This window comes from Streptopelia decaocto (assembly GCF_964273445.1).
Source record: "Streptopelia decaocto genome assembly, chromosome: 1".
NCBI lineage: Eukaryota > Metazoa > Chordata > Aves > Columbiformes > Columbidae > Streptopelia > Streptopelia decaocto.
In genome coordinates this window covers 10118082-10406439 of record NC_138663.1, presented here as the reverse complement: position 1 = coordinate 10406439, position 288358 = coordinate 10118082, and the positions used below count along the sequence as shown (strand labels likewise).

Below are 288358 nucleotides of genomic sequence, written 5' to 3'. Positions count from 1 at the left end.
CAAATCAGACAAAGCTGACACGTAGTTTACCACCCCTAACTGCATGATTGTCTGAATGTGATACAAAACAGGGAAATTCATCTCTGGAAACCCCTGCAGCCTTTAGTCAGGAAGGCACAATCTACTGTTTTGTCAGAGACAGCTAAGAGACTTACTGTTTTCAATAAATTACATATACATGTGCCATCTAACTTCTGGAGAATGACTGGACATTGCTTGGAAATTAACTGTCATGTTAAGAATATTCAAATGCATTTGAAGTCAAAGTCTCCAAAGAAAGGGAAATGTGAACATGTTATAGAAGGCATATTAAAAGATAATTTCCCGAGGAATTGGAGGGACATCACTATCATGCATTGCCAAGTTAACTATAAGTAAAAATGGATATGAAACTCAGCAAGGCAATACTTGAAGTTATAAAATAGACACATAACACTAGACTAACCATTCTGCACTTCTCATGATGTGTTTTTTTCAGAACATCATTAGAAGAAAAAAGAGTTGAGCAGGGAGAGGAATCAGTATGGACAGCAAGAAATACATATTAGAGTGAATTTTATTTTTCACCAAACTTCATTAATTTTCTTGGTGTCAAAGGTTTACCAAGTATCCAAAATAAAAGAGAGTCTATGGTGCTTGAAGTACATTATTGAACCATGTGAAAAATCTACAGATGCAGATAAGGGAAAAGATAGTGGAAAACTGTCAAAACAGTGGAGACACTCATATGCACTATTTATATCTCAAAATAACAGAACAGAGAAGAAAGATACTGAAAAATAGGGAGAAAGCATTCAAGAAGTCTTTTAAAAAATAAGAGTTTTGGGATCATGCATATGCAGGGACAACACAAAGTATTTCTTCTAAAAATAAATACAGAAACAAAACACAACCTTGAGTAATAGCTATGCTAGTAGTATTCAGTGAATAGTAAACATTAAATGTTCAGGAAAAATGAACAGGAAATTAAAACAAAAAAATACTTTTCAAAATTATTGTTAAATGTTACTGTCCTCATCGCTTCAGTCCTGCCTTGCTGGCGTGCTACACTAGATGTTTTCAAATCACAATGTATATGTGGCTGCTCACAAACACTACCTTTCACTGAACTAGGAGTGAAATTTGAAAAGTAGATGTGAGCCTTAAACTTAGCATATTATTGTAACTGAAGTGGTCACTGCTGAGGTGCAACTAGCTAGGAAGAAATGCTCTATCAATCAGATTGCCACACTCAAAAGAAATTTGATTCAAAGTCTGTGGGAGATATAGTATGAATTTGGCCTCTGAATTTTAATATGTGGCTTCTTGTACCCAAGGAAAAGATAAGCACATTTCCTTGCCTAAGCAGAGGAATATAGAATAGCAATTTTTACTAGGCATTGTTAAATAACTGTGGTACAGATTATGAAACCTGGATTCTCATCTCCAGCCATCTTAAGTTCATGTGCAGTGAATCAGGCTTTAACACACAGAGTTCAGGGGTAAAACCCTTGCTGTGCTTCTTGGTGCACTGTAAATGTTCATGAGAAAAGAGACAATTAAGAGATATGAGGATGTTACATAGAACTTTGGAAGTTTTAATGCTGACAGACACAGGGTCAAACAAGAGAAGATCAGGCACTATGGCAATCAGCAGAATGCAAAGGGGTAATTAACATGGAGAATGGATCATCTGAGATGGCACCAGCACCACAGCTGTGATGATTCAGAAAGTGTTAAACAAGCACTTTGAAGCAATGAAAACATTAACAATGTGTTACTGGGAATGACTGCAGTGGACTGCATGGCCTCCTTCTGTCCTGAAGCATTACTGTAAGGGCTTGTAGTTTAATGCTGAAACAAAAAGGAAAGAAAGGTTAGCAATGCTGTAATGCACTGCAGACTTTAAACCCAGAAAAATAAATACTCTGCAGAGAGATGAGCACCTACATTTGTATTATTTGAAGGAAGGGAATTGAGAAAGTGGCCTGAGCACAATGCAGGAAAGCAGGACTCTTCAAGGGTAATTGTGTCTCTCTCAGAAAATTTTGTTTTAGCTTGGAGAAAAAAAATCTTAACTCTTTGCCCCACTTTCTTCCTCCTATAAACAAATAATATTTGTCTGAGCTGCAAGGGGAAGAAATTGGCAGTAAATGTTAAATGCTTTGAAAATTTGAATTTCCTACTCAGAGAGTAAGGGTATTAAGTTTAGCCACAACTTGATGTGACTCAATGGGTAGTTTTCAACCACAAAACTCTCAATTTCTGAGACAGGTGTGGTTGACTAGCCTATCACATAGCCTAATGCAGTTTCTGCTTCTGCAGTTGGGCAGTTTTTAGGAAAAAAAAATCAATATTGGGTCTCAGTTTCTCTGACTAAAGAGTGCAGGACATTGATCAAATCAAAAAGATGTTTGAGATCTACTTCCACAAATCTGCATATAAAAGGCTGGGTTGTCACCATAAACTTTGCAGATCAATCTCAAACTTATTGTTTTCTGAGGCTTTGGAGGGGGCTTATTGTAACTATAATAATAATTATATTCATATGTGAATATAACTTTCAAATTCAAAGGACTTAGGGTATTTTTTAGTTACATTTACATGATGATTCCCTTGCTCAGAATGTGTACAATGACTATGTGCAACCTGACACCTGCATTTCACTAATGTTTCCTTCAAGGAATAAAAAATTGCTATGTTTGTAATGCTTAAGGATATAAAGAGGATAAATAGGATGAGAGATATTCACAACTGCAGTGAATTTACCGAGCAAAAGAAAGAATTTGTCCAACTGAAATATGATGGAGATTATGTAAGTGCAACATTTCTTGCTGGCATTATAATCTCCTCCATGTTGCAACCATAACTGCTTTCATTTCTTTATGAAAGTAGCTGGTCTTTCCTGGAAAGGAGCTCTCTGAGAATTAACTAGGCTGCCATATACTTAAGATCTCATGGTGGCACATATTATTGCCTGAATATGGCTTTCTATGCTCCCCTGTCTCTGCACATTTTGAGAGCCACGTGCTGGGGTCCATTTGGAGGTGGGGGATGTTACATTCCCAATACCTGTTCTTTGTGATGTAAAGATAAGATCTGGTCCTATTCATTAAGGCTTTCTAAGAAACTGCCACAGTATATTGAGTTTGTACCACACAGACATAGAAATGTTGTAGTAAAATAAAGCTTTGCTAAAAAAAAATGGAAGTAGTTTGGTGAATAAATGGTGCCTGAGGCCTTGTCTTTACAGGAGAGTTTTTGTATGTAAAGCTAGTATAGAAATTTCTGGCACACTACCTACTTCAGGGCTGGACTGTTCACATTGGGAGTTAATGTGGGATAACTAATGTGCCGTAAAATCACATCCTACTTTACCAAACACTAACTACTCTTTTTGGAGAAGCCTGGAAAGTTTGAGATTTGCTTGTAAAAAGTGTTTTGAAAATGCAGTTCCATCTGACATTCTTGTGAAAAGTAAATATAACCTGCTATACAATTAACAGTGACTTGTTCTTGGCAATTCAGTTTAAAACAAACGAATTACTAACAAGACATTGGGTAATGGTATCTTGTCTGTAGAGATTTCTATTTTTATATTTTGCTAAGCATAGTTTGATTCTTGGCTTTGTAATTAAAAAGAAGGTGACATTTTGAGTTCAGTTTTCATGGAATCAGCAGACGTTGCAGGCAGCTGGTAAAACAAGGGAAAAGTTCTTTTACCTTTTCTTTATAACTCTATATGACTTTGATCCCATATGAGCCAGATTTCTGCACAAGCTCAAAGTCAACAGAGCTCTGTACAGTCACAAAAAGCTCCTTGCAGAAATATTGTCCATTTTCTATCTCCACTAATCTTCCCAAGTAACCTCAGCCCATGTAATACAATATGGGTACCTATCTATGGTGCAGCTTGCTCTGCGGTGGGTCCCCAACTTGTGCCCATTAGTGGATGAGTTGTAATGAATGTCGGTTTCTTCCACTCCTTTCATTTGAAAGGAGACCCGGAAATGCAAGGCTACAGAGCCAGGCAACAAGCTGGGGGCACTCAGGATGAGACCTGGAAACAGGGAGTGGAGGACTCTTGATTTTTAATGTGGGCTCAGACAGAGATTGCTGGTGGTAGTAATATTTGTTTAATTTATCTTCCTGTAAAGTAACTGTCATTGTGGGGATGGACATCCCAAAATCTGTGCAATGCATTCTGCAATCTCGTGAGTGTTTTGTTGTACTTTCTACTACTACTGCTACAGTACTTATGATTCATAACCTACCTGACTGGCTAGGAAAAAATCCAAGGTGTGGAACAGTGATGGTTTCTGCAGAGAACCAGTGAAATTATATTGGGATAAGTTCCAAATATAACCTGTTTTTTTTAGATGAAAAGACATTTTTCAAAGATGTGCCTTCAAACTGGGTTTTACTTTGAAACATTAACAATGCACACTACCGAAAATATTACTAGATCTGTTCTAACATAAATCAGGGCTCCTTTGGTCCAGTAGGTCTTGCTAAGGAAGTCCATTTTCTGTTAAAACTGTGAGAAGGAAAATATCTTCTGTATGTCTTGTAAGTGATTGATTTTAACCAGGTTTTGAGGCAACAGCATAAAAATAGTCAGAAGGCTGGAACATCTCTCCTGTGAAGAAAAACTGAGAGATTTGAGAACTTTTAGACTGGAGAAGTTTCCTGGGAGAGCTTTTTGTGGCCTTTCAATACTTAAAGAGAGTTTATAAGAAAGATGGACAGGCCTCTACCAAGGTCTGTAGTGACAGGACAAGGGGCAATGATTTTAAACTGAAAGAGTAGATTTAGACTGGGCAGAAGGAAGACATTTTTTACAATGAGGGTGGTGGGACAGTGAAACAGGATGCCCAGAGAAGCTGTGACTGCTCCATCGTTGGAAGTGTTCAAGGTCAGGTTGGATGGGGCTTTGAACAACAAGTGAAAGGTGTCCTTGGCCATGTCAGGGAGTTGGAGTAAGTGGTCTTTAAAGTCTGTTCCAATGCAAACCATTCTATGTTTGTTTGTTTATTGAAAGAAATTATAAATCCTGGAGGCTTAAATATGTTACAAGCATTTTGCAACTCAATAGTCAAATTATGTAATTATTAATGAGTCATATATGTCTCACATAAAGCTGTATTAGGGTCAAAATGATTAATTCACAGGTTGCAAGAAAATAGAAAGGTGGGAAATAAAAATACTTAAATTAAATTAATACCCAAGTTTGGTGAATTGCTTAATTGTTTTATACATATGGGTTTATTGCCTTTTTTCATAACATATGACAGAAATATTAAATATAGGTTTTGTAACCTAAGACAATACCTTTAGAAAAAGCTATAGAAAGAAATGCATTAGAAATTAATTCAGATTGATTCCCATATATGCAACAGGAAAAGTAAATGGTTACCAAATTAAACAACTAAGAAGCTGAAAACTAATTAAGGGTAAAAGATATCCAAGACATAAGGCAACTGAGACTTTTGATTTAAATCACTTGTCCTCAGGTAAAATGAACAGTCCACTGATTTTACAGACTCTGCTTTCATCCCATATCCAGAATAGCTGGGAAATGCACCTGCTTACATGTACTTTACCAAAAATACATGCAAAAGATGTATTACAAATTAAGTTTGTTGTATGTAACCGGAATTTGGCTCAATGTATTTATTTTTCATTGTTACTAAGTACACTGTACTTAGTTCTAGCAGATGAAGAAATCACACTTTTTTTTCTTTCTTGGCTTTGGAAATCGTTATTCAGCTTACAGTGATCAAAGACTGGAAATTGGCCTGTTCCTAAAATACAGCATGAGTCATTGGTCTATGCAGATGTAAGCAAAGGCATTTTAACCTCTCTGTTTTCATACAGAGAAATATATTGTATTGCCGACACTAAAAATGTGAACTACAAAAAAAAGACATATATGATCTCTTCCAGTGCAATAGGAACCATGTCTGTTGCTCAAAACAAATATCAAGTACTTTCTGCAGGGTTTGTCACTGCATAGGAAGTTTGCACACTTGTATAATTCGCACCAAATATAGAATATGTTCCATGAATACTGAATTCGCCAAATCATGTGCACTTTCTTGCCAATGCAGTGTGAAACACAGAGGCCTATTACTTTCTCTTTATTCACACAAACTTCATTCACATGACATTACAACATACGAAGTGCTATTAATTCTCATTCATCAACAGCAACAAAAAACAGCAACAGTGTAGAAAGCTACAATAAATTAATTTTTACCATACCTTGTACTGAAATAATTCTCTGTACAGCTTATCACAGATACAGCTGGTTCTACTCCAGATCTAACTATGAGGCTTCTACCAAGTCATAGCTGTGATTTCTGATTTCATGCTCAAACTCCTGACACGGAATGTCGGCTACATACTGGGTCGCCCTCTGGCTGTGGTTCAGAAGGAGCTAACTAATTTCGTAGGATGGGAAACTTGTGCTTGTAGGACAATTATTCATACTTGAACTCTACCAGAAGCATTATTAATAACATTTTCCAATTTCTTTCTTCACTATATAAGATAGAGATATATTAAGAACTTTAATACTTTCTCAACATTTAATTAGACATGCTGTATTCTGATAAAAGCCAGTCAAAATGAATACATGTTAATTCTAGGACAATTACAAAAATCAAAAGCCACTTCTCTAAAAACAGATCAGACACTTAAGGTTTTGGTGATTACTGAATTTCCATTTTTTTTTAGAAAATAAGACTTTTTTTTAATTGAACAAAAAATATTATTTTGTACTAAACCTAAAATTCCAATCCAGAATCAAGATGTTCAGCTTCATGTGTTAATGAAAATGAATTAAAGTTAAGCCATTTAGAATTTTTCAGTTTGATTAGGATATATATACTGGAAGTGTTTTCATTTTGATACAGCCATTTGTGAAATATGAATATTAGCATTAGTTTTTCCCCAAAGCTGTTTTAGCTTGAATAAACACCATCTACTTTCTCAGACACTAGCATTTTTAGATACTGTTGTGTACTATACTTTATATTGAGGACCGTATTCTAGAAATATCCAGCTAACACACAGAAAAAGAAACTAGAGGTCATTTGAAAAAGAGCCACTTCGCAGTAGGAGTTCTTATAAATCTCTTGTGAAATGAGATTTATATTGTCTTGCCTGATACTAATAAGACATAATGAGTAAAATTTCTGAAAGAGCTATTGTAGTTCATCTGTCTAGTGGAAAACTGTATGTCCAAAGCACTAATTAGACGGTTATCATAACTTACACAAAATGTGAATCCGAACTGAAGGAATCCATTGGGACTAGTAGACTGCTCCTGATCTCCTGTTCACATAAATTTAACCCTTATGACTATGCTAACACAACTCATTTGGTGAAATACAGGTCTATGCCACATGTGCAATTTTACCTTCAGAAGGTACCTCTAAAAGCAAGAGTGAAACAGTGGGAGAGAAATTTTATTCATTGCAACTGGGATCAAATAACTGGCTTTGTTCATGCCAAATCAGTATGATACACATTTACATGTGAAATGTATTTTTCAATGATGTTTTGAAAAAAAACAAATTAATCAAAATGATACTTCCTTTAAGCAACTTTCTGTTGAACGAGTTAATAGACATACTTAGAGAATGTGCATATTTATATCTGCATATATGTTTACATATATATGTAAACATGTAATACACATGCATGCAAACATATAGTTGCACTTCTAGGAGATACATATGTATGCATACAGATGCATAGACAGATATTTCAGATGAGAGACTCTTATTTGAAAAGTATTGATAACATTCCAAGTTATCTGTTACTTTGAAGTAGACCTATCTAGACCTTTCCCTTATAATGAGCTCCCTGAAGAAGACCACAAGGCTTTTAAAATCAATACAAGTTACATTTTTATAAGAAAGAAAACTAGAATTCATGAGTTCTTTTATGCAGAGGAATATTTTAGAATTCTTTTTATCCAAGGAGTAGAGAAGTCAAATAAGAAATATTTATGCACCAACTTTCCCTTTCCCCACGCATCCTTGCAGGTGGAACTTTGTGTTCATATGATGTTGTAATTAACTCAAAGATCTTTGAAATGCAGTAAACTTTCTCCACACTCTAATCCCCAGGGAGTTTCTCATTTTGTTTCGTCTAAACCTTGGCTGATTAGTCCCTGTTTTTCACAGCACCTTCATTTTCTCTGAGCCAAATTTCCCCATCCCCATATTTACAAGCTTTTGCCTGTCATACCCTGAAGTCCCTGATACTTTCTTTGTCTCTGCATGATTCCATCTCACCTGATCTTCCTAAAAGAGGAAAATATATGACCAAGAAGAAATATGACAAATCTCACCCGTCATAAAGACTAAAATGCATAAAAGACAGTGGTTTGGAGGATATATTTTAGGGGAAGAGAGAAAAGGACTTATTTAAGTCAAGAAAATTCTGAAGAACAACCAAGCAAGTGCTGAAATAAATCATTGTATGCCCCCAAAAGAAGAAGATATTCTCTTTTACACATGATCAAATCTTCTTCCAGACATTTTTTTTTTTTTTTTTCCCAAAGGCAGTAAAAGGGAGTTATTTCCAGGCACTGAATTTAGCTTAAATTAGACAATGTGGCAAATAGACTGCACAATAAACCTTCTGTAGTCAGTGATCTCTCTGTGTTGGCTCCTCTTTATTCCTCATGAGGAACTGTTACTGCTTACTTCAGCAGAAAATGGACCAGAGATTGATCCAGGAGTCATGGACATTATGGATTGTAACACTCCTGTTTTTTTATAAGCAATCAGAAATCCCAGACTGCAAGATTTTTGCCAAATAGCACTGAACCATTTATAAGGAAAGAATAGACTATGAACTTACTTTCATGAAAGTTGGCTTTTTTTTTTTTTTTCAAACCCATCTTTTTCTGCAACACAAAAGCTGTGTATATACTACTGGCAAAATGATACAGAAACATGATGACATCTTTCTCCTCAGCTCAAATAACTGCTAGTGTGTTGGAAGAAGAAAAGTTGTAATTGATTATGCTGGTGTTCAGACTAAGCATTAATGATCCCAGTTTCTCTTTCTAATGTCAAACTTCATTCTGATACTTTATTAAAAAAAAACCACAGACCACAAACCTTTAATCCCCACAAATCAAAAAAGAAACCCAAGGCACGTGGGAGTAGCAATTTAAAAATCACAGCGACCATAATAAAACTGAGCAGCTGCTGCAGATGCATTTCTAGAATTTTACTCTTGTCCTCAAGAAACATTACTAGGTGCAATCATAACCTTGTCAAATACAGGATCTGTGTTTGGAATAACACTGTGTTAATAATAATGAATAGTAATGGAGTACTGGCTAGCACCCAAAAGTATCAGCTTTACTTTCACTGAATGAATATTCCGAATGCTAGCTGCTTATCTGAATATGCAAGCTTCTTGAGCCTACAAATGACAGCGTAAAATCTAGTTCTTTCAAGATGTTTTATATATCTAGATATCTATATCTTCTTTCCCTCCCCCCCCCACCCCACTGACAGACCTTGGGGCTGGGCTTTCTTGAGTTACCCTTGTTGTCATGGCTAGCATTGAAAAAATATAAAAATGTCATTGATTTTGTCTTTAGGTTAGACATGGGAGTAAGGCTCAAGAAGTGTAGATTCAGTCTTTGGCACAGAAAGTCAATCTAGGTCTCAAGTCACAGACACATGGAAATTCATGGTGCCATAATGAGTTACCCAATATAGCTGATCTGCAACAACGTATATCTTCAATCTCTTAGCCTGTGACAAGTGTGAACTGATTTACATTTCTTTGGTCCTCAACAAAATATGTGATGAAAGAGGATAAGGGTTATTTGAATTACTTCACATTTGCACAAACCAAGAGAACACAAAAGGACAGTTACAATGCGTTGGTTGCTACTCAGTAACTTGTTATCTCCGTGGGAATTCATCCATGTGTCTAAGCCTGTAACTCTCTACCTCTTGAAATGAGATAACAGTGCTTCTTCCTCTTCACTTTTCATCTTAGATGAGTGTAAAGTCATCAAGCCTAAGGGGGCCTCATAATAATTTATTTTTTCCTTGAAACTGCTTCTGCTATATTAATAAAGGAAGTTCAATAAATAATACTACTTTTCTTGGCTCACTCACACAGATAAAAATACAGGACTGTTGCCAACAAAAGATGCTTCCATTTGCAAATATTATCGTGATAAATCACAGACTGAACATGGGGTACCCTGTCTGCAGCATTTGACTCTCAAACTGACCATTCAACATTATCGATTTTTGTTTAAACTCTAAGTTCTTCAGGGTGACTATGAAGATAAATTAATGCACGGAAATGGAAAATTTCTTCTGTAAGTTATCTAGCAACCTGAAGGTAGAGTAAGTATTACTGCCCTGCTATATGATAGGTATATGCAAACAAAGAACTATAGGGGTTTTTTTTATTATTTGGTTGGTTGGTTGTTTTTTGTTAAAGGAATGTATTTATTCTCTGAATACATTTTAAAACATAAAAATTTTGCAATTTACAATAATAAATAAAAGTTTCAAAACCTGCTTACTGACTTATGAAGTACATCAAGAGCACACTGGAAGCATAACTGTATTTTCCTTGCACAAAATAGTCTCTTTATGCTATTTTTGTAAGTGCCAGTTAGTAATAAACCATTCAGAATGGAACAAGTTTTTCACATTGAAGTCAGTCAAAGGAAAATGGCAGCAGGACAAAAGACAAGTCATAAGCAGAGCCTTTCTGCAGCAGCCTCTTATGCCAGTCCAAAATGGCAAAAGTAGTCAGACCAGACAGGAAGTTTGCCACATACCGTTTGCTGTTCTTGGTGGAAAAATACATTCCTGGCCTTGGCATCAAAATTTCATGGCAGTAAATCTCAACTCGTGTGTGGCCAGAGTGTCCTGGCTGCAAGATTAACATGTTTTAGGGAGCCAGGTGAAAGGGAAACATGGATGCTGGAATTTCAGAGCAATTTCAGCACTAAAGAAAGAAGAGATGGGCTCCATGACATGAAAATAGTTTTGTTTAACAGCTATTTCAGGAAATATACTGCCAATGGATAAATGTAGTTCTCATATTTTCCCATTCACAGGTAGTATATCACTTTTTCTTATTTACATCATGCAGTAATTTCCACCACGAAACTTTGCATTCTGTTGTTTACAGTTTTGACAATACTAGTATTTCAGGGTGAACGTCCATAAGTCTGCCATAGCTTGTACCTTTTCTCCGAAGGTTTCAGTCACACCAAATTGTCGAAATTAAGGAAATAACAGGCTGAGAATAAGGTTGATAATAACACTCTGTGACTATGTTAAATTCTCATCCTCGGTTTCTTTGAGAAGGTCTTGCCTTAAACATTAAAAATGGTAGGAAGAAGATACTGGAATATGACCTTTGTCTTTGCTATAGAGGCAGGTGTGGGAATAAAGCCACCACACATACATCCAGGGGAAACTGGACTGAAACAGAAAGAGGCAAGGGGCCCTCTGATGAGAAGAAAAATTGGGAGAAGATAAAGTGGAATCAGCAGGGCCTGAAATGTGCCACTTGGACCTTGGAGGAGATTAGAAGCCTGGAGAGGAAACAGGGAGCATGGTTTGAGCTGTGCATTTCTGCTTTATCATCTTTTGCAGTGAAACCCAGGGCAAAATGTCTGAGTATTCATTTATCTCACCCACACAAAGAATAACAATCTGTGATTACAGATAGTTGATAGGTGGTTACCTGTGCTGATAGACATGTCTGAACAATGAATCTACAGTTCAAACTTGTTCTTGACAGAGAGAGTGGTAATGTAATAGAGATGTTGTTTTAATCAGTCTGGTTTTTGAAATGTTAATATTACACATCCAAAAAATCTCTGTAAATTATGAAGTCTCAAAATTGGGATATAAGAGAACATATATTTTCATTTGAAATGTGATGTGGTCTTTAACTATATGACTAATTTTTCTGCTGACAAAGGGCATAACACATATATACACAAGATTGTTATTTATCTTTGCACAAGTAAACTTAAGCTTGATGTTTCCTTAATTTTCAGAGGCTGCTTTAAAAATCTTATTTCAACATAGACTTACACATTCAGTAAAGATACCATACAGAAATGACCATTATCTTAACCCTTGACCTGTTATTTATTTATGTCTATTTGCTGGTTCTCGCTGGATGACACTGCTTGGTGGAAGGTCTGAAAAAGCACAGTTAGAAAAGAGTGGCTGTGTGATCTCCACACAAGTGCAAAGCAGTTGCAGATGGTGCTTTGTACTGGATCTAGTAAGCTGTCCTGTCTGCTGCCTCCAGCTCTAGCGGAGAACTATCCTGTACCAACAGAACACCCAACAGAATGTAGAAACCACAAGTTATCTTTTTACTTTCCTCAGAACTCCATGTTAAACATGATACAAAGTAAATGCCTGAGGGTAAGATAAATCTCACTGAACTTTCATCCTGATTGGCCAGAGTCCTGCAGCACTGAGAGGTAATGGAGAAGGTACCATCACACTGAAATGGATGGTTCATTTCACTCATCTTAAACTTCTGTTTCAGAAGGGGATGAATCAGCCTTGGAATGGCTCAATGATAGACCTCAATGAAGCAGCTAACTTTAGAGAAGATAAGTCCTGTGTTAAACAGCTTTACAGATACACAGCACAAGCACAGCCATGATGAAAAACAGTGCAAGTCCTTTCACAAATATGAGATGAGGCACTGTAACTAATATTTTTAACACACTTGCCTCACATTCACCATGAGAATAGAGTAAATGAAAGGCCAGTAGCTTCAGTTTGTGATAGACACTAATTCATTAAACTTTAACATTTGGCTGAGCATAGATCCCATTCGAAGTCTGCTACTAAAGGCTTATAGATGTTCTAAAACCAGAAATTATGTAATTTTGAAAGTTTGTTCTTGAGTTAAATTTCTCATTCAACCAAGACACTTCTGTGTAATAGCAATTCTCATACCTGTGTTTTCCCAAGTTTGTTCCTTGCTGTCTTCTTTCATAAGGAAAGGTTGGCTGCTAAATATCACCACACGAATTATTACCACTTTTATGGGAGATGGGAGAAAACACATGGAAACATTAAAAACCGTTCCTCTCCAAAACTCTGTTATTTTCTACAGAGAAAATCGAAAGTAAAACTTTCTAACTAATCTCACCACAGTGTGGATCTAAACCCTTTTTTCTTTCGAACCCTGCATAATTTTGGCTGTTGATTCAATTTTCACAACTTTTGCTGGAACTCTTTGAATAACAGTATTTTTAATTTATTCTGTGTTTCTACACACCTCTCTGCAGCTCTGTAAGTAAGTCTGGGCAAGCCTGTCTCTTTCAACAGTTTGGCCAACAAATGTAATTAGGAATGTTGTGCTTGCCAGCTCTCCAGGGGAAATGTTGAGGAAAATAGGCAAGAAGAGAACAGTAAATATTTTCTCTAGTTGAAAAATTTCCACAAAATGCACCTGCACAATAATTAATCTTTTTTCCAAATTTTAGATCTTTGGGTTAAAGTTTTTGACAATGCTCAGTACCAACTGGAAGCAAGGACATTTCTGCACCTCTCTGATCAAAACTAAGTCTTTTCTAAAGGCAAGAAGTATTTTAACTTCAGAAGAAGCATCTTTGTTCATTCCAAAACTGTCTGTGTACTGTTATATACTGGAAAATCATGTAGACTCAAATTTTGTCTGTTTAATCAGTCTCCTCTCCAAGGTTATTTCTTGCTTAGCTATGAACTTGTTGTTTGATACCATGTCTAGGTATAGTTTAATTTCTGCATTTAATTAATTTGATTTTCTACAGGCACCTGCTCTTGTAAATTATCTGCAGTTTTCCAAGCCCTTTCCCCTGACAGTTGTTTTAGTTTCTTTTTTTTTTACACATTTCTTTGCTTCATTAATCCTTTCTCATAACATCACAAAAATTACTGATTCCTCTTTTGCTCTGAGGACATTTCTATTCTCTCTATATTCCTAATTATCTACTCTCTTCCTCAGAAGCTATTTACTGATATGCTTCAACTCATCTTTTACATTAACTGTTATAGCTGCTAATGCTTGTTTAGCTTCTCTTCTGCCTCTGTTGCTGGTGTTTATTAGGGCACACTGCAGCCATTACGTCAATGTAGAATCCCCTTGAGGTGGGCAGTTCTCATTTTAACAGGCCTTACCAGATTTTGTCACTTTGGCCTGTTTATTTCAGAAAAAGGGACACAATTACAAATGAGAACCACTGTGCTGTCTTCTTAGATATTTTTAATGACAAAAGACAATTTATGTAATGAGGTTGCTATATAGTCCTCAGAAAGCACCTGGCTTCTGCAACATTTTCTGTTTCTCAAACTTATGAGGTGCTACTTTGTTTATAATTCATGTTCTCACACAAGCTGCACTGAAACCATATACATTTTAAATGAAACACATGCATGATATACAGTAATACATAGACTGCATGCTACACAGTGTAAAATATAGCTCCCAAAGCAGAAATTCTTCATAAAATATTTAAAATAATATATATTGATGCACTTTTTCTATACACTGCTGTGTAATGAAGATGTTGGTGTTGTAGACCATGTCAAAATGACCTATGTTGGAAAGTCTACTGCTTAATAACGGTGTAGTGGGTGCTGAAATACAAAGAGAAAACTAACAAGCTGATGTTAGTGGATTGCACTGTACAGACTGACTGTACCTGCACCACAGGCCACTGAATTTCCTTTCAGGCTTGAGGGACAGTCCCATATTACCTATCTAATCTTTTTTTTTCTTTCAATTTCCAGAGTTTATTGAGACCAACATGGTCTCATGAAACATCTCCATCACAAGAAAATGCCATTTTTATATGGGGAAAAGAAAAAAATAGAAGCTATCTCATTCTCTAAAGATCAAATTATACCCTTCATTCTTACACAAAGTAAAATCAAGCCTTCTCCCTTATAGTTTAATCATATTGACTCTATTTTATAAAACTTAGTTGTATGGAGTGAAAAAGGGATATTTCTCTGTGGGAAGTTAACTCATTGCTGCAGACCATGTGGTATGTGATTTGAAGATTTGACTGCAGCTGAAAAGAAGACTGTAGGGCCAATAAGTCCTCTGTGAGGCCCATTTACCTTGTTACCAAATTCCATCTGATCTTGGACCAGAGGGTGATTTATTCAAAAAACAATTCAGGTAAATATTCTGCAGTACGCCAATGAGACTCAACCATACATTTTTATCTAAAACTCAAGATTCAGAATTAGTATTACCCTTAAAAAAAAAAAAAAAAAAATCTGCCTGAACTAAGAATATAAAAACTTAACTCTGTGTTCAATTTGTTATATTAACCTTCCAAACTATGGTCAATATAAAATAAATCTCCCCCCTGCATCTCTCAGTGGATATGAATCTCCTAACAAAGGTATTTAAGATGACTGTCCCAACATGATACTATTCATTATCCCAAAGGTCAGAAACAGATTCTATCATGAAACAGTGATACAGCAGAAAATCAGCATGACATGAAACTTTCAGCATTCATAATGTTCAAAATAGTCTTAAAAGCTCAAGAATATGTCTCAAGTAACACACTATCAGGAGCATACTAAGTCCATTCACTTTTTAATCTGGCAGCCTAACATACTATCAAATAATTTTATTGAGCCCAATCACTATTTTTATGTCATTGAACGCTATGAGTCAAGTTAGTCTAAAAGACCTTGTAATGGCAAATTATTAATATGTTGACAAAACTTCTGTTACTCAAGTGAAAAAAAAAAAAAAAGGATTTTCTCCTTAGAACATTAGGGGTTATCAAAGGATAAAACACAAATTCTGGAGCAAATGCTACAGAACACCATCATTATCTTTTATGTTAAGCCCAAAGAAAAAAAATCTCTTTTCAACATAAAGGTATTGCAGAGTAACTATATGAAAATAAGAGTGGAGGATAGAAATGAATAGACTAGACAAGAACAATGTATTGTTGTATTTAAGTGCTATAGTCACAGATGCTTGGAACAGCTCACACCCCCCTACAAAGCAAGCCTTCAAAATGTCTGTGATGAAATGTGTGTTTATATTCTGATGTTGACCATGAAGGGTAATTATTACCTTGTAAATTCAATTAACTATGATATGAGGAAAAAAAAATCTTGAAAAAAGGCACATTAGATATATGATTAAAAACTAATCATCATGAACACAGAAGCCCAGCAGCATGCAGAGGAACAATATCAGCCTGAGAAACCCCCATAAATTAATGTGAATGGGGAACCCAGAACCACTTCCTTGAGGCTATCCAAGGAGAATGGTGAGACCTTTGTCCCTAGTGAGAAGCCCACCAAGAGACAGCTCAGCCTTGCTGAGCCTTGGAACATGGAGTCACAACAGCCTCATGTTCATTGAATGAGTGGATTCATCAGCCTCTAACATTTTATAATAAAGTATTCATATATCCTTACAGCTTGAAACAAAGACCCACTAGTACAGTATTTTTTCTAGCAGACACCTACATTCAGAATCACGTGATCCATTTTATTTTAACAAGCCGCACTCTCTCCCTCCACCCACATAATACAAATAGGGGAATCCCTTGGAATCCTCTCAGCACATCTTCTGTCAGAACAAGATAATTTTTTCTTGCACAGTTGTCCTAAAATGGTGTAAAGCTGGTATGTTGTAATATTAGAACAGAAATTTTGGAGAGGGATAAGGAGTTGGTGCTTCTACAACAAGAAAGCCAAACATGTGTCATGTTTCTGGCGATCTACAAAGATTGTTGAAAACAGAAAGTGTACCTCAGAATACAAATATGAGAGAAGAAAAAAAAAAAAACACCTTAACATTTCCTTTATTTATTTTTTTTTTCTGTTGCTGTGACATGTGCTGACTGTTGGCCATTCCTATCAAACTGATACAAATTATCTGATGTTTTGCTTTGTTTATGTCCTAGAAAAGTATACACTTTGGATTCCTCAGAAAGCATTCCTACGTAAACACTGAACAACTCTGGTTTCTCATTTTTATAAAATTCCTGAAACTTAAGTAGCAAATGCAAAGTTTCACTTGAAGATGATGACACATTTACTGTCATATGACACTTCCAGCAGAGAAGTGGGAAAATCGCTAATCATAGACATTAGACAGCTCCACAGTTTCTTAACAAATTAAGATTTATACAGTGGTAGCTGGATGCAAACTATGACCTCATTTCTTAAGTTTTTCTTGAACTGCATTCAGCCTCCAATCTATACAAAGCAAATATCCAGTTATCCACAAAGGTTCCCTGAAACTTATGCTAGTTGACAGGAGGTCACTTAACAGCTAAGAATTGCCAGAAGATGATAATTCACACCTCACCACATAACCTGGAGGGGGATGAGTCCACCAAATTTTTCTGTCCATGGATTTGCCAAGACAGAACATTCTTCAGCTCCTTAGGAGATGTAAAAGCTGTGATTCTGTTGCTAGAACTTCATGATATGCTTAAATATTGCAGACCAAAATCTCTCTTCACTTACTTGATAATCAATAATCACCCAACTCACAAAACATTATCACTGATGGAAAGAGTCAAGTATGTACATCAACCATATGCCCCAATCTGTATAAGGAGTTATATGGGATGTTTACCTGATTTAATATATTCTTTCAGCCAGACTGAAGCTCATGGTGGTGAAATTTATATAAAGTGACCCCCAAATTTAAGGCTCTGGAAAAAGAAATGTATAAGCATAGATTCTACCATTAATTTGGAATATCTTCTTGAAAATGTTTAGATTCAGTATCTTGAAAGTTACTGGAAAATAAATTGCAAAAATCTAATAATCCAACATCATATTTGAAAATATTGAGCTGAAATAACAGTAAATTCTCTTTTATATACAGCTTTTACTTTGTATGAGCATAGAATTTTAATAACATATCAAATAAGGTACTAAAACTATGTTTGAGGCCAAGCTACACTTGTGGTGAGGACCATCATTATGAACTTCCTGATTGTGGTGAAAGTAAAACCTATATGGGAATATATCACCTCCATTTATAAAGCTTCAGATTTATGCTTTTTAAAAAAAATGAAAGGCAAAAACCACACTGATGATCTGTTCCTTAAAGACACACAAACTTAAAGAGCTTTCCAAAAGATCTTTGAACGTATCTTTTTAAAGCAATGATGTGTTCTTCATCAAAAACAACATATGCCTCACATTTAATAAATGATACTTGAGTTTATGTAGTTTAAAAGTATATATTAACAACAAAAAGGGGATGTAGAAAATAAGAGAAAGATAATCTTTAATTTAATCCAACAGCAAAGATCTGAATCCAAGCACATTTACCTACCACTAACATTTGAGATGTTTGGAACAAGATAATGGATTATAACAAAACCCAGGTCTTTTTTTTTCTCTTCCAACTTTTGGAGCTGGAGCTTCTTTTCACTTTGGATGTAAGTTATGGTAGTTGTCAAAAAGAAGATACTTTCAACAAGCCATGGAAAAAAATCAGAAAGGGAAAAACTGCCAAAGCAAGCAATGATCTACATGAAACCACACTACAGTAATTCTGCATTGGCAAAGAATTATGTATAGTCTGTGTGTAAAGATTTTTTTTTATTCATATAGTAACAGTTCAAGATAGACTGAAAGCAGAAACTAATTGAGGAACATATTCACAATAAAATATATAAGGAAAATGCCATGCTTAACATGTCAACCAATAACGAAGCTTAATTTTCCTTCATATTCTGTTTAACTTTATGCAGTACTTTTAACGTTAGCTTCTCTGTTTTCACTATGTTCAAAAATAGCACCTAAAATATTCTTATTATTTTAAGTATAATACTTCATCAAAACATTTATAGCAGTAAATATAGCAGGCCAAAATACTTTATTAAAACTTCTAACACAGCAACAGCTCAAGTTGCAACTATAGAAAATGGTGTAAGTGAAAGTAGAGAAGTGATGATTGTCACACTTGCTGGCTCTATTGAAAATAAAATGCTAGTAGCGAGGTAGTTTAGTCTAGTATTTATGCAAGCTAAGCAAAACTTAGTAAAACTTAGTCCTGAGGTATTTCACTCCCTTAGATTACTTGGTCAAGGCAACAAAAAAAGGAAGCAGAGAATACTGAGATCATTTGAAACTCTGTTTTCCAGCTTCCAGAGTAAGCACTTCAGCTCAGATCCTCAGGATCAAGCAAAATCCAGAAGACACCTGGGGCAATTCTCACTGATTTGAAGGATAAACTATTGCCAGTTTATTAAAAAAATGAAATATACAAGAGTCCTGCAATTTTGGCGTACAAATGCTTTCTGCTTCTTTTAAGGCTTTTTATGGAAAAAAAAAAATCTTCCAAATGTATAATGCTCAGGATAAAAAAATTTTTTTTTTCTCTATTTTATGCCCTAATACGGTACTGTTTAATGGAATTATGATATTTACATTCATTTCACCCCTCATTCTTGAAACCTAGAAAAGTGAACAGTAAAATTTGGCAACCTTTTCTTGTCTGCAACTGCAAAAAATGGTAAATGCAATCTGAGAGATACATATTCAAAAAGTATTCCTGGAGAGTCCTTTCTGATAGCCACCTGCCCATAAATTGTGTTTCAAGACTATTAACATGGGATACACATTATGATGCACAGTCTATGTATATTGACAGGTAATTAAAACATCTATTTTAACAGCCAGAATTTCACAGAAAATCAAATCTGAATGAGGCTTCAGTAGCATATAGCTTTTGTTTCCAATCATACTTTGAAGTTATACTGCTAAATATAACATAACTGAAAGGATTCAGGTGAGAGAAAACTGACACATGTTTACTTGCTAGTATGAGAAATTCATATGACATTTGGTTCAACTGCCGTAATGTGCTTAAAATAGCAGTTTTGCACCTCTGGAAGACAAAGAAGTTAAAAAACAAAAATGGATGACCAAAAGTATGTACCAATATGTCAGAATACCTCACCTTTTGCTAAATACAGTGTCTTTCGCAAAACATTTATCAAAAATAAAAATAGGTTGATGTTCCAGCTGTAAATGTACTCATTGCAAATTTTGGCAATAACTTGAAAAAGTCTAGGATTCAGACCTAACAGTTTTGTGAAAAGGAATGAGAAAGGAATGGAAAGTTAAATAAAATGACCCTTTTAGGAAACCTTGAGAGGTCTGAAGTGCTCAGTAGATTTTAGGCATTAACAGAAGAAAATTGAGACCAGTAACAGTATGAGGGAGCATAAACCATTCTTTTTTAAAGGGTGGAAAGTAAGGGGGAGATTCAAGGCCTGGAAAAAATGGGATTACTCTACCTGTTATGTTTCCATCTTCATCTGTGATAGAATGGGTAGGACCTGTACACTGACGCACTGGCAGAGACATACATGTACCTGTCTTGCTGGCTGTTGAAATAACACAAAGTTGTGCCTGGATTTGCAGCAATGAAAGAATATCTGAAAGAATGTTGTAGGTCTATTTAAAAAAAAAAAAGAAAAAAAAAAGAAAAAAAAAACAACAACACCACACTTGTAGATTTTCAGGTTAGAAACAAGAATAGAGAAAATAAATATGAAAGTTTACCAAGTCATTTAATTATTTTATAGAGTGAAAAAATAATGAATTTTATTATTTGAAGAAATAGACAGTATTCACATTTCCTACAGTGGGGGTAAAAGTAACACTTGCTTTCAAACACTGTTTGCTTTTTTATTACTCCATACATATTTTTAAAGAGTAATGACTATTATTGGAAGGAATTGACATGATCTTTTCATATTTGTAAAGGCAAGCTCTCCCACTGAATTTGGCACAGGCTGTTTGTAGAGAAAGGATGCTGGGTTGGGTCCACAACAGCTTGGTTTTATTTAAGCTATGATTTTCATTACTGCAGCCCATGTTTGTCATCTTCTAGGGAGTAGTTTGTTCGCTAATCCTTTTCAATTCTATATACTTAGTGTACATGTGTTCTGTGGCTTGGGTGTGTAATGAAACATGTAAAATTACCTCTAGCTGATTTTATCATACACCTAGGGTATGTACCACAAACTCAGGGACGAGAAGCTGGAAAGCAGCTCTGTGGAGGGGGATCTGGGGGTTCTGGTTGATGGCAAGTTGAACAGGAACCAACAGTGTCCCTGGCAGCCAAGAGGGCAACTGTGTCCTGGGTGCATCCAGCACAGCATCGCCAGCTGGTCAGGGAGGTGATTGTCCTGCTCTGCTCTGCACTGTGTGGCCTCACCTGCAGCACTGTGTGCAGTTCTGGGCGCCACAGGATAGAAAAGATACAAAGCTACTGGAGAGTGTCCAGAAGAGGCTACAAAGTTGGTGAAGGGTTTGGAGGGGAAGCAGTACAAGAAGTGGCTAAAGTCACTTGTTTTGTTCAGCCTGGAGAAGAGAAGACTAAGAGGTGACCTCATCACAGTTACAGCTTCCTCACAAGGGGAGGAGGAAGGGCAGGTGTCAAACACTTCTCTTTAGTGACCAATGACAGAACCCAAGGGAATGGCAGGAAGATGTGCCAGGGGAGGTTTAGGTTGGACATTAGGAAAAAGTTCTTCCCCCAGAGGGTGCTGGAGCACTGGAACAGGCTTCCCGGGGAGGTGTCATGGCCCCAAGCCTGACAGTGTTCCAGAAGAGACTGGACAATGGCCTCAGGCACATGGTGTGAACTGTGGGGTTGTCCTGTGCAGGGACAGGAGTTGGACTCAATGATTCTTGTAGGTCCCTTCCAACTCAGGACATTCTATGATTCTGTGATACTCTGGAATACTGTGCCTTTAGACCTGCAGTATTTGTTCAGGCCTGTAATGCTTTTTCCATTTTGTGCTGCTTATTGGGTCATGGCTATTAGTACATGGGGCAACTGATTTATGCCACTTCCAATACACTTACATGTCCTCAAATTACACCTTTGACTGCAGGGTAGATCGGTCAAAGGGAAAATGCTGAGAGTTGGCTCAACTTTGTGATTATATTGGTAGAGATCACTTATTTGGAACCACTCAAGGTAGATGTTGGCTGAAGCACAAAGTTTTAGTTGTCTCTCTGTCTATGGGCACTTTTACCAGGTGATGCAGCTGGTGCAAGACTGTGTTGGACATCTGTTTACCACCACTACAGCAAAAGTACAGGTATCTCATACTGTGTGTCTAGCTGAAGGATCATGATATATCACATCAAACAACTGATGATCTCCAATTTAACAAAATGCAACAGCAAGCTGGCTTATTTTGAAACATCTGATTAACACTGTTGCGCTTAAAGTAAGGGCTTTAAGTGCTTTGATGATTCAAAGTCTAACTAGAGAATAAAGACAAATGATAAACTGTTGAAATTAAAACAATATCTCATTAATCTTTTTTTTTTTTCCTTATTTATTGGCAGATAAGAGCTTCTCAAAATTCCATCAAACAAAGTTATACAGTAGAAAGTCAAAGGTGTATTTTCCAGTTCATGCATCATCCTTACATTGATTTTCATTATCTTCTTAATGTTGAATCAGCTATTTTTATACCTACTATGTCAACATGCATTAAGAGTTACCATTAAATGGCTTTTTATTTATTTAACTTCAGCTGGAGAGGTGGAGAAGCCTGCTTTATTGAAGCCTTTCTTACCTAGAATGTTAAAGAAAATTTTTTAGAGTTATACCTGCGGAAGTCCGATACAGATCCTGAACTTTTTTTGCTTTGATGTGTTTATAAAGGTAGAAGTATTTTTAGTCAATATGGATCTGCATACTGAAACAGTATTTCTCCCTTTGTTCCACAATCCTAACTATAATATTGGAGGTTGCTGCTTTTTTCTTTTTTTTTTTTCTTTTTGAAGATGACATTAAATGTGGTCAAAAATGTGAAAGAGCTAAAAACAATAGACCAGGTGGCTACTAAGTGAAAACAGATTAGAATAGGCAGAGTCTAATAGAGCAAAAGCATGGTCACTTTGCCCTATTTTATCATCCTTTAATTTCCAGTTAGCTGTGAATGAATTTGCTAGGAATATCTTCCTGAAGAACACTTGTGAGAAGATAGGAAGATAAGCTACAATGCTTATCTTTTAGTCAAATAAATAGTTGTAGTCTAAACTAACAAAAGATATACTAAACAGAAACAGCTTCCATTTGGGATTTTTTTTTCAACCTTCCACCTTCACAGTTCCTTCTTAATGTTTGGGATATTTAGGTAGGATTTTTGAGTGAGGAGGGAAGAAGAATCTTGTAGATGGGTAGATTTATTTATTGCTTACTTGGTTCCTCTGCTGTTTTCAAAGTATTCAGGGGTAGCTCAAACTTTAAAATCAAAACACAGAAGATAGTTACACAGATGAGCCCAGTGATCTGGATCCTGAGAATTGTTTAAAGTCTTCATCTTCAGTTTAGAAGTTTTCAGATTTCCCAGTCTGGAACAAAATCTACTTGACATAATGATAAAAATAAGTGTGTTTTTTTTTTAACTCATGTTAACTTGACAAAAGAAACAGAAGAGTGAGATTCATTGATTCCTGATATATAACTCATCAAGAAAAGCATTCTTTTGTTTAGTGCATAGTTTTAATAAAGAGTAGAGGCTCATTGGTATATTGGCTACAATGGCATAAAAAAACTTCATTTTGTATCCAGGCTGAGTGAAGACAAGAGAAGTTCTTTTGCTCAGAACAAAATAATGGATAATATTAAAGTCATGAAGTAGTAATAAAATGACAGTGATTTGGGATTTTTCAGTTATTTTAACTACTTTATTTGCTGAAGTATCATTTGAGGATTTCAGCACAGAAATATTAGTAGAGAAATGCTACCATTTATTGGTCGCACAAAGATATTGAATGTATTAGTTGACTAATTGTTGTAAAGTACTTTGATTTTAATGAGCTGCCCAGTCTGAGTAATCATGCAAAAGGAATAACAGTGAAGGGAAAAAATATTAACAACAGCTCAATTCTATTTTAAAGATTCAAAATTTACACTTAGGTATTCCTGCCTCAAACAGCAAATCTGTGAAAATATAAGCTTCTTTTAAAGTGTGGGAGAACTCCCTTGTAAATCAGGGAGACTGCACTGTTTGCTTTAAGTTACAGAGGTATTTAAGCATTTTTCTGTAGTGCCAGCTGTTGTACTGGATAGGGCTTGTACTCCTGAGTTCCCCCATCAAGAAGCTGCATTTCAGGCAGCACTTGTCCTCATAATTAGCATTAATAGCCTGTCCTGTTTGGAGATACTGGCATGTGACAGCTATAATCCACTGCAAGATCACATGTTTCAGGGTGAAGACTGACTTCAATGACACAGGAACATACCAAAGACTCAGTTCTCCTCTGTTATACTCACATTTGTATGCACAAGTTATTTTGATAAGAACTATCCTCAGGCATATATACTTAGTATTGCAATCCTATCTGACTTCCATTGGAGACTAAATTCATTCATGAGCTTTAAGTTCAGCCAAAATAAGTGGAACCACGTATACAGTCAAAGTAAACCCTATGTGAAAGCTACCTTGCTGAAATTGCAACAGATTATTGAAGAAAGTTTTACTAGCTCATAAAAGTCTTTTCATCCATGTGTTCATGGAGAGCTATACAATTTACATCTGCTCAAAATCCCCACTGAATCTCTGTTTTTCACTTTCTGAATAAACTTTGACACAACTAAAACGAAAAAAAAAAAAAAAGAATAGTCCATTTGTACTTGAGAATCCTTGAGAGAACCTTAATCTCTCTATCAGCACTGGCATGTGTGTTGCACTGTAGACATCACACTTGCTCTGAAGCAGTTCTCTCATTCCTTCAGGACAACTTCTTTATGAGCGTCTGAGTACCGAACAGAACAAGTATGAAACACCGGGCAGATGTCCTTAGCAAATAATTGAGAGGTTCACATTAAAAATTAACCACCTGTGTATTTATCTGTTCTTTTCTAAGTATCAATAAATTATTTAGAACATTGAAATGTCTGTTTGAATTTATCAGCATGTTCCTTTTCATAGGTATTTCTCTTCTAGTTTCCCATGAATTAAAAAAAAAAAAAAAAAACAAACAGGAAAATCCTTTAAATATAATTGTTAATTTATAGCAAACAGCATGATCTCTAGCTGCAGAAACACAATTTCTGGCAAAAAAAACCAAAACAAAACAAAACAACTTTAAAAGAAACACGCCATTCAAGTTTCATCATTTTACTACTTGATTGCTTCTTCAAAATAACAGACACCACCCATCAAATATACAGGTCCAAAGCAGTCCTAATATAGTGTTTCTCTTTGGGGACAGACAGAAATTTGCTATGTGAAAATTCTAATAGGTTCAGTTTTCCTTTTAAAAGTGGTTCACTGATAATAGCAACACCAAACCTCCTCTTTCCTTTTTGTGCTAAGCTGCAGTGGAAGAATTATGCAATCACTTCCTATTGCTGAAATTCTTGACAATTGAAATTCCTGAAATTCAGTAACATTCAAATCTAGTATCTGTTATATTTTTTGTCCTCCTAATTCCTTTCACTATGGCATAATTAATCTAACTGAAAGCTATACGGCTTTTTGGCCCCTACTTGAGTTCAGGAAAGCTTTTTTGAGATAGAAACTATGACATCATCAATTTCTGAATATGTGCACATCTGGAGATCAAACAAATGATCAGAGCACTGGCATTTAGTTGAAATCTGGTATTAGGTTCTATAAACAGTGGTAGTTCTTAAAATTTAAACCAACTCCATCTGCAACTAATCAGCTGTCTTCCAACTGTACATGAGAGACAGGATCAAATAATAGCATGAAGATCACCTGATCCTCATAAAAGCCTGTTAGGAGCTTGGTTGAAGGGCAGTAGTGAATAGGTAGGCTGGCTCTGGCAAGAGGGTTTGCATTGACAGAAGGAGTATGAGTGATACTTTGAGCTTCTGTTGAATTACTTTGAAAGAGTCAAACTTTGAGGGAAACGGGCTAAAATTTTGTACTGGGAAGTATTTCACCTGAGTATGGTTTGATAGAGCATTTATAGTCACTTTTTTTTTTTTCCTTCAGGAGCTTTATTTTTCTTATAAGCAGATTCCAAAATTGCTACAAATAACTAGGTCAATATGTAACTAGGTTCTTGCTCTTATTCATCCTGTCTCTTTCTCACAGTAAAAGCTGCTTAGAGACATTAGTGAAGTTAGGTGATAAAAAATAACATGCATGGGAGCATTTTCCCTTGTAATAAAGGATTTCATCCTCAGCTTCTTCATCAGAAAGTTTTCTAAATACTCAATATAAGAAGAAAATCATATCTTGTCAAGGATTTGATCTTTTTTGTCTCGGAAAAAGAAAGCTCTGAGAGGCTTCATAGCTTTGAGCTGAGACAGTACCTGCCAAATTGTCAGAAGGGTAAATGTTAAACCACCATATGTTTCTTTATAGTTTCTGACTCTTCGGCTTCTCAAGCATTGAGCTACATGGAAATTCTCCTCTGAAGTGCACAGTAGCCACATGCACCAGCTAATGAGACCCCATGCTTACCCCAAGAACATAAGTGTCCAGGGAGCTGCGTACCCACAAATTTGACTGAGACTTTGCTATTATCATGTTACACAATGTCTTAATACTCATACATAACTTGGTAGCTCTGCTCCACTGCTAAGGTTAAGAGAGGATAATACTGTATTTACATGAAAAGGGAACATGACTGAAGACTGGAAATAAAATGCATCTTTAAAAAGCAGCTTACTCTTGATTGACATTACTGAAGAAAGTTACACAAGAGTGCTGTAAAGATGGAATGAAGATGTGGAGGTTCAGATGTAAAATAAACCAATTAAACCATACTGTTTGATATCGGATGAAGTCATACAAGATGATTTGGTCAGACCAACAGCATTAGTGCAAAAAAGCAGAAACTCCATCAAAACCAGATGCTACACCAGTGTTTACCTATCATAAGCATAATACATTTGGAAGTGAGTACTGTGAACAAGGTATTGTGAACTCATTCTCTATTTTGAATAAAAGCACAACGCCCTGAAGGAAGCACACGACTTAGTCTTAAAAAAGCTGAATAGAGATATATAAACAGAGGGAAAATAAGATTAAAAAAAAAAAAATGCAACTCTTGTTGCTATGTTACTAGTCTTTGGAGCAAGATCACGCACACATGGAAATCAATGTCAGTTCTGCTTTTTTGGTTTTCCTCCTGTGTCATAACTCTCATAGTTTCTGGCTGGGAAACAGATGATAACAGAGCCAAGTCTTAATAAAGTCTGAGTGGGGTACTCCAGCTGAACAGAGCATATTTTGAGCAGAGACATTCAGTAATTGCTCATAGCAGGAATTGCAGACTTTTATTAATGGTATACTGAGGCTGGGGAGTGTGTTAAAGCACTTGGAATGTGTGGCATGGAAGCCAAGAGAGCTTCAGAAGACACCGTGGCTGAGAGGGCACATTTCTGAGGCGTTACTTACTTTACCTCTGCAACAAGGGATGAGAGGGACGGAAAGCAGTGCCACAGCATCAAGATCAGTATTGCAGGAGCATGGCTTTGTTATACTAGATGCTGCTGATACAGAATGAAACAGTCCTGATCACAAAGAGTTGCATGTGAGGAAACATGTTTTCATGCAGAGTAGCAGGTGAGAATCTCACCTGCATGTTCACTTTGCTTCCCTTCTCATGGAAGCACTGAAATCTCCACCAAGAGAGAGTAAGAATATTGAAATTAAAATCTATGTAATGAAGAAAGCTACTCCAGCCAGTTTAAATTTAAGAAACAACAAAAGAAATAAATCAATCTTGTGCCTATTTTCTTCTTGTTTTCACTTGAGTAAGCCTAGGGGAAGGGCCTTCAAGATGATTAGGGGGCTGGAGCATGTGACAGCTGAGAAGAAGGTCAGAGAACTTCACTTGTTTATCCTTAGAAAGAGAAGGTAGAGAGGACATCTTATTGCTGCCTTGAGCTCTGTAGTTTAAAATTAGCCCTGCTTTGAGCATTTGGGATGACCTGATGACCTCCAAAGGCCTTTTCCAAATTTTGATTATATGATTGTAGGAACAGGGGTTGGAAACTGTCATAACCACAATTCTCCAAAAATAGTATTTTACCCAATGAACTTAATATAAAGCATCATGATACTGTGAAAACTGGAACAATTACCAACACTGCTATGACACATTTTGGGACTGAAGACAAAAATAGATGAGGGGTCACAAGGTCCTTAACTAAAGTTTGACAATATAGTTCAAAGGCAACCAAAAAGCCAGCTGTATGGTTTCAAACAACCACAAATATTAGTATAGTTAGAAAGTTAGCTGTTCAAAAAATCCCCAAAGGGAAAACAGAGATTTCCCCCTTCTTTCCAAATCAAATACACAGAGCTGTTATTGCATAAGCATTTTGTTGAATTTATTTGTCTTTCTAGCACTTAACCTCAAAGCTGGTCTCTGCAGATAGATTCAGAAAAAATTTAAAAGTCCTAAAAGATCAGGGCAATATACAAAGTATAAGCAAAGTGGGATTTTTAGTTTGTGTTTTTTTGTCTGTTTGTTTGTTTTTATTTTCCCAAATGGAAATTCTGGAGGTATTCCTCAAAACATGTATTTCAAATATGAGCTATCATTATACATTTGTCTGGCCAGACATTACCGTAATAATTGACAGTGATATTTTCGTTTTTGCCCAGATCAAACCCAACAACTTCCAGTGTCTTCATGATGCACAGGGTATTCACTAGGAGTTAAACACTCCTCCTCTCCATGAAGTCTTTTGTCTTAATATCTTTTAATGAGGCAGATTTTCAAAGTTGGTAGGAGGAAAGGAAACCTTCCTTTCTCTACCTGATTATACTATAGAAAGGCGACAGAAACACTCTGTCCTCTCTACCCAAACTGCTTATCATTACTTTGGGTAGATACCTTGGATTTACTTCATATGATGTCATATTTTGTGATGAAAATTATATGTCTACATAGGTTTATTGTCTATAAACAGAACAACAGTGACTAGATCGTGTATCTGCAAAAAGACATCTACAGTTATTCATTGAATCACACTACTTCTTCTTAAAATAAATATAGTAATATTTAAAGTTGGATTCATTGTAACTGGGCCACAGTCCAGTTCAGACAATGTCATTCTTGCCACTAAAACTTCCATGTAAACAGTACAAGGACACCTAAAGGCATGGATTGGTCTTGGTCCTGAAATATTTGTTATGCTGCTATTTTTCATTACTATCTTCTACACATAAACAAACACTGCTATTTTCCCCTTAAGCCAAGGACAGCTTACATTCATTATATTTTTGTCAACTGTTCATGTAATTTGGTTGTAATGTAATGTAATGCAATCTGGTTGCTTCCATAAACAAACAAACAAACAAACAACAACAACAACAACCACTATATACAACTCTTAACATTTTCCCTTAAAAGAGATTATTCAAAGCATTTTTACTGAATATACATATGTTAATGATTAAGCAAATAGTCTTTCTTATACTTGAGTTTTTCAGCACATTAACACTCAGAATTCTGTCCTCTATTACGTTTTAATGGGGTTGCTTTTTAATTCAGCAGAACTTCTAGAAAGAGTCAATCGATTTTAAAAAAATGCTTTTACTACACTAATATATTTTGAAAGAGATTGTTTTTAGTTAATTTACAAGGTCTGTCTTCTCTTTTTAAGGAAAAGTCTAGTTCAGCAATTTGAATTCTAATACAGATATTAAGGGAAGTCTACTTACACATGTAGCTGCAACTCTTGTAAGAAAACAGTGACCTTGTGAGGGAACACATTTTTTCTAAAGTGTCTGAATCAATTTAAATATGAACCATGAACGACTTCTCAGTGGATTAGCCCCTAAACTTTAACTTTCATGACATTCATCACATCTCATCTTGACATCTATAATGGAATATTCTACTATTCAACTGCTTAAAAAATGCCCGTTTTGACTTCTGATTGACCTTTGACGAGAGCTGATCTCTTTAAAAGGGTTTAACAGTTGTAAATTCATTCATCTTTCAGTAAGAGACTAATGATAGATGGAAATTATAAAGTTAAAAAATACAGCAGAAAATATTTCCTGTGATTAAAAATAATAAAATAAATATTGCTAGGCTTGCTTCCTTCCTTTAAATCTGTAGAAGAACTTTATTCCAAGCAACTGTAAGAAATAATCCTTAGGCATTCTTTCAATCTACTAAAAAACAAACCAAAACAAAACAATTATTACAGCAGAAAACCAAACAAATTTGAAGGAGGAATACATTTGAACTGAGAACCACACTGACAATGACATATATGTTATTTCTCACAAAAAAAAATATCTGAAATGGTATTTCAAAACACCACTCTCTCAGTCCTAGTAGGTAAAGTATTTAGAAGGATACCTTAAATATCTTACAGACATATCTGATAAATGGTAGCTCTAGAAGCTGGAATGACTAATTATGAAAGCTTTTAATTGAAGACAACAAGATTTTCCATAGCATTCGTAATGAACTCTGAGTGGGATGCCGGATTCAGAAACATAAAAGGGATCAGCACCTGGATCCACAGCAGTTGATTTGTAATGATGAGCAAGGCCCTAAAAATTGACTCTGTTGTCCCTTAGGACAATAAAGTTTCTTCCTTTCATCTGGAAAAAAAAATTAATTGCTCCATATAATGGCTTATACAGAGGATATATATTATTAACCTGTTAACCTTTGCTCCCCCATAGCTGTAGGATTCATTTTCATTCAGCTACATTAAAATAAAAGGGCACTACAAAACTGCTAATAGAGATACTTTATTAAGAAGTCAAATACAAATAAGAAAGCCACATATATAACATAGTTGAAGGAAGCTGAACTTATTCCCACTAGTTCTCATTCAAATGAAATATTTGAAAGTAGACCACCATTAGCATGTGTCATGAGGACCAAAATTCAGCTGGAAAAACATTTTTTGTATGATGAGGACACAGGATTTTTGAACTGATTACAAGGAGGTATTTATTTAAGCCAAAGATTCCGTTATATGTCTCTGTGTTTGGCTGTCAAATACACTATCTGGTGGGCATTTGGGAAATTGGAGGACAGAAAATCCAGGAAACTCTAAAACTTGCTTTGCACTACTCTTTCCTCTCATGGTGAACAGATACCTATAGTGACTAACAGGATGCTAAAACCTGGTCAGAGAGTTTTTCAAATGATCATATATGGCAACTGATTCTGATCTCATGTGTGCTTTTATTGTCTTTCAGCAATCAAATGTAATCCAGCATACCACAGGGAAAATGAGACCTTGGAAACAGGTTTATCTACATACAATAAATTTCTCAAGGTCTTTGTCTGAGCAACCACCTTTCCAGCATGCTTTAACATGAATATGCTCACTTCAAAGGGTCAAAATTTCAGCCTTCCTCAGCGTGGATTTGTCTTTAAGGTAACAATGAAGAATATACAGATGAACCCTTTTCTCCAGGTGTGACAACTCTTAAGGTTTTCAATTGAAAGCTTTCCAAACTGTTTTTTTGTTCTCTCTCTAGAAAAATCTTACAAAGTAGCAGCTGTCTTAGTGAGTCATCAGAACTAGCATGTCTAGCATCAACCTTTACTACCGGTCTTCAGACAGCATAACTTATAATAGCTGCCTTAATATGGACTGTATCAGTTTATACAAGGAAAGAATACATAGTAGGATGTAATCCAAATAAATTCAAGGAGCCTCTTAGAAGAATCATAGCGAATCTCCAAGAATCACAGGGAATCATAGAATGGTTTGGGTTGGAAAGCACCTTCAAAAGTCATCTATTCCAACCCTCCTGCAATGAGCAGGGACATCTTCAACTAGATCAGGTTGCTCAGAGCCCCAACCAGCCCGGTCTTGAATGTCTCCAGGGATGGGGCATGTACCACCTCTCTGGGCAACCTGGGCCAGTGTCTCACCACCCTCATTGTAAAAAGTTTCTTCCTTATAACTTGCTTGAATCTACCCTCTTTTAATTTAAAACCATCATCCCTTGTCCTATCACAACAGGGCCTGCTAAAAAGTCTGTCTCAAGTTTCTTTTAAGCCTCTTTCAAGTACTGAAAGGCTGCATTAAGGTCTCTCCAGAGCCTTCTCTTCTCCAGGCTGAACAACCCCAACTCTCTCAGCCTGTTCTCGTAGTAGATGTGTTCCATCCCTCTGAAGAGTATATGTGATTATTTACATCAAGTCATACGACTTATCAAACTTCAGACGTTTTGATATTTAAAGAGTCCCTGACAAAACTATTTTTTCACATTAAGAATTGCATGCCTCACTACGTTAGATCCTATGCTGCTTTTTAAACCTTGGTCTTCACAGGCAAAGAACTTCAACTTTACCAAGCTATTTTTAAAAAGGATCAATTGATTGCATCAACTAGCCTGAGTTGTAGAACGAATAATTAGGATGAATGTACCCTCCCGCATCCTTGAATCTGAAAGTATTTTCTGCTTTAAATCTTTGGATCAAAATAGAAATAGTAAAATAAAAATCAGCTATTTTTGTTCACTGCAAGAACAGCAGAAAACAATTGAATCTATAATTTTGAAAATATTGTCCAGAAGTCTATGACTGGGAACGAATGGAGAAATTCTGTTACTCAACAACCATAAAACTGTGAAGACAACAAACAGATACATACATTCCGGTCTGTGTTTTATTAGAAAGATGATACATTCTATTACTGTGGCACAGTTTTTTGCTAACTGAATATACCTAGTATTTTAAAGGGACAGAACCCTTTGAACAGAAGCTCAGAAGAAACTTCTATTTGTTATGCCTGCCAACTATCTTATTTAATCATCCAAAACATGAAAATTGATTTTGATAATATGTTACATTGTTTAGTTTATAAGATACAGAAACCACAAAGACATTAAGAAATGACCGACAGCAAGAAAAGGACCAACAAATACAGTAGAAAGAGGATCTGTTGGGAGAATCATGTGCTAGCCTCTACATTCTATACATTCTAACTTCATTCTAGACCTTTTATTAATGATTAAAATGTAACAAAAAAAAAAAAAAAGAAGGCAGAAGAAAAGACTAGCTTTTTATGACTAGGTTCATGGGCAATATGTTGTGTGTATCAGCTACACAGATCAAGATGTATGTGGTTAAGTTTTAATTAAATGAAAAGGAGTAAGACTCATTTTTTTTTTAATGTCTAAGTATGCAAGATTGGCAAATTACCTTCTACAGGAAAAAACATTATCTTTCCAAATGATTCGCACTCTGGAAGACCCCTAGGGCTTCTCATAAAGAAGAAAATATATGGAAGTTGTCTGCTTGTATACCAGCAATGTGACCCACTATCCACCTTCCTTTACATAGTTCTCTACATTAGGAACACTGCAGGATGAAGAATACTGACTTCAGCTTATTTCTCTTTCTAAGAAATCTGTATGGATCAAAACTTCACTATCCAGGCTGCAACGAACACAGAGCAAACCAGTCCTGTATCTTGATCCTTGGAAGTCAGCTCCCTAGGGAGGGCTGATTTCCCGCCAACATGGCAACAAAGAGTGCGTGTACTTCTGGATTATCGGCAGCATGTGTTAAATCTTTCCCAGTTGTTCCCTGTGTCTTGCCATGGTCACTGCTACCAAAATATTTGGCTACTGCTGCAGGAAGATCTGGGCACACAAATTCAGAAGAGATCAGCCTTCATTAGCCTCACAACACACTGAATTTGTTGTTGTTGGTGTTGTTTTTTATGTCTGCATTGAAGATTTACAATATCAAATCACAATAAGTTTGCATTATTTTCCTTAAACCAAGCAGCCTTATCAAACAATGTTCAAGATGTAAGGGCACCTGGAATATAACTGTATGCGTTCTCCTGTATTTGAATCAAAGTTAAACAAAACATAAAACTTATTTCCAGAAATGTATCAGCTAAGAAAGTCAGTCATAGCTCCTTTAAGTAAAAGTAGATACAAACAAGATACTGATGAAAATGCTATTTATAATATGTGAATTCTACATCTGAAGTGTGATGATTAACTCAATAAGTCAGCAATATATTTGCTGAGTTTGTACTTCCTAAACTATTTCAACTTCAAGACAACAAAATATTTCTTATAAGAAATTAGGAATCACATTTTCCCTTAATCTAATATAAAGATAATGGTCTTCAAGAACATTGCACAGCTGTTAAGATAATTATGTTTTCAGGCTCAGCTTCTTTTGTTGATCATTGCAAGTTCCTGTAACTGCAACACTTGGAAGACATTGTATCACAAGTGAAGACATGGAAGTTATACTGCTCAGTGAAGAGATTTGAGGTGGAATGGAAAGGGGCTGCCAGCTTCTCAGCTGACAAACCTGGAGACCACAGAGATCTTCTCAGTAGGCCCTTCTTGTTCCTTCTGCTAGAAATTTTCCTTTCATTGGGAAATGAGAAATACAGATCTGTCTATGCTGACTTCGTACTGAAGAGATGGAAATCTCAGTGTCCTCTTGAAGAAATATTTTCAACCTTCTTTCCTTTGCAGAGTGGAACAAACAACTTAATGCAGGCAAAGCTCTGGCTGACACAATCACTGGGACCAGCTCTGACACTTTTAGGGATGCTGCCCATACCTGCAGTGGTGTGAACTGTGGCATGTGACACGGTGTAGTACATACAGGCTATAATGACCAGTTACAGTGTATGGTGCATGAATGGCTACACTAAATTAGACATTCATTCAACATGATCTTACAAAATATTTTGATGAAAATATTACTGATTTATAAGCTATTTAAACAGCTTTGCATAACTTCTCTATCATTAAAATTAGTCCCCTATGGCTACAAAACAGAGAAAAAAAAGGAAAAAAAGAAGTGCAAGATTCCCCTTTCATTTTCAGCTCTGCCACAGATTTCCTGAGTCTGCATAAATTGCCTTTGTTTTGTGCCTTAGCACCCACCTCTAAACTTCAAGGTCTGTTCTAAGGATACTTTCCTTAATGTTTCTAAAGTGCCAAAGATGCCTAACTGATCCCAGAGGAATTAATTATACATACAAAGACCAAAATAGAAACAGGAAAGTAACTAGCTGAAAAAAATAGAAGTGTTAATTCATTACTTATACTGTATGGAGCTTATACCAGACTGATTATCGAACTTCCTTTCTTTTCCTACTGCTCATTATATAAATCAAACCACTGCACTTCTTTCAGTTTCTTTCTGGACTTATCCTAAACTCTAGAGGTACAAAGTCCTGGCCCACAAGCAAGTCATTCACAAAGGTGGTGTTTATTCAGAAGTATTTAATTTAAAATGCAGTTTCATTTAGTCTTTGGCTTCCAACTGAAAGTGAAACAGTGTTATGCAACAGGAAAATTTTGTTGTGAATCCTGTGTGGTCCACCCCAGGATAAAAACCTACTGCTGCTGCAAAGACCTTAGTGAGGCGCAGGGTAGCAAATACGTAATTTGAATTCCTTCACACACAGAATAACAAACCAAGTCTCCTAGTCTCCTATCCAGGGCACGTAAGTGACATAGTGGTTTTGATACTTAACGCCTTTGCCAAAAATTCAGGGATGAAAAGTCCTAGCTATTATTTATTTTTAAGTCAATTTACAAAAGGGTGTGTTTCTACAGTCAAAAGTTCAAATTTAGTTTTTATGGAAACCTTGTGCTAAGTCTAGTCCAGATAGTCCTCTGTTTCCACAGGAGGGAATCACAGTGATATAGCACGTGGTTTGGAGATGAAGAAGGAAGGTGAATTAGAGAAATCCTTGTTGACTAACTTATGTACAGAGGGCCCTCTGGCTGCAAGGTGCTGTGTCACTAACAGAGAGGAGCTCATCGTAGGCTGTTTGAATGGAAGAAAGAAACCATGGATTTCAATAGCCAATTAGAGAAAATACAAACCAAAAATTGACTGTACAAATAGGAAACAATAGTTCTCTTCAGATATCTAGCTCTACCTAGTGCTAAATTACTGGAAAGATGTAAGAGTGGATAAAGCAAGAAATGAAGTTGTGAGGTATAATGAAAATATATAATTGTAGCTACGGGTTTCATTCTGATAATTTATTTCTATGAACATTGAAAACTTTTCAAAGTAAAAACCTACAAAGAATAACTTCTCCTGGGGGAACTGAAAAACAATGCAAATTACCATGAATCCCTTAGTCAGAGACTACCTATTTTTTAATCACTTGTTACATTTTGTTATCACACTTCTTAGGCTTAGTAGTTGTTCACACTGGAGCAATAAAGTTTGCCTCACAGAGCAAGACCAAAGGAATCTCAACCAGATATTGACACTAAATTGTGGAAAAAAAATGAAGAATATTGAAAGTCAAAGGAAAGACTAACATGGGAGGATACCGCACAAAAGGGATAAAATACCAAAACAGATAAACATCTATGAAATACTGAACTGAGTTTTCTCCTAAAACAATCTCTCCCTTACACTTTATGCTTAATTCCTGTATTTTCAAGGTCTTGTTATGGTTTCAGGTGAAATTATAGCTTTAGTAAATTTACCACAGTGGAACAATCAGTTTCCTAATTTTTCATTAGGACTTTTTAAAAATATTTTTTTACCTTTTTCAGACCAAAGCCAGGTCTAGTATCTAAATTTTACTGGACAATATTTGCTAAAAGATTTGATTAATATTACTTAAATGTATCACTTCAAAGAAGTTTTACCAAGACATTTTCTAGCCATTGAGAAACTTGTTAAAGTATATAACAGGTGTGTTATGTCTGATCAAAAGTATCAAAAGTCTGCTACAATACCAGCATGTCCATTTAAAGACTAGTGACTGGCTATAGGAGATCACATATATTGCAACAGAAGTTCAAAATGAATGAAACGGGATTGTTTATGTCTGCATTTTCAAAATAGTGAAAAAGACCAAGTAGGTTTATTCTTTCATGGATACTTTTCCTACTGGAGGTATTTTACCCTAAAACCCAGCCACACTCTATAAACTTCCCAATCTCCTTCTACAGGTCCTTGTCACAAATTTGATGTTTTAGAGGACAAAAAAAAAAAAAAAAAAAAAAAAGAAAGAAAAAGGACCATTTTAATTACATCAGCCGACTCTTTTATTAAGAACATGTAATTTAAAATGTTTAGAGAATCAGGTCAGCTTCATAACCTTTTCTGCAGCTATTCTGTCTAATTATACAAAAAGGTCAAGAATATCTTAAGATGTTGAGGAAATGGCTGGATTACACAGAAAACTCTACAGGTGAGGTGAAGCTTACATAGTTTAAATGTTACTAGTTCTCATTAAAGCTGTGGGCCTTTCCATAGGACCTAAATACACATGCATCCTGAAGGAACATCTGCTACCAATCTGACATAGTTGCTTCCCATACCCTTAAGCATCAGATATTTGAGTGCTTACCATATGCCTGTACCTTTCATACTTGACAGCATACATCTAATGCCAAGGCTGCAATGCCAAGTCCTCAATGCCAAGTTTATGCTATTTGTCACAGTCTTCAAAGAGCCGAGGATGTACATGCTTCTGCTAATTGAAGGTCTTTGGTCTTCTGTGCCCACCAGTGCTGCAGTCCTCCCCACTCCCTTTTGCCATTGGAAAACCACTGTTTTTCAGTGCCACCAGCAGTGAATTGCCTTTAAAGTGTATCCACACTTCATTATGCAGTGGTTTTTAGTACAGCTGAGTGTTTTGTTAACATAATGAACCAAAATTTACAGGGCATTCTGGAGAAAATAACAAAGTGTTAAAAAGGCATATTTTCTTCACTGGCTTCAGCCAGTTTGGAGACCAGATGTTTATTTGTTCTGCAAACATTCAAAATATTTGCTCCTTGGATTAAGTTCATACATATTTGCATAACTAATAATTACGTGGTTACATTTGCCTTATTCTATTCTGTATAAAGACTGATAGCAGAAGTTCTCTGGTGTGGTGCTACAACTCACAACATTTGGTTTATACAAGGAATGGTTAACATAGTTTGAAGTAATAGTTAATATAGTTCAAAGATTTTAAAATACTTCAGTGACGCTTCATTTTTTTGGTAAATTTAGCTGCATGAATTACATGTCTCCTTCCAGTTATTGATAAGTAAATGATTTAAAATAAAATTTATTATTTAATTGTAAATTCACATTTACTGAAGCTTGCACTACGCAAGATGTTATTTTTTTCCCTGAAGTGCAATTTATGCTATACTAAATAGTCTCTTACCTCAACTTTAATCAAAATTGTATCTTCAACAACTACAGTATAAAATAGTTGCAGATCAGACTGGAAAAATTAAGAAAGTAACCATCAGTTCCCAAATATTTCCAGTGACAAATTAAGCCCATTACACCAAATACTGGCATGAATATTTTGAGTTTCTTGCAGGGTTCTAGACCTCAAGTGAAGTTCCAAAACCTCAATTAGGATCACAAGTATGAAAGAAACCCATCATTTAGGTACCATTTTCTAAACAAAGACGGGCAGTGAACCATTGAAGAGAGGCATAGAAACACTAACACAGGAATTACTCCATCTGTTCAAATCTTCCTGAATTCAGAGAACCAGAATAGTGTGTCTGTTCTTTGTAGGATAAAGTATCAGATCTAGCTGACTCTATTACTAGTTATCCTTTCAAAATAAACTTGACCTTTTCTGTTATCTCATAATTTTTGTCCATCTTCCACAGAGTCCTATTAATTGCCATTACAAAATGCTAACATTCAAAGCTAGAAACTTACCAAAATCTTACCGACCGGCAGCTTATCAATGCAAACAGTATTTTCCTGTTGCATTCTTCAAACATTCACAGAATGAAAAAACAGCCTATGAAACCTTCTAAAATTTACTGTTATTCTTACCAAATAAAAATAATTTGTCAAAAATTTACTTCCAGTTTCTTGTCACTTGATGTACTTGCAGGCAGGTTGTCTAAAAACGCATGCTTAAATATCCTGTTGTAGCTGACTAGGGATCTAAGAAGCAGCAGCATATCTTCCTTTAAGAACAACATACCCTTGAATTTATTTTGTGTCTAAAACACTTGCAAGTATTAAAAGCAAAAATAATCTGGGAATTCTTGTCCTAATCATTTCTTGTGTGAATAGGAAGGCACAACTCCAATGCCAAGAGCAAGGACAATTGTTCTGGAAATCTAGAAATTAGTAAAATAGGAAAATCTGAAAATCAGTGAAATAGGAAGAACTTTCTTCCCTGCATACAGATATATCATGTCCATGTTACATTCTGTTGGCATTTGGCTAGAGTTACCTCAAAGAGCTATTGCATTGTGACAAAAACGTGGGAAGTCCTTCACCTACACACTGTAGGAGATTTCAGTTACCTGTTCTCTCCATGTCCCACCTTCAGCATTTCAGCACACAGTTACCATGGACACTGAGGGCAGGATTAATTCCTCCAGATTCAGGTGAGAATTTAACAGCCACCCTACCCTAGGTTCCTCCGTGCTTGGGGAACAAAAACGGGCACCTTGAGAAGGCAATACTGTGAAGAGATGGATTTAATAACTGACCAGAGATTCAGTCTAAATTCCCATAGAAGGGTTTTGCATCTCTCCACTGGTAACAGAAAGAGCTTTGGAAAAATTGGCTTGTACTTTAAATGTCTCAGATGCCTACACTTAATGGGAAAAAATGCCTATACAGCTAGCAACATTGAGTGGGCGGTAATCAGTTTCCCTACTGCTGGTACCTGTCTCGTGGTCTTATTGTTTCCAGTACAGAGCTTACAACAACAAACTGGGGTAAACGTGTAGGCCTATGAACTTAGTGGGCATTGCTGAGAGGGCTACATGACCAATAAGACCATGAAACAAATCACAAGGCAGTTTGTTTGAGAGAAAAACATTTTTGTGAAGTTCCTGATTCAGTCATTCACTCATGTCAACTCTTTGTGCCCATTTGTTCTCTTTTTGTCTTTCTGATTTGCTTCTGTACACACTAGGAACTAGAAAAAGCTGTTTACATAAATTGTAAAGTAAATTGGCACCTAATGGGACACTTCATCCTTCCTAAATACCTCCAACTGAAGATAACCTTCAAAAACTTGGTTTGGCATTTTCTAAAGAAATATCTGTTCAAATTATTTGTCACTACAGTGATTAATTTAATCAGAAGTGGAGGTTAGAACACACAAAACTTTAGTGATGTACACTGCTCTTACTTCAACACTAAAAAAAATGGAGACAGGCATATACCCGATCAGATTAGGAAAAGAGGATATGAAACCGCAAAGGCTCTCCCGTGTCCCACAATCAGATCTGAACACACTCTTGTCTGTGTGGCTAACAGAAAGACTACAAGGGCCTTCATATCCCTTTGCCTCTCTCAAAGCTACCTGAACAGAAATATCACATTAGAAATAGTCCTCATTAAAATGTAATAAGGTGGCAATAATAATGGTACATATTGGAGGTTAGCCACTGGTATTATTATTTGCTGGATCATTATCAGTACTCATAAAGACACTTACAATCACTGGACATAAAAATGAAAAGAAAGTTTTGACCTATTCATTTATGATTTAAAAGAAAAATTACTGATAAGTGTACTGGTGTGGCTTTAAGCCAGAAAGCCATACTTTTTGTGACTCAGCTGTAGCGTATTTTGCATGTGTGCTAAATAAATTCCACGTATAATCCTTGAAATGTATGGAATGTTTTGTGAGTGTGTTTTAAGAATTCCTACCTCAGATTGTCTTCTGTTCTATTGCTTGTTTTTCAAAAGTGTTTGCAAGGCTTTTTGCAGTTATTATGTAAAGTGCTAATGCTACAAGTATTTATGATAATGTTTACCTTCACAGATAACGAAGTTTAGTGAATACCTTAGTTTGCAAGCTTGCAAGAAGGCTTATTTGAAATAACTCACTTAAAAAAACATGTATTTGTCTTGCACCTCAAGCTTTTTTACTTAACAGGCTTTCTCCTCTTTATCTTCGGAAACATATTAAAGTGTCATTAAAATTAAATGCTGCTTTCCATGGCAGTTGCAAAAATTACTGTTTCTATAATTCATTATTATTCTTTATTAGTGGAACTCTTTTTACCAACTGAAAACTTTGAAGTCAAATGTGAGGGAAGTTTCGTCCTGCAGTGGAAGTTCAGTTCTATTCTTAAAATAGAATTAGGCTAAGATAAATTCTGGCCTATAAGGAATATCTCTGCTATGTGACACTCTGCTCAATAGTATCTATTCACAGTTCATTTTTGAAGAATAGTAGATTATGAGGCACAGGAATCGCTTTTAGATTTGTATATACTAGAAAGATTAGTAAGTGAAGACTGCTTAATAATAGAGATACAAAAACCGCTAATATTCACCTATCCAAAAAAATAATATGTCAAAAAGTCTTTTTATATTACTTTTTATATTACTTCTGTGAGTCTACTTGATAAGTCAGCAGACGTCCTGGCATTCTGTGCTCTCAAGTTTACCCTGGGCACAAACTATTTTTCCCCTATTTCCAATTCTTGAAGTTATTTAAACAATTTATACTTTAGTTACCACAGTATAAGCCACATAAAGTTAAGTCTATTCTATATTTCCTGTCTCTTCAGTATAATTAACAGCTGTTGCCAAATTTTGTGAAATTGTTCCCACTTGTTTTTCTAGCAGAGAACACGATTCTTTCTAATGGTTCACAACTTGTTAGATCCCATTACCAATTCTCCCGGATCTCTCCTTTTGCTATTACTTGGGCAATTCTCAAGTCTTTTGTTTTAACAGCAGTTCAGTTATCTCTCTAACCTCTAAGCTAATTAATGAGCCACAGGGGATAGTCCATATTGCACAACCATAATGATCACTTGACACCAACATCTGAGACTGTTAGGGTAATAGTGCTTCCAAACCACACAGCAAAAGGATTAGCCTTCCATTTTACACTCAGACAGAGGTCAGACCTATTCCAATTTATCAGTATGAATAATCAAAGCTTACTCCAGTCAGGCTACTTGTGTTATTCTGTAGAGTTTCAATGGAATATATGTTTAAAGAGTAGTAAGATCAGATTATTTAACTCCTCTCCTACTTGCTGGAAGGACCAGATTTTTTTAATCTTCACAAAACTGTGCAATGCAACACCTTTTGTATATTTGATTCTTTATTTTTTCAACTGGCTTGCTGAGTCTGGATATGCCTATAGTGATGATGTTGGCAGAAGGGACCAACTAACATTCATAAGATCTTCTATGTCTTTCTTTGAACACAGAACCATATTAATTTGACTACATAAGTTCAAAACTATGCGTTACTGTTTGTTATTGCACTTCATCTGTAAATCCCGATGCACATTACAGAGTAAATGTATCAGTATCCTCATTTTAGAGAGGAACCGAACCAACAGCAATAGTCACTTAAGGTAACACAGCAAATGATTTTATTCTAACATGTCTTTATTTCTCAAACCTTACTTTGTTGTTTGATTTACCAGACCATAAAGCTGCTTGCTGAGGTTTTTTATGTGTAGTCTTAACATAAATGATTTATTGATAAAACTGCAGAGAAAGCATTATAATCTGTATTATAGCTACACAGCCTATTGAAAGCTGAAACAAATATTATCCCAGAAGTCTCAGAAGAAGATGAGAGAGATGTGGCAGGTAGGATTATCTACATAATTAAAAGCAATAACAGTACATTAAATCCCAGACAATTAGCTTGACAGTACTGATAAGTTTAGTTCTTTAATTGTAGATGGTAAGCTGGGACTTTCTTTTAAATTAGGCATTCAACAGCTTCAGGAATATTTCTTAATCTGTAGAAAGAAAAATTGAAAGAAAAAGAGAAAGAGGAAGAAGAAGAAAGAAAAAGAAAAAGAAAAAGAAAAAGAAAAAGGAAAAGGAAAAGGAAAAGGAAAAGGAAAAGGAAAAGAAAAAGAAAAAAAAGAAGAAAAAGAGAAAAAAGAAAAAAGAAAAAGAGAATCAGGAAATCAGGTGCTTAATACAGATTTGCTTGAAATAGCAGGAGACACTTTCAGGCTATATTCATATTTCAATACTTCCTGTTAACATCTGTCAGGATTTTTTTTTTTTTTTTTTTTTTTTTTTTTACTGATAGAAGTATAACATAGAAAGACTAATCACAGAGTTTCATGAAGAACTGCTTTCATGCCAAAACTGAAAAACAAAATAATTGGTTTACCCAATCCCAAATGATTAGGCTTTTCCAGAGAGCAAACATCTGTTCCTTTACTTAGATTGAATCAGTTTGCCAATGCCCTTTTTTTACATCATAGTCTATCGTGGCACTTTTTAAAAGTATTGAGTCAAGAGCTGAAGAAGGACAAGAAGTATCAGGAGTGCAGGTGGCACTCTTCCAGCTGGTGGTAACTCAAGCAGGGATTGAAGCAGCTGAAATATAAAATGGACCACTCTGAAAAAGCATTGACTGCAAACTAATGGGTTTCTTAGCAATGAAATAGGCTGCAAAGGGTTGCTGGTCAGAGATGGGATCCATGTAATGTTTCGTGGCACACAAAGAAAATTCTAGGTTGACTTTATGTACATTTTGATTTTTTTTTTTTTACATAAAGTGCACATGAAATCTTTAGTTTTTTTAAGTTTTTACCCAGAATATTTCAGGACATGAAATCATGTTACACTCATTTTAAAAACATCTATTTCATTCAACATGAAGTCTAGTTTCTGTTCGGTCTGCATAAATCACATCCTGCATTAATCATCAATATTTTAGGATTCTACAGTAACAGAATTTACTTTTTTAGAAAACCTGTGGAAAAATAAAACAGAACAAAACAAAAGAACAAAACTATAGCTACAAAAAAACCACCTCTGAGCACCCTAAAATAAAATCATATATAAGTAAATACCATCCCACTTTTGAGAAGTATCTGAGGAAACTGTATACTATTCTCTTTCCTAATCTCTGTTTGATTTTTTAGGAGGACAAGATTGCTGGCTGGTATCATCACCCTCCAAAAAACAGTGCTATTATATTTGAGAATCACAAGCTTTCAATATTGTTAAAACTTAATTAAAATGTAATTAATTAACATTAGTTGAAAATATAAAATCACTGGATTTACCTGCTGTACTCTGACATGCTCGATTTTTATAGGGCCTTTGCACACTGTTCTGTGCGAATTATGGTACAAATTGCATATTCTACAAACCAACTTTCAACAGCAAAAAGTTAATAACCATGTCTTTGACATCAAAATAAAAACCACAAGGTAGACTGAACTATTTATGTTCCTTTTAAATTTAATAAAAAAACTTGAAAGTCACAGAATGTCTAGTTTTTGCTCCCAGAGTGCCTGAGAACCCGGGGGACCTAAGCACAGAACCTATAATATATGCAACTTGGTGACAGTATATGTAACCTTGACTTAAAGTTTATATTCCAGCTAGGAACATATTTTTTATCAAAAATAAAAAGTTTTTATCCTGCTTGGGCCACTCTCTTCACTGTTTGGAAGTTATTGCCTTGGGCTATATTGTGGGGCTGCTGCATAGTTATAACATCTTCTCTGGATGCTGTTTTGTTAGATTAACCTTTGGTTCTCAAAAGGTCATGTTTTTATTCATTTTCTGAATCAAACCACCAATATATTCTCTTAGGAGATCCCAACACAACCCTCTGTATTAAACAAAGGAAATTGTTCATATGGCTTCCACAAGTTTCCTTTTCCAAATATATATATTGACCTTATAGCACTATCTAGCCTGAACACAGTTTCATTGTAAGGCACATGTGAAAGGCAAGAGCTTCTCTTCAGTGGAAAGCCAAAAATAAAGAGCCCCATGAGCTCTTTCTGTCAGCAAGACTGCATGTCCAGCTTCTTTATGGCAGTATAAAATGGGTGCTTTTTTTCAGTCTTCTGTCCATGTTACTGGAATCCATAAATGAATAAAAGTGAGTGCACAAGTTAAGCATTACCTGATTTTCTCATTTTCCAAAGAGATTTTTTTTCATAATGACTCTGAACATGTTCAAATCAAAATAATTTTGCTACTGAGCCCAGCCAGACGAACTAGAATACAATGGGCATGAACCACTAACCGAGGATAATGATTCTTCATCCTTGAAGAGGAGGATATTTGGTTTTTAGCATTTTATGAGGAAATATTTCTAACTTCTTTTTCATTCTTAGAGGAAATAAACCATTTAGGGGATTTACTTACCCAGATGTAACAAAAATGTGAATTCAATTACTTGAGGGGAAAAAAAAAATAAAGCTTTTGTGTGCTTTACTTTAGAAGGTTATTCTGAACTTGATGGTCCATTTCATAAACATCTTCTAACCTGATAGGAAAACTGACTTTGTGGTCTGACCACTGAATTTTCTTCTCTCGTTACCTACTATGGTTACAAAGCTTTGCTAGGAAGCAGGATACAACAGGCTACATGGTGGCTATTGCTCAAAGCTGAAATTCAGAGGACCTGGATTTATTTCTACTTCTCTGATGTGTCCTTGGAAATGGATCTCAATTCTCTGTACTTCAGTCCTACCTTCTTCAAGCTGAAACAGTCTGGACACCTTCCTGTAAAGTGCTCTCATGCACTGAGGAAAAGTGCTATAAAAGAATAATTTATTAATTCGTACAAGCTGCTGTATGTCACCTTCATATTGATCAAAATGGTTTATGCTGGCTTCAAAGTAAGCTGTGGTTTAAATTAAATAAAAAGAACACTGAAACAAACAGAGTAAGAGTGTGTCAATGTGCTTTCAAGCTTGTTTCAACTCCACATGTTTAAAATCATGTAGCTGCCTCCATTCCTGAGCTGCAGTTGTTTTCTCTTAAGAACTGAGATCCCTTATACCTTCATTCATGAAACCTGGCTCTTTATCTCCTTCTTTCCTATGTGGATGTGGGCAGCCAGAAATTACATGTGGAAGTTATCCGTCTATACATCAAATCATGGGAAGAAAGTCTGTTCCCTGACATACCAAAACAGCAACGTGAGGGATTTTTAAACAAGGATTTGAGGTCAGTGGAGGAACTGTGTTTGGCCTGGAATAATCAGAAGGCTGTTCCAGAGCTACAGGGTGGCATAGCAAAAAAGGTGCAAAATGTTCAGTAGATTTGGAAGACAAAGAGAGCAGTCAGAACAGGAGAGCTGGCAGGCTGCAGAGAGCAGGAAGAGGTGAGGAGGGCAGTGGTGCAACCAGGAGTGGGCTTGTGAAGTGTTTTAAAAGTGAGGAAGAGAAGCTTGAACTTAACGTGCTAGGAAACAAGGAAAAAGAAAGACAGAAAATCTTTGCAGCTATATTTTGGATTAAATGAAAGGAGGCCAAAAAGCTGAGAGCAGCAGATGCAGCTCATCCAGATTTGTAATTTTATGTCCATGACTCCCGCAGCTGTGGCCCACCATCCTTTGATTTTATCTTTTTCGAGTACTCCCCATTGGTCAAATCTCACAAGAGAACTGCTGCTGTTGAACTGAAATTGCCAGATTTCATTGCCAGATATTGGATGTAACTTTCCTACACTCAATCTAATAATTTTGTCATGTCACCATTTAAAACATCAGCTAACCATTCTTCTCTGAAAATTATATATAAAGATGTACTTTCTAGCACTGCAAATCTCTTCACTGTTCATCATGCAAGATAATGTGTAGGTTCTCATGCCAGAGCTACATCTAGAGTGCTCAAACAGATGTGTTTTTTTTGTTCAGCTAGATAGTTGTGGTGAATTTAAGGGTTTTCACCAATTGTACATTTTTATCTTTATTTGGAAATTTTTAGTCCATAGTTTTGTACCGTGTAGATATCCCCCACTAAGATTTGTCACATACTACAGCAAATGAAACAAGCTCCTAAACACAAGGTCTTAAATACCTTTTACAAAATTTGGAACATTTTCAATCACATTAAACCTGGTACATTGATTTTCCTGTAAGTTTTTCCAAACAAGAATTGAAATCTGCCCTTTTGGATTTGACTTCTCATATTTATTTGTTTGTACCTAATAAAATAATAACCTATCATAACACAATCATGCAGGTATTAAATGTTACATGTAGCATACTGCCACTAAAATTAATGAGAATATTTATCATATGTGTAAGTATTTGAAGGACTTAGGATTAGTTTGACAAACATGAAAGAAAATTCCAAATTGAAATATTAATAATTTATGGTTAGCATTTAGATGAGTGGGGAGAACTGATCAAATATGTTTGCTCACAGCCACACCTACCAAGCTGCCCTTTTTAATTAGACATCTGCAGGAACATAATGTGTTAAATTGCCTCCTTCTCACTATATGCATTAAAAAGGAAAATCATGAAAGCAGATTTGAACTTCTTGGTAGCACCAGATTTCCAGTACTGAATCCTTTATATTAATGGTGACACAGCACATTAATGGAACACACCTGCTATCAGCTAGTATTATGTCCATTGGGAACTAAGCATGTGAGCTATTCATTTTCCAGTTTACTCATAATCTCTCCAGATACAACAGCATTTTCATATCACATCAAAAGTCCAGGTCCACCTCGCACTCTTCCCTCAGAGATTTGCATCACAGGATTTTCATGCAACAAAATTTTCAGTCTTAATTAGGAATCCTTTCTCACTCTCTGTACACCCAGTTTCAAGTCCTTTTTTCAGCTGTGGTAAGAAAAGAGGGTGAAAAATTGGTAAGCTGCTGTGATCTCTTCCTTTGCTATCTAATTGGCAAAGTACAGAATAACTTCAAAACTGTGATAGTCTTGACATTCATTCCTCTCCCTCAAAGAACGGAGAACTTCATCAGAGCTTCAGCTTTTATGGATCTATTATCTCTTGATCAGTAGACAAATAATTCAGCCAAAAGGAGCTGAGATCTAGGATCCTGGAGGATAAGTAATAGTGTAGTAAAAGTTTAGTATTTGAATGGATGTCTCCCCAACACAAATAAATACTGTATTTCAATTTAATTAAATCTTTTGGGGTATCTGATATTTTCTCTGAAATTCAGATACTAGAGTATTATTTGTACAAAAGAATCTCAGTTTTTGTATGTATATAAAAAATCACCATAGCCCTCATAGTTAAAACATTAGTTGTAAAGTCTCAGGTAAAATCGCAGAAGATAAATAAAATACATAAATATGATCATGCATATATATATATATATATATATATATATATATATTTAAAACCACATTCATTATTGTCCAGGGACTAACACATTCCTTTCAAGTGTCTGAGGTCAGTAATACTGTAAATGACTCAATCTTCAACCTAGCAATGTAGAAGGTTACTGTAAATCAAGAAGGATAGGAAATAGTAAAGAGACGGTGGAGAACTTGGCAGGAAAAACACTGATACCATTATATACCCTTTTTACAGGTACTCGTGTGTGGCACAGCTGAGTGAGGGAAGCAATTGGAGACATGAGGCTTGGCAGCGTTAAGTGGCTGAGTAACTTCAGTGGAGAAAGTGCGATGCTTTTGTGGATGGGAGAGCACAATTAATAGGAGGCAATGTTAAAGAAAGTGGAGAAGCAGATAAACAGGCTATTAAGGATGACATTACTGAGGAGAAAAAAGAGAGGCTACACATAAGTTAAACTATTTTAGGTCTGTCTAAAGCTGACACCAATGGAAGCTCCCTAGCTTAGACAGAAGAGATTGTTCCTAGAAAAACATAAAATATATTTTTTATATATTTTAGATTCAATAGAATAAACACATTTGAACTCTAATGAGAAGTGTATCAAAAGCGTCCATATAACAAATTTATGATACTGAAATTTTCATTCCATAATGATATTATGTATAAATCTAAAAATCATAAAGAAGAGGTAAGAATATATCTGCATTTTCATGTTAGTTTAGAGCTCACATTTGTGTACAAATTTCTCATTACTCCATTGTCTGTATATTGGTTTATATGTTAATTCTACTCTGGGAAAGCCACGTATGCCCTTAACTGTACAGATTGTATGGTTAAAGATATTGGCTCTAAAACCTTAAATAAAGCCTTGAGTGCAAGCAAGCCTGATTTAAAAACAGTGTATCTGTATTTTAAGTTACCTTAGAGAAAATGACTTTTTAACGACAGTCTTATGGAAGGCATATGAGAACAGGCGGATCCTCTGTCCATCCCACTTCAACTCTTTCAGGATGTATAGACAAGTGAAGTACAGTTACCATCTCCTGATTGCTTTACTGTATCTCAGACAAGAGAAAGTAATGGAAGCAATGCAATATTACAGCCCCAGCCAAAGCCAGTTCAAATTACTCTTATGCCAGAATTGGTGGAGCTGTCACTGACAATGCCTGGATTGTGTTAAGAGCCTGAGGGCAGCATGTAACATCCACAGTGCAAGGTGGCCTCTCTGCAGAACCTATTTCTTGGCCTTTCCAAGTCTCCATGGAGTAATGCTTGGCACATGGAAGCTCTCATTTTCAAAATGTTCTTTAAATATGTTTTTCCAAACTTTCCTTTAACTAGTTCAACAGTCTCTAAAACTGAAATACAAAGCTCCTGAGCTGTTAAGTCCAAAGCTTTGGGGCTCAGTAAATACAGAGTGTTTATTTAAGTTCTCTTCCTTTACTGGGTAATCTTCTGAGTTTGTTACCATTGTACCACATGATCCATATCTTATATTTCTAACTCTAATAATTTTATTCTTCAGAGACTAATCATCTTTCTACCTGTTTGTAACAGAGTACGCTTTCAGCTGGCCCGTATTTATTTCTTCATTGACTACTCATTTCTAAGCACTTCAGTTTAGCTGGGATTTCATTCGCTATCTGCTTTTGATCATTGCCAACTAAAATGAGGAGTCAAGTCACCACACTGTATTATTTTCTATCTCTGCCTACACATACAGTATTAAGGAAAAAATAAACAAGATTTACTCTACAGCATTGAATCCTACCATGCAATATATTGAGCACTGATTAGAATAATACAGCAACAACTCCACCAACTAACAGCACTGGTATCTGCTCACCCTTGTGACTGATACAACTTTTCGGGAATATATTCAGTGTCCATGTCACTGAAAACAAATTCATTGTCTGAGAACATATTCTCTACTGGCTTTTAAGGCACCATGCAATGGAAATGGAATATAATTTAGTCTGGAAAATAAAATGCTGTCAACATCCTGATGATTTAGACATGCTTGAATGCATGTGCACGCTCTTTATTTTAGTTCCAGTGTAAGGGGTGCTGCTTCATGTAAAGAAGCCTGGCCTAGAGCTTATAAAAACAGGTTCTGTAATTCTGAATTTTCCAGTGGCCTGTTGGTTATCCTTAGGAAACATTCTGATGTCTTCTGTTTTCGATCTGCATAATATGAAGATGATACTGCTCTCTTTTGTGCTGTTTTAAGACCTATGGGAGAAGCTAATGAGGGATTTGAAGTTAAAAACAAAAATACTGATAAGAGTCATTAAATTAGTGTCACAAGCTTCCTTAACAACTTAGTGTTACAAAATTACAAAAATAAATAAAAAATGGCTAAATTACTCTTTGATATTATTCATAAGCAATTTTGTGAAAAGACAGTCTGATTTCCCCTAAAATTTCCCTTCACGTCACAAACCACCACAAACACACATCTATACTGTCTAGGTGTTCATATCTAACTTGGCCAAACTTGCACAAATTCATCCTTGTGTTCTGCAGGCTGGAATGCCATCAAAATTCAGTCTGGCACACAACACTGAATTCATTCTGTGACAAAATGTGGGTTTGGATAAAGCTTTATCCTGAATTCAGATGTATATCTCATGAAGTATGGATTCAATGAATGTGACCTGCTCTCAGGACTGGCCAGAAGTAGAAATACGAAATGTGGTTGAGGGTATCTCTTCTTTCTCTTGATCCTAGTGCCAGTTTGGCTGCTAACATATATCAGAACAGTTTCAATAAATGCTTAGTTATATTTGGCCCCAGAGGCAGTGTATAAACCACTGTGGATATTCATTATTCTGAAATGATCTAACTCTGCCTCCAGCTATGTACTGTACATTAGACAGCATATGAGAATCATCTGGCCAAATGTAGTTGCCTACAGAAGTTGTTTAGATCTTGTTTATAGTCAATGAAGTGAAGTCGGTACTTGTAGGGCAAGGTTCATTTCACTCTGAAGAAGATATATAAGTCATATCAGATAAAATGCACCCTAGAAGTGCCAGAACGTGCTTCCAAGTTTAATCTGTGTAGGCGAGAATTTAATTTAGGACCAGAGGGTGGTAGAGAGAGAAAGAGACAGCTCCAGAGTGCAATACATCTGGCTAATTTTACATGTCTATTTTAGGATAAATGTTGAATCTCTCCTGGAGATCCTCACTTCTCTCCTTTAACTAAGAGATATTGGGATGTCAGTCTTAAGTAATAATATCCATGTGTGGAATTCTAAGATGGTAGGATGAACCCCACTCTGGGACAAGTTAGGTCAAATTTGGCCAAAGCTGTAGGCATTATAGAGCTTTAAATTGGCTGAAATGATCATGGAAATTTTATCAGAGCAGATGAGCTGTATTGGTAACTAAAAATCAAGAAACAATAAAAACAATAAGATTTTAGCAGTTCATTCTAAATGCTATCTTATTAAGTATCTCATTAGAAGTTTTAGTTGCACTTAGTTGTGAAATGCATTTATTCCTTTTTATGCTAATTCTATGTCTTTATCAAATAACAAAATCATACTCAGTTCCTCTAGTTACTTCTCACTGCAGTCTAAAATGGCTTTGCAATGGGAACTAATCTATAGACTTCATCTAGGTTATACCCACAAAACCAGCATGGTTGCGTCTGTGTGAGTGCGGCACATTAGTGAGGCATGTTATGACCAATTCCAGAGTTAGTGGGGTGGTCTATGTATAAAACTCTGGTAGCGTGTCACTATCCCGCTTTTGGAACTAGTTCAAACTTCCCCAGCCTGACTTAATGTCATAAAATCCAATTATTCTAGTTAGATAACAGGTCACGGGAGTATTATAAATCCAAACACCACATTTGACGTATAATTTCAAAAAGGCATTATTTCAAGTATAAAAAAAAAAATGAAGCATACTTTATTTGCTGAACAATAAAATGAAATCTCACACTTTTACCATAATTTTCCTCTGGAACACCTCCAGGAAATATTAATTATCAAAATTTCTTTGTAAATAATGAAAGCTCCCACATTAATAAATTACTATGTTGCTACCTATACAAAAGTGTGGAAAAGAAGCCCCATGCCACTGAGAAACTTTTCAGAACTTTAAGAAAAAAGAAGCGGCACAATAAAAGCAGAAACATTTTCACAAAGGTAGTAAAATTTATATTCCAGAATGACAAAAAAGGAAAATCAAACACTATATGTTGCTTTTGAGGCTGTAATAATCATCAGTTTGCAGAGGAAATGATGGAGGAAGAAAAGCCTGACGTAGCAAATCAGCAAATCCAGCTGTAAGCAAAAGCAATTTCTTCCACTTCTGGCAGTAGATTTTCAGAAGTGTGTTCATTTTCTGTTAAGTTTTTTTGTTTGTGGTTGGGTTTTTTTGGCTGTTTTGTGGGTTTTTTTGTTTGTTTGTTTTTGGGTTTTTTTTTGTTTTTTTTTTAATGCATAAGTTAATGAGATTTCCTTCTTTTCCACAAACTACTTGCCTAAGACATTTATTTTGTGAATGCACACAGCTTTTACAGTTTTGAGGAAAAGGGAAAAGAAGTAATATTGGGGGAGGGGGGTTCTGTTTGTTTTTGGTTTGGGGTTTTTTTTAATAGCTTTTTAAATGAATGAGTGACAAGTGAACAAGAATGGAGAAGAAAAAAAAAAAAAGGAAGTCAACATTTAAATGCTGGGGATTTATAGGGGTATGTTTGGGAGATGAAGACTAAAAGATACTAAAAAATTAAATACAGAAATTGCAGTTCCGCATTCTTTGTAATGAAATTGCATATTTTTTTTTTTTTGACACTGCAAAATGTAATATCTTTTGTGATAAGGTTTCTAGTTGGTACACTTACCTTTAAAATAATAAGTTACACATCAGTGAGACTTAATCCTGTGATATCAATATGAATCTTCTACTGATTTCAAAATGCTGTACAGTATGCTTAGCAAGGTGGAAATAACACCAGGTGGAGAACCTCCTTGTATTCTATTAGCCAAGTATCTCCAGAATAAAGAAAAAAAAAAAAAACAAGACATATAAAATACTAGACAAATTCTCATTTGTCAGAAGACTTTGTTAAAATATTAGCCATCACCTTGTGCTAGAAGTCCAAAATACAAATAATGACATAATTTTTCAATACCTTAGACTGCTTCCAATTTGAAGTAAGATTTCAAAAGATATGCAGTAAAGTTCCTGGAGAGGAAAAATTAGTATAGGTAATTGATGGGTTCTGGGCATGAACCAATTGCTCTTACATAGAGTGGAAATATGACCAATTGGAGCATTAAAACATCCTTCCACTCTTGTCTCTGTCATCAAAAAACTACTCCATTCATGACTGATTTTTAAGTTTTGACCAGAGTAAAATCATTAATATTCAAGTAACTGATGGTGTTTCTGTCAACTATTTAATGACAGGCTGTCCTCAATCTCTCCTGTGGTACTTCTTCATCTTGAATAGTTATTTAAACCCAGACTGAACTGGGGGAAATAAAAAGTGAGGTTACAGACTTGTTATTGTGATACTCTGGATGGGTAACTAAGCTTTTGAGGACCACTTGTGATCTCATAGCATATCTAAGACATCTGTTGAAGTCATTATTTGGATACAGAGTTTAGAGGAGAAATGTGCCCATCTTGAAAAGCAAACAGAAGCCTAGAAAACCTAAAATAAAGGGGATTGCTTAGGTGGCTCAGTTCTACTAATAGCTTTCAATCTTTCCTCTAATTAGTGTGTAAGTGTTCACGTGAAGTGGAAGACAGGAGGCGGAGAACAATTCACTACAGGATGGTCTATATCACTGCACAGAATCAGAGAATGGTTGAGGTTGGAACAGACCTCTGGAGGTCGCTTGGCCCAAACTCCTTGCTCAACCAGGGCCACAGAGCCCCCTGATAACATGGCAAACTCCTCAATAGTGAAATACATTCTCAGAAAAGAAGGAAAAAGATTAGTTCCTTAGTATGGTGGGGAATTTCTCTAACTTGTTTTGTTGAACCTGAAATGAATTTTATTTTCTGTTTTGATTTAAAAAAAAAAATAGGGAAATATCTTGGGCAGGTGCCAACATGAATTGCCGTTTTTTCCTTTTTAAGTTTGAACCTGATGCTCCAAGAAGTGTATTATTCAAGAGTTTTTCTCTAGATTTCATTTAATCCTCCTGACACCTCCCCTGACATGACAGGTTTCCTTCACTTCTCTCAGAGCAAAATTGCATCCTTGCAATTTTGCAATCTGATCTTGGAGAGGATCCCAGGGTAGCAGCCTTTATTACCAGCTTGAGTTAACACAAGTCCCTTTATCCTTTAAAAACACCAGCTCTGTGAGTGACTCAAAGAAGACTTTTCAGAATTGGGGGATGTTCGCTAAAGGGACAGGAAGCAAAACAATGGTAAAAACATTTACACATCAATTTCAGCTTACCTAAATATTAAATATTTCTTACACTTCTGGTTCCACTCACTTTTGCCTTCATCTGCAAGGAAGAAACAGATTATGAGACTGAAGCTAAAAGTCCAACCTTAATTTAATGTCTCTGTCAGTATTCTTTGCACTACAGTCTCTGGCAATATGTTGAAACTTTATTTCTTCTTCATACCCAAGGCACATTTTGAGAAAAACAAACTCTTTTAGCCTAATGAAAGCTGGTTAGGCTTGTTTCCCAATTAATATATTTCTTGCTTCCTATAAAAGCACAAGCATTCAGAAGAATTCCTTTCAGATTTAAGGTCTTTGCTTTATATTATTGCCCCATTAGATTATTTTTAGCAGCTTCCTATCATTTAGGTAATACAATATCAAAGAGGGTAGTCACCATTTAATTTATTTCAAAATTGAAACAAAACCAACACCAAACAAAAAAACTGTTACAGGAAAACCACTCTATCTCCTCGAATTTTTACAATATTGTAATGCTATAAAGAATAAGTGACATTTATTTTGCAGTTGGAAGTGTTGTTAACTCAACACTGAATGGTATGCTGATACAGAAATGTGCCTTCTGAACATATTTGTGATTTCAACCCAACATCTTATGTAAGAAGTGATTTGCATACCCTTGCAACTTTTCAGCACTAAAATAAAATATCATTGAAAGAATCCTTCTGTGATGGGGTTACAGTATTGCTGGATAAGGGAAGAGCAACTGGTGTTGTCTACCTGGACTCACGCAAAGCATTTGACACTGTCCTGCATGAAATCTTTAAACTGGAGAGACATGGATTTGACAGAGGGACCACTCGGTGGATGAGGAATTGGCTGGATGCTCACACTCGAAGAGTTGCAGTCAATGACTCAATGTCCAAGTGGAGATCCGTGGCAACTGGCATTCCTCAGGGTTCAGTATTGGGACATTTAACATCTTTGTTAGTGACATGGACAGTGGGATTGAGTGCACCCTCAGCAACTTTGCTGACGACACCAAGTTGTGTGGTGTGGTTGACACGCTGGAGGGAACGGATGCCATCCAGGAGGACCTTGACAGGCTTAAGAAGTGAGCCCATGTGAATCTCATTAAGATCAATAAGGCCAAGTTCAAGCTCCTGCACATGTGTTGGGGTGATCCCAAGCACAAATGCAGGCTGGGCACAGAATGGGTTGAGAGCAGCCCTGAGGAGAAGAAGATGGGGATGTTGGTCGATAAGAAGCTCAACATGACCCCTCAGTGTCTGCTTGCAGCCCAGAAAGCCAACCATATTCTATTGTGCATCAAAAGAAGCACGACCAGCATGTTGAGGAAGGTGATTCTCCCCTTCTACTGTGCTCTGGTAAGACCCCACCTGCAGTACTGTGCTCAGCTCTGGGACTGCTGACGTAAGAAGTACATGGACCTGCTGGAGTGAGTCCAGTTTTTAAATGGCTGGAAGGAACCTCCTGAAACACCCAGCTCAAAGCAGGTTCTGAATCCACCTCCTGCCAGAAGCCTTGATTTGGTACCTAAGTTAGAAATTAGTAATAAAATAAGTCAATAAGCATAAGGGTCATCGATCTTAGGCACTTATTAAATTAATAACAATAAGGTTCACAGATGTTAGGTTTTAGGCACTCATGAGACATTAAGTCATGAGAATGGTATTTGTTGAGATAAGCAGAAGAAGGTTAGGAGACAATGTGCTTGCTCCTGGAAGATAAGGTAGTGAGACCAGAACAGAGACCAGCTCAAGACCAGTTCATATTGTCTTTGAGGTTGCAAGTCGAATAACAAAGGGACTGCGCCTGTCCGGGACTCAGGGTCAACCAGTGGACAGCCTGAGAAAGACATCTTACTTCATCCTAGGGCCCTCAAAAGACCACCAACTCATTGAACTGTGCATGTGTGAGGAACATTTACATATCTTAAGTGGTTCTAAAAAATGTAATGCATATGCAAAGGATTTCCTGGAAATGTAATGAATATGTATGATCCGTGTGGATATAACCTTTGTCTGGAGCTTCCTCAGAGCCCTCACTAGGCAGAGCTATCCCCGTGAGAGTGACGCACATCAATCAATAAACTGAATGCTACTTTTAAAACCTTAAACCCTGGTTTTAGAAGTTTCTTTGCCGATTTTACCATATTAGATTCAATCATCAAAGGTGCTTCTGAGTAACAGTGACATCAAAATTGTCACTTTTCATTGAGGTTGTATTATATGATGGGCATGTAACTAGTGCTAGTAAGAATGAAGCATAAGAGTTAAGTGATTATTGCAGTCATTAACACAGTAGCCCATAGATTTTGGTAGAAATTAGATCTGATTTTACACATTTTTTTTCATAAGTTTCTGTCAGGATTTTCTGCAGATTGTAATTAACTCCCATGAAATGTCTCTTCAATTGACCTGTAAAGTAGTGGCGAGAATTGATAGGAAACATATTGCTTAAATTGCTTTGGAAGAACAAACTAATTTTAGTGCCAATAACTGGGGGAAAAAAAAAAAAAAAAAAAAAAAAGGAAAAAAGAAAAGCACAAAAAATAGAAATGTATACCTGCTGGGATTCAAAACAAATGTCTATAACCAAATTAAACAAAACAGCAATTCCATCCATTAAATTTCTCCATAGAGTTATGAGATAAGAGAAAGACATTTTAAGAGACACTTTACCGAAAGTTTTGCGGCAGAAAACTTGAAAGGGTTCTTTGTGAATTAAAAAAACTGCTGAAGGATAGTGTATAAGGGAGGAGGATGTTGACTTCCCTTATGAATTGCTCTGAAGCTCTGCCATGAATTTGTGTACAGAGCAAATTACCTTGGTTTTCATATGTTGACAGTAACATTTTTGGAGCCTTACATTGCCTGGACTAGTTTAAAATCATTTAATTTCCATAAAAATAAGGTATTTTCCTCCAAAACATGCTGCATCCTCTACAGAATATTGAGACTACATTTCCAAGTGAAATGTGGCCAGATGGATGTTCTTTTGCAGGACACTCATATAGGAGTTATTATAGCAATATGAGAACAGAATCAACTTTCAGACCAGTAAATGGTCACTTTGTGGGTGTCTAAATGTTTCTAGAATTCATATGTGGAAGAAAGAAATACCTTGCACTAAAACATAGTATCTGTCCTCTCAACAATATTGAAGTGAGTCATGGTTGAGAATGATATTCAAGTTAAGGCCAACCTAAGGGTGCTTGATAGGCTTACTAGCCAGAATTAAATTATTTAAGTAGATACAGACAATATTTTTTTCTTTTAGAAACTGATTCTGAGGTACATGTTATGTTGAGGCTCTGTGGAAAGTTTTTTACTCATGGGATCAAGAAAAAATTGTCACAGCTATATGCACATATAGGACTTCATAACTAGGATTTATTTTAGAGATGGATAGGGTAAGAAAATGCTGATCCAGTTCCGATTCTAAATGGCAATGTGTTATACGGTAGTAAATACAGTACAGTTTCAATCTGACAATAAATGAGAAGAACAAAATATTGGGTTTAGTGAAAGCTGAATTAATTTTGAAGACAGAGGAGCAGTGTTCTGTTAAAAACTAAACATCTATTAGAGCCTCGCTGAAGAGTTTGTTGAAAATGTTACTCCTATGACACAGTCCCCAGGCATATTCAAGATGCTGGCTGGTATTCTTAGAGACTACAGATTTACAGCTCTTTTCAACAGAATGAGCTTCATAAAACTTTCCAAGGGATGGCTGGTAATTATCATTGTTCTTCATTATTTGTATGCCTTTATCTCCTACAGAACTAACAAAGAGGCATTACACACACTGTTTTAAAACACAGTCCCAAAACTTACTAAATGCAGTCAAAAGAAGTTCAACTGAAATTCAACAGAAACACCTCAAACTTAGTTCCTTATTAAGTATACGTTGCTGAACAGGTCTGTATTAGAAATCAAGATTTCCTTGTTTCTGCTTGTTTCAAGAATCAGAACTCTTCCTGTCTTTCTACTTTGGTACAAATTTTCAAAAGTATTTCAGAACCCTAAGAGATGATCTTAGCTAAATTTAAGATGAGACAAAATTATTCTCTCATTATGCTTCTAGAAAGGACTGAAAATGAACATGGAAGGGAGTCACTGGAGACAGATGGAGAAAACGCTTTATTATTTGGAATTTATAGAAGACTCTGCCACATTTTCTTCAGTATGGTTTCCCTTTACAAGGTGAGATTTTGTTTTGAACATGTTAATGGAATAGGTATCTGCATAATGAACCCATCCTAACACATTTCTGCAGTCCTGTAGCAGTCTGACACTGATTCCAGTGAGAACAGAATTAAGCTGCTATACATTTTTCACTGAGGGATCACTCTTGAGGTTTATGCTGCCAGAACCACTGTTGATTTCCCTGTCTGGCTGAAAATTAGTAGAAAAGAGTTGCAGAATATTTTGGTGAAGTCACTAGTTAGTAAAAACTTACTCTATTCTTCTCTTTCAATTTCACCCACACTGCCTGAAAAGATACTCCTTTCAGCCTGTACTCACTTGCTTATCTCTTCACAGTCCTTTACACATTCCACAGAACTGCCAAGTGAACTAACTCATTTCAGACAAAATAAGGGCCCCCAAAGCTAGCAAAGATCTACTATAAATACTACTATAAATTAAAAAAAAATAATAAAAAAAAGAGGTCAGATAGTTGACATAGCCACAGTTGGCCAGAGATCTGGATAAAGCCTCCAGAAGCCTCCTGTCATGCAAGAGGAAGCCCCTGTACCTCTCTTGATGGTTCTAAGATTGGATGGAGTTGCTTTGCTTGCTTACTTTGGCACTCCTTTACCTGGAACCTGCAGATACATTCTGTTGGTGATACATAAAGAAGAAGTTGCATGAGACCACTCCAGCTGCTAGTAGATTGTTCTCCAGTACAACACTGATTTCAAATACATCATGATTCAGAAAAAATAAAAAGGCATATTCTTAGTCCCAATAAACTGAACCTATTGTCACAAAGTATTATGATAGCTTGAGATAAAACAGATGTTGCCAGAGTTACAACACTGACTTATCACGCAATGTTGAAATGAGATACACAAGAGGCAGCAAGTAGCACTTTTAGAGCTGCTTTTTGCTGGTGTTCTCTAGTAACATTTCTACCACTTAGAATATCCTGTCAGCATCAGTTAAAGAATCTGAAAGTCTTTTACATGAGACTTCCCTAGTGCAAGTACATAACCTCTACGGCTTTCACCAACTCTGCGCAGGACAGTTACAAACTGTTGTTCAGGATCATCTCCAGTTGTCCTTTCCTGACCTGTGAGGAAGGGCAGCATAAGAGTTAATTAATTTCACTTTGGGTATCTAAAACATAGGCTTCTTCTCTGAGCTTAGTGTTATCTCTTAAAGATAGTAGAGAGAAAAAGGCCTAGAAGATGTAGAAAATTATCATAAGACAAAAATGTCTATGCCTTTTCATTAACCAGAAAGGAGTTTAGCAATACTAACTCAAAAAGATGTCTGCATCTGGAGAGATTATTTCTAACCTCGCAGTCCACACACAGGAGAGATGCCAATGTTTCACATGCATTCAAACTCTGTGGCAATGCTAAGTAATCTAGGCATTATTATTTCAATGAATGAACCCTACAGTGTCTTGAGTCTGCCCCAGCAGAGCTTCTCCATCATTTGAAAAACAACATAAAACAGAAATACCAACAATGCTAAACCAATCACTTTTCACTCTGTGGTCTCACAATTACTACCCTTCGATAGCTGTTTCAACAAGTAGGAAAGACTGTCATTCAAACTATCAAGTACAATGAAGATTTCATAAGAACTCACTTATTTTGGATACACTTAATCTTGAAAGATGCAACTTATTTGGTTTCCAGTATTTTTTTAATTAATACTGAAATAGTTTCCCTGTGCTCATCTTTATTTTACTTAAAACATTCTTCAATATGACATGGCATATACTGATAACTACCATGATATTTTTCTGATAGATATATCACGATCTTTGAGATAATTATTCCCACTTCATTTTACCTTTATATTCTTTTTGGTTTACAATTGTAGTTGTGTATTTATTTTTTACCACAGCTAAATGATGTGCCTGAGGTCATAAAAAAAAATATGCAGCAAAGCAGAGAAATGGACCTCCATTTCTCAAATCATAAGCAAATGTCTAAGTTCTTGTCAAACTCAGGGAAAAAAAATAGTAAGAATACATTCTTCCGTATTGGATTAAAAGTATTTAGATTTTTGCCTAGAATTTTCAGAATTTCTTTACAAACATAACACTTAAAAGAAATAGACCACACCTCTTTTGAATTTTATTCCCTAAAAAGCTATAAAAAATAATAATATTCTGAAAAATGCCAAGTACAGTATAGAAAGGGAGAAACTACGCCTGGAATTTTGTAAGTGGCGTGTGTGGGCAGGCTGAGCCATTTACACTAACCAGTGTTGGGCAATGTGGATACACTGAATCATTTCAAAAGTAAATGCTTCAATGACTACTTTGTTGTGCTGAAGGGTAGACCAGCCAATAACCACATGATCCCATCCTGTGTTCTTGACAGTCTGAAACTTGAGTTCCTGCATATAGCAAAGTATAAATATAACTCATTCAATAAAAATTAACTGAAGGCTTTCAAGCCCTTTTTTAATAAAAGGCTTTTGGATTTGGTTCCTTTCTATGGAAATCTTCAAGTCATGTTCTTTCCTTCAACCAAATCAGTCAATCTGTCCTGAAGTTGAGTAAATAAATATTTTTTTTCTCTACTGCTTGTCCTCCCATTTGTGGAGTTTAGAAGATGAGAGAAGACCATATCAGAACATGTTTGCATGCAAGCATTTTTATTTTTTTTTAATGCAGGACTGCCTAGATCAATAAAAAGCTCACTACCATCTGGTATTACTGTTAGTTAACTGGATACTTGAAAAGCTACAATCACATAGATCAGACAAGCCCAGTGAGCTAATCTAAATACATCACTCCTCTGTGATTATATTTGAAAGGTAAAATGATATAAAACCTGGAACACTGTAGACTGCTTGACAGAGGTGTTGAAATCTGAAGCAGATAAAAATCATTGCAGGGGAAGGGGGAAATAAAACATAAAGGGAGAAGAGATGAAGATTAAGTTTTCATGAGAAACTTGCTTCACTGAAGTCTGAATTGATATGGTAAATTACATTAACATCTGATACAGATGCACGTTAGGTTTGGTGGCAAGATTAAATCCACATGTAGTTACCGTTCTACCATGCAAGCAATATGGATCTGTCTGTATTGGGCCTTCCCAATGAGAAGGCTCCCCCTTCATCTGGCAGCATAAATGTTAATAATATCTACACCAGAGAGGTTGTCTCCACTGTCAGTGACTAATCTCTCAAGAGGTCTGCTATGGTCTTCTTTCTGTTGACCTGACAAAGGCCATGACTTGATCCAGTTTCATTTTTAGCCATTTTGGAAGCAGTTTCTTCCTTTCTGTTCTTTGCATCAAAGATGTTTAAAAGTGACTCTAAATTTTTCACCAATTTTCACTGTGAATTCTAATTTTCAGCACTTTCCGAAAACATAACCCATAGTATTAACGCTACCATAAGCCCTGGAAATACCAGGCCTACTAACATAACTAATAGGATAAACTGAAGTGGACCAGCTGATGATATAAAAACCATATCCAGCTCACAAAATGTATTTGCTAGCTTAGTGATCTTCCCAGAGGAAGCAAGCAGGTTACAGCACGTGTTTGACTAAAAGGTCAATACTCTCACTATACATCTTCAAACATCTGTATTGCCATGATATGGAGCAGTAACGGGAGATTTCTGCATTGCTACCACTTGGTCTTAGGATGCTGTTGTTGAATGATGTAGTAACGCAGCAAATGAGTAATACAGCAAAACTCGAAGTGGGGCTGCCTCAATATCATGGAAGATCTGGTCCCTAACAGAAGGTCCTGCAGCTGCCAGACACGCAGGTAGGATTTTCTGAAGGGCTGTGTCTCCCATGTTACCTACGTGGTTGAGAAAAGGACAGAACAGAGAAAGGCATGGAAGATCAAGTCACTTGTGTGCTGGAAGACTCCAGGGAAAATAAGGAGAGGCCTCCAATAACTTGGTGAAGGTGGGGACATTTAAATGCTAAATTCCTGGAGCTTTCTGGCTGTTATAAGAAAGGCAAGTCTAAGCAGCAAGCAAGATTCAATGAGATGAAAGTACAAGACTAATTCCCCTGAAAGAATTTCGTTGCATGCACGAGTTGTCTTGACCCCTACTGAAAACAGGCATGGTCACTTCTGCTGAAATCCTCAAAGGTTTCAGTAGCATGAATATTCTGAAGGGGTTGAGTTTTACTTTGTGAACACTAATTATATTCAGGTCATAGAAGCATATGAAATATTCAGAGGAACAAATACACAATCAGACTTCTCCATTTGTTTATGATTGGAGTTCAGACATTATCAAGATGTTTCTGTCATTATCATGTATAAATCTGTCATCTGCATAGAAAAAAAGTTCTCCTTCCCCTTCCATTCTTGTAGCCCACCTCCTGTATGCCCTCAGTGAATTTACAGTGATTCCTGCTTGCTTCTGATTCTGCTGGGTGGAAGGACAGTCAATCAGGAAGGCATAGATATCACACCCAGCACTGTCTCAGGCCATAATCTCAGAAAACAATTTATTACCCTAACAAAATGATGCAACTGTTCTCCGGACAGTTTTTGTCTTGTTTTTCATAGTCCACAGAAAGAGGGCAACTTTAGCTCCTGACATGAGTCATACACCAGGCAGGTAGACAGTAACCCTTTCTTGGTTGGCTTGTGATCTTGTATTTCACCGTTACTGCCTACCCACTTCTGTGATCCCATCTTAGTAAGCATGAAAACCATGCTGAGCCAGGAGTTGCACATTCTCTGTGTTGCCCTGTCCCATTCGAAATGGCACAGAGAGCCACTGCCTCTCACAGCACTTGCTATGGCTCTGCACACAGAAACTGAGTGTCTTCAGCAGCATGCTGGTACAGGTCACTCTGCCTCATCAGCTAGGCTTTTAATAGCATAAGTCTTTTATTGAAGTAATGAGATTAAATAATATCTGGACAGAATCAGCTTCAGCCTTGACAGCATGGAATATCAGTGTAGAGTTTGGGTGCACCTACAGCCAGTGGTATAGCCATAGTGCCAGCTGTGCTGCCCGCTGTATGGAAGAAGGACGTTGCTTTTTGGAAGGGTTACTTGATAACCTTGACTTACCATTCCAGCTCTGCAGAAAACATAAGAGTTTTTTGAACTCTCAGAGGTCTGCTTTTTAGGCAAATGGTAAGTATTGATAAATGAAAGATTGCTTCGGGGTCTTTTGCTTGGTATGGACAAGACAGTATCTCCACAAGGAGAGAGAGGACTTTTACAACAGCAGCAGTTCAGGATTCCAGACCAGTAGCAACCTTATTGTGGTGTAAATAAGATTGTCCTCATGCTGAGGATTTCTCATAAAGTTATTTTGAATAACAATAAGTAGAAAAACATTACCCTCTCTGTATAACAGAAAGATATGAAACTTCCAAAGAAAATAGGAAGGAAAAAATTCTTCTTCAAATAAGAAGATAAAACATTTTCTAATAAAAATAATGCCTCCAGCTACATCAGAATACATCTTAGATACCTCTCCAAAATCATAGCATTTGCATTATTCTTCCTAAGTTTTGGTGGAACTAATCCAACTCATAAAGTCAAAACATATTGTACAAATATTTATTTATTTAGTAGATATAATATGAAAGCCAAATAAAAGAAGAAGTGGGGTACCATCTTTAAAGCTTCAGTAAACTAATGGAAACCAGGGAGAAAATTTCTTCATAGTCAGATTATTAAAAACTCTTCACTGTGGAGCTTTTTTCATAGCATCAACAAAAGCAGCTAGCAGTGGTCACTATCAGTGACAGTAGCATGGACACTGTGGCTGTTCCAAAATCAATATTATTTATAATATGCACTGCATGAACACTTAAGAGTTCTACTTGGGCATTTAGATTATAAATACAGTACAAACATAAAAACTCATCACAAAACCGTGTTCTGAAACATTTTTGCTTCTTTGGAGACCAGAATATTCAGCTCAGAACTGTTCGGATGCAGCAGGATTTGCTCATAATGTCTGGTGTGATCATTGCAACACATTTCACAAGAACTAAGTCTACCACAAACATACACACAAAATTTACACAAAGAGAAAGTGCAGAAATAATCCTATGAAGCAATGCATTAAATATCCATTGTTGTATCTTACCTAACATCAGCATGACTTAACATTTGGCAGGAAATAGACTGGAATTATGCGTGCCCTATCTACTTTATCACAAAACCATTGAAGGCTGCTGAATTATTTGTAGTCTTGCATGTTTTACTTACTTTTGGATCTCCAGAAATGGCATTACCAGGTTAGCCAAGATCTTCCAGCTAAAAAAGTTACATAATTTCTGGACAATACCTTATTTTTACCTTTCACTCTACAGAACCAAAAAAACCCTTTGCAAGTTGTTTATGTATCTCTCTATATGTTTAAGGACAGTTAATGTCACATCTCCTCTCTGACATAAGCATTACGTACCATGTTTAGGAAAGGAAATTATGTCTAACGTAAACCAATGAAGTTACAGGGTAATTTTGCACAAACAGGATGTGATCACTCAAAGAAAATTTAGCTAGGTCATCAAGGAAAAGGCTCTACAAACATATCCCATGAGCTCTTTTTCTGATTTTTTTACAGTCAAGATCTATATTTTCTCAAAGTTGACATACAAGAAACACATATCTACTTTCCTTTCTACACATATAGATCTTGAAATCTCTCCTCCAAATATGAAATCTACCATGATGGTAGCTGAAATTTATGTGGCTGAAAACTTTGTCTCTTTGGCAATCCAGAATTTCCAAAGTTCTTCTGGACACATTTCATTTTTACAATTGCACAAAGTGTTTTCAAGTAGGGCTTTACAATCCACAGAAGGATGTTTCCTAATCAGGGGAATACTTGGATAACAAGTTCAAAAATATCTCTTTCATATTGCTGAATGTAAAATTCAACATCCAGAGCAGTAATGTAGCTTTTGTGGTCCTGTCAAGGCTGTCACTGTCAGTTTAATGAGTAGTCTCCAAATATTCTGTTGTTAAGCTTCGCTCAAAAAACACACCTGGTAACAGCAGATAAATGCACTGATAAGTTTAATAGCTTACAGTATTTCACCTTACCTTGAGGCAGAACTGCTAAACAATATTTTTTTAAAAAGCCTTTAGCAAACTTGTGCAAGAATTCCTTTACTGTATCCAAATAAACTTGAATTACCAGTCCTTCCAGCTCTCTGGAGAGAAAGGTATTAAAAATGATTGACTAATATCTTCCAGGTGCCCTGTTCCTTGCTGAAGTGCTGTGTAAAGGAGCAGGTGTCAATCGTACCCAGGAGTGATGGGGGATGAGTTTGCTTGCATCAGGCTCCTGGGACCTCCAGGAGTAGCTCTGCCATATTTGGGATCTACTGGGAAAACAGTGACTGAAGTGGTACCGCAAGGTCCTGCAGGCACATTTTGAGGACCTATGATAGGGGGTGATGTCTGCAAGTCTGCAGTGTGCTGCTGTCACAAAGGAGTTACACTCTTGGTCCACCAGAAAAGATGAAGGCAATGAAGTCAGGGCTGCAGCTGCTGCCAGTTTTCTCTCCTTTCTTGCCAAGACCTCTCAAGAGCCAGGTTCTCTCAGCAACATGCTTCTACTGTCATCAGCCCTTTCCACAGGCTCGACGAAGGGGAGACAGGAAGCAGATAGCAGACCTAGAGGATACATTCATGGTAGTAAGGAAAATGGGCCAAGGACTGTTTCTCCAGCTCTGTGAGCAAGTGGTATGGCTCAGATCACATCTATGCATTTTTTGTTCCCTTCAACAAAAACCAGTGTGGCAGCTTCTTCCATACTGCTTATTATGAACAGTCCCCAGTGCAAGCTGTAACCTAAACTGTGTCTGAAGATTGTCTTGGAAAGTGCCACTTGGTGTGCTAACAATTAAACACTCGCATGACAAATCTCCCTTCTCTTGCCTCCTCATTGAAATAAGTCCCAAGAGTTAGGAAAACCTTTTGTTTCTGGATCTTCCAGGCACAGGGATTGAACTGGCATTGCACAGATTTTTCAGATTTCAGTGAGGATTTGCTCCAAAACTAGCACCATATCTTTATTTTCTGATAACAACACAAATATAATACAGCTTCTGGCACCAGTCTATTTAAGAATTTCCAACTCAAGTAAATCTTATATAGCTAATTAAAACAGTATCCCCTAGGCTTAATTAAATCCGCTATGTAAAATTACTACACACAGACCTTTCTAACTGTCGGATTAACCCTGTCTGATATAATTAAGTTGGAAAATGAAATTGTAATCAAATCAAAGGTAGATTTTATGTACTTTATAAACAGTACCTGGACATTGAAGTATATGTAGCAGCAGGTAGCTATAATTATAGATTAGTGCAGGATTCAGGGTTGACTGCCTCATTACTTTAAGACATTTTAATTATTTTTTAATTTTAAATTATTCATGCAAAATGAAATATTTTCTGCTTTAAATCTTCTTTATGTCTTGCTTAATATTTCTGTAATATGCTAAGTACATGACAGTCTCTACGTAAAATTCTCCTGGAGTTAAATGTGGCTGTTATCACAATTTGCAATGCAGAATTCAAGTTACTGGGCCAGAGTGTCTAGTGTGTCAGTGTCAGTGTGCACTACACAACCTAACTGGTTTGGGGACTTTATGTCTCTAATGACACAGTGCTGAAATGTCTTAGTCTTGATGTATTTATACCCTGTGAGGTGGAAAGTACTACTATTCCTATTCTATGTATAGAATTCAGCACAAAGAAACTAATTCTTGATCCTTCAGAGTGTTAGGCATTACTTCTGTCTGAAATTATAGAAATGATGCTCTTAAATGGTTTTTTTTGGACCAATGATTTATGGGGTCTCTTACCAAAGCTGTAAGTGGGTACATTATTCTGAATGCTAAGCCAATGCCCTCTCTACCCATCTTAGTCCAGAAACACTGCAGAGTGCTTTAAGGTAAACAGAACAAGGGGCTTCTGTCTTGGAAATGGACCCTGCCTCTTTTTGTCAGCTGACATCAGATGTGGTTAATCTCAACAGTTTCAGCTGTTCTGAATGAGAAAACCTATATCTGAAGAGGGGCTGATAGGGCAGAGCAGAGAAGCATGGCCTGTAAATTTTAAAATATAAATGACCACTCTGCAACTTTCATGTACTGAGTTGCTTTCAAAACTGCTCTTTTTTTTTTTTTCTCCTCTCTTTTCCTTCACATAATTTTGCAATGTGTCTTACTGTCTGCTGAGCTGGATATAGATCCACGCTATAAAATATATTTATCTTTTCAAGGAGCACAGAAATATAATTACATAGACATACAGCCTCATGTGCTCACTAAGGTGAAAGGAATGTAACCGCTTAAGCCCTCAGGCCAATCCATACGTGAAGTGTACAGGAACCATATGGGCCACTGAAAGAATAAAACTTCATATTGCACAATTCTTCCCCTACTCTTTAAAGGACAGTTGAGACTCCCTCAGCATCTGGTGGTGTTTATATTATTTTCTGTTTCATCAACATTCATGTCACATAGGTAGGTATTTCAGCTTTCATTATAAACTTTAATGAACCATGTTCCTACTCTTGGTGACAATGACTGCCTTTCCAGGCTTAATGACAGGAAAGTCCTAGTAAGTTATCAAGCCTATCTCCCAAAACTGTTCCCCAGAGTACCTTTTTAATTTAAGAGTCCCATGTAACAGAGTTTCTACAGCTTCCCTTGGGAGACTTTGATGATCATTCAGTTTGCTCTCAGGAGCTTTTCCAGATATTCATCCTAGATCTTCAAGTCCTTAAACTAATCCAATTACTTGTTTAAATCAACCAGAACTTTTATAGTAGAGACAATGAGTGAAAAAGGAGAAGAAAGAAAGTGGAAAGAAAAAGACCCAGCAGGAAAATTAATACCGTATATGAACACTTTTTTCTACCATTTCTGCATCTAGATATATCCACAGCCCTCATTTCTACAGCATCAATGAACTATTTCCAGTTCAATCCCATTTTCTGCAAAAAGAATGTTTACATTTATCATTAATCATTGGCTTTCTTCTAGGTAAACAAAGTGTCTGTATGTCACCATAAGGCACAGACACATATACTAGATGTCAATGTCCAGTTTTCTGTTTGCAGCCTTCCACAGAAGATCTTTGGGACTTCGTTATCACAAAGTAGGAGCTGTATACGTGATGACATTTAGAATTTAAAGTTCATATGCTTTTCTGAGCTTTTGTTTCTGTTGCCATATACTCATTCAGATCAACATATGACATACCACGTTAGAGGTGTGAAGAAAGAGAAACTATTTAACACAGCAAAGAAAGAAATCACATGTTCATGGTGCCCTAAGAAAACAAGGGATTAATTTCACAGAACTGAATAAAGTTGGTCAGATTTTTTTTTTTTTTTCCATAGAGGGAGGTTATTTGAAAAATACCTGTTCATCGAGCTGGAATTGTTTCCTTCATATTTGAACTTTTCCCAAGGTAAAGTCTTCAGGGAACTGTCCTGAACAAAATTCACTTGGATTTTTGATGACCGATACATCATGGCCTTCAGAAGTTGATGTCTCCTTTTCTACTCAAATCTTTACTTCCCACCCCTCTTCTTCATTAATTAGTGTAACTCATATACAAATGGTAGTGGGAAACTGTCTCAATCAACTTTGTAAATAACTTTGGAGAAAAAAACCAAACCAAAACAAAAAAAAACACACAGAAGAAATATTGCAATACTGCAGGAGAGTATTTACAGTATAACTTAATGGTATTACCTAGTGGGTCCTTTGGCAACTCCTTCTAATCACTTTTTATAAAGGGATGGTTTGTCTCATTGATGATGATGATTTACCCTTCTTACAAATTTTGGTATGTTCCAGAACACTTAGGTTAATTTTTAAAGGGATCACCCTGAATTTTTCTGCTTTGTATATAAATGTCTAGTTGTGTTTTAAATTGTGTAATATTTCAGCCTCAATAGTGTTTTGTAGCAAAGAAATAACAGATGCCTTGTCATTCGCATGAACAGAACTTGTTATTTTGCAGTTTTCTGCCAGGAACACAGCAAAAGGATAAAAATATTTTGGGAAAGCTTGAAAATGGAGACTCCCAGCCTCACATCACTGACTCAAGATGTCAGACTTGTTCAGATATCTATCCAAGCTTTTAGATTCTTACCTTAATCAAAGCCAAATGCCAAAAGTTTTAAAGTTCACCACTTCCTGCTGTGTCTCTAATATTTGTTAGAACATCTTATGCCCTTTTTAGTGCAAAATCCAGAGTTTTCTGAGCTATCAAGCTGAGCTACTTTATGAAGAAAAAAACTTGCAAACAGAAAAATCACTGTATCTGAAATACAGTGTCAGATAAAGCAACCTGACAGCTATGTGCCGTGATAGGAATCCATAGACTTTTTTGAGTCCTGAAGTCTATTTCCCATGTATCTTTCTTTGCCTGATATGACATTAAGTTGCAGTGTATAGATAACATGGAAAAGTGATCTAACATCTGTGATGTTCAACACACAGTCGCTGTAGAGTAACAGCTGCAGCAAGAAATAGATGACTTGTGCCAAATGAGGGTCACTAAAGATGTAAATCAGTATCAGGAAACAGGAAAGAATGGTAATGAAAGGGAACATTAACTGCATCAAAAACACTCTTAAATGCTTTATTATTCAAAAAAACTTCACCCTTTTCTAAAATTATGGGTACTACTGTAGCTAAATGGAAAAATGTTGACCCTGTCAAAAGTGCTTGCATAGATTTTAGTTCAGCCATTTTAATGAACACTGAACAGGTATAATAAGTGTTGTATATGGACTATATATTACAGATGAATGAAATTGTAGCTGTGCATGGTTATAGCTATACACTTTATGCAGGCATGATATGTACTGGTACACTTGTGAAGAGTATCTGCAAAGATGTCATTGCAAAGTATGTGCCATGCTGCTCTGGTAATCCGTCGTGGTTTGGATTTCTTTGTTTCTCTGTGGTGCATGAGAAAAGCAGGGTGACGGCTGCCAGGACTGTATGACCATATTTCCACATGACTCACTCAGACTACATCTAAGTCTTCTTTGGACATTTCTGCTTGTTTGTTTTGATCTCATTTGTTGTTACCTTGTTTTTTAACAGATGAGAAGATGGGGGTTATTTCTCCAAGGCAAACAGAATCTGAACTAAACAAATATTAGTGTATCAAAGCTGGTTTGTTTTGCACTGTGGTTTCAAGAGAAAGCTGGGTTTCATTATAGACTTTGACTTGGTGATGCAGACTTGTTTCTTTGGTGATTTTAATACTCAGTTGCTTAGATACAATCTTGAAAAAAAGAATTTTGCAGCTAGATCGGACTGGGAAAAAAAATCAACAAAAACCCAAGCCATACAAAGAAAAAACCCTTCAATGATTCTGAACAGATGAAAAGAGAACAGGTGTAATATTAGCAGAAAAAAAAAAAAAAAAAAAAGCCATAATGAAGACAATCCTGTGATTGCTGGTTACAGGGACTTGGCAGCCAATACCAGGTAAATGTGATTGTTTCTCTTTTTTATTTTCTGGACTATATAAATGATATGTGTGGGCCAATGGTCAAAAGAAGATCACTTTCCCAATGTGCTGGTCACTTAAGACTATTCAGTGCACAGCAGATGTTGCATAGTTGGCTGATGCTCTGAAGCAACATCTGGCTGACCAGACAATAATTTCAGTACACATGGTGCTATGCAGCCACTTCCCATATATCTCCATGGCCAAATACAACAACGCACACTACCACAGCAGATGTGACATATTCATGCTTTGTGCACATTCAAATACAAACATTCAGTAGGAAATGTTATTACTTACAGGTTAGATGGCAAGCAAAAAAAGCCCTTGCAGACCTATGGAGAATAACCAGCAGGACAACAAGTCTGCCCAAAGTAGTGCTGGATCTTCATCTGGACTGTGGTTAAGTACTGTCTCTCCATAACAGAAGTTCTTGAGCTCAAGGCAGTATCTCCAGGCAGGAAGATCCTGTTCATATAAGGATTTGAGATTACTACTGATGTTGCACGACTTTTATTCAAGGAGATACTTCTGTAGGACTTCATGGGAGCTTGAACCTTTCCACACCTTCACTGCATCACCCTACTTTGTCATCTGTTCCTACAGTGCCTCACAACCCTGAATTTGCATTTCTCTCTGGTTGCTATTCCTAGACAGCTATAATTAAATATTTGGAGACTGTCTGAAATAACCAGAAGTTTTCTTACAGTACATTACATCCTAGAAAAAATTCCTGGTAAGCACGAACACAAAGAAATAACTCTGTGCCTGCAGAGGTGCTGCTTGGCAGTGCAGAGGATTGAGGGAACCTACTACTACAGGAGACCAGAGTATGACCAGGGAGTTCGGGGTTCCCCAGAAGACTTGGTCACAAAATTGTATTACAGTCAGGGAGCAGAAAGAAACAGCAGAATGACAAAAGCAAAACATGCAATACTCACTTGATTGGTGCAAAGTATTCACAACAACTTGGTGCTCCATGGTATTTGCAGCTGTAGCTGAACTGTAAAAAAACCCATAAATTATATAAAAATATTTCAATCGATTACAAAATATTACTCACACAATGACATACTTTCTGGGTTAACATTTTTACAGCACTGAAGGAGTTAATCAGAAACAAGAAAAGAGGCTCGCTGAGTGGAAAGAAAATTAAATTTTAATGAATAATAAATGAGAAAATTGAGCTTCACTTATTTAGAAACTAATTCCTTTTTGTTGCATTAATGGATGAACTCAAAGGTTTGTAAGTGTCAAGAGGTGAATGTGTGCATCATTAAATGCTGTACTTTATTTCTACAAATGTAGGTTATCAAACCAGAAGAATTTATTGTAACAATGTACCCTTTTTCCTAACACAGGCCACAAGATACCTATTTAAACTAGAACATTACTTTTAAAGACAGAAGGAAAAAACATACAAACAAACAAACAAACAAACAAAACACACAACAGGCAAACAAACCACAAAACAAACTCTGAAATTTTGTTTTTCTTAATCCTTCAAAGCACTAGAGAAAGTATTACAATGGTTAATTTCCCTATTAGTACTCCCCCTAAGTAGATATTTGTTAGGCTGCACTGGTGGGTCACAGTCTGGCATCTCTGAGACACTGAAAAGGCATGAACATAGCCATAGACATGACTTCTAAGTAAACCAGCTGCTTAGAAATAAATGTTTATTTTTAGTGTTTTGCAAAATTCAAGAATAACCCTTTTGTCTGCATATTTATTGATATTAAGCAGAAATAAAGGACAAGAATGTAAAACTTCTAACCAAAGAAACCTCATGGTAACTGGATTTGCCCTTCTGACATCCCCAGAAGATTCCACTAGGATTCTCAGAATTCTTAACACTATAAACTTGAAGATGAATCGCCAATTGATTTATAGTTTATGCCAAATTAATAAATGGCACATAATTCTCAAATAACTCATTTTGATAACACCAGAAATACTACAATTTCACGAAAATAAATAAATCCTTTATACTGCCCTTACCTCCATTTCTTCAGCATATTGGAGGATTCCTTGAGTTATATCAGTATTCTTCATGGTACCTAAAATCTTTCTTCTGTATCTCCTCACAGCCCTGTATTCAAGTGATATCAACCAATTTAATATGTTTATTTGACTAGTGAAACTCATTCTCCATCAGTGTTTTTTGGTTCTCTGCGAGACTATTGCATGATTCCAAGCAATAACAGCAACACATTGCACACTGCACTGAATTTTTCATTCCCTGAACTTCAGTCATAGGAGTATGAAAAGTAATATCGCCTCCCTAATTCTACTCAGGAGTCTTTGCTTCAGTCACATCTTCTTGTTTGATGTTTCTCTGGGAGCTAAACTACAATTAAATAACATCTTGGACATCTTTCTCTGACAGAGCTGTACCAGTTACAGCCTGTTTTGATCTTTCACTTATCCTTGCTATTTTTTGGTCCACATCCTTCTTATGTTTAGGGTCCCAGAGGTGAAAGCCATACTCTAGTCTCACCAGAGCAGAGGGGCAGAATCACCTCCCTCAACCTACTGGTCATGCTTCCTTTGATGCATAAAAGGATATGGTTGGCTTTCTGGGCTGCAAGCGGACACTGAGGGGTCATGCTGAGCTTCTCATCAACCAACACCTCCAAGTCCTCCTCCTCAGGGTTGCTCTCAGTCTATTCTCCACCCAGACTGTATTTGTGTTTGGGATTGCCCCAAGCCATGTGTAAGACCTTGCACCTGGCCTTGTTAAATTTCAGGAGATTCACATAGGCCAATTTCTCAAGCCTCTCAAGGTCCCTCTGGACATCAGGCCTTCCCTCCAGCATATCAACTGCATCACACAGCTTGGCATCATTGGCAGACTTGCTGAGGGTGCACTCAATCTGTCCATGTTGATTTTTCATGTAGCCCTGCAAGCAAAAGTCCATGCTCTGGTTTCCAGTCTGAATCCACAAGTCAGCCGCATCATGTTTAACACTGTCATTGGGAAGTGAAAAATTATTTTCTGTTTTACTAGCTGACTTTTACATGTACAGCTCCAAGATATATATATATATATATATAAATATATATATATATATATATATATAAACCACCCAAACAAAACAAACAAAAAAAACCCAAAAAAAAAAAAAAACCCAAAACCCAACCAACCAACCAAAAAAACCCTCAAGCACTCAAACAAACAGAAAACCTGTCTGCAAATTCAATGGCTTTATCACTGATCTGAAGAGATTTTTATATGAGATGGAAGGAGATTCTGTTACTGCTGGTTACTGCTGGTTACTGCTAATTTTAAAGATCTACTTGTCAATAAAGGCCAGACACAGCTTTAATAGCTTCTAGCCGGAGCTGCTGATGGTCAGGAGTCTCCTGGTCTGAAGTCTGTCTCAGTTCTATTAATACTAATATTTCTTTCTCATATTTATGAACCGTAGGGTAGTAAAGATGTTGCTGTCTTAGTGGTAAACTACGAGAGACCTACTCTAAAAGGTCGCTCGGTGATCTAAGCCAAGTCATACTCAGAATCTGTAAAAAAACCCAAAACAAAACACAAAAATAAAACAAAACATCTCAGACCTTATTTTTCTGCCTCTGCAAAGAGTATGCGATGTTTGACAGCAAACAAGGGAGGAATATTTTAGGTTGCAGAATATTACAGTACTGTAAGTAGAGAAAAAAGAACCCACAACTGAGCAGTTGGATTAGGATTGTATCTTGATAGCAGACTAATGCTTTCAGATCTACATCCTAGAAAATTAAACATATTGTTTGATAAATACCTTCGAGAGTATATTTAGATTTAAGAGTACTGAACACATCATCCAGTTACATTTTACCGTCTCCATAAATTTACATTAAAATAAAATTTTATCAACTTAAAATAAAACAAAATAGAACTTTCAGTTCAGTAAAGAGGTTAACAACTATGCAGTGTGCAAATAAAAGTGATCCATAGACAGTGAAATTAAGAAAGACAAACCTTGTAATACTTTGATCAGTGATCCATATGCATTAAGTTTCCATTACTGATATGCAATTTTATCTTAATATGTTTGAATGTATGTTTAAATCTCTATTGGAGAGAGATTTAACACCACCACTTCGTCATTACACAGAAGAAAGTTAGAGCTTTTCAGAAAGTCAGAAATTGTTTCAAAATCTTGTTAAACATATTCATTTTTGATTTTTTCATGTTTCCTCCTAAGGAGTTATTTTGGAAGTTATTTGAATCAAAATGGGAAACAATTGTCAGAACTCCAGTTTTGGCAAATAAATTAAGCCTGTTAATTAGTCTGATAAAAATTGACGTGGGGCAGTATGCTGTGTTTTTATAATTACAGACATGTTTAGAAATATATTAAATTAAAATATTTTTTCAATCAGTACATTTTACATTTTAAAACAGAACAACATTTTCAGTTTAAACTTAGTTTCAGATAGCATAATTATTACAGCTTCAATATGGATGTTTAATAATTAACGTTCTTGTCTGAAATAATAAAAGAATATGAACTGAGAACCATTCAAACTTTAACAGCTTCTAAATCTCATCTTTCAAAGAACTGTTGGCTTTCTTGACTTCCAGCTGACAGAAAGGAAGTGGATAAGATAAACTTCCTCAAATAGTGATTGGTGTCTATTTAAATCAGAGTGCCAAAGCAGCCACAGTGAATTTCCCTACATAATTTCAGAAAAACTTAGAACTACTCAAGTAGGGATTTAATCGTATCTGCAGGAAAAGGAGTTATTATTTCTAGAATAACAGAAATTAATATTAAAGTCTAAAAAAAAATTCTCAGAAACTGACTTTTTCCATAGTTGGTATAGACTGGATATTGCTATACTTGCATAAAGTTCAGGCAAAAAAAAGAGTTAATCTACAATTTCATATGTTCATTAACAACAGTTGAAGAAAGGTTGTATAGTAGTTACTATTTGTGTAACCTATTAAAATGTCCTTGCTTCATTATTTACCTGAACTTTTGACTGCTTGGATTATAAGGGTTCTCTCAGGCACAGAGCCTAGTACAGAGATGTCCTAACTGCTAACTTCTGTTGTAACAGCAGAAATATTAACTAATGCTAAAATATATTTAAAACTATTCTTCATTTGGCTGTCAGAATTAATACAACGTAAAATGTTATGTTATTTTAAGGCTATCCATAGACTACTTATATCCTATTTCTGCCAAGCAAGATAACTCAAAACTCAGTCATTCCATATGCTACTTGGATTTGCTGATTCGTTTATTTGCAGCTTTTGTATACAATGATGTTTCCGAAAACTGTAAGAATGCAAATTAAGTCTGCTCAAATTTTAGTAAAATCGTTCATCAACACTGAAATTTTTTTAAAGACCAAGGTATGTTATTCATATGCTTTAATCAAATTGAATTTGGAAGTATTGAGTTTTTATTTAATGCCTGATCTTTGAGACAACACGAGTGGTTTCAGCCTTGTCCTTGCTCAACAGGAATTATTTGTGGATTATAGGACACCACAACACAGGATGGGGCAGTCACAACATCCTTTAGAATCATTTTGGACTTAACATCTCTCTGTGACAGTTTTTCACTTCAGGGAAGCACAACTGATGACCTTTGTAGTCTGACAACGAATGAAAAGACAGAATGCAGTCATCAGGGGAGGAATTCATATGATGAATTTTTACTAGATTGCATTTACCAGATTGCATTTCATTAAAAGCCTAACAACATATTTTCTCCTCTCCTCTCCTCTCCTCTCCTCTCCTCTCCTCTCCTCTCCTCTCCTCTCCTCTCCTCTCCTCTCCTCTCCTCTCCTCTCCTCTCCTCTCCTCTCCTCTCCTCTCCTCTCCTCTCCTCTCCTCTCCTCTCCTCTCCTTTTCTTCCCGCCCCACTATTTTATGATCTGCAGTATTTCTCTACTTACACAAAACACTTCAATTCTCTGGTGACTAAGAAAGCGAGATTTTTATTTCATCATCATCAAGAAAACGGCATGACACATTTTTTGAAGATACTGCTAAAATATTAGATCAGCAACTGACTTTGAGGTGTTATTTAACATCAAATGCTAGTTACGAAGTGGTAAAAAAAAAATATAGGATGTATATGTATGTTCCTTGTGTATTAATCTAACACACATAGTCAATTTCAGAACATTCCTTTAATGTCCTTCTTTTTCTCAGCAAAGGTACAAAAAATCCTGTGTCCTAAAACAAGAAACTGCAACAGAACTATACACTCTTAAATTCAGTATTTGTGCTACAACTGATAACACACATCAAAAAGACCAAAATTTTATCTTCCACCAAACCTCTGAGATCTCAGTAACTTAGAGTCAGTATAGGGGAGGGATCTGTATAATTGCCTGTGGTTCACTAGCCACAGATTATCATGTTTCTTCCCCTGTTCATTTTTCATTATCAGGACATCCTCACTGTGACTACATTTCAGAAAGCAAAGGAATGGAATGAAGAACACACAAGTTATTGACTTATAAAATCCAGTGTCTTGGATCAAATACACATTCCTAGGGCTTGATGTTAGTCATGAATTATCTCCTACATAATTTTTCAACAGTCTCTGCTCTTGCTCAATAGAGTATTTTATTCAAAGGTGAAGGTTTGGGTTTTTTTTTTTTGAGTAATATTAAAATGAGTTAAATCTACTGTAAATTAATCTACCCAGGTAAACTACAGTCAAAGTTTAAGTCTTTTTTCTTCAACTATCAGCTTCACAGGCTGTTATGATTTCTTTTCTCTGGACAGTTTTCTTTCTCAACTCTTTTAAAAGAAAGTTCAGGCTTTTTGCTCACTGGCATACAGGGTGTGCACTCTTCATCGGCTCATGCCTCATTCATTCCTCCAAGCAATTCTTAAAGGCATAGTGCTATATCTCAAAGATGCATTATTATGTGGTTTTCAGAGATCATTCCATGTTTGACTAGTAAATTCTATATGGAGCCTTTATGAACTCAATGTGATCCCCACAGAGAAGCAAATGCACCAGTATTATTAAAATATTATTAGGGATGGCTAGTCAGATGGTAGTTGATAATGGTTAATTGTTTTTTTTAAGTGCACAGGTGTCTCATCTAGTCCAAATTTATATGATCTTGCCTTCCTACCAGCTGTTGACTCCAGAAATTCTTTCCAGTTCAAGGATGTCTATCACTAAAGGTGCCTCATAATACTGAGAAGTACCTGTATCTTGGGCTGACCATGCGCTCTTCCATATGGTAACACTGAGAGCTCTTCTCTAAATTTTTAATACATTCTTCATTTGCTCACAATGAAAACTAAATTTACAACATTTGTGCTTCCCCTTATGAGACAATACTTCTACCTCCTGGGTTTACTTTCTGGGTCATGATGGCCTTTTGCATTGGCAGCAGCGTGAGCTAAACAAACACTGCTTCCTTGTATCTCTTCTGAGTTGGAATTTCTACAGTGCAGTTGGCTATTTTCCTTCTGCATCGATAGCATCCATATGCTTACATTTTTCTGCTCTATTTTTTTTTCATTATTTTTTTTAATTCTGGGATCTTTTCCAATTTAGCTATATAAGAGATGGCCTTCTTTAGTCTGTTATTGTGGCTAACACACTGTTTAAAAAAACACAGAAATTTTGAAAAAGGGGCAGTGTGGACGTTGAATGAAGAAAAGAAGTCTTTGGAATAAGAAATGCAACATGGAAAACAGAAAAATGAAAACATACTGCTGCACATGACAACTCAGCAAAAAGGAAAACTGCTTAGTAAGAATCAATCAGCAACAGGAGATACAAAATAGCTGCACAAAAATGCTCATACACATGTTCAAATTATCACTGCTCAACAAGTTTCTGAGCATGCAGCGAAACAGTGTAATTGTGTTCTTAGCCTGTGGCAACAAAACATCAACCAACTTTGCTTAACACATTTTCATTAAAAGTGCCATCAAATTGCCTTTTGTTGTGTGCTAACAGCCTGCACATTAAAATGGGATTAAAACTGTCAGACTTTTGCCTGTTAATCTATGGGAACATGTTCTGTTTTCTGATATGTTAGGTAGGAACTTGTTTTAACATTTATTTCTTTACTCCAAACATCCACTGGCTGCATGTTAATCTCAACTGGCACACCACGAACATCATAAAACCTGTCAGTGACTGCCAGTGTGGGCATTTGTGCTGTCCCAACAATAACTGGATTTCTGTACATGAATGTTGTGGTCACCCTGTGCCTGTAAATAACATTAATACTCTCCATTCTCAAATGGAAAAAAAGAAGGTAAACTCTTTTAACTTGTTCACATTTACATGGAGAGACTAAGCCTGGCTTATCAATGCATCTGAAACTTGAGGTTCAGACCATTTTCTTCTAGAGGTTGGCATGTGCTTAATTCTGGTTTTGTTACATAATAACAACCTGATGATACAAAATGTGTCTGACACTGAATGCTCAGCAAATTGGAAGAGAGAAAAATTAATAAACTGAAAAAGAAAGAAAATCTTTATGATGAGGTCTTTAAAGAGTAAGGCAGGGCTTTTAAAACAGAGACTAAAAGCAGATAAAATCATTAACAGACCTCTGGTAAAATCTCACACATGTAGTACTTAAGCTAATTACAGCCACATAAGGCTTTCTGTGAAAAATGATAGTTCTTTTGATGGGTTTACGTGATTTCTGTACTGGAAACTCGAGGAATATAATACCTTAGTTAAGTCATATTGATTACTTATATACATCAATAGTCACACAGACATCATTGGGCAGAGGACACCTTCTAGTGGAAATCAGACGTCAGGGAGCTGCATCAAATTCACCACAAACTAGAATATGATTCAGTCTTACTGAAAGCATCTAAAATGTGCTTTGGAATTGTGGAGGGGAAAAATACCAGTCATGCTATTTACTTCTTACTTTTATAAACATAAGACATATTATTTTTGCCCACCCTGTATTTTTTAAAAAGTTTCTGTTCATTATTATAAGAACTTCTTTCATTTTATGTGGGTAAAAACAAGGTACAATCATGATTGACAATAAACAACATAAACAAGTACATTAAGAGTACATTAAGGCCATGGACACGAATTTTAGCTGAATCAAATACCAAATCAGACTATTCCCTTGGAGTGGAGTTGTATCTGAACTGCCTTTTTTTTTTTTTTTTTTTTTACTGTATCATTTCTTCCTGCTCCATCTACATTTCTCCATTATCTTTTTCCACCTGCTTATGAGTACAAAACCAGTTGTATATCTTCATTAAAACTCCAAGCAGCACTTCCACAGTTAAGATATGCTTAATCTAGAAATGTAGAGGCCTGTAGCTGAAATAGAACAATAAAGCAGAGGGACTGTGGTATGTTACACTGAAGCTACATTGCCAGAGAGGCAACAGACCAGCTCCTGAAATCTGCATATTAAGCTAAAATTTTAGCAGGAATCTCTAACTGGTGATAGTTCAAATCTTCAAAAGAAAGCTGTACATAGTTCAGAAAATTAGCTATTTGGTATGTGTGGTAAATCTGAAGTGTCTAGGATGTGATGGACTCATGATACAGATCAGTTTCACATGTGCGGTAGATTTGTCATGGTTTAAGTTTGACAAAAGTTTGACAATTGCCATATTAGTCAATGGTGGCAAGAGTAAATGAGGCATAGTCAGACTGACAACAAATTCATCATACAGGACACAATAAAAATGTTTTTTAATCATGTTAAAAATGAAATACTGTCTTCCAGATGAATCTTATCCGAAGTCAGTTTGGTTTGGTTTTCTGTTGTCGTTTATTTTTTGGGGGTGTGTTTTTGTTTGTTTGGGGGGTTTTGTTTGTTTGTTTGTTTTATAAAACAAGAAAAACCCAAACAAACAAACAACAAGATGACCGTTTTCCCCCTCCATGGAAAATTTACTTATGAAAATGTTATGAATTTGGTAGACCCTCAAAATGTGATTGAAAATTTCCAGTTTGTTTTCCTTGAACTTCAAGAAGCAAATACATATAACTGCAGTGAAACAACAGACTCTTCTATATTAGCAAAAATTGGTCTAGAACTAATCTATTTACATTAACCTTCATGAAAGTAAAATTTGTTCCATATGGTTGCTCACACAATAATGGTCTGTATGCAATATTAATTTTCAGAATGTGCTACAATTTAACAGAAAGAAGAAAAAACAAATGTTAGAAAAACAACAGAAAGATGTACCACAGCAAGGTTCATATATAAAAAAATAAATTACAAAGCCTCCTAACATTATCCGGGTTACAGGATTGGAAAGTCATCACCAGATATTTGAATAGAGAATTGGGGATTTTAACTTTTTTTTGGGGGAGAAGGAATTTTTTGTGTTTGTTTTGTTTTTTTCTTACAGCATTTTTTAAAAAATCTACTCCTGATTTTCAGGTTCTTTTAAAATGCATACTAGAATAATTAGAGGCACCATGAAGCAGCTTAAGCTAATTGAAGTGGCCACGAAAACTGTCAATGCAAATTGAGCCATCTGGATGAACAGATAAAAGCTCTGGAGACATTGAAAAGACAGGTGGCATTCAGCTACTTTCCATCTCTTCTTCACAGTATGGTTAGAAAACCAGAAGAAAGAAAAGTAAAACTATTCAGGCCACTGAGTCAAAATCTAGTGTCAGCAAGATATTTCAGAAAAGAACAGAATAAGTAGCCTACAGTATTAGGGAAAATTAATGTGGCACTGGATGGTAATAAAAAAAGGATAAATTCAAGTACATAAACCAAAGGAACAACTACTCAGTGTACAAAGCAGGATCAGACCAAACTGTAAGATAAATCATTATCTTCATAAAGTAATTATTATTTTTTATTTAGGATACCTGAATGGATACAGAATACTGACTTAAGTTTAACTCCATCATACATTTTGTGAAGGATTGGGAAAAACGTCTGCGTGCTAATTTTCAAAAAGTGTGAGGACCCATTTTTCTGTTTCATGTCTATGGCAATTATATGGGCTCAAAGGTTCTGAAAAATCAGATAGGACTGTTTTGAATCCTTGTTTGTAAATGATTGTGCCATTTTTAATTCTCCTCTGTATTAAAAATCATGCTTATTCAGATTATCTGGACTTTTTTTTTTTTGTTGGATTATTAAGTGAGTTGTTGGGATTTTGTTTGATTGATTGATTTGTTGTTGTTGGTTTTGCTGTGTTGTTTGGTTTTGGTTTAAGGATGATGATTTACTGTGAACTCATATGTGCCTTTGTACAATTCAGTTTTCAGCCAGGGTTTCTAAACATTAATGTAAAATAAGATATCAGAATTGGGCAAAATTGTTCAAACCTCCTGTTCAATGAAAATTAGCTCTTTATTAAATAGAAAGTACCTGGATGGAATGTCATCTTTATAAAACTTCTCTTTTTCATGGATATACATCTGGATTTCACTTAAGATTATTTTTTAAAAGGGTCAAAGAAATAATTCAAGATGTTTTTATAGCATTTATTCTTAAGATATTTTGCATAAAGTTTTACATAAACAGACAAACCCGAAATTCAAGTTTTCCTTTTTAGATTAACAGAAGTTTAAATTTTTCAGCCTGTAAAAAAAAATCTGAAAAATCAAGTAAGTCTAAAAATAATAAATAATAACCACAGGAATTACTTGGTAAATCTCAAAAAATAAATGTTCTGTTCTGATATGCTTATGGATAATATTTGAGCTCACCTGGAAGAAGCCCCAGTTGAGAAAAGCTGATGTTTTCACAGCTGCTCTTTTTGCTCAAAGATAAATAGTTTTTTTTTTCTTGTCACTTGCATGTATTGAATAGCTTTACATTTCAAACACATTTGGATTGTTTCACATATGCTATCCCACATGGATTTTTCTACAAAGTTTTTTTTTTAATACATGGAATTTCCTTTCTAGTCACCTGGGGATTCTGGTCATTACAGTGTCAAGGGCTGTATAAGTATATGTAGACTGGGAGAGACATGACATCTGACCGCTATAGAACCATCAATCTGTTAAGTACCCAAATCTTAGGAAATCAAATAGGAAAGGAGCTCCCTCTCAGGTCTCCATACTCTTTCCCTGATAGGTCATATGTCTCTTCTAGGAATCATCCTGTCAGCTAGATTCTGAGGCAGATGTCAGCTATATATTGATATTTACAACAGAACAAAATGAGCTTTCATATTTAGTATTTGATGTCTTCACTGGGCTAGTCCTGCAGGTCTGGCCAGGTTCTACACCTGTAGTTCTTTGGAGTCTCTGACCAGCAATGATCTAAGACATTTTAAATATAATTTTCTAGTGTACAAACTTTCATTAAGTGAATCATGTCATGGGGCCAGAAATTGCAATATTACATATAGTAGATAAACAGGTATAGCTCTAGACTGCAAAAGGAGCAAGCATCTTTTAGTGAGCTCCCTTTGAACAGAGGACTACCTGCCAGTGTACTTCCCAGCTGTAGGAGGTTATGTCACTGTGCATCCTTTGCTTCATGAGCCCAGTTAGAAGGCATACACAGAGAAGATGACAGATGATGGATGTCACGGTTTTGTGCTACACGTGTGAGATATAGTCCTAGCTATGGGGTGCCACAGAGCAGGGGCAGAGGCTGTTGTGTGAGTTTAGACAGGTAAGATGTGGTAGCTCTGCACCTGTCAATAACCTGGTGCTCAGGTTCTCTGGTTCAATATCTCAAGGTGTTGAGATACAAAGCTTAAAGGAAAAAGCCTATGAAAAACAAGCACAGGTCTATATGGAGCTACAGATTACCACTAGAGGGTATTCTTGCTCCTATCTTCTCATATTCTCATATCGGGCACAGAAGTCGTAGGGTAATAAGGAAAAATCAGGTCTTTTTTTTCTTTGATCTTCTACTTTTTTGCTGTTGTTGTTATCACTTTAGAGGGTAACTGTCTGTGGAGTTTTTTGCTGAATAAATCTTATCATTTTTAAAGTAACATATCAAGTAACTTGTCAATTTCAGGGAACTGTAACATGAATATAGCGTGATCAATGAAAATACACGTAAGAGTATGTTATTGGACAGGTTTCAGTGCTCAAGGATGTAAGATACGTTTCAAAATTAGAACAGTGTTGGCAGCTCATAAGTAGGTACTTATCGTCTGATCTATAAAACAGAGGTATTAATTTCTGATTGCACAGCAATTGTTAGGTAAGTCTTTACTACTGAACTTCACATATGAGAGATGACATGTAAAGTACAACTGCTTCATTCTTCTGGTTTAAATCTTTCTACAAATGAGGGTCTTGTGGAAGCCCTCTATCTGAATGACCTCAAATAGGTTCATTGGTAGGAATACTCAAGTAAATGGACTCAAGTAAAATGGACTGGATTTTGATATTAGTAACCAAAAAGACATAAAATGCTTTTCTTTGTTTGCTTTTATGTTCAAGAATTGTGATGTGTTCAACAACAACAAAAAGCATTAGTAAGGGTTGTGAATGGATTTGAATAAGAATAGACTAAGTTCTTTAAAAATAATCATGACTCTTCTCTTGAGTTAAGAAAGAAAGAGACTTCTGTTCTTCCTAGGTGGTCCTAGTCAGATTTGGCTGGAAACAGAAGGCAAGATTCATTTGTCAAATATAGGCATCTAAAAGTTAGACATCTAAAACTAAGCTGGTCACACTAGGCTCTTCACATAGTCAAAGAAATAGGCACCTCCAGAGGGTGATTTAGTTCATCTTAGCGTGTCTAAGACAAATGAGTCGAACAACCTTAGAGGGTAATTGCCTCATATCTAAATGTCTGATTTTCAGATATCTACAGTAAAGCAAGGTTCACTCAGAATGACCAAAACCCATAAAAAGTGTCTATCCTCCCAGCATCGTGAAGTCAAAAATAGCATTCATTTCACTTACTGTTCACACTCTAATCAGATTCTTCCATCTGAAGAGCTGGGACAGAGGATGGAGGAAATGGGAGAGGAGTGTTGCTCACCATTAACAGCGTTTTTAATATTGTGACTTTGTAAGAAGAAAATTAATAACACAAAACAGTCTGTGGTCTCTAGGGGAAATATAGAAGAAAAAAGTAAAAACTATGTTTAGGAATAAGCATTCTTTTCCATTAAAAAAATCCTAGTTGTGTTGCTAAATATACGACTAACTGAAATATTTTGTTATTTTTCATACGAGATGTGAAAATTCAAGTATTTTTCAATAAAAGTGAGCAGCTGTTCCCTAGATAGTATTCCCATTTTAAACTCACTTAACATGTTTTTCTTCTTCCCTTTCGCCAACTGTAACAATTTCTGCCATTCTTAACAAGTATTTCTAACAATGAAAAAGAATTTACAAATGATGCCATCTATTAATACATTCTAAGGTCACACAAAACCTCGTGATAATCTAACTTGATCTGTGGGGTAAAAGAAGCTATCCAATTTCTACCAGTAAATTCAGGTTCCAAATGAATGATTTCAAGAAAAAAAAAAAAAAAACATCAAAATTTGGTTTAAACATCTGCCCTGACCCTGAATCTACTGCAACTCCAGTGAACTTGCTTCTTAAACATTCTTATTGTTGGCATTCAATCCCTCATTTGCATCTGAATTTATCCAATTTCATCTTAAGAACTGAATCTTAGTAAAACTTTGCAGTCTGTGATCCAGGACCCTTCATTAACTGAATTCTGTCTCCCGATAAAGAGCCACTGAACTGGTGAAAGTATGCCTTTGCTTTCTTTTGGTTAAACTAAACAGATTGATTCATCCTTGCTAGAGAGTTTATTGAAACAAGAGTACTTGAACTTAATAATAACACTTAGAAAGGACAGTCCTCCATCATCATTAGTGCCTTGGGAGCCAGGGAAGCCACTAAGCAGTATTAGCTGGGGAGCGGCAGAGTGGAAGAAGTTGGGCAATGCGGCCTCCTTCAAGCCTTTGATAGGTTTATGTCTTGTATAAACAGTATCAAGAAGTACACAAATACTCTCTTGTTTCTGAGGAGCTCAAAATCCTTTGTAATTCACAGTGTATTGAATCTCATGTCTTGCCTGCAAGTAAGATGAGCATTATCCCTGTTTTAGACAGAGGGAAATGGAGGAAGAAGGGAATTTATATGATTTGCCTCAGGACCAGATTACCCTTCTGCTTTATTCAGCAGCTTGAGCTTCAGCTTTTCAACAGCTAAAAACATTTACCTTGGAGTGGGATCTGCAAGGGGATAAACATCAGGAAATTTCCTTCTAATGCTACCTGTTGATCTGTTGGTCCCTGGAGATGAATATATGTAATATGCATGATAATTTTCCTCCAGATTGCATAACTTCAAATTTCCTTTTTATTCAAACAGAGACTGATTCCAAGCCTATTGAAGGATGAAATTATTCTCATGAGCTTTGAATTAAGCTTATAAATGTGTCTGCTGTTTTCAAATGCGGTGCATACCTTAACCAACACTATGATTTTAGCTATGAGGTATTTTTAAAATCATTTTATGCTTATCTACAGTTTCATTTAGACAGAATGATTGTCAAGTATACATAGAAAATCCAAGATGAGGAGAACAAAAGCTAGTGATACTTAAAAACAATCTTTATTTTCTCAGTGAAGTTTGAAACTAGTGTGTTATCTAGGTCAAAGGTTAAAAAAGTAAAAGAAAAAAAAAAAGAAAAAGGAATTAGCAAATTAACAGATTCCCATTTAAACTAAAAGAATATGAACATTTTCTCCACCTTGCTGCTGTTAGATTTGGTTTTGTACTGAAGAAAAGCCACTGGATGGCAGGCTTGCTCCTTACAAATTAGAGGATCCAGCCTTCTTCTTATAAACCTGCAGCCCAGCCGTGTCCTTTGCCTGTGCCCTCATAACGGACTTGTCTTTGCATGATTATTCAGAGGGATAGGGATTCTTCTCATGCAGGTGCACTTAATCTTTCCAAGATGTAACAAAGCCTTATAAACCACACTCTGTTGTGTAAAATGTAATATGTTCACTGATCTTTCATGTTTATTCAGTTTTTTGGGGGGAAGGAGGAGGTGCCACAACAAAAGAGAGGTAAAAAGTATGCAGTTTGCATGTTCAAGCAATAAGGAGATTGCTCCATTGTCTAGCGTAAACCCCGCCAGTGTGCAATTTCCTTTTTCCTGTTCTTCAAATTAGTTGGTAGGACTAAGTTCCCCCAGGTGGGAGTAAGTTCTCCAGACTTCTTGGAAAAAGCTGACCAAAATTTCCCTGTACAATTCCACTTTCTCTGTAAAACAACTGGGGAGTTTTGCCAAGATGTCCTGTATGCTACTGCAGTCCTATCCCTAAACCTGTCGACATCTATGTGGAATTTTACCCCAATAAGCTTGAGACTGAATCTTTCCTTTTTGACAAATATGTTTTGAAACAATAATAATCCTCTGCTTCTACCATAGTTAGATTTGTTCATGCTTCTGCGGAATGTTTTTCTCCAGATGGATAAACAGAGGCAAAGCGTAGGTCAGAGTAGGCAGATTAACATACTGCAAATGCAAATCTCTTGTAGGATCTGCGTGCCCCAGTACCAAATGTGATCTTGGTACAGTTCTCAGCATGTCAGTAAGATTATAGCTGAAGAAATCTCATCTCTAATGCCTTGGACACGTGGCAGATTCAGTTACCACTCCCTGTTTGCCTTCCCCTGCCATGCCCCTGCCAAGGCCCAAGGCATCTCTCCTCTGTGACCTGATCCTGCCAGCTGGCACAGAAGCTTTTCCTGTTGTGTCTGTCACCCTGTGCTGCCTGCTGCTGCCTGCTGACCTTTTGCTGTGTTGCATTTCAACCTCAAGGAAGTAGAGCGTATTCCTAAACCTTCTCCTCTCTCTGAAATACTAGAGCAAATCAATGGTTGGTAGAGATTTCTGCTTGTCACTGCCTGTCCTGACATTGCTATTTAGAGCTTAACAGAACTTCCTAACAACAGAGCAAGGACCCTGCCTAATCAGTGAGGATTAATAATGAGACCACTGTCCTGTCTCCCCATCTGTCTCCCACTGAAGGAACAAGTAAGTTCTTAGTGAATGAGCTCTTGACCCACCTTTGTTTGCATGTGGCATGTTAAGGAAATTCATTAGATGTTTCAGTACAGGTGGTCATTCCAGAGCTGATACCCAAATAACAAGGCCAGTACAAACCACTCGGAAAGGCAGTCCCATGAAAAGTCTCAAGTGAATCCATCACTGCTTGTTTATGAACCCCTGAAAAAATCTTGCTTCAAAAGCATCGCTATCTGCTATTGCAAATAAAGGAGAAACTGCATCAAGGAATGAACTGGCATGCAGGTGTCCAAGCCTCAGTCTAGGTAAGAAATTACTGCATGCATACCTGTCCTGATTTACAGCAACTCCCTGCCACAGCAGCATAGCTCTTAGCAGAATAATTTTTCCACAAAACAGTGTGTGCAATACACAAGCATGTTCCTCCCTTACTTAGATCTGTAAAACAAAATGTGTAGCACTGGGAAAGAGACACTGCAATTTTAAAAGCATATCCCTTAGCCCGTATCTCATAGTTCTCATACAAGGTGAAGGCCTAAGACAATGTAAAGAATTCACACCATTTCAGCTGAACTATGCAGATGAAGTGCTTGGAGTGGTGAACTGGTGACCGAGAGCTCTGCTGAGTGGAGAAGAGCGTCTAGGGTATCGTTTAGTCACCTAAATTAGATGCCTAAAGCCACAGTGTGAAGAATATTTCCTTTTTCCCATATTTTATTAAGATGTCAAGATACAAATGTTTCCATCCAAATCATATTGCATATTTCTGTCATACTTATTTCTTTGTTCCTGTACATTTATTTTGCACGTGATCAAGTATTGCACTGTACTGCAGATGTAACATTCAAAAACTCAAGCCCCACCAGGTGGTTGTCTCTAGAGGGCTTTGGATTTGTTTGTAGAATTTGCAGCTATCATCTGTGCTGCTCCAGAGGGAGCCTCAATAGTAAACACAATCAGAAAATACTCCACAAGTTCCTACAATCCTTCTGCACAGCTGAGACTGAGAGCAAGCAATCCTTTCTTGTTTTATCAATGCAATCTGAATGCAAGCCACCTTGGAGCCTAACTCTACATTACTGAAATACAAAAAAAAAAATACACTTCTTTAAGAGGAATTGCCATACCTGACATACATCCCCAGACAGCAGCAGCCATCCACTGAGACATGGCCAAAACACATGCCTACTTCTTCTCAAGTGTTCAGCACACCAGAAAGTAAGGTGTTCAAGAAATCCTAAAGGAAATCTGAGTCACCGTCACTGTTTTAGGCTGAGGCCTATCATGCCTGGTGAAAGATGTCCGTATTCTTAGCGACTTTGTTGATAGTCATCATCAATGCCATATTTGAAGATGTGAATCTATCATCTACCCTTCAGCCAGGCTTAGGCTAAAAAAAAATCTCAACAGACTTTATGTACCATTGCTTTGTAACAAATCTTCTATTTATAAATAACATAGGTGAATAACTCTTAAGGAAGTAACAAGAAAACTCTCCTACCTTTAATATCCTAGCTTGCTATAATCATCAGCTGGGTCAAGCCAGAGATAAGAGAAAGCTTTGGCAGTAGTAGGGGACAGCTTTTTCTTCAATATAGTTTCAAAAATACTCGAAATCATCTAACATTGGCAAATCACATTACCCATTCACTGCAATGATGATGACTATAGAGGACACAAAACTAAGTAAGTAAGTATTTATCTGACAGTTTTATTAGTAGTAGTTGTGACCCTTGGTCTTGTTTTTCTTACATAATGTATTTACAATGCCTATCCAGTAGAATATAAAAATATCCGTTTTGTGAAGATCTGTTTAGTGAAAGTTTTTGAGCCAGCTGTTTAGTGCCCAGGACCTCTGAAGAAGTGTAACACATTGTGGTTTAGATTTTAGTTTTCTTTTTTTTTTTTTTACCTAGGTCAGTCCCCTCAAACTGGAATGGTCACCATTTCAAGATCAGATCTCAGACTTTCATCTTTCTTGTATGGGGTGAACTATCCACTCAAAAATAAGGGTGGCACTGTCTTAGTTGCTCATGGGCTTTTGCCAGTCTGTGCTAGTAAATGAATAAGAGTCAGAGTTTGGGTTCAGGCCCTAGCTCACAGTTCTCCTGCCTCTCACTGCCTAATTATTAATGCATGCCCTCTTACCGTTTTGTCCTGTGTCAGCTTGGGCTCTCCATACTTCCAGGAATTAATGGATTGGAGGACAGAAGATCCTGTTACTAATAGGCAACTTGGTTGTGCCCTGCCTGGGTGGAGAAGAGAGCTCAGTTGTGTAAAAGGTACCGTGTTGTGTCATATACCCCCAAGGTCACCCAACTGTACAACCAGTGTGTTTCATCTGTTCTGTACAAGAAGCAACAATGACCATAGTGACCAACACAACTAAAATCACTACTTTGTGATCCCTCCTGTTTCAACTATTTAACCAAATTCATGGCTTTGTGGATATTTTCTGTTTGAATTAAATTTTGAAGGATGTAGAATGACTTTTTCTATTTCCTTTTCTTCTTCTTTTAAAGTGTAATTCTCATTTTCATTATTTACAAAGAATGTTCAAAGATTTGTTTTCCTCAACAAAACAAGTGTCAAATAACTAGAAACAACAACACAACAACAATTTTGCTTAAATATTCAACTTATTTCCAGGCAGCAATGAAATCACTTAGTGTTTCTCATAACAGTTCTCAGAGTCAAATACTGAGTACTTATTTTAAGCATTCCTTATTTACTTTTTCTGCTCCTCTATTTCTCTGATTTTTTTTCCCTGATTCTTCCTCATAAGCACATAAACTTAAGAAAAACAGAGTCTAGGACATAAGATGTCATTAGTATGCCGTTGCTTTGGGCAAAGGCATGTAACTCCACTCTGTATGTAGTAAAATTTGTTATTGTTTCCACTGTTTAACTAAGTGAACTAATTTACTTGTAGTTGATTGTTATCGTAAGTGAAAGCCAGTTGCTACACTTACCCTGTAACAAAATGTGGAAGTGAATAGTTATTCACAAACAGAAAAAAAAACTTTTAGCACATATTTCTTGAGTCCTACCAACATAAACCAAAGGCCCCCATCAGCTAAGCTTCCTTCTTAGAGGGATCTGGTTCTATTAATACTTCAGCTCTCCTCTGGTTTGAGGTTGGAAATATTTTTTAACATGATGCCATTTAGAGCTGCTTAACAGCAGAACTTTTTAAAAACAGACACACTGTGAAATGCATGCATATTCAGATAATGCGTGAGGTATTTACCTCTGTATCTTGCTGTTTCTTATATCCTGGGCCTGCTCTCTCTTCCTCAACAGTGTCTCTGCCTGTGATTTCTCACATCCCAGTTGATTTGATATGTGGGTTATCTGCTCATCTTACTTTCAAAGAGCAATACTTCTGGAGGGATGTGGTTTATCTGATTAGATGTGAGAAAACATACTCACTGTTCTCTCAGCCAATTTTTACTGTGGAAAAACAGATGCAGATTAACCAAGGGCTAAATTTGAAAACATCAGAGCTTGTCAAATGGCTATGCTGCTAACTGATGGGGATATCTGAAAACCAATGTTCATCTGTATAGTGTTGTTAATACATTACCTCTATGAACCCAAAGAGTAGTAAAATTTACAATGCTCAATTAACATAGTAACTTTAATATTCATTACACTTCACAAGCTATTCCAAGTCTGTTGCATTATTAATAAAAAATAACAGTAGTAAAACCATCAAAGAAGGTTATTTTATTTGTTTCCAAGATCTTCTCAGACAATTCCCTGCAGTGATTGCATTTTCTATTGTGGATACAATCCTTAATTGAAGGGAACTGGGGACATCAGGAGGTGAAGGATAATTTACAAAGAGAAGTCTGGGTGGAGAAAAACAGCAAGCAAATCCTTCTTGTGAATCATGACCAAAATTGAATCATACAAACTGAAAGAAAGGTAAGATAGAATAAAACACAAATGCCAAAGATCAACCAACTCATCCGGATGGAAGCCACAACTTTGTGGGAAACGGAAAGAAGACGGAAGCGACCATCAAGTATTCCCTTTATAGTGGGCTGACATCACTCGGTTCTCTGCTGGACAAGGAAATCAAATAGTCTGTGTTCCCCTTGTAGGACAGTGGGGAAAGCCATACCTGGCTGTAACTTTAACTACCATTACGTCTTTGTTCTCTGGAGATTGTAGTCTGACAGCAGGAAGACAAATATTGATATATCAATGAATGAATATTCTTCTGGGTAATGACCTTTGTGAATACTCTTGTCCTGTCCTAATAAATAGTAATTCAGAAAATTGTTGTCATTTAGTTTGCTTCTGACAATAAGAAAGGGAAAAAACAGGCCTTACTTCCTGAGACACTGGATTATCAAGAGCAGTAGAAGATTAGTGTATTGGGAAAGGAAGGAATAGCTTTATGAGGATTTGGAAATCTCTAAGACCTCATCACCATCAGTGACCTTCAAGACCTTCCTATGTGAAAATCCAGCCGGACACCTGCTTCTCCCACTCTGTGGTTTGCAAGTCTTTACCTATTATATTTGTCTGACCATATTATGTTCTCCATAGAAATACTAAACTCCCTTATGTGAAAACCAACCCATATGGAAAAATCATATTTCCCACATAGTTGATAAAATATATTTCATATGTTTGAAAGATACTGTGTAGTTTATACAGAGCTGGCTTGAACTCATACCACATATAATCTCTGCTATGGAACAAGATATGTTTTAAAATGAATGAGAATATGAAAAAAAGATTGAAAAGCTATATTATATGAAAAGAAAAAAAAAGGTAGTTTCATATCAGACAGAAATTGTGGTAAGGATTTCGGGTTATTTTGTAGAGGTCATATACTTTGTGAATGGTTCTGGGGTAGTACAAACACAAAGCATGTGGGAGTATGTATTGTAAGCCCAAGGATGGACAGTTTTGTGGTTTCAGACTTGGAAAAGCTGGGTTCATTTTCTGATTGAGTTGCCCAAGTAATGTTGCCCAGCATCTCTGTTTATCCTTGGACCAAGTTCTCAGCTGCAGAGCAGTGAGAGCCCTATTTCCTACACATGTGATGAGGAAGAAGTCTGTTAAAGAGGTCTGATGGTACAGGGTATCTAAGACCCTTTATAGATCAAGTCACATTCTGATTATATGCCTGAAAAATTCGCTATGATTGCTTAAAATTAATAAAAAATCAGGTCTGTTAACTCTGTCAAGATGTGACAACTCTAAATCTCAAACTTTTTGGTCAGTAAGACATACTTAATAGGAAGACTTCTAGGGCAAATCCAAGTGGCTTAAGAAGTGATTTTTCAGTTGATTACTCTTTCCCTACAAAGAGCTGCATAATTTCTTACAATATTTAAAGGAGTACACTAAATGAAAGGCCACTAATAAAAGAAGATTAGGGAAAACGTACATGCCCTTTAATTTGAAATCAGAGGCACATTGGTTGTCTCTAAAACACATTATAAAGGTTACTGTTTGGTAAGGATCTAATAAATAATCCTTCAATTTAGTTTAAAAAAATAGTTTACTTTTTATGGAAAAGGTACTTTTAATCTAATAGTTATGAAAAAATGCCCAGATAAATAATCACTGTGGTTTCAAATATATACAGATGTCTCTCTTCTTTCAGTCATCTGTTATTCCATTCCAACACTGAATCCTGATTGTAGGCAATGTGCTAAATGTTCACATATATACACTGACATCCAGTGCAACCTCCACCCCCAACACAGAAGACACAGGAGTTCGTACACCGAACAATGAAGTCTTGACAGTATTTTGAAAGTTACTTAGGTGGAAAGTGCATATAAAAACCACCATAAAATAATCCTGGTCCTCATATGGATACAAATCTTATTTCTAGAAGAAAAGTTATTTCTTATCAACATAGTTTTCACGTGATTATTCCCTGAATTCAGTTGTTTTTAAAGAGCTGTTAGAGTGAATTAACAAGACATTAGGCTGTACTGTGCATGTAGAATCAGGTTTATTTTTCTTTCTAGTTATTCCTCATACGGGTAATGTGAAACAAGTGATAATCAGTGCAATTTTTAACGAAGACTTATCACAGCTGTCATCATAATTGGTTTCCCATGATGCTTATGAAAATAAAATGGATAATGATAGAAGAAGTATACTCCTATTTATTGCATTGTTCTACAGAGTTCAGCTGCACAATTGGTTTTCTGACACAGTCTTTGGTGAAAATACATTTTGCATTTTTTGTCATTTTGTATGATAATACTGAGCAATAGTTGGGTAGTTGTTGTGGTAAAGCAATTGCTGATTAGGCTAATCATTAGTATCCCAGTATTGTCTGGTGCTTCTTTCCAGCTGACTGCTATATTGACCTGATCTTTCTTGCTTTATGCTGTAATCACATTTTTGGTACAGGCCATATCCTCATTTGTGTATTGGATGATTAAACTTTGCAATTTGTATTTTTTTTATGATCTTACAATATACATCAGTAAATAAAAACTGGTACTGAATGCTACATATTAGTTTTAAATACCTCTTTGTGGACCACTGACTTTTGTTTTGTCATTTATAAATAAGGATCCTTATTGTGTAAGTGGAATCTCTATGCCAAGGAATTTGTATTTATTAGTGTATTTCTATTTATTAGTATTTGTTGTATTTAATAGTCTGATCTGTTTACCTGCAAAATACTTCCCAATGTGGAGGCATAGAATGTACCTTTGAGTCTTATACTCAAGAATTATTCATTTTTAAAGCAGAACAATTGTTGAACTACAACAAATGCTATTAGTGTTCAAACAAGAAACAGAAAGCAGAAACAGAAGCAGAAAGACATAGAGAATATTGGGGTGTAGATGTCATCTGCTCCAACTCCCCTTGCTCAAGAAGGGCCATCTACAGCCAGTTACCCAGGACCATGTACAGATAACTTTTGAATATCTCCAAGGATGGAGACTTCACAGTCTCCCTGGGCAACCTGTGCCAGTACTCAGTCATTCCCAAAGGAAAAAAAAGTGTTTCTTGATGATCTGAGGGAACTTCCTATATTTTGGTTTGTGCCCATTGCCTCTGGTCCCCTCACTGGGTACCACTGAAAAGAACCTGGCTTCATTCTCTTTGTACCTTCCCTTCAAGTTTTTATACACATAAATAAAACCTCCCCCAAGACTTGACTTTGAGAGAATAAACAATCACAACTCTCAGTCTTTCCTCATATGAAAAATGCTCTAATCCCTTAGTCATCTTTGTGGGCTTCATTGGAGTCTCTCCAGTATGTACCTGTCTCTCTTGTGCTGAGGAGTCCAGAACTGGACACAGTACTCCAGGTGTGGCTCTATCAGTGCTGAGTAGGAGGGAAGGGTCACTTACCTTATCCTGCTTGTAACACCTGTCCTACTACAGTCCAGGATGCCATTTGCCTTTTTTTGCTGCAAAGTCATGTTTCTTGCTCATGTTCAACTTGGTGTCCACCAGGACCCCTGAGTCCTTTTCTGCCAAACTGCTTTCAAGCTGGATGGCCCCTAGCATATATTGGTGCATAGCATTGTTCTTTCCCAGGTGTAAGAATTCATGTTGCTCTTTGTGGAACTTCATGAGGTTCCTGTCAGCCCATTTCTCCAGACTATAGAGGTGAAGGAAGATTTCTTTACCCAAGAACTGAAATCAGTAGCCTGATGACTTTCAGGTCCACTCCTGGCTTCTGCAAGTCATGACAAATGTTCTCCTACCATGGTCCATTTTAGTTCTGCCCTCTCCCTACCCCTTGTTTCTTTCTTCTGGTAGGATTTGCTAGACCCTTCTTTGATTCTTGAGTCAGCAAAATTCAGCTTTGTTTACACCATGAGGAAATCATGAGCACAGGATGAAAGAGATAAAGACACAGCTGTTTCATAAAAACAATACAGAAATCTACCACATGGTCCACAAAGACATCCAGTCAAGCTTGAGGAAACTTTGGTTTACAGTACGTTGGTGTCACAGAGGCACCCTGTGGTTAGTTTAAGGGACAACAGGGTCCAAAACAACTTTTATTTAACCAGTGAGAAACAGGGTTTTAGCACTCCAAAAGTGACTTAAATACAGGTTCGGATATCAGTTGAGGAAAATTATTAAGGGGCAGCAACTAATACAACAGGCGGTCCACAGAGTGCATGCACATGGCTTCACCAAAACAATGCTGGAGCTGTCTCTGAGTCCGGGAGGAGTACACACTTGCCTGAACACGGTGCGGGATTATTTTTAAAGAGATACACGTACTCGTAGTGAGTACACTCGCGATTCTGCAAGGGTAAATTTATAATACACTCGCAATCCTGCGAGGGTTAATTTACTTACATGTGCAAATGTGCACGGAATATTACACGTGCTTATGTGGAAGCATGGGAGGAAAATATACTCGCAATTGTGTGAGGAAATAATTTATACACGTGCTCGTATTAAGCACGGAAATTTACGAGTGCAAATGTGCACGAAATGTTACACGTGCTTATGTGGAAGCACGGGAGGAAAATGCACCCGCAATTATGCGAGGATTAATTTTACATGTGCTCATATTGAGCACGGAAAGTTACACGTGCATATGTGCACGGAAAGTATAAGTACACTCTCAATCCTGTGAGAAGTTTTACTCACACCCATGGCGGCAAGGCAAGCGGAGTCTCCATCCTGGGGAGGGGGGCTCTCGGCGGCAGCATCTCGCTCGTGCTCCGAGAGACCTGCGACAATGGGCGGAGTCTCGATGAGAATCCCGTTTTTTATAGGCTGATCAGATCTGACTGTAGGCATTCCAGAAGCTTCTCTGCACCCCCACGCTGGCTGTGGGCACCCAGCGGCTCACTGGCGCCTCGGCACTCCCTTCTCCTAATGGCCCTGGCTAGGATGCTCTGGGGCCAAACAAAAGAAGCTGTTAGCCTCAAGTAGCAGAGAGAGAGGCAGATGTGCCTACTTCTTCCATACTGAAGGAGGGAGGGAGAGAGAGGTGGGTTTGCATCCTGCCACACTTGGTAATAACCTGCAGGCTAATAAATGTGGTGGAAATTTATTTCAGCCTCCCAAAGCTCTACCACGATTATGTGTACCCCTAACTGAAGGAGCAGCTCTGAATGCTTCCAAACAACATAACTTTCCTCATTCCTCAAGAAAGAAGAGTGAAAACTGTCTTTGAAAACTTAAAGCATAATCTATCTTCTAAGCAATGAGCACTAGGAAGAAAGTTTGCTTCTGAGGAGGTTATCTTATTACTCCTGATGAAAAACTGTTTACACCTTCCTCCAAGGCAGCTAGTACTTCTTATCTTGAGAAACATGGGACTGAATGACACACATCAATTCTGTAGGCCAGTATTGCAGTACCTATATTAATCCATATATCCTATAAAGCACCATTTCAGGAAAGACCCTGAAAAAGAGAAGAAAACTCAGACTCAAAACTCTTAGATGGAAATTCAGGCTGAACAATTTTTATGATGTGAAAATATCCTCCTTGGTAATACTAGAAGCTTATACTCCCTAGAGGTGTTTATATGAAAAACTGACAGTTCTATTTAGTTTTCTTCTGCAAGTCTATTTCCAACATCCAAGATCTACTGCAGAAATCCAGAGTCACTGTTTGGTGTTGAAAGTGTTGTCACTCACCTTTCTGAGTGACAACAGACTGACACATAATTCCAGATACAGAAAAGAAATGTAAACTTTTACACAAAGTAAAGTGAGATCCTGTTAGACCTAAAACTCAAACACAAAATCAGGGCTACAACATTTTACATGTAGCAGCTTCATGGCACTAGGTACACAACACTGTTTTTACACTCTCTTCTACTCAGTCAGTATCAAAACAGGTTTCCATACAGGGCCTGACCTTGTGTGAATGCCTCAAGCCATTGCTCTTAGTGACTCACTGCAGGTAATGCAAATCCCGGCTTGATCCCATTCAGTTAAAGATAATGGTGGAATTTCCAAGCACTACAATAGAAGCAGATTTCATTCATTTCTGAGAAATTTTCATGACTTTTAGCAGTCTATTACATCCGTAATACTCAAATTAAATGGAAATTCTTAGTGCGTATGCATGTATGCATTCACCCTTCAAAGAAAAAAAATGGTCTTCAGAGGTTACCAATAATTGTAACTACTTTTTGTATTATTAGGAAAATATTACATATGTATAATTCTTTTAACATTGTAGTTCTGACACTATTGTGATGACGTGGATAAATCCTTTTGGAGGTCTCTGGTGTTGGGGTAAAGTCCAAAGAACTGACAAAGGTAAAACATAGCAGACTTCATTCAGGATCATCTACCTGCGAGGAGTCAGTGGAATACTAGATAACATGTTAGGAATGTAGTTCCTTGGCACTGCTAAATTAAGTTCCAGTTTGGGAAGAAAGTCTAAAGAGGGAAATACCAGGACACTGTCTTGCCTTGGGAGAATGAATAAGAACTCAATAGAGTTCTTGTGATAAGATGTGCTGGTTCCTTAATAGAAATCTAACTGACCTAACTAGACTGAGAGCCAAGTTTTAGTGGTTATACAGTCCATTTTATGGCCTTGCTAAACATTTCTCTTCTTAGTGTTGGGTATTTTCAAGTGGCTTAGAAGGAATTCCAAAGTGTTTAATGCCTGTAACAGAAGTAACATTCATACTAATGACAACATAGGAAATAAAGTGTTTAACTTTAAATACCTAAATTTGAAAAAAAAAAAAAAGACAAATAAAAACAAAACATAAACCACAAAAAACCAAAATCAAAACATTGACAGTGAGACTTGAATAGAGACTGCATTCTGTGATCTTATTTCCCATGAATATTAAAATAATATTTTTTCATGTTTTCTCAATAAAAAGCATCCAGACATTATGTTCTAGTATTATTGATTTCTGTCCACAGCCCACTCCCAGCATTTTTAGTGGCAATAGAAAGATTTACCACGATTTACATGGAGATAATATGCAAACTACAATTTGTGCGGGTGCCATACCTGGGGGTATCCCTGGAGCCTTATTTACGATATCAGTTTTTTCCAGATGGAGGAGTTACAAAAACCAATTTAGCTTAACAATAGTTACAAATATTTGCAGAAATGTTTTTCTATCAGGGTGCTGTTATGTCCGATCGCCCACATGTTATTGAATCACACTGAATGCCAAACGGGATAATTTCTAGGAGAAAAAGAACCACTATTTGCTGAGCATGCATGTGTTTCGCTTAGTATTCAAGTAAGATTTTTTTCAGCTGCATTGTGTCTGTTATTTTGAAATGCAACAGTGAACTTAACTATAAATAGTTTAATTTTTTCTGCCATTTCTCCTCCTCCAGCTAGTGAAGATCAACAAGATGGATAATAGCTAAAATATTTATCATAGTTTGAAGCCCTGTTTCATTCAATTGCTTTACATTGGCACTGTTCAGCTTTCATAAGTAACACTTTGAGCCATAGTGAATAGCACAAGGACTGAAATTAATTCCTTTCAGTACCCTGTTTGATAGATTCCAGTCAACAAACAGGGTAGTGGAGCCCACAGCTTTATTTATTTGGATGAGGCTCTAGCTAAGTATGCTGGTTAGCATTAAAGACAAAAAATACAAGTTACTGATTTCTATAAGCATTGGCATGTTTACAAGAATGATGTGTGCACACAGTTGATTGATAAAAGGAAATAATGTGAAAAATTCCACACTGCTCTAACAGATCCAGATCAGTTCCATCCTCTAGATTTCAATTACCACAGAACAAACAAACAAAAAAAGATCACTTCTCTTTAACTATTCAGTATGAAAAATAGCACAAGCAAACTATTCCTTCTGTACTGGACATCAGCTAATAAACTGGGACAAGAGTTGAGCTTATATTATCTTTACATATAACAGTTATCAAAAATTAACTCAAGAAACTAAGGCATATAGCAAGACACATTTCTACTCCAGAACATACTATATAAATAGCAACATGTGAATAAGTCACAAATAATTACACAAGAATTTGCTTAGGCGGTTGTCTGATTCAGGACCCCTGATGAGTATGCTTCAAAACCAAAAATCCAGTGAGGTGGGAAGCTTTTTATTGTGCTCACTGAGATTTACTCAGGTCCTAATTTTTTTGAAGTAGTCGCTAAAATAACCACCTGACATGGTTAAATTTGTAATTTTTTTGGTTTGTCTTCAAAACTGCATTCATCATATTTTAGCAACTTTCTTTTAGGAACTGTAATATTATTTCTCAATTAAAAACTGATGTTTAAAAACCTTTAACTTCTAGTGAATTACTTCAGACAAATCTATAGACCCCTAAAAATAGGGCTTTACAATAGAAGTGCTGACAAAACCTTAATGAGAAGAGCACCAGTGGCCCAACCATAATAATAAAATAACAAACAGAAGAGGAAAGTTAAGACTTCTTTGGAGGAACTTGCACAGTCTGTCTGTTCTGGTTTGTTGAACTATTCAATGTGGTATTGTTCAGTGAAAGCAGAGTTTATAGGAATGCATTTTTCTATGTAGTGCTACAAACCAAGAAAAAAGTGACATGTGGAACTAAAGGGCCTAAGGGACCAATCACTGCAAAACATAGTTGAAATGTCTGCATTTCTTTTGTCTGTTCTTTTCCTCTCCTGCCTCCAGCTACAGCAAGAAATGAGAAGTTCAAAACGAGTCATATTTTGTATGTACTTGATGTACTGATCTACCAGTATTACCATCTAGCAGTATTACCATAGTAATCTCCATTTGGCTCTGCATCAGCAACTGTAATTCATGCTAACACACTTCCAAGCAAAGATGACTGTGAAACTCCTACAAAAATAAATATATTAGTATGAAGTGTAAAAGTAAAACAGGTTGCAGAGGTAAACCATCTCAAGGGGTGTAAAGAGGAGTTTTGTTTCCAGGACAGACCACCACATTAAATTTACACTGGGCTGTAAGGTGAAATGTCCTCAAAAAGCATTAGACTTGTACATGAATGTCAAAGAGGCACCCCGAAAGTCAATTTAGGCAGGCAAGAACCTCCAAACAGCCTTTATTCTAACCAGAGTTGATTAGCAGAAAAACAGCTACAAATGAGGTTTCTCCAAAATTATTTAGCACTCCCACATTATACAACACAGGTTCGAGTACAAGTTAGGAGTTCAATCACTACACAACCATCTCAAACTCAAGGGGATCAGATCCCAACACTCTAGAGTAATGACTCAAAATGCACATCTTCTCATACTGTTTCAAAGTGAGTACTCCCAAAGGTACCCAGATGATTGCTTACCAGATCAACAAGGTGTTTCAATCCCTCAGGAAGATTTCTTAGATAGCCACGCTAAGGAGGAGAGTCTTCAACTGCATCCCCACTGATAACCAATGGGGGCCTCCAGTGGCCTCCATTTATATCCTAGTTGAATCTGAGGTGTGGCCATTTATGGTATTTGTCCAGAAAATTCTCTCAACCACGGAGTCCCATAGGTCAAAGGCCCTGTCTGTCGACCAGGGGATGTGCACATGACCATGGTGGTCTATCAGCCTTGGCATTTCTGTTGCTTTTGGGCAGGTGGGGGGAGTGCATCTGCCACAGTGAAACAAGATTAATCCTTCAAAACCTGCTCAAAGTGCCTCAGGCATGGCTCAGTGGTGCATGACAGTGTATTGTGGGACATGTCAGACTCACACATCAGGAGAAGGCCTAGCTCTTTTTCGTGAGGATTTTGCTCAAAGGATGAACAGTCATTCTTACTAACTGTTTAGGCGTACATTTTACCTTTCTTTTTCAGCATCAACCAAACTGTGTGAACTAAACCAGCGTTGGACTGTCGGGGTACAGTTGGTTATTGTAGGCTTTCAGAAGGCAGAGAAATCATAGAATGTCCTGAGTTGGAAGAGATCCACAAGGATCATCGAGTCCAACTCCTGTCCCTGCACAGGGCAACCCCACAGTTCACACCATGTGTCTGAGGTGGTTGTCCAGTCTTGAACACTGTCAGGCTTGGGGCCGTGACACCTCCCTGGGGAGCCTGATCCAGTGCTCCAGCACCCTCTGGGGAAGAACCTTTTCCTAATGTCCAACCTAAACCTCCTCTGGCACATCTTCCTGCCATTCCCTTGGGTTCTGTCATTGGCCACTAAAGAGAAGAGTTCAGCGCCTGCCCATCCTCCTCCCATTGTGATGAAGCTGTAGACCATGATGGGGTCTCCTCCAGGCTGAACAGACCAAGTGACTTTAGCTGCTTCTCATACGGTTTTCTCTCCACACCCTTCATCAACTTTGTAGCCTCTTCTGAACACTCTCTAGTAGCTTAATATATTTTTTACCTTGTGGCCCCCAGAACTGCACACAGTGCTGCAGGTGAGGCCGCACCAGTGCAGAGCAGAGTGGGACAATCATTTCCCTCAAGCAGGGGACAATACCATTCTTGATATATAAATAATATAAATATAGTATATTTATATATAGTATCTCTAAATAACTTCATATGATCAGGAGCAATTCCGGAAGGACTGTTTGATCCTTTTTAGCTCCAAACACCAGGCTCCAGCTGACAGCTGGAGATACGTGGAGCAGTATAGAACAGTATGGAGCAGTACTTTCCTCATATGTAAAATCTGTTGAGGGTTCTTATATTTTAGTCTTCATGGTCACATTAAGTGTCTGTATTGCTTGCTAAGACCTGCTGCCTCGAAGGACCAATCTGACATAGCCTCACTTTCTTGAGTTTCCACAGAGGAAAACCAGGACTTATAAGGATGTTTATTGACCCACTGTCAGTGCCTGAGTACACCCAGTGAGCATAATTTCCCTTCTCACCTCCAAGGTTTCTCCTACCCTGCCCATGGCCCAGGACTCCATTCCAGACCCTGGGGCCATCAGTCTGTGCACCAGTGGGTCTGTAGGATGCCATCTCCAGGCCCACCACAGCCGTCTCCATGGGCCCTGCCAAGCTGTGTCCACCTGCAGGTTGACATTCAGACCTCATCCCCAGGGAGGTGCCTGAAGCCCAGGACTGAGGCTGCCCAAGATGTGCCCTGGCCTGTCCTGCTCCTGGCTGGGGAGAACAGGACCTGGCTGCCTGGTCCTGCCCTGCTACCAGGAGATGCCACTGCCCACAGTCCAGGGAGCTGCCATCCCTTGCGATTCCCTGACAGACATCTGTTGTGTTGAACCTCATAATTCAACTATAATACAAAGACACAGTTTTTTACTGCCTACCAAGGCCTTATTTTGTCGTTGGTGATGAGAACAGAACAGTTCTAGATCTAGTACTAACAGATGTGGCAACAGTAGGCTGCATGATAGTTTGAGTGGAGCGCCTGGTCACAGAGCAGCTCAGGGAGAGCTGGTCATCAGAAACGGGGCTCCCCATGTGTGTTGAAGAAGAGATTAGCCTCATCAAAGACTGTAGAAACTATATAATGTCAAGAGGAGCAACTATATAATGGGCAAGAAGACCCCCATTTTCTAAAGGAGTGAAAAACTGCTTTGAAAGAGAATGAAGTTTTCTTAAATTAAAGAAAATTTTTTCAGTATGGAAATTGCTTCACTTGAGTTTCGGGGTTTAGCTCAGATCATCCTGAAGTTGTACAAAATGTCAACTTTTGGTAAATTCCAGGACAAAAAAAGTCCCAAACAAGGCTTGTTCTCCACAGCTTTAGTTTTTCCATGAATCTCCTCCAACCTTTCACATGAGTATTTATGGGGAACAAAGAAGCTGACTGGTTCACTAATACTCTACTTGTATCCTGTTACTGAGCATTCTGGGGAGAATAGTTCTTTTGTTTTAGGTTTTGTAAAAAGCCATCATAACTTTATCTCCCATTAAATGTATGTTTGATGGGGAGCTCAGTGAATGTGACCTGCAAGGAAACAGAATAGTGTGTTTCAATCTTCACAAAGGAAACATTTATAACAATTTATAGCTGAGGCTGCCAAACGTTCTTCAGAGATGCACTAGAATTTCATATAGAGCACCTAATACTTTAGGGAAGAGGGGATTTCAACTCAGTGAAAGCTGGCTGTTTAAATGTGTCTATATATGTGTGCATATAGATATGTATGAATAAACAAACATTAAACCCCGAATATTTCCTCTCTCTTCCTATTCAGTGTCAATGAAAGCTGTCCCTAGGCATTGCACATTCTTGGCTATGTAGCAAAGTAGAAAGAGAGGACAATCTAGCAAAGGTCACAATGTGGATACATCCAGAAACAAGGGTTTTCCTTTGTAAGTATTTATAATCCCTACACTGTACAAAAAGGAAGAGGAAAAGGAAGAAAAAGGAAAAGAAAAAAGAAAAGGAAAAGGAAAAGAAAAAGAAAAAGAAAAAGAAAAAGAAAAAGAAAAAGAAAAAGAAAAAGAAAAAGAAAAAGAAAAAGAAAAAGAAAAAGAAAAAGAAAAAGAAAAAGAAAAAGAAAAAGAAAAAAAAGAAAAAGAAAAAGAAAAAGAAAAAGAAAAAGAAAAAGAAAAAGAAAAAGAAAAAGAAAAAGAAAAAGAAAAAGAAAAAGAAAAAGAAAAAGAAAAAGAAAAAGAAAAAGAAAAAGAAAAAGAAGGAAAAAGAAAAAGAAGAAAAAAAAAGAAAAAGAAAATAAAAAGAAAATAAAAAGATCTTTCTGTTAGTGGATTCATAGCTTACTACATCCATTCTGTCCTTGTTGTATTTGGAGACATCTTTGCCACCTCACTGAGTTACTGAGTTGCCTGGCTGAAGCTGAGGGCTTATGTTCATCTTCAGAAGATGGTAGAAACCATAAAATGTCCTTACAACATCCTTTTGAACTGGACATCTTTGTCCTTGCTTTACAGGAAAGAGCATGGGCAAAGCTGAATGGATTAGTGATGTTTAAGTACTACTGGTCATTTCTTCAATTCTGTGTGTGCCAAATGGAAATAATACCATCATTTCTTCACTTTTTGTCTGGTATATTTAAACTTCACGCTTGCCAGGACAGCATTTGTCTCATTAGCTGTTTGCACAATGCTTAGTGCCATGGCCTAGGACTTTTTGATAGAGCCCCTAGGTGCTTCCAAACAGCTGCTAAGTTTACCTAAGAATACAAGGATATGTCGATAACCGAAAGAACCTGATTTATTCAACTTGCTGTCTAGCAAGCCAGTTTCCGAAGAGAAGGAGCACAGCTGCATTAGCATGGCACAGAGTGAATTTCATGAAGTACAGCAACTTGCTAACATTTGCATGGCTTCCAGGCTGATTGACACTTTGGTTCATGGGCAGAGCTGGAGTGGGGGGTGTGCACGTATGGCTTTATCTGCACAAGCCCATGCACTTGTGTCAAAAGATAGGCTGAAGATAAATTTGTAGCTTTCATTTCAGGTATTATTAGCTTGTAGTCTTCAAAAAGAAACAATAAACACCATTAAGAAAAATAGCAACCCTTTTGGACCAGTAAACAGAGCTCATATACATTGCTAGCGTTGTATTGGCAACAATGCACTCCATATGCTCATGTAGGTTACAGGGCACATTTCTCTGTAAACAGTCAAGACAGCAAACTTCAAATATTTGGAAGAAATGTTTATTTAACAACTGAATACATGCTAAAAGAAATAATTTACAGCAGCACTTTCATTACATTTGTTTCTCTCCAGTTTTCTAGTTCCCATCTGAATTGAAGTGATAAATACAGAAGTAGAATTATTTACTACCCAGTGAGGAATGCACTCAAAGAATAAGCACATAACTTTGGCACTGATATAGCAAATAAACCACCTTATCACCTGTGTGGCAAAATCTTGCATTTTAGTATTATGCTGAACACACCAAAATGGAGTACCTCTAGATAACAGTACTTTACACTGTACCTCCTTATCTAGTCAAAAATATTTACATCTCTTTTGGCTAATGTGTAGGTAGCAAAAACTGAACTATTAAACACATACCATTGATATTCACTAAATAATACATAAAAAGGATCAGTAAATGCGCATTCACATGCATTTAATTTAATTTAATTTTTTTACATAGTGACTTTATTGGGTCATGAAGATTTAACTCTGTTCTGCAGATGCACGTTTTCTCAGTTTGATATTATATTTTAACAGAACCATACAGTTTTCAGAAGCCATTGAACAAATTCCCATCTTCAGTGATCCATGCAAGTGCAAACTTCAGATGAGTAAGAACAAGATTGAATGCATTTTTATTCCTTGCAAACGGTATCTTAAAACAAATCAAAATCTTTCTGGTTATAAATTAAATTCTTTATTTCTCTCCAGCTTAAACACAACTTACTTTACTTACTTTTTCCAAAGTTTAAAGGGCTTTGTTGATGATTTACAGGAATACTATTTTTACCTCTATCTTCAATCTTTATGTTACTTTAAATGATAATGACACAAGTGGGGATATGAACTTTACTGAAGCTGCAGGGCATACACAAATTCATTAAGGTCTGTGTTCTTTGAAAAAAATTCTTTTCACATCAGTGTTAAACGCTCTTTTAACTTGATCATAATATGAGCCTAAAAATAAAAAATTTCCACTGCTGGCTTGATCTTTGCTTCATATTTATGTGATCAAATACAAAGACATAAACAAACTACGCATGTCAGTGAGGACTAGGTTGATATTTTTAAGATTTGATCATATCAATTGTCCAATTAGACTGCCAGGTCACGGTAAAAACACTGCAACTTCTGTAATTTTGTTCCCATAGAATAAAACCATATCTTATGCATGTATCTATGTACAAAACCATATCTTAGAATCCAGACTTAATTTAATCTGTTTTTAATTCAGGGGTGGCAAGATTGGATTGACTTGATTTCTGGCAGCAATTTGCTATAGAACCTGTTGATATGAGCATGGTAGAGAAAAAAAGTTAGATAGCAATTCCATTAATAAGTAAAAAAAAAAAGTCATGTAGGGTCTGTAGAAATCAATCTGTATTTTTCCCACTAAATTCTCTGAGGTTCATTTTTAAACTGTTTCCTTTTGTAACAAAGAGAATTCTAATGACTCGATGGTATACAATAGTCCTACACAAAAGGTTAAAGAGTGTTCTGTGATGATAATTAAATACTTTAGCTGACAATAATGCTTAAAAATTAATCATAGGTTGAACTGAAAAATTAATACTTCTGTACAGGAAAGCACATAGTTGAACCTATGTTTTAATTCATCTCTATTCAGCACATCATGATAGCATGGGAATTTAATGGCATATTAAAGTTCACATGAGTCAAGTTAAACATAAGAGAGACTTAAACTTGCTTTAAAACTAAATCCCCAAGTACTTTTCTAAATTATGGCCTCACACTCTTGTCCTGGTCTATTCAATGAATTTTTTTCCTGAAGAATTAAATGACAAAAAATCTTGCAAGTTCATCTCCTGCAAAATATGTGAAGGGGACTAAAGTGACCGGGCTGTTAGTGAAAAATCCAATTGCTATGGAGGCAAGAAGCCAAGGCTTCACTAATCAGAAGGATACTGGAATTACTGAGTGGCAAGGAGACTGGGATGTATTGTGAGAGAAGCTGTCACTGCAGTTGTGTTATACTGTATCTGATAAGGTGGATAGTGTAGCGTTTGATAAATTAAATAATCTGGAATGAATAACAACAAAACAGATCAGTCATCAATACAGCCATACTTCTATATGAAAGCATCTTTAGCAAATTAAGGACTTTGTTCTAGTAATTTTCCCCATAATGCCATTACTTGAAATGATGTCATTTATGGACTCTACAAAGATAAAATATGAGAAGCTGGAGAAAGATGATCTCAAAAGAAATGGACACCATAGAGCTGGGGACCAAAGGCACATCTGTGCTGAGGTGAATAAATCCACTACTTATAACCCTAAACTGACACTTATGGTGCAAGTACATTGTCTATTTTACCCTGTTGCTCTCCTGTATGTAGAATAAGACAGAAGTGCAGGACCAAATTATCTGTTAGCATAAACTAGCCTTAAGCTGAACTTCACCATTTTACTACTGCAGCAGACTTCACCCACAGATAAAACTGTCCCTTGCATCTTAAAACAGAGAGTTTGCTATGAGGTTACTGTTTAGGTGGCTTAGTGCTGGTTCTTTGCATTTGGGTGATCTGGCCCACAGAAAGAATGAAGCACTGAGAATCAGTAGTGTGGACATGTTTCTACCACTGAGCTGGGAACAAAACTCCTTAAACTGAATCTGAGCTTTGCTCATGGATATATGACAGTCTATGAGCCACAGTATTTAAATATTAGCATTCACAAATATTTACGAACCAAGAAAGCAAGAGTATAATTAGTAGAGGGTATTTTAATGATATTTACTTTTTTTTTCATTAAAAAAAATATACAACTGAAAATGTTCAATGTTCTCCTCTTCATTTGTTCAATCTATAGCAAGGTATTATACATGTTGAATCATTTCAAATACCATACTTAGACAAAAAAGAATGTAGAAGACTTCCATGCTATACAGCGATTTTCATGTTAAAATATCTTAGTTTTAAAGTTGCTTTGAAGTTACATGTCATATAGATTACTGGGATAGAGGGAAGGAGGTTAACTGCAGTGTGACTAGCTCCCCTGGAAGATTTTCCAAACAAAAGAGTAAAGCAGCTCATAATTGGAAGTTGCCTTTTTTTCCTCTAAACCAATAATTAGAAAGTACAATATTTCTAAGACAAAAAGTCTAATCTATTTTAGAAAAGAGCTAATGTTTGCTGCATATTTTTCATGGTACATTTATATTATAGTTTTAATAAAATACATCTTTAGATCAAAGCTGAAAGAAGTCATCAGTAGTAGGCCAGTGTACTCAACATTTTTTGTTCTTGCAGATGGTGGATGGCTTATGTTGTTCAGATTTCCACAAACAATCTCATTCAGTAATGTTTTTCCTCTTCTAGTACACATAAACAGGAGAACTGGTAGACAAAACAAGAACAAAATCCTTGTGTCCAGTCACGTGTTTAGATGTTCATCAGCTTAATGAGTTCATTCTGTTTTATACATAAGTCTAGAAATGGTAGTGCTGATGATGAAAGGTGGGTTTCGTATTTCTTTTCTTTAAGATGGCAGAATGAAATACAGCATTTTGTTTATATCTCAGGCAACAGAGAAAGCACAACCTGCCTGCTGAACACTTGCAGAACTTTTTGAGCGGTAAGGTAGGTCCAGGTGAGTTATCATCCTTGAAACTCTGGTCTTTCTGGTCTTAGAATCAGAGCAGAGAGGATGGACTTACTAGGAAACTTAGAAATGGATTGTATTTAAGCCTGGTGGAAATTGTTTGAACTTTCCACTCCTGTAAACATCCACATAATGCCATGAAAAGATTCATGAATATTGCATTTTTTTTCCAGTTATCTGTCTATACAAGTTTCTACTTGGATGAGGTTCCTAGAGGTAATGTAGCTCAGACACTCCGTGGTGCCCTCTCAAATTCATGGGTCCTCCTGTTCCTACCTTTTTTATTCTCTTGTAGGTGCTTCCACTTATTTGTATTCACCTGCGCATTGGCAGGCCTTTGCCGGCGTTGTTTGCGGTCTCTTTTCCAAACCTGCTCACAAAATTCATCCATTGTGTTGAGATTGGGGTGATTGATTAACTGCATGAAGTCTCTATACCAGATCTTTTGACTGGGGGTCATGCTATTGGTAGCATCCTTGATCTTGGAGGCATCACCATCTTCTTCTTTATGGAGCAGCTCTTCCAGATGATCAGTATCAATTACTTCCAGGGTCACTTTGAGCAAAGTTTGCATGAACCCATGCTCCACAGCATGACAAAAATAAATACCAGAGTCTCTCCTTTGAAGACTTCGTAGTAATAGGCCTTGTTCTGTCCGGATCATGCGGTCATCCACTCTTATCTGTATTGAAAAAAGTGGTAATTTCAATAATCATCTTTCACAGACGTGAAAAAGTAACCTTTAACCATAGTAGCTCCTTTGCACTGCTCCTTTCATCTGGTAAAACTCCCCAAACCCACATGAATGGAAAACCCCTTGCCAGCCATTTGTAGTTATGGAAGACTCAAATACTCTGGAAAAAACTGCTGAGATATTGAGAAGAGATTTTGGGCGATTAAGATTTTGCTGCTTAGTCCCTATTACTCTTGAACAAAGATCTGTATCAACTCTATCAAATGGACTTGCTGGTAAGATTACCGATGATGCAAGCCTATAATCAGCAGAGTCAACATGGATGTATTTGACTGCATTACCCAGGTCATGTTTATCATTATATTTGAGTCAAGCCTACATATATATATGGGAAATGTTTCCTGTCTTCCTATAGCTCCTTACTACAAAAGCCCTTATGCATAGAAGGGGGTTCTGCATAAGCCAGGAATTTACAAAGAAACACTAAAGATTAAATCTCAAAATTTTAGTATTCAAAAAGAAGCTGTCCAAAATACTACATTTCTCTGAATTAATCTAGGAATATCACTTCCTTCTTTGAATGCACATGTTGCTGTCGACAGAAAGGGCACAAACCTGTTTGCTGCTATATCCATCGAGAATAATTTCTAAATAATTCACTATTTATGCAAATAAAGCAAACAGCAAAAGTATCTAAAGTTGCTAGTGTAAATAAGTAGCTAGTATATGCTTTAAAATATATATATATATATATATATATAAATGTTTCAGAGTGTTTCAGAGTAGCTTGGTTATATTTACAAATACTTCAATGCAACAAACAAGTTTTGGTTTCCTACCTTGATCTCCCTACCTACCAGAGTAGATTTTTCTTTTAAGATATGTGTGAACTAGCTTGATAGTAGGATGACTTGAGAACCAGGGTAACTAATAACATAAGAATGTTGGTGACAAGAGAAAGAGAAAGAGAAAAATAAAGTATCAGCTTCGTGTAATGCAAGCAGGGAAAGTCAGTGATTTTGCCTCTAGGAGCATTGTCATTGATGAAAAAAATGTGCAAGTTTTCCTACTCTTGTGTGCACTACAGTTCCCAGTTCTTCATTCTGCCTCTATCTTATCTACAGTAAAGTCTTCAAGTGTGCAGCACACAGGAAATGCTGCTGTTAGACTGTATAATTAGATGAATACACTTAGACTTTTTTTTCAGAGGCAGGTTTAAGGTCTTTGTCATATGTAAATTCAGTGTAATCCTTGTATGATGCTTTAGGTGGCAGTTAGATGGCATGCTATCTTCTTGTATTTCTGAGATTTCTAACAGAAAATCAGTGTGTTTTGGAAGGGGTCTGACCCAGGAGAGGACCTGAATGTTTTCTGATGTAACAGTCTGTAAAACCTATTAGAGATCTTATGGGATTTTATGGTGAAGAGCAACAGAAATTATAAGATTCCAGAGAAATTCTGTTATACTAAAATACAGATGGACATTATTCTGGGAAGGACTTAGGTTCAAATTTATCTTCATAGAGAAGACTAGTTGCATCTCTTAATTTTTTCTCCTGTACCTCTTCTTTGCGGTCATCATTTTGCTTCTGAAACTGCCAGTAGACTACGGCGCGTTGAGATTTTGGACTGCACTCAAGAAAAGTACTGCTATTCTCTACTCCATAGATAATCTTTTCCTCCAGAGTCTGACCACTTGGGTTATCTGTAAAGCAAGGAAAAAATAATTAAAATTACCAAGAAAGAAAAATCTTAGATTGCTGAGTGATTTTATTTTTTTTTTTTGTGTAGAATGTGAGCTCCCTTAAGGTGTTCAAACATAAAAACCTTAAAAGAAAAAGATTCCCTATATCAATATGCCATTTGGAAAATCTCCACCCACATCTCTATTTTGGTCAGGATGCCTGGTAGGGTCTTTTTAAAATTAATTTTGTATTTTAAATCCTAACAGCTGTTAACATCGCAATATGTGAAGTTAATGAATTTCATTGTGAAATTCTGTGGAAATCTCATTATTATTCATCAAGGAAAACATCTAAAACATGACAAGAATTTTTAGTACCAAACTGTATGCAGTGAGAAAACTCAGGGTGTAGTTGTAGAATGTTTGTAATGATGCCTCCTGGGCTCTATGATCATAACACTTTAGAGCAAAGCAATAAAACATGAGGCTATTTAAAAGTAGTATAATGTGTTTAGATTATATGGCACTGCAGTTTGCTGAAGCTGTTAATGACCAGGAATAATGTTTTTGAGGAAACAATCTTCAATTAATCATTTCCTCTCATACTGACATAATTTATGGAAATGTAATAAGGTTAATAAACCAGACATTATGGGAGGGGAAAAAGAAAGTTAAATAAATTACTTCCTTTTGCAACAATGTTTCGAGATATTCATCAACTTTCTGGAAATGTCACATAGCTATAGGACTTATATGGCATTTGATTCTTCTCCAATACCGCAGAGACTGTAAGGCATCATATTTCAACTCTCCACCTTAGCTCTTTAAAATGCTGTTATGGACTTAAGTGGCAACAGTACAATAATCCTGGAGAGTAGAAGGGGAGGAAGGGGTTGGTAAGCTATTTAACATAGTGTTGATGTCATGGGGTTTCCTGTCTCTTTGCCATTATTTGCCATTTTTTCCATTTTCTGCTTTTGATCTTTAGCACTGGAAATCTTTAAGGAACTTCTTTTTATATGTTTTAACAGGAAAATTATGTGTAATTAAAATCCTCTTGGATAAATCCTTTGTCAAGTTCTGTTTGTTTTCACTGTGCCTTTATCATATTGGCCATGTTTAGCAAACACAGGCTGTTTGCTAGATGGCTGAGCCAAAGGTAAAAATAAAAATGAGCTCCCGATGTATGTTGATACAGTAATCATATGTCTTTCCATAATGACTTGCAGCCCTGAGAGAGGATGGGAGAGGGGATGGCGACAGAATAGGAACTAGAGCTTGCCCAGTTCTCAGTAAGGAAACACCAAATGGCCTATTAACGCTAAACAAATAAGGAACGGGTTAGCTTGCTTTCCTCTGCTGGATTGTGAACCTTTCCAGCAAGTAAGTGGGGTGCTATATAAACAACTAAGTGAAACAAGTTTTATGACATCTCTAAGAAACCACATCCCTATGAAAAATGTCAGTGCAGCTTTGAGCCAGGAAGATGGGGAGCAATGGAGAAATGAGTTAGAAAGCAAAGCAGCAAGAGAAGAGTAAGAGAGCTGGAAGAGAATGCAGACAAGAGTACCAGTGGTAAGGTCTAAGACGGAATATGGGTGATTTTGTGTTCCTGAAATAGGGGAACTGGAAGTGTGTGAAAAGATTAACTGAATACAACTAGAAGTGGTAAGATAGAAATTGGAACTTGAAATGATTGGCTGGTAACTGATGGGTCCAACTTCAACACTGTAAATGGCTGACTGTTGTGCTGTCTCTTATGTTTCAGGTTAGGTACTCTAATTTAGGAACAGGATTCACACGGCTGAGCAGGCAGCCAAAGATCCTCACAGAGAAGCAGTTTGATATCTGAACAGGGATCCACAACAGATAGTACACATAGGGCTACAGCATAAGACAATCAGTAGGAAATGTCCACATTTATAGCCTGGGATACACAACATTACTGTTCCAGCTATGTGTTTCTGTGAAACAGAGATTTACAGGATTCCAGAGTAAAGGATAGAAACACAGTGGTTTCACCCTAGGATGCATGGTCTAGTTAATTCCTCTCTCCCATGTTCCACATGCTTTGAATCATGGCTGCAGAATGGCAAACTTGAACAAAGGCAATCCAGTAATATGGGTGCTTGTATTGGAAGTGGAGTTATCAAGTCAATCTCCTAAGCCTAAGTAGACTTTGAACCTTCTTCTCCCACATCCTAAATAGCTGATTTAACCAATCGGTCACTCATTAGGTGGCTTGCAGCACCGCTTGACTATATTTTTATGAACACAGCATAAAGCAAGTAGATTATACAGGAGGAAACTACATGTCTCATTTAATCCAAGGAGACAGTCTTCTAGATCCTAAATATCAGCACAAAGGACAAAAATAGATATTTCTTCGGCAAAGGTCCTATGCCCATGAGCAGTAGAATACTTTTAAGTACACAGAGAAGTTTCAGCTGGAAAACTTACGTACCTAGGATATCCGTAGTATCTAATAAACTAGCTATAGGTTTTCATGGAAGCTACCTTGAAGGTGGGTGTTCTGATGCCATTTAAAATTTCTGAGTGTTTTCTTGGATCTGGTCCATGACATTCTAGTGTGTTAGAGATCACCACAGAAAATGGCAGAAGCCCCCTTTAAATATCCTCACAACTCCAAAAAATATAGTATGAGTGACAGCCATGCAATGAGAGAGGAAGGATTTAAGAGATCCTTCAAATTCCATTTCCATGATTTAAAGGGAGAAGAAGGCAGGTCCAGAAATGTCTATAATGTTCATGTAATATTAAGCATGTGGAGTGCAAGAAAGTAAGCAGAGTGATGGAATAATCACAGGATAAGAGTGTAGCTCTGAGAGTGAGGGAGAAGCTGAAGAGACTAGAAGGAAGAATGAAAGTCTGGGAAGTTCAGAAGAGCAGCTGGAGGAATTATAAAACCATAGAAGTCATGAAGTTGGTTATGAAATTCAACCCAAAATCCTGTTTGAGAGCTGTAATTCCCAAAATGAACCCAACAACAGTATAATTTTACTACTCTGATAAATATCCTTTAAATACATAATTTCTGACATAACCGAAGAAGTATGAAAAGCTAAGTGCTTATATCAAGATAGCTTTGCAGACGAATGAATCTGACTATACAGTTAAATTCAGAGTGATTCTTTGAACTTCCCTTGGGATAAATCACCTAAAAAAAGGTCTATCTTCTTTGACAAATTCTGCAAAACAAGAACTTGATTAATTTCTTGATAGCACTAGTATGCCAAGCTTACAAAAATGTTATTTAGCTGACACAAAGGTGATTCTGCTTTTAGATTTAAGCATTGATGTCTGGTCAAACACCTCTAGAGCTAAGGATCCTCAGCTCCCTCTAATGTTGCTGTGTAGTAATTTTGTACTACATCTTATACATTTCCACAAAAAGGCAACTGAAAGAGCTACCTAACCTTATTAAAAGCATTATTGCTTCATGTTTATATCAGAGTAAGTTTCTGTTATTTTTAAAAGTGGGATAAACATTAAGAGATTGGTTTTTTTTTCTTGTTTCTGTTGGTTCACATGAAGAATCAACTGGCGATTACTGCAAAGGAATGTGTAGACAAGTAGTAAATGGTTGCCAGAGCTTATTTTTGTCTGTAGACCAACCCAATTCTTCATTTATTGTCCAGGAAACTACTAGTCATAACCAAGGAAATAACTCAGCATAAGTTGGCATAGGGAGTTTATGAGCCATGCAGCTGTCTGTACAATGCATGATCATGTGTGAATGATAAGTAAATATAGGAAAATTTTATAGATAGAGAAAATTTCACTCCATAACAATCCAAAACATTCCTCAAGTACAGTATTTTGGCAGTGCATCCTTAAAGCCTAGGACCTACAACTGCATTCCTTCAGTATTTTTTGCAATTTATTGATTCTTCTAATCCCACTATCTTCATTTCACCATTAAGTAAAATTTTCAGGGATAACTTGTCTCATACTTGCTCTGCTCATTTTGACAAAGCTGTATTAAAGCTCCTTGTGATCAAGTGTGCCGTATAATGGCTTTTTTCCTGACCTTGAGTTCTCATGATTGTTGTCATGAAAAAACAGCACTGGATTACTCTGTTCCCTTTGGACAGAAGCTATCTTTTCAGACAAATATATTAACCAAATATGGGAAGATATAAAAACCAAAATTATTTGAAATCCTTTTCTTGTCCATGAAGATAGAGAACAGACCTACAGCTGTATAAAGAGAATGTGAAAAAAAACTGGACATATGGTTGTTCAGATAATCATTTTAACTGGTGAGTAAAACGTCCAGATAGTAAAAAGGTAAAGCTAAGACATGCTTCTGCTGTTAATAAAATCCATGGTTAGTGCCTGGTGAAGTTTTCCTGTTGGGGAACTGAAAATGTCATCTCAGCCCTGATATATGGATGGTCTCATCTGCACTGTATAAGCATTATTAGATATCAGGCAACTGGCAACTTGTGAACATTTTATTAGTATTAGTCCACACTGACTAGTTCAAATCTGAACAAGTTGTACATTCATGAGTTCTCAAAACGTGACAACTACATATTGATCATAGTCTATTCATGCACTTTTCCAAACCCTCTTCCTCTCTGAGTAGCTTGGCCTGAGTTTGACAATCAAGTAAAAAGAAAAGCTATGGTAATGTTATCATTCTTGCTATTACAAGGACTAGAAGGGCACAAGGGTTTTGAGGTATCTCCATTTTTAGCGACCTCTTCATTATTTTTCCCAGAAACTTGTCCAGTGGTTTAACTGTTATTATAGATGTACCACAAACATGAGTAATCATTTTTTCCAGCAGAGGGAAGTATTGCCTAAGTGTTCTCTTTGCTTTTGACAAAATGGACATTTTTCATTTTCCGAGTGAAGACTTTCTGAAGAGTTTGGCAACAGATTAGTAACTGTGAGAAATTTATCAACCAAACAATTCAAGGAAAGAAGATCTGGTCAACACACTGTGAAAATGAAATAACCAACAAAAAACCAACCAAAAGATGTCAAAAAAACCCCATGCTGAAAGCACATGAGACAGGCCTACTGCAAAGAACTTTCTGACCTTAAGGCCTACTAGTGCGGCACCTACAACAACAACAAACAACATATTTAGCCAAGGTAGTTAATTACGTGTTTGGTTACCATCCTATGCAAACTATATGAAGCAGCATGCACATACTTCTTGCTTTTCTGAAAGAGATCTGACTTCCTTCTGACATAATATTCCTGATGGTATGGTATTACCAGCTAAACAAAGCAGAAAATTTGAAACACTTAAAACTGTTAATTTGAGGAAAACAAAAAATAATAACAGTCTTTCGTGTCTGATCCAGGCCATTGTAAGAAATCTAAATTTGGATAATGATGTATTAAATTCATCTTTCCCAGATGTTCAAGACAATTTCACCAACAAATCATTCATGTGCTTCCTACTCTTCTCATGCACAGTCTATAAACAACACGCAAATTAGTTGTACTTCAGTCATACCCATAACTCACCGTGATGCTGCAGGTCTGAGCAGTGGGTGAGAGGGTCTCCATTGCGGATGTCTTGCCGTCTAGTACGTCTGCAAATACCATATTGCAAAACTGTTAGTGACCCTCTCAGCAGTCAGCATTCATATTTGCCATGACTGAAGAGGAACAAATGGAACATATATATAATTAGGTCACAGACACACCTAAACAACACTAGGAAGGTAATAATACCATTTAAACTATATTCTATCCATTATCACTATTTGTAGAATCAGCCTTTACTCTTACAGGTAAAGTCTTCAGAAACTGGCAAATATGTATCACTTGCAGTGAGACTATGGAGTTTATTTTAACTGTGTTGGCAATATTAATCACAGACAAATTCATTACTTGATTCATAGATACAGGGGATCAAAGTATATACAGTACAGTTTAACATTAATAGTAAAACAAACAAACAAACAAACAAACATGAAGAAGCTACAGCTTTTTTGCAATACAGAGTACTTTAAGTATCATGGCATCTTTTAGCTGAAATGAAACTGAAATGGATGGCTTTGAAAGAATGTCAAAGTTCTGTGTTTTCTACACAATCTAAATTAAAATATGTAGATAATTTCGGCAACTACAGATCTCACCAAAACATTTCTGATAAAACCTTTTCCAAAACTGTTGCAAATGGCTTTGTCTTTAGAATAAACAGAATAAAACATTTATTGGAAGATTTGGAAATGTCATTTATTCCATCATTTGAAGATTAAGTCTGAGTTCTAGCTTTTACTTCATTGCATTTAATATACTGTATTATTTCTCCAGCTTGATTTCCACTGGCTCTTTTGGAAAGCATGCTGATCTGTGCTAAAAAATGTTGTATTTCACAGAAGAAAGCTTTTTAATATGGTTTTATTTTGCATTTGTTTTCCTCTGTCTGCTCCTATTTTTATTTAAATAGCTGTGACACAAAATTCAACTGAGCCAGAGAAAAGCGTTTCATATAAAAAAAAAGAAAAAAAGAACAAGGCAAACAAAGATGTGTTTCAAGTGTGAGCACTTTACTTTAGGAATCAGAGAAAGCCTGAGGGCTTGCAAAATTAGAGGAGAACAAAGAGGATTAGGCTGCTGAACAATGCTGTGATTTCAGATTAGGGCATCCAGCAACGGATATGCAAAAGTCAAGTAGCCTTGTAAAAAGCCCTGTTGGTCACTCCCTTGTGGCAACAGCCCACTTTTTAAAAAAGCCATTGTTCTGCAGTACAGAGCCCATCTCTCTGCTGTTCACCAGCCCTGTTTGCAGACTCTCACTAACAGCTCAGCATCAGCACATACCAAGAGTTCTCAAAGAGGCACCATCGTCTGCACAACTCACTCTCTTTGGCTGACAGATTTTTACCATTTATTTTTCGCTGGAAACTACCAAAATGTTATAACCAAAATTAATTAATAATGTGAAGTATGGCGACAGTATTTTCTTTTCTCAGAAAAAAAGCAATTCAGAACGTGCATCTTTTATACCTTTCTGAATACAAGCTGCTTTAAAATTATCCTAGTGAGCTAGCATGCTTTAATAAAAAGGAACCTTCTCTTGATTGATATATAATTAAAAAAAACCCTAATCCTAATTTCAGATATCATCTTCATATTACTCATAACCAATGAATAAAAATATACCAAAACATAAGGAACCATAAAATTATTTTACTCCTTCCTAAATTTTTAGATGCAGTGTATTTATAGGATCCTATTTGTAGAAAAGAAGTCTGTGTTACAACTCATATTACTGTCAATGGAGTTTGGATGAGATGTTTAGTTAGAATCTCAGGGAAATGTTGCACACATCACCATTGTATCAACATGATGATTTATGAAATATGAACCAGATCACATCTGCATGGGGTAAAGTTAAGTGGTCACACTGCAGGAGCTCTGAACTGTCATTTAGACTTGTAAAGCACACAAAGAAAGAAAAGTAAATTAAAATTGTGTCTTATAAAAACTTCTTTTTAAAAAAACAGAGAAAAAAATAAAACAAAAAGCAAAACCCCAAACCAACTACTAGTAAAATGTCTGTGCAATTGCCTCAGGACTGAACTTTCCCAATATTTCTGGAGCCTAAAATTACAAGGATTCATTATTAGGAAAATGTTGACATTTAAGCTGTTTCCAGCAGGGCTGATTTTGTCATACATGCATTCACAACTGGCTTGAGGCAGTGGGTACAGCAGGTACCACAGCAGGTAACACACGCCTTTATTCTGCTGCTGCTGCCAAGGGAAAAATGGGGGGAAATAAGAGGGGACAGCAGCTTTTTGTGAATGCATTGACCAGATCCCAGCCTTCCAGGACTTACTCTTTCTTTCATAGTGGCCTCAAAAAGAGTAAGGTTTTCCTGTACCTGTGTAACCCAGTTTAGCTCCAGTAACCTGGTCCCTTAATCCCTGTAAGAAGAGGTCCCAGTCTCTTTAGCCCTGACGGCAACAGTGATCTCAGTTGACGGTTTAATATGTTGGAGACGTGGATAAGGAAAAGGCAAAGAGCCCTATTTCTTCCATCAGTGTAAGTAGATGAACGACAGGATGATATGCTCTGTGGGTCTTAAATGGGTTGGGAGTAGGAATGAGTGCTAATGAGTGCTAAAAAAGGATGAAGTTCAGGGGTAAATATTAGTAGGGAGGTAGTAGAGAAGAGTGATTCAGTGATTCCTGACCTTACTGTCTCCTTCAACTTAGAGACAGTACTCAACCATACTGACTTCTAACCCTGAAAACCTTCAGATCAAATCATTCTCTTAGACTCTCCTTGAAAACCTCACTGTTTCCTCTCCTCTCTTTCCTCCTTCTCCTCCTCCAGTGGAACTGCCGTCCTCCCACCACAAATCTGAATTCAGCTCATGCAGCTGTGAAAATTTGACCAGCTATTCTTTTGGGATGGATTCAATTTCTCCTTTTTAATTATTTTCTAAAGAATTTCAAAAGAAGCTTGTCTCAGCTTAACTCTGTTTCCTGGTGCAAAAATGGAACCTGATGTTCCATAAGCAGCTTTTTACATTGTCATCGGTATTTGTTAGGATACATTGTAGTGTTAACTTTGAAATTTTCATCCCCTCTATCTGAAAAGTCTGTGACACAAATGCTGCTTTCCCAGCCTTTACCACATTTCATGTCCTGCAGCAACCAATCCAAATCGGGGGGTTTGGAGTCCTGACATTCTCAACTCAGTATTTCCTACCATTAATTTTGTGTATATAAACCCTTATGTATATAAACTCTCGGATTCCTTGCTTCTTCATAAGTGCAAGATGTTTGGCATATTCAATTTAATGTGAGTGCTTTTCTATCATTTTAGATGATTTATCATGGGAATTTCAACACTACACCAACGTTTGTTCTTATTTGCAAGTCATTATTCAGTTATTCCTAGTTTCTACTTTGGTAGCTAAGACCTGTTTAGTAACTAGCTTGTATACTTTAGGAGAAAGAATTTCAGAGGTAAAACACTTAGATACATCAACTCATACATGTTATACTTTTTAATAATAACAATAATGTTATATATCATTAAACAATAACTTTTCATTCATGTCCAAAACTTAATAAATATTTCCTTTGAATTAGAATTAATGAAAATGCAGAATAATTTACTTGGGTAAGTAGTTATTTTATTTTAATACAAAGCCCCCTCCTCATGTTAGAGAAAAGGATTTTTTCCTTTTGCTGTTTATTACTGAATATAAAACAATGAATCCATTTCAGAAACAACTCTTTTCTGAATGTTTTTTTACACCAGCTTTTTAAGTCAACCCAAGAAGTAGCAGTGTTCACTTCAAATCAACCAAGACTTCATATTGCTTGTAACTCCCACAATTATGTTTTCTTTGGAAGAGAAAAGGACCCAGTTAACCATTCCATGAAAAATCTCCAAAGCCCTCTGGTCATATTGAGATCATCAGTTAAAACAAATAGCAAACCATGCAGACATCTGAAACTGTCTCTACCTCTTAGCAGTGGGGAAGTAACGTGAGCAAGATGAACCATCCCAGGCACAGTAAGGGTCTCTCGCAAGGCAACACTCAGCACATGCTTTTCCATACACATCACAGCGGTGTAAAGGAAGCTGTGAAACTCCAGTGGCTGAGCCAATGTAGAGCTGTTGCTGTTATAAAAATTAAAAATAAAAAAATTTTAAAAAATTGCAAATTACCAGAAAGAAATAATAAAAACCCCCATAATAATATGTTAAGACCATTAGAGATACAATAAATGATCATGATCCTGATGTACAATAAAGGAATGAGAAATGAATTATCCACATTTAAAAAAAAACAAAAACAAACAACAAAACAAAACAAAACAGTAAAAACTTTGCTTTTTGTATGAAGCTTTTGGTGGTATCTCTAAAGAGTAAGAAAAATTAAAGTACTCTTCCAGTTTTTCTTTTCCATTCAGATCCTTGCTCTGGGAAAGCACTAGAATCAGCATCAGAAAACAAAGGAGAATATGCTTTTGAATTTAAAGACAAGCAACATAAATTTCCTATTTATGACCGTGATTTGTGTATTTGTGAGGGGAAACCTGAAGTAAATAATTTCAGACTGATATCAAGATATTTCAGCTTAGAAGTGCTGCCACGTACACACTTCTTTGCGTGACTGATCATTCTGGTCCTTCATAGTCTTTTCTATATATGACATATTCTAATTGAAACATATCTTTAATGAAGGGAAATGGCTTACTTCATTTTGGATAAAAAGAAGTGTTGAGTGGAAGCTGTAGTTCAAATGCACAGAGAAACCATAAAGTAAGAAAAAAGATGCGAACAAAATGACATGCAGTTTTGCATGGCATTACAACAGAATATCTTGCCTCTCCCAGTTTCCTCTCTGATATCAAATTCATGTGGTTCATTAGGGAAATTGGTTCCCAGAGGGACATAAGGAAACTGAACTACTGATCCCATGTGAAAATCCAAACAGAGATATTTCAGCTTATCACTAATTCACAAAGAAAACAAGTATGAGCGTAGTAAGTAAATAGAGTTCCCTCTGAGATGCAAAACTAGGGGGAAACAAAATAAATAGACAAACAAAAATTAAATGGCATAATCCTTCTGTTTTGGAAACACTGACAGTTTGCTATCAGAAGCTTAAACTTTGTCATCCAGAACCCATGGTGGATCCATTAACACATTTCTTTTTCCTATCTCACTTCAAGCAGTCCCACCAAGAAAATACAAGTTCGTTTTTATTTTTCTTTTTTAAAAAGCATAAGGCTGGTGTGAAAAATAGGATATCAAGAAATGTTATCAAAATTCTTCATCTCCTGCATCGTGATATCCCGGAGGTACCATTACCAGGGAATTTGGGGATGGAAGGTGGCTGAGGTCACCTGCCTACTAGAAATGATAAAGTACTGGATACCAGGAGACAGAAAACCCAGAAACATCATAAAAGGTGTTGCCTTAAATTCTTCCAGAGACAGCAGCTTGGCAGTTTATACAGACATATTAATTGTAACAGAAACATCCCGTGCATTTGTATAAACAGCAGTATTTTCTCAAGAAAAACATAGCAAGGAAAGAACCCAAAGGAAAATTCACTGGTAAATTGTAAACTAAGCCCTTTCTAAGCAGCTGCTTCCATCTATTATAGTAAACCCACATTCTCTGGGTAAAAATCTCTGGCCATGCAGAGCTCTACACAAAGCCTTAACTGTACATACTGGTCCCCAGATAGTGCTGTATCCTGGAGAAGCAGATGACAGGCAGCAGACATGATAAGCTGATTCTCTATAGCTTAAGTCACTTAATCAAGTACCCACCTTAAGGGTATGCTCTGTAGTAAAAGGAGCAGCAATTCAAATCTTGGGTGACCTAAACATTTCTCAAGGGATGCTTTTTCTCTTTACTGATTAGGGAGGCAGCATAGGTCAAATTAGAGCTTCAGTTAAGTATCTTAAATGTCCAGATGGTATTGATCTGAGTCCTATGTAATTGGGGCATTAATATATATAAGCATGTAGCAACGTGTGGTGCAAGTGATATAAAAAACAACCCAGAGAATGCACATGAGAAAATAAAGAACGGTGTAATGCTTTCCTATATACCTCTGTAACCAATTTCATTTCACCAAAAACCCCTCCCACATTTCTAATAAATGTCTTTAGAATTGAAGAATGACCAGAAACATAGGAGAAAAAAAAAAAGAAAAAAAAAAAAAAAAAAGAGGCCAAAATAGTGTTCCTTAAATACTCTGTTTCTTGTTCATAAATTCATAAAGTTCAGTCAGTGAACTGCAGCATGTGTTTCAGGTGCTGCACAGCCTGAAGGCTGCAACCCTGTTTGCTCCTCTTCTGATCATGGTTTTAGTCTCCAGCTGGTAATCATTATTCTGGACACTAATAATATATAAATCCAGGCAGTAAGAAATTCAGAAAATAGTAACAGAATGATTTGCATCAATGGTCTGACCGTACTTTGCCATACAGAGTCAAACTGCCTTTTAGGCAAAGAGTTTCTTCTGAGAGACTGTTAATTTAATAAATCAGCTGATTATCAGATCAGACTGGGGGGGATGTGGGGAGGAGTTGTCCTCTAAAAATTCTTACAAAGTATCAGAACTCTAGAAAAGCTGAGGAGACTAACATTTTAAGCAATCCAATGGTTTTTGGTTTGCCCAAAGCACTGCCCAAAACACAGTCTTTCCCCAGAAGTCAAAAAAAAAAAGATAACTGAGAATTTTCCATTTGCAATTAAAAAAAAAAAAAAAAAAAGAGAGCGAGATGAAAAAAAATGTAATTAAAAAAAAAAAAGACTTAGGCAGAATTTTTAAGGATCTTCAGAGAGAGCATGAGGTTCAAATCCTATCTAATTTTATTATTGAAAAGTAACTGATGCAGAATAGTTCAGGGGGCTGTTTAAGTGACACGTGCATTTTGAGCTAGTCCTTTCTATTAATACATGCATACTATGGACAGAAATGATGATCTCTGAATAGAACTCAGTACTTTCAAAAAACACTATAAAAGTAGCCACTAAGGTTTTTCTGAAGGTCTCTGCCTTTCCTTTGACTGAGAATCTTATGGAAAAAAACCAAAAGCTCTTCGTAGCAGTTCACCAGGCAAGAAGTTGGTCTATATCAGCCAAAGATCTTCTTGTTTTTTTCCCAACTTACCAGAAATCCAATTGCTTTTTGAAACAGAGGATCACAAACCTGACCCTGAGACAAAAATGAGAGCTTGCTCCACAAAAAGTCACCTTTGATTGAAAGTCAGGCCTGACTTTTTTGCCTGTTTCCACATTTTTAAAGGAAGGGAAAAATTCTGGAGAGCCCTCTGACATGTCTCAGGGACAAGTGGTGGCCGGGGGTTCCCTGCAAGCCTGGTTTCCAGAGAGCTGGGAATTTAAGCAGTTTCAGGGTGGTAGGTTGGCTCTAGGATGCTGCCCGCTCCAGGTTTGTCTTTGTTGCTAACCTTGCATGAATTGTCTAAGTGATAAGGCAAGACAACCCCAGGGCTCTGAACACAATTAGAAGGAATAAGTAGCTTCAGTGGGAAAATACAATTCCTGTGGGTTAAAGACAGCAGAGTTGAGAAAGACTGTATCAAGGCTTAGTCTTGTATGTAACAGCTACCTTTCTTTGCTCCAAGTCACTCCTGTTCAAGGGCTGAATTCATACTTACAAAAACATGGGAGCCTTAGAGTTTTACATAATTTAAAACTTAAGCTAAGTTCTACTCCTGAAGAATTGATAGATTTTGGTCTTTAGAAAGAAGAGTCATTTGTAACATGTCATATTGGTGTGATGGCAAAAAAGGTAGCTTTGCACAACCAATGTAGTAAAACATTCAAAAATAAGCAGACACTCCCTGTACTATGTTTTTATAATTGGATGAAAGAGTTGCTAGTGAAAAAATAAAATGAAGTGATTGCTTTAAAGTTATTCAGTAGGACATGCTGGTTTTACTGTTTACATTTCATGCTCTGGCTTTTTACAATGCGTAGAATTATCGTGCTGTTTATAAGAAAGTTGCCCTGCTTATCAGAACACAATGACTAAAGTGTTTGAATTATAAAACTACAGTATTTTAAAATCATAAATATAAAATGGAAACATGTTGCCATATTCTTATATGATAGAGACACAGTGCCAAAAGCTTGTCATACTGTATCATGAGTCTGTCATTTTTAGCCTGAGGCTGGTTGGGTTTCATGAGCTTAACTCTGCCTCAATAACTTCTGTTTTATGCTCTTTTTTAGCTTTAGACAATTTTAGCAGTGTCAACTTGTTTTCAAAAGGCTCAGGGAAAATTGTAATCTCTCCTGAATAACTAAAGATATTTTGGAGAAGTTGTATGAAAATGCATGGTCCATTATAAAATATGATTGGCTGCTTTAGGGGAATGTATACGTAAAAATAATCTGAAACAGAGCATTTTGGTATAATGTGAACATATATACAACTTGACAAGTTTGTTTTTATATATCCCAGTATTCAACAGTACATTTTTTTGCCCTGCCATCATTGTGGTTTTAGGTGGTAAACTGTGTTAGAAGAGTATCCCCAAACAAAATGTTCTCTGTCAAATACATGAATGTTTTCAGACAATTTCCCTAAATACAGTGAATTCTGAGTTAAATATGCAACTTTTCAAGTGTTATATAGGGCTCTTTCCATTACAGAATGAATTCAGCTTCTGTTTAATAATGTATAGAGTGAGGTATATGAATTAACTAAATCTTATTTATAACACACACAATTTTTAAAGCACCCAGTCCTGGAAGTAACACCAAATCTCCTCTTTACAGACAATGATGTTAAAGAAAAATTAATGAGTGTGAACAATCCACTTGTATTTACCAAATTAGGCTCCAAAACAACCCAAATACGAAAAAAGGGGAAAAAAAAAGTTTTATTATGTTAAATTTCACACTAAATTTTATGTCTCGTATATCTGAGGCAGGACTGGAAGATAAACCCCTAATATCCATTTTGCTCCTGGACTGCAATCCAAAGTTGTTTGCACAACTACATAACTCATCAGCTGCTACACACAGAAGCCTTCTAATAATTGACTGTATTTACTCAGAAATGTAGGAATCACCGTTACTGTGAATCTGACAAAGTTTTACCTCCATCTCTCAAGGGGTCCAGGTTATTTTAGTTATGGTCTGGTCTACAATGAAGGCTATAAGCTATATATTTTCTTGAAGAAGTTAGTTATTAGTACACTCAACAGAAAATAGGAAATGTCAATTCTGGAGTCTGGAACTCATATCCTAGCAATGTCACTGAACTAGAAGGCCATGGAAAATTTGGACTAAATCAGATCTATCCTCTTTGTTAAAGCTGAATGGCGTACACCCAAGAGTGGAATGGGCATTGGATGATGTGTTTCCAGTTTTTGCTTCCACTATCTGCATTTTGTACTGGGCTGTTCCTACAGAGACTGGAACTAGTCCCATTAAGGCAAGGGACCAAGTTTGGCCACTCCTTTTGAGTAGTTTTTCTGTCATAAGAATATTCCGTCATGTGGAAATTTTTTTCTAGAAAGGCTCCAGACAGCTGGATAGTTTGTGTTTAGCTTCCACCTTACCAGTAAGTAAGACAAACTAGGCTTTTCCTTCCTCCTTTGTATGTCACATATTCCTGAGAAACTACTGATGTTTATATAAAGGGATGGGATGCTGCTGCTGTAATTAATGTCTCTACTGACTGCCAAGTTACTGTCTCTAAAAGACAGAGACCAATAAATATTTAAAAGTGATTTAAAGTTTGTGCACATAGTACCTGCTTTGTGGAAATCTTCATTGCTGAAATAACAGTGGGTTCCTGGGGAAAAAAAAAAAAAAAAAAATAGAAAGAGTGAAATTACAAAAATAAGCTCTAGAAACATAAAAATCCTGCTAGACTGTTATTTGACCAGCCTAGAAATCCTGAAATTAAACTAAACACTCCTCAGTAATAGTGCTTCTTACTGTCTTTTTCAGCTGAATTGTGTCTAGTTGGAAGTGAAATAGAATTGTAGACACATAATTTTCTATAATTATTACAGTTTCATTGTGATTACTTTGTTACTAGTTTCACACCTTGACATGAATTTCATGTTAAAACTACATTTAAATAACCTCTCAAGTAATATGAAAATAATGACAATCAAAATACATAGATACTATATATTAAAGGAGATAACACTGAAATCAGCAACACATTTTAACCACACCAAGGTGAAAAACCCATTCCTGCAAAATTTTATTCATATGAAAAAGCCTTAACCCCAAGCATATTCATGTACAAAAAAGTTGCTCCTATTTGCAGAACACAGAACCAAATCTGTCAAGAGTTTTTTTGCACCCTGGAATAGCTATTATTTAATCAACCAAATGGGTCACTAGGAGAGTTATTGTTCTCCTAGCTAAGTCCACTTTTAGTTATGCTTATCTGTAGCACACAGGTGTCAAACCAATATCTACTTTCTTACATGAGCAACTGTAGGAAATATTTAACAGAGTAAGTATGTTTAGATCTGATTAAGACTGTTACTCCTTTCAGGCTCAGTTGCTTGAATGGATTTTAAACCTGCGAGTAAAAGTGGCATAATTTGATTATCAAGTGTGCAAGTCAATTCTGTATGAACTTTATTCCATCTAAAAATCTGCCATTGATCCCACTCATCATACTTTTGGTTATGTTCATTAATAAAGTCCTTATTAAGCTTTTACACTTGTGTAGCTTTCAACTTGCATATCCTGAGAGAATTTGATATGGGTCAGTGGATGTTAAACATGTGGACTTGCCTTTACACATGGGTTAATAGACCTTATATTAGAAAGCATCAATTAAGTTTAACATTCAAATGTAAATTGAACTAATTAGTTTGTTTGCTCAGCTGTTCAGAGAAATATTGCACAAATGGGGTTAAGAGAGGCATTTGTTATCAATATAAGAGATATGGAAGGCTTACAGTTTCATGGAATTATAAATGAAAAGCACTGTATTCAGCACATTAGTTTAAGAATCAAAATGCATTGTTTACGATGCAGGTAGACTCTTTAGTAACTAAAGAAAACTTATATTTGGTTAGGGTACATGTAAAATCTATTGCAAATTTCCTATTGAAAGATCCATATCTTATGCACACAAATTCTTCTTATTCCACTGAAGTACATTAATGCCCTCTTTAAGGCTTAAATGCATTCCAAAGGAGATAAATGAGCTTTCAAGCAAATCAGAACAACAAAATGCTTTTTGTGCAATGAATAAATACCCATGTAAAGTAAAATACCAGATTTGAATTTGCAATTAACTATTCTACTTTTGTAAAGCCTTTCTGAAACAAAACTTTCACTCCATTTATTTTCCTTCTTTCACTTTTATATTTCTCTGATCTCCTTTAGCTTCTACTTGATTTAGGGAAGAGACTCATACATTATCAAGAATTGCCAAATTACCCTGCATTAATGTAATGACTTTTGCGCGTATAAAAAAGAAAAAAAGATGGGAGTCACAAATTACTTGTCTCATTTTCTCCTTAGAGTTATTACTTTATTTTTCTGTTAAAAAATAAAAAAAGAAAAAAGAAAAAAACCCACCATATTTCTGCCATAAAAAAGCATGGGTTGCAGAAGCAGAGACACCTATTTTTCACTGGTATCTTGCACTCAGAACAGTGGTTTCTGTGTAAGTTTGGTACCAATAAAGGCAAGATTGCCCATAAGAAAAAAAAATATTGAATATAATAATAAAAAGATATAAAAGCTCTGTTTTGATACATTGTGTCTGTTCAGAAACCTAAGGTAAAGGGTTGGCAGCTGAAAATGATGAGGACATGATGGCTGGACCCTTATGGCAGGTTAGGAGCACAGTCCTTGTCAGCACACCTGGAGTGAGACCATGCGGCGTGGGGCTCTCTGAGCACACCAGCATCAGCTTCACCTTCTTAGCTTAACCTCGTGCTCCCAGCAAGGTATCAGCCCCCGAAAGCCTGAAGCCTGTGAAATAGTACCATAAAACGGCACTGACAAAAAGAATAACGCAGGAATGTAAATGATTCGTTGTTGTGTACAAAACACGAGACATCCCTGGGTTCTGTCTGGAAAGTGTTTGAAAGGTTTACTCAGTCTTGACTTGCAGAAGAGCCTATAGGATGCTTTATTTTTTACGTGGCTCAGATGGGAAAACTGGGAGATTCATTTTCACAAAAAAAGTGCTAAAGATTAGGGGGTGTTTGTGGTGTCTTGTGTCAAACCATGAATTTAAGACTCTAAAGTCACATTTGAAAATGTAAACACTTTCTTTGTTTCTCAGACTATTAGGTATAAGGTATAAGAAATCTGTGCAAATCACTGTTTTTCCGAAAGTATCTTCCTAGTTACATTATGCTGATAGTCTGAATAGTGTTAAGAGCTAGTGCAACTATAAAATCTGTCTATTGCATATTTCTGTGGGAGAAAACAGACAGGCATTATTCCCAGACTTGCATGGGTACATATTTAACTACAGCATGTAATATCTTTAAGATTCAGATATACTCATTTATTTTTTAAACTACAAAACAAGAGCCCAGGATGCTGTTTCTTTTATCATTAACCTCCAACTAGCACTGAACGTTTCAAGGTTTATTTTGACTAGTGTCTGGGTCTCTAAATGACAAGCTAATTAGAGGGGCATGCCAGGCTATTCCTTGGCCAGACTGCAAGAAGTTTAGTTTGCAGCTGTCCACAGAGAAATCTACAACCTGACACTTGAAATTTAGCCGCACTTACCCGAAAGACTGTCATTTCTTCCAGCAAGACTTCCTCTAATTCATGCCAAGTCTCCTTAGGAATTGAAACCACTTTAAGAACTGTTCCAATATCTTGAAAAGGAAGAAAAAAACATCAGGTGCTTAAGATGCATACTTCAGTTTCAGAGCAGCCAAAGTTGTTTGTAGTACGTAATTATTTCACATATAAAGATTGTGAAGCTATAGATCTCTGAGCACTCGTCATTCAAAATACCAATTGCTATTTGAAATAACCTAGAAAAACACTAAATATCAGTAGGACATTTCACTGAAGTCTTTCAATTATCAAAATGCAACAAAGAAGAGAAATACTATAGAGTTACTAAAGAATTAAAAGGACTGAAATATTATTTAAGTGACAATATAAAATTACTGATGTTTCGGTTATTAAATTGAGGAAGGATATGCATTAAATTTACACAGGCATGTTTTATTGTCCATTTTGGATATGATGTTTGTCATTTTTAAAATGCAGTGAAGATGCTGTCAGAAGGCTCAGTATGGATATAAAAACATCTGGACAAGTGTTGTTAGACAGATGAAGCTGTTAGATCTCTTAAGTACAGACAATCTTCCTTGTGTCAAACAAAGTATCTAAGATGTACAAGCCCCTTAAGGCATCTATATTTCTCTGTGTGTTAGATACTGGTCTTTGGTGAGGAGTAAAAAGCAATATAACTTGTATCTTCAGTTTAGAAATAGGTATGTGCCAGCATTTTGATACTATATCCATTTGCATTCTTGGAGTTTTGCAATTAGCTTTGACATGAACAAGACCAACACTTGAAATTCCAGAGCTACAGCCTTTGGTTTTATAACTATGGTTGAGACTTCAGAGCATCTCTGTTTTTCAGCTTCTGTGTCTGTGATTTATTTGTTTCCATGCACAGAATTTTCAGGGAATGACAACAACAACAAAATAATCATTTCTAGGTTGGTACATATTACTGCAGATTCTCTGAAATGGAAACACTGTATGTCACTCTTCTTTTTAACCAGCCAAGTGTAGTGTCACGCAAATATATCACAGAAATAACAATTACATCCCTGAGGACTTTTCATGTTGCACATTCTATAGCACTAATAGTTTAGGAAAATATAAGGCATTTAAAATGGATAAAATTCTCAAAATAACAAAACTATAAAGGACAACATTCTAAAAATGAGAATTAAACATCAATGACACAAAACTAAAACATATTTTATATGTATATATAATTTTGTATGTTGAAACTTCTTACTAAACAGATGACAACTCATCACTTCTCTATTGAAAATATGTGTAAAATTGAAACAAACAGGTTGCACGAGTTGAAAATGTTTTTATAAGGCAACTAACTTAACAGCCATTGATTTCATGAGAAAATTCTGGTACTTCAACTTCTTTACATGAATTTTGGTTAAAATATTCTAGAAATCCTAGAATATCCTGTAGAACTGAGATTTTATTTTTTCCATCTGCTCCCTTTTAAGCAGATGTTGGTTTCTAAGTACACATTTTTGGAAGTTTAGAAAGAAGTTATTTTATTCCACAAAATACATACATTACTGTTTTCTTAAATTAGTCATAACTTCATAGATTCTTTTTTAAAAACAAACCCCAATTCTTTCTTAAAACAATGGCAACAACAAAGCAAAGCACAACTTTTTATTTAGGAAGCTACATGTACAAATTAAGCTTGTACAGTATAATAAATAAGTTGTTTTGGAAGTGGTTTTCATAATGGTTACTGCTACTAATTGAACATTTTCAATTCAAGAAATATTGAGAACAATGCAGAACAAATGCAAGATAAACTCTGAAGCAAGAAGAATAAAAATCCACATTTCTACAATAGAGTAATTCAGAGCAACAGATAATTGATGTTAGTTACGTTTGTAATTTAATGGATGGGTTCATTTCCTTCATTATCCTGATAATTTGATGACTGTGGTTTTGAGGAAAAAAACCCACCTCTATCGGTAAAAAAAGAGAACTCTGATCTAATAAATACAACAACGTTGCAATGTGTCATGACTGTATTCTGTGTTGGACTGTGACTGTCCTCAGTCACAATCCCTCAAATGCCATATCCTAGAAATAAAAGGGAATTTTTGATAAAATAGCACAAGGGAAACTGTGGAGCCTGAGTGAGCACTGAGTACATGAGTTCCCTACATAATGTTGTTTTAAAAAAAAAAGGTCTGACTTTTAAGTGGATCCTGTCACAATTACAGTTGTTTGATGCTCAAGAAAGCCTCTAAGGTCAAAGATACATGGTGTTAATCACTATGGCGACTCTGGTCAGGCCACAGGTAACAAAGTGGGGCTTTATCGGAGTTCTAGATCAAGTTTTACAGAGTCGTATTTCAAACAATTTCACACAAATGGAATCAGGCTTCTTCTTTAGGATCAATAGGCTCTGCTCTGTGAGATAAGATTACTGTTATTAATTTGCTTTACTGACAGATGTACCTTGACTGTGCCAAATGATCCCAAACATCAGACACTCAGGATATGCATTAAGTGCTTATCTTAAATCCTGTTTTTTTCTGATATAATTTCAAGCAAACCGATATGACTTTATTTCCATTGTGAAAAAGACTGGTACAATCACAGTGGGAAAGAAACTGCTCGGCTAAAGAGTTCACCCACAGGAAAGGAAAATGTGACCACACTGGATGTCTATTAATTATACTGTGTTCAATTATCATCAGTTATTCAAGGAAAAGAAAAAAAAAAAAAAACCACAAAACCAAACCACTACTATTTTTTCAATGTACTGAAGTTCAGAAGCATGTGGGAATACTGTAGATTGCTGCAATGGAAATGGGAAAATACAGAGAAATGTATCTAATCTGATGGGACAGACCCTCACAGAAAAATCCAGTCATATACCAGAGGGCTTAATTCTGACTTTATCATAGGTTTAGTTATCAAGTGGGAAACTGGACTGTGACTAGAGTCCTTAATCTGCTCCCCAGTTTGTTCTTTGCTTGGGGAAGATGCAGTAGATGCTGATTGTGTATCTGTTTCTGGTTCCTTTGGGTTTGACCAGCCAGCTCAGTGCAGCTTTCTGGCAGAAGGCAGGCAGGGCCTCAGTTCTGCCTCTTTTCCTTTCCCCCTGCATGAAAGATGCCCTGTCCTCATTCAGAAAACCAAAATAAGAATAGTGAGCTCAGAGGAGCACCTTCTGTGCCCCAACTCCAAGCAAAGGTGTTATATAGTGCCTGTTCTTCACCCATGACGGTATAACCTCCTGCTGGAAAAAAGAACAGTTCCTACAGACAAAAGTAATATTTCCAGAAAAAAATAACACCCTGCACTTACGAAGCTGTGTTTTTGGTGCTAAAATCTCTTGGCAAGTGCAAGTAATAACTTTTCAATATTTTTCTTACAGTTCTTGGGCACAAATATCAGCAATGTTGGATGAGATCCAGAGCACGTACCATACGCTTGAATATTAGTGGATTAGAGAATCGAATGCCTAAATTCTCAACTCAAAAGTAAGAGCTAGGTATCATTGAGGCTCTTTTAGAAGGAGACGTTGCCTGACTAATTTAGATAAGAGCCACTATACGTAATGATAACTATCTGAAAGCTATAGCTGAGGTTTAAGCAAGTCTTCCTGTACTGTCTGAAAACAGGCAGGAACTTCTACATAACTATTCATCTTATTCTAATAGAAGTCTCAAAGAAAGTGCAACGAATCTCTCTCTGGGAGTACTTATCTCTCTCCCTTACAGAAACCAAGGCATCATTCTTAGACTGAATGCCAAACTTTGGTGAGATAAATGCCACCTCTTGTGCTCAAGATGTAGACATAAATCAGCTCCTTATGTTTGTTCAGCATCATACTCTGGATGGAGAAGAGCTTGATCCTTCACATTGCAGCCAAGGGGAGTATTGCCATTAATTTTTTCTTTTCTGGCTAAATCAGGTCATAGAAGACTTGTTGAAAGGCACAAATCACTGCCAATTGTAGATGGCATTGAAGTCTGTAATGTGTGATGGAAAATATATGTGTTGTGTAAAATCATATGAAACTAATTTTCAATGTTTTATGCAAGAACATATTGTAGCACTGGTATCTAATAACTCACTTCACAGCTTTAAAGAGCTGGAACACTTTCTGCAGAGCTGCATTTCCTGCAGTAAATGTTCTGGGTTGTTACGCATGTACTGTGTTTGGTACACAAAGCTTCATCAGCTCTGTTTATTCATAATATATTTCAGGCATCAACATGAAAGAGATCTCATGCAACACTGCAGGTTTGGGGAAGAGTGGCTGGAAAGCTGCCTGGAGGAAAAGGATCTGAGGGTGTAGGTTGACAACCAGATGAATATGAGCCAGGAGTGTGCCAAGGTGGCTAAAAAGGCCAAGAGCATCCTGACTTTTTTCAGAAACACTGTGGCCAGCAGGACCAGGGCCCTGATCATTCTCCTGTAGTTGGCACTGGTGACGCTGCACCTGGAACCCTGTCCTTGGTTTTGGGCCCATCACTGCAAGAAAGACATTGAAGTGCTGGAGAGAGTTTAAGGAAGAGCAATGAAGCTGCTGAAGGATCTGGAGCAGAAGTCTTACGAGGAGCAGCTGAGGGAAGCGGGGCTGTTTAGCCTGGAGAAAAGGAGGCTGAGGGGAGACCTTATTACTCTCTGCAACTACCTGAAAGGAGGTTGTAGCATGGAGGGTGTTGGTCTCTTCTCCAAAGTAGCAAGTGTTAGGACAAGAGGAAACAGGCTCAAGTTGCACCAGGGGAGGTTTAGATTGGTTATTAGGAAAAAATTCTTCATGGAAAGGGTTGTCTGGCATTTGAACAGGCTGCCCACGGAAGTGGTTGAGTCACCATTCCTGGAAGTGTTTAATGTGGTACATGTGGTGCTCAGGCACATGGTTTAGTGATGGACTTGGCGGTGCTAGGTAACAGTTGGACTTATTGATCTTAAAGGTCTTTTGCAGCCTAAAAGATTCTATGACTCCATGACTCCATGATTTATGGCTTTGGAAATCTGACCTCAGGTCTAGAGCACCAGAACTGCACTTAAAGCAGGTAAAAAATTGGACTGTTACAAGACACACAGCCAGATACATGTTTTTTGGCTCAAAGCTGAAAAGAAACAGTGGGGTTGTGTTTTGATGTGTTTTGACTTAATTATGCCAATGTCTAATTACTAGCAATTATGTTCAGTAGAAGTTTAAAATACTTTTATTCAACGTACCTGAAACACCAGCCAACTAATGGAATATCTTCAAAGGTGAAGAAGTAAATCCACCAACTGCATCAGCATAGCTCTGAAGCCACTGAACTTAGGCAACTGCATATTACCTAATTTCTGGCTACTGTTATTTCTCATTATTACCTTTTTTTTTAAAAAAAAAAAAGTATTTTCTTAATGTCTGTTTCCACTTTTAGAAAATGCCCACGCTGTATGATTCTGTGAATGCTTTGGAAAAGATATCACATTTGTATTCAAATACCATGTCTTCTTAAAACACTTTGCATGTGTCAGATATCTTCATCTTAAGTAAAATGATGCACTATTCTGGCTAAAGAGCTGGACATCTTAAGGCAATACTTGAAATATTTGAAAGGCACACAAGACATTTCCCATACCTGGATACTTGCCTCATTCATGTTAAATGCTTCTTATGCTACACTTCAAAATGGGTACCTCAAAACTTGCATTTTAATACTAGATAATGTTTAATAAGGCAAGATATTTCTAATAAAATCCCCTAATAACAGTAGTTGAAAAGAGAGTGGTTTGGTCTTAATCCAGTTGGCAAAACTCCTAAAGAATTAAGCTATGCAGGCCACAGCCTGAACCTGTAACAGTGATTGTATGTAACAAAGACCTCCCCACACACAGTTTTGAGTCTTGCCCCAACTTTTCACAGGTGTACACGGGAACATAAATCAGTGTTCTGTCTTCTGGAGTATAAAATTTTATCTGATCTATGTCTCCATAATGCCTGGAGGAGCATACAGAGTAGATTCAAGACTTCTCACCTGTGCCAATGAACATCACATCGTATTGGCCATCTTCTGCGTCTACCCGATCTACTACTATTTGTGTGAACTGGTAATCCACATCTGTTTTGATCATGATTGGACGGTTGTTGATGGGGAATACTGGATTGTACATGGCTGGATGACTTCTTGCAAATGTTATAACTTCATCAGGAAGGTCTTTGGTGGAATCAAAGCCTCCAAATGTTTTACTGGGACACTGGAAATAAAAAATAAATAAATAAATAAATAAATAAGTTTTACATTTTATTGTTAATCCCTAGTAACATATTCAAAATCCATTTCATTACAATCATCCGAACTACTGCACTCTATAATTAAATACGACAGTGGATCTAAGTGTTTCGTGACAGCAAAAGTTAATTCTGTCACTAAAAGTCTCTATTTTTAAAAAAAAAATCTATTTAAATCAATGTGAATGATCCTCATACATAATTTTTCTTACTATTATGCTGTGCAAAAGGATTTCTAATCATTTACTCATCCAGCAGTAATCTTAGTTGGCAAAAGGAAGAAATCTTGAATTATCTAAACTCATTCAATGTGAGACAAGCAATTTCAGTATTCGGTTATGTAAAGAACAGAAAATTTATTAATTGTGGCACCATCTTAGTTTCAATGTACTGTCCTCAGAAGTTGACTGGAAATCAATTCCTGTCTGGGAAATAAATCCTTTAATGCTGGGACAATTCCCAGTTCTACTGACTTTTCAAACTCCTGCTTGTCTCAACAAGCCTATATCATCCATGTAGTCCTGATAACATGGATCCTGTTGCACTAAATCAAATCAAATGGCTCATGTCCTAAATGTATCTCTTCTCTCTCCATTGATTCTAAAGAAAGCCTCGTGTGAGCGTTGCTTCTCATACTGTCAATGTCAACAGTCAGGTGAGATGAGTCTTGCTAAGGAAATGAAATAAGTCCTCACTGTTGTGCACTGCACAGTAATGGAATGGTTGATGCTCCCTCAGGCTTAAGCTCATCCCCATGAGGTACCACAGTAGAGAGTCCCTTGGTCCACTTATACAGCCATAGTGGGCAAGACAGTTTTGCCTCTAATCTGTGAGAAGCAGAGAATTCTCTGCTTACATTTTCCCAATGTGAGCAAAATGTAGAGGCTGAGGAGGGAAGGAGCAGTAAGAGTATGGCTTCAGTATCCACAAAAAATATTCACCATTTTCACCCACCTCGTGTCCCCATGGGGAGACGTGATAACTGTGGGTTATCACCACCATTTACCTTCATCTGTTTTGTAGAACTGGTAAGTATTTTATGAACAATTAGAGATTACTTTAAAGTAAGCATTAGTAGTATGCTAGTAATGTTGAACTGATGAAGAAAATGAACCACAATAGAATTAAATCACCAGTCCAAACTTGGCAAAGAACTTACTGTTGGCAACTCCTAATCTATTCAGAGATAGTTATTTAAGACACATAAAACTCTGAAGCCCTGTTGACAATTATGATTGCAGCATTTGAATCTGTAATATAAACAGCTGGTGTTAAAATGCCCTAGATAATTTACCCTTTCTATCCACGTGTAGAATATCTTCCAATTAAATTAAAAACCTAGAGGACAACATCTTGTTAACCAAGAATCCAGACCTTGCAGGATGCTCAGCAAAACAAATCAATTGTCTTTGCTATCACCTTGATCCAAATTATTAATAATTCATCAGAAATGAAATTAAAAAATCAATATTGTCAAAATGAGTAGTTGTTATACTCAGCAAAGAGACACTTCCAGCCTGGATATATAAAGTGTAAATTGTCTCTTTTTGGCAAACTTGTTAGTAAGCAAATTCCTACACTCTATTCCATTATATGGTATGGAAGGGAGGAAGGGAGGAAGGGAGGAAGGGAAGAAGGGAAGGAGGACATTTAACTAATGCACATGGAGCAGACTAAGCAGAAAGCAAGTTAGTTATCTACTTCATTGTGTCAACATTTTTTCATTGTTTTTTGTTTGTTTGCTTGTTTTTTGCTCACTTGTACAGAAGTATTATAATGTTAACATCAGATAGAATTTTTATAATAATTGACTAAACCATGTCTTAAAAATTGTGTTCAAAATTCAAAACTTCAATTTTCAGTTTGCTTTACATCTCTATTAATATTCTAACTAGAGTTCAGTTCTAATTACTTAGAATAATTAGATAATGTTTAATTAGATAATATATGTAAAGTTCTTTAAGTATAAAAATCAGTACCCAAGAACTAAGTGGTATGATTTGCAGCTGGGCAAACACTGCAAAAAAAAAAAAAATCATTTCAATTTTAAGTAAATGAATTTCAGCTGTGTTTCAATTGCTTGAATATTTACACTCTGGCTCATTTTCTAAAAAAGCATTGTACTCACAGCAATGTTGACTAAGTTATATTTTATGCAGAAAAATCATAAAACTAGAATTAGTGTCATAATTCTGTATGCTTAAATGAGACTCCCAATTCTGAGAGACAGATTACTGCTTGGATCCCTAATTTATGAGAGTAAGCAAATGACAGTAACTTTGTGTCTTTACATCTGAAGTCTAAAGTGCTTTACCTGGACTAGTCTGTGGCTCACATTCATCCCACTCCACTTTGGGAAACTGAGATGAAATAAAACTCTTTTTGCTATAACTCCCTCCCTTGTCAATGGAGTTAAATGGTCATCATCAGTAGGTGACATTTAGCCCATCCATAGTCCAAATTGCTTGCAGAGGAATCTCAACCTACATAAAATCCGAGTTGCCTTGACGAGGAACGTCCTGTCATGTTTACTTATGTTGTGGTCACAAAACCAGGATACATAATAAAGACATTTTTCTTGATCCTAATGATAGGCCTCCTTTTGATTTGAGGGGTCTGGGTCAAGCTAATGGGCAAGGTGTTTCGTAAGAACTCATGTTTATACACCTGATCAGTTCCACTGATATCAAGGAAATAGTAAGTTTTCAAGTGCCAAAAGATAGGCATGACTACAAATGTCCTGAAGAAGTTTGGAGAAATTAGCTTCATCTTGGATTCAAACAGAGTTAAAGAACTCTTGCAAACTCTCGATAAAACATCCACTGCTAATTGCTGGTGCCCAGTACACTATGTCAGGGGTTTTGATCAGTCAGGAGGAGGCAACTAAGATTTATCCTAACTGGCGTATTAGGGAATCCATCAGAATAAAGCAATAGCTACATTTCAGTAGGAACAAAAAGTTATTTGGTCATAACTGAAGACAAACTCTTGGTACCATGAAGCAGAGAAACCTTGAGCTCTGTTAGCTGAGTTCACAGAAAGTCAGACATTAATTCAGGTTGAGATGCCTCATTCAAGGTGAAGTATAGACAAAAAACCTCCTCTATCAAAAGTTGTTAAAAGGTTAAAAAACAACAACCAAACAAAGAAACAAACAAATGAACAAAAATCTAGAGATCTTAAAGGAAAAATCCTGGCAACTGCTTTGTTAAATGTGAAGCTGCTGTAGAATTGTTTACAAAGTTTTCTGACTTTTCAAAAGAACCATTTCCTCTTTCCTTACTCATACTGGGCAAGTCACCAGATGCTCAAGAAGTTTACTGGTGCCTCACCTATAAAATTCCTCAGATAATTCAGCACCGTCTAACTGCAGTGAGATCTGGGACTGGATTACTGTAAGAAGCTCAGGTTTTATTTCTTCCTTCTCTTTCTGCATTTCTTGGAAAAGGAAGCCACAAGTCTGACATCTAAAGAAACTTCGAACACCTTTCTTCTTTATTCTCAACAAGTCTTCAAAGCTATTGAAATTATATCCAGTTTTATCACTTTAGAAACAAAAAGCTTCTTTCAGCCAGAAATGTCTCTCATTTTAAATTCAGTTTTATCGTACTGATACAATAGAATAATTTAACAACTAAGACAAAAAAAATATATTAAAAAAAAATTGAAGTGGTAGACACCAGGTTTAAAGTCACTGGCAGTGGGCTGGGAGAAACCAATGGCCTCAGTCACTCTTTAATTAACATCATTTACACTGCCATGGCCTCTTGCACTACATGATGTGACTGCTCTGTGGAACTGTATAATTTGGGATCACATTTGCCCTCAGGCATGAAAAATATTTACAATGAAATATGAACATCTTTGCACTTTCTTTGTGCATCTTAGTATATATTATAGTGAAACTGTAAGGGTAAAACCCATTCTGAGAGGGTAGCAACCCCCAAAAGAAATCCATATATATATATATGTATATAGCTGAACTGTATTTCCCTATTTGGGAAAAGATTGGGTGGGTTTGGTTACTTAGTCACTGGATTCAGGTCCCTGCTTTTCTGTTTGTCCTTAGGGATTTCATCAAGTTATTCTTCTCGCATATGGACCTCAGTTCAAGACCCTCAGACAAGTCTTGGAGTAACCCACAGGCTACGGGACAGGAAGAGCCATGTCGCCAGTCTCTAGGGCAAATATTTGAGCTGTGCATTCAGAATCTCAAAAGAGCTGTGTCTGATCTCAGAAATGAATGTAGCAGACCCACTGTGCAGAAGTTGGTTCTTTATTTTGGTGTATTTCTGTGATAGAAAATGTAACATTCTTTTTTGTCTGTAGTTTTACGTAATATCTATAATTTGGTTTTGCTTAGAAAGGTTAATCAATACTGGAATCAAAGAGGAATATAAATAAACAGAATAATGAACACCAAGTTACTACTCTCAGACTGAAAAGAAGATGACATTAGCTATACAAGAAATACTGAAAATACTTACTCATTCACATTTTCCACAAAGTAAACAATATATGTAAAACAATACAACTTCAAAAAACCTCTGACATATCAGCATTAACTATAGTAATTACAAAAGAAAAAAGGTTCAGCATCAAATGAGAAACAAAACCTCTCCTATGATTCAGAGCTTGTATTTTAACTCTGGAAAAAATTAGGAATCCCTTTAGCCGTAATAGTGAGGGAGTGAAGAGTGCTGAGGAATCTGGCTGTCAGGGAGCCACTGTTTTCTTTTACTTAGGAAGTCATTTTCATTAGGCTGAGGATATATATTGTCTAACTGTTGGAGAGCAGTTGAAAGATCAGGTTTGAAAGAGCAATTTCAAAACATACCTCACAAAAGTAGAAAATCTGATGACTAAAAAAAAAAGGAACAAACCTATTCCTGGTTTATTTCGTGACTTACTTTTAAAGAATATTATAGACAGATATATTATTTACATTTATATGTTTATGCTTATGTGTATACATGTATACATATATATGTAACCTTCGGTAATGATATTTCAGATCTTAAATGGGCTAAGCTGATTTTTACTAAGGACCCATCCCAATGTACAAAATTAATACTGTTTTCATAAATGTTTCATCTTAGACTACTAGTAATTTCAGAGGCAGTTAAATATTTCTAGAATGTGATGACATCAGCTGGGTGTTCTAAATATGGGTGCCTTATATACACTGATATTTTAGTCATTCATAAACTAGAAACAGAGAAACAAGTAGAAGCATAGATTTTACAAAATCCCAGTGGAAGTTAGAAATTATTATAGTCACTATCATCCGTTGCAGAAATAGCTGTCTTACTATACTAGATTCAGTATCGAGAACAATTGAATGTTTCTTAACAGCCAGGCAGATGCTCTGCTTTCTGTTCATTCTCACTAAGAATGATTCAGCCAATATTTGGAATAAAGACAAATTCTAGGGAAAGAATAATGCAGAGTAATTTATGTAACATTTGACTTCCAGTGAAGTTCTGCAGCCATTGCTCAAACGTCTGCTGAAGTTGTTAGTATGAATGCCAAAATCATATTATACTATTATACGTATCATACTATATTTCCTAGGGTACTTACAGTTCCTGGCCGTGGATATGGCACTCGCCCTTGGTAGGGAACCCACTGGTAATTTGGGCCATCTCGGTGGGCATAGGGACCAAGAAATACCCTCCTCACATCAGTCATGCTGTACATACATACGGCTGACCCCTTGAAGATATTGCTAAAAATGAGGGGAGAAGAAATCAAATCAGGTTCTTTAAATTATCACTCAGTTTAATCAAGTGGAAGAGCTATGGGAATAGCAGCTTGTCACTTTATAATTTATTGCATGTGCTGATTATCAAAACTCTGACATGTTCTCAGAGCAATCCTAACTCACCTCCTGTAAAAGTTCAGCATAACTGATACAATCTCTCAGACATTTTCGTAAGCAGATGTTGGCTATTCCACTATTTAAAACATATTGTCCCCAGAAGGCCAAAGCCTCAACTTGAGTAAATTTCCACAGAGCTTTCCCCAGAGGACTATTCTGTTCTTTCCTACACTTTGTATTTTTCTGTTTTCTTTTTAGCATTCTCTTCCGTCATTTGGGCAGCACACATGCAAACTTTAGTGTTGTTTCTTACCTTGAGATTTTCTACAGAAGACTGTAAGTACTTGTAACTCTCCCTGTTCTATGCCTGGTTATCAGCAGAAACATTCTTTCTGTTTAGAAACTGAAACTTTTGTCTTTCACAGATAAATGTGGCAGTGTAGCCAGTGCTGCAAGCCTTCCTTTAGGTCGAAGCTACAAGTATTATTTTGGTCTCAGTGAAAGCACAATGAAACCAAAACATTCAAGTCACAGTTACATGTGATAAAATAACAGAACTCTTGAAAGTTTGTTAAACTTTCCAGATTTCAGCAATATTTTTTATTAATACCTCCTTGAGTAGCCAATTTATCACACCATGGATTTTCTATTACACTCTGTCCCCAAACAAGCATATTTATGCTTGTGTTATTTTTCCAGGTCTGTGTGGAAAGGTCTACAAATTCTGATCCCAACTATTAAAAGCCAATTCAGCCACAAGAACAGCCTGAGAAACTGATAGTTCTTGTGATTACTTGCTTCAGAGTGATGATGTACGTTGCTCATAAGAAAAGAAACCTAATTCATTACTCCTTACTGCCACTGACTTCTCAGTTCAAAGGTTAAGAAAATTTTGTGTTTCTTGAAAACATTTTTAACAAAGAGACCTCTTTAAAACAAGCACCGACACAAGTTTCCGTGCAAGTAAAATGATATGTTCTGTACCTGGAAGTTGTAAACACTCCATAGACTATTGGATTTTTAGGGTCTTTTGAGTTCATTAGGAATATATCCTCTGTAAAAATAAGAAGACACAGAAAAGAAAACTAAGTTCAATTCATATGGATAATACCTGAAAACATTTCTGTATTCAAAGCCATTTCTGCCACTTACGTAGTTCATCAAAGTGTGTGTCAATGCCATTGGGTCCCGGCACAGAGCAGATCAGACGTGCTTTGAGGAAAGTTGTCCATTTGTTAACAAGGCTCCTGTGTCCACCAAAGTCATTCTAACAAGAAAAGTGTTTTGCGTTAATAGCTAGTAACAGTCTCTGAAGTATCAATAGAGTACAGAGAAAATAGGGTAAATATCCACAAGATGCTACTTACAGAAAATAGATAAAAGAATTCACCTTCTGCATGTAAAGGCATTATTATGTTGTCAAAGACATTAATTCTGAATTACTTTTATTTTGTGTTGTATTGCTACATATTTCATAGTAAAACATAATTTAAGAAAACAAAAAATCTCAAGCCTCTTTATATATTCTGATATGTATACAGCAATGAAGAAAGACATACAGAATATTTTGCTATAGAGGTCCAGGGCTGCCATGTCCTGGTAAAACTTAAGGGGTTTATTACTATTAACTGAGTAGCAGCAAAGTAGAAACACAAGTTGCAAGTGAACAAAGTAGATAAAAGTGCTAGATCAGTGGGATCAGTTGCATAGCTGCAAAACTTATGGATAAAGTGCACCAAGGATTCCATACTTATGGGGTAATCCATTTTCAAGCAGCTACTACCTCTGGATTTGAGGAGATATATTGAAATTGTGCTTAGAGACTGACATGAAATTTTACTGTAAACATCATAGTTGCCAAAGCTGCAAAATTTATTAATACCATTTCACTTGTAGAAATCTTGTTAACTCTGTCAGAAAAATATTTGGAGATTTATCAGTATGGACGACTGATTCAATCTGCAGCCATTAAGGGTCTTCTGAACGGTTGCCCATTTCTACAGTTGAGCTTAAAAAACTGCTTCATTAAATCTTTCTTTAACTCTCTTTTAAAGACTTGCACTAATGTGGGAATGGAAAGGTATTAACATTCCTTTAAAAAGTAAATAATTCAGATGTTTTTGGCCTACCTGGAAGTATCACATTTCCTGTAAAAGACTCTCTCTTCTGCAGACACATTCTAAGCCTCAGAAGATGCCTATGACTTCTTAAACAAAATATGATAGTTTGTGCAACTTCCCCAAAGAGAGAACTGAATAGTATATCTGTGGGTGTGTTACCCCCTAACGATTTTTCACTCAGGATCTCTGCTTTAATGCAATGCCAGAATTAACATTGAATAGTTTACAGGCAAGAAAATGCAGTTTCTAAAATCACTCACAGAGCATCCTACAAGCACATTCAATCTCACAGGAAGAAGTCACCATTTTACCTTACAGATCTGCCCTATTCTGGCATGAGTGGCTTTCCCAGTGTGCTCTCCATCAATTGCATTTTCACGGAAGAAGAAATAGATTTTGTCATCTTCTGGATTGTCACTCTCTGGTATCAGGTGAGCGCTAATGAATCTAGGATCTGAGAAAACAATGCCATTGTGCATGTTGTTACTCAATGAATTGAAACACTTGCCTTCCTTATAGAAATTAGTTGTGATTTTGCTCCCCAAGAATCAATCTTTGCACCAAATGGTGAATATATCTATGTTAGATACATAGTCATCCGTTAGCATATGACAAATGTTTACATTCTTCTTACTTTTAATACATATTTGCTACAGATACTTAATTAACAGACCTTAATTTTATTACCGAAACAATTAAATATGCATGAAATCTCTTTACAAATGGTTGTATAAAAATACAGAATAGCTTCTTAATTCCATGTATTTATTGCTGACATTTTTCTTGTTTCTTTGGATGTTTTGACGTGAAGTTAATAATCTTTCTGTATTTGTCACACATAAAATGAGAGAATTATTGAGACAAATGTAATATTCCTAGCTTTAGCAATAATGAAGAATATATAAAGTATTTTACATCTAGAGAGGTATTAATGCATTACTGTAAAAAAAAAAAAAAAGAAGGTTAAAAAATACAGCTTTGATTGATGTTGTCTACTTCCACATTATGATGCACTAAACCCCAACATTTTTGTCTCATTTTGAGAAGTGGTTTGCATTTGTGAATTTCTATTAAGGTTATTGAAATATTGTGTCTTAAAATTATTTTTATTCTTTTGTATTTATTTAATATAATATCTTTATTTCTTGACAGAGTGACAACATTGTTTGGTGATAAAGAAGATACATCAAAAAATAAAAATACATAAAATGCAGACATACTGGTTTGTTATGTAAAAATGGTGGAAAGAAGTTTTGGGAGAGAAGTTTACAGAAATCATAAGAGTACATTCATACCAGTGGTGAATCTGGCTCATCACTCTATTTTACAGAGATACATCAGCTGGTGTCTTTCCCTATATTTGGAAAAAGAAGGCACATCCAACAGATTTACCAATCTGTTTTATAACCATTTTACATCCTGCTGGGATAATTAACCGGAAACTATATTTAACTAGTCAGAGTCCTGTTCCTATGTGAAATTATATGCTATTTTAGTGTCATGCATTAACATTTTCTGTGTACGTTTATTGTTATATAGTCATGGAAATAATGAACTGTACTTTGTTTTGCCAGTTTGCACTAGCTGTCCTGTGAAACCCACGGCCTTATTAAGGATGGTAGTGTTTGTAAGCAATGTAATTTTGTGTATCTCTATATGTATATTCTCATGTACTCTGTGTGTGTGTACACGGTACACAAGAATGACCATAGTGGCTTAGACCAAGGTCTACTTAGATCAATATACAGACTCCAGGAGTAATTATCTGGAACAAAGGAACAATATGGTTAGTACAAATACTACTCTTACAGAATGATCTCCCTTTCTTCAAATATTTTCAGTGTAGCTGATTCTCTGAGCTTGGTTGCTTCCTATGTACTTAGTAACTCTCAGTAGATTTTTCATCCAGTTATCTGTCTAGACTCTTCTTGAACCCATGCAAATTTCCAGCATTCACAGTGTCCTTTTGGAACTTGTTCCTCATGTACTCAGTCTAAAGAACTAAAACCTATTTCTGATTTCATGTTATGAACATCAATCTTACTAACTTCATTTGGTGCCTCTTAATTCCTGTATTGGAACTACCCACACTGTTCAACATGTGGATGAATTGTGCACTTAGACAAAGGCTATAGCAATGCTCTTTGTGGAATTCTGTTATTTTTCTATTAATTCCTAACATTTAATTTCGATTTGACAGTTCCTAAGCAGTAATCTCAAATTTTCATGGAACTTTAAGTTCCATAACCCCAGAACCTCACTCTTCAGTGGTAACGCTCAGTCCAAAGCCCATTGTTTTATATTTGAAGATGATAGGCAAGTTTTCCTCATGGTTTTCCCCACGGCTTATCACTACATCATTCATCAAGAATAATTTAATTTGTCATTTGATTGCTTAGCTAGCCAGTTGCATAAGATCCTTTTGTAATTCTTCACAATCTTCCTTTGTCTCTCTATGCTGAATAACTTAGTATCATGTGAAAATTTTTCTCATCCTCCTGCTCAACCACTTTTTCAGGTTATTTATGAGCATGTTGAACAACACAGGCCACAGAACAGATATCTGTGGAACAATCTGCCTATTAACTGTTATTTATTAAAATAAACCTTTTTAGACACCTGAAAACATAAAAAATCTGTAAGCAGCTTAAGCTCTCCACCCCAACCCACAGTAATTTAAGATACTAAATTATCTTCCTTTCTTTCTAACATGTATTTAATAGCCTTCAAGTTACACTGACATGAGGCCCAAGATATGTAATATCTATATTATATTGTACCATGGTTAATGTCGGTTATATGTGATCTACCAGGACTTTGAATGCAACAGCTTTCATACAGCTTGAAAATTTCTGCATCACAGCCTGTTGAATGATACATCAGAGAAAGAGGATACCTTTTAGTAGACATTTTTCTGGGCTACTGGATCTGGAGATCTTCTTGTCTGAATACACTGTTTTTATAATCTGAAGGTCTTAATGAAAAGGGCAAAAAAAATCATTCAACCAAAACCTAAATACATTCCCAAATGGTTGAATGATTTGTTTCTATGCAATGGGTTTTGTAAATCACAAGATATCAAATTCTAAAATAAGCCACTATATTATCAGGCATCAAAAATCTAATTTTACATTGGCCTATGAAGATACTTTGGGGAGTCCCATTTGAGTCAATAATATTGCTGTTATAGTACGGGTTATATAAACTTGCCCTCGGTTAGCATACTATTATTCTTTTCTTTCCCTCCCATAATTTTCAAGTGAACTTTGAAACAGTAAGGGTCTAGTATTAAAGCAGGACTGATACAGGAATGACAGAAAAATAGTTTAAGTAGTAGAAAATATATATTTCAAATAATTCTGTCAGAGTGGTAGTAGAGAAGAGGGGTGTGAGGAAGGCGGATACAACTAATGCCATAGCCAAAGTGCATGTGAATGTGCTTTGTCTAGTGCTCATCTGGGATGAATTCAGATTTTCAATTAGTGATTAATAATTCTAACTACATCCCTGAAAATAAAGTGGTGACACAGCCTCACATTAGAACACATCCACTGTACATCATGGAACAGTTTTTGTTGAAAAACCCTGGTGTTTCCTTATTGAGCAAATCTCAGGCTGTTTCAACATTTGCTTAAATCGATATGTTTTAGTCAATAAAAGAGTGGTTCTTCATGTTATAGGGCCTTTGCTCTTGTTACCTGGTAGTGTTTGTTGTTTTCCCCCCTCTTCCATATAACAGATTTATGTCTCTGCAATGAAGCAAATAAAGGAAGAACAGGCTACATGTGTTCTGTTGCGCACAGATATAGATTCCTTTCTGTTCAGAATGAATGCAAACATGATAAAAGCAACTACATGGTTATATGTGTGGAGCGGAAGTGAGAAATGTGATTGAGAATTTCATAGGTTATAAAGCTAAGAAGTGAGTGGTGTAGACTAGTGATCTGTAGCGTGTTCTTTATTTTTTCATTAGCAGAGGAGCTGCTTGACTTGCTGGAGGTTTGATGCACACTTGCATTTAACTCCAGGGCTTCAGACAATGTTTACAACTAACTGTTTAGGGTCATGATGAATCAATCAGCCAGATGGCCAACAGTCACGCAACATAGCGTTCTCCATGGACTACGTAGCACTTTTCTATTGCTCTTCTTTGAGGAAGAAAAGGGAGATGTTGTCCACAGATGAGGGACTTCTCCTTGACTCTCCTAATTGCTCATCCGTGCAGCAGGAGAATGAATGTCATCCATAAATGTGTATATTCAAGTATCGAGACTGCCCTGACTTACCCTGTAAAATTAAACAGTTTTGGTATCAAGGAGTCCCCATGGGAAGTTTAAAATAATTCAGTCAGGGTTGACCTATTTCATACATTCAACGCAGCCACAAAAGAAACACTGGAATGAACTTCAAGCAAGTTTTACTGAATGGAAAGTGGGACTTTGATCCAAAACCATTGGTGACAATTGTAAAAGTTGGTGTACTGCTGCTATTTTGGATAGATAGTATGACTTCACCTTTCTGTGTATGAATTATTGGGTATTCTGAGACCTTAAAACTGTCTCCAATATGTAAGGCGCTCAGAAATGCTGTTACAACAGTGCAACACTTTCTTGTTTAAAAGCACTCTGCCATTGGCTAGATGTCTAGAAAGTGTATTTTGAGAAAATGAATTTAAGAAATAATTTGATGGCAACTATTTTGCTATGATTCATTGCTTTAAAAAAAAAAAACAAAACAAAAAACAAAACACAAGCAGACAATGTGAAAGACTGCTTTAAAAACAGTGTACATCAAACAAACATGTCTGAAACATGTTTAAGCATGATCAAAGGAGAAACAAAGCCACAGCATAAACATGATCAAAATAAAATTACAGCTAAAAACACTTCTCTGATCTTGCAGCCAATGTGAACAAGCTAAAAATAAAAACTTAAGATTTTTATTGAAAACAGTCAGCCTCAAGAAGCAAATTATTAAAGCGCACACCTTTCTCAGTCTCCTTTTTCCAGTTGTCTTGGCCGTGGGGCTACTTCTCAGCTCCCACATGACACGCTTCTAGTGCTACTTTTTGTGTGCCCTCCTGCAATTACCAGCTCTGCAGACATTTCACTGGCAGCAGCCCATTAAACTGTCCTTCATGAGAAATCTGGCTCTTTATGAAAACGACACCTTGGTCCAGCTGCCTCTATGATTTATATGCCATTGTTTGCTTAGTTAAGTAATGGAAACATGTTTTGCTTGTCTCAGCACTTCAGGTTGAGAAAAAGCAAAGGAAAATCGATCTGCATTGGTTCTTTTAAAAATGTTACTCTTTAGTGGCAACAGCCACACACAGACTCACCCCCTCCAATAGCAAGAAACAATAAAAGTCAGAAATTGGATTTCTAACTGAATTGTATTAGCATTTTAATGAAGATCTATAAACTCGAAGGCACAGAAATTACCTTTAGCTGTCAAGACTGAGTAAGCTGACGGAACAGAAGCTGGGGTCATCTCTTCATCATCTGACAGGAGCCAAAGGGCAGTTCTCTCAGGAAATATTTTGTAAAGAGTTTGAACTGGATGCCCCTATTATTGTATATTTATGGTCAAAATGACTAATTTATCAGTCCACAGCAAGAAAATTCTAAGAAACTAGGGAAATTTTATGCTCAGTAAAACTGCAATTGCTATAATTTAATGAAAAATACTGGAGGGTGACTGAGGCCCTGAGGAGAGGAACAAGACCAGGGAAGCTGAAATTAAAAATTTAACAACAACAACAAAAATAGACAGCTACTTGGGACTTCATAAATACGAACAGTGCCGTCTACTGAGACCCAACACAGACAAGCAAGCAATGTCCTCAGAAAATCTGAATGTGCAATCACAGAGAGCTCTGTCACCCGCAGAGCGGGGGACTTGCAGCACCAGTCACAAATGTGCACAGGGGAGCCGTCTGGCATGGCCACACTCAGCAAGGTCACCAGAGGAGAGGGCTTTTCATATACAGTGATGAGAGGGTTAAGTTGGTTTGTGGTTTTACATACTTGAATGCAGTTTACAAAACATCAAAGCTTTTAGTGGTGCTCTTCCAAAGTCCCTTCATTTTAATTCAACTTTCATATCCTTCTTGTGGTTGATGACTCAGGAAACACAGCGGAGCTCTGTGAATTTCACTGTTACGGTGAAGCTCCTCAGCAACATGGATGGCATCAGAATGCATCCTCTTTGCACAAGGGGTAACTTGTGGCTATCGTGGAGCTAATATGAGGGTTTTGTGGTAACTCTGTCAGTTGCTGACATGGAAGGTAGTACCAGGGACAGACCACAGAGACGTGATTTAAAGACACTGCTTTCAAAGCCATGGGTAGGTGAAGGTGGATGTGTGGCACACAGGCCATGCAAGATTGAGATGTTAGCAGTTATCACGGGGTAAAAACACTATGGTCACTCATTGATGCTTCAATGGAAATTCTCATCAGAAAGAGTTTTAAAGACTGATGGTATTTATCAATTGGTTTGTCTTTGAGTCAAGCCAGACTGATGCTGAGGAATGAGGATCTTAAAACCTCGTGTTAGCTATGACAGTTTCTCCTTCTTAGAAGCCATATCATATTTTTTCTTTTATTTTTTCAAAGAGTAGTAAAAGTATTTTTGGTAACATAGTCAGATTATAATATGGGCACACATATTCTTTAATTTTTTTCAGATTCAAAACTCCTTGCAGAATTAAGAAAAAAAAAATTCCTCTGCAGAATTTGGCTCTTCTATTTCAGTGGTGACTCATATGAATTTCTTTGTGACATAAAGAGATTACAGATTTTCAAGGATCAAAGGTATTTGAAATAATATTAACTTATCACTCTTCCACCATTTTCAATACATGGATGCAGCAGCAACATAACAAGCAAAAAGACATACATAAGAAAATATGCACAAAGCTTTTACAAGTGTAAATTCCTCCACATCTCTGTGCTGTTCTTACAGCAAGAGGAATCTAGCTGTTGTGGCTTTTTAGTGTTTTGACCTTGAGTGTCACCAGTGGATCATTCACAATGTGAGAGACGTTAAATCTGAATTAAGTGGGAGTCTTTTTTAAGGAATTACAGATTAATAGTTGGGGCCGAAGCAAAGAAGGGCAAGTGTAGCTGGGAGAGTTAACAATAAACTAAGACATATGAGCTCCATGCTGGCTGGATAGCTTTAAGGAGAAGGGCCTGGTGGGGCTGCAACACCCCAGGGCCACCAGACCAAGGGACCCCAAGGGGAGCACAACCTCAGTCTGTGGCACTTAACACCTCCAAAGTAGCGTAAATGAGCCTCTGAGTACCAGCCAAGGCTTAAATCTCCAGGCAGTGCCACTACTCAGATCTCTTCCTCTGCCTTAGAGGCGTCATTCAGTATGAATATTTCCTAGGAGTAACATTTAGGCTCACACAGGAAGGAGAAAGAAGAAAACGATCTCTGATGCAATTATCAGTTTCTGAAGCCTTTGTTCTAAAGAGACAACAATAGTTTTGATTCCCTGTAAAGACTAATTATATGGTGAAGAAAAGTGAATACAAAAGTTCAGTAAAATTATAGCTTAATTCTCAACATAAATTAGATTTCTCACAAAACAATGCTTATGATCTATCCACCCTATTTAATTTAAAAGAGGTGATTATTATCTCTTTACAGAACAACAACCAAAATTAACACCTCTTTTCCGTTGTTGACTATGTTTTAAGGTGTTGTATATCTATCAACACAATTAATTTTAAACTAATTTACTTGTCCCTCAGAGAGAATAATTGGACAACTGAAAAAAACAGTGTCCTTTGCAGAACAGAAAGTAAGGCTTGGAGCATATTACCTACATTTAGGAATACTTTAATCTCAATTTTCTGTATTTCTTAACCTCTCTGCCGAAAGAACTAATGAGAGTTCCGGCTAAGAGTCTGTCTCTTTCTCTCTCAGTCATTTATCTGAAGTCTTTGACATTGATGCTTGGAAATAAAAACACTGGAAAGTCTGTGCCTTAACTGTGTAACCTACATCTTCAGAGCTCTGAATGAGTGACAAAAACTAAATATCACCATCTTTATGTTAAAAAGTGTTGTATTAGGGGAGGAAGTGGAGCACAGACGCACTGAAAACAAAAGATGTTTCTGAAATAGGATTTTAGGCACTTTTGGCAAACAGAGCCATGCTACAGGCCTGCCTTTTTTAAGTTCTGAAAATTCATAGGTAGAACACAAGTCCCTGGATATGTTCAAACAGTTTACAGTAGATGACCCAAAACTCAGAGACTAAACCTGTTCCTCTCCACTAATGTGATTTTTCTCAGGTCTTTCCAAATGCTGAGGGATGTGTGATTATGACTGGATGGAATATTCTTCCTCTTTGCAACTACAAAATTAGGGGATACAAGAAAGTGTCCTGAAGGCAGAGAGAGCATGGGCAGCAACACCATCAGCCAAACTCCTGACACCACACGTTGCAGGAGACAAGTCCCTGGCTCAATGTGAAGGATAGCTGGGGATTAACAAGGGAAACACATTTCACTAAAGGGAAAGTGGGACAGCCTTCAGTAGTACAAATGCAAAGGCAAGAAACCCCAAACAGAACAACAGTGGCTTGACAAGTATGTCTTCAGCCTACATATACCTCTTAAGACCTAAACTTTTAAGATTTCTCTTTCAGCTCCATGCAGTGCACAACTTTGTCTCCAGCAGAACCATTTGTCCACACCTTTTACTTTTTTTTTTTTTCTGCTTACAATGTGAACAAATATGACCTTTGTGTCAAAAATCATCTATTTTGAAAATAGGAAGAAAAACTCGTAAATTTTGTTCTGCCAGGTTCAATTTGTAGTTTGTGGAAGAGGTTGTGTAGCTGTAGAAACAATGTCCTCCCAGACGTCATGTCAAAAATCTGGACAGGACTCTGCCATCACCTCAGTTCTCAGTGAAGGATTATCATTTGTTGGGAAATGATCATCAGCCTGAACCAGTTCCCAAGGAGTGATCCAGCAGACAACACTCCTGTAGCAATTTCCTAAACTACCTAATCTCCTGTAATTAAATTTTTTTTTTTTTGTTAAATCCTTTAGATTTGGCTACAAAACTGAAGTCATTTTGTCAGACTATGAAAAGGGTTTTGTTGTTATAATTAACTTTTACAGCTAGTGTAAACCAACTTGACGCGAAATCCATTAAAGTAAGAATAATGAGGGATGGCAGCAAAGTCTGAAAAGGGTTGGGTGACTGACTGCTTTTAACTGATCTGTCAGTGTAGCACAGCAACACAAAATGCAGTAAGGCATCTGTAAGCTGAAGCAAAACCCCTCAGCACAACCTGAGGTATTCAGTGTGATAGCATCGGTTATGACAACCTCTTTCAGTAGTCATGTGAGCATAATACGTGATTCCAACTTAATTTACCTTCAGTCATTGTAAGGTAATAACAACACCTGTACTCAATTGAAATAATGTGTTAGTTTATGGATGATGTGAAAGTTAGTTCTGCTCATTAAAACAAGAAAAAAGAAAAGATAAATTATTTGATAGCACAGGTGTGATGAAAACCAATAGAAAAGTCTTTGCTCTGTCAGGAAGTTGTTCTCCTCAAACTCTGTTTAATTGGTATGTATGTACTTTTATTTTGTACAAGAAAAACCTCTTTTTATTTATTTTATTTATTTATTTATTTAATTCACTGATAGTGTTTCAGAAATATTTGATATAATTGCTGTGACTTTTAAGAATTATGACCTTCTTGGAGTAACCTTGTATCAGACAAAATTTTATCATTTTTAAAAGCAGTGAGCGAGGAATTTGCAGCACGTGTGCTTGTAATACATAACAGCAGGGAGAGTAATTAGCAGAAAGTTTAGTAAAAGTATTTAAAATGTAATAAACAAATGAGATGCATTTAAAAATATAGATCCTGTAATAAATGGGAAACCATGGAATATTTTTTAAAGAATGCTTTCTACTGACAGGTTTGCCAAAAAAAAAAAAGCTGAAAGTATGTCAAATATGGAGCAGAACTGACTATTAATAATGACAACCTATTCACACAGTCTTGTGAAAAAAAGCTGATGTCTCACTAGTCCATGTAAAATATCTCATAAGAAGGTTTTGCACCTTTCCCTCTCATGGAGGTTTTTTTGCCTTTAGTGGAAGTTCCTTTAGAGAAAAAGAAGAATAGGAAACAGAGACCAAAGGGATGGGTAAGTGAAGAGAGCTGTGCCCCATGACTGTCAGATTTTACAGGGAGTCAAATGTTATTGTAGAGCTCAGGAAATATGATTAATCTCACTGACATCAGTGGAACATTTTTTTGCTATTTACAAGGGTATTGAATTTTGCTCAAACAGCAGTAAAATAATCAATAAACACCAATCCTCAGATATATGACCATATTCACAGATAATGTATTATCTTGGAATGATTTCATAAAAACTGTGGAGTGAATGGGAAAAATACGTAAATCCAGTCTTTAAATAACTTTTATTCTGTTATTCTGAACAATTATCTGTAAAAAAAATTCTGTTGCTGAAATGTTATCTGGTTTCTTCTTATACCAACTCATCTAATAACATCTTCTAACAAATCTTGCTGCACTTACCTGAACAGAAATCCTTACAAACCTTCCAAAAGGAAATGAAATTTATATATATATATATATAAACATATGTTAAAAATACTCTTTTCCATAATCCAGGAATTTTACAAAACCACAGGCCACCCTCTTGAAGAAGTAAATCAGAAAGGGAACTATTTTGTCCTCATTTACTTAGTATGCCTGTGGCAGGCCTAAGTGCTCAGGAATATCAAATTCTGCTTGATGTTGTACAAGAAATGGTGGTCTTAAAGATCTACGGTTTAACCTTTGCCTTTGACAGAGGTAATTTTCCCTGATAATACTACAGGATGTCTCACCTTCCCAACATATGAAACATTCAGCCTATCGCCACCAGTGATATGGATCTGAGAAGAGTGGGAAAAAGAGCTAAAAAAGACATGTCAGTTGGGATTTCAGTTTTGGTGGGTTACCCTCAACAGTCTTTTGGATATGGAAACTTTCAGACAACATTTCCATAATATATTCATTTATCTGTACACGGTCACATCATCTGAGTCAACTACTGTTTCTGACTATCAATTGTTAACCAGTGAATAACTGTATAACTTGACACATCCTAAACGTTACCACAAACTTTACTATGTCTTTTTTACTGCAGAGTATGCAAAAACATCTATCTACATGTTAAGAAAATCTAACAGTCAACGAGGATAGATTTATATGAAGCCATAGAATCCAATGGAATAGCAAGGGATGGGATGCTTTTGACACCACTTCGAAACCTAAAAGCTAAGCATTGAAGCCTGAGATAAGTAGTATAGGGTGCTGTAAAGATCAAGGGGAAAAAGAACTACCGCTTTGGCAATGCAGCAAAATGGGGAGTTCAGGATCTATTGCACTATCAAAACTTCAAGGCATGAAAGAAGGAACTATTTGTCAAGCTACTTTTTTTTTTTTTCTATCTGTCCATCACATCTGAGAACTGTGATTCTGTGAATAAGGTATTTGGGGCTTCTTTGTTTATTTTCTCTGTTATTTAGTCAAACATGCTACCTTTACAAGTGAAAAATAAGTATCCATTTGTCTCTCCCATTTGTCCTCTCCCTGTTCTCTCTTCCTTACATCAGGGTCATGAATAAGGCTCTACAGGCTAAATGGTGCTGGTGGTAACATCTGTTTCACCCTTTTGTTTTGCAGGTGTTGCCTGGTGGAACTGGGGAAGAACCCAATGAAGTGGCTCAAGTGGGACTGGAACAGTACATATCTGAGAAACACTGCGTTTGCAGAAGTAAATGAAGAAAAATCACTAAAATATTTTGTCTCAATTAAAACCCTGAAAAAGTTGAAAACTGATCTGCTGGGAAATTTCATGCCATAATAAATATTTTTGTAACTAGGTGCTTTCCTCCTCTATTCAAGTGCTACAGAAATATTCAGATGTCCTACAGTTACAGCACAGAAGGGTCTTCAAGATGTAAGATCTGATGTACCATAGTATTTCAGAAATAATGGAACTAAAAAATCTGCAAGGAACTAACAAATCTGAATTTGGATACAACAGATGATCTATCTACATTTCCTTGATCTTACAAGCTCTTTGTGCATGTCTAATCACAAAGTCCTGCTCTAGTAAAGTCAACAGCCACAACTCTGCTAAATCCAGATGTCAGAATATATCCTTGAGAATGGAGCTTAATATTAGCTTTGCAATTCTTTACTAGTATGACTTTTGAATTGTGCTCTTGAGCTACCTGAATGTGTTATCAGTGTTTTAAATGCATTGATGTTTCCACTTTGCTGTAAAAATAGGCTTTTAATACAAGACAGTATTTAGCAATCTAGTTCCAGCCATCAGTTTGATATCAGCCGTGACATTATTTAATTTTCAGAATCACAGAGGTTAAAGCTCACTGAACTATAAACAGTTGGAAACATGGAGTGTAATCCCAAGGCACAGCTCTGCACAAGCTGTAATTTAAATCATATTGCATGCTAAGCTGAAAAGGCAGTGCAGGTCCCAGAGGGCATGAATAAATCTGCAGTCACTGATTTGCCACACACATTTGTGTTGGGATTCTGTAACTGTGCAAATGTGATGTCTTCCTTTAGTGCAGAAGACCTGTCATCTACTGAGATTTGTAATTAAATAACCCAAAGAACAAAAGCAATTACCCAGCCTTACAAGCATTCAGACTGGAATTTACACAATTTCACAAACAAAGAGAAGGGGAAGCTATGGAGACAGAGAGAAAGGGTGGCTTTGAGTCTGCAACTTAATTCAGCTGTGTCTAGATTTTAATGTATAGACCAGGTATTCAAATACCTGGCTTACTTTGAACTAATAATTCCTTCATCGTTAACTCCACTGTGAAGTGGATGTTCCTCCATCTAAGGAGCCAATTATGTTTCCAGCTGGCTACATGCCACATCAGGTGCTGGCTTTGAGCAATCAGTTGTGTTAATTGCAAGCAACACTGAATGCCTTTTGGGACAAGCAATTCACGGTTCAGGAATGTTAGTGTAAAGGAGGTTAGGTTCAGCCCCATTACCAAGAACAAATCACATAGTTTGTATAGGTTGCCGACTAACACTTGGAATTTTATGGAATGGGGGATAGAGGTAGGAACAGGCTAAGGAGCTGTATCCTCACATCATTAACTCTGCTGGGTGTGCTGGGCATCTCAGTTACTTGATGAGGTGGTGGTGATGTGGTAGTGGGGCCCTTCCTATATTCAGATCAGCAGTTCTGTCCTCCCACTTCCCTTGTTCTGTCAGGTATTCTGATCAAGGCCAAGAGGCCCAAGACATCAGCCATAGTGGGAAAAAAAGAATTTAAAAAAATGCATAAGGTTGTTTGATGCAAAGGAAATACTATAAGGGCATAAATAACAGTGAATGCCACACATGAATGTTGAAGGGCAGATTTATATAAAAAAACCCAGCCATTGAAGAATTAAATCATTCTAATGAAATGAGCTGAGCACTGCCGTGCATAGAAATCAGTAGATCTTTCTTGGCTGCATTTGGGATATTCTCATTTATTATCAGCTAATGATCTGACCTGTGGTATTATTTAGCATCTAACTTCTGTCTCACTACCTGAATAACAAGTTTTAGCAAGTCTATCTGTCCGCAAGGATTGATTTCTAATCCGTTTGCCAGTGAGTCTCGGCACTAGCACTATTTAAAAGAAGAAACCTGCCCAGATGTTGGAGGTGATGAATGGGAAGCTTGGATGGAATAATTAGAGATAAAGGGAGTCAGTGTGTGGCAGGGAGGCAGAGGAACTGGTACAAGCCCCTAAAGTCTGCAGGTGCTTAGAAACAGTGTGGAGGTTCAGGAAGTGTCTCTAATACCCTATAGAGGCTCAGTCCCTGGTGTCCCACATGACTGTGCAAAGAAAACTTAAAACAAAGCCATCTTATTTCTCCCTTTAACACAGACTAAAACATTGCCAAACACTTTTGCATCTGAAGCTGTGAATTTAATTAAATTCAATGCAACTCGGTCAGCACTCTCTATTTTTGTGTGGTTGAAACCTTTAATTCTCCCCCCGCTGCCCTGCAGCCAGCATGCTCTAGTCACATCACACTTAACCTTTGCCTTGGCTTCTCAAAAAAGAATTTGTTTCACTCTATTCACGGCTTCAACAGTTTGGCAAACTGCACTTGAGTGCTGCGCTGGGCCTTTATATTGAACACACTAATCTGATTGTTTTTCCACTCTACAAACTTTGGGTCAACAATCAAGCTGCTGCCAGAAACTAATTAATTTGCAAACAGGCCCCATTTTCACAGGGGGAGAGCTTTTGAAACCTATGTCAGCAGAGCTGGTCACACCATGGTGACATGCATTGTCATGGCATCCACTTTCCTGGGTAATTCTCCTCACTAATTTTTCACCACACACATGAACTCAAATTATCCAGTCAACAGTAAATCTCTGTTGAATGCCCACCAAACTCTGAACATGGTGGCCTGAGAAGAGGAAATTGGTATTGACAGGGTCAACACTCATTAAGTTGATGGCTCGAGCAGAAGGGAAAAAATACCCAACACAAGAACATAAAAAAAAAAAAAAATCAGATGTATGTCATATCCCAATGAAGGGGGCTGTAAGAGACCTACTCCTGCTTTGTTGAAATCAATTAGTATTCTGCTGTGTGATTCCTTACAGGCAGATTTCTGCTAAACTTTTCTTGAATAACTGGTTAGTTACTTTTGTGAACAGGAAAGGAGGCATAATTTGGTAGCTAAAAGTCACTGTTTTCCAAGCATCAGAACTGTGATGTGCACTCATAGAGATCATGGGAAACCTACTTGAAATTGCAGGGCCTATAATGCATAGACTTCGTCCGTGGCATCCTGCCACCTAATCTGAACTGTCCTTTTCCTTAAGTTGATTTGGATATTTTTAAAAACAATAATTATAAAGAAATGTGTGGTGTGTAATTAAAAGCGTGGCCTACACCAAAAGCAAAGCAAAGTGCAGTTTTAGAACCAAAACATGACACCTGAGCTGGACAAATTATTTTTTTTCCCCTACTAAATTCATCTCCAGGGCAAGAAGAGAGGCTTCCTATGAACTGATGCATGTTGGTAGTAAGTTTGTATTTATACATATATGTAAAGATAGATATGGTCCTTTTAATCATATATTAACTGAAAGTACTAAACAAAGCTTTCTAGTAGAGCTTATTGCCATAGCTACCACTACTTGAGTTATATACTGAGTTTGTCACCTTTATGTGAAGAGACCATCAGTTTACAAAGCTGCCCATTGCCGAGTCTACAAATTATCCATTGAAATAAATACATACGAATAAACAATCCTTTCTGGTTAAAAAAAGAAAAAGAAAAAGAAAAAGAAAAAGAAAAAGAAAAAGAAAAAGAAAAAGAAAAAGAAAAAGAAAAAGAAAAAGAAAAAGAAAAAGAAAAAGAAAAAGAAAAAGAAAAAGAAAAAGAAAAAAAGGTTTTTAGAGAACATAGAATATCACTGGCACTACTGATAATAAGGCAGCTGCTGGTGTTTACTATTCAGTGTGAGAAGGGTAAAGACCTGGAGACATCCAGTATCCAGAATGTGACTCCTGAAGCATACTCATGCAGATGGGTTTTTATACAGCTCTAACTGATACTTGGTGGCAGATGAGACTCAAATTTGTTTATCTAAAGCAATATCTAAAACCACCAACTCACCTGGGTCATCAAATTTGATTCTGAACACTCAAGTGAGATCACCTGATTTGCCCTGTACTGCCAAGTGCACTGATTTATCCAGATCTAGCATCTAAGCAAAGCTTGTTCTGGCTCTTTCATCCAATTTCCTCCGAAGTCAGAGTATAGATGATGGGAAGGGCTACACTCTCAGGTCTCTCCCCTTCATGAAGCTCACCAGGATTTACTGGGTCATTGACCTTGTATCATACTCACCACTGACCATAAAATCCCTAAGATTTACCAATTCTAAGGCATTTCACCAATAGATCAATTCAGTATAAGTGAGTGAGTGGAGATCCCCAAGCTGGGAATCATTTCCAGGTCTCTGTTTAGAGAGAGACTCTGCACTGATCTGTTTGGGACTGGGGTCATATCCCACAGCACTTGTTTTGGGAGCTAGGAAGTTCTTTCCTAAAGCTGTACAGCATGCAGCAGACAAACTCCTCTGGTCTCCAGTGGAAACAGTGCACAAAGCACTCTGAGCTCTTCCATTATTTTTGATCTTATATGCTCTATAAAGTGAGTCACGGTATGAATTGCAGCAAAGCATGGCTTCTAATCTACACTCCCAGCTATTATTTTTTTTCGCTGTGGATAATAAGACTGACCAAGATAAAACCCATAAATGAGCCCATGGTTAACCGTGTAACATACGCATAGCCTAAATCAGGTGTTATTAGACTGATTTGTATCCTAACTTCCCCAAGCGTATTGTGGCTATAGCTCAGACCAATATGTTTACTGGTGCAAGTCTTTTTGCCCTAGGTCTCATTCTCCAGAGTGTCAGGAAGTTCTTAAAATGTACAGTCAACCAGGGTGTGTGCACTCCTGCTCCATCTTTCCTACCCACTTTTTCCACTCCAGCTTCAAAACTTGTTCTTTGGCTACTTTTACTGATTTTTCATGCCTAAATGCAACAAAATCTCATCCACAACACTGAAATTTAATCAAGAAAACATCCTAAACCTAGATTGTTGTGGGGAAGAGGAAGGAGAGAGAGAGAGAGAAGATCTATTTCCTCAAAAGATTTAAAGTAATTTCATTCAAGCCACTTGATGGGAGATTATAATTTTTCTGGTTGTCTTCACTCACCACCTGCATGATCTTCCTCACATCCAGAGGAACTGTAAAGCACATTCTCTGATTTCTACTTGGTCTTTGATTTCTGAATCAAATGCGTCTCTCATTTTGTATAAAAGGTACAGGGAACAGTTATCAGACAGGATGAGTCAGCTGTCAGCTGGTTCAAAACCATGACTATATCTTCTTATCAAGTATTCAGCTGGACCTATGGCTTCCTGAGTTGTAACCATTTCAGGTAAGTGACAGTATAAAGGTCAAGTAATAACATTAAGAAAGAAGTGATTGTTTTGTGAATTCAGAAATTCTACATTTCTTCTGAGAGAAAATGAATGGGTTGTAATAAAAATGTATAGAGAAGAGACTTGTTAGATTGCAATGAGAAAAACAATTTAAAATTCATATTTGGTCTCTCAAATTTGGATCTACAGACTTAAGGGAGAAAAAAACACTGTAAGTTGAGTTTGTATGCCATTCTGTTCACATTATTATGCCACCGTCACCATAGTTTCTGAGTACATCCTAGCACTATGTTAGGTGACATTAGCATTTGTCACACATGGAATTTATCACTGAGAAATTATTTATTACTATTCTTAGCAATGAAGATAATGGGAATGAGGGTGGGAGGGTGTATTGAGTGAGAAATGAGACTTGCATATATGGACATGTTTTGCTCCTGCAAGGGTCGGAGTTGTTCACGCCAGTATAAGCAGCGGTGGGAAAGTGTGGGACTTGGTCCACCCCAGAGCCTGCATGATAGGAGATATCAGCTGACTAATTTGCTTCAAATATAGAAATGCATATTTTAAAAGCAAGAGATCCTTGTGGGGAAAAACAAAACAAAACCAAACCAAAACACCACAAAAGGACAAAAACAACAAAAAAATAGACACCGAAAAAAACCAGTCATTGTTTTCACTGGTAAGGTTGTTTAAATATGCCCTTGTGAGCTTATGGGAATTCAGACCTGGAAGAGACTTCTTAGTCCCTTGCGATGTCAGGCAAGCATGCTATGACAACACATAAAACGTTATCTAAATTCCTCTCAAAAACAGCTAGGCTGCCTCACTGACTACTTCTATAAAGCAGATTTTTCTAATTTCTAATTTCCCCCCTCGTTTAGGGCTTCTAATATGCAGTTCATACCCCGTTTTTTTGGTTTTGTTTTGTTTTAAATGTCCTTTATTTAAATAGCTCTTTCCTTGCTGGAGATTTATTGTATTTGCAACATTCATCACCTCTGTTCTCCAAGAATATCTCAGATGTACTTTATGAAATAACCCCCAGGTACCAGGATGGTTGGGTTCTACCTATGCTGGCAAATCAGCTGTTTTCCACATCTGCTTACATTTGGTGGTATGTATTTTAGTGCCTTCTGTATATCTGGATTGGAAATATGTAGGAATTAATCTGGGACGTAGGAAATTAAGAATGCATTTAGGGACAATGGAGTTACACAGAAGAGGGGGCATTAGTGGGTACGTATAGGTGGAAAAAGGGTTTAGTGTGAGTGACCAAAGAGAAATTATAGGAGCAAACGAACACATCTGAATCTCAGCAAGGGTAGTTGCAAGAGAACAAATACTAATTTTTCAACACCTTGATCAATTTAATACATTTTACTGGAGAGGTAAAAATCCTATAAACTAACTGTCGTCTTTCTCTTGCCATACATTCCTCTACTGTGCAATACATATATATGCAAAATTATGAGAGTATGTTGCCAGTGCTGGGACATCCTACAAACTGCCATAAGTGGAAACAACATAAAGTGATGGCTAAAGTTCTGTATAAATGCCAGGGGAGTATCAAATCCATGTTTCCTGTGATGGAGCCTGTGAAATTTAAGAGAGCGTTTTCTTTTTTATTGAACAGTCTCTCAGCTTCTATAATTCTCAGCTGTTTATGTAACCGTAAAGTAAAGATTACCAAGGACAATAACCCCGGGGGACTAAGCACAGCTACTACCCCACTTTAAAAATTAAGCCATGGAAAGTATGCTAAAGTAATATCATAGAGCTGGTTTAAACTCATAAAAAGCAAGGAAATTCCAAGCCAGGACTGGAAATCCAGACTGACAGTCTCTCTTAACCCCAGGTCTAGTAAAGAGGGTGAGTGAGGCCAGTATTCCCTCGCTTTTCTGGGGTGCAAACCACATTCATAATACTATCTTAATGCAACTTTTGTGATTTCATTTCCTTTCAAATCTTATGTAGCTCAATTCTGTTTCGCTTTTAAAATAAATGTTTATGGTTATTCATTTCACAAAAATGTTAACAATTTAAGGCCAGATCCTCCGTGCTCAAGTCAGGGAAGATGAGAGCAGCTTCAAGCTTTCCTTCTGCTTCCCTAATCACCAGTTTGAAAACTGCCTTTAGTACACTGCTTTTGCATTGCTTAGCATTTGCTTTGCTACACTGCACCGCCATTTCTGCCTTCTTGCCTCCAGCCATGCCCTCAGCCCTCGCCTGAATGCTGCCGCGGATGGTGTTCAGCAAACGCTGCCTGTAGTTCACCAGGGAACTCTCTGGTACCAGGGGAAGCTGCTCCAACCTGCTCAGGCCTCCTACATATCTCTTTTTTTATTGCTGAAGTAGCTCATAGAAGCAGGACCTGATCTACGCTTTCTTGAAATAACAGTAGCTTCTGATAGCTCTGAACTAGAAGAGGCAATGGTACATTTAAAGGAAAACATGGGTTTTGCCTATAGGCAAGACCCTGTAAGATACAAGTGTAACATCAAAGCCTTTTCTCCTTGTAGTAAAGCTGGATAGGAGATGTTATTTTCTTTCAATTTCAAGATTCTTTTTTTCTAAGAGTTCAAAACTGTGCTTGACCCTCACTGGGACCAACTAGGACTGTCAAAGCTCTTTGTGCAAAGAAACTCCATGCACTTACTAGAGGAGCCAATAATGTCCAGGGTGAGCATGCACATGGCTTATAACAAAGTACATGATTCAGTCTGGGGCACTGAACTGCAGCTTTTCATATCCAAGATGACTTTCCTGAGCACCAACATATTTTACTCTGTTTTTGCAAATGTCTCCATGTCACATCTGGCCAACGTTGTATCAATAATTAAATATACACTGCTACAGTGACTGATGTATTGTTCCCTACCTTCTAGATGAATGCCCCGACTACATGGCTATTGAATCAGTCTCCCTTGCTTTATTTGGCTTGGTGACTGTTTAATTATTTACACAAAATGAAATGCCTTTAAAAGCCTGTGAGTATTTAATATCTTTAAAAGTCTTTAAGAGCTGTTGGTCAGCACCTTCCCTTGGGCCGGGCACAGTTCAAAGCTCTCTTCCCAGTAACATTCAACTTTTTTCAAAGGTGGAGCATCTCCAAAAAAGTGACTGTGTGATGTCTGTAGGAACTCTGTGCTCATACTTAGATACAAAGACTTTCGCTCTGTGCACTGTCGTTCTACTTTTACATCAGATCTGGATGATATTTAAATTCTGGGAAAAGTTTGCAAGCTCTTCATGTGCAACTGTCTTCTCCTCTCCATTTTTGGTACCAAACAGCTGTGTTTTCTGCACCCTGTCAGCTCTGACCTTAGCCTTAGTATGGGAAAAACAGTTTCAAGTTCCTGCTCTGAATGAAGTAAACATTAGCAAGGACTTACAACTGGATGTCTCACCGCACAGCTATTAAACTCCAAAGGGATGAAATGGGTTTGATCAGAACTGCTTTTCTTACCCAGCTTTCAGTGTATGTCCATTCCACTTAAATTTGAGAAGAAATTTCTTCTCAGTGAGTGTGACAGACACTGGAACAGGCTGCCCAGGGGGCTTGTGGAGTCTCCTACTCTGGAGACATTCAAATCCTGCCTGGACACCTTCCTATGTAGCCTCACCTAAGTGTTCCTGCTCTGGCAGGGGGATTGGACTAAATGATCTTTTGAGGTCCCTTCCAATCCCTAACATTCTCTGATTCTGTGATTCTGTGATTAGAATAGTGTTTTTTAACCTGAGGCTAAGCACACTGTAGAAAGCAACTCGAAAAGCAAACCCACCACAACATAGCAATCCACATCTTTACTAAAAATATATAAACGTTTGCAAACCTAGGGTTCAAAACTAGTTTATATAGATCTTTAAGAAAGTAGAGTACAACGTAACATTCTGTAAGAGCTTGTTTCATTAAAAGTATTTCTACTTTAAATACATACAAACACAAAGCTGATTTTATAATTATGTTTAAAAGAGACAAATGACAGAAGAAAAAAGTAATCAAAGGACTGGCGTGCCTGCAGAGTTTCAAGCCCAAGTAATTATCATTTTTTTATTTCCCTGTTAGATGCTGAAATTAGTAGTACTGTGTGGAAAGGCTGCCAGGACCTTATCACTGAGAATTTTACAGTAAAGACTCAGAGCCTTTAATAGGAACTTTGTAGGGCAGATTTTAAGCCAGTCTTTCCATATTAGGAATGTAAACTTGAGTTGCAATGGACAGATAGATTTCAAATATATACTTAAGGATTATTCTCTACTATATTATTGACAGTTATAAGAATAATTTCAGAAGGTCTCAGTTTGAGTCTTCCCTTTTTAGAATTAGCTTGAAAATTTCCATACAGGAATGTAGGTAAGAACTACACTTGGAGTTGAAAATCATCTTCATCCTGTGCTACGATAAATGCTGCCTTTCTATTTATATGCTCCTTTTGGACGGTACTTGAATTCTAGAGATCTTGAAGTTCATCAGCTCTTTATGTGTAGCTGTCTTCTCCTCCCCATCTTGAGCACAAAGCAGTTGTGGTTTCTGCACCCTGTCAGATGTAACCTTAGTGCTAATTTGGGAAAAGCAGTTCTCACATTTAGCGCTGAAAGACTGATAACCGAATCCACAAAGGAATGACACATTTTCAGCGATGAAGTACAGGGGCCGTGGACAATGGCTGTGCTTTCCCACTGCATAAATCCTCCTGACTTGGCTGTCATTGTGTAAATCTACTGCACAAAAGCAGATTTTGCTTGCATGATTGGACTTTATGTCATCATGACTATCATAACAAAAGTGGGTGTTGTGTTATCTTTAACACATTATTGCTCTACCAGGTATCAAGATAGATGGTTATGTCTGTAAGCCTTGTACTTTACTGTCTCCTGAAGTCCAGAAATCTTGTATGTTATTATAACAAAATAAACCAATGAACAATATTTCTGGGTTACTGGGCAAGCATGGACTGTACAACTGAAATGTGATAGACCTGAATCTGTCCTCACAGTAGTCTGTGTGAATTATGACAAAACTAAATTTAACAGGACAAAAAGCGGATTCATACAACTCGTTATATTAAAATACAGATTCATACAATGCATCATATACACATATATCAGATAGATATATCCAATGCAAATGTTGTAAATAAAAATGTTTATCCAACTTGCAATAGCATTTTGTGGTTTTAATTATGAGACAAGGATTGGCTTTGTTATGGATTGTATATCCAGCTAATATGATAACTGCCATGATACTAGAAGTTCCTGGCTGTAGCTAATTAGATACTGTGTTGTTGAAACATAGTCTGCTCTTAACACATTAAAAATTTACGTGAAGAGTTTGCACTAAATTGCAAAACCACATGAGAAAACCTGGACCTCAGAACAGACATAAATGATGTCTCTAGCAGTGAAAAAATACCTCAGAACAAAATACTCTGTGAATTTAAAAACAGAACTGCAGATGCAAGCAGCATGCACAACAAAAGTGGCTAGTCAACTCTTCAAAAATTAAAATATAAATTAACTCAGAGTAACTACAGCTAGGATTACTGGCTCACTTAAATCAAATGTCAGCTCTTTCAGATGATGAACTCATTTCCAAAATGCTCATATCCCTGCATAGCTAAAGCCAAGTGCAATTTCATTTAAGTTATTGGAATTTTGACTTCAGTAGGACTTGGATAGAGTACTTAGATGCATTTTAAAGTGTTTTGGTACATGAAGCCAAAATCAGTTTTTCTCTGAAAATATCCCTCTCTCCCCCATACATGAAAACAACCAACTACAGGCCTGATTAGTAGTATCCATACAATAATGTAAGCTATTGTGCTTTGTTAAAATGTCAACTATTTTGAAACCCAATACTTTGGAATGCCCAGGACCCCTTTCACTTTCTCCAAATTATTGAGAGCTCTGTCCTGCTCAGGAAGCTTTGCTGATTCACTTTCTGCTGGACTTTGGTCACCAGTGTCAGGTTCCCTTCAATCCAGACAAAAATTAAAGCCTATTCAAGGCATAGTCCTGCCCAAGGCTCTGTAGCTACTTTGTGTTGACGTGCGGCTGATGCCTCCACAAGCCTTGCGCTTCTGTCCAACTTGCACCCTACACAGTCTGCTCCTGTGGCATGACTGTGTTAGCTGTACTGTCTGTATATGCTTTAAATTTAATCACACTCCACAAATCTCAATGTAATTAAAACAAAAATGCTTCTTTATAAATCACTTTTGATGAGTTTAAGTGGTTTAAGACAAAATTCTGCTCCAAATAAAAGAGGAGTGTATATGGCACAGATGTTGCCGGAACAAGCCGTGTGCTCGTCTTTAATGGCTAGATGAATGTAACTGGATAAATGTACATTTTACATACCATTTAGCCACCGGGAGTCATGCTGCTCTGTTCTGATTGGATGATGATGCCCCAGAGTCCGGAAAATGGCAAAGTCCCTGCCCATGAAGTCTGCTGCTGTCCCAGAGTACAGCTCTCCATCTGCGGGAGGACATAATTGTAAGCAACATTTCTCAATTTTCCAGTCATGGTAAGTCAGAGAAAGCTGTCCGTCCTAGGTTTATATTACGCTAATAGGGATAATAAGAAAATTACAAAGCAATAAACCATACACAATGTATTGTCATTGAAAATACATAATGGGACCCACTTTCTAACTGCAGAGCTTAACTGTAACCTCTCTCAAATGAGCTGTATCTCCTGACTGCTAGTTCAGCCTCTTTTCAAAAATATGTTTGGATGCTTAGTCTTGAACAGTGAGAGCTTGTACACCTATCCCTGGCAAGCAGTAGCATAGAGCCCCCAAAAAAACCTACCTAACTGTGAATTTAATGTGTTTTGAACAGCAGTTTGGACTGGAGACCTACTGGGTGTTCACGATTCTGTGTTGGGAATTGGAGAGTCCAGCTCATTCACTCTTTGTGCAGAAAATTACCAAGTCCATTGAACTTTTCATATAGAAACTGTCTTTTGGTTGATTTTTTTTTTTTTCTTTCTGAGCAAAAAAATCCTCTGCAAACAGTATCTTCTACAGGAAAGACAGAACATACCTCCTTCCACCTTTGTAACTGTGATACTGGCAAAGGGCAACAGCTAAGGGAGAGAATAAATGAGATCATTCCCTGCTACCTTGACCCCATGCATATCACAGTGAACAAGTGAATTAAAAATTGACCTGTGATACTTCAGCCTATAAATGGCACATACATAGCCTAGCTGGAGACGAAACTCATAATATTAGAGTCCCAATGTGCCCCTGCTCAGCCAACTAGAAGTATCATGGAGGACGCAGAGGGAGACACAGCCTAAATTCAAAGGATCAGGTCAAGTTAAATACCTTCCAACTGATAAAGAGAAAAATACCAATAAGTACATAGCGATCAGATCAACAGAAAACAACCAGGAATCAAAGAACAACACGTATCTTTCTGGCATTAATGTTGAGCTTATTAATGAAATTACACTGAATTCAAATTGCTAAAAATGTATTTTTCAGGACTGTGCCTTTTTACATCCGTATGTGAAATGAGATACCCTACCCTATACTTTCAATATGAAATAAAAAAATATTATTCCTTCCAACGGCTGTTTTCAAGCTACCCGTCTTAAATGGGTCTTCTATGAAAAAGACAAGTTTGAGGATAAAATAACTCTTGCATTAAGCTGAAGTAATAAATTTTTCATGGTCATGATGAACTGTACCATATCCTCATTTTAAAGTGCCCTTTAGGAACAAGTTTATAATTTTCATGGCAATTTTAGATATTTCCATGGTGGGACAACCATGTCGAAGCATGTCTACTGGATATCACTGGCATCTTTTCCTCAGAACACTGACACCATGAAATTATCAACTGAACCTACAGTGGCTCTGTACCATATGGTAGTCATGAAAGTCAGGAAGGGTGAAAACATGATAGCAGAAAGGCGTGGAATTGAATGGATTCACAGCAGAGCTTAGAAGTAAATAGACCGGTCGTGCCCAGCAGGAGGTGTAATCAGAAGTGAAACAGAACAGCATATCATTAATTAACAATTTATCATTCCTCTATGTCACTTTCAACTTTTTTTGAAGGGGAGACAATCACTTAATTATAGTGATTATTATGTACTGGGTATGCAGCTGAGATTTTAGAGAACATAAAACCTTTTTGCTTTTGAAAAAAATGGCTTTGATGCTATGCTTAACCTTTCTTTAACCTCATCTTCATTTTCTTGTCGTTCAGTCCCTAGTGAGTTCTGATAAATCAATATAAATCAAAGGGGGAAAGAAAAAACCAAACAAGTCCTATCTTACTTCTTAGTTATCAACTAAAAATGAATAAAGAAAGAAAAAAAATCTATATTTAATACTACATTATTAAAATTAAAACAAATATAGCTCAAAAACTCATTGAAATTATATATTTGCAATATTTAGAATTGTAAGGCTTTTGGCACCTCAGCTTCTAACTCAATATATAAACACAAGTGAAAGCCAGGTTTGACTCAGTTCAACCCAAGACTTTTTCATCTTCCTCTTATAGCTGGTACGTTTTCATCAGTGGTAATAGAGTAAAAGTTTGCCAGTAACAGGCTTCAGCAGTTTCCAGCAGGGGAAGAGTCTGTAGGAAACTAGCTGACCTTTCTTTGCTTTTGGCTACAACCTCTCCAAGTTTCACTGTACTCAGACCAGTGTCTGCAGTTTGAACTGATTTGCTGTAGTCACGTAAAAAGGGGATTTTGACTTCTGCTAGATAGAAGTACCAAGGAATCTTATTTATTTTTGTAAGGCTTTAGATAATTTTTGCTAAATGCAGTGTGAGCCTCAAGTCAAGTCCCAGATGTGCACATGCTTTGAGTTAGTACTATTTAAAAGCTATATAAGGATTTTTGCCTTCTGTCTAGATAGAAGTACATTCATCTTTGTTCCCCTTTGCAGACCTTCTTTTGGACTGAAATTTACCCATTGCTTGTCTAAAAAATTATTCTTTTATGTCACTGATAGTCTTCACTGTGTTATTGTCAGTAGTTTTAAACACAGTTTTCATTAAGAAAGTGGAAATGAACAGTTTGAAAACATGAATATTTCTCAAGGAGAAAGAATGAAGTGAAAAAAAAATGAAACAACAAACAAACAAAACAAATAAAACCCAAACCAAACCAAAACCAATGAAAGTTATCACTTTGTATTTCCAGCCCAGCAGCATAAAGCAACGACTATTCCAAACAAGCTGGTGGCCCTTAGATGTTTGCATAGGAAACAGCTCTATGTTTGGGACACAAACAACTTTATCCTGAAGAAGTAGCATATTGAAGTATGAATTCAAACAGAAATACATATATTGACTTTACTAAGTAAAGAGGCAACAACTAAACCCCACAGTAATGCCTTCATTTTGGGGAGGAACCGTTTTCCCACATACTGTACATAAGCAGCCTGGACCTGTGAATACCTCCTCAAGTTCATCAAATACAAAGTTGTTAAAAACTAAGCAGTACACATTTATTTGTTGAATTGTTTCTATTCAGCCTTTAAAGAAGACTGCATTCTTTAAAAAAAAAAAAAAAAATATTTATTTATTTATAGTTATAGATATAGTTTTTTATATATATTTTTATATATATATAGAGAGAGAGAGAGTACAAAAGTGTAAGCTTCCTTTTTGAAATAAATAAGGAAGTTGAATGGATGGGGAATATGGGCAAAAACAAGCCTTGAACATCCTGGTTGGTCTCACTGGTAAAAGTGTTTCCAAATGAAATCTGCTATCCTTGATTAGTAGGTTTATTCACTAAAGTTAAGATTTTCAGATATACATGGCAGTGGTTTGACTTCATTTCTTTTTAAAGACGACAATGAAAGCTCTCAGAAAGCAGAATAACTCTAAAATCCTGAACCTCATACATACTTAGTAGTTAATTTCTAATAAATAAGATAGTAAAGTTCTCCCTTGGCAAGAAGCCACTGTATTTCAGATCACATTGATCCATATAGGGAGCAATAAGCCACTTAAGCTGATTTAATTTAAAAAAAAAAAAAAAAAGGGAAGAGGAGTGTGTGGGTTTTTTGTGGTTTTTTGTTGTTTTTGTTTTTTAAATATCAGTGAGACACGGGAGCATAACTAGCTTTGGGGATTCTGGATCACCAGAGCTTTTGAAAATCCCAAAGGGTCATTTCCTAAAGAGGAACTGACTGATAATGGGACAATGCTGTCTCCTTTTCTGAGGTTTTTTCAACTATCCCAACACAATGGCTTTACACTAATACATTCAGTGATAATTTTCTCCTGTGATTACATTCCTTGAAAACCAGGCTGCTTCTCATTTTCCTCCTGCCCTGGAATACACACTAGTGGTGCCCAGGGACTGCTTAGTCTCTCCATTTTCATGCATTAGCCCGCTCAAATGGAGATTGTTTAGTTAGCAACACATAGATGGGAATGGCTGAATAATGTCTTATATTACTAGGAACTAGTTATATCACGTTCCCAGCTGGTGTTTACTTTAGAGTAGAGTAGCAATAACTACCTTTAATGAACAACTCTTAAAAAAATAATGAAAAATGTTTGCAGGTGGAAGGAACAAGGAACATATACTGGAAAAATATTGGAACAATTTAATAATGATGAACTGTTTCTTTTTTTTCCTTTTTTTTTTTTTTTTTTTTTTTAAGAGAGAGGAAAAAGTGAAGGTCCTTCTTACACTTTCAGCTGAAAAATAAAATAAGAATCCTTTAATAGCACTAATAGCTATTAAAAATCTTCAGTTACTTCTTGCAAATTAATTTTGGTATTTTACCCAACTTCCAAGTTGGGTAATTACATTTCACTTACCTAAGTTTATCATCTTCTAGTTATAGAGTAAATAACATACTTTTCTCCCACATTTTGCAAAATCTCTGTTTAGTGCTTCTAATGAATAACAGAGATTTTTTTTTTCCTCTTGTATTTAACCATATTAATTACTCTTACTTCTCAGCCTTCTTTTATCTTCCTGATAGCTGCATTGTATTGCGAATTATAACATTGCATTTTAGTGAGTGCTGGGTAATAGTTTCACACAGTCGCCCTCTTGAACCTAAGATAAGCCATGGTTACTTAGGAGGACCAATACTTCTGGCACACTGGCGGCCAGGAGTAGCTGAGCTCAGGAGAAGGGGTGAAGCAGCCCATTTATGTTCTTCTTCGTGTGAGGAGTTTGTGGTCAAGAGGCTCCTCTGGCCTTCACAGACTTGTTCACTGCTTCACTCCAACTTTTGACAATAGTTGGGCCAAAGCTCTGCATGCACTAACTGCTTGGCCAGTTCATTCTCTGTTCCTCACCTATTTTGAGGGAAGTAAGTTATTTTGCCTTGGTTTATTATTTTATTATAAAATTTACACTTTTTTGGCAAAGATAAGAGAAAGTCATTATGAAAATTCAGTGAATTCAGTGTACATTTTCTGAAATATCAGGGGAACCTCTGCAGCGAAGGACTGAAGTAAATGTAGCATTATAGTCAGTACCAAAGAATGACTGTGAGGCACCTATGAAGAGGCAGAGAAGAAATGGCGTTCATATTCAGGATGCAGGAATGTTATTTTTAACTTCACCCAGAGTTTTTTGTAAGACACTAAAGTGGAAATTAGTGACTGGCTTTGAATGTTGAATTTGCGCCGTTTTCTATAGTGCTAATACACTCATGGTTCTAATTGAAGTCTGATTCAAAGCAAAATATCATGCTCAGTTTATTGTTTATTAGGAGGAAACATACATGGAGTAAAAATTATAGTGGTAGGGAGCGGGCTCAAGAAAGCAAAGATGTTTTAAAGACAAGAAATCTAAGCCAAGGGAAATAAGATAATCATATTTGTGCCAGACTGAGTGAAAAAAAAAAAAAAAAGGAATGTGGAAAGCTAGACGCTGTTGACTTTGTGCAGTTGCATACCGGGTATACCATGTAATACTGGCTTGTCATCATTCTCTTTCTTTATTGTATATTAAAGTAAATAGTAAAGCCATTCCCTTGAGACTAGCTCTGCCACAAATTCAAGTCGCTCCAGGCACTAATTTATACACTGGCCTTTTACACACACATTTTTTTCCTTGCTGTTTGTACAGGGTACAAGTTGGAGCAAGATGTGGGCGTCTTTCTTGTTTTTCCTGTTAAAAAGTCCGTGTCCCCAGGGTTGCTCATCACCTGTGATCATTAGGGACTTCGAAGATCAGGAAATGAGGCACATTCAAGACTAAGGTTTTGTTGATGTCTGTTTTAAATAGCTTAAATTTTTAAATATAATGTAAATATAATAAGGGTAGATGGTAGGCAAGGCCCTAGACTAGCAATATGGACAAAGTCCTGAAGAAACCAATATATCTGATTATGTGTAATTTCTCAAAGCCTTCTAAGAGAATTTGCAATCTTCTGAAACTATTGTTGCCCCTTTGCATTTGAAGTTGTAATAAATTGCCAGAAAGTTACATATTAAGGATAAAGTGACTACACCAGGGCAGAGTTGTTACAGAAAGAAGAACTTAGTTTGGTTCACTATTAATTTCTTCTTAGAAAACGTCTTTTTGCCTTTTTTTTTTTAATAAGGAGGAACAATGAACATAATATATTAATTCAATTAGATAAGTTAAATCAATTGGATAAATGCAATCGAGTTAGTTCAATTAGATTAACATAGTCCACATACTCTATACTTCCATGTTCCATGAAATTAAGTAGTACTAATTCAGACATACATGATTTCTGGAAATCCTTGTGTTCTGGCCAGGAGTTCAATTCACTGTCAGATAGATCTCTTCAGCTGAAACATCATCTTAAGGTCTAGACTTGTGGCTGCTGGTGTATCTCCAGCTCACATGCAGGTACAATTAGGTGATAGACCCTCCTTGCCAGTAAAACTAATGTAAGAAATGACTTATTCCTGCTCCCACTTTTCTCTCAGCTGTTCTGATGTGACCATCAGTGAGACCAGTCTGTAAACTGAGCAATAAAAATACCTCCAGAATCACCTAGCCCTGGAGAAGAGAAACGTCTTGCAGAATCAGGGTCTTACAGAGGTATAAAGTGGCTTTACAGTGAATGCACATCTCGTTGAATTTTTTTTGTGGCACCTACCTACTAAAAGAGAAGCTGTCAGCAGTTTAGGATCATAAGGGCTTTTCCCTCGGCCATTTTCAAAATGTGAATCTTCCATTCTAAAAATGTTGTCCTGTGGAGTGGAAAAGAAGAAAGAAAAAGCATTATTTGGTGAAAGAATATTAAAAAGAAGTTGAGTAGAGTGAAGTATATATGATTCATACTGTGTTTTATGGCTTCAGAGAAGTCAAATGACACTACGTGAGGATCTGGAAAACATGTCGACCTTCTAATCCGTATTGTACTGAAGGCTAGTCAAAACTACAAATACACATGCACAGCTTGTGTCTCATCTATTTTATTTCACATACAATTTCCATGATTTTATTGCATTCTTTTTGTTTCCACTGAGAATGTATCTGAGTAATAGTTACTGAAAAAGCTGGAAATTGAAACTTCTGTCTGAAAAAAAAACCACAAAGCCTAGTTTTCAGACTAGACTTTTTGGAAATACCTTGCAAGTGTAGATTAGTACATAATACAATGCTAAATTATGCTGTTTCTAACATCAAATTCCTCAAATGCAGTTTTAACTCTATAAAGTGAGCTTTTATTTTTTTTTTTTTCATTTTTCAGTATATACAATGAAACTTTTAAAATATACAGGCTGAGAGCAAAGCATATGGGGATATAAACCAAGATTAAAAAGGACTTCAGTCAGCACTAACTCAAATCAAGGTCAGTAAATCCAAAGTAATGGGCTTTTCAGTACACTTAATTACTTTAATTTTAACTGGGGGACCAAATCTGCCAATCAATTTGAATAGTGTGTTTATCTTACATTTTGCAGTGAGGCTAAAACCAGAATAACAGATGCTTTTTGTACAGTAGATTTTTACCTTGACAGAAGACTTGTTGAGGTCACACCAAAAACTTAAATTTCCATTTCCCACCTGCATGTGGTTGATTTGCATTGACACCTAATTAAGTCAAGGAGCCGCAAATCTGGGACAACCCTACTCCCAACAGTTTCTCTGGTTACTTAGGCCTGTGCAACCAGTTCTCAGTTGCTTATACCTAAAAATTCTCTATGAGGTAGATGCTGAAGGTCTTTCTTTAACTAGTATTTTCAGGACCAACTAGCTTTTGCTGTAATAGGAACTACAGTGTGATACACTCTCTTATTTTCCTTACTGAGAGAAAAAGAATTACTTAAAAGAGATCAGCCATCTCTTTTAAGAAAATAAACAGTAAATAAATATCAGAATATATGTCTAAAATATATGTATTGATAGTAGAAAGCAACTAAGATGATGTTACAATATTTTCATAACATATCAGCTCTTCATCTTGATTCTCAAGCACTTACTGCTTCCACAGACCCCACTTTCTTATTCACATAATCCCTTTCCAAACACAGAATCATAGAGCTGCTCGCTGGAAGGGCTTTCTAGATATCATTAAGTCCAGGAGGACTTGAAAGAAAACTATTGTCAACACAGGGTATGGCCAGTTTTGGTTTTGTCTTGCCAACTCATGAAAACCTTCAAGAATGGAAATTTTATAACCTTTCTGGGCAACTTGCTCTCATATTGAAGATTTTTTTTCTGAACTGAGCCTTCCAAGGAACAGCTTGTGACTTTTTCTCCTTATTATATCATCTGCAATGATGGTAAAGATGCAAATAGATGAGAAAAGCATCCACCGTAACTACCTTTCAAGCAATTATAGGCTGGTCCTAAGCTGCCTAAGTCAGCAGACTAAGTCTCAAGCTACAACTTCATGAAAACTTAACTAGTGTGAAATGCCAGAGTCTGGGCTCACAAGTAAAAGTATCAAAATTGTGCACAATACTTTCATCCTCAAGGGCAATGACCTGGTACTCAGTGCTGGAGACTTGGCGCTCCACAATGCTGTGAAAAACGCAAAAAAATATCAACAACTCAAGTTTTGTTCAGCAATTGCTTCGGTAATGTTTTTTTAATGTGAAGATCATTCAGGCAAATAGCTGGTGTCTTTCTCACAAGCAATAAATTCAAGCATTTGGAAGCAGAGCCCTCCCTGGCACCCTGCCTTCCTCATCTTGTTCATCCAAGGCCTGGGCCAGGCCAGTGACCAAACCTACTTCCAAATGGTATTATTTGAAACCTATAGAGTCCATGTTTCTCTAAGTGGGTCACAGGCTACAGTTTTTATTACACGCTTGTTTAATTACATCACGCAAGAATACATCCGTGTGTGGGTATTACATATTTTCAAAGGGATATCAGAAGGACTTCACATTTCACTCCATTTACTGGAGAAAAAAGTGAAGGGAAAATGGACTGTTAGCAGAATGGTCTATCTGGAGGGGCTTACTGCACTGCAAGATAAAAAGTTTGGACACAACTCCATGAAGTTTGATCCCAAAATTCAAGCTCAGTCTCCTAAGGCGTGTTCTTGTAGATGTAGCCTGCCTGGTTATGTTTATATAGTCATCCTGTATACAGTATCTGTAATATCTTGCACAGTATTAAATTTCTTTCTTTGTCTTTCAATTACTTAATAGTCCAGACACATTCCTTGCTTCTATCCAATTTTCTGAAAATTTTCTGAAAATGAAAAAGAAAAATGTTTTTGAATTTCTGCTGTAGGGTCCATATCTAGATCTTGCGCAATAAATAAAAGTGGCAAATTGAGGAGAATGCTAGGCCTCTATTACAGTAATAGAAAATGGCGCTAATGCTACAAGACATTATTGAAAAATGTTATTATCAATCTATGATTTCTTGGAATTTCTTCTTAGTCAATGATAATTGCTCAACCTGCACACCAATGGATATTTGATAAGGCTATAAAGTCAGTAGCATGACAGTGAAAGCAGAATATATTCCCAAAATAATCTCATATGTCATTATAAGACAAATACAAAACAGATGTGGAAAGTGATTTGGTGTAGGAAGGATCTGATTTTTGACTATTCTTCTGGTTTATGTCACTGTAACTCTACTGATATTGGTGTGTAGCTGACAAGAAAGAGAGGAGAACTGGGTCAGCATAAGTCAGAGATGATCTACCCTTGTCTTTGTGTTTGTGGAATAAAACATTTTAAATAAGACGCATGACAAGGAAATCCCACAGTGTTTTTGTATTTCATTTAAAATGCAATGTAGAGACACATTCAATAAGTTTCCAAATGTATGGGCAAGTAATAATGACAATAAATACATCACTGTTAAGTGCCAAATAAATGTATCATGGTTAGTCTGAGATCCCAAGGGAGTTTTGATAAACATGCTATAGGAAGTTTAACCTGTCACAAATCGGGCACCTTGCCCAAATAGCTCTTTGGGTGCTTAACTCAGACTGCCTCTATCTGCAAACCCACAATAAATACAGGCAGCAAAGGAATAAACTCTTTTCTAGATATTTCTTTGCCCTCATTTTAATAACCAAGAAAGCAATATGACTAATGATAGGTACTTGATTGTACTAGTCACTAGTCTGCAGCATTTTCACCCAGATTCTGCCCTGAGATGAAATAGCAGCAAGAGATAAGTAAATTTCAATGAGGGCAAAATTTTATCTTTTCAGTGTTTGTAACGTGTGCTTGATCCTTTTCCAGAGAATTAGCCCGTGTGTCAAACTCAAAATTCAGGCTGTGCTCCTAGTGTTATAAATTGTCCTGTATACCTAAATGATTAATTATAATACAGCTGAAAACCTTTTTGCAGGCAGCAGAGAGCAAAGGCAGCTCTTGGGTAATGACTTGGGCCCAAAATCGGTCTGCTTGGAGCTAGCAAAGACCAAGACCTGAGCGGGACTTTGGACTGCGTGAGTCTGGCCTTTTCTTGCACAGTACAACTAGGAGCTTCTAGCTACAAAGAATGCACATTATTTGCTCTTAGAAAAGATCCTGGTCAGTTTATAATTTTGCTGCCTCTTGAGTTTTACAGTGGATTGAATGTAAAGAATGCTACTGCATTGAGTCAACAAATACCTTTGCCATAAACAGCAAGAAAAACCTTGTATTCACCAAATGCTCACTGTTTTGGTTTTGTGAGGGCTATTATAGTACCCAAGACAGAAATTCATGACGAAGCAAACTTAGTAGGCTGAAGGAAATTCTCTAGAAATGCAAAGTAAAACAATATCTTCAAAGAAAGACCTTTGTTACTCAACAATGAGCCAAATTTGTTGTCCAAACCCCTTCTTTAGTTGCACTGGCAGCCCAAAAAGACAGTACAAAGTACTTCAAAACTCTTTAAGGATCCTTATAGCTAAAAACCTTACTATCACAGAATCACAGAATCACAAAACATTAGGGATCAGAAGGGACCTCAAAATATCATCTAGTCCAATCCCCCTGCTGGAGCAGGAACACCTAGACGAGGCTACACAGGAATGTGTCCAGACAGGTTTAGAATGTCTCCAGAGCAGGAGATTCCACGACCTCCCTGGGCAGTTTGTTCCAGTGTTCTGTTACCCTTACTGAGAAGTTTCTTCTCAATTTTAAGTGGAACCTCTTGTGTTCCAGTTTGAACCTATTGCCCCTTGTCCTACTGTTGGTTGTCAATGAGAAGAGCCTAGCTCCATCCTTGTGACACTCACCCTTTATATATTTGTAAACATCAATGAGGTCACCCCTCAGCCTCCTCTTCTCCAAGCTAAAGAGACCCAGCTCCCTCACTCAACCTTTCTTCATAAGGGAGATGTTCCATTTCTTTATTAATCTTTGTTGCCCTGCACTGGACTCTCTCCAGCAGTTCCTTGTCCTTCTGGAACTGAGGGGCCCAGAACTGGACAAAATATTCCAGATGTAGTCTCACCAGGGCAGAGTAGAGGGGCAGGAGAACCTCTTGTTCTACTAACCACCCCTTTTCTAATACACCCCAGGATGCTATTGGCCTTCCTGGCCACAAGGTCACAGTGCTGGCTCATGGTCATCCTGCTGTCCACCAGGACCTCCAGGTCCCTTTCCCCTATGCTGCTCTCTAATAGGTCATTCCCCAACTTATACTGGAACCTGGGGTTGTTCCTACCCAGATGTAAGACTCTACACTTTCCCTTGTTATATTTAATTAAATTTTTCCCTGCCAAACTCTCCAGCCTGTCCAGGTCTCTGGATGGCAGCACAGCCTTCTGGAGTGTCAGCCATTCCTCCCAGCTTGGTGTCATCAGCAAACTTGCTGATAGTACACTCTATTCCCTCATCCAAATCACTGATGAATAAATTGAATAATACTGGCCCCAGTACTGACCCTTGAGTGACTCCACTATATACAGGCTTCCAACTGGACTCCGCCCCATTGACCACGACTCTCTGGCTTCTTCCCTTCAGCCAGTTCACAGTCCACCTCACTACCCGATCATCCAGACCACACTCCCTTAGTTTAGCTATAAGGATGCTGTGGGAGACTGTGTCAAATGCTTTACTGAAGTAAAGGAAGACCGCATCCACCACTCTACCATCATCTATCCACCTTGTTATGTCCTCATAAAAGGCTATGAGGTTGGTCAAGCACGACTTCTCTTGGTGAAGCCATGTTGACTGCCCCTAATGACCCTCTTATCTGTGATATGCCTTGAGATGGTGCCAAGGATAAGTTGTTCCATCACCTTTGAACCAGGAATGGAGGTGAGGCTGACCAGTCTATAGTTACCCGAGTCCTAATTCTTTCCCTTTTTGAAGACTGGAGATATATTGTTATATTAAGTTGGTGCTGGCTCATTAACCTCTAAGTTTATATCTCATTGTTGCTTCACCATAATCCATAATAAAACCACTGAAAATGAGATATTATTTAGGTCTTCAAATTCCACAAACTCATAATGACAACAATTGACTGCAGGTTGAAGTTAGAGTCACACAACTGCTGGGTCATGGTATGGCATGAATTGTTTCACCTAGTAAATGCTTTGCGTGGTGTGAGATTATGCTTCTGGCTCCTTAAAACACATGTTTTTTTGTAGCACATAGAGTGATAGATGGCAAGACTCAGCCAGAAAGGACTACAGTTCAATCACGGAAATGAATGTAAAATTTATTGTGGTTCCCATTCTTTAGCTCAATGATCTGCCATTTCATGGCTCCAGAGAATCACTTTCAAGAGGCTGAAATATGTCCAAAGTAATGCCCCATATCGTAATACTGAGTGCTGACAAAATACTGTTATCTGACAAGACTTATTTCATATCTTGCTATTGGATAGATTAAGTCAGACAGTGTACAAATGTGACATAATTTTATATATACATATATACATATATCAACTATATACCTACATATACATACATATGCATTTATACCCAGTATGAAAACTAATTTTGGCATCACTGTCTGCAGCTAGCCCATCCAGAGCAGTCTCAACAAAACAAGGACAAGAAAGATGAAAGCATATGCTAACTGATTTTGGTAAAAAAACCAAAAACTAAAACAAAGAAACAAACAACAACAACAACAAAAACAAAAAAAAAAAAAAACACCAAAAACAAAACCAAGAAAACAACTTATTTCCCAGTCTATTACTATTTCTGACTTTTGAGAAAACGTGTGGTTAGTAGGAAAAAGCTAACACACCAGAATGGACAGCACTGACTGCTGAGTTTCAAGGTGACTTTTTTCCTGAAACTTTTCTGGCAATTCACACAGAAACCATCGCAGAACTGCAGAGCCTAATGTAGCAAAAATGCTGCTGGTCAATACTGAATCAATGAAGTGCAAGCAAATGATCTGAAGAGTCTGTGTCTATGGAGTGCATACAGCTACTAAGAAGGTATTACTGGTTTAAATTACAAAGCATGTAAGGCATAAAGAAGTTTGATGGCAGTGAGGCTCTGCAGCTGCTCTAGCGCCATTGAAGGAACTCATGTCCTTCCTTTTGTAACCCCCCAAACCATAAATAAAAAGGAATACATCTCCAGGGTATATCCCAGGGCCTGGGTGATCTCCTGAACAAGCTGCTGAACAATAACATGGCATGGTCTGGAACAATGAAGATACCAACAGCCTTAAGAACTATCACATTCTTCGTTTAATAAAAAAGGTAGAGCTGGCCACAGCTGTGAGCATCATTGATGTTAACATTTCCCTTGCTGTTTTCACAGACTGTTGTGCTACCGTGAAGCACTTTATAAGACAAATAGATGAAAGGGGAAACAAACAAATCACCCCAAAACCCCAGGAAAAAAAGAAAAAAATAACCCCAAATGATTGCCAGCGTGGAGTGCCTGCAGCATCAAAACACACCAGGAAGGAGCATCCACTTGGAGGACCTTAAAGCCAATGGCAACATCACTTAACTCAGTCAGAAATTGCTGGGATTGAAATATTTTATTCTCTGTATTATTCAGCGTTGGTAAGAACACAAGGAAAAGTCCTATTTCCCACTCAGACAAAAACATTCAGATTTGTTGAGGTTTGGGTTTATCCCCTCTACACAGAGTCATTAATGGAGGTGGCTGAATTTGTTGCCCTAGTCACAGTCAGCAGAAACCAATAGGTTCCTCTGAATGATGAGTCGGACCAACTCAGAACTGCAGTTCCCAAGGGCAAGGTCTCTTTTCATTGACCACAGAGGCAGCTTCATCTGAATTAGATCTGAGCTAAAGGTCTTTCTGAAAGAGACACTGAAGCAGCTGTTTGGAGACACCTGACTTTGAAGACAGATGCTGATGGTTTTGTTGTTTGGACTTTTTTTTTTTTTCCCCCCACTCTTTTTCCTCTTTCCTCCTCTTGAATATAGTAATTCAAGATATTTTTTTTATTTTTCTCTTGCCTGAAACAACTTTCTGTAAACATATTTTATGACTATATCAAGGATATTTCACAGAGCCTTTTAAGTACATTTAATTCTATGAGAAATGATTTATTTATGAATTGTGTTACTTTTCAAGAATAATTTTAAGTGGAACAACTGTGCAGGATATGGCTACGTTGTTATTGTTATTATATTTCCTATTTCACACTTAATCTATTGAGTCATGAAAACGGTTAAATATGAGGACTTTGGTTTCAGGTTTGGGAATCATGCTGTTATGGAACTTTTAATAAGAAACCCTTATTAAAGTCATCCCCATGGAATGCTTTATTTTTTTAAAAAAATGAAAGTGCAAATAATTATAATGTGAGAAATTATGCAAAAATCACAAATGTTAAAAGAAATGTAAATGTTGAGGCAAGTGGTAACCATTGGGGAAATAGGTGAAAAGTGATTGAAGCAATAGCACAACTGTTTTAAATCATTAATTATTAAAAAAAAAAAAAAAAAAAGAAAGAAAAATAAAGAAAAAAAATACACACAATGGGTTTCTGACTTTTAGTGTTCAGGTTCCATATGCAATAGGGTTTTTATCCTCACGTATTTTGGGGATGCTGGGCTCTGCAACACCTTTTTTATATTTCACTTTTCCAATTTGAGACTTAGTAGAACTGAATTATCAGAAACCAGTTTTAAAACCCTGTGGGAAATCACTCTACGTGACAGATATTTAGTAAAATCCTGTTCCCAAAGAAAGGTCTCCAGCTTCTGTAGGACCTGGAACTGAAACTCTCTTGGGCTGCTGTGTTGTGCTAAAGAGGACAGGGGAGGAACCTCATCGAAGAGTGTTTACCTGCAAAACTGGTCACGAACTTCTAAGATCCTCCCACTTCTCTGTGATTGCCCAGCTTTCTAACCACTGCACATCTTTGCAGTAATACATGTCCTCTTTTGTAGACCCAAGAAACACTCTTTCCACTGAGCCATTCTATTGATAGATATTCACTGACATTTTGGTACCTGAAAATCTTACTTATGATATTGAGATAAAAGACCTGTTGAGATGACATCCAGCTCTGTGCTTCCTTCTATACATCAATGAACAGAGTTCTTGATTTCTGTTTCTTCTTTATCCTAATATGTCACTGCTAATGCAACGTTTTCCTGGCTTACAAGGTTCAGAAGATGTCTTAAGATGCAGTAGAGAACTCTCATAAGCACAAGTTTTGAAAAACTGTCTCCCTGAACTAAGCTGAATTTGCACAACTCACCCCTCTCAACAGTTCTCACTCAGTCAAATATCAAAAGTCCCACATTTTTCTGCCTTCCTCTGAAATCAAACAAAATATTTGTTAAGCTACCATAAACCTTTGCACAAAGGGAAATGTTTCATATCTATCTATCTATCTATCTATCTATCTATCTATCTATCTATCTATCTTTCTATCTATCTATCTATCATTATTTAATGAAAAGGGAAACATAGCCAAAGGGGCTGTTCAGGAACAGCTGCTTCAATTGATTCATTATTCCAGTTTATGATCTGTAGGTGCTTCTGCTTCTAACTGGAAGACAAATCAAGTGTCAATGTCAAATAGTGAAGACTTGTTCACACCTGAACATACTAGTTTGCATACTAATAATGGTATTATATGAAGAATAGCCTCTTTCAAATGACTGTGCAACATACGTAAATAAAAGGAGGGCAGGCACAGTCAAACTGAACAGCTGTTCAAAAACGAGGTATATGTTTGTGAACTTGGTTTTGCATTATTTAACAAGCTAAAAACACCAGACTTATCTGACTTCCATACAACATTTTTAGGGAGTTGTTGTTGTTTTTAGTTATGTCATTTAACTATTTGCACCAATTTTAAAGCACTGCTTAAATTTATAATTTGGGTAAAATATTGTTCTGATTCTGGATGACACAAATAAATGAGCAGATGTGAAAAATATGAAGGAATTTCATTATAGTGTCATTATACTACTTATCCCTTTAGAAAAATCTGCAAATATAGAGTGATTAGAAGAAAGAAAAAAAAATCAAACACAGAGTTAACATGAATGACATATTAATCTCGACTTATTAGTAAAGACACCAAAAATGTCATCCCAATGGCATATCAGGCACTAGATACCATCAAGGATATTGAACAATTCTCAGAGGACACTGAGAATTAGAATGCCTTTGTATTGCAACTTTCTGGGTTGTCAAGTGCAATACATCACCTAAGATCACCGTCTGGCTCATACAGGATGACCTCTGGAAATATAACCACCATACAATGACTGTCTGTTCCAGTCAAGTTATTAAGTGGTCTGCATATGTAAGCAATAAGATACACAAACCTAAACTGGTACACGTAACTGAACTACATAACCTAGAAGTCTCAGTTCTTTAAGTGTACTTACTCTTACCCCCGACATATTTTCCATTAAAAACATTTGGAACAGATTCTAATTGCTTTAGCAGATTCTACTATTATGTTAAATAAATTATTGGACCGTACTCTATTACACAATTGTATTAGTTTTCTATGGTTATTTTTAGCATTCAAGACCACTGCTTCCCCCTTTGTCTTCTGGATTTCCTGTATGTTATTAGACTGTGGTGAGGTCAGGCATCAGAGGAAATAACAGCAGTGCTAACTCTTAGACCCAATGTTTTATGAATTACTGAGCATCAGTGATGTAATGGCAATAAATCTAACCCAGTCTCAGTCTTGTGTCCTGCTGTAAATAAATGAAGTTAGCAAAGGTGCTATTTTATTCAAGAGCCTTCCTGATGAGAACTAAAATGCTTCCCCCAGGGGATTGTTTGTAAAATTGCTTCTATAATTAGGGTGCTGTTTAACAAGAGAAAGGTTCTCCAGTTTTCCTGAGGAACTTTCATGTCTGAGTCAAGAGTATCTTATTTACAACACAAAAACGACTGCAAATTGGGGAAGAAACATAAAGAAAAGACTTAGTCAAGTGGAGTTAACATATAAGCATATGGCTGAGATTTTCTAATTTCCCAAGTGATTTTTGCATGCTCCTGAGTTGGGCACCCAATTTAAGACTTGCTCAAGGACTCCGATTTTCACCAACTACCTTCTTGGGCAATTTAAAATTCTGATACTTGAAACTGTTAGTCACTTCTGAAAATTAAGGCATATGACTGTCTCGCTTGTTAGCTTATGTGCTTTTCAGTTCCTAGCATGGAAAAGTCTCTAATTTGAGCACAGGTACTAACTAGTCTTCCAAAATCTGATTCTGAGTGACAGAATAAGGAGCAAGCATAGAAAAACTTTATGAACTCATTTTTCCCTTTAATAAGACCTACTGAGCATGCTTTCAGGGAATTTGTGCAAATAACAAAGGGACAGAGAATTACACCCACAGCAACTACTGTAACAGCTATAAGGCTTTGCATTTTTCTCTAAGATACTGCAGTCTATCTGCAACATTTCACTCAGACAAGCCTGTAAAGTGTCAAGTCTAGCCCAGTGTTCCATATGTATTCAGATTTAAAACAAACAAATGAAAAAAAACAAACCAAATCAACAAAGTCCTGAAATACAGAAGCTGAAATTCTGACCCTTTAGGCAATTTTGCTTTTCCTGAGGCAAAGCTTAGATCTGCAATCTGTGCAATAAGCAATTCTCTTTCCTCTTTGTTCCCTCCACTTGCTTTCAGTGTCACACCACCCAGCCCTTCTGAAGCCTCATTTTATTTTTCTTCATTAGTAAAAAATAATATCCCCAACATGTTAATAACTGGTATTGCATTAGAGAACAATGCATTTGAACTTCTATTGTGTACAAGGAGACATAACTAAAAGTACATAATTATAACCTCTCTCTGCGACAAGTTGCATTTATTCCTCACAGTGCTCTGTTTAAGAGCAATGTATTTCTCATGCAGGTTAGGTTTTTTGATTTAAAAAGTAAAGAATGTTTGATAATATTTTCTCAGTGCAACAAAAACTTCGCTGACAAAGAAACAGATGGTTTTTAAGTGCTTTTGATTCAGAGCAACTGAAAAAAAATACATTAAAGTTCACTTCTTTATTCACTATCTTGCCTGCTTTTCTAGCACCCAAGAGTCCCCAGAAGAGAAGTCAGTGATGCTGGCAAGAGTATGTAATGCGCTCAGCTCCTATGTCTATATATGTACACTCATAAATAAGAATGCACAGTGTCAGTGGAGCTAATCAGCATCCAATCAGATAACCCAATTACTGATATTTATATTTTCAAAGAAGAAATGCTGCCTTTCATTTAACAGAACTTTGGCTCAAAATTCTGGCTGCTTCACCCATTAAGATCACAGTCTATTGTAGTGTAGTGTAGTATACTATTGTACAATATAATCTAAATCAATTTTGTTCAATTTTGTTTTGTTAAAGCAAACTGACAAACACACCAGCCTCTTGCATGAAAGAAGGAATTCTCCTTAAGTTCTCTTGATTTCTGGGATAATTTTCTGTAGCTAATTTTAATGCAATCCAAATTATTAAGTTATTCATCTTTTTTTTCCAGAAAGAAAGATGACAATCAGATTACTTCACTTTCCATCAACCACCACCAGACCACAGCCACAGTGTGGAATTGTTATGGTCATGAACTGAATTAGGCAGGACATGTCTGTACTCAGAGAAAGGTTAAGGACTGTAATAAAAAGCCCTACGGACTGCAATTAAGGGTGATACCACCCCAAATGTGGTGTGATCCCTGAGACTTTCATGCATATCTTCTCAGGCCCTGCTCTCAGAACTTCGTTCTGAAGCCCACTGGAGTCAAGTTCAGTGAACGCCAGAGGAATCTTTCTCGTATCCCTTGCCATGTTTATGTGTTAACTTGAGGTCACAGAAAATCCTTCCAAATGACTATGAATTAAAACAGTTGTTCTCCATCAGCATCAATTTTAAAGTTTGAATTGACGAATATATGACTTCTAAACTTGCATCCGTACCAGCACCCTTCTGCTTTTTGTCACCATTAAAGTGATGGCAATAAACACTGAAAAGAAAACTGATGTTATTAATCCATATTGATTACTTGTTTTAGAATATATGACTGTAATGCAAGCTTCATTTGCATTTATGCAGATAAATGTTAAATGTTTAACCGCACTAGGCTGTTGATCCTTGAAATGTATAATTACCCGCAAACACATACATGTACAAAGAAAAATAATAAGACCTGAAATATTAATCATCTCACCTGTTGTGCCAAATCACCCTTTTAATTTGTTATCCATAAACAAAAGTACCTTTAGGCAATGAGCTGAGTTGTCTCCTCAGTGACTCTTGTGCAACCCCACTGAAAGCCAATATAACTATAGAAAATGTGAGTTTTGGAGATTATCAAGCAGGATGCATATCAGATGGATCCGTGTGTTTTTTGCACATCCACAATATAAATGCAATTTTTAAAGCACTGGGTTGCTTCCACACCACCTTGCCTTATAGCCTTACAACTGGAGTGTTTCCTTACTGTAAGTTAGCCCTGAATCCAGAAAATTTGATCCTAATTGGTAAGGAAAAAACACATGCCCTTTTATTTATTTATTAAAATCTTTTCAGACCATTTGCAAGATAATGCTGCTCAGTTTTCTGTCACCTTGGATGTAAACATTTCAACAGGAGAAGGTGTTTGGGTTGTTTCAGGCATCTTCTGAACTCTGCTGAGCTTATCTTTTCTTTATAGATGAAACTTTGTTTACCTAAGATTTGAACACTGATTACAAGTCCCTGAGAAACAGGAGACAGTTTTTGAAACTTTATCAGCTATAATTGGTTCCTGTCAAAACGTAAGTCCCTCAGAAAGTGAAGAACTCAGAGCTGTGGCTTTGTAGGAAAAGTGACGAAACATCTGCGATGATGCTGGAGTTTCCTTGTAAGAAAAATCTCAGGAGGGCTGGGAAGGTCAGTCTGTCCCAAACTGCACATTTAAAGATGCACAGAAGACCTGTGGGAATGAAATGTGTCCTTCCCCTTTCCTTTTCTTTTGTATGAAAACATTAAAATTAACACTGACAAATGGAATCTGAAATACAATAACCTACCTGTCTTCCCGTTTCAGGAGGTATTAGTGGTAGTAGAGAAATCAAATTGCAGGATTGGCATTTTATTCTCCTATCAGTGGCTAAGCATCTGCTCGAGAGCCCATTCAAGTCTATGACACTCTCTTCTCATTTTTCAGTGGCCTCTGATTTAGGGCCTCAGAAGACCAGAAGAAGCATCATTTTTTGTACAGATCAAAGAAACAGGAATTTTAAAACTACACTTATGCCTGAAAACTTTTTATTTGTCAATGTTAAAATAAAATCTCAAATTGCTGACTGAAGGCAGCTAGAATAAACCAGAACAACCTATGTATCTACCTCAAGGACTTTCTGGTACTTTCTGTAAAGCTGTATTCACTGTTTCCTACTGTATCTTTCCACAGAAAGCAATTCTGTAAACACTATTACAGTACCTTATTTTATAGACAAAGAACAAGAATTTAAAGCTTTTTAAAAATGTTATTTGATTTTTTATGAATGAGGTCGATGCCCAGTAGCAGTTAAAAAGGCAAATTTAAAGGTAGGAGTTTCAAGAAGAGAAATAAAGAACAAAACTAAGCAACTTGATGCCTCTATAAATGCATGGCATTCCTGCATTTTCAGTACTGCATGAAGTTACAGTTCTCTAACTTAAAAAACACACATTGCACTGGAAGAGAAAGGAAGACTATTTTCAGTTTGTTCTAAAATGAAAAACTGGCAGGTAGAAGGTTTAAAACAAATTGAAAGGTTGTTCCTCACATGTTACAATTTGTAGGGCATGGGATGTTGTGCATACTTAAAAGATATATGAGCTCAAGAAATGCCAGCACTAATTCATCAAAACCAAGTCACAGAAAAGCATTAAGCACAGAGGTTCCACCCCTGGTTCAGGAAATCTCTGAACAACAAGTGCTGGAGCCTGGGAGACAAACTATCCCACTAAGCACTGCTGCATGCTCGCCGCCTTATTCTCATCCACTGGCATCCACTATGGGCCCTTGTGAGAACCGAGATACTGGGCTAAATGAGCCTTTGGTCTGAACAGATTTGACTGTTCTTATGAAATGAGGCATAGAGAAATTAGGTAATTTAGCCAGGAAATCTATTCCAAAGCAAAAAGCTAATGTTCTAGTTCCTGAGCCTTGTCCAATGTCATAAACAAAAGTATATAGTCCTGCCCCAAATTCTGGTAAAGCTAACAGCAACTTAGCTTACTCAGCACATGCAAAACTGTGCCCAATGTGCCAAGTAAAACTGGTAAGGATCACTTGTGATGGGGAGAGTGCATCAGCCTTTGTGCCCAGTTAGCCTTTAGTCTCCCTGTGATTCACAAGGAATACCTCTGTTGGGTTCCCAATGCAAGAACAAATTGCCATATGCAAATAGCCACTTGTTTTTTATTCACTTGGCTTTTACAAGAACTAGCAGCGGAAGCAAAAAATCCCTCTCACAGATTTCCAGCTCTAAAGCAACTTAATATTAATTAGCTAAATAATTGTATAAACAAAAACTAAAAATAATTAAGTCATTTCACTGCAAATAAAGATTAGATAGTGCATCGCAGACAATTTCACACAGACTTTTTTTTTAACTGACTTTCATTATTCAAATACAGTCAGTTAAGACTCATGTGACAATATTATTCTAAAATGTTCCCATCATATCTGACACTTATTAAAATAATCTAATCTGTTCAAACATATTGGAGGGGAGAAGAGCTGATACATAATTATCTCTTTCCCTAAATTGTTCTTTGATTTGGTTTCAAGGTTCAAACATCCACCCAGTTTTTGTGTTTATAGCCAGCACTGATGTCACTGGGAGAAACAGAACGGAAGACAGAGGTGGAGGTTGAGTTTGAAGATAAATTGAATAAAAACATTAGAAGCCACTGGATAAGAAAAGCAAACAAACATCCAACAAGTCCACCTCTGGTTTCATAACTCTTCCTTGTTTCTTGATGTATATAATATCCTTCCTTTTCCTTTTTAATCATGCAAACTTACAGCTGCCTTTTTAAACATTTCTTGACTCAACTTCAAGTGCCTCACTTGATACCGTATGTCACATATTTCCTCTTCTTTTTGTGAAATGGCTTCAGATAGAATGGCTTAACCTTACTTTCCCGCTGTCTGGATTTTGTCTCTTGGTATTCAGAAGCCTCTTTCTATCTTAAGTGTCATTCATTTTAAGTCTTTTCATCAAATTTTGGTCACAGGTTTTAAATTCTGCACTGTTAATCTTCTTAACTAATATAAGAAGTTAAAAACTCATTTATTACAAATTGTACCACGATGAGGATACATGCCTACATAGAGCAGTTAAAGGGCAGTAGGAGATTCCTGGCAGAACATCAGTGAGTGTAAGCTGCAAAGAGAAAATGAAGTGACAATAACAGGATGTAAAATAGACCAGGCTTGCTCTATCTTACAATGTCCAGATGCTTTTTCTTTTCGGCTGCACTCCTACCTTTCTACCACCTCTACCTTGTCATTACATTAGTTTTCAGTCATTTATATAATTTTCAGCATGGGAATTGATCTACTGTCTTAGATGACAATGTCTAAGGAAGAACATCAAATGCTTCTAACAGACATACATGTGTGCACTGTTACATTTCAAGAGTCTTCCTTACTAAAATCTAAATTTAACAGCAGTACGTAAGTTCATGGCTTTTTGAAGGCTGATGTGGATTGTTTTTAATGGGATAATAATTTGCCTCAATTCTTGTACAATTAAATTGTATCTGAAATCTCATACTGCTTCCTGAGTTCCCTTCTTGAATTCAATTTGTATAATTCTATTCTTTCTAGTTCAGAGAAATGTAAATCAATATTCGGGAACTTTTCTGAAATGCATTGCTTCTGAGTGACTGCCTAATTTTATTTCAGTATTTTTATTTCATGATTGTGAACATCCCAGATATGATTATAGGTGAGAAAGACAAGCACTATTTCTAAAGTTGCATAACTCTCTACATTGACAAAGCATAAGGCAGGAGAACTATACCAGCTGACCATGTTTCTGGCAATTTACATCAGGTAAAACAACTTCTACTCTCTGAAATTAGGCTCTAATCAAAGTCTAGAGGAAGTAAATTATCTTACACTAAGGAAGAGTAAAATACTGAAAGTCCCAATTCTTCCAACATACTTCCCTGTTGTCACCTATTCATGTTTCTGACTGTCCATTTCATGACACAGTGTCCCCTGGCACTAAAAGACCCCAAATCTCCCTCCCTTTCCCCTTCCATGTCCTGTCTATGGTGCTGCCTATAGAGGGTCTGTGAGACTGAAAATCAGTTTGTCCTTTTGAAGTATTTAAATGCGGAAAGTCTTCAGATTTGGTTTTACTTTACATATATGAGTAATCTCACTGAAAACAATGAAATAATTTGCTTAAGTTCATTCTGAATGTGGTTCTGAGACTGTTTTTCATAAAATCACCTTAGTGTGCAATTGAATGCATAGGTAATTAGTGCTCAAATTTGACAGACTGCCACATAAAGCCTAATCCTAGCTCTACAGAAATCAAAAAGTAGCTACTGATCACTGTGAATGAGATATTGGGTTCAGTCTGGATTTGTTTCTGACCGTGCTGCTTACTGACCAAATACATAAAAATCTGTTGTAGGTATAGCTGAATAAAATCCTCTTCTTTTTATTTCTTTCCACCAAAGGAATAATTTTGGATCAGGATTTGATCTTACTCAGATGGCTAATGGGTCTCATGAGATCAAGTCATTGCTTCATACAAGTAAGACGTTAGGCTTTTTGTAAGTACTTGAAATCTCCAACTTTTCTTACTACCTTCTACTATCTGTTTTAAAGTATTTCCTTATTTATTATCTTTAATACCCCATGAAATATACTAATTGTAAAAATATCTAAGTCATTAAGTATTATCTAAACTACTTGCTACGTCAGCTAAAATAACTGGATTCTATATTATCTTTCTACAAAAAATAAAAAGGCATTTTCCTTTATTTTACATTAGCCCTCTCTTTAAGACTTTTATTTTGTGGTTCTGATATGTGGCTGTTTTTATAATGTCAGGAAAGTACCTTGAGTTAAAAAATTTATTGTGCTATAATCTTTGTACAGAGAGATTTAGCAGTTCTGTATTAACTATCATTTACAATGTCTTCTTATTATCTCCTGTCAAGGTAATCCTTTTTACAGTGGGTCATGGCTTTCTGATATCTGCATAAAAACACAATTGCACAAAGAAATAAAAGCCAAATTCAGAAACCTGCAAATGCTGAGCAGAAAGAGCTTGTATTCCAGCTTGCTTCCTGCAAAATCCTTTGAAAGGCTGAAGAGCCTTTTGAGTGCAAGCACTAATCTGCAGCCTTGTATCACTACGTTTGAATGTAATGAGATTCCGGTAAACACATGCACTCCATGTCCACACAGCGAGCCCAGTCTAAGAGCAGCTTATTTTCAGTTACTTCCAGGAAGCTAAGACCAGACCTGAAATCCTACTTACAATGAACCGAAAATGCCTGTGCAGGGCACAGCCTGAGCAAGACATTCTCAAGTTTGCTTATGGACAAGGCTTAAGTCATGAAGAGGGTTCTTTCACAATCAAAACTCCCACCGTCTTCTCTGAACTTTACTGTTTTGACTCCCTTTTAACCTCTCCTGAGGTTAAACAAAGCTGACTTCCCCCATTACTGCTCTATTTAACCCCTCAAATCTTTAAGAGAATACATAAATGTTGTACTCGTGTCTCAATCATTTATTTTTATATTATGCCTGTTGAAAGCATCTTTGTGGCCATTTCATGTTAAATTATGTCCAATCTTTCCATGTCTTAAATTCATTATGAGGTTCATAGGTTTTTAGTCAGGAATTTAAATTCATGATCTAGACTAAACTCTACTGACTTCACGGGATTTGTTCTTCAGTAAGTATTCCAGGAAAAGATCCTAGGTACAGAAACAGTAGGCAGATGAAGACTTATTCATTCATTACTCCCACACTTGGGTAATGAAACCAGATCCCTGTTTCTTATAACAAAAGATGATGAAATGCATAAACAGAAAGGTTTGTTAAAACAGAATAAAATAAATTGTTTTTCAGAAAAAGTAAACAGAGTTAAGCACCTCAGCCAGCTCTAATTAAATTGAATGTGCCACCATGACTATTGTTGATATACCACCTTCACGATCACTGATGCTTAGCCAAACAGAAAATGAAACTTGGATCAAGTAAAGGGAAAAAACAACGGCACTATCACTCCACAGTTTTCTGCTTTTTGACACATGGTTTGCATTGTAGCTGCACTCATATCCCTCATGAAACTCTTTGCAAGCTTGTAAGTAAACATTAGCTACAGGGAGTAATGCTGATCTGTACAAATGGCAAAACACTTTCAGGTTTCATGTTGGTTCTGTACTTCAAACAACCTGGAAGTATAGGATGAAATGATTAGAGTTACTGCTTTGAAAAAGTAATCAATGCCATTTGTTTTCTGATTACACATATAGCATTTCATAATTAAAAAAAAAAAAAGTCATACCTCAGGGCAAAAAGCTCAAAGAACTCACTGGAAGAGAATCTTCACCTATTATATTTTTTTTTCCTAATTCTGCTTCAAGAACTGTTTTCAGGTCACTGAATCAATCAGTATATATGCTTTTACTGTTCCCATGAAGAAAAAATCTGTATTATCTGAGAAGCTGCAGCACAGAAAACGGACCGATTTTTGAGAATCCCAGTATTAAGATTTTTTTTTTTTTTTTTTTTTTTTTTTTTACACAAACATCTTATAACTATCCACAGTCTTGGCCCTTGTATGTGTAGAGGGTCTTTGAAGGGCATCTTAAGATTATCCAGTGGACAGATAGGTCTATCACTGCTATTTAGTTGTCTGGGGATTATTTTGGCCTGGAGACATAGGATCATTTTCACATGACAATGATTAAAGCTTCATCTTTAAAGAAATCTAAATTGCAGAGAGCAAAACCAATCAAGGTCAAAACACTTTGCCTCAGCAGAAGGCTAAGGACTGGAGAAGAACCCATAACGTTGGTGACATGCTCAAACAAGACGTGCATATCACCAATAAGATGATGCCACCGCTGTTTATTATCTCACTGGCATAAAAACACATAGCATGAAAAAAAGCAGATTTCTTTCAATAATTCTTCATCTTTCCTTTTCTTCTGCTAATACTTCCCTAGCTGTGTTGTGAGCAAATATTTCTGCAGCATGAGACAGATTAAACTATTTTTTTTCTGTTTTGTCAAAAGACATGATCAGGCAAAACATTTAAGTAAGGGTAAACTTAAGGTATGTGAATAATGCCATTGCCTGGAGCAAGGCCAATATTTCAGGAGGACAGCAGAAATCTGAACTTTGCACCTTCTTGCTTACAAATGGAAAGGTCTCAGATGAATCATGTATTTATCTAATGGATTGTTTCTCTTTAAACAAGGAAGAAAACAGAATATACTGTGCATTCATCACTGCCAGTTTGCATGTTAGGAAATGATTTTTAAGACAAAATCTATGAAATGAGCTTTCAGTTCAGCATGGAAATTATGAAGAAAAAATAATTTTCTCTTGTTTCTGTAGTGCTCCACTCTGTCACTGATGTTGCCCATGTCATATTCCCACTTGAATGAGTGATAAGAAACGTTTATATCCAGATCAAGCCACTTACTCAATTTTCCTGGTGTGGTTTATATTAAATACAGAAGAAGGCAGAAAGCTAGTAATCCCTGAAAGCATCCTCCTGATGAGTCAGACTGAGCTGTTAGCAAAACTCTAGTCACTTGTTACCAGGCTTTTAACTCCATGTAGCACAGAGGTGTGAAAAGGATTGAGTGAATTTTAATACATCTCTTACCGTGAGCAGTGCTACTTGAGCTTTGCACTCACACAGCACATGGCATGTGACAATGAAAACTTTGGTATTCCATTTCTCTTCAGCAATTTTGTCACTATGCTTTTTAATCCAATAGCATAAACTTTATTTTACATGTAAGAACAATCAAGATTGGTTTAGATTTTAAAAAGAAATAGAAATATCTCCAACTCCTCAGCTTTCTGCCACGAATCGTATTATATGTTTTTATGCCAGATATTCTGCACATAAAATAGATTACTTTGAGGCTGATATTTAATTTGCTTAATTAATTTCATTGTGAAGGCATGTTTGAAGCCACATTGCTGAAGGATTCCTTCAAGGTAACCATTTAACAGCTAAGTAACCTTTAATTACTTTGCTGTAATGATACACATCTAAGACAGATATTGTTATACTGTGACATCTGAGCACTTTAACCTAAAGGTAGTTATTAGCACTCCCATGCAAGATTCATTATGAATCATATTTCATTAATGGAGAGTATTGTGTTCTCATCTGATTATGTACTCAAGAACGTTATTAACATATTTCCCTGAGTGTGACCATGTTGCAACTCACAGGAATCCATAGATTTTCATAAATTGGGTAACATTTCTTAACTAAAATGGGTGTTATCATACAAGAGAAAAGTTAAATGACAGTTCTTCTGGAACTGTTTGACACCTACACTAAATAGGAAGAGAGTTGTTTGGGGTTGGACAATGTATATAATTATGATTAGCTGTGCAATATTTGTAGAAGAAAGAATTAAAATGCAAATTAATGCTGCACTGCAAGAATCATTAGTTGTGATTTATATCACTACAGGTGAGAAGACAGTCCAGACTTGTAGATGACTGCAGATGAACACAAATTAGAATAGTTTAGATGACATAGCAAGTCACTGCCAATTCTAATAGGCATGAAATCATCATGATACATTTATTCATTCTACACGATACCTCTATCTAAGTTTTCCAGTGGTAACTGGTTTTTCATCCAATGTGTACTGGTTGTTCATCCAATGTGTTTTGCACATTCCTTTCTGACTCACCGAGCTAAAGACAAACCACATTTTAAAAACAAAGTTCCCTTCTGGGAATAAATAAAAGTAACCATATGTGAATTGTACACGGCAAATAATACAGAAGCTGAAATGAAAGAAAAAAAAAACAACAGTTATTACCTCTTCTTTTCTTGAGTTTCCAAGTAATGGTAGAAAGTTACTCACCCTTTTCCAATGAAATGAGTTACTTCGGAAATAACTAATTTACTCAAAGTCCAAAGAGGCATGAGTGAGTCAGAGGAATGTATTTTATCTGAATCAATTCAAAGTCACTAAATTATTTGTCTTATATAAATGAGGGAGAGGCAAGGGAAGGAACAGAAGGGCACAGCACATTTTCTTCACAGGAATGGTATTTGAGGGACAATACAGAGATTCTGTATGGTTTATTCTCAGGAGCTCAAAGAGGAGCCTGCACATTTCCAAACAGACTTACTGAGTGCCACAGAGAGCAAGTTATTACAAACTGTGTAAGCTAGAACTGAGAATGAATGGAAGAGTAATATTTTTTTTCCCCAACTGACTTCAAGTGGTTTTATTCTTAGACTTTTAGGACAGAAAGAATTGCTGTGATCACTTAGTTTGATTTCCCACATCACACAAGCAGTAGGCATATAGGACAATGATAAATGTTTAAGACACTGCCTGTTTCAGTACTATTCTTAATCTTCCACAGTCTTTCAGCAGTAAATTGATTAATTCTTCATTGCAAAATTTACATGGACTAATGTATAAGGAAGATAATTATTTATGCCTATGCACTGCTTCCATGTCTGTTATTTTTAGATTATTTTATGCATAGTCCTCTGTTCTTTCCCTGCATAAAATACAATCTCTGTCTAAGCCATGACCCATTCCGAAACTGGATTTTTTTCTTGCTGACAGGTACTATTGCATCAATCAAGCATACCTTGCTGTGCTGGATCTCCTATTGTATAAAGAAGGATGAAGGATTTTGTCTCCTGTCAGACTTTTAAGATCTTGAAATACCTGATTGTTAATCTCTCTGTGTTATCTTATGCCAGCAAAACATGGGATGCAAAAAGATGAAAGGTTGTACACTGATAGAAACCATTTTCTTTATCCTTTGTAAAGGTATTTAGCAAAGTTAGAAAGTGACACAATATTTAACCTATATATTCTCTTGTTTTGCAGAGATCCTGCACCTTGCGGCCATCTTCTCTGTGTGCATGGCATATATGGGATCAATTCTTATTCACTTTCTTACATGATTCATTTAATTCTCTCCTTAAGAAGCAAAGTACTAATTACTGATCAAAGCATCAGGTTTTAGCATTATATTCTTACTAACCTATGGAATTGTGGAATTTTATGATTTGAACACAGTAACAAATTTGAGACACTGTAAAACACAGCGCAGAGAAGAAACTCAGTTTCAAAACATTGTAAAGGCAAGGAGGCATCTGGAAAGTATTATGAAAGCATTTTCACATAAATATGAGTCTGTACCTAAAAATGGGGATGGTCAAGACAGTAAGAGAAGAACAATTATTTCCTGTTCCACCAGGTAATTGCGGGAAATACCTATGCACTGCTGTTTACTAACAGAAAGAGTAGCTTCACCTGCAGTTGCTCTGCTTTTTATCAAAGGAGAAATAAGATCTAATTGTTGTGGAGAAGCCAGTTCTGTCATGCCAAATGCAGCTGTTGATGAAAGAAAGAGATGTATAAGGAGCTTGGAAGCACACCAAGGAGGCCTCACATTGCGGAAAGTGACTTTTGTCTTTCCTAAAGCTGTTTGAAAGATTGCTTTTAAATGCATGAGCGTTTTCATCTTTCCTTTGGGGAAATGCCCCCTTTCTGGGAATTCTGAGTGACTGAGAATCTTACAGCCAGCAGCAACATCAAGAGGAGGTTTTGGGGAGATGCTCTGGCATAAGCCTCTCCACCATTGCGGAGCAGCCTGCAGCATGGTCGTACGCAGCCTCTCTGGGTCCCTTCCTGGGACGAACCGCAGACCAGTCCCCATGCTGATATACCATAAAGCTCACACACTGTGAACACACAGAAATGATAAATATTACGTTTGCCTGAAAGCATGGAGATAGACAGTATTATCAGATTTGCATGTAACTAAATATATCCTACAGCTTTTAAAAATCAGGCCTGAAAGGCACTTCACAACACATCAACTCTCATATCATTTTAGACAAAGTCCAGTGAAGCTGATTAACATTAATAGGGTCTTGGTTAGGTCTTTATGTCTGATTATTTAACATAACTGGTTAGTTTGCTGCTCTGCATTTCACAGCCCTGTGTCCTGTATGTGGAGCATCACCCACAGCTAAAACCTGCTGCATTGTGACCTTGGTTGTTTAAAGCTTATTTGACAAGATGTTTGTACTGAGCTACAAATGCAATACAGTCACTTCCTTCAGCTGCAGAAATCACGCTTAAAATGTGATTCTTTTTCATGAGGTCAGCCCCTGTCAACTGGAGCTTTGTGACATGGATCCCACAATGAATAATGTGGCTTTGATGCTGATCTATCCAAACCTCTGCTTGGTAACTCCTTCTTTCAGTTTTGCTTCCTCCTACACTTCTAAATCAAAAAATAATTCTATTTATAAGTCATTTCCTCAATTAAGTCAGTCTATTCTATAGACTAGCTTTACACTGTTTTTATTACATTGGTTTCCCAACAGATGGTGGTTTGTTTTGTTTCTTTTTTTTTTTCTCCCCCATGTTGGTTGAGAGATCAAAGGATTCAGCCATACTTGTCTTCGTTTCAGGAGGTGTGTGGATGAAATTTTACATATGTTTCATGACTGTGAAGCTGGGTTAATATTTTCAATTTTTATTCTAACAAGAGGCAAATGCTGAACTTCTGTGTTACTAGAAATGTTATGGGCTCTGCTGATGAACGAACATATTTCCACCCAGAAAATTGGATCAACATCTTAATATGACTGCCATCTCTCTCAAAAGTGCAATGTAAGTCTGTAATGAATTAGGAAAACTGTATCATCTCATGGTAAAGGTAATCATGTGCCAGTGGAAATATTTACCTTGGGTAAATAAATAATTAATCGTAACTTCCTTTAATTGATAGGATTAATACTGAACATCCAAATGTAAACATTGCGTGTATTTTCAGCTCCACTGGTAGCCATCACTAAAAATAATTTTCTTAAAGCAGTCACAAAACTTTGAGTCATCACTCGAACAATACTAGAAATTAATGTTTTCTTCTGTGACTCTATAAAAGAAGAGTGAAACCCAGTCAGATATACCTGTATAAGTCATATCGAATTCCACTGAAGACAACCGGTACTAGGAAAAAACACTCCACATTAAAAAAAAAAAAAAAAAAAAGACCCAAATCCAAAGAGTAACTTGAATCACTCATTATTTGAGCATATTCAAAGTTAGCCATGGTTTAAGGCATGGACTCACAAAGCAAGACATTGCACATAGTATGAGTGAAAATCCACCCAACTGTTCTGCACGTGCGCGTGTGCACACTCCACTCCGCCAATTTACTTCCATGGAGGTCTCTTTCTATCTCACTCTTTTATTTTTCTCCCCTTCAGCAGCATAAACAAAAGTTTTCCCACAGTTCTGAGACTCATTTCTTTGAACCTAATGAATATGTCAACTGGCTGTGGTTTCTTATTCATGGAAGTCATTCAGCTGTGCCATACTGTATACAGTTCTCCACTGCAATCAACCAGCATTTCTCAGCCACAGAAGGAGAAAGCCATGTATGGTGAGGGAACAATAGTCTTCTCAGTTATCTCAGTGCAAGAGTGCTAGTGCACAGATTCCTCTCATTAGGATGCAAGGCGTTCGAATTTGACACTGTTGTTCTCACCGGACTCTTTTTACACCAAGAAAATCTAAGAATAATTCTGTGTTAACAGTTATTTTGTGTGAGTGGAGAAGAATACGCAGGATCTTGCTACTATCAAGCTTTTTTGTGTCATCTCATGTCTCTAGTGATCAGACCAGATCCACAGAAAAATCAACACTCTCTACAGATCCTTATGAGTTGTCTCTCATCTCAGGGAAGTTTTTTATTAAAACCAACTGTAGAGTGCTGGAACATCACCTGTGGAGTGACTTCAATTTACATTTTCTTTAAAACATATGTATAATGTAATATTAAAGTAATATAGTTCCGGAGTTGATTTTTTAATTTTTTTCACTCAAGAATAAACTGGGAGGTCTGCCATAGCAATTTGGATGTATTTATCAAGTCTTAAACAAAAGTTAGATGCCGAATAGCTAAACTGATCAGACTTGAATAATAATAGGGGTTTCATTAGTGTTTTCTGCTGTGGAACAAATGGCACTTGCAGTTGTAAACTCTTTGTTCTGCTTCTCATCATATCTTACACCTCTCCTCTGTATGACTTGCTAAAGAATTCTGCAACCATTTTGCATAAACCATTTAAGTCTGTAGACTGAGAAATAAAGGTGAAGAAATAAAATAGCCAACTGCACTGTTTTGACTTATGATAGTTTAAAATTTGATTTCATTTCCTGCATGTAAATGTTCAACTTGTAAATCTCGAAGTGAACTTGAGACATAATTACTGACTTTCCGTCACTTTAGACATAAATAGATTCCAAATTGCTTAGGTGTAATTATGAAATATGCAAGGACAAGACTGAATGCATTAAATGACAGCTGAAAACCTACAATGTGCACATTTCCTGACGATGATTAAAGCATGAGCTCTTTGCTAAATACTTTCCCCAAAAATGATATTTGTACTGCAGCTGAATTTTAAGATACTGAGCCAGATCCTTTGCATACATATGATTTGGAATAGTCCTATTCTTACAAATATACCTTTACATTGGTAAATGGAAGATCAAATGGATCAGCTAGTTGTCTAATATTCAGCTGTCATAAAGACACGTCTTTCTTAACTGAATATGTCAGGATAATAAACATTAGCTGCAAATTTAAAGTATTATACTTTTAACTGTGTGGTTTACATCAAAAGTTTGGTATGCATTAATAATTTTTATTAGGAAATGAGTTCTTATGTTGTTAAAATAGGATACTTGGAAAAAAATCTCTTCCAAAATTTTTCTCTTCGCTACCTCACTTTGCTGGAGATAAAATATCAGTAGCAGCTGTGTAGACTTTCCCAACAGTGAGGAGTAGGAAAGAAGTCAGCCATTGCTGCCATGTGTGCTATGCAGTTGGAGAAGTTTACTTCATAAATTAAACTATTCTGACAACTAAATTATCACATAACGCCTAATAGTCCTACTTTAAAGGATCTACTCTGGAAATAAATTGTTACTGGAATAGTATTTTGGTTGGGGATGACAGGATGAAGTTTTGAAAAATCTGAGGTTTTCTGGTTTAAGTTCTCTTTTAGCAAACAAGCGTTCAAAATACAGCTGAAGTCAAAGGAGATCTGCAGTGTATTCCAAGACAGGCCTTCATAAATAGTAACATTTAACCATCAACCTGATTCATATTTGTTTACAAAGGGGTTTATGGAGTTTTTCAAAAAGTCTTTTAAATGGGAATCAAGTTACCTTTTCATAGTGACCTTCTGCTTCTGTAACTTTATCACAAGATAATACCACATAACAAGAGTTGCCATTTGGGACATAACACTCAGCCTGTAAGAACTACATGCTTCTGCATGACGGTGCAAAACAAAACCCTGTTTCCTTACAGAATATTTGTCAAACCTTACCAGAACAAATGACTCAAGTTGTCTTACAAGAAAGGACTGTCATGTTCTCTGTCCCTTCCCTGTACTCCTCTTGTAAATATTGTCTACAGGTCATTGGAAAGTTCCCATAGCATATCCCTTACCAACCAACGACATAGAGAATTATGGCTTAGAAAAAGAATCATAAGCTGTATGTAGTTGCATATAACTGTATATAAAACTATCTACTTCAAAAAGTGCTAGAAAGGTTATAGCTACGCCAAGATTTATTCTTTTTAGCACGTGAAGGTAAATCGTACATGTGTGAAAAGCCTGCTTTTATGTAAAGAGTTTTCACACAGGGTAGCCTAAGGGACTGGAAATCGATCTCATGTGGAGCAGCAGAAGTGATGGTTTGCAGACCCAGCGCCTCCAGAGAAATCAAGCCCCTTTATTTTGTGATTTTGGCCAGTGACCCTGTGAGATGCCTGGACAGATGTGTGTCTAATGCTGGCTATCCTGTTACCTGCTGTCCTCCACAAACAAGAACATCAGTACAGCAAAAATGTCCAGTACCTGGTATTTCCCACTATAGTAGAAATCATTACCCTGTTTTTTATGAAACAAGATGAAGTATATCAGCCTTTGAATATCCGAGAGAAGTTCTCTTTTTTTCCCATCACTAAACTACACAGATAATTGAAAGAAGTGCTCTAAAAGGTACTTACAGTATACATAAGCTAGAGATCTGGCTCTTCAGTTTCATTTTCGTGTGCTATCCTAACAGGATTTAAAAGGTTTAAAAAGGTTAAAGCATCTCTGAACTAAAATAGGCTGTTAGTCTGTAAACTAGATCTTTTATTGGCATTTCTCCATGATTGTAGTGATCCTTAGAACTGGTATGTGATGAATACTCATTCTACCATCCAATTGTTATATCACAAATGAGAGTAAACCTTTAACAGTATCCTTTTCCTTCATATTTTCTCCATATATTTGGCTAGCATATAAATGCTGTATAAAGGTATAACTAATTGGATGGAAAGCAAATTACCCTGAGGTGATTCTTAACTTAAAAAATAATTTACTCAAATATTTCACTTCAAAACCACAGATCAGAATCTTAACTGATGTAAACTGACACAGCTCTGCTGTCTTCAATGAAGGTAGGCCAATTTATGCCATATCTGCTACTCCTGAAGTCAATGTTTCACCCTGAATTTTATACTAGATAATGAAACACAACATGTTTTCTACCAGCAGTAACACTGGTCCTTCAAGTAATGTATTCCTTCAAAGTCAGAGGAAAAAAACTTCTCTTCCATCACTATATACATATATATAACATATACAGACATATATACAGACAGACAAAAAAGACAGATGCATAAATGTATCAGAACAGGATGTCCATTACTTAGAAAATGCACTCTAGACCTCTTCTAATGTGAAGTACAGAAGGGATAAAGAAAAGTGGAAAGTATAATTCAGCAAAATTTTATGAGTTGAACCAAAGATTTTTAAAATACACAGAGTCCGGAAAAAGTAAATATGTTACAGGTGGTAGTGTTATACAACGTCATGTGCTATAACTTAATGTTTTATGTACATCATAAATCTGAACTAAATTTAGAGCTTCTTTATTGATTAAGAATGAGAAATAACCTGCAAGTAAAGTGATCCCAGACCTTTTAAGTTCATACAGTTAAAAAAGAGTTTTAATTTGTTGGACAATGACAAGAAATTTGGGATTAGGAGACAATAAAAGAAGCCGGGTTAGTTCTTCAGACAGCATCTATTGATTCACCTCTGTTGAAGAAATCCTAATGTATTCCTGCTGAGGATCTAGCAAACAATTTTGTACAGCTCTTGCAATGCCTGTCTGAGCATTAAAAAAAAAAACAAAAAACCAAACGTTCTATATAGGGCTTTCTCTATACCTCCACCTGCATGTAAGGGTTAAGTAAATGGTAAATCCTGTTCTTTTCCTGCTGGTTCACAGAAACCGCCCCAAAGCGAACCCTGGGGACAGGGAGCAGGGCTCCTTCCCCTGCTCAGACACGCACAGGCAGGTGCATTCTGCATCCTGTTGTGATTTTCTAGTGGGTTTTAATGCACCTCTGTTTCTCCCTGCAGTTGGATTTGTTCCTTTCAAGCACAGATCTGACTTGTGTAATTTTGCAACCTCTAAGTACAACATTCCTACACATCCAATCCTGTTTCATCAGAAGTCAGTAGGAGCAGAACATGGCTTTACTAATTACTTTCTTGTTTTGTCTGGTAATTGGTTTCTTGTATTCTGTTGCCCTATGTGGAAAGAATGACACATGTTGCCTAAGCCTGGATCACTGAAGTTGGTGTAGTGTCTGTGTTAGGTCATCTTACCTAAACTCAGGCACATACAATACAGACATTTGCATATGAGCCAGTTTGCCCCATTCAGTGAAGATACAAATATAGCCTCTCTAATGGATGATCTCAAGCTTTAAATTAGGCTCTTCTCAGGTATTTTCTGCGTATACACATGCTAAGTTCTCTCTAAATATGTTCTTTCCTGCTTACTCATAGCTTACGTGCTTAAAGCCTATTCAAACATTAACTTTATTCTTCTCTCTAAATACTGTGGTTATTCACTTACACATCTGGAATGGATTTAAGCAAAGATTAGTCTGCTTTACTCCTTATTCTGTGGTATAATTCACAACATATTAGGTTGTATACATTTGCACAGATCATTTTTAATCAGATGCACAGCATGCTGTTCATATCCTTTTACCTTTTTATTATTATTTCTGATACTGTACTTCATCAAACTCAATTAGACCTGCCTAGTTTCATCACTAGAAATGGTTTTCTTCAAACATGGAATGAGGCTGCGATACACGGCTTCATATTGAAGAGATATTCAACAGATATAACAATTCATATTCCCATTACTTTATGACTGTCATACAAAGTAATTTATTTCCTTTCCCTAATCATAGAAATTGTACCATATTCCAGCCTCCTGCAGCCTGCTCCAATTGCCTCTAGTGTCTCTTCTATCACTTGCCACTCTTTTCTTCAAATTTCACTTCTCCATCCTCTTCAGTTTGGCACAAACTAATTTCCTCTCCTCCATCAGACTCAGGCAGGTGGGTTATATTCAGAGCTCAGATAAACAAGCAGTCTTATTAGACAGTAGGTACATTCCCCGACTATTCCCCTAATCAGTTCACATTTACCTCTCTAAGTGCTTGAAAAATAAATAAGCAGATGGTGAAGTCAGTTAATTTTCCACAAGTGTTGTGGCAGAAAATGAATCTTCAGGAAATGTTTTAGATGGCAATTTTTTAACTCAAAATCAACCACTTGCCTTCAGTCATACTTTTTACCTTTTATAGTGTGCTAGGGAGGTATAAACTATGCATGATACAGAAGCAGTGGCTCTTTGACACGTCCAGTGCTGCTGTCTGACATGACAATGTAAACCATCTGGCTCTCACAGATGCACTGTGCAGGGATGTGGGGGTTAATACTGTATCACAACCCCCCCATTCATGGTGTCTCTAATAGCTACTGTCAATCAAGCACTCTCCTCTTCCCCAGCTCTAAGAGGAGATGAACATTTGAAATTCCTGGCTAGGTAGTATGGGAAAGGAAGGAATAGGCTCTAACTGAGAGACAGAGACAAGCCAGATTATTTTTCATTGCAAACCTAATAAATTTATTTATTCATCTCATTTTCACCTTTGCACGGGACAGGACCAAGACTGACTGTCACATTTGTCAAAACCTGAGAAGACGTGAGCACTTCTGCCTGCCCCACTTTCCCTCTCCATGGGCAGACCTGGGCTGAGAAGGCAGTGACTGCTCCTTCACAACTGTCCAGAGGATACAGAAACTTGTGCCACTGGAAGGGCAGGTGAAGATGATTTCACTCATAGCTTAAGTATGAAAAGGAAATAAAAAGATAACAGTGTCTGAGACAGTTCAGATAAACATACTCCTGACTTCCCTCCTTTGCAAAGGTGAAACCACGGGTCAAGAGAATGATTCAGGCACACAGGGACTAAAAAGCTTACTGCATAAATGACCAAAAATGCAACCATTTAGATTTTGTTGATGGTTAGGGACTGCTAAAAAGAAGCTAAAACAAACATCCTCTTTCAGCTCCAGGGCCAAACACATCATTGACTCAAGCGTCTCAAAATCCAGAATGTTAAACCAAGGTTGGATCTGGCATCTCATCTCTGATCATCCTTTCTATAAATCCTTGATAAAGTGTGTGTTAGTTTTATGGTACAGTCATAAAACAGCCAAATGTAGAAGTAAATGACCTCATACCAGCTATCTCTCTCCAGATAGATTCACTTGGCAGATAGCCAAGAATTGATTGACACACATCTTACGGAACTGGAGTTAATTAATATGTCTACCAATTCCCAAAGGGATCTCAGGAAGCAGAGAATCTGTTTAATGCAGTAAGCAATGACATACTGTGTGTGGTCAAGAGACAATCACTAATTGCCAAGAATGCATTCTGGAATAAAGTATTAAAGAACATGAAAAAAATCCCTTCTACTTTGCAGCTCCTTTATCCCTCCAAAATCTTGTGCTTAGAACATTTTAAAGGCTCATGTTTCAAATATCAAAAGACATTTTTATAGGGAAAAATGGTTCCCAGACTACAAAGTCAACACTCTATTCTGTTAATTTTTCTACAAGAAGAAATTCTGATTTTTAAATACCTGAGTCCTCATTCATTTAACAATGACGTCTCTATTTTCAGGGAAATCTGAAAACCCGAATTGCAAAACCGTAAGTTAACTTGAAAGAGCTGTTCTTCAGAGATCACAGAAGCTACAAGTAATACAACTATAGATTCACCAGTAAAACTTATCTATAAACTAAGAAAGTGCTGAAAACGCATCAAGAGCCTGGTTACTAAACTGAAACAGTCCATGGAGGAATACTCAGGTAAGACAGCCTGAAAATAAAGAAAAGTGGACTAATTTATACTACATACTCATCTTAGTAAGAAAATAAAAGATTGGCTTTCCTGAAAAGAAAAAGGATTGAAGTGGAGCACAGAGACATGATAGTCAAATTTTCAGCCAAGAAAAGCAGCATTGTCCCATTGCTTTCTGTGAGGGCCATTGTTTCTCAGCAGGGAAGACCACACTTATCTCTTTAGTTATGACAATCACTCACAAAGCAGTACAAGGGCTACTGAAAGCTTTCTGCAGCACTAAGCAAAAAAAAAAAAAAAAATAAAAACAGTAAACTACAGATTAAAAAAAATGGGGGAAAAGATAGAGAAAAAATGATTTATTTTTTTCACTAAAAAAGTAAAGAAACAGAACCTAGGTCATATGAAAAACTGTCAGTGTGTTAGGAAAAATCTGATAAGTGAGATTTATAAATGTGTGACACTATTTTAACTCCCAGCTGGAAGAAAGTTGCCATCATGACAGACTGTACTGACGGGTGGGAGACTAAAGGACAGAGCCGATCCCAGAATAAGCACACAGGCTGAACTACCCCTCTTATAGCTGCTATCTGTCCTGACCAAAAAAGAGTGCTTTTAATTGCATGAACAAGGCAATCTTGGGTTCATGCCTTGCATGAACAAGGCAGAATGGGTTTATTCATATTTATTTAAGCCCCTGGGGGAAAAGAGGCTGCGTAGGGGAGAAAAGTACAGATTCTGCTGTGATTTATCAATCAGCACGTCAGCACCTGATTCAGGAGCAGGTCCTACCAGATCCCCTCACCGAGCCACAGAAACTAATGAGAGTGCATTTTAGGAGGCGGAGACTGGCTAAACACCAATAAAGACTAAAAACAGGAAAAAAGAAAAAATATTGTTTTAAGATAGTTTACCTCAGGATGGCTTCCAACATCAATATATGTGCAGACGGGATGAAAAGCTCCTGTTCCACAGGCGTACAAGTGGGTTTGGTTGTAAGCCTTAAGCACCTTGATGAAATTAGCACATTCTCTCTGCAAAGAAAAGTGGGGAAAAAAAAATTGTATCCGCAAAGTTATTTCAGTGCTTATGACTAATGGGAGCTCTTCTGTGTTAAGGATGTGTGGCTGAATGAGCAGGTTTTAAAAGTGTGATAATTTCATGCTGTTTATAAGCTTGTTTATTGCTAAGCATTTAATAAATAGCCTGATTTAGGCTCTCATTTAAATATCTTTGGCTGTCATTTAATAAAACATCCACCCCTGAAGAAAAGATTACAAAAAGAAAAATCCTAATTTTTGTTTCAGACATGCTTCATCTCTGTAATTTATGCTATTACCATGTTTGTAAGACAAAACCCATTTATAGAAATGTGTCAGAATGAAACGATGAAGAAAAATGGACCAACTGTTTGCTTGTGTACAATCAAGTAACAATTAGAAGAAAGATGGGCCAGATGGAAGGAGTTGATGAAAAACAAATCATTGATATAACATTTCTAACAATAATATGAATGCTGCCTCCTCCCGATTGTCTGTGTTTAGGGGCCAGTTTTATAAAGATGAATACATCCGCTAAACTTTAATGCAATTACTGACAGTCCCTAGAATATAAGCTTTGCAAAACTTGCACTTTTCATTTTCTACTTAAATAAATTATGTATCATGAGTAATGCCAGTTCTCAGCATTTAAAAACTTAATAGTAACATTAACAGTACCTGGTATAAACATCGTCTGTTATCTGTTAACAAAAATGCCATTATCAATGCCTTATGTTATTAAAATTAAAATGTCTAAACTGATAGTCAGGATATCAGCTTTTTCTGTTTATTTAATATCTTTAGTTCAATCAGGTCTAACAATGAAAAGAAATACATCAATGCCTGCGAATCAGTCTACTGACACAATTACAAATAATGGATTTCAAATAGGAGAAAAACAAGAACACTGAAATAAAATAACCATTTCCAGTAAAGCTTGTGTTAAAAATGAATGGAACTTTTCTATGCATATTTGATGACTGTTTTGGTACAGCACTCAGCTATACCTCTTCAAGTGGATCAGGACTCATGGAAACACCACCTGAGCTACGGTCTCTACAGAAATCTCATTGACTGGCAACATTTGTCTCTGCAACTTGCTTGCTAATTAAACCAGGTACTCACAAGCACAAAATAATGGTTCTGCCAGGAAAATGCATCTGCAATTTGAGGTATGGCTTCAGCCACCACAGGGAAAAGCAACAAACTTGCACAGATAAAACACTGATTCCCTGCCTCACACAAAGGACTGTACTAAAGCGACATTGCTCTTCCAATTTTACTGTTTGGTTGCGCAGTAGATAATGGCAACATATGAAATAGAGCACTCAGAGAAAAGCATAAGGAATCTTACTAAGTCCTTGGCTTACTGCTGATAACTTAATTTATCTTTCCAGCTCAGATGGAAGAGAAAACATAAAGATGGTTAAGGTAATCCAACAGGAAATTGAAAGAAAGAGAGATGGATGTTACCAGAGGTCTCTCTTAATTCTTCCATTCTGACCTTTCTTAATACAAACACACTAATTTCTGGTGCATACTTATTCTTCCTCCCACACATTTACAAACATGAGCATGCATTTCTTTTATGTATATGTATACACAGACTGCTTTCCGCTGTCACAGTTGTAGAGTACTAAGCAAATACCTGGCATAAACCATTAAAATTACAAGGTATGTTTTGATATTTTTCTTAATGCTGTTGTCCTTTGTTGCTTTTAATACAAGAAATATGTGAAAATCATATAAGTGTGTTAATAATGCAATGTCTGCTGAAACAAAAAGGGCAAATACTGCAAATTCATGTAACATTAAAAATGAACAAAATTGAAATAGATCCTTTCTTAAACTGATATTCTGTGTTTCAGATGGAGCATCTGCCTTTGACTCTACATAATTTAAAACTGTCCAATGATTTCTACATTATTAAATAATTCTGAATTTTTTCACTTACAGTTGTATCTGTCTGAATTTATTTCCACCACTGTTTCAGTAGGACTGGACTTTGCCTTATCTTTTTTGGTGTATCATGATTTTACAAATGCCTTTGTGGTCTACTACTATGTTTTGTTAAAGCTTTCAAAAATTGCCTACCTGAAGAACATGAGATGTTAGAGGTGGTGGACACATACATACCTTTGCAAAATGCTGTGAGTAGCTGGGTTAGACCCACAGCCAGTGTCAATCAAAACGGATTGTGCTGATTTCAAAGGAGATATTCTGATTTATAGTAACATGCCACCTGTGACTCTATATGATATTGCTAAATACTGTTCAGCTGCTTATCTATAATATACGGTGAGAAGGTATTAGATGCCTAATACTTTAAAGGTGAGATGGAAAACCCTACTTAGTTTAGGGGCAGAATCTTCTTTGATTTCTATGGACGGAAATTAAGAAAAAATCTATCATCAACCTCACTGAATTACTCCAGATTAACCTAAGGGTGGGGGGAGGGAAGGGGGAGTTAACTCTGTCATGGCCGTATTTGCACTTCAAGTGTTCAGGATTGCTAGTAGTGTAAGTGCGTTAATATCAGTAAGGTTACCATGGATTTACAATATATTCCTAAAAGCAGATTTGTTTTATTCATCCCTGCTTTTAAGCTCTCCTTAATTCCTTGTAGAACATGTTTTTTTACCATAGATGTCTAAGAAATACACAACCTAGTTAAGCAATGGGGAAGGTAAATACCTATAGCAATAAACCTTTGACTGTGACAAATAAATTTATATAACATTTAACGTTCCCAGTCCAGCTCAGATTGCTCTTATAGCTTCCCTGTGTTTTATAGCTGCATAAAGGAACCATTAAGGTCTATTCAGTAAATTCTCATACACCTCCCGAACAGATTAGGTTTCTTTATATATTTTACATGATTGTAAAAAAATAAATAAAGAGGGGTATTAAACCACAATAAATGACATCAAAGTAAAGTTACAGTTCTGATTTAAGCCCTTGTCAACTCAGGAAGTTCAAAGTGAAGTTCCTGCCCTGCCTGGGGGATGGTGCTATTCTCCCTGGAACAATAGCAACGTGCACATTGATTTCAACAGCAGGGAAATAAGATTCCTTCCTTTGTCTAACTGTGCTCAAGTACAGCTGGACAGGTACAGCGTGATGTGTGGAAACGGTGTACCTTTGTGTTTGGTATTTCGAACTTAGCAAGAGTCTGCTTTGTGATGGTATTAGGTTTTCCCAGTTTATGTGGCTCTGGGAAGAAAAAGCTTCCCGTAAATTTATAACAACTTCAAGAGCTTTGACTGTTCCACTCAGGCTCCAAATCTCAGCACATCACAGCCAAAGAAGGTACTCTGATTCGGGAAAATGTGTGAGCATTGAGATGACTTTGTGCGCATCGTGGCATGAGACTTGGGTGATGGATCCCACTGTCAGTGATTCCCCAGTCCTGCCCAAACGGCAAGGTTCCTACAATGGTAAGTCCAGTTGTGCAACCTGGCAGACGGCTCTGCCAGTCCCATCATCAGTGGATACGTCATCTCAAGTACAAAGCAATGATCCAACCCCCTTGGCTGGAGGCCTGGAATGACTTGGGTGTCTCCAATTGGGCTTGTCCCACTTGGCAGCAACGTCTCACCTTGCCAGACCCTCGGGCCAGCACGATATTATTAGTGTGAAGGTCTGTGCCAGCAGAATGAGACATTTCACTACATGATCTCAGAGTGTAAGGCACTGGAAAGTAGACAAAGACAACAAAAGAAATGTAGTATCTTGGTGAAATACAGCAGACGGAAGAAAATATCCAGTGGAGGAAAAGTAACCCAGAGCCAGAAGCTGTTAAGGAACAGATTGTCATGGAATTTAAATACTGTTTCTGCGTGCGAGTTCAGCCCCTGAGTACCTTTGTATCCATTTTCACTTTCTCCAGGGAAGGAATGTTGTTTAAAGGGAATTTATTCAGCCTTTGAATATTTTTCTTCAACAAGTAAAAGGAAGATAATTAGACTTCTAAAATTATTTTCTAGGTGGAAAACAGTTTGTTTTTTTGTTTTGTTTTGGTGTTTTTTGTTGTTGTTTATTTTTGTTTGTTTTGTGTTTGTTGTTGTTTGTTTTTAATAAGTGAAAGCAGGGTGGTGTGGGAGTTTAAAATACTTTTAGCCTAATAACGTGAATGAAAATCAATGTAAGGTTTGCAAAGTTCTCCATAGGTGAGAAAGTATTACTTGAATAGGTTATGAAAATAAATCTTAAAGAAGAGGAGCACTGGAATCATTATAAATTCTTCCACCTAATAATCCTGTTTATTGTAAAGGGCAGCTTAATATTGGGAAACTTTTCTTGTCTATATAAAGTTAAACACTAGTTTATGCCCTAAAGCTTGATATATACAGCAGAAAGCATAAGTGATTGCATATGGTACAGAATGGTTGAGGTAGATATTCAAAGAGAAAATTAGGTATGTCATGTGAGAGTTACTACAGTCCTCAAACCCCCCATTCATTTATCTTGCCTATCCCTGGAGAGGATTAATCTTCATTTATATTTCAATAAAAGGTATAATGTTTTCCCAAGAGCTGTAGGTTCTGCCTTCGGCCTTACACAGAATTATCTCTATCTTAAAATCCAAGCAGCTAAGCCCCCACATCATGCCTGAAACCTCTTAGCATAGCCTGCGAGGTCTTTCTCCCTCTGTTCTGACAGACTGAACTTCTTTAGAGAGCTACTTTTTACAGTGTAACTGCTAGATATGCTTCTGCAAACAGTCCTGTAATGGCATTATTGCCAATATCCTCCAAAGCATGGCCAAATAAATGGTTCCTGCCCTGAAGTGGCTCTGCCGTGTGCGGTGGCTGAAGCACCCACCCCAAACATGGGGCACAATACAGTTTGTTTGTCTGCTTGAAGGAATATGGACTGTACCCCTCACCAAAGCCCACGCTGAGGAGGTTACAGGGTTCAGATTCTCAGCTCCACGCTGACAGTTCATTGAAATGAAAGTGGTTAAAGCACAGAATCATAGAATGTCCCATTTGTGTCATACTACAGTAACCTGGCCAAAGCACTGCAAATTCTCCTGTACTAAACTCCTACTTGTATAACAAGTTGAGGTATTACTAAACTGTCACTTACATACAAAGTGTGAATTAAAGTCAAAGAGGTCCACTATGTATGGAGAGAGATCTTAACTCTAAATTTCAATTCCAAATATTATATACTGTGTTTAAGGGCAGAGGGCTTGTCTTGAAGAGAAGATAAAGTGTTAATTAAGTTTTCCACAAGGGCACCCACTATATGAAGATCAATATATCTGACTTACTAACTAAACATAGACATTTATTTTTTAAGGGTCTTCTAATATTTATATATCAAATTGATAGAAGGGCTTATGCAGAGAGAGATTAGCCTGAAAAAATAAATTACAAAGAAAAAGCCTGCAACCAAAAGCATAGGAGCCAAATGCAGAAAGACTGAAAAACAAACAGTACAGATATGTAACACTGATTAGGCTGTGTTATGCAGACTTTTCCCGGACAGTTACAAAAATAAAGTCCATCCATCTGTCAAAACATCTGCTCCGCATATGAAAATTAAAACAGAATTTAGCTGGTTTTTATGAGTTTCCAGTAATTATCTCTCCTCCAGAAGCCTGGAATTTACATCCTTCGATCTGGATTACTGATGCAGCAAAGACTTTTTAATGACATCTTTTTAAGTGGAAGTTGAAGGGTAAGTCCCTGTGACCAACTAATATCCAGATTTTTCTCCTTATTTTTAGAACGCTGTTTCATTTTTTTTTAACCAACATCAATGTCCATACTGCTTCTCAGATATTATAGCAAATTCAAATGCCCAGATTATGCAGGGCAATAAGTAGAAGGCTAAATAAACCATCACAGTATCATTAGCTTCAACAGTTTTCTGCTGATTTAATCCAGATAAGGATTAGACCCTGAATAAATTTTTCCTTTATTTCAGCCTTCCCACATAGCCAAGTGATTAAAATATCAGAAGGTTTTGTCTAAACTGGATGGACAAGGGGATTAAAAGCTATCATTTAACAGCTGGATAAATAAATATGTTTTGTCTTTCAAATAAAAATGGATGGATAGTTTCCATATAAAGTCCCATGCATGAGCTTAATTAATATGTGGTCGGTTTTTTAATTCTGTCCAATTAGCTGAATTCTCAAGTGACGAGGTCAGGGTTATCCATGATGAATAAGTAATCCCTGATATTACTGCTGTCATTCAAATTTATCACACTGCTGAAAGATGTTCCCAACTTACCAGAGAGCTTTTTAACTTCTCCCTCTTGCTGGAGGGCTTCTGACAGCTGTGATCTGTTCAGTCTGTATTGGCTTGGTATCTTTTCAGTATGCAGCAGCATTGTTTCAGGGGGAAATATTTCTAGAGTGCTAGCACAATAAATGTATGTCTAATTGCCATGTACACAGATGATTGATTCTCAGCTAGATCCTGCAAACACTTTAGCATGTCAGTAAGCATGTGCAAAGAAGTCCTCTTCAGAGTGAGCTCTATATGGCATATGCTTTCACAGCCCTCGCTGCTTGTGTGCATGTTTTTGTAAAATGCAGTAACATTATTTAAAAATTATTACTGTTTCCCTCCTTCTATTACAGTAACAGTTAGAAAAATATTGGTCAAAGAGCACAGTTGGCTTAAACAGACCCAGAATAGGCAAGCAAAAAAGCCAAATTTTTCCAATCCTGTTAAAATGCAATGACCTTTTAAAATTTTATTTTATGGGAGTAAGCTAGTTGGTAACACTGCTGCAAAGCTACGTGCTAAGTACTGCATGGGCAGTAACAGGAAAGTCCTTGACCACTAGGAGCCTCGTACAGGCTCTAGTGTGTGGAGAAATCACACCTGGCACCTGTACTCAATGAGATAACCTTCCAGCTGAACCTGTATAGGCAGGTGTGCAATTTTAAAGAGGGGGAGGCCAGCTAGCGTGAAAACATTTGCAGTCTGTGATTTATTACTGTGTACCCCTTGTGGTTTGGATCAATAGCATCATTTCCATTCCTGTTTCGTCATTATTGTACCTTGCAATTAGCAGGATCAATGTTTTATAGTCCTACACTTTGAAAAAGGACTGGTCTGCAGTGGTGAGTGAAGTAAGCTGAGCAGCTGCAGTATCAGGGTCTGTGTTACAGAAAGGGATTTCTATTAACTTAGCTTTTGGGGAATTATGTCCCCATTAGTCAAAGCCTTGTAAGCAGTGTGTACTGCATCACACACAAATCCAATATAAACCTAGAGTATGTCTAGGTAAATAAAATTCCTAGTCTCTTTTATAAATATACGTTATTTTGTGGACTGAATTCTAATTATACATGTCTTCCCACCTCAGAGCTTTGAAAAGGCTGACAGATCCCCAGATTCACTGGCCCTTATATTGGATTGTGATCTGGAGGACTTGACCCCTCTGGAGATATCAGGAATGACACTACTCTTCGGCATGGTGATCACTGCCAACACTGCAGAGGAACCATTGATTAATTCCATATCTAGATTTTCCTCTGCTGTCAAGATGTGTTCTGAGAAATTTCAGACTGAAAGTGCTGATGAGGCTTGATAAGACGTTTTTGGTTGCCTAGTACAGCATACTGTACTTCCAGTTATCTTTCTAATTAAGTTATGTCTGTTATCTGTCTGATTTTTTGATATGACAAGAGTTCATGAGACTATTTAAAATGTATCATTTACTCAAGTTGCAGGATGTCTGCATGACTTTAAACCATTAAAGCATCAGGGCAAGAAAAGAGAAGCCAACAAAGCACAAGATACAAGAAAAGAAAAAAAAAAAGAAAAAAACAAGAAAAAAACCAAAACAAAACTAAAACCAGATATATCCTCTTTCTTTCAAGCCACAAAACTGCATGTCATATTAGCAAATAGTTGTATTGTCAGCACACTTGCACAGCAGATGGAAAGCTCCTCTAGTTCTTCCTTTTTGTTAGTGAGGATAAAACACAAAATGTCTCCCTGCCTACCTACGTACTTGCAAATCTGGTAGTCACTACTGGTACTTGGTCATTTGGCCCAGAATTTGCCACTAAGGCTGAGAATGGAGGTAGCTAAGCCGGTTGGGATAAACCCTAGGCTCTGTCCTGAAAAAGGTCTTAAGCCAGAAGCCATTAGAAGCTGTGCTTTAAAGATGCCTCCCTTGACTGCACAAACTAAAGGCACCAGGCCTTCAAGTATTTGTTGTCAGCAATAAGCATCTGACCCAGGGATCTTAGGAAGTAATATTTCTTAATTTTTTTTCTTCATTCAGTATGTTCAAATTACAAGACATGCTTCCAGTCCTTAAATCTTCATTCGGTAGATGCAGATAATAATTGTTCTGGACCTGTGAAAAGTTAGAGGGATGCCAAGGAAAGGCTGCAGCACTAAATACCTGGTTTAATGACCATCTCATATTTTTGTACATCTGGTTAATGCACAGTTAACAAGACAAAACAAAATCTTTGGTGGATGCAGTCCAGCAAACAAGTGGGTTTTCAGGATTTTGCAGCCACAGAATGATTGTTGTACATTAAACCTTTCCATGAGTGTTAGTGAGCTTCACTTATTTTGAATTGTTTTGTTTTCCAGTAATATGCACTTCCTACAGCACAGAATGAATGTATTTAAGGAACTGAAGAGTATCTCAGGAATAACTCAAAACATTGGGAAGCCAGTCCTTCTCTGACCATAACTTGGAAACAAAATTGGTTTTGCTCTGTAGACTAAACCTGTCCCACGTTTTGAGCATGACTTTATTAGCAAAGAAATGGACAATATTGTTCAGTTTCAGCTCAAGCAGTCACACCAGGCCCAGCAGCAATTTAAGTTGCAACCACGGCTTAGATCTGAAGAGTCTATCTCATCTATCTCTTCTATCTGGGTGAGGTAATCACCTGTCTCCTGGAGAAATCAGATTACACCTCACCTTTCGGAATAGGATCAACACCTGCTAAATGGGTGGAGTATTTCAGACAAACAGGTTGTCAAGCCTGTTATAGGCACATCAAGCACTTAGACTCCATATCAGTCAGCTTGACTTTATTCAGCATATCACAGGTACATCCTGCAGTGGCTTTCCACTCACAACCACCTAAGATAAATATACTCAAAACTTCTATGTTGAAAGTGAACGTAAAACCGTGAAGTGCTGAAAGGAAGTAAAAGACTGTTGCAATTATAAGGGACAGTTGCTAAGCAATGTGTGTGCCTGTAAATAAACATACTCTGTAAGCCAGAATACCAAGTTACATGTGCCTTACTGTGGGAATCTGGAAATTTGTGTGGGTACATTAAACTATTTTGTCACCACAAAGAGATGCTAAACAGAAAAACCCTAAGTGACAGAAGCTTAAAATTCCCACTCAGTAAAAAGTTGTCACCAAAGTGAAATTGTTGAAATGAGAGTTTGCTGAAAGATTTGGGGTTTTTTTTGTTAGGTTGATTTGGTCGTGGTGGTGGTTTTGGTTTTTATGTTCATGATACATGTATACTAACCTAAAGGCTTGGAAGATGTTAATTGAGAAGGAATAAGCCAAGGAAAAAAGAGATCTATAGATTATTTGATCCAACACAGATCACATCACTCAGTCAGAAAATGAAAAAAACAAGCAAACAAATAAACAAGCAAAGACAGAAGCGAGAGAGAAAGATATAGATTCTTCCTTTATTTACTGGTCTCACTTTTCTTGTTCCACCATCTTCAGAACACAAAATTTCTCTGTACTGAAAAGGTTTTTTAAAGATCTCTTTTGACATGAAAATGTGGAAACTAAACAAACCACTAGCTTCGACACAGGAAATTATCGCATATTATTTCCTACATTATATTAAGAACTTTCCCCTTAGTTCTTTTAGTTATCATAAAAGAAAAAAGACAATAATTTAGACTTGTGTGCAGCAGGGATGTATTAAGTAGACCTGTTTTTGTTGTAAGTAACAGAAGTACAGAAAAAAAAATTAGTTGCAGACTAATTTAATAGTGACATAGTGACCATATCTTGTGTATCATAACAAGGAATTACCCCACACCATGTTGAAAATGCAATAGCTGGTAACTCAGCTGTAAATAAAGAATTCTCAGACTTTGCTAGGGCCAAAGTAGGGCCTTGAATAAAATTTATTGATAGAAAATTTAGCCCCATGATTTTGCGAATGATTTTTTCCTCATTTCTCCTTTACTTCCCTTTTTCTAACTTTGTGACCGTATTTCAAAAATAACAAAGAAAGCACTTCTGCAAGACTGCATTAAATCTGCTGAACACTAAATTTCTTTTAGAAGCAAATTTCTACAGTCACACCTATAAACAGAAATACATGCCCAAAATTGGAAAATCTAAAATTAGAAAATTAGTTTTCTTCTTAACCTATATCAATTTGTTCACCATACTGAAAGACTTACATGACTTCCTGTGATAAATAAGTGGGTAAAATATGAAAATCTGAACAACTTAATTCTTCCTCTGTACAAGTACACAAGTTATTGGCCTCCAGCAACTGATTTGCCTTGGTAAGTTTACGTAAAGAAATATATGCAAATGCCTAAACGAACACAAGCCATAGGATTGACATCTGAACTAGGAGCCATAAATGAGGCTTTATGCTGGTGGGTGTATTGTGGGGGTCTATCCAAAAACTGTAGCTGGCACAACTAGAAATTCCCAAGGGTAAAAATTCTGCTAGAGAGCTTCACAGGACTTGGAAAGTCTCCAGTGTATTATACTTCTTTTTTATCAAGCTCAGTTCACCTCTAAGTGAAGGGGTTGTAGGTTTGTTTTATTTTCTTTTCCCCATCTGCCTTTCTCTATTGTTTGTAGCCTGTGCAAAGCAGTTTTACAAAGCAGCAATATCAAAGCAGCACACTACTTACACAATGTCTCACTCTCTCATCTCCGACATGGTAAGAAATGCTTTGGTAAGAAATCATGTCCACATTAAAGATCATGGACAAGATTAAGAGGTCATGAGCCCTCAAGTTAATAAACCCAGCATACTAACTGGGAGAGTCAATAGAGTTGAAAGGATATATAGTGGCACTATTTGTCTTACAAATGGTTCAGTCACATTTGTCCTTGTAGTTGGCAATACTGAGAGTAAATTTTGCCCCTAACCTCACTGGAGGACTTTTGCTTGGAATTTTTGTTCATTTTATACCTGCTCTGGTTTTGGCTGGAATAGAGTTAATTTTCTTCCTAATAGCTGGTATTGTGCAGTGTTTTGGATTTAGGATGAGAACAATGTTAATAATACACCGATGGTTTTAGTTGTTGCTAAGCAGTCAAGGACTTTCCAGGTTCCCATGCTCTGCCAGTGAGGAGGTGCACAAGAAGGTGGGAGTGGGCACAGCCCAAACTGGCCAAAGGGATATTCCACACCATATAACATCATCCTCAGGATATAAACTGGGGGCGTTTGCCAGGGGGGCAATCGCTGCTCAGGAACGGACTGGGCATCAGTTGCAGGTGGTGAGAAATTGCATTGTGCATCACTTGTTTTGTATATTCTTTTATCAGTATTATTATTATTACTATTATTTTCTCTTACTTTACTATCCTATTAAACTGTATTTATATCAACCCATGAGGTTTTGTTTGTTTTTTTTTGTCTGATTCTTTCCCCCATCCTGGTGAGGGTGTGGGAGTGAGCGAGCAGCTGTGTGGTGCTTGTTTGCTGGCTGGGCTTAAACCACAACACCACCTTCCTTCTCCCAGGGAATATTCACCTTTTCCTTTTCCCCAGGCTGGATGGGGGTCCTGAGTCTTTAGGGTCTGTTAAAGGATTTCAGTGCTATGGTGCAGACAGGAAGCCAGCAACGAAATGCAGATGGCAGTGAGGGTTGGTGATAAAAAGGCTGGAAATCTCGCTGTGGATGTCCTTCAAAGGAAGAACCCTGACAGAAAAGGATGAACTTCTCTTTGGCACACCTAAAAGGCCAGAGGTAATTTGACCAGAAAAATTGTGCACATCAGATGAATTTAGAAGCAGGTTTTCTATATCCAGCCAGCATTGAATATTTGATTTTCATATTCCCTCTTCAGATCTTTGTTTACAATAACAGATGAAAAGAATTACTTTTACTTTCTGCCTCCATGTTCTTCTCTTTTCCCTAAGGCAACAACAGTAATAAAATGAGTTAAAGGGAACAATGCTCATTTATTGCCAACTTTGTTTTTCTAAAGTATCACCAGATATGACTGAGGGACACTTGCTAAGTTATGCACTTTTTTTTTTCCATCTTTCTTTCCAAATTAAATCATTGCACATGGATGGATCTATAAGCCTACAGAACTGCTAATCTTCCTATGATTTAGGAAGGGGCTGGAAAACTTTAAAGAAAGCATAAACTGAGATGGCATTTGAACACTTTGGCTTCAATTAAGTATTACCATAACAAATGAGATGGTGAATTAAATTACAGCAATGTGATTTTACCTGCATGAACTATAAACTCAATAATTAAGTGGCAGCCACACTGAAATGCAAAGAAGCACATACAGAATACAGCTATATCATGTGTGCTGTAAAGGGTCTTGCTTCTTCATAACTGGGTATAAGTTTTCAATCTAAAGTGATTCCAAACGACCACCAAGAGAACTATCAAGTATAAAAAAGTCAATCACAGTTGAATTCATGTAAGAGTTAATAACTAAGTAAAATTTAATGGCAATTAAGTAGCCCAAGTAGATGTCTATCTCTTATAAATTATAATGCAGTCAAGTGCTAATACACACATGACTGTGCTGATACACTTTAGCTGTTCAGGAAAATGACATGAAAGTGTACCTCTCTGGATGGACTTTTGTTCATGTGACAGAGCATATGCAGAAGTTTGCTGTTACCAAGCAAAAGTACTTGCTACTCTTTGTATCTGTTTGCATGTCAACATTTATTTCTCACCAGAAACAGCCAGGGAGAAGCTGATTTCATACAGCATGCAAAGTGTGTATAAGTATCTGTCTTCCTGTAGCTTGTCCTATGTGGTGGCTTTGTCAAAGTATCCATTGAAATTGACCAGAAGGGACTATTCCAACAATTTTAGCTGCGTCCTTTAGAAGTGGCTAAATAAATTTGATAGTCAAATCACATTTGAAAATAGCATCCTAAGGTGCTCTTCAGAAACATGTCTCTAAAGCTTTCAAGTCGGAGAAATCAATCATACCCTTTAACAAGGATTTCTCCAATTGTGTGCCACATCAACTACTGTGATGGTGTCTCAGTTAAATCTAGTGTAGATATGTATTGAATGAACAATAGCCAAAACTTTTAAAACAATAGTAAATTAATTGTTTAAGGACTAGATGAGTTTTCCAGTCAAGAAGTTATCCCTACCTGTAAAAGTAACTAGAGTTTCTGCTAACTTTTGTAAATCACCCAAGCTTTGCTTTGCTGGTTTATGACATCCCAGGAATGTCAGAGTGGAATTGTAGCCACATTTTTTTGGCAGTTACCTATTATTTAACCCATATGTAATGCAGAGGTTGCCATGTGTTTCTGCTGGATCCCAGGTGCCTGCGAGATCTTAAAATCCAAATATTGAGGCTCACTAGTGAAGGATAAGACTAGCAGCATGTCTGTACTGTAAGTTCAGTACAAAAGCTGAGAAGTATTCTGTAGGGAGTTTGTCTTCTTTGATCATTACCAAGGTCTGGCCAGGAATTGTGAGAAATATTCACGGGACTTACAGCAACCAAAATAGATCAAATGGGAGACCGAAGTCCAGAATAGAAAGAAATCCTCACAGAATTGCTCATTTAGTTGAATTACATAAGCAAATATCTTATTTGTTATTCATAGTCATGAACAATGTTACTTTGGTGCTTGTGATAGTCCGTACTGAGGAAATGGAAATATATTGTAGTACTAAGTACTTACATATGACAGTAATTATGATTTTATTGGAAAAAATCTATATCTTGTGGGAAAGTGTAGCAGTTGACTTCTATCAGAGAAGTCCTGCAGTAAATATCGCATTGCTTGGGGGAGTCTTTCAGACCCTCTTCTCATCTTACCCATGTGAAAAAAGCAGCATCATTTAAAGGATTTATCCATCTATACAGCGATCAAAGCTTAACTAATTAACATATACTAAGCCCTTTAAGAAACAGAAGTGAAAATGATTCCTTAAGCAACAAAGGGATATCAGGAGAGCAGGAACAGCCCAAGTCGGCCACTCTCCTCAAATCCCGTCTGGACTGTCCCAAGCTACAAACCTGCTGTGCCTAGACTGGTGTGATTGGCAGCATCAGTATAAGGAATCCCTCTGAAGGAGTGAAAACGACAGTAAATTACCTCTTATAATTATGAGAGGAAATCTCAGAGGTCGTGGCTGAGGTTAGCAGTGGGGCAGCACTGGGGTTACACTTGCGCTGCAGCTGCTGCAGTGCACCTGGCCTATTAGTGGGGACCTGCATTTTCAGCACTGACTTCCCCTGGAGATCAATAATTTTAAAAAGTTTTTCTAAAAAGACTTCGAAGTAAAAGTATAGACTGTCACGCAGAAAGTTTCGAACCAGAAATTGAGAGTATCTAACACCTTAGCAATGGTGTATGCTGAAAGCAAAATTAAATCAAGCACATTTTATGCCACTTTATTTGTCCTCTATTTGTCTTGTTCCCTCTAATGAGAGTCTGTTGAGTTATTTTTATGTCCTTTACATTTCACACTCCCAAGGTACTGACAATGGCTTTAAGGAATAAATGAGGGAGGAATAATAAGTTTCTTAAATGATTTGTAATCTTTATCTGTAATTACAGTTAAAGCAGATACATTAAATGTTTTATAATGCACTGTTTTATGGCAAGAATAGGTATCTGTAAATATTCAAAGATGATGACCTGAACAAACAAAGTTATATATTAAGTCATGTAGTTGCCTGCCAAGACTGGACCCACATTAGATTTGACCTATGCATTTATTGTTTTTTATTTCTCGTCTACACTTGTAGAGAACTCTAAATACTAAAAAAGAAAGCAAAACCACCCCCAACAACCCATACATATGAAAAATATTTATGAAAACAAATTATCTGATTCTAGCAACACTGGGCTGTACTACTATTATCCTCAGTTTGGGCTGCACCATGTCTTGAACTCTGTGCTCCTGTTCTGCTTTATTCTTTTCCATCAGCTCATGGGAGAATTGCTTCTAATGCACAGGATCATACAAAGCAGCTAATGCACCAGGGTCACACACTGCACTGGGCTATGGTATGGGCTTCACTTTTTACTCGTGATTAGCAGGTGTAGTTGCCCTAATATCATTGAAACCAGGGTGAATAAAATAGTTACAACATAAACAGTCAGAGGATGGGAACCTGAACTTACCAGCTCACTCCAGAATAATACTGTCTCTATTTACAATGAATGGATTTGAATCAACCTAGTGCAACGTATAAAACAGTCTTTCTTACTATTGTGAATTTCTAAAAATAATTATTCAAAAATAAAAGAATATACTTTAATTCTAAGTGCTGAATAACTTATTAATGTCATATCATAATACTTAGTATAAGATCAATATTCAAGGTTAGTTAATTTGCTCAGACATTTAACACTAACCTTATTTTTTTTTAACCTTGAATATTAGATTCTCTGGTCCTCACCTTGCAATGTACTCCTGCAAATTATTTTTTACCAGGAAGATGGTTTAATTTAAATGTATATTTCTATGTAATGAGATAGCCCAAGTCTCTGGCAATTTAGCTGTCCCTTCACATATATAGATTAGCCTATATTTCTTAGTTTTTACCTAATCCACCTCTATTGTTCCCAAATGGCTTTTTATGAAGACAACTGTCCTCTATGGCCTAGGTAAAGACTGATGAAACTATTTTTATTATGACCTAGGAAATTATTCAAATGGAGCTCTCTAGAGGAATATGGTTGGCATTATGAATATTTTACAGAATCATCTCTGAAAATCAGGCCAATAGCATATACACACGGGGCTAAGTTCCACTCTCAGTTATACCTTGGCAACCACAATGATTTCCCATTTGGCTACACTATGCAAGTATTTGTTTGCCTTATTGCATACATGTATTTTTTATCTTTTTTTTCCCCTTCTGCAGCCCTGTCTTCCCATTTCCCATGTTGTTCTTATAAAGAAGATAGTTATTATCACTATGGAATGATTATTATTTGGGGGCTACTGGTATGTCTCTCTTACCTCATAAATACAGGCAACAAGATGTACACAAGAATGAGGGAAAATCTACAGAAAATTATGCCTAGTGTAACAGTGTCTTTCCTGAGGCACCAAAAATGATGTAGAATGTTAAAACCACTTTGACCTCAATCTTGCTATGAACTCCATGCAGGAAAGAGCTCAGGGAAATCCACTGACTCTAGAGAGAAGCCACAGAAAGAAAACACTCTTGGAACTCACTGTAGGACTGGGACCTGGAGCAGGGCAAAAATAGGTCAAAATATTATATACTCTGAGATCAGGAGATGAATATACAAGGGTTAATATTTCTCATTCTGATGTTTCTCCTCCCTTGTCTTTCTTGTTTTATTTTGGTTTTTGTTTGTTTGTTTGTTTTCTTTTGGCAGATAAATTCTGTTTCATTTGCATGATTTCCATTTATAAATTTAAACCCCTGGTCACAAAAACAAAATTTCACTATTCTGAATAAAAAAGCTGAGATAACTCAAGACTGAAGTTATGACCAGATGTGTAACCTTACAGAGCAGGAAAAATAGTTTAAGAATTAACACAATAAGACAAAATATTTACAATGTTTTATAAAAGAAAAAAAAAAATACTAAAAAGATTTGTACTTACCAGAATATCTTTTCCAGCCCACTTGCACTCATCCCTTCGGGAATGAGATACAGGCCAAACAATCTAAAGACACAGAACAAAAATCACGTTGTGTTATTTCATGCTTCAATAATCAAAAATTGCAGACCAAATGCTACAGAGTGTCTTGACCCAGTTTCTGTTTTCCCCATTCTTTTCTCTTTTTTCTTCCATAAAATTTGACGACAAATAAATGAAATAATAGGAGCAAAATAGGGATAACAGGAATCACAGTAAAAACAATTTTAAAATACAGTCTGTATTGCAAATCTCAGCAGTGAATCTTGAATACTAATGATAAGAGAGTTGACACTCCATTGAGTGTTCTGTCCCTGTTTTCAATGTGATGTAATGGAATGAAGACTGAGAGCAAAAAACTGCAGATGCTTACTAACAATAAATTGGCTCTATGAGAAATACGATCTCACATTACTTACAGCATCAGAAATTAGGTCTTTGCCTCTTCACTGTATCTACTGGTTCACTCTTTTACTAGGTTTATTTAATTCAATTATGGCATTTAAAGAAGTTATGGCATTTAAAAAGTATCACACCATCAAAATGGAAATACTTATGCTGTTCCTATAGAGCTATTCTTCCACAAGTAAAGTTGAACCTAGGTTTACTGTACTGTTTGCTTAGCAGAAAATGGATCTCACCTCATACAGAGAAAATCCAGAGACCCTCACAGTCAATTATTCATGGGTTTTTTTGAAAAGCTTTTAGGAATTACATATAGAATAAAACATGATCTTCCCATAAAATGCCAGGCTATTCATTTGGGAGCCTCAGATAATGCAACATGAATAGCCATAAGTCTGGATTTCAGCCTTGATGTTCAATATAGTTTGTTAAAAGAAAGCAAAAGGCAAAGTATTTGAAAAGAAAAGAAAAAACAATGGATTACAGAAGAGGCTGAAGGAGACATTTTATATGGCATTTGAAAATACAGTTTGCAACCACATTTTTAAATTCAAAATTTTCTTAAAACCTAGTGAAATCCAAACAGCAATTGAACATCTTAAGTCTATAAAATAAGGCTGAAAATTTTATGAGTGCATTCTCTCTCAAAGGATTCCTGCTACTTCCTGTTTCTATTCTCAGCTTAAAATGTGCAGAGACATGTGAATATTTAAATTTACTAGGTTGAAAAACATTAACCAAACTTCTGAGGTCTCCCAAAAGGACCAGTTCAAATTCAGTTCAAGTTTTGGGCAAGATTTCTATATTATTCAAATGAGCATTCTAATCCATAAAATGAATGGCTAGGTGTTCTCTTTATTTATTCTCACAGCACAATATTTTCCTTTAATTTGGTTTAAAAGTCAGCTAAGTTGAACTGCTTTTAATAGTCTAGAAAATCTGGCTTTGTGAATTGTGTTCCTTTGGAATCATATCTTGTAATGAGCATTTAAACAGAAACCTTAGATCTTCTTTAGATGGTAGAAACAACTGGGGAAGTTTGAGCTCAAGTACAGCACTGGCTGTATTGTAACTTTGATTGAAGTTTCTTCTGTGACCCTCCTATCTTTAATAAGCAGATCTCCATATTCTTTAAACCTTTTGCCTATTCTTAAACCCAAAGTCTAAATTGTAAGCCCATTCTTTAAGTCTGTTGCCAACATTCTGTTCCATGTTACCAACAGCAATTCTTTATTTAATATAGTAATATATGCATGTAATTTCAAATAGTAACCTAAAGGTATCTGAATACATACATATGTAAGATACAATTCCTCCCATTCTACAGAGCTGTTTTCTGCAATGGAAACACCTTCTTTCCTTTAATTATTCCAGATGTTTTGCACATTAAGCTATCAGTCCCTCAGAGAATTCAAATAAATAGCTAGTTTCCTTTATAGCTGCTCTAAAGAGAATAGAAAAGAAAATACTCAGTTTTTCTTTTATCCTTTTTCCTTAGAGAATACAAATGAATAGCCTGTCTTCCCTCTGAACTGAAAACATAAGGTATTTATTGCTATCATCTTAGGAAGCTAATAGTCAAACGGGCAAAAGGTCAGGAACACCAAGAAAAAAAATCCCTGGGTATTGAAGCAATATATTTCTCATAAAAGGGTGCTCCCTGGATTTTAAAATTTGCCATCAAAATACCTAAATATAACAAATAAAACATCCAACCTATTGTTTACCTTGTCTTATTATAACAAATGAAAAATGAAATTATTTATTTAGACTCCAACCAAAGAGCATCATTGAACTGTTTGTCAGCTTTTAATTGTGCCATTGACTTTTACTCTCCATCAAGAATGGTAAGCTTTTATTAATTTATTCCTTTTATTAATACTGCATCTATTTTAGTTTGAAAGCAGCAGAGGCAGAGTGCCTACAAGTGCTGGGTAAAAGGAGAGAAATCAACAGTTGGACTCCCAAACAGCTTCTTTCTATCTGCAAACTAATTAATACAGAGTAATAAGGCCTTTTTGTGAAAACTGTCACAATAGCTGCTTGGGGGTTTTTTAGCAGTAAGCATGGAAGTATGTCTTGTCTGGGAAATAGCTGATTATTCACTTATTTACTTTTTTATAGCCTGAAAAGAAGTATTGTAGATTATACAATCATAGGTTATAGGCTCATTATAAATTTCTCTTTATAAAGTCACCAAATGTTTTTGTTGTACTAGTATTCCTGACATCCAAAAACTCACTACATAATTCATACAGTGCCCAATATAGTCTGAGTAATAACAAGTCTGCAACATTAAAAATATGTATTTACATTGTACAAAACAGGAATGAAAGTACCTTTTGATATTCCTTGATGTTAACCAGGTTGAAAGAAAATATGTGATCCTTTGCTCCAACATACAGCCGACTCCGTTCTTCATCCAAGAGGAAAGTATGGTAACTGGAGCTATTAGCTAGTCCATTGAAATTGATTATATTGTTGGATTCCAACATTTCTGTAAGATAAATGTAATACTTCCCTTGTTAATATGGTCAAATAAAATACAGACTTATATTTTAACTTGTAAGGATTTCATTTTAGGAATTTATATTTATGGAATAGAAACCAGTGAAAGAGTTATATACGTGGGCCCCTGGTTGTTTTTATTTCAAGTACTCAAACCCAAACTACTTGTGAGATTCAACTCTGCACAAACAAAGGTCAAAACATCACTGAAATCAATTAAAATCCTGTATGAGGTTTTAGGCAGTAAAATTCTATCCATGTAACTCATCAACTGCTGGACAAAGTTCAATTTTGTTCAATCAATGAGATTTACAAGGATAAACCCAAGGATGACCGGCTGACAAAAAACACATCTAAATACAAAATCTCCTACTTCCAGTGAGCAAAACTATTTCGTGTAGATCTATAAGTTATGAGAAAGGGGATAAGAATGACTAGTTGATGAGATAAAATAACATGTACAATCTATTGTTACATGTATTTTTATCCTCTCAGCTTACAGACACAGGCAGTATGCTGCTCCTTTGCTTGAAATTGTAGGTTTGCCCATCACAAGAATAAAACTAGAGAAGGTAATTTTGCTACTCTTTAACCTGAAGAATAATTTTCTAGTTGTCATACTCCTCACAGAGCCTTTACACTTGCCAAGGACAGGATTTTTTTAAGTACAAGGATCCACGGAATCCTCTTTGCTATTCACAAACATTAACAAAGACACATGCATTTTCCTGAAACCACATACAAATATTTCTTTTTCTGTAAGATAATACAGACCATGTTAGTATAAACTTTTGTGAAAACATTCTTTCTTTATTCCTGTCTACCTGCATTCATACTGAGACCAAAGCCAAACCATCTCTATCATTTCAAGGCATGTCTGCACTAGCAAGTCATCGATAAGAAACGTTGCTTGTGATGACAAATCCTATGTGGTTCAAGTCCCGACCTTGTGATGTAAGAGGCAGTTTCAGGAGCAGGAGCAGTCCCATCGATGCCAGCGCAGCTCCTCACCCAGCGCCCATGAGGATAGATGAGGAAGGGAGCGGATACAGCAGGATCCAAGGGCTGATGGTTAGAGACACAGCCAGACCTTCAGAAATCTAATGTTTGTGCAGCTCTGTCATATTTGCAAGCTAAGGACATATGTCCCTCTTCTCAAAACAGCTGTCAAATGCCTAAATATCTAGTATTTGCCTAACAGTGCAGCTACCTGTGACTTTTTGGTTTTCAGTAAGATCACTTCCATTTTTCACCATTACTCCAATCAATGAGTGAGTGTAAGATAGCATCCTGAATGCTCCTAAAAATGAAGATGAAACTGCTTTTAAAACAGAAGCTTATACTTTATTTTCTTTTTAAACTAATTTTCCTTTCCCCCTCCCTCTCCCACTTTTTTTTATTTTAACCAGAACAGGGAAGATGTTAGGTGGGGCTTTTTTGGACCTACATGACAGTGGTACTCATGATTTTACAGAATTTAAGCACCTGCAATTTACCAGTCCCACAGGTATTAATACTATTTTTCACATTCACTCATACCAGGTGGATATTGAAGCAGGCCGATATTCTACAATGGCAAGAATTAGTAGGCAACATATTCAAGGAATACAAACATTAAGAGTTGCATACCTTTCAGATTAGCTTTCCTCCAGTGTTCTTTGCACCTATTTGGAAAAACTCTGACTAGCACCAATAAGAGTTTTTTTATTAGTGGTGTAGCAAAGTGTCAGAATATGCAATATATTTTGTTCCTTATTCTGTTTGTTTGTTTGTTTGTTTGTTTCTGGTTAAATATAACTATAAATTTGTATTACAGTATACTTTTTAAAACTTGTGCTGCTCCAGACAAGTGCGCTCTCTCTTTTTTTTTTTCTTTTTTTTTTTTTCCTGATATAACAAAGAAATCAAATCACCCCAAGCAGTCTTGTCAAAATAATTCTTCTGGCTTGCTGCCAAGTTCTAGAATTTGACTGTATTGTCCTCCAGTTCACTTATTTGCATTTTGTTAGAGACTTTACTAATTCTCTTTACATTGTAATGACTGATTCAGATGTTGAATGTCGACTCGCTGAATAGTGAGTGATGCAGATGATTGATTGCTTAACTTGTCTTAGAACTCTCTTGGCTAGGAATGCTTTGCTGTCATCTGTATCTGATCATTTTTCTTATAATATAGCTGTCAAAAACCTTTGTAACTTTCTTGTCTTTCTTGGTTTGAACTCACATAGGTATGATTCTGTCCTTTGTGGCTGCGGTATAAAGACAAGTGTCTGCTGAAGTCAATGGTATACAAATGTAAAACTGATATAAATGGAAATAAGATCAGTTAGGCCCACAGGTACTTGGTTTAAAACAAGCCTGATATGATTTTGCTAACACAAAGTTCTATTCACCTCTATGGATGGTGACTTATGTTTTCTTTTCTTTCTAATATTAATGAAACTGCCACATCATAACATTGGAGTGAAGGCTTATTATGGCCAAGAGTAAATTACATCATCATCTTCACTGTTCATATATCTCCTCAGTATAACTTAAACGGACCAGGTGTAGTTGTGCAGAAAAAATATATATATATTTTTTTTTAATTTTCTGTGACTCTTTAGAATATACAACAGTGTTAAAGGTAATCCTGGTGGGGATTTTTGTGTGTGTGAACATGAGTTTTTAAGTCAAACTAAAAGATCAATCCCACTGCCTTCTCTAAGATTAGGGCATTTCTCCTATGTTTTAATCCTATATTTGTCGTATTGTCCCATTATTGACTTTTGCAGGAGATGACCAGATTTCCAGGGTATATTACCCAAAAAACTAGTCCTGAGCACATTCCAAGCTGTGTATTTCAAATCACATAAAATCAGGTTTCTCCCTATCAGGAATCAGGTTGAGAATATAGGTTGAGGAGAAAAATATCATTTGGGTGCTGATAATTCTCATTCACTACTAATTTAGTTAGGATTGAGTTACATCGAAACTAAGAGGTGAAAACCTAAATAATATCAGTTTCTCTGGTGTTTATTCTAACTTGCATGTATTTCTCCAGTGATGAATATAGCTTCCTATGACATTCTGGAAAGGGCTGCTGAAGAGCAAAGCAATGGCATTTGCACAATCAATACAAATTAAGTATTCTACTTCCTCAAATTCATTAGTTTCAAAGCATTTACCACCCAGTGTCTTTTCAGTATCCAGCCAGTGACTATTGATGAGATAATGACAGAAATAGCAGTGATAGGGCAGACTCCCAGAAGGGCACTGACATCCATCAAGCCTGTTAACTGCCAATAAGTCATGCTGGCAAGACACATGGTTGATCAGTGCTAAAACGAACCAAGATTTACAACAAAGATTACATTGCAATGACAAGAGGAAAAGGATGAATGCCTTCAATAAGTCAATTAAATTAATATTGTCTACTATGCATACCCTAATTATTTTCCACTTGTTGTTCTTATTGAAGTTTGGCATGTCCATGACCTATGCAAACAGATAGTGGTTGCCTGTACTTTAAGTCATTTTTTTACTTCTTCTACACTTTGTTCAGTTATTTTTATTGCAAAGATGGTAGCATTACCCCACCAGTTGTTGCAGCCAAGTACCATTTCTTCAGTAATTGCTCAGAAAGCATTTTCTTATTTCCTTTTGACACATTCTCAGCTGCAGTCATACCTGTTGTTCTGAACGAATGAATCGCATAAAGCTAATCGCTGCACATTATGACTGTAGAATTGTCTATAAAATGCTGTATGAGGCAGATATAGATTGGGTGGTGATATCTTGATAGTAACAAAGCCTTCATTGCTTTAGTTATTGGTGTTTGCTTCCCACATTTATTAAGAGTGTTGCAGGTGACCAAAAATAACGGTTTGAAAAGCACCGTATCTTCAAAACCGTCATATTATAATGAATTTTCACGTGTGATGATCACTGAAACCAACTGGAGGTTGATGTTTCTCAAGGTTTGTGGGCTAGATTCTCCTACTAACCACTTAATTTCAACTGCCTTTAATTCACAGTCCTGGCTTGCTTGCTCCATCTTCCTCTTCTTTCTCTGTCAGTGTCCAAGCTTGAAGTATTTGATCTTTTTCAATGTGCCTTTCTGTGAACTTCGCACAGTCTTTCTTCTAATGACTGATGATTCTGTTGATCCAGTCTGACTTGTGTCAGAACATTCACTTTGCCAGACCAAGCTGGCAAATTTACAGAAGAAAACCAGTCCCCAACTCTTGCCCTTCTTTTAATACATGGTTATTTAATTTCCTAATGGAATCACAACTTAATAGTATGTATACACAGAGGGCCAAATTCCTGCAGTAAAATCCATGAGATACGCATGCACAAGGAATGTAGATTTGGTTTATTTTTATGACACTTTTTTCATTAAAGAATAAGCCAGAAAACCACAGCTATAGCTAAGCTGAATACAGTCAGGCATATCCTGAGTTTTATTTTATCCATGGTTGGTACTCTCCTGTAAACCTTGTTTTATGTCTGTGTTCCTTCAGCAGAGTTTGTCAAGAGGAGAACATAACAAAAGAAAACCATCTTGTTTTTTACTTTTCTACTGCCAGCCAAACTGTCTTTTTAGTGAAAGGGAGTTTGTCTATGTAAAAAGTTAGAAAATTTGTGAGCTTCGGCCTGCGTTCCTGTTATAGACTTCACAATAACATGCCAGCTAAGATTAGTTTTGTTGATAAGGATCAAAGGTTCATAACAATTTCTAGAAAAATCGGAGGAAAGGTCTCCCTCAGTTTCCTCACTAGGATTTGGATCTGGCCCTGTCCTACTACTGGTGACTCCACACAGTGACTGGATTATACAGGCAGCTCTGCTCGTCATAACATGCTTGTGAATCAAATGAGTGGGTTGCTGGTTGCACAAAATTCTCGACCTTCATTCCTTTGCCAGCAACGATAAGATCTCACTGCATATCTCCCAGAAGTAGATAAAAGATGAGTCAATGTGTATTATGCCATCAAACAGGGATTTTGCTGAATTGTGAGCAAAGCCTCCCACAATGTCATGCTAGAACATTTCCTTCTTCTCTCGCCAGGCTTTTACTTTGGCTATGGAGTATCAGGTGGCAGCATGTTTGCACATGCATTTGTTGCTTACACAGATGCATATCCTGTCTGTTTTGCATATCAACATGTATATCTGTCTAAATAATCCTGGGTATGAGCTAGTCATTACTCTTTGAGTGACTATTTACTGCATTCTAAGATACTAATTCTAGCGTGCAAGGAAAGAAGTGGCTATTTTAACTTTCAGCCTCTCCTGTAACTTCCCCATTTTATTGCTCTGAGTGTAGATGATGAAGTAAAAGGCAGGGACTGGCAGGAAATCAAGACAGATTCCTGCTAGGCATTAGTCAGCAGCGCTCACTGGGCAAAACCAGGGCCATAAGCTGGGAAAAGGCGTCAGATTTGTTGTGAGACTGTTCCCCATCTGAAAGAGACACCAGCTGCCATGCACAGAGGGACATTTCAGTGGGATATTCCCATGTATTATAAAAGTTGACAGGAATGAACTCAGATGGGTGCCTGTTGAGTATGGGAAATAAGGTGAGCTCGACCCCATCCCAAATATAATGCTTAGTAACATGGCTAATGGCCTAAAGGATAAGTTTTTTTCTTTTTTTCCCCTACCCCCACCCACCCCCAGGATTTGACTGCTTCATACCTCAATTATTTTCTTTCATCTATACCTCAGACATCACGGACACCTCAGGATTTAGCCCTTAGCGAGGAGGATTGTTCAGCCACCCACTCTAATTAAAAATAAGAATCTTGCTAACAGTCTACAGTATAATTCAAACTTTTACAAAGTAATGAAATAAAACAAAAGACACCTAATTTATTGTTTAATCTTTTATCTGAGAAGAAACAAAAAAAAAAAACTGTGGCAACATTTGTTTTGCTACATGCTTTACATTAACTGGTCAAGCTATCAGTCTTATAGTAATATGCAAACTGTTCCAACATTTACAAAGTATTTTTGTCAATTAACATTTGATTTCATACTAGGAGCAGAAACTAAAAGACACATAAAATTATTTTAAAAAAACCTCAGAAACTTATGCTTTCACATAATTTTAGAATTACGGTTCTTTGGAATGTCTGAAAATGATCATTTTTATCTGAAATGAAACAAAAAACAGGTCTATAAAGTGTATGAGTTCACATAGTGCAATAAGTGGTTTATCCATTTTTAGAAATGTAATGAGAAAACTTTTGTAATCAGCACCTTTGTTTTTTTGCTACATTATAAGCCAGATAAACTTGAAACTACACAGCATTTGTTGTTGATGGCAATTCAGTGTTATTGTAATTTGAATGAGATAAATCACTGGGAGAAGAGGGAGAGTTATCTTATCAGTAATCAAAATACAATTGGAACAGAGCCTCTCACAGCTGTTCCATCAGTTCTAGCTTTCATCCTCTTCATCTACCTTATCATAACAGTTGCCAATCACCTGGTTTTACTGAACTCTACGGGAAGGAGAAAAAAAACAGTCATTTTTTTTTGCTGTAAACCTTTTGTTTCTGAGAGAACATGTAGATCACAAGTTCCCTGAACTTTGTTTTCATTACAATTTATCAATTAGAAGTAGCTAAGACAAGATATACAGGTTTTAGTGTACACGTGATGTAAACCAAGCATTTTAAATGAAACACTCCTGCCTACCTTCCACTGCAGCGAAGAAAACCTGAAGGCCATGAGTATAGTTTGATTAAAACCAGATACTTGGAAGGAAGAATGTTGCATCAATGTTTTGTTTCAGTTACACCGGCATAAGCATGGACTCCTTTGACTTCAAAATACTGATGCATATGTTTTTTATACTGTAAAACTGAGAGAAGATTTTAGCTCATTAATGTCAACGCTATTTAGGTGCATGACAGCCCTTAAAGTGTTCTTGATTTGAATAATTGAAAGGGCCACATGATATTTCAAAGATGTAAAACACTCAGATTTCTAAAGCCAACCTGTTTTCCCTTAATTATTTGCATTATTTGTCCTTTTTGTCTGTGAAAGTGATTCAAGATTATCCCTATTGCTCAGTTGTTTTCTTATAAAACATGAGAAATACTAACTTCTGAGCTAAACAAAGACTTGTAAACCTTGATTTCATCTATTTGTAAAATTATTGTAACATCCCATGTTATGAATTAGGCTTTGCGAGAAAGGTTATGGCACATATTTAACCATGAACTTCAGAGGTATTTAAGCACAACTTTGTTATAAAATCACAGGTAATAGATATTACCTATAACTTCTTTTTTTAGTATGATGGATCAGGCAGAAATATATAATGGTGAAAAGAGATCAGGATCTGATTTTACTAATCAGTTATCTGTCTAAGGAAAAATTACCTGGTTTAAGATTCGAGTGGGTAACATCTTTGCAGATTGAAGCTGCAGGAGGTTCCTGCAGGAACAGGAGGTTCCATCTGAATATGAAAAGAAACTTCTTTACTTTGAGGGTGCCAAAGCCCTGGACCAGGCTGCCCAGAGAGGTTGTGGAGTCTCCTTCTCTGGAGACATTCAAACCCACCTGGACACATTCCTGTGTGATCTGCTCTGGTGAACCTGCTTTAGCAGGTGGGTTGGACTGGATGATCTCCAGAGGTCACTTCCAACCCCAACCATTCTGTGATTCTGTGATTTGCTGGCACCCATTTCTACTGGTTTAAGGAATGCACAGGAGTAATAATGGAAATTATGCATTACACCAATGAGCCCCAGCTATTAATGGCAACATCTGTAACTCTCAAGGTTTTATAAAATGTAGCAAAATAATACTGCACAATACCGAGCTAGTGAGAATGGCTTTTAAACATGCTAACTCAAATAGTACAAACACAGTAGGCACATTAACTCATCTCTCTACTGTGGGTAATATATCCTCAATGAGCTTGGTTAGCCCAATGTGGTACTGAGTGACCCTAAATTGCACCATCTTCTGAGCTAGCACAGGTAAACAGCCAGCTAAATCCCATTCATTAAGTAACTCAGTTATCAGATCCTGTTAGCAGTTGATCAGTTCTCAACCATTTATATGATACTGCTGGTAATTTGGTCTTCAGCGAGCAGAACCAGTACTGGTTATCAAGAAAGTGAAATTGTGGGTAGTTGTCACTTCAAGGGTTACCTTATCTATAAACAGCACCACCACTGGCTCATTAAAAATCATATCACAGAGCATTGAACACCTTTTCAATGACTAACAGCACAGATAGTTTTTTTCCCAGGGCACCAATGTATTTCATTTGGCTAAGCGGGGACAAGATGGGAAGACTGTCACATCCTATCCTCTGCTTGGCCTAATCCACATTGGATCCAAGCATAGCATGAAGCACAGTTTTTACTCGCTGGCTGTTCCCCAAAAAATCAAGATACATATTTCCAATTCATGAACTTTTTCTCACAGAACAAAAGCAAAGCAGGAGAGGAACTGTTGCTCTATGGGCACACCTGCTTGCTCAAAATGTGGATCATGCTGTGGTATAGACACACCTGAGCTGGCCTGAAACTTGCTCAAGTACTTGTGTCTGACAACACTGGCTAAGAGGCCAGCAAAGATTAATTGATTCTGCTCCTCATCTAATTGTGCTTTGATGAAGCTGCACGTTCAAATGATTAGGGTGTTACATCAGGCTAAGCAGGCAAGCTACTTTGAAGTTAACTCACATGGTATGACTATACTTTGTCATAATCAGGATAATGGAAGAAAGTCAGATATACTCACTGCAAAGACAAAATATCTGTATTCTGTTTTTTGCACAAGTACAATCTGAGAAATTTTAGGTTTATTCACTTATTTTTAAAGTCAGTTCCTTTGCCAAAGAACCGTTATTTCTAATAAAAAAAAAAAAAATCAGATGAAAATAAAAATGTCTGCGTAATGTCAAAACCTGTCAAGATGTTTCGGCACTATTAAGCACCAAACTACTTAAAATACCATGACGTTTTAAAAAATTCCTTTCTGAAAAGCTGGCCTAGTGAAAAGGTCAGTTCATTTTTTTTTCTCATTCATCTTTTAAAAACGCTGTCCTTTATTTTAAATTCCTAACAATTGAACCTGAAAGCCCCAAATCTAGGCAGTGTCTTTATGATACACGTATCGTGGAAAAGTAGGAATCAAAAGAAACAACATTGTGAATACGTGCACTGGAGTTGCAGCTGTGATTAAAAAAGAAATCCTTCCTCCTACAAGTGTGTACCTTCTTCAGGGTAAAGAGTAATAAAGTTTTTTGTAACTCTAAAAGAAATCTTGGTTTCAGGTACCAAACCAACGTACTTCAAAAACAAGTGAGCTCATTTGAAAGAATTAATAAATATGAGGTGCTAAGTTTGTTAGGGATATCAGGGGAAATTTTCAGAAAGCCCAGTGGTTCTACTTTGAAGTGTGACTTTGGTATTTGACAACCAAGTTACCATTGACTCCTAGTGAGACTTATGGGGCAGGTCCATGAAGGATTTTGATGTCAAATTTCAGACAGTGTGAGAATGAGGGTAACCTGCAGTGAGTGAGGGTGTGAACACTTTCAGTGGCATAAGAAGCTGCAAGAGAGTGTGTCTCTCCAGACTAAAATACTGTGATGTAGAGAAAATCCAGCAGCAGTAGATTTGGTCTGAAATTAAACAAGTGGGTTTTTTAATTTTTATTTTTATTACTGAGCTGAAAATATAAAACTGCACAAATTATTTGCTCAGGTGAATGAGTTGATATGCACAGTAGGGTTAGGAAGCTTCCCTGAAAATTTAGTTACATGTGTTAAATTGCAAAGTAGAATAAGTAGTGCTTGAGTTTTCAGAACTTCAGGGACAGATTTATGACAGAAAATGCATTTGACCTGCTTAAAAAAAAGGTCTTTTTTATGCTTGAAAATTATGTTTGAAATTCTTTTGTCTATCTATGTAACAGCTCTTCAAAGTTGTGTGATTAATAAGATGCAAATAGACTTTGGTCTATTTGGTTCTGTTTGTAGGCAAATCATTATATTTTATATAGCAGCTGGTTTAGATGGACTGTGTCCAGCTTTTCTTATATGGGTACAAATCAGTGACCTCGTATTTTCAATTTCAGACACAGCTATCAACACTCCTTCTGTTAAATTTTGGTTTTGCAGAGAGGGATCCACCCTTCATTTTGATCAAATATGCAGCACTTTGAGTAATTGTCTTTTCATATTAGTAGAATGGATGAATAAAATTCATGTTACATCCTTCTGTCTTCTGATAGCTCTTGATTCTTCTAATCAACAGGTGAGGGTCTGGATGAATTTCAGCAAGGGGCTGAAAACACTGATTGCAGTTAAAGTCTGTGTCGCTCATATACAAATACACACAGCTCTCCAACATGCTTTAATCACACCAAAATAAAGGAGGGATTTCTCTTCACCACTGACCCCTCCTGCACAGAATTCAGTGTCAAAACAGAGTAAGTGTTGATGCCCAATTTTGTTCTTAATTTACCCTAATGAAAATTAATGGAGTTACACCACGGATAAAAGCATCTGATTGCTGCGGTTCTGCAATATGTGGAGTATATTTAGTATCCATTAGATTAAATATTACTTCAAATTAGTTACTATTATTTATCAAATATTTCCAGTTATACCTACAATTTGTTACGTTAGGTTTTGTACATCAAAAAGGAATTTCCGGTTCTTCACTTGCATCCAAATGTCGTAAACATAATTAATAACCAAATACCAGCAAAGGCCCCAATACCATTTTTTCAACTCCTAGTGAATTATCTCATGCTTAATTATGCTCTATCAACCAAAGTTTTAAATTTCTTCCAGGTAACACAAACCAAACTAGTTCTACTTTCAGTATAATTATTACACACTCAAATGAGGAACAAGAAATTCCTAATTACACACGAGATTCAAAAGGGAATATAAACCCTAAATACAGTTTTTACATTCATTTTCTGGATTCTGAGCATACTTCAAAAAGGCTGCTACCTAAAAAGGCTTCTACCTAAAATTTCATTATTTGCAAACCAACTTTGAACTGTAATTCTGATAACACCAATAAATTATATCGTATAGTGTTAGTTTAAAAATCTCCCTAAAAAGGTCTTAATCCACTTCACACAACACACAGTTAAGCTGTGGAAATTCTTGACACAGGCTGTTGTAAATGGTAAAATTGTTTATAGTTTCAAAGGGCAGAGCGATAACATCAAGAAAAAGAAATCCTTAAAAGGCTATTAAATTTAGAGAGGCAGCCTCTAGCTCACCAAGTTCCTGAAATTCAAAATGTAAGAGACTTAGAGGGTATTCTGGGGAACTATCACTATCTGATTGACCTAAGCCTATTATCTTCTACTACAATGGAGAATCCCTATTATGGAAACCCCATACTACGTGTTTGTGTCGACTGTGGTGGAGACAGCATATTTCCCTCCTAGTCGTGTGTGCATAAAAATGAAGCCATGACTTATTCTTCAGAATAGTCAAGCTGCAAGACATGAAATGTAATTGATCAAAATATCTGCTGCTACTCCCTTCTCACCCGGACCATACTGCCAATGGGGCCTCCCTGACCCATCCTCCTCCTCCCCATTTCTCCTCCTCAAAACCTTTGGGGCCTCCCTGGATGAGTGGAAGTATTTGCAAACAGCATCATTTCACGCTTATTGAATCCATCTTCTGCAATAGCATTTCAACCTCCAGTTCCTTCTAAATATTTTTTGTTTTGAAATAACAGTCTACATTTTAAGTGAACCTGTTCAGCTTTTAAGTCAACACCAGAAAGACCCATCAGCAATTTCCAGTGGAGATGGAAGAGGGAAAGTGAGTGGATTATCAGCACTCAGGTAGCACCTGCTGTCTGGCTGGGCTTAATGCATGGCAAGGTTTGGATACAACCTTGTGGTGCTTGACCTCAGAGCACAAGTTCATTTTCCTGAAGACATGTCAATGTAAATACAGTTGCATTTGTTTGAACACCAAATCACCCGGTGCATCAGGGTCTATTTAGAGGAGCCTCAGAAGGGGATTCAAAGTAACTTTAGGATGTTTTGACTCCAAGCACACTCAGTCGGCCCTACCTGAACCAGCCTGTATTGGGTTCCTGGTGGATAATCTCAGCTGAAATGGCCAAACTGCAGCATGACCAGCTACATTTCCTCTCACCTTCTGCAGGAAATGTCGGTAAGATGCATACAAATGCATACAAATTACAACCAAAAAAGTAAAAATACTATTCCAAAAGTAACAAAAGCAAGTCATATTTTGCTCAAAGAATGTAACTGGGAGGGGGTGAAAGCTGGTGTAATTGCCCACCATGCTTCAAATTAACCTGCTCCAGTTAATTTTTTCAAAATTATTTTCCTCCCTCTTTGTAGTAGCACAAAGGAGATCCAGTCCACAGGACTGATCCTAGGTGTCTTGTCAATCTAAATAAATGGCAGTGTATTCATTGCATCAACACAATAGCATCATTATCCTCAGTGTTAGCATCAGGAATAAAGTTCAGTGGAATTTTGTATCAGGGAAGTGAAATAATGAAAGTTTTATGTTTCTGAGGCTCCAGTGGAATATCAATGAGAATCAGGATATCATTTTTTGCTCAAGCCACAAAACCTGCACTTTTCTTACCAAGACAGAGATCAGAGATCACATTCATATAATTTACCACAGATCCCTGCCAGAACAGAAGGCTTTAGAGGATAACCTGTAGGCTGAAGGTATTAATGAAATGGCCCAGACACACTGAAATGGAAAACAGGAATGGCCTTCTTTATTATGCAAAATGAGAATTATGAAAATGCAACAATTTCTGCAAAACATACTGGAATTTTAATTTAGCTCGTTTCACACTCTACATGTCTTTGCACTTTGAGTGATTTAGAGCAGGATCATTTTTCACCCGAATTCAGGAAACATCCTCCATTGGCACCAAATTGCCATGCCTGTACAATGAGTTTAATGAATTGCTTACACAGGTTCTGTAGCCTCAGTGTAAGTTTGGTTAATGTAAAGGACACATTAAAAATTGGAATGTTTTGGGGGAAAAGGAAGGGCACTTTCCACTTACTCTTCCAGACCCAATGATATTATTCATTCTCTGCAGGTCCACTGGTAACTGCTAATTTCCCTCCAAAAAAATACTCCTTTGGGTGCAATATTCAAGTGTATATGTATGTCAACAGCCGCACAGGCTTCCAAATGCCCACATTGATCCAAGATACCATGAGTCACTGTTGACAGATGAGGAACATTCACACAAAACCCCTGCTGAAAGTTAAAGGAGAACTCACATTTTTCCTTGATGGTCACACACTAACACATTGTGGTTAATGGTGTACTCCAGAGATTTGCCAAAAAAATAAAAAAGTAATATTTTAAAGTTGTAATTCACCTGAAATTGAACAGGACACTGATTCAGTGTTTCCAAATTAAAGCAACACTGGGTGGTTCCAAGTAAGTTCTAAAGAGTCAGATTTCAGCTGATAGGAATTGGTAAAACTCTGTTGCTCTATTGCTTTTAGTAAACCCAAATTAATTTACAGAAGAAGTGGATATAACTTAAAGTCTTAAAGGGAAGTGTACAAAGTGTGTCTTTGAGACTCATTTTCACCTAGCAGGATGTTGATTAAATCTGGAATAAACAAAAAACCCAATAAAAGGTTCTACATTATTATAATGTTTGAAGACTAAGTAATATTCAACAAAGAAATTACAAAACATCATAAGGACATTTGGTTGCAGACTACATACTAACTTCTAAAATAGCTGGAGAAATGACTCCTTGTCCAGATAATGAAATTTTTTTCCTATTGACACATATATATTGGAAAATCTTCAAGAATGGGTATCTCACGGTCTCGAAATGAGTGAATCCTGAGCCTCCATGGAACATTACCAATCAGTCTGCAACCAACGCACTACTTCTTCCAAATTAAACTTTTCCAAAGTTTTCAAAAAATATTGTCATTATTTCTATTCTCTGTACTATTGAATAAATATTCAAGATAAAGTATTTTGCTTTGTTTTATTTGTCCCTGGAACAAATGTAATTCTAGCAGCAGCTAGCATGGCTTCTAATATAATGGCAAACATTTGGGTTTATTTCTACTAGCCTAATTGTGAAAGGCATCAGAGTAGATGTGTTTTCTTTTTGTAGCCAGTAATACTAATTTGACCTACTGGGGAAACAATTTAAAAATGTCAACATTTGCATGCCTGAACCCTGCTATGAACTAAAAGGATTCGTGTGCAGAGGTCCTGCCTCAAGCTGTGACACACTACTTACCTCCTCAGAGGGAGTTAACGCATTAATTTGAACAAATGAAATTAGAACAGCCAACTCTCCACGGTGGTCAGAGGAAAAATACCCTGACCATAGTAGCTGACTGCAGTTTAAGTGGCATATTGCTTAATTAAACTGTAGGACAACAGCTGAATGAGGAGTGCATAAACACCCCACAAAACCAGAGGTTTTCAAGCTTGGAGGTATATGTGAACGTAGCACCCCGTTCCCTAAAAGGAAAATTATTGTTGCCCTTTTTAGAAGTATAAGCTTTGAGATTTAAGACAATAATTTACACATTTGCTATATATGTGGGTTTCTGCAGATGTATATACCAGAAAGCACTCCTGAGATTCAGATGCTAACAAGTTTGAACAAAAAACTGGTAGAAAGGTCTGCAAGTTGAGGAAGCTTGCATCTGCTCCACTGTTTAGTTCAACCAGTTCATGACCCTTGAGGTCTAATCCAAAGCCAAGCAAAGGCAGTGGGATTTTCCTGATTGTGCTGAAAACTGAATCAAGCCAATGGATTAAGGGTATGGTTCCTATAGGACCTGTGTTTTCACGAACTTCCTCCAAAACATTTACCCTTATAACCTCAGAAATATTTTTTAGAAAGTATGCACTTTTAACTTAAACACAGGGTCCCAATGGAAGTCACTAGGTAATGGTCTTACACACTGTGCTCCAAATAAATTTCTTATCTTGTGATTAAATATTCAGTCCGACAAGCTTTGCAATGATCTCTGTAGAGAAAATAAAAAAAAAGTGGGAGTTTTCTAGTTTGCCTTACCCTAACTCATGTGAGTGGATAGTGTTTTTTGGGAAAATGCATGTTATATGCGTGTTCATGCGTGTTACATTCATGTCCTACTGTCTCCCATGCTATTTGAGAACTCTGGTTTAGAATAATGCTAAAATAATGGATAGTATGCACTACACCTAACTTGGATAACTGATATAGGTCTAAGTTTTAGTTAATTAAATGAATCAAATCCTATTTTATCCTGCAAAAGAATTATTAACATTAAACTGGAATGCAGCATTTTAATTGTAGATATTCATTGATTGCAATGACTTACATTAATATTTATATTTTTGTATGTTATCCTTACTTTGTCCAGTGTGTACAATGGATGGAACATCAAATGCATATTTCTTTTTCAGCTTTTTTAGTATTTGTTCTAATGCCTACATAGAATTCAAATGCTTGTCTGGAAGAGACAATTATTAAATTGCTTTTTGTCTTTCCTGTGGCAAAAATCTGTGTCAGAAACATGATTCAATGGAAGAAAAGCCATTAAGATTCCTAGTTTATGGAATTCACAGGAACAAAGAAAACAAAAGTACTCTAAAATATTAGGCATTGGATTTGATTCAACAATCCTTATCTTTAAGAATACTTAGAATGATGAGATACATGATTTCAGACCACAACCCTACACTCTTCCAAGTGCACAAATATGCCCATGGATCCACAGGGAAGGTAGATAGCCAGAAAAATTACGAACTCTCAGGTCTGTCACCATCTAGCACACAGCACATAAGAATGACATAGCAGCAAGATAATCGTTTAGATATCCAGGAGAGGAATCAAGTACCTTAACCTTTTTGTCCCCTGTCTTACTCATCACACAGATATTAGGGTTTTCAATAAAAGAAGTAGAGGTATTAAATAAAACAAGCACCTCTCATCTCACTTTGCTGCTTTACCCTGCCCCATCCTGTGCATCAAGAGAAGCAGAAGTCCCTTAGAAACAACAGACAAAGATTGTGTAATCAAAGGTTACATGGAACTGCTGCAGTTCCAATATGAAGCAGGCTGCTGGATCCTCCAGTTGTGCGAGGAGAGCAAGGCTTCCTCCCTGGATATCAGACCCAGCAGTAGTGGTCCAGGCTTTTTGCCACAGATTCACATCTAAAAGTGACTGTGTTGGCCAAAAAATTCCAAATAGAAAGAAGCAGGATGCTCAGCATGTAGACTTTTAGTCCAAACTATTACAGGTCATGAGAAACTAAAATAATTGATTTATCATGGGAAGTACCAGGCACATTTAATTAGTGTTCACATGATAAAGTATTTACTATGAAGAAGTGTATGCCTTTTTCTAGTCTTAAAACTTAGCATACACTCGTGTCCTACTGAAATCAACACATGTAACTGCACACTAAAATATTTATGTAAATCAGGAATATAGATTGTTTCATAATTAGGTGAACATACCCCACATTTTACTGTGGAGTAAAAGTGAAATGGACAACCTGTAGTTTTCTCAAATTGGAAACCTCGGTATCTGCATGCACATCCTAATTCCTGTATAAACCTGAGTGGTTTACCTCTTAAAATAAACAGACTCTACCTTAGGTCCTTACTGGATTACTGTGAGTAGGATGTTTACATAAAGGATATAGCTAAGTATTCACTGAACATAACAGGAGTGCAGTTCATTCCCATGCATTAGAGCCCATTATAATTTGGTGGCTGTATTTAAATAAACCAACATTTAACTATGCCAGCAATTACTACCTGATGTTAATACTCTAATTGTGTCCAATCCTTCCCCTTCAGAGTTTGATTCATTGAAATGTTTATCTGAACTGCCACTGCCCATGGAGTGTAAATATGAAGATGAGCATTTTGTGTGAGAGAAAATAAGCATAATTTATTGTCCAGGTGTATTAGACACCAATTTAGTAAACATTATTATTTTCACAGCTCAAAATACTAATTATACTGTGTTTTACCCATCATGCAAAGATCTAACCACAGGCTAATAAACAATAGCACTTGAGTCTCATTCTCAGCCATTTATTTGAACAGTGCAGAAGTATTTCAAAATGGAAATAAATGTTTTAAAGCTTCTTTATACTATCCTAATTGTAGAATATCTCCATGACATGAAGTGAAAAATCCTGAAGATGTTTTGACCTGGACAGTGGGGAACCACAATGTTGAGTGCCGTTTTAAGCTGACACAGCACCACAACACTGGAACTTACTGGGTCTGAGCAAGCAATATCTGTTGAAAAAAAGACATGGCTAAGGGGTGATCTTATTGTTGTCTTCAATTATCTGTTGGGGGATTATAGAAAAGAGGGAACCAGTTGCCACAGGTGCACAGTGAAACAAGAAGAGGTGACACACACAAGTTACAACAGGGAAATACTGAATGTGATATAAAGAAATAAGACTTGACTAGAACAATAACTAGAAAGGTTATGGAGTCTTCATCCTTGGATATCTTCAAAACTTGACTGAATCAGACACAAAAACCCTAACCTAATTCTGAATATAGTTTTGATTTGTGCAAGAGGTTCAATTAGTCCTTTCCAATAACATTTTTTCCCTATGAATTAAGTGTACTGATTTAGGTTTCATAAATTAGAACCTAACAAAAAGTAGCAAGGCATTACAGGTATGTTCCTCCTGCTATTAAAAACAAACAAACAAGCAAACTCACTTATCTCTCTTAAAGCTGATTTTTCCTGAGATATTCCTGAGGGTAAGATTTTCCATACTGTAAGCAACAGCTGACAGCAACCAAGTGGGCAACAGGAGATATGGCACCTTCTGATCCTTGTAGGGCAGTTAATGGATAAAATGGAGTGTAAGTACTACTGCTTCAGCATTACTGGGCAAATGAGGATGCGCAGCTTTCATTGAAAGAGTGAGGACTGATATCTCAAATGTGTTGTAGTCTTTGCATATCAGATCTGTCAGACAGAGGAATTCAGATGTAACTTCAGCCATATTATCAAACAGTGTATACATATTGCAGTAAAGCTATGTAGACATTCATGTACTGACCATGTTGTCCTTTGTTGTCTTCTCGTATATTCTCAACACAATCACTTTTTAAGTAATAACATTTACAAATCATGCAAACATCAGGAGGCAATAGTTGCTCTGGACTGATATTTTCTACAAAATAGTCCTCTATTTCTTTCATCTATATTTAGTCTTCAGGTAGAAAGAAAACATCCTATTGTTATTACTGCTGTTTGCTTTTATTCCATTACCACATGAAAGGTCCCTGTGAAAAATTTTTGTAAGACAACGTGGTAAATACCAGATAAAGGGGGCAAAGGCAAACACCACCTTAATAGTCATGAAATAAGAGGCTCAGCACACTGAACAAATTTTGGTCTTTTTGACTTCAGCATTCTCCAAATCACACTGTAGCTGCTGGACAGCATGTAAACCACAACCACAAAAGAGTACAGTGAGACCTAACAAACACAACTAGTGGTTTCATAGTCTATTTTGCAGAAGAATAGTCTGGAAGAAGCAGTGAAGGTACTTACTGTGTTCAGAATGAAAAAAAATGCTGTGCTAACTTTGTAATATGTTATGCCTATTTAAGAAACAAGAGAATGTTGATACAGAAAGACAAAAGAACTGCAGTGTTAAGAGTAACTCATTTTCCTTTTATGGCCTGTTGCTGCATGGCTGAACATTGCCACTAACTTTGTATTTTCAGAACATACTGAATTTAAGAAGATGTCTTTTGTTCTGTTTGCAGCCCACATGCTGACACAGCATCTCATCTCCTATTGTTCTAGCTTAACTATTATCTGATACATTTGATGTGCTGAATGATAAAAAGCACAAAGATTCCAGTTACCTTAGAGATAGCAAAAGAAGAATTACTTAGTAAAAGAATGGATGAAAAGGGGCTGTTTCTGGCAGTTTCCCTCTGGTGTGTATTTTAGACCCACAGATGTGAGTTCAGACCCTGTAAGCCAGGAGTCTTTGTTGGGGCTGTGCTGTGCACTGAGTGATCTCACCCTCTCCTGACTCCCACACACAGAGGTAATACAGGGAAGAGCAGGCTCAACGAGTCTTCAATTCTTTTGACAGTTCAGACTCCAGATAGACTCTGTAGCAGTGAGGAAGAAATATGTCTCATAGTAACAGATAGAAAGAGTTGTTTTGAATAAATAGATTTATTCAAGGTTAATAAATGCTCCTGCCATTGTTCTCCATGGATGCCAGTTCTGATGATGAGCAAACAATGCCCTTGCAATGGAAAACTGGCTGCAAGAAGACTTTTTAAAAGCCTTCATCATCTGATAAGGTACAGTGCTAAGCAAAAAAGATGATTAGTTCCCATATAGTTGCCCTGCAATTTTTTGAGAGAAGCATCTGCTTCTCAAATTCTGAGCTCTTATAACCCCAGCCTCATAACTCAGCTATTTTATCTGGGATAGATATAGCCAAGCTGTACTTCATCATTATTGCATTTACTTGACTTGTATCAACAATCTGGAGAAGCTCGCAAGAAGTCGTCGTAACAAATTCATTTTTAAAAAATAATAAATTGTGCTGTTTGCTTTCCCTGTGTAATCATGGGGACTAAACTCCATGGGTATAGCAAAAAATGATGTGTAGTAGATGACGTAACCAAAATCAAAATCTGTGACTATTTTTGGAAAACATAATTGGGCATGGGCTAACAACATCACTAGGATCACAGCAGAAACTAGGAATCCTCATAGTTCTTCAAGTTATCATTTTACCTACTAAAAAGGAAATTTCAATGAATACATGGTATAAAAAGCAAATTGCTAGAGAGTAAAAGTTCTTTTACCAAAAGAAAACTGTACTGTGGAAAGATGAGCATTTTCAGCTGGTTTCAGGAACAGTGGATATCAAATGAAGGGAGAAGGAAATAAAGCCTGACTTTACATTATGTGTGTCAACTGTGGTCTCCTAAGGCCAAGAAATCTTGGAATGCTTTGAGTATGTAATATTTTTAGAGTTCTAATAGGCACACCTGAATGCCTCTTCACCACATTTAAAGATATGTGCCACAGAAGCTAGACTTTGCTATGCATTTTTACCTATTCTAGTAACCTGTAATTAATGAGCATTCATGTGGAGGAGAGCAGAACACTTAGTTGCCTGTTCAGATTCCTCTGAATTACTCCCACATACTTTTCTAAAGTGCACAACATATAGTAATGTTCTTGAATTATTCTTAAGTCATTTGGCTAAGAAGAGAAGATGACACTGCTATGTCTGCCTTGTTGAAATCAAATATTCTTCTTTCTCCTACAGATGTTCTTTCTCATTTTCTTGACTTACTGGAGTGTCTGTCTTTACCAGCTGTCTTACTTCAAGATTTCCACAATTCTGAGCCAGAGTGAGAAACAAACCTGTCTTTACCATTAATAAGATTTATTTTCATTTTACCTGACTATCCAGTGCATTACAAGAGAAAACTGTAAGTATTAAGCTCCTCCATACAAAATATACTAGCTAGAATAGCTTTATTGTGCCCCTTGCTATACATGTATTGGTATCTAAAGTCATACTGTACAAAGAGAAGTCAAAATGAGCTATGATAGCATGAAGGAACTGAGGGAATATTAGGTTCACTCCATCCAGTTTGGGTGTGGGAAGAGGTGATGTTACCCAGAAGCCAGCAGCAGTCCCAGCAGTTGCCCAAATAATTGAATTTCATATATATGTAGCAAATAATTTGGAACAATCACATGCCAAATAATTGTAGTAGCACAATAGTAGAAAAAAGCATGGAATCAAAATACACACTCAGTGGTATTGAAACACAAGAGGACTAGAAATAAGTTCAAATACCTCAAATATTACATGGCATCCAGTTACATTTTGATTAAAAATATTAATTTGAAATCATATTAAAATTAAGTGCTGTTTACTTTTAAGTAAAGGAATTTAGTTTTTACGTCATCCAAGAGTCAGTACACCAGTACAGAACATATATAATCATTCTACCCCAGTCAGAAACTGAACTCATACTTTCTGTGCTAGATTATCTCTTATAATCTTTATGGTCATTTTCTACTTGAGTATATTGCAGTGCTGATCCCTAAATACACTGGTTGACTGCTAAGGTAGCATCTTATTGCTGGTTTCGAAAGGCTATAAAAAAGGCTGATGTAGACTCCTCCTGACGTGCCAAGTGACAGGACAAGAGGAAACAGCAAATTTTGATTAGAAATCATGACAAACTTCTCGAGCATGAAGGTGGTCAAACACTGTCACAGAAGCCCAGACAGGCTGTAAAATTTTCAACTTGAAGACAGTCAAACATTGCCTGAACAGAGCCAGAGCAACATGATTTAGTCAGCCCTGCATGGGGCAGGGGTTGTATGTTAAACTAGATGACATTCAGAAGTCCCTTCCAACCTAAATTACTCTGTGATTCTACAACTGACACACCTTTCCACTGTCACCATGTACCAGGAGAAAGCTGAAGGCTCAGGATCACATGGACATCTCTCATACCCAGTTTCCCATCCAGCTACTTACATTCTCTTTTTAACAGCTAAGGTAGTTTTTACATGGACATTCAAAGCTTTTTCTTTGGTATATCCCACCACTTCCACAGCAGTCTCCACAGTAAACTTCTTCAAGTAGGAAGTCACAAGCACAATAATAAATTAGGGGTTTCTGTCATGGCAAATAGGCACCTAAAACTGAATCAGTGAGTTAGCAAAGTAAGTAAAAGTGTTGAAGATAACAGCAGTGTGTGTGTACTATGTGTTATGTACCTGAGAGCAGACAAGATTTATCAAGTCCCACTAAAAGTGAGATCTTGTAGTTCAAGGAAAAATATTGCAACTTGTTATAATTAGAAACTCTGAGGAAATTAAAACAAAATCTTTCCTCAGTTTTCTGTCAGCAAAATCTCTAGTACTTTTGCTGCTGTTGTTGTTGAAATAAAGAGATCTCAGGAGCACAAGAACACTGTGGGGGTGGATACAGAGAAAGTGGCAACCACAGACACAGCTTCAAACAAGTAGGTTCAAACTTCAATGACCTGTGTAGGAAGATAAATGAGACTTCAAGAGAAAACAGCACTGTTGGCATGAGGATGTTGTTAGGTGCGGAAGGCAAGTACTCTCAGTGCTGATGAATTGGTAGCTGACAAAGAGCTACATCTTATGATGATAACTGTGTAAAGCCATGATATAGTTTTCCTGCTAGTTTTTTGTCTTTCATCACATCCATTTGAATGAATCCTTAATGAATCCCGTGCTCTGTTTGAAATTAGAGAGGAAAAACAGGCACACTGTTGTCACTTATCAATCACATTATTTTATCTCTCAATTATCCTTAATTTAATAATTGTATTATTTCACTTCTGTTTTAACTTTAAGGGCTTCTATTGCAAATACTGTATTTTTGCAGGTGGTTTACGTTATCAGTAATTTTCAGTAAGAGCTCTTTTCCATCTTTTTTTGTTTTTCTTTTTTTCTGAAAGCTCTTCTTATACCATTATTTTGTCTAATCATCAACCTTCCTGGAAATATTAATCATTATGTCTACTAGACTTTCAGAAAAACCTGCATCAAGTTTCTTCAAATTGCTTCTCTGTTTATTTTAGCCACAGTCTGAATAAAATTATTTGAATAAACAGGTCTGAAGCATATCCTGAATTATACAGTTGGGATATGAACCTGAAATCCAACATAATTCTTGGCATTATAGTAACAGTATTTAGTAGAAGGAAAGAATTGTATTAAATTATAAGTGCAAGTGGAAAGGAATTCTGTACAGCTATCTATATTTTCCATAGTAAAATATGTTTTATTATCCTTTCTTTCTTATACAGAAGAGCATGAATCTAATCTGCTAAGAACTATGAGAGTTTTGCCATGGCATTTTTTTGGCTGATCATATACCCTATCAACTGCATGTTATTTAGAACCAGTCAGCTGCAAATATGGAGTTAATGACATCATGATACGAAATTTGGTGACACCATGTTACATAGAAGAAACAAGGTAAATATTATAGAACATTCAATATTAAAATCTAATGTCAAACCCAGCTTAAATACTACAGTGCTTTGTGGGACATGGCACTTCAATGGCTAGATTATCTGTGTTCAGCTTGTTCCTATTTAGGTTGAAGAGTCATCACAGTTTTGAAGCTCCAGTGTGAAGTTACTAAACTCTCTCATTAACCATAATTTCTTGTCAATATGTGGCAAAAAGAGCTCTATGTAAGCCTGTCACAGATGGATGTGATCAATGGTGCAAAGCCTGGCTCAAGGCCTGTAGTTAGCGGAGTTCCCCAAGGGTCAGTATTAGGTCCAGTCCTGTTCAACCTGTTCATCAATGACCTGGATGAAGAGACTGAGTGCACTCTCAGTAAGTTTGCTGATGATACCAAACTGGGAGGAAGGGCTGACACACCAGAAGGCTGTGCTTCCATTCAGTAAGACCTGGACAGGCTGGAGGACTGGGCAGAAAAGAACCTGATGAAGTTCAACAAGGGCAAGTGTAGGGTCCTACACGTGGGGGGGAGGAGCAACCCCATGCACCAATACAGGTTAGGGGGAAACCTGCTGGAATGCAGCACTGCAGACGAGGACTTGGGAGTTCTGGTAGACAACAGGTCGACCATGAGTCAACAATGTGACCCTGTGGCCAAGAAGGTCAACGGTATCCTGGGGTGCATTAAGAATAGTGTGACCAGCATGTGAAGGGAGGTTGTTCTCCTCCCCCTCTACTCTGCCATGGTGTGGCCACATCTGGAGTACTGTGTCCAGTTCTGGGTTCCCCTGTTTAAGAAGGACAAGGAATTACTGGAAGGAGTCCAGTAGCAGACTACGAAGATGATTAGGGGCCTAGAGCCCCTGTCTTATGAGGAGACACTGAGAGAGCTGGGGCTGTTCAGCCTGGAGAAGAGAAGGCTGAGAGGGGATCTCATCAATATCTCAAGGGTGAGTGTCAAGAGGATGAGACCAGACTCTTTTCAGTGGTGCCCAACGATAGGATGAGGGGCAATGGGCACAGACTGAAACACAGGAGGTTCCATCTGAATATGTGGGAAAACTTATTTACCTTGAGAATAGGCTGCCCAGAAAGATTGTGGAGTCTCCTCTGGAGACATTCAAAACCCACCTGGACACATTCCTGTACGATCTGCTCTGGTGAACCTGCTTTAGCAAGTGGGTTGGACTAGATGATCTCCAGAGGTCCCTTCCAACCCCAACCATTCTGTGGTGGACATCGCCTTGATGAACAAGTGCTTGTGGTCCTTACCATTCCTCTATTTCAGAGCCTCCAAGTGAGTTTCTGCATTATTGATTTTGGTTTTCATTTGTTCCTGTATTCAGCAAAATGCTCTGATCTAAAACTTTTTATTATGAAGACTCATATATATTTATATCTCCACAGGACAGAAGGTGTTAATGAGAGCACAGTTGTCATTTCAGGAGCTCACAAAACTTACGTAATTATTTTAGTGGTTCAGGGAACACACAAGGACATTTCGAGATATCACAAGATTAATATGGCTTGGCACGAAAAGTGCTTTGACTACTGGTCTGTGTTTGTGCAAGCAGCTCAGCCTGCTCTGCACGAGGGATGAGCTGGATAGGGCTGTGGCAAGGGCACCTACACTTATTATTATTAGGCTTTAGCTATGGCCTATAATTGAAAACCAACTGGGCTGATATACATCGCATAAAGTGACAGCTACAAAAGTGCTGGCACTAACAGCTCACACACGGTATTTACTGTTTCAAATTTTACAGGTTTAGAAAACAAAAAGGTTGGTTACTGAAACAAAACCAGTGGAAGAAATAGGACAATATATTCTGAATATCAACAACAGCATAAAACCAGTTCAGTTGAATTACAGAATAGCTTTGTTTTGCTCATTGAGTGCTATTGATTTTTTGGCATTGAAGAAAAAAAAAAAAAAGAACAGATGGTGAAAGAAATAAATTAAGCTGCTGGTGATGGAATACAATATCACACTGAATTATAAAGAATGATGAACAGAAATGCCTTTAAAGAGGCACACTCAGTAGAAGAGGTTCATATTGTTAAGGTTCCTAACTGATTATTTTGGTTTATTTTCTAGTTATTAGACTTTTTACTTTCAGTACAAACTGCAACATGAATTCAAAACAGAAATCCAAGTCAATGTACAAGATACGCAAAGGTGCCCTTTTCAGTGTTCAACCATAAGCCATAGGTTCTAATAATGTTCCAAAATGTACAGTTTTGTTAAACAAACAAAAAACCAAACAAACAAAAAACACCAAAATCTTTTTACTTTTCTTTCTTAATATTCTCTCTTCCTTATTGCAGATCTGAAGGAGTGTGTGTGTGGCCAAAGCCTTGACTACATTTTCCAGCTCTTTCAGTTTTAATAAAAGAATGTTCTCTCTCCTCTCACAATCTTGGTTTTATATCCTTAGCCTTTAGGAACAATAGGCTACTACTGTTAAAAATCAATATATTTAAGAAAAAAGTGCAATATGTATTCATGTAACTGAGTGGCCAAGAACTGCTGTGCAGGGTAAACCTAAATTCCATCTGTTTTCAGAAGGAAAATTACAAACACTTTTTCCTGGTAAAGTGACTGCAATTCTCTGATTTTCAGTAGAGAAGCATAACTTCTTAGGATTTCTCAGTCCAACCCTTCAGTGATAACACTTCATTTTTTTAATGTGACCTAATCAGCATTTCGGTCACAGACATATTATCAAATGTGGTGGAGAGGTTTATTTTTCACATACTGCAAGTTATTTTGCCTCACAATGCTCTCATCTTTCTGTGACTTAATGTTCCCCCAGGCCACAACACTATGTGGTAAACAGAAGTCTAATATCAGTGTAATTGCCTCAAGAGAATTATAACTGTCTGAAGTTATTGAAGATAAATCCCCTTTAATGTCCATGGTTACTATTCATTACTAATAGTATTAATACTTTTCATCCTTCAGCCTCCATACATGATTCAAAGATGATTTGGTAGCACTAGCTCCATTTAGCAGTTGAAGCATGGAGAAGTTCAGTTTGGTTTTGAAGGTGTAAATCATGGTCTGGGACTAAACCTCATACTGGAAACTGGTATAAGTCTTGTACTCCACTTCTGTGAGGCTGCTGCTTTGAACTCCATGGAAAAGTCACATCGTTGAACCCATACACTCCCTTTATATGTGCTTTTGATAAAGATACAGAGAGGAAATGCATATCAGTATCTCGATTCACTTTATTATGGATTTTTAAAGCATGAGGCCACGTTCCCAAGGGTTACACTAACCATTTCTTCTTACTTTTAATTAAAGACCTATTTGGAGAAACTATATTCACATCCATAGAAGTATTTTAGACCTATGTTTCTTATTACAGAGCTCCAGTTCCCTATTCTGCTTCTTGCTACATTTTCTTCATGCCCCACAAGAATGGGAAGATCAGTGTCAGTCCGTAGATATTGCTAGCCCTGACAATTAGTCAACACTTACTTCATCAGACCCCACCAACAGATACTGTCCGTATGACTGGAATGATTTCCAAAACTCTGGGCCTAGGATGCCTGTTTATAGACAGAATATTTTCTGCATACCTGAGCCCTAAAGTAGGCAGAGCTCCTTATTCTTGATCAATTGGTATAGTGAAAGCAAACTGACAACTGCACTAGCCATCTTAGCAAGCTGAGAGTTGATCTTTGAGCACATTTTGTGGATGCACCAAATGGAGCTGGCATAATGCCATACATTTCTTGGGAGCTCTGTGATCACAGAGAATAGTAGGCTTTGGCTTACTGAATGTTGTTACATACCTGTATATGTTTTCTACCGAGCATGACAGACTAACATTTAGGGTCATTTTCTAGCACTCATGCAAGAAAAATACCCTGTTTGCTGCATATTCGTGATCTTAACAGTGGCTGGAGTGGTTCCTTTATCAAACTGCTTTCACAGACCACTGTAACATGCAGGTTTCTTTTGGCAGCCCTGCCTGGAATCCCTGTGACCTTCATTCTCATCTTGTTTGTCCAGCAAATGAGAAAATAGCCACAAATCCATAATAGTCATCCATGCTGGAAAGCTTCTCTAAGAGAAGTAGCATGATTAAATAGGTGACATTTGGGTTATGCAGTGCAAACACTTTCAACTTCAGTACGTGCCTGGTGCCACAGGACCGCTGTCTCCTGATAGACCAAATATGACCTTGAGCCAAACCGATAACGTAATGAGAAATAGTCACCACATTCTAAGGAAAAATGTGTCAAATTCACTGGAGTCATCAGTAGCAGGAGGAAACAAACTTCTGCTTGTATGAGGTAATTACAACTTGAGGAGTAGGTGACCACTTTCATGAACAATTAAGAAACAACTGCAGTGAATAAGCTTTGCAAAACCTTCTGTCCTTGAGCTAAAAAGCATCCCATATCTGAATTCTCTGACAATTAGATATCAAAATCTGCTTGCTCTCATTAGTCTTAAGACTCTGTCAGGGTACGCTGCACCATCCTTGGAAAATATCGGACAGCATCAGTATCTTGCCAGATCTCTCTGATAAAGACACCAAGATGATCTCACCTGAAACTCTCTCAGGTAAATAGCCAAGAATGAAAGAGAGAAAATTTGCACTTGAGATGCACACAGAATCTCCTGGAAAGAGAGATGAGCAGCCCTCTGATCCAGTAGAATGAAAAATATCAGAAAACTGGCATGGTCTACCTTTTCAGGACAGCGAAAAACACTATGCTAAGTAAAAGAAATTACTACATAAGAAAAAAGATTGGGTAATATGTTTCCAAGCCTGAAAAGTTTGGCTTGGATTTTTGGCAAAAGATTCTTCAAGGTGTTTTGTTTTTGTTTTTTTTTTTCTGATTTGCTTCTATCTCTCTCGAGTATCCAGGAAACATTATAACAATGTACTTGCAATATTTTTATCTTACATTATAATACCATATATTAGAAAATACACATGCATATATACACCAGCAAGTACAGAGTTTACCTTGACATCTGATTAAAGGTGATCTATGAACTATGGATGTGATTTAAAAAATGCATAGTGTGGGGCAGAGATGAGAAGAACACATAACTTTTAAAGGATGAGTGAGTAATACTATTTTGATTTGACTCGTCTCTCTTAAAAGATAGTACTTTCAAAGGTGTTAAACATCCAACACTTCTGCTGACTAGCTACCTTTGAAAAATCGAGGTTCAGAGCTGCTTTAGAAATATCAAAGGATGTAGATAAAACTGAATATAATTTGAAATCAGTCAATCAAAGAATCTAAAAATTCATTATCACTTTGTCCTGGTTTTGCTTAAAAGAACTGTAAAAAGAGCTGCAGCGGTAAGATGGCAGAAAACAAAACCTAGCAACAACTGGCAAGTAATTGGGCATGTTCAGCTCTAAAGGAACATGGTAACTTCTTGCCTTCTTCCATAACATGGGTTGGATGCTGATGGTGGTAGGGAGAATAAAAACAGGAGGAAGAGCTGGCACAGATGTACTCTGGGCCAGAACTGTGCAGGATTCAACTACCATTACTGTCTGAAATGCCCTTGTAATCTGTTGCTAGGCTAGAAATGATTCAGAGAGAATGTTTTAAATGCCTTTTATTTGCTTAGATCCACTGTCATGTTTGGTTTGGAACAGCCCAATAAACTGATACCCTCTTGTGATTACAAAAGATAAATTAAAGACATTATTTACTGAAAAAAGAAATAAATACAGGAATTCTCAGTGTTTATTTTCCTTCTTTATATCTCAATTGTTTTTTCTTAGTTGTCAGTCTCAATTGCATCTGCTAAAGCTCCTTATTTTTACTCTTCAAAAATATATTTTTGTTTGTTTTATTTTTTATTTGTTGTTGTTGTTGTTGTTTTTCCCCATTCAAAACTTGGAAAACTCAGGACTGATGTGGCTGTATTCTTGGCATGATCACTTAATCTATCGTGTCTCATTCTCTGTCTCCCTTAGGGGTGGCTTCTTAAAAGGACTGTCAGGTTTTCCACACAGAAATACTGTTTTGCATTGTACAGTTGTATTGAATCTTCATGCGGAGATTTAGTTTCTCCTGTCATAAAAATAACAGTACAAAAGTATGGCAATGAATGGAAAAATGACAAAAGTAAAATTAATATGATTTCTAAAAGGTATAACAAACAATCAGAACATTGTTTTCCCTGAAGATGAGAAATTTTCTCCTCATACTAATCTGCTTCTGCTTATAATATTATCTATTTTGTGGCAGAGAGGTCTCCAAACTATTGCCTTGGCAACCAATAAACATTAATCCATGTGAGATTTTCCTCTTGAAATACATTCTATATTGGAAATGTTATGTAGGAGGTAAATTTCACTGGAACTGGAAAAGATGTGCTGATGATCTGATTCACATTTTTTCTGGATTTGCAACAAAATACAGTCCTGGATATTTCTTATGTGAGAACAAATTCACTATCAGTCTAATGGAATTGGCTCCAGTGGGCACGCCTGGACCATACATACATTTATCTGCCCCAGAAGAGTTGCAGCACCCCAAGCAGCCTAACAGAAGACACAACACAGTTCACTCAAGGCCCAAAATAGTTTGTGTAACAGCTGTTGAGGCTAAGCTCGGAAAGATAACTTGTGTTGTAACATCAGCTATAACCAAAGACTGTGGCCTGGTTTGCGGGCTACTGAAATAAATAGGAAGACTCTAATTGAATTTAAAAGTCTTCAGACTGCATCTCCATAAAGCAATATCAAGGACTTGAATTACATCCAGAATCTCTTATGGACCAAGGCAGCAGCAAGCAGGCACAACCGGTTTAAAGGACTAATCAAAGTCTACTGATGTCTTTCCAAAAGCTTTGAACAAGTGCCACAGAAGGGAGAGCAGTAATCCAAGAGGAAGGTGACAGAGCTTCAGGATAACTGTGGTGATGCCCACATCCCAATTCTGTTGCACAATGCACACTTGAAAGTTGAGTTACATGGAGAATATATTATTCATAAGCGTGAACACTTTGGAGCATTTGTCAGTGTGAAATAATATATTGCTTGGGCCTCTGAAGCCATGATGTGAACCATAATGTGTGTTATTTCAAAATAACACATAGCTTGTCACTTATTATTACTGTAATAATCTGTATTTGAATGAATTAACAATGGCAATACGTACTTACATCGAGGAAGGAGCAACTCCAACAAGGGAGAAATTCTGGTTTTCTATTCCTTATGGAAAATAAAGGAAACCTTTTGTAAATAAGGACCATTGTTCCAGACTTACCTCCTGAAGAAAGGTTAAACCCTTCAGAATGAGTGGATGGTTTCCTTAATATTCAAACACAACATGGGATTAACTTTTCAGAATTGCTTTCTATGCCTAGTAACACTCATATATTCATCTATGCCAGAGTCTAGAGGACTGCACAGCTTGTTTTGGAAAACAGTCATTCTTCTTGTGTGACACCTGGAAGTCCCCTGATAATCTGTAGTGTTCCAGTCGACTAATATAACAAACTACACCTGAAACCACAGATTTTTTTTTTAAAAAAAAAAGAAAAAAGGAGAGTGCACAAAGAGTTTCAGCACCAATCAAAATGAAATGAAACTACTTCTCCTCAACAGCAATGTGAGACAAGCATATCTTCATATTGAAATGAATCTATGTAACAAACTTGAATAATTTGGCAGCCTTTATATCTAGAGAATTGCATAACATGAAGGTGACATGTAAGGGAGAAATTCTGAAATGAAAAATTGTCAGCTTTTGAATTTTATAGGTAGTGGAATAACCACTTAAAGAATCTATACGATCAAGAGAACATTATAAAAGTGATATTTTTAACTAACAATGCCTTCTTTTCCTCCCCCTAAAGGAACAGATTCTAACGAAGTCACTTCTCAGTTGCAAAAGTAACAGTCAGAAAGATATCTTTCAAGTGACTAAATTTCTTGGGTTTGTGAAATTAGGCTGGGTATCCTTATAAGGAATTGTTCAAAGGTTGTTTTTTTTTTTTTAAATATATTTTTTCTTCATGGTTTTCTTACCAGAAAGCAAGAGTAAGGCTTTTTTTCTTGGTACTCAGATGTTTGTTTGAGCCTTGAACTAAATAGTTGTGTTATTTATCTGTTGTACTTCTTGTTCTGAAAAGTCCAGATGAATTTCATTGCGCAAAAACATAGTCCTTGCCTCCAAAAAATATGCAATGCCAATGGAAAATAAAACAGATGTGTACAAAAAGTAATTACAGATTGGAAGCTAAGGCACAGAGATATTATCTGATGCCACATAGAAAGTTTGTATAAGATCCTTCAATTGAAGACCGTCTATCAGTTTGGAGTTTTAACTACCCGACCAATCTCCCTGACGTTACTAACATCCTTGAAATATGAAAGTAAACACGTCTCAACTTATCAATGTCTTAAAATCTGTAGTCTTTAAAAGTCGAGCAGAAGTTCTGTTAAGCAAACTATAACCAATAACAAAACTATTTAAAAAATAATGTATTTAATTATATTAAAGAATCAGACATAATTTTTTAGTGCTTTTTTTCTGCAATAAATGTTGAGGGCTATGTTTTGACATTTAACGCATAGCTGTATATGTTAAGATGGTTTGGAGCTTCACAACTCACATAGGAGCTTTATGAAACATTGTTTTTTCTGGGACAACATAGTTTCATAGCAGGAATAAGTAAAGCTGAGAAAAGCAAGGAATTTTTTTTTGTCTCAAGGGAAATTACAATATTCCAACATCTGTTTTCAAATTAAGACAGTCAAAATGCTGAACTTTTCACAGAGTGACAACTTAGGAAAAAACCAAAATCCAGGGATGTATAGCTTTTGCTTTTGAACATTTTATCTATGTCTGTTTTCTTCTGGTTTGAGTGTCCAGCTTTCTTAGGCTTTAATGGGGAAATGTCATGTCCCCGTATCAAGAAGCCTGGAAATGCTTCTGAATGTGTCCTGTCTTACATGGCATCTTCTGACACTAAATTACATCTTATACAAGGGGTAAACATGCCTCTTCCCTGAGTGAGCCCATTTGAGACTGGGCTATATGTTTTATGTAGTTCTGCTATCATATAAGCTTTATGCTGCTTTCTGAGCTACTCTCTAAGATTTTAATAGGAGTTATGGTCCTGTGCTGGAAAAAAATGGGGAAGAAAGCAGCAAAACCACATACAGCTCTTATAAACCTTGCTGTTATCCTGAATATACAGAGATTAATGTCAGATTCATACAATATTATGTGCCTTAGATCAGCACGATCCAAAGTAATGTTTCCATTTGGATAGAACTGGTGGAAAATTTTTATTAAATGGAAACTTCCTTTTTCATTGACAATTCATTTTGATGGAAAACGCCTGGCTAATCCTTGTCATACACTACCAGACCATCCCATAAGGCAAATTCTCTGTTTATGCATGACTTAGAGAATGGTCAACAGCCAGGTTGCTTCAGTGCTTTGCCATTATGGCTCAGCTCTGTCTTCTCTGCCAGCTCAAATCTGAGGTACCAATTGCAGTGGTGAACAGTGTGAACTGGTCAGTCACTCATTTCACACACACCACAGCTCAATTCCTGCATGATAGTGCTTTTTCATTTACCACATACGCTGAACTACATTTGACCTGGTGGTGAAAGGTTTCATTTACCATCACAGTCACTTCAGCTGTGCAGTCTCCAGTCTGTACGTTGATTTATGGCTGGATGGATTTGCATATGGCAAGCATCCACACAGCTTTATAAGTTTGCCTTTATGCCAATAAATGTAAAGTCAGGGCCATGTTACTAGTATGAGTAATGTTTTCATTAGAAATAGCTCTGTTGAGGGTTTTTGTTGTTGTTGGGGTTTTGTTTTGTTCTGTGTTTTTTTCGTGTGTGTTTTGTTATTTGTTGTTTGGTGTTTGTTTGTTTGTGGGGTTTGGTTTTGTTTGTTTGTTTGGTTTTGTGTGTCTTTTGAGGGTTTTGATTGGTTGGTTTGTTTGGAGGTTGTTTTGGTTTTTGTTCATGTAAGGATAAATTTGTTTTTGATTTCTAGTTTAAGACACAGGGACACCACTAAAAAAACCCAACCCTCTATTTCTTCTTATTATTTCTTTTGTTACTCAGCAAGTATATATGGGGATCATATTGTCCCCATGGGGAGGACTGAGTGTGAATCCTGACACTGAGGGAGAAAACTCCAGGGTGATCTTGGACATGGGAACACAAGAACAGCAATGTCCAGCCAGACCAAAAGCCAGCCTACTGCAGTTACTACTGGTGACCAGCCATGGATGAGTAAGGAAAGAACATCAGAACAGGACAAGGTAACCCTTTCATCACAGCTGAAGAAAACTGTGACAGGTTTTTTGGGTGGGTTTTTTGTGTTGGTTTGGGCTGGTTATAAGTTTGTTGTTGGTGTTGCTGTGGGGGTTTTTGTTCGGTTTGTTTGTTTTTGTTTGTGTTTTTTTTTTTTTCTATTGTTTTGTTTTAAACTAGAATTTGATCCCCTCCATATGTAGCCTGGTTAACTGACTACTGCAGAAGGCTTATGTTTAGGTAGTTTTAATACCAGCACTATTCACCCTGTACCAGTACCAAAAGCCAGTGTCCTTGTTTTCAGAAATTTTTACTGTAAGCAAGCTGTCATTCTCCCACAATGTGCACGCGTATCTTCAATTAATATTAACACTGTCTTAATGAAACATCATGACAAATATTCATTCATTCTTTGTTTCCTGGTACAAGCAAAGGAGAAAAGATCCACCTCCCACCCACATTCTGTAACAGATTTAGGAATGCAAGACCTTTCATGCCTAAATCATTTACTATGCAATGCAAACATTTATACCAAATGAAACACAAAATGCATCATTCATTATTTTGAAACTTAATTTTGAATTGACATTTACATTGAAGAACAGCTAAAAATAACCTGCAGCAGGGTGTGGCATAATATTACACTGTTTATGGATCTGGTCCAAGTCTGGGTGTGTAAATAGCATCATATTTGTAGGTATTATGTAGGTAAATGCATGCATGCACCTGAGGACATTTTCAGAATCCAGAGTTTGGGAAGCTTCTTCACTCAGATCAGCTTCAGAGTGGGATAAGCTCAGCTAGACCAGACCCAGAAATCCCCCCTGAAAGGTAGTCAGGTGGGAGAGAGCTCCTGGTCTCGGCAGGACAAAGCCAGGAAGGAGTTTCTTGTGTTATATTTACCCTGCCACTGGCTGGCTACTTGATTCAGATATCTGTGTGTCCTTCAGTTATCACTCAAACAGGCTCATAGGACTTCTTGCAGTAAATGGCCTTCTTGATATACAAATCTTCTGTATATATGTCAATATATAATACAATTTCTACCTTTTAACATTACCCTTGGCCAGAACTAGAGAAGTGTTAGGATGTCTCTGTTCCAAGACATCATAAACCTGCTTACTTATGAGTAACTCTGTGAGTTGTTCTCTGATCACTAACATACCTTAAGTAACAGCTCTAATTAATTAAATTGATGCCCCTTACAGTGTGCTGAAGGACTTCATAGCCAGCTGCACCAGAAATCAGAAGTAGTGCAAATGTGTTTCCTATTGAATTTTATGCCACAAATGGTTTCCGCTCCTATTTTTAATAGAAAACATTCTTTTTGCTTCCTTCTTTAAATGTGTACCTACCATAAAATGTGAAAAATTTTATTGCCCCATCACCCTCTACTGCATTTGAGACTTTCTTCATTTTCTTAACATGTGACGTAGGCAACAATAAATTTTAGGATAATAGATGTTTTTGCTACATTTGAGTGGCTGCAATTTGAGATTCCTCTTGCTGTTCTGCAAAGACCACTGAGAGCCCATTGACAAGATGTCTGGGGTGAGGAAGCACATGGCCCTGTGCTTGCTGTCTCCCTGTGTAAGCTTGATGTTTGAAAAGGAGCAGGGATTCCTTGCTGTCCTGCTAGTGTTACCAGCTATTTAGAGTCGCAAGAAAGCAGGTCTGGAGTCTCCTCCTATGGGGAGATCTCCCGGGCCCTCTCAAATGAGCTCATGTGAGAAGCAGGCAGTAGCAACCTTCACTCAAAGTGCCTGGAGCCACAGCCACAGTGAGTAATACTCCAGCAAGGGATAAAAGTTTCCACAATCCTGTGGCCTTTTTGATAGATATGGGAGTGGTTATTAAAGCCGAACAACTGCATTATGGAAACCCTACTCCAGCATCTCAGTATTACTTATCTAAAGTTGCTGTGCTTGAATCAGTGGAAATGCTTCAAGGTTGATTTGTGTCTAATATGTGCTCTATGTTACATTTACACACATGGACTTCTACACAGAAGGTTTTAATGGAAAGACCTATTAACAGGGAAAAAGGGAGAGGGCTTGGATAAGATATGACATTCCTTAGCTCAAAAACTCAGTTTAAACTTGCTCGTGCATTGAAAAATATCTGATCAAATTTCATTTTGATATGCATCCCTAGAAGGACTTGAAGATTCACCAGACTGAGATAGTCTTTCCTACTGACTTCAGTTGAGATTGTATCCTACCGGACATGAGGTTACAATGAAGCACAGCAAGGCAATGAATGCTCTTCTTGTGGTATTTTAGAGCACAGCGGAGCCATGGGATAAGTAGTATCAAGAAAGATTGGCATCAAACGACAACTTTCATTTGGGAACAGAATATTTTTGACAGGTTTTTCCTCATTTCTTCCAATTATCTGAAAAGCTCAACAATTTCAAGTGATACTAACAATTCATTTAGTTTGTTGCTCTCTTATTTCTTAAGTGAAGAAGAGCATGTATAACCTCCCAAAGGGCACTTTACACCAGAGGTGCCATGTACATTGAAATCAATGGGACTACTCATGTGAGTAGGAGTTTGTAAGATCAGTCTTTTTTTTTTTTTAATCTCCTGGCAAATACTGAGACAAACCGCATTTCATTACAGGAGTATTAGTGTGATTGAGCAAATCCCAGAGCCTTTGAATAATTACCCTTTATAAATTCAGTGAATGAAATTGCATTTAACTTTGTGAGTTCTTTTCAGTACAATATAACCAGATCAAATTAGTGCGCAGAAGCTTTTTGAGAAAGAAAATGTGTGCTGTAAATGACTCTGGGATGACACAAGCTATTTACTGAATTATGGAGCTTGAATGAAATACATTATGGTATTTTGAGATAAGTAGATGGAAACTACAAAACAATATTGGGGGAAATTATATTGGTAAACTACAGCAACAGTCCCACGATATCTTACGATTAAGGTGTAAGCACATAATCCACACCACCTTTGGAGGTGAACTTTACTTTGGAAACATTTTCTAGTCCTTGTGCTTGCCTAATCACAGTTTTTGGAACAGTTTCAGACATAAATGGCTTAGTAAATCTTTCTCTCTCCATATATACACATGCCAATTCTATCTAAGCAGACACGAGGTACAATAAAACATGTAGAAAATTGTCTGGCTCAGAGCCTATTAAGACTTTAATTTTACTCTGTGTTCCTCATTTTTCTACTGTTTGCTTTCACTTTTTCTCCTTTTTGGATACATGGAGTACTGTACCTTTTGAGGAATACATTTAGTTTTAAACTAAAACATTCACCCATTCTACCTAGTTGAATATGTACAACAGCAGACAGAAGAGTGAAATACTGAGCAGTTTGTAAGGAAGATTAAAGTAATGATTATTTTGGGTGCCTTGTGGGTCAGATACTGACATAATTCAGAATAATACTCAAATGCTTTACATTTCTTCCACTCTTACCACACTTGTGTGCCAGACTTTCAATGAAGGTCTACATCTGCTTGTTGCTTAGATCTTGTGCTTGTTTTTTACTTTTTTTTTTTCCCTTTTTTTTCCCCCACAGAGGGCGGTAGCTTTTTAGCTTATCTTTTTTTTTTTTGTAATATTAGAAGAAGTGGCAAACATATCATAGTGAGAGACCCAATATTGTTTTTTAAGATTCATTTTTCTCCAAGTGGTCGTTATTGCAGCAGATCTATTTAAGGCATAGGAGTTTCCATACCTGTGAACAGGTTAAAGTTTTACGGTGTTGCTTTTCACAGCACTTTGAAATGCAAAGATCTTTGCCAGGAGCTAGCTAGAGAATTATTTACATATTCCCTTCCTACCTCAGCTGACCATTCACATGCAAATAGGATCTTTGACAGCTTCTCCACACACTTATGAAACTCAGCGATCTGTCCATTTTTCAGCTCAGTATGAAAGATATGACAATGCCTTAGAATAAAGCTCTGCCAGACTCTAGATCAGTTTCTTAGTCTGCAATACTGAATATGAAAAATAAAAAAAAAAAACAAAAAACAAAAAACAAAATCCAACTTTCTTGGAATGGAAAATTTTAGGAGTACAGTGAATGCATTTTGGTCACAAAATAAGTATTGATTTCTTAGAGACTAGCTAGGGGATAGTATTTTTACAAACTATTTGAAAGGTAGAGCTGACTTAAGCTCTTGCTTTTTCCTTCCTTGATCACTCAGAAGCCAACAAAATAATTCAGTTCCTCAAAAAAATAAAAAAGATGTTTAGACTATGTTCAAATCACTGCACCGTGGACACACCAGGACATCAGGGGAGGAAAATGAATAGCAGACACTGAAGCTGGCCCTGCCTGTTAAGCTTCATCTTTGAAGAAACTTGACTTGTACTACTGAGCACTTGGCCATAGTATGTACTCACTCATAAGTGGGTCCCAGAACAGTTCACCTCTCCAAAGAACAGGTTCAGGGTCTGGCCCTGCAAGCAAGCAACTGCCTCTTAAACCCTGGTGTCCAAGAGACCTGGACGAGCGGTTCAGCCCAGGAAAATATTGTGCTTTTGTGGCAATTATCAAAAAAATTATTGCTAATCTACCCTCTCGTGAGTTATTATTTTAAAGGAGAACCTATCTTAAAGTCTCCTTTTCTGGTATGGTTTCAGTGTCTTATAACCAGAAACAAGCACACATTTCCTAGTCTAAAATGCTGGATTTCACTTCTTCTCATGTAATTTGCATACATTGATCACTTCCATATGTCTGGCATAGGGTAAAATAGTTTCAATGCATAGTAATGGAGGTGAACCTACAGTGAAACAAAATTCAACTTTTGTCATATTCTTACATGTGGACAGAATAAGCCTTTAAGAGAGCGGTAGTTATGAGAAATGTCCTTAAAAAGGCTGTTTATGGTCTCATCTACGGAAATTGTGTTGAAAAACTGGAAGTGGTATTGCTTGATCTTGTCCTCAGCCCCTTTGGTGCAATGTCAATTAGCAGTATCAGTGGTGTAAATACACATCACTGCAGTCACAGTCATTTAAAGAAGTTACACTTGATTTACACCAGAATAATTGATGATAGCTTAAAATTTCTAATATAGAATAATAATACATGAGACTTGATATCGTTCCCTTTGAGGACAAATTAAAAAGTTTGTTTACTCCAGTAAATGGAACCTTTTACTTTGGTCTTTGTTGGTCTGTTTGCCAACCTCAAGAATTGGACTTAGCTCTTCTAGCACCAGCAAAACTGTAAGAAAGCTATGCAGCACATGGTCAAGTAAGTCACTGTAGCCTAACAAGTCAAAGTACAAGCTTGTTTCTGAAGTTCAAAGGTACACCAAAATCATACAAAATCTTGTATTTGCTTTGTATTTCTTAATTAATGGCATGAAAACCAGTACTTTATTATGGCAAAAGAATGTTACACAAAACAACCCTTACATCATGTAAGTGGCATGAGGAAGTACAAACACAAATAACAAAAATTCCTTGAGTTAACTCACTGAAGATAATATTTAAATGCTGCATTTAAGGCATGTGGAATATATGAACAATCAATTTTATTTTCACATAGGCCAGACTGATGAAAGGAACAGGTGCTTTCCAACTTATTTTAGGAATGAGGTTGTGAATCTTACAGAGATGCAGAATTCCACTTCTGAATTTATTATAGCAGTTAATCCTCATTATTAGGTTTGAACTAGGGCTGTCAAGCAACAGTTTTCCAGTGAGTGAGTCACAAATGATAGGCAATTATAAGTGACTGAACTGATTACTGAATATTTCCCCAAGTGTCTAGGAAAGGCTGCCCTCATCCTGGAGAAGGCTGGGAGGCATTTTGGGTATTGAAAGTCAGAAAAAGGGCTGTGTGCAGGAAGAAATGGTTTTGTGTCCAGAATCTGTTGGGAAGGGAGGAAAACACGTGCACTTGTAGGGCCAGAGGAGTATTAAACACTGCTGGCCTGGTAAGGTATGTCCAGACTGAGTGGAAATGGAAGTGCCCAAAGTGAGGTTTTTAGTTTGTGCTGATAAGCACAAAATATATATATATATATATTTAACTCCCTCTTAATTTAAAAATGTGGTTATCAGGTATGATTAGGAAAAAAAAAAAAAGAAAGAGAAGCCTAGCTTAAACTCCGAGAAATAGGCCAGGATCTTGCAAGCACCCACATACCTTTGGTAGACAGTATTGCAAAGACTAAACACAAACGCTCCTCTTCTCCAGAATCATCTGTAATCACCTTCGCAGTATATTTAGTTTGAAATAGAAGCAGATACTCCAAAAAACACGGTGAAGGGTTCTCTTATAGAACTGTCTGGCATATCCAAATTGAATTAAATTAGGTAGACTTTCTGGATAAGAGGCATGTGTTTCATGTCACCGGCATACACAGCTGTGAATATAATTATTATAAACACTTTAAAGTACCTGTAAGGCCTTTGTATGTTGATAAAGCATAAGTTCTGTCGGAATTTTGAATATACACATTAATGGGATTATTCTGAGTAGGATACAGCGCTGAATAAGCATGGCAAGTCTCTGACCTTGAAGAATTCCTCATGAGATCACTTAATACCACTTTACAGGTGAAGAAGCTGACACAGAAGACCCAAAGAATTAATAGGATTTTGCATTTATGGTACTTTTTTGATGCCCATTACAGTACAAACCTCCTGTGTATCATCAGCTGTGGTGCTGGGTTTCTGTTAACCTCCAACCTCCATTTTCAGTAGAGGATAACAAAACTTTCCTAATTTGCGTGACTGTTGTCCAGTAAAGGGTGTGAGTTCCAGTGGATATTAAAAGAATGATGAAAGACACAAAACTGTAAATGGATGCCAGAAAATGAAGTAGAATAACCAGTAGCTTACAGTTCCATCACAGATGGGAAAAAATATCGGAAAAAATATCAGAAAAAGTAGAATTAGAAATTTATGTTGATGTGGATCTCAGTACTCCAAGCTGCAGAGAAAAACAAAATTTTCAACAGATAATATTATTATTACTTTATTTCATAGCACCCCTTTAAAAAGAGCTATGATGAATTTTCCTTCAAATTTAACAAATTCCTAAATCCTTTCTTTTGAGATGAAATCTTGCTTGCCTATTTGTTGGAAATCAGTTTTGTTGGCTAAAGTACAGACAACTGAGGATACATATTTAGAACAGCAATATGGAAGGAGAGTTACCATGCTGATAACCGCACAGCCAACATCTTGCAAATACTGCTTGGCTGAGGTTTAGGACATTTCAGACAAGTGCCAACAAGAGTTCTTTGAAAATGTTATCATACCCTCCTGTACCTCTGAATATTCACTTGGTCTTGGTAGTTGAACTCTGACACATCTTGGAAGAATAGCAATTCAGAAACAAAGAAACTTCCTGACTATGCAACTTGCAGGTAGCTCAGGGATGCATTTATATTGTTGTCTGCAAGACCATTAGAGCGAGGAGTTCTGATATAGCCATTCTTCTGCTGTAGTAGGAAATATGAGGAAAAAAAAAATCAAAAGCAATCTGGAAGATAAAATTTCTTTTCCCAGATCCCCAGACATTGTTTCTGCTGTCCCTTCAATTACTAGATAGGAACTGGCAGTTACCACAGGGGCTTAGCAGAATGGGGACCTTGTACAGGGCCTGGAGTGATAGAGATGAGACCAAGCTGGCCTACAGATCTTACAGAGCAACACTCGTCATCAGTGATATGACCCGTTTATCTTGAGAAAAAGAGCTTCATCAGGAGTCAAAACCATTTCAGATTACATATTCATACCAAAGTAGTTAAGTTGCACTGGGAAACCCATGAAGGAAGTGCAAGTAATGTTAACACCCTGAAATCTTAACTTCATCTTAAGAGACCTCACCCCATGCCTTGGTCAAGAGTGGGATCTGTGTCTAGCAAAGGATAACTATTGCCATTCCAGTGTCAGCTGGTGATGAAAGCTGTGTGCTGCACTCTCTACAGTTCTTTCGGATGCTTGTGAGCTGTATTTATCCTCTGTTGCCTCTAGAAAAGGCCACCAGCCCCTCCCCCTTGAAAGGCAGCTCTAAATCCTTTAAATTATCCCACAGAGCTTTTTGTGTCCTTTTCTCACTCAAGGCTGGAATTTCAAAAGGAGCCAAGAGGGGCCGTCAGAACCAACATGAGCTTTACTTCATTAGAGTGGAGAGTAAAGGAAAGCTTTCTTTTTCCTCCTTCCATAAGTTAGATGAAAGCAAATAACTACTTCATTCCTCAGATTGTTCCCCACAAGATCCAACTTTGCACAAAAATATTTATAAGAGATGAGAATTTTATTTGACTGCTCACTTCTAAAGTTTCTGCAACATCCATCTGGAGAGATAAGGAGGCGGCCCAACAAATGTCAAACAACTTTAAAACATTAGAAGAATGGCAAAAACTTTTGACTTTACTGCATTTGGCTGTCTGACAGAGAAGGATGAAAACTAGATGTGACACAAAATAGACCAGTGCTCACAAGTTTCAGGGATTGCTGTAGATTTGTCTAGCTCAAGGGGAATCTGTAATCCCCAAAAACAGAAAAGAATCCCCCAAACTGCAAGTCTATTTAGAATTTTTAGAAATTAACCTAAATTAGGTTTCATTCTGCTCTCACTAATAAAATAGTTCACCTGAAAAAGGGTAGAATCAGGATCGAGGCACCTGTCCTCTGAGTTGTGCATATGCATATATATTTTTATTCACAAACTGTGCTATATGAAATTGAGTCTTGAATACATTTTTCTTTTAAAGTGTAGAAACATTCAGAAAGTAACAGAGCTGGTCGGGGACAGCTTATTGAAAGCTCTGAATGATTAAGCTATTAAATTAGTAAAGCTTCAGCCCCAGACAGTCACTTCCAGCATGTGCCACTGGATTAGGGATGAGACTTGGGAAATGTGAGATGTAAATTAGGTAACTGTTTTCAGAATATGAAGAATGTATTGGTCCTGTGTATTTCTTGCTTTGACTGAAAGCTTAATGTGAATTTAGGTAGAGTCACAGGCACACTCAAGATCACAGATACCGAGGGCATAAGTAAGTTTAATCAGTTGAATTCTTACACAACTTCAAATACTCATTTAGACAGAGACTGTTTCTTAAATTAGTGTGCTTTGAGGTCACAGTACAGCCTAGGTTCTTCCATAGCATTTAATTAGTACCTTCTTTTGATACCTTCCCAGAAAGAAACTAAATGAATGAACAAGGAGCTTAATTCCTTTTACAGTCACTGAAAAGCGATGAGCACCCTTAAAGTCTTATTCAGCCTGCCTAACCCAAGATTAGCTCTCTGGAGGTACCTCTCCTTCCATTGACAGTGAAAAAAGCCTAATGTGGCTGACGATGTCAGTCAAAAAGAAAGAGAAAGACACCACAGACAACCTCCCGTCATGCAGGAGAAAGGTTACAGCGCTCTTAAGATTTCTGATGCTCTCAACAGCTGTGGCCATCCTTTTCTCTCTTGTACATTGGGGCACTATACCACTTGGGAAAAAATAGGAAAAGTTAAGTAAATGTACTCTTCCCGCAGTTATTCTCACCATCCACAGCTGTTACTGGAAGAGAGCAGCTAACCTATACGAAGGCTGTATGTGGGAGGACCGTGAACTTGCAGACATTCCTGAAGGGAACTTTAATCCTGCAAGGGAAGGAATTTGCTGAATCTCCCACCAGCACCAGCACAACACCAGCAGCAACTTTCACATGTAAACTTAATTAACAAGAGTACCAGAACAAGCTACGGAACTGCCATTTAATATTTTGACATAGAGCTGCCAGGGTCCACCACACATATTTGCTTAAAAATAAGTGTGTGGGAGCCTGAAGACAATTTTGCCCTTTTTAGCTTTCAAACAACTGGAAAATGTCACAACTGTTGACACCACTTAGAAGGATTTGTTTTCTTCACAGTCACTCAGGCACTGCCCCAGGTGATCTGATTTTGCTATAGACTGAACTAGGGTCAAGTCAGGCTCCAGTTGATGTAGCAAATGTTAAAAATATTGGAGCAACTTTGTATTGCTTGTGCTTCCATTGCAAAGTTCCAGGTATGAACAGGAGAGAAAAAGCCTGTGGGTCAGAGGAAGTATATAAATAAATAAAAAAAAAGGATGTATTTCTAATAGCATCTGTGGGCATTAAAGGCCGTATGCAGAATCAGTGATTAGGCAAACCAAAACCATATTAAAAGGATCAGAGTATTGCAATTCATTAAATACAAGCTGAAAAACACTTCCAAGCAAAATAAAGTGTTAAAAATACAAATCACTTAGTGGTTTCTTCTCAGGTGGAAATTCATGTAAATGCTTTCTATATATACAGATGCACACACAAGAGAGATTATCATAAATAACCCATTTATATTGTAGCAACCTGCAAAGACTGGGTTTCTTATTTTAAATACTGTTTTCTGCATCATATGGAATAAATACACACCTGAATCAACCCTAAGCAAACAGATAGGCACTTCAGTCCTAATCAAAAAACTTCAAGCAAAGAAGTAAATTTTAAGGCAGACTTCACATAGCAGTAGGTTCATTGAGCTCAGTGATACCACAGATGTTTAAATTCCTTGCTAGGTCAGAGTTTTAAAGACGCTGTAACAAACAGCAGGGGTAAGTGCTGCACACCTTGTCCACAGCAAAAGAGCAGAGTTTCCATTGCTGTCAATATGGCACCTTCCACGAATAATTTAGTGATTTGCAAACATACAGCACAAATAATTATAGAGAACTCCAGCCTCTCAGAAAAGGGAGTGTCTGTAATTCAGAAACCACTTTTTCCACTGGAATTAAATGGGAAAGTTGGAAACACAAAATGAAAATGTTGGGCTAGGTTTTCACCCTCCTTGTTCCAATTACTCTGCCTGTCTCATGCCCTAATTAGCTCTCTGAAAATTTCCCTATATAGGCAAGATCTGAGCTTAGGCACTTCTTCATTGGCTTCCCCCTCCTGTCAGCACATGGGGCACGTCAGAGGCAGGCTGGGTAGTCCTACCGGCTCCCCTGACAGGTCTCAGATCTCTTGAAGACCTCATTCAGCCAACATTAGGAAGACCAACAGATAGAGCTTACCTGAACTACTCATCACTTTGGGCCAAAAAAAAAAGAGGCTGTGGGTGCATCTGATGCGTTTGCTGCCTCCGAGCATCCTGCACTGACTGCACAGAGAGGCCTGAGAGCGCTACAGCCATGCAGAAATGCCTTCAGGAATGGTAGAAGTGAAAAGTGTTACAAAACCATGTCTAGACTGAAAGTATTACTGTTTTGCCTTCCTTCATGGTCTTCTTCCTAAGTCTGATCTGGCCTTCTCTCTTTTTCAGGCTCATTACAGAGGCTTTTCCCTCAGACAGTACTCTTACAACACAGTTGATGCAAAAGTGGTTTTTAGCACGTACCTTGAAATCTGACACAAACTCTAATACTGGTCCCAACTCCAGAGAGACAGGCTCCCTTACCAATATTTCTCTCCCCATTTCCTTCTCCCACTTTGTCCTGCTTTTCCAACATTTGTGGAGGTATTCGATTGTGAGTTACAGAGTTTGATGGAAAGGAAAAACCACAATCAAATCCACTGGCAGGTCATCAACTACAACCAGATTGGGTCAACAAACTACAAACCAGGTATCGTATTTACACTAGCGTACATACAGGTAATTCAGTGCAGTCTCATTCCTCCCTTGTCACAGTGTATTGGACTGATTGAAACAGAAAGAAGTTCTGCCATTGCTTTCACTAGGGCCAACATTTCCACCATATAAAAATCTGTCCTATAAAATTGTAAATCAGCTGCACATCAAGGATGGAGTAGTTTTCACTATCACTGCAACTTTAAACAAAACACTTACTTTTAATATGGCTTGAATTGTAGCCAGGGCATAATAGAGCTAAATCTGTGTGCAATGTTTTTCCAGTTCCTTAGTCTCAAGTAATATGTATCCAATCGAGCAACAATAACAAAGAACCACACATGTACTCTTAAAAAACATACTTACAGCATTTAGTAGTTTTCAACAGAAAAACAGAATGCAACAGATGGGTTTGGGAAAGTTGGGTTCACAAGGTTTACTCTTGTGGAGACAAAAATTGGGGTTGCCTTAGGAAAAATCTGTAAATCAAGGAATCGTTAATGGAAACTCTCTGTTTGAGCTTACATGTTTATATTTAAAGGTTACTGTAGCTGGTTCCATCTCTGTTTGTGCTGCTACCTCCCCATAGAGAGGACAGCAAAAGAAAATAGGAAACAATAAACAATACAAGAAATTCATCTGGAGTTAAGACTATATTTATTGTTTTAAACTTTGCACACTCAACTTGGTCACCATCTTTCTGAGAACCCTGTGCTCAATAGAATTTTCCTGAACAGAATCTGTGACCTAGTGACACGATACAGACTTAGAACCGACAATGAAATTGAAGCCAGTGAGATTAAAAACAACACAAAACACACAAACCAAACAAAAAAAACCCAAACACCCTACATTCTTTAAGGAAAGATGAATTTACTTTTGATGTATCAACAATGACATTTCTTGTTACTCTATGATAAGGACACAATGTCTCTGAAGGACACAAAAAGAGGAGCTCAGAGGTTGAAGGGCTCAACTGAGCTTTCAGTTTTATAGCTGGCTTTACCACATTTAGGCTATGAGCCAGAACTTACTGACATCAATGAACTTTGGATCAGGCCTTTAATCATATTAATTACCTTTGAAATCGGGAGATAAATATCATCTGTGCAAAAGCTTTGCAATCCTTGCACTAGGATGAAAATGCTTGGAAACTTTAAAATGTATAGAGCAAAACCCTGATGCTTCTGAAAACGACTTTCACCACAGATTTCAGCTGGACAAGGATTTCCCTAGTGCTCTCCTCAAATTTCCTTCCTCTAATATGCCACCAAAATCAAGGTGGCAAACCAAATAACCAGAACTCTGTTTTACAATAAACAGAAGGAACCTTTTCAGACCACAGATGTGGCCCTAATATGTGCATTTATACACTTTCTCTTCCTCTTCCTACCCGTAACATGCCCCGTAGGATGCTTCTAATCTTCTGCAAGACTGAGTGACAAGAAGTTAAGAGGAAGCAAGAATGGGAGTTCAACAAAACTTCTGTCCAGCAACCTGTGAAATGGCAGAGCTAATGCTGGACCTTTGAAAACAAGTGACCATAGGAAATCAAGGTTGGCAGGGATTTAACCCTTCCTGACTGATTTTGCAAACTTTTAAAGCAAGTGCCAGAGTTTTCTAACCGTGTTTGACATCTAATTAGTCGAGGAAAACAAGAAGTCAAAATACATCCTTGCTTTTCTTTTGAAATAAAGCACTGACAATTAGCTCGCAGGTATTTGTTTAGGCAAAAAAACAAGCATGCATGTTAAAAGAAAGCACAATGACAGGCACTGAAAAGAGAAGTCACTTGGGTCATTGCTTTTACCTTGTGCATTTTTTCTTTTTTCAGTATCATAAGTTTATTTTACTCAACCACAACTCTTTGTGGAAAGGCAGAACGGTTAAGTAAATGGGTATCTTCTTTTTTCTAATTGCTGGCAGTTTTGATAGAGATGAATCACATAGTATCACAGTCATTTAGCAGTGAGGTATACCCTGAGAGATACACATTAGCATGTAAGGTATTCAGTCTGTGCCTAAAAGACATTTTCAATACCTACAGTTCTTAAGGCTGTTCCTACGCAAGGTGTTAACACTGATCTGTGCATAGAATACTGTGCTGGAAGCAGAATCTGTCTGGAAAAGCACTAGCTGATAAGGCTTAGTTTTCCCTGACTAGTAATGATATCCCCATACTTGGGGATCAATGCAGCAGCACAGGCAACACGCTCCTCTTGACCTGGCCAAGCATTTACACTGGTACTTAACATCAAGCACATGAGTAGATCCAATCTGACTTTTTAGGACTACACATGTTTTAAGTCAAATATGGGAATCAAAGGCCAGAGTGTGAATCCCTGTAAGTCTTCAGACTTTACCTTGCTTTGAATTAACTGTGCATTTACTTTCTTTGCTAGATAGGAAACAGCTCAGCATTTGAACTCATTTTCTTTTTACAGCCATCCACTAATTATAATAACAGTTTAAATGTTCCTTTCCGTTTTCTGCTTTGCTCATATAGGACTGACTACATATTAAATTTTTATGTCTGATATATTTAAGAAATAAAAATGAGGCCTTTTTCTGCCAGCAAGAAAACAACTAATCAGCACAGTGGCAAAACGTTGCTAAACTGTATATAGATACAGTACCAGTGGGGTGGAAAAAGAAAACCAAAAGAAGAAAAAAAGAAAACCACTATCAGTCAGATTTGGCCACCCTTTGCAATTAGTTTCTGTAAATTTAGTCAGTATAAGCGGGGGTAGCAGACTTGAGCCATAAATAAACTTTAAAAGGGTGAAAAATAATAAACAATAATTAATTAGCCGTTAAACCCCTTTACAGGATATTTTTATAGCATTTATGTTTCTATACTAATCTGAGTTCCAGTGTGATTGTCGAAGTTTGGAAGCAATTAAGAGGTTTTTAATGAGTTTTTTGACATGACATGTAGTTATGGTAGAAGCTTTCTTCAGACTCCAGTATTCAAAATAATCAACTTTGCGTTAAATATAAATGGCTTTTCTTATGAAAACCAAATGAATAGCTTCTGAACCCCTTAAACTGTTCTTTTCATATATCTCTTTTCAAGTTTAAACGCACACAAATATGCATATGTGTTCTTTAGTAAAACTGTGCACATGCATGTATTTCATACAGCGCATCCAAGTTTTGCAGGTGTTTAATTTTATTTTTTTTTTTTTTCATCTGGAGTGTGAAAATGATGTCTGCCTTGTGTCAGAGAGGACTTTACCCCCTCTCATTTGCATCACAAGAAAGATGAAATAAATTGGAAAACATATTCCTACTGCCAAGATGTATACTGACACTATACTGTGAACTGAGATTGACATCTATGACCAGGCATGCACACACATGTTTTCTTTTTTCTACTGTAGAAGCAGTGTGTTACTTTTCCTCCCTTCTTTCAGAACTGTAGCTGCTGTTCTTTCAACCTTCAACAATCTGAGGATTCAGAGAAGTCAGCTCTTCAGAGACACATGTATATACACATAAATGTATAGATCTCCCTTTTAAAAATAACGCTCTACAGATCTTACGTTTTAAACTTGTTTCCCAGTTGCACATTCTCCAGATTCAGTGAATTCTTCTGAAAACGTACTTAGAGAGGAACTATACTGATAAAGAAAAGACTGTCTACTTCAGAGTCCTCCTTCAATCCTGGCAGTACATATTATACCAAAGTTAATTACTGACAATTGCAGTGTGAGTGGCATTACACAATTCCAAACGTAAACGTAACCTCACAGCTCTCTTCAGTTACACCTTCCCTGTGATCTCTAATGAAATACATCTGACTACACCAAAAACAACCTCAGATCAAATAAATTGCACTGCATTAAACATCCATAGGCAGTATTTTCTCGTGCATAACAGTCCTTTCCTCCTTTTCTGGACTGATCTGTTCCTTTCAGTTTATAGTTTCTTGGCAAACCCACCATCTACTGCTTATGTTAGGCATCTGATTGTCAGATTTGTACAAACTGAATATTCATGACTTGAAAATTAACCACTTCATGCCTAAAAAAAAGGGAAAATATAAATTTTTATCTATTCCTTGCTGTTGGAAACAGACCTGGTTTTGTGGCTGCACTACGTGCCCAGCACGGGAGAGATTAGCTGGGTGGCCAAACACGTCTCATCGTTTTAAAGAGTAAAGTCCGATGAAATAACACGAGACTGAAAAATACTCTCCTACGGAACAGCACGATCCGGAGTCCTTGTCTGCAAATGCAACTAACTCTTCTTTGTCTGTGTTTAAACTGTGTGGTACCCACCGTAGCACGGAGTGGTTTTTCAAGTATTATTTTTTTTCAGAAATCTCTCCAAATGCCAGTTTCCCCTTTGGAAGATAAGGAAAACCAGGGAGGAATGTGGGGAGGTGAGACAGCGACAGGGCAAAAAGGCGAGGTTTGGAGGAAAACCGAGAATAAGAGAAGCACAGACTTACCTTTATAGGATAATTTGAGCCTTGGCACATTATTCTTCACATGCTGGCAGTTCACTCTTCCTGCTAGTAATACTCCCAAGGAAAGCAAGGCAATCCCCCTGAGCCAGCCCATGCTGCAGCAGCCACTGTAGGGTCCCTGCGAGCCGGAGCCGCGGCGCTCCCCGTCCTGCCGGGCGCCGCCGGGGAACTTCAGGCAACCTGGGGAGCGGAGGTAACAGGTGATGGGGGTGGGCTCCGCGCCCCGCCGCGCCTCGCCGCGCCCCGCCGCCGCCAGCAGCCCCGGCCCCCCCGCCTCGCCGCCGCCGGGGTAACTTCAAGCCCCTCTCACGCACACGCCGCGGGCCGGAAAAGGAGGCAGCCCCCGGGCGCGAGTGGCGTGCGGGCGGGGGGGCGGCATGATGCGGGCGGCGGCGGCGCGGGCCGGGGGCAGGGGCCGGGGCCGGGGCCGGGCCGGGGCTGGCGGGCGCCCCGCTCCCCGAGCGGCGGGCGGGGTCCCGGGCGGCAGGGGCGGGCGCGGCGGCGGCACCGCGCTCCCGGCGCACATGGAGGAGCGGGGGACAGCGCTTCTCCCCGCGCTCCCGAGAGCGGCTGACAATGGGAGCGCAGGGAAGCTCGACCCCCCCCCTCCATCCCCCTCCCCTCTCCCGGCTGTCACAGCACACATGCGGGGGGGAAAAAAAAAAAAAAAAAAAGAAAAAAAAGGAAATAAAGAAACACATCGTGGCAGAGATTAGAGGCACGGAGCTACACATTTCACAAGCTATTTTATGTCATCGTCCAGGTTGTTGGGTTTGAGTCTTTTTTATTATTATTCTTATTATTATTAATTCATTTTACGGATCTCATTAAAAGCTGTACGTTCCCCTTTAAAAACAACAACAGCAAAACACAACCCACAGTGTTGCTACCCACAGAAATAACAGCTCCTGCCCATAACGTAATCCTCTTCGGGTTGCTCCCGGTTAAAAACAAGTAACAAAGTCTTCCATCAGCATAACTTTACCACTGAAGCTTTTAAAGCCTTGTTAGGGAAGGTTACTCTAACCCTCCCTCCCTCCCCACCTTCTGCACTGCTCCAGTTCAGCAAAAGAAATTCCTAGTAAAGCCCACTTCAACAATCAGTTCAAGACATGTACAGGTCTAGAGGGGCTTATAAATTACACTGCAGTGTTCTCTGAAGTGTTCGTATAAGCTAAAAACGTTCCAAACCTTCCAATTTCCAGGACTGTGTCATTATTATAATCTTACGTTTTTATGCAATGAAACTAGAAAATTATTTTTGTTTGTTTAAACAAAAGGGCACATGAAATCCCCAGAGGTCTTCTAAATGTTAAGGAGCTGTACATACAAACATTTAGGCAAACTTGAGTTTTCCCCTCCCACACATTTGAACAACTCCCTTCTAGTGAGAGACGGTTTATCAAATTTTCCATGCTGTGCTGAATATGAATTTATTGTGCATTTTGGAATGTAATGTCTTGCACAGATATGTACCCTGTATTACATTCCTAATGCAATATTGACAGAAACACTGGCGATCGACCTTTACAAAACATTTGCATCATCAAAGAAGTGTGATGACCCCTCTTTATTTTGTTCTATACTTTTCTGGAAAAAAGAGTCTGTGAGTGTTTTATGATGACAGACTCTATGTCATTTCAGTGAGATCGCTTCCTTCCTTTTACCATTATTTACCGCAGGTTAAAAAACAGTTGTCTTGTCCCACCAACAATGACCACACTACACTCCAAATTCTACAGAACACAGCATCTCTTTTCTGTTTTCAAACCTAGCTACTAACCCATCATCTAGGAAACAGTCTTAACTTTGAAACTGAAGTTCATAGTTGAAAATGCGGGTGTCAGTATAGTTCTAATTAAAATGTAAAGACTCATGCAGAACAAGTCTTGGTAAAGCAAAGGCTAAAAATTCTGTCATTGCTGCTTTCATTGCTTAATATTCACACACCAGTGGAAAAGAAGGGGCTTTCCTCCTCTCCTCTTTAACAAATTCTTCTGCTTCTTGAGTTTAATTCATTAATCCTGTGGCATTGTATCTGCCAGATTCAGTGATTCTATTGATCAGCAGGATTGTAAAGAAAATAAAATCCAAAAATAATGTTGATTTTGGTCATTCCCACACTTGTTACCCTGAGCATTTTCATGCTCCAGGCAGTGGATTAGAGCTCCAAAATGACAAGAGACGCCTGTCTGTTTTCCATGGATTACTTGCTACAGACATTCACTCTGCAAAGGAATTCCTGTCACTTTGAGATTATTTGGAGAATCGGCCTAATGAATTATCCTTTTGTATTGAGCAAACAATTAGAAACAAAACACAAAAGATGCACCACATTCAGGACTTTATAAAGCACATCATTTTACAATGATGTTGTTACACTCAATTTACTTCTAGTTGCACAAAGAAGGCGCAACTACGTTTTTTTTTTATTTTATTTTATTTTTCTTATAAGGAAAAGAGTACAAGGCTAAAATTCTGCTATTCTCACTTAGAACAAATGTGCAGTGCTCCAGACTATTTTATAGCAACCAAATAAACAAATCATGGTCCCCAGTTAATACATATTTTGCCCTGAAAGCATGTGGATTAGATACAATGAGTATTAACTTCTCCAAGATTAGATTTTGAGACATAAAATGTGGCATCATTTCAGGAGAGATGAGAGATAGTTTTAACATACTTCCTGTGAGAGGCCACTGACATTTTGCCTTCCTCTGTGGGATATACCAGTCCAAAGACACAGAGAACGGTAAAAACCGATCCTGCGGGTAGTCCTCCTGCTATTTATCTCTAAGCAGTGCTAATCAGCTAGTCAGGATAGCATATGCTACACCCCCTTGTAAGGAGAGGGGCAATGGCAGCACTTCAGTGATGCTTGAAGAGGCTTTGTATCTCAAAGACACCCATTGCCATATGTTGCTTCTGCCAAGGCAAAACTGGGCTCTGCTTGGAAGGAATGATTTGGCCAAGGCTCCTACGGCAAGTGCCAGAAACGTCAACTCTGGGAATTTAGGGTGGGCAACAACTCACTTTCAAACGACAATCTATTCACCTTTTTTCTTTGGTCTATTGAAAGCAATCTAGCTGCTGAGTTTAGAGAGAGAGAAAAATAAAACCCAAAGTTTCCTCAGTTCTTCAAACAATGCCCTTCTCCCCTGAAGTAAACCACAGTTATTAGCTTAATTAATTATTCCATCATTGCTCAGCAAGTTCAAAAGGTGTAACAGTTCTGCATCATTTCCCATATTTGTTGCAGATTTTATTTTTATTTTCTATAATGGCATTTATATGACACTCTATATAGTGTTTTATGTCTCAAAACCCAGATAGGCACATGTTTCTGATCTCATGCTGTGTGGCATTACAATTTGGAGTTTTTTCTACCACCTTTCAATACATGAAACAAGTTCACATTGACAGACCCTATAAAAAGTTATACATGGATGTGTCTGGGCTTTCACTGTTGACCATTCATGCAGAATTACTCTTTCAGTCACTTACAAGTTGGCATAATTTTGTGCTTCTCATTACTCAGAAATAGTATTACTTAACTCATGATTACTTTAAAACTTCTTGCTATTGCTGTGATTTTTAAGCTTAGAAGCTCTTGAAAACTTAACTGCTCTACAAAAGTCTTTAGTGCACTTTAAAAGTGTACTTATGTTTCCAGAATTGTTTCCTGTGTTTTAGATAAGTCATTACTTGTTTATACTGATGTGATCAGGTTCTTCTCAGAACTAAGTAGGAATTACTAGAATCCATTTTTGATATACAGTACTAATCCAGTAATTTCTGAGGGCAAGATTTCTTGGATTAAGTGTACAATTTCTGGCTAAAATCAGGAAAAAAAAAAAAAAACGTCCAGACTGTATCCGATTGCTATAAACCTCCCTAGAGAAGATACTCCTGTAGGAAGTGTGAAATCTTAACTCGGATACACTCCCTGCTATCTTCTCCCATAGCAGGTGAGTTGCTCGATAAGCTGCATATTTACAGTTCTGTAAAAGGTGCCTTTGATATTACTCCAGTTGTACACATAATTGTAACAAGATTTAGAATAACTGTATCATTATTAGGCCAAAAGGAGGCTCATTGTAGAGTCCAATTGTAAGTGCATTTGTTACGTGGTATGTGAGAGACCCAGGGTGTAGTTTCACAACACATTGACTTCACAAGAAAAATCCCATTTAAGATGATCCAGACGTCAGCTGCCACATTTTGCTTTTATGTGAAGAACTGCCACTCTCTTATTGGGGACGCTGCAAACTGTTTGTGGGGACATGCTAGAAATATGGTGAAAAAGAATGCTTAAATATAATCCTCATGTGGATATGATAAGGGTCGTTTTCCATGCAGATGCAGTGAATGCACCACCTAATGGAGTAGAAAGAATTGTGAACTGGCATTGGGGAAAAGCAGCAATGCAGAGGAATTTCGGATGTTTGCCACACTTCTGAAGGCAACATGTCATGAATTTCTGCCTCTAGGTTCAAGTCCTTTGTGTATATCAGACAGTAATCTAAACCAGGAATCTATCTGACAAATAGTTTAACTCTGGCAGTTGTTCTTCTCTCTTCCTTATGGAAGAACTACAAAAAAAAAAAAAAAAGAAAGAAACCTGTAACAGGCTTATAATGTGAAGAAATATTCTGATACCCAGACCTGCTGAACTGGATATTGGATATTATTTTTGTGATGTTGATGATTATCACATTAGTTGAAGAGGTTATAAAGAGCTGCTTTTACTTGGATTTTAAAGGATTTAAAATTCTGTGGATTAGCACTTTTAAAATTCTGAAGTAATCACAGAGCAAAGTTACTTAAAAATGCATCAGCAAAAAGGGAGTTGAAGGTGTAGAGTTTAACATTTTATCAAGTTGGAGTTGGCAAAATCACAGCCTTGCCTCTAGATTTGGAAATATTCTTGCTGTCGAAAGTCTAGACTTGTCTTTCCCTGGCGCTCCCTTGGGCTGTGTTGTATTTGGTAGCCTCATTTGAATCTCCTGAATCTACACAAATCTGTAACATTTCTTATTACTGTATGTGATCAGGTTGCTAACCATGCCAGTTAGTATCTGTGTTCTCTCAATAACACTGTATCTTACCATCTTGTCACAATCAACTTTTCCTTTGTTTCTCAGGACTAATGAGACTGTACTATATGTGATGCTTGTACTTTTGGCAGCATAATGGGATCTGTATCAGTATGATGTGTTTTATTCACAATGCTTTCAGGTCTATTAAACACCTCATCAAATTCTTCAAAAATATTCTTTGCATCCTGTTCTGTAGACAGGTTATATGTCTGTCTGAACAGCAGCATTTTTAAATTGCTCTTCAAAACTAAATAAAACTTTTCTCTTCTCTCAGTCTCTGCTGCTTGATGTTCATCTCATATGCAACTGTATGGCAACTGTGACACCCAGACTCATGGTAAGAAAGTCACCTTAATAGCTCAGTGCCAGGTATCTGACATTAATAAAAATTACAGAAAAGCTTGTTTTCCCCAACTCCTATTATTGATCAGTAGCTTCTGTTTCCAATGAATTAGTGCTGGGATACTCATCCAAATCAAACAAAATTCCAATTCTATTAACTTTCAAGTACAGAGAGTTCCATTGCTCTGGTTGCTTATGTTTATTGGCTGTTGGGCCTTCATTGAGGAAATACTGGCACGGACATATGTTTTTTTTTATGGGAGATGAGGGAAATGCAAAGAAATAGTTGATGTTCTAATTCTTCAGAGAAAAGCCAATTTAAGAAAAATCATTATAAAGGGGAAAACAAAGCAACAGCAGCCATGAAAATTTTGGCTCCTTAAATCCTATTCCAGGCCTGACATGTTAAACTTTGCTGAGGGAAATCTAATCAGTCCGGAAGGCCTCCTCCCAAATGACCAGCTGCAGAATGACTTACTCCTCTAACCCAATAGATTTAATGGTTGGTGGATCTCTGAGAAGATAGATAAGAGCCAGTTTTGCAAGGTGTATTACATGGAAATGCGTTACAGACTCAGTTATTTTGGCATTTAAATCCCATTTTTGCTTTCATCATCCTAATTTTTTCAACATTGGAACAACTGACAAAACAAAATATTTTCCTGCACCAAACCCAAGGAATTGCTGTGACTCAGAAAAATAAGACATAGATTAATATAAAAATATGGTTTTCAGGATTTTCTACTTGTCTTTGAAAGCCCTCTTATGTTGAGATTTGCATCTTTAGACCTCTGTATACCTTTCAAGGTCTGATGCAAAGGGATTTGATCAGGGCCACACACTAAGATGTTAAAATGACAAGAAATTGATACTGCTTTTCTCATGTACTATGGCAACTGTCTCATCCTTGCCTCTTCATTTGTCATAGTAAGCAAGTCATTCCTGTCAGCCCTAAAAGTCCCTTCTTATCACTCCGTATACAAAAAATCCCTAGTTCTATTGTATCTGGGATCTATCATGGCGAACCTTTTAGCCTTTTGTAATTTTGCTTAGTAACCTTTGCTGCCAACTGTCAAAGACTTGAAAGACACAACACTATCTTGTGTGCCACCCATTCATCACAGGCTTTAAAATAGTCCAGGTGAATTGCAGCAGAGTCATATGCACAAACCACAAACTGAAAGCTTATGCAACATCTGCTATGATCATTGTTCTTTTCTGGACCTTTCTTCTCTCTCTGCTTTTTTTCTTCTTCTTGTTCCAAGTGGTTCATTAGTATATGACAAAGATATAAGACCAACAAAACCGTAACCACTGGCTGTCATCTTCATACAACTGCCCTGTTTGACTTTCTAGACTTGAAAACTTTTTAATGAGGATGTTTTTTTCATCAAGAAATTACAAGTCTGATTCTGTCGAACAGAGTGTGTGGGTGCAAGTCATCTTTGGAAGATCAAACAATATCACGCAAAATGTAGAGGCTAAAGAGTCAGTTAGAGGCTTCTGAGGCCAAAACTGATAGCTATTTAATCACTACTCAGATAGTCTGTGGAAACTGGGAATGGTAGTTAAGCTGTGATAGCTTAGGAAAACTTGGTTGAACCTACAATAATTTGACCTCTGTGAATGCTTTTAGAGTCAGCAATATGTAGAAGTGTGTGCTAGAAGAGAAGTGTGGGGGGGAATTCAAAGAAAAACAAGCTCTAAGAAAGCATTAACTAACTCTGTCTTTCCCTCTCTGAATCCCTAGTGAATAGGGATTTCAGCAGGGGAGGGGAACTTTATCCCTTCTCTGGACTGAATTTGTAACCATTTCAGAAAAGCTTTTCACTGCATTATTTTCCTATTTGTTTCTCTGACATCAGAGTTCATTATATTTTAGGAAGGTAAATATAGACACAGGAAAGAAAGATTCCTTCTGTCTCCTGAAGTGCTGAAATCCAAAACAAAGTTAAGACGGAGCTGAACCAGTCAGTCACATAAATCTTGTCTGTGGAAATTCAAAAGTAGATTGAACACATGTACTTACATATACCATTAGAGCAATTCTCTAGGAAAATAACTGAAAACACAGCTTGTTTTCTGTTTCTGAGGCATTCCAGAAATACTTTAATACTTTGCTATTTTGACATTTGTATATGCTTACAGAGAGAATGACTATGGAGAGCTTCAGGTAATAAAACACGCATCCCTGACTCTATAATGTGTTTTTTTTCACCAGCACTTGGGCTTGGTGAAAGTACAGTCAAACCTAAGTCTGAACAGTTGCAGTCCATCTTCCCCCTTTTTTCTTTGCTCCAAGCAGGGTATGAAGATGCAGTTTCATCACTCAGAGATCCCTGGAGCAGCTCACCAGGTGACTGAGGACTAGTGGCAGTGGGAAAGGTGGTAGAAGTGGTAAAGGAAACATATGGCCAGATGTGGGGAGTAGTGCTGCACCATGGCAGCCTGACACCCTGTTGGCGATCATGTGATAATGCAGGTCGGCTGACACCATATAACATCTTTCTGCTTTCTCAGAGTGTGCCCTGTTCTCTGTACCAGAGGAGAAGAAAATACAAAGATGCTGGTAGTGCCCATAAATAATTCCCACTACAACAGAAATTCTTAGTTCTGGACTAGAATTGGCTACTAAGCAACACTTTTTGACTTATGATCAGGCTAGGAAGGAAGAAAAATCATACACCAATAAGCCAGGTATTCTGTACATGCAAAATAATGTAATTAAAGCATATTCAATGTTATACCAAAATAGTCATGGAAAAAGCCTGGACTCATACATGCACACTGTTTATCTATGTATATATACACAGAGACAATACATATTGTATATGCCTAGTATAACAAAATCAGCATAATTAGCCATCTTCATTTCCCCTGGAATTTCACAATATCTCACAGATTAATTCCTCAGGTTTTCTTTTTTTGTTGTTTATTCTTTCTGTTTAAAGCTTATATGCGTCATGTACTGGTTTCACGAATCTCTCAGCCAAATTCCAGAGTATTCCTTAAGGCTTTGCATAACAATCTTATAAACTATAAATACATGTAAATACATGTCTAAGAAGGTTGTTTTGTTGTTTTGTTTTGTGTTTTTTTTTTTTGTCTCTACCTTCAAGTGAAACAGAACAAGAATATGTTCCATTGTTTATACTGATCAGCACAGACTAGGCAGTGAGGGGGAAAAAACGAGGCATCTGTTGAATACAAATGAAGACAGCAGGTTGGTGTGTGATTACTTCGATTCTGAAGCTACTTGTCATTTGCTTTTAGCAGCTGAAACCTCACACTCCTCCTCCCCCCCTCATCATGGGACAGAGTTATGGAAAACATGGTGACTTCAGGAAGGTGACTTTACATGAAACTGCAAAAGCTGATGCACACAAGCCCAGTCTTTGCCTATTTTCCCGCTCATACGTAAGTTTCCCAATGCCAATTTTGTTCTACAATCCCCTTTAGTTGCTGTTAAAATAGCCTTGAAACTCCTTGCGTGATGTTGCTAACGACAGGGAACAGTGTGCCGAAGCCTAGAATTACTGTCCTTAAAAGGTTTATTATGATGGCAAAACCAACTGTTAGAAGAGCTCCCTAGTGCCCAAAAGGTCTGTATTGTGCTTCAGCAAAGGGGGGTTTCACAATAAATTGTGAAAATTGGAAGGAGAAGAAGAGGAAAAAGCAGCACACCAGACTTCAAACAAATCTTGCTCCCCATTTTTCTTCTGAAGTGTTGAATGATACATGACTTCATATGATGTGTGGTAATTCCCCCTTCTCTATTTTGAGGGAAATAAATGGGTTCTATTTCTGAGAAAATGTATTAAAGCCAAATTCTACTCTCAGTTACCCTGATGTCAATCCCAAGCAACAACAATTCAAATGCAATTCCTCTGGATTCACACTGATGTAACGGAAAACAGAATGTGGTGCTTGAAAAAGCAGCTGTCACCTTATGGAAAACTTTATGAAATATCTTATTTGAAAACAAGCATTCTTCTGTGCAGTGTATTTCCCTGTACTTCTTTTCTCTCATTCCTTCTTTCTGAAGACAGTGCTTTAAAACAGAATCCCTGTTGTTTCTTAAGATTTTTTCTGCTTCTGCACTTATTCTCCACCTGACATCATAATCCTCTGTTTGTGACATAATAATCATTTTTACAATGACCAATTGTGATACTACAGGCTGGGTTTAAAATCTGATCCGAAAAATGCATTTTACTCTGGTATCTTACATAACGTCATATCAACTTTCAGCTCAAGAGATAATAATTTCAACCAAGTGACATCAATTAAGTTTTCATACAAGGAAATGGTGCACTTGATATAACTCCTTAGAGATAATTCCCTCTGGAGTTTATAGTTTTATGGTTTGACCTTTAAAAATATTTCCACTCTCTATCCAATGCTTGCTTTTGCAAATCGAACAATTTTGCTGAAGTAGAAAAATGTTACATATAGAATTCAGCCCAGTCTCCCACAGGAGTTAAAAGTCACAAGAAGCAGAAGCTTGAGAGAAGGAAAATCAAATGCAAATATATTTCCGTAAATTGTTCAATGAATTTCAGATACCATAATGATTTATGAGAATAACCTGCAATGCAATATCTTTCCTGACAAGTGCTGAGTGGGTACCCTTCTAAAATTTGCAGTCTTATGTTTGAGGATACAGTTTCATCCTGTATTTTTGCTCTTAAATTCAGTGGTTTCTCTGTTCATCCTACCATCTTTGGCAGCTTTAACTGGAGTTATTCATAGGTTTCAAATTATGCACATGCTTTGCTGGATCTACGCCCATGTGTGTTGAAATTTTGTTATGAGTAGGACAGCCAGCAAAATCCAGAATTAGGGAGAGTCAATTTTTGTTTTTAGCGCACTTCATACTTCAAGAAAGGACCTCCAGGAAAAATAGGAATCTAGGGGAACAGGTTATCAGATGTTGTGTAGCCTGAACCTTCTCTTCCTGACAGCTGAAAACACTTGAAAAACAGCAGACTATCCCTAAGCTTAAGCCAGATGCAGGATCAAGATTTCTAGAGTCTCGAAGTTTTGTTTTTAAGTAGACCATTAAACAGAGATTTGAGATGTAAATTACTTTTAAAAAATATCAAACTCTGGATTGCTTAAATGACAAGATTTAAACTTGTTTCCTTCTTTAAGAGATATTTCTAAGGAACTTACTGTCTTGAATTAAATATATAGCTATTTATAAGATGCTAAACATACAAACCAACAGGTGGAAGAAATAAACTAATATTTTGTGGATATTCTCTACTGCAATTGGTATTGTAAAGTCATTATTTCTCATTAAAAAGCTCAGAAGTTCCCACCCTTCCAGGGTTGTTTTCCTAAATTGAGACAACTCTGGCTAATGAAGGAGTTGTTTTCCTCTTGGTAAAACGTCCTGCTATAGTAAAATGTTCCATCTGGAATGCCCAGCTATGGAACTGTAAAAGTAAATTTCGCTGTAGTATCATCTCCTTCAAGGCCATGTGCACACAAGATGAGTCTCTTACACCATAAGATGGATCTCTGATGACATGAATTAGTATATAGCATGTGTTGCTTTGGAAAACTTTGTTTAATATTGAACACTGGTTGATGATACTCTCCAGTGATACCACATTACAAAACTGATTATAAAAATACCACAACCACATTATGGATAAAGTTATCCATTCTCTTTGCCACACCAATGCCTTACCATGGAAATTCATCCTAGATTTATTGACCACAAATTATTGTATATGTGAAATAAATTAGTTGGAGAAAGAAGCATATCTTTATGGCTTTCAGCACATCTCCTATGGAAACAGCATGGAAAATTCAAAACCTACTTCACTAATCTCTTCCAACATTTTGTAAATGTAACAGCCCCTGCTTCAAAAGCTGCGTTTCTTCACTGATCCTGTTTTCAAGACTCCTGAAACAAAGATTTCTAAGTACAGTTTGATAAAGGCTGTTAACTTGTTTGTTTGTTTATGTTTTGTTTGTTTATTTGTTTGTTTGTTTGTTTTAAACATATTCTATCGTTCAATTACTGGAAAGGGTGAGTTTGAGATGGTCACTGTTGTTATTGCGTGAAATTGATCTGGACTCCAGTCAAATGCAAGTCTCATTCTCGTTAAGATGGAGATGTTCAGATTAAAATTAAGACCCTTCTAATGAAATATACTGCAGGATTAAGTTACAAGTGGCAGGACACATAACCTTATTTATCTGGTTGTGCTTGCATGACTTGCTAGGCCAGCAGTTATGACAAATGTTCTTTGCGCAACCTATTTTCAAGGCTATTTCCATTAAAAGTAACATGATTGAGTACACTGCTTTGCTCATAGT

The 288358-nt window shown here is 36.9% G+C and overlaps 1 protein-coding gene across 1 annotated transcript; it reads right to left on the bottom strand.

The window, feature by feature from the left end:
• Positions 1-105538: 105538 nt before the first annotated feature.
• On the bottom strand, positions 105539-276847 carry SEMA3A (semaphorin 3A). Its single transcript, XM_082043751.1, has 17 exons — positions 276567-276847; positions 227023-227180; positions 224243-224305; positions 207341-207460; positions 174174-174267; positions 167447-167566; positions 144300-144442; positions 143021-143135; positions 142853-142922; positions 141631-141775; positions 135794-136013; positions 129783-129874; positions 126808-126849; positions 121018-121175; positions 117048-117115; positions 111418-111560; positions 105539-109843 (listed from the first exon to the last, which is right to left on the bottom strand). The coding sequence occupies exons 1-17, from the start codon at positions 276676-276678 to the stop codon at positions 109388-109390; spliced, it is 2319 nt and encodes a 772-aa protein (XP_081899877.1). The 5' UTR covers positions 276679-276847; the 3' UTR covers positions 105539-109387.
• Between the last annotated feature and the right edge of the window lie 11511 nt (positions 276848-288358).

Coding starts and splice junctions, on each gene's coding strand:
- SEMA3A (XM_082043751.1), bottom strand. CDS start 276,678: ATGGGCTGGCTCAGGGGGATTGCCTTGCTTTCCTTGGGAGTATTACTA. Junction 129,875..135,793: donor TGTGATGTTCATTGGCACAG/GTGAGAAGTCTT, acceptor TTCCTTTTCAAG/ATATTGGAACAGTTCTTAAA. Junction 117,116..121,017: donor TACTTCCCCACTGCTAAGAG/GTAGAGACAGTT, acceptor TGGTATTTGCAG/ACGTACTAGACGGCAAGACA.